At 41.9% G+C, this 287220-nt stretch overlaps 8 protein-coding genes and 7 long non-coding RNA genes across 23 annotated transcripts in view; 6 read left to right on the top strand and 9 right to left on the bottom strand.

Annotated features, from left to right (window-relative positions):
* Positions 1–14479, bottom strand: part of LOC135295874 (uncharacterized) — a 20895-nt gene extending 6416 nt beyond the window's left edge. The window contains exons 1-3 of one of the 3 annotated variants that reach the window (XR_010357936.1): positions 13997–14479; positions 5957–6056; positions 4119–4305 (exon numbers count right to left, since the gene is read on the bottom strand). This is a non-coding gene — a long non-coding RNA (uncharacterized LOC135295874). The remainder of the gene's footprint in view (positions 1–4118; positions 4306–5956; positions 6057–13996) is intronic. The other 2 variants (XR_010357934.1, XR_010357935.1) reach the window with 2 other exon arrangements.
* On the bottom strand, positions 11531–13877 carry LOC135295875 (uncharacterized). The gene is made up of 2 exons (XR_010357937.1): positions 12103–13877; positions 11531–11653 (listed from the first exon to the last, which is right to left on the bottom strand). It is a non-coding gene; the product is annotated as an uncharacterized LOC135295875 (long non-coding RNA).
* Positions 14079–18439, top strand: LOC135295873 (uncharacterized). Its single transcript, XR_010357933.1, has 4 exons — positions 14079–14391; positions 16966–17059; positions 17143–17200; positions 17887–18439. It is a non-coding gene; the product is annotated as an uncharacterized LOC135295873 (long non-coding RNA).
* Positions 18440–27706: 9267 nt separating this feature from the next.
* Positions 27707–46737, top strand: LOC135295872 (uncharacterized). Of its 2 annotated transcripts, none has more exons than XR_010357932.1 (4): positions 27707–28304; positions 29766–29836; positions 45569–45643; positions 46616–46737. It is a non-coding gene; the product is annotated as an uncharacterized LOC135295872 (long non-coding RNA). The 2 variants fall into 2 exon arrangements; XR_010357931.1 differs by having other exon boundaries at positions 27707–28320.
* A 24937-nt stretch (positions 46738–71674) lies between these two features.
* On the bottom strand, positions 71675–72744 carry LOC135297872 (uncharacterized). The gene is made up of 2 exons (XR_010359799.1): positions 72555–72744; positions 71675–72432 (listed from the first exon to the last, which is right to left on the bottom strand). It is a non-coding gene; the product is annotated as an uncharacterized LOC135297872 (long non-coding RNA).
* Positions 72745–105405: 32661 nt separating this feature from the next.
* CDC5L (cell division cycle 5 like) lies at positions 105406–136795 on the bottom strand. Its single transcript, XM_064411661.1, has 16 exons — positions 136530–136795; positions 133184–133287; positions 132198–132359; positions 131243–131370; positions 130275–130374; positions 129973–130191; positions 128680–128824; positions 128371–128559; positions 126849–126997; positions 125083–125245; positions 123872–124036; positions 122172–122252; positions 121621–121866; positions 118695–118892; positions 106985–107197; positions 105406–105871 (listed from the first exon to the last, which is right to left on the bottom strand). Exons 1-16 carry the CDS (start codon positions 136572–136574, stop codon positions 105767–105769), a joined length of 2412 nt encoding a protein of 803 aa, XP_064267731.1. The 5' UTR covers positions 136575–136795; the 3' UTR covers positions 105406–105766.
* Positions 136796–136950: 155 nt separating this feature from the next.
* LOC135295871 (uncharacterized) lies at positions 136951–140098 on the top strand. Its single transcript, XR_010357930.1, has 3 exons — positions 136951–137312; positions 137444–137613; positions 140025–140098. It is a non-coding gene; the product is annotated as an uncharacterized LOC135295871 (long non-coding RNA).
* LOC135295869 (zinc finger protein 91-like) lies at positions 138276–144594 on the bottom strand. The gene is made up of 4 exons (XM_064411660.1): positions 144525–144594; positions 144437–144476; positions 143613–144215; positions 138276–142973 (listed from the first exon to the last, which is right to left on the bottom strand). The coding sequence occupies exons 1-4, from the start codon at positions 144549–144551 to the stop codon at positions 140329–140331; spliced, it is 3315 nt and encodes a 1104-aa protein (XP_064267730.1). The 5' UTR covers positions 144552–144594; the 3' UTR covers positions 138276–140328.
* An 18932-nt stretch (positions 144595–163526) lies between these two features.
* Positions 163527–169992, top strand: LOC135298275 (opsin-5-like). The gene is made up of 4 exons (XM_064415882.1): positions 163527–163704; positions 167041–167334; positions 167917–168248; positions 169645–169992. Exons 1-4 carry the CDS (start codon positions 163632–163634, stop codon positions 169990–169992), a joined length of 1047 nt encoding a protein of 348 aa, XP_064271952.1. The 5' UTR covers positions 163527–163631.
* A 2365-nt stretch (positions 169993–172357) lies between these two features.
* MMUT (methylmalonyl-CoA mutase) lies at positions 172358–188352 on the bottom strand. The gene is given in 14 exon segments (XM_064411649.1): positions 172358–172773; positions 174020–174187; positions 174319–174466; positions 176063–176194; positions 179248–179363; positions 179893–180008; positions 181244–181355; positions 181641–181889; positions 183282–183453; positions 183675–183832; positions 184504–184871; positions 185789–186168; positions 188122–188141; positions 188143–188352. Coding segments are annotated over 14 exon segments (2442 nt in total). The 5' UTR covers positions 188317–188352; the 3' UTR covers positions 172358–172644.
* Positions 188353–188393: 41 nt separating this feature from the next.
* Positions 188394–193051, top strand: CENPQ (centromere protein Q). 5 transcript variants are annotated; one of them, XM_064411659.1, is made up of 9 exons: positions 188394–188523; positions 189505–189660; positions 189970–190027; positions 190160–190274; positions 190437–190505; positions 191102–191231; positions 191450–191569; positions 191863–191940; positions 192519–193051. In XM_064411659.1, exons 2-9 carry the CDS (start codon positions 189538–189540, stop codon positions 192645–192647), a joined length of 822 nt encoding a protein of 273 aa, XP_064267729.1. In that variant the 5' UTR covers positions 188394–188523; positions 189505–189537; the 3' UTR covers positions 192648–193051. The 5 variants fall into 5 exon arrangements, with proteins under 5 accessions (XP_064267729.1, XP_064267725.1, XP_064267724.1 ...); XM_064411655.1 differs by lacking the exon at positions 188394–188523 and adding an exon at positions 188601–188765 and having other exon boundaries at positions 189973–190027; XM_064411654.1 differs by lacking the exon at positions 188394–188523 and adding an exon at positions 188609–188765.
* A 674-nt stretch (positions 193052–193725) lies between these two features.
* LOC135295865 (cytochrome P450 2K6-like) lies at positions 193726–203022 on the bottom strand. The gene is made up of 9 exons (XM_064411650.1): positions 202554–203022; positions 200780–200942; positions 199678–199827; positions 199045–199205; positions 198214–198387; positions 197486–197627; positions 196614–196798; positions 196388–196529; positions 193726–195065 (listed from the first exon to the last, which is right to left on the bottom strand). The coding sequence occupies exons 1-9, from the start codon at positions 202809–202811 to the stop codon at positions 194878–194880; spliced, it is 1563 nt and encodes a 520-aa protein (XP_064267720.1). The 5' UTR covers positions 202812–203022; the 3' UTR covers positions 193726–194877.
* A 1375-nt stretch (positions 203023–204397) lies between these two features.
* Positions 204398–210473, top strand: LOC135295868 (uncharacterized). The gene is made up of 3 exons (XR_010357929.1): positions 204398–204582; positions 206130–206256; positions 208930–210473. It is a non-coding gene; the product is annotated as an uncharacterized LOC135295868 (long non-coding RNA).
* Positions 208090–220240, bottom strand: RHAG (Rh associated glycoprotein). 2 transcript variants are annotated; one of them, XM_064411651.1, is made up of 10 exons: positions 220029–220240; positions 215260–215443; positions 213349–213499; positions 213017–213164; positions 212149–212306; positions 211190–211327; positions 210845–210966; positions 210040–210125; positions 209150–209223; positions 208090–208487 (listed from the first exon to the last, which is right to left on the bottom strand). In XM_064411651.1, exons 1-10 carry the CDS (start codon positions 220159–220161, stop codon positions 208410–208412), a joined length of 1272 nt encoding a protein of 423 aa, XP_064267721.1. In that variant the 5' UTR covers positions 220162–220240; the 3' UTR covers positions 208090–208409. The 2 variants fall into 2 exon arrangements, with proteins under 2 accessions (XP_064267721.1, XP_064267723.1); XM_064411653.1 differs by lacking the exon at positions 220029–220240 and adding an exon at positions 217006–217124.
* Positions 220241–231921: 11681 nt separating this feature from the next.
* Positions 231922–271590, bottom strand: LOC135298274 (ancylostoma secreted protein-like). The gene is made up of 16 exons (XM_064415880.1): positions 271468–271590; positions 270287–270384; positions 266939–267042; positions 263593–263654; positions 262146–262265; positions 261592–261679; positions 260317–260462; positions 259483–259577; positions 257799–257887; positions 236452–236513; positions 235527–235658; positions 234240–234330; positions 233693–233838; positions 233020–233114; positions 232333–232421; positions 231922–232138 (listed from the first exon to the last, which is right to left on the bottom strand). The coding sequence occupies exons 2-16, from the start codon at positions 270331–270333 to the stop codon at positions 232011–232013; spliced, it is 1494 nt and encodes a 497-aa protein (XP_064271950.1). The 5' UTR covers positions 270334–270384; positions 271468–271590; the 3' UTR covers positions 231922–232010.
* Between the last annotated feature and the right edge of the window lie 15630 nt (positions 271591–287220).

The raw sequence follows: 287220 nt of genomic DNA, 5'->3' as shown, positions 1-287220 counted from the left end.
AGTCAAGTCATGTAGTTAAATATGGCTGGAGTCACTGAGCTGGTTAAAAAATATTCAGATGAATTTTCCTTTCAGAAAATTGCAAAATTCTGCTATGAATGAATGATCCTTGATATAGAAAATGTGAAGGGACAGAAAATAAAAATACAGTGGGGAGATGCTTAATATAGAGATAAATGTAGGTACAGCTGTTTATAACTTAAACTCTTCAGACATAGATGAGCAGCAATTAAAATGAAAGATGAATGACAGAAGCTCAATGCTTTGATTGAGCTGATGTAATTAGAGGGCAGAAGGAAAAATGGCATTGCAGAAAAGGGATTTGCTGTGTAGAAATCCTGACATTTGATCTCCTTTTGTAAGAAGATGCCCAAGCTGTGCTGGCATAGACACCCGGTTTCCCTTTTCTGCCTAAATCCCACTTCTGCCTCCAACTTGATGGATGACTTGATTTTGGAAGTAGCAGTCTTAAAAATGTAAAAATTTTTAAAACTCTTTTCTGTATGTTTTCTGGGCCATCAGTTTTGGTCCATGTTCAAGATGGAATGACCCAAAGCAAACAAAAGTGATTTTGTTCACCTCTTTCTTCTGGTTTCACTTCACTTACAGGTACCAGCCCTGGCCAATAATGATCCTTTGTGTCCTGTATGCACACAGTCTATTATCATTATTGCTATAAAAAAATAATAAAAAAAATATATAATTCTCCCAGAGGAAGAGTATTTGTCCAACTTCCCTTCCAGCAGCTCAAAATCCTCTCCAGCCCTGGAGTAAGAAAGAATTATGTCTGGAATATTTCACTCCAGCTTTGAGAGAACAACTCTGTGTATTCCTCAGTGTGTGAGTGCTGGATGAATGGCAACAGCAGTTCAAACTGTTTATTCCTTTCTTAGCAATAATGTTTAGGTTCATGAAAGCCTTCCAAGATATATAGAATTCCTCATGCTGAGTAAGGGCTCCTTCACTTATTGCTGCTGCTACACACTATGGACCATTCTTATTATACCTCCCTCCCCATTCATACCACTATAGTTAGGGGACCTTCAATGTTGTCATTATAAGCCCCTTATTTTTCAGGGTGTATAATTCAGCTGTAAAAAATTTGCCCTGGGCTGAAACTTGGCACATGAAGGCCAGAGAGAGGATTTTTGTGCTGATTATTTTTTTAAACCAAGTTTTTAAAATAAAATAAAATAAAATAAAATCCACTCACCTACATTATGTTGTAAAGAGTGCAGGAAAAAATAGAAGTTAGTGGTTTCAGATGCTTTTTTTTCAGGCCTCTCCTGTGTAACTCAAAGCCAGCTTTGTTTTTTAAACTGAAATTTTCCAGGCTATTAGTCCATAATATGAATTTGTGCCTTTCAGGTTTCTCTTTAAACACAGGCACACACGAAAAGAAGAGCTGAGTTATTTCAATTAGGAATGGGAGCTGCTGCAATTTAGTTTATGTGCACTTTTTCACAAGGATTTTTTTTTTTTTTTTACTGCTGCACTGCATCCTTCCCCACATTGAAAAAATGTTAAGGTGGGACAGGGATGATTCCCAAGGGGTGGTTTCCCCAAGACTCAAGAAATTTAACCTGAAGAAGCTGCTGCTTTCAGGGTTAACCTTCAGGTCTCTTGGAAGCCAGTCCATTGTCTTGGCCACAGATCCTGTTCCTGAGGTGGATTGGATGATATTTGATGTAAATATGGGTTGGCAAAGCCATGAAAGTGAAGGTTTCAAGCCTGTTGACTCTTGAGGAAACTGTGGCCTGGAATTCAGACCCTGTATTAAATCACAAGTTAAAATGCACTTTTAACATGGGTGCATGGTGCATCTCTGGTTGGTTGCTGGTTACAAAACCTCAGCAGGGTGACAGACATCCTCAAAGCATGGCTGGGGCTGGATTAGCAATGGAGAAGGGCTACTCAGAGGCAAAATTGCTGCAAACAATCCATGCCTGCGCAGGGTCAATTCAGCATGTTCTTAAATGTTCAGTTTCCCCAGCACTTTTTTTTGTTCCTCAAGGAAAAGAAGGTTCCTAAAATACAGAAGTCCTGGTGACAGCTCATCTTATTTCATTAAAAGCAAAACAAAAAAGAGTTCTGGTTTTCTTTCAATTTTTAAAAAAATGCATGGGTTTCTCAAAGAAAAATGTAGACTGGTTCCTTAATTTTAATTTTAATTTCACTTTAAAATTCTATCTTTGTGGTAAGCCCTAGGCTTTAAAATGCTAATAATAAATATTTTTAGTGAAGCCTTTTGTAAAATGATCTGTATGAGGAAAAAGAAATAAAGTAAAATGGACTCCATACTCCAAGATAAAGGTTTGAAAATGATGCAGCACTCCAGGTAACCCCACTAGATTTTCTTGCAGTATGCAAAGTGTCTGTCAGGCAGTGAATGAGGGGATGCTTACCAAGGTGAGCAACTTGAGGTACTGTAAGGAGTGAGGCAAAATTGCAAACACCCCATCACTGCCAAGGCCACCACTAAAACACGTCCTTAAGCATCACATCCACTCATTCATTGAACACTTCCAGGGATGGTGGTTCCATCACTTCCCCGGGCAATGTTCCAATTCCTGACCACCCCTTCAGTAAAGAAATATTTTCTATATCTAATTTAAACCTCTCCTAGCTCAACTTGAGGCTGTTTCCTCTTGTCCTACCTCTTGTTATCCAGAAGAAAAGACCAATCCCCCCATTGCTACAGCCTTTTTTCAGGTAATTAAAATTGCCCTCTTTTTCACCAATAAAGAAAGGCAGCTCTCTCCACTATCAGTAGCTCTGAGATCAGGATGTAGGATGAACCATCACTTCTTTTTGTCACAGCTGGAGGAACTTGGGTGACCTGCCCAGAGGCAGAAAGTAGGAAATGGCAGGCATTGATAGATGTAATATCTTTTATTTCTGTGTTCATGTGTGTGTGTGTGTGTGTGTGTAGAGGGGGTGGGAAGGAATTGGTCTCTCTTGCCTTTCAACATGTTGCAATCCCCCAGCCAGGCCCTCATGGCTCCCATCAAAGCCCACAGTTCTGCATGTTACCACAAATTTTGGGTTTCCAAGCCAGACATGACTGTGAAATTCCACAGGGTGGAAGGCGGTTATCCTTCACCCTCATCTCACCTGGTGGCATGATCTGCACATGGGGGTTTCTGTTCATGCTGGGTGGCCATAGGAGCAGAAATCTGGACACACCAGCCCTGCGATTTTTCAGGGTGGAATTTTAACATTCCTGGAGTAAAAATTTGCTCACTTTTATTTCTTTTAGCCAATTAACAGTGGCTGCAGGCAGGGTATGGAGTGGGTTTTTTGGGCTTTTTTTTTTATTATTTTTTGAGGGGGGAAGTGTGTGTTTGGTTTTTTTCCCCCTGGTTAATTCCATGCTCCTTCTTGGGGCTCGTAGGCAGGGAATGCCACACACAGAGGCACGGGCTCCTCCTCACACCCCGTGCTGCAGCCACCACTCCTGCAGACAGGGAAGGCGGAATAAAGCTGCCTAGAAAGCCTGTCATCACTGCTGCTAACCAGCTGGGAGCCATCCTGCTGAGCAGGGAAAGAGCCACCCCTGGCAGGGTGGGAGCCCAGCCCCAGCTCCAGCCTGTCCTTGCGGGGAAGCAGAGCCCACAGGGAGGACCTGGAGGCCTTTCCTGGTGTGTGACGGCGCTCAGAACCCAAGCCATAACAGCAGCACTTTGAAAACAGAAAAGAAACCAAAGTGTCTAATATTGGGTCAAGCCAACGTCTATAAATCAACGTCTGTGAATTTATAAACTGTTCGTAAATTTAAGTGCTTTTTGGAGAGCTGTTTGTTATTATGTCAGGGCTGGGAAGGGGGGTGAGGGAAAGTACTTATATTCACTCACTGTCTCCTGCTCTGGACTTGCTCTTACATTGTCTGAGCAGGGAGAAGGATCAGAGCATTTTGGGCACGGGGGAAGTTAGAGGGATGCTGCCGTTGTTCCCCAGAAGCACTTGATGCAAGCTGAGCAGAAAGGATGAACCAGATTGAAACCACATTTGTGCCTTTCAAATTCCCCATCTGCCTTTTCTCTGGTTTAACCCTCCACCAGCTAAGAGAGATTTAAAACAGCCAGAGAGACTTTTGGCAGGAAGGCCTCAGCCATTACCTCCTCTTTCTGTCTCCTGGAGCCTCCAAGAGGGAGCAGAAACACAAAATCATCTCAGCAGCTCTGCAGGCCCTTTTGCCCCACTCTCAGAGAGGTGGTGACAGTGCTCTGGTTCTTCCTGTGTAAAATGATGTGGTCAAGGGGAACAAGATGCCACTGCTGTGGTTGGGAACTGATAACCAGCTTTCTAGGGGAAAAAAAAAAAAAAAAGGAAAAATGAAAATATCTTCTCAATTTCACTCCACCCCTGTCTGAAGCATCTTCCAAGGTTCCACTGTATTTGGATAACTTTTCCTCCCACCTCTATTCATTTTTGTTCCTTTCATCACCTGCTGTTTCCAAAGCCAGGATAGGGCACATAAGTGTCCTGAAAGGAGTTGTCCCAGCCTGGTGGGAAGCAGGAAGTATTGGAAGGCCTAAGAGGGTGTGAAAAATTTTGGAAGCTGTATTCACAAAATGAGACATTGTTCTGGTACAGTGCTGCTCATTCAAGTGTCTCAACACTTTGCACACATGAATGAGTTAAGCTTTATAAAACACCTGTAGGGAAATGGTATCCTCCATTTTATAGGTGATGAAATGGAAGTACTGTGGGAGCTGTGGGCAGATTTCAAACCTGAGTGCCACCAGTTAAGCTTCTGAATCCAAAACAAGGCATTGAAATAAGCATTCACAATCTATAAAGTCAAACTGACTTGAAAGGAATGGATGTGTGCTTAGCCAAATCCAGACTTCCCGTTGTGCAATTTATATTTTATAAATGTAATTAATATAATATTATATATATGTGTAATGTTTTATTATAAAATATATGCTCTAGGATGACCCTGCTTGAGCAGGGAGGTTGGACCAGGTAACCCCTGTGGTGCCTCCCAACCTCACACATTCTGTTATTCTGTAATTCTATAACCTATATTATTGATATATCGATCTGAACAGGTTGGAGAGATGGACTGAGACCAGTAGTGTGAAGTTCAGCAAGGCCAAGTGCCATGGCCTGCAGTGCTGCAGGCTGGGCCAGAGTGGCTGGAAAGTGCCCAGTGAAAAAGGACCTGGAGGTGCTGGTGACAGCATGACCCAGGTGTGCTTGGGTGGCCAAGGTGACCAGTGGCACCTGGGCTGTACCAGTGTGGCCAGCAGGGCTGGGGCAGTGACTGTCCCCTGTGCTGGGCACTGCTGAGGCCTCACCTCAAATCCAGGGTTCAGTTTTTGGCTCCTCAGTTCCAGAGGGACATTGAGGGGCTGGAGCGGGTCCAGGGAAAGGAATGGAGCTGGGGAAGGCTCTGGAGCACAGGTCTGATGAGGAGCAGCTGAAGGAGCTGGGAAAGGGGCTCAGCCTGGAGAAAAGGAGGCTCAGAGGGGACCTTCTGACTCTGCACAACTCCCTGACAGGAGGGGACAGCCAGGTGGGGGTCAGGCTCTGCTCCCAGGGAATGAGGGACAGGACACGAAGACGTAACCTCAAGTTGAACCAGAGGGTCAGGCTGGACATCAGAACGAACTTCTTCATGGAAAGGGTTGTTAACAATTAGTCCATTCAAATGGGCTGCCCAGGGGAGTGGTGGAGTCAACATCCCCAGAAATGGTCAAGAAACGACTGGACGTGGCACTCGGTGCTCTGCTCTAGTTGACACAGCAGTGTTCAGTAAAAGGCTGGACTTAATGATCTTGGAGGTCTTTTCCAACCTAAATTATTCTGTGATTCCATGATTTTACAAATCAGTGGAGACAAGAACTACCTACCAAGCACTTGAATTCTAGTATACAGGTGTGTGTTTGAAGTTTCTCTAAACCATGGGAACCTCAGTAGTGACATAAAAATCCCCTTGGAATCTTACCTTGCTTCTGAATTGTGTAGAAATACCTGGGAAGAACCATCTTCCTGGGAGCCCAGAGTTCAAGGATAGGCACAGTAGATAGCAATGTGTTTTCTGAAGACTGAGGGAAGTTAATGAAAACATTTTAAGAGCTTTAAAAAATGGGATTGGCACCATTTAAGAAACTCTGGGCAAAGATTTGTGGTTAGTTATGTATTTCACTTGAACATAACTTAAGTTGAAGATGCTCATTTCTATATTTTATGTCCTGAATTGACTTCCATGGCTTCTGAGCTACTCCAAAGCATAACAACTTTTCCTGCTCATGCATGTTGCAGGAATAACTTGTCATGGCCTGTTTGCCAGTGTTTACATTTTTTTATGTTATAATGACTGTGTGATCTGGTGAATTTGATTTTTTTCATTTCTGCAGCACACATTGTCAGCCTCTCTTAGAAAATTATCTTTCTCCATGTGAAGGGCAAATCCATTTCAAGGTTTTAAATATTTTACTGGGCCGGCTCTAATAATTTTGGACATTTGAGGGTTTGAAGTGCCCTCAAAAGAGCCTGTGCTTACTCATAGGGAGGTTTGTGAGCATCTAGAGGCAGCTCATCATAGGGAAGAGGTAATTTGTGAAGTACACCTACTTTCATCTGCCTGCAGTACTCTCACTGGTGAGTTGCTGATCCATTATATACATATAATCACAGAATTCTAGAATCTGTAAGACTGGAAAGACGTCCAGTATCACCAAGTCCAACTGTTAACTAACTCAGCACTGCCAATATATACTAATTGTATACTAAATGTATCAGCACTGACAGCCCTGCCCTGGATCACAACTCCCAGCCCTGTCACAGGACGCAGGGCACCCTCTCTGAGCAGTGCCAGCCATCCTAGCCCTGCAGTTCTGGGTTACCCAGTGGCTTTTCTCTGGGAAGAAGAAAAAGTTGTTCACAGAGGAATAATCTCTTCTGCTTTCAGAAGCAGTTAAAGTGGGGACGACCATGACTGTAGAGATTGTTGTGTAGAGCCTGTCTTTGTAAAGCTGGGAAGACAGCAGGTAAGGGATCCACACATTCAGAGGTCTGTGATGAAATGCTATTTTTGGGGACCCACCCAGTGTTGGGGACCTACCCAGAATTCTGCCTTTCTGATGTCAAATGGAGTCCAGATGAGATGGGAGGTGGTGGTTTGCTCAGTTGGAGCACACTGCTTGCAGATTTGGATATTTGGGGCTGTTTTACCAGAGCTGTATCTTGTCTTAACCAGAAGATGCAGAACATTATTATTATTTAAATTAAAGAAAAGGGATAAGTTCTGATATTGTGGAGTCACTGGGGCCATCTCTTCATCTGTTTAAAGATGCAGGAGAAAACCACTGCTTGGATACCATCTAACAAAAGACTGGCTGGTGCAGAGGAAAGGCAGAGCTGCAGCCCTGATGGCTGCAATTTGACCTTCATGGTAGACTCAGAACAGACTTTGCTGCTGACTTAACTAGCAGCACATGACAGAGCATGAATTTTCATAGAAGAGACACTCAGAAACTGAGTAGGAAGTGGCTCAAAGCGAAGTCAGGGAGACAGCTATTTGCAGGGATTTCCTCCTGACAGCATCGCCTAGTGAACCCAGCCAAAGGACTTCACATGAGCAAAAAAAATGTGCCCAAGCCCTGCCTGCACAGAGCAGTTCTGTGCAGCCCCATTTGCTAGGCACACTTGGTCCCAGCTTCTGCTGGAATAAAAGGTGAGTCAAAGGAAAATGGTGTCCAGAAGTTCAGAGCAACCCAGACAGCCCTAACCACATGACAGGCCCAGAGGGAAGTCTGAAACCACCCACACAACAGCTTGCACAGCTTGCCAAAAAGTCAGATCCTTCGGCTGGGGGAAAAATAGCTTGCATCTGGATTCTGTGTTTGAAGCCTGTGGTAGAGGAAGAAGAGAATGAGGAGGAGGAGTGGGAAATGTGTTCTGCACAGGCCAGATTGCAGTTTGATTTGAAGCATAAAAGGAAGGAGTTTATTATTCTGATACTAATAAGTCATTTCTCCCTATAAGCGTAAAACAACCTTCTACGAGTGGCAGTTCAGCCAAAAGCAGAATTAGGGCCATTCCCACCATGGTTTCAGTCCAGCCTGCCTTTGTTTATTTTAAAAATAAAACACAGCTCTGTGTTTATTTCAATGGGGAGAGAATAGAAGGAGAAGTTCATCAGCTTCTAATCATGTGGGCTAAAAGCAAATCCTTGGCAGCTGGACCCATCATAAAGGGGTTGGATGTAAAACAAGCTGGTGTGCTCAGGTTAATGGTCAGGTACCTGTCAAATAATCTGGTCTTGAATTTTGGGCCAGCGTGTCAAAGTGGGTCTTGTTTGTGGCACCAATATAATGCATGATCCTAACTAAATCATGACTCATTCTTTTGGGTTTTGAGTTTTTTTCTATATAGTTGAGAGATGGTGAAGCTTGTCTTGGAAAATCCTTGAGGATGAGGTATCCACATTGCTGGCTGTAGCTGCACTTTGGCCACATGGACTGCATATGGACTAGAAAATAGAGTGGCATCAAGACTTGGCCTAAGCACTAGACTTGGTTGGCTGTGCCATTAAAGTGTTGAAATTGCCTCTGGCAGACTTTTTGGCCTAGAAGAAAAATACTATCAGCAATTTTCAGACATGGTTAAGGAGTTAGCCCAGGCCAGGGACTACTCCCCATGGGCATTTTGGATGCCCATGCTCATTCAGACTGGAGAAGGCTCCAGGGAAACCTTATTTTGTCTCCTTTCAGTACTTAAAGGGAGCTTATAAAAAAGTGTGAAAGAGACTTTTTTACACAGGCAGGTAGTGATAGGACACGAGGGAACAGTTTTAAACAAAAAGACAAGACTTAGATTAGATATTAGGAAGAAATTCTTGACTGTGAGGGTGATGAGGCCCTGGCACAGCTTGCCCAGAGAAGCTGTGGCTGCCCCATCCCTGGGTTGTATGGGGCTTGGAGCAATCCAGGATAGTGGAAAGTGTTTCTTCCCATGCCAGGGAGTGAACAAGATGATCTTAAGGTCCCTCCTAACCAAACCCATCCTGAGATTCTCTGATTCTATGACTTAGCAGTTGAGACTTGAAGCAAAAGTATATCCCCACTGTCTCAGCTGGTTTCAATGGTAGGTTTAGTTATTAGAAATAATGTAGCCAAAATGTCCACAGACTGGTTAAAAAGAGGCAACATGGGCCATTTGGTGGTGGGATGAGCTGGGGGGTGCCTGACTTTAGGGCCACTAGGTCTAGAGGACATGAGGAGAAGGCTTAGGCCTCTGTTGGCTTAGGAGGCTGCACCAGTAACTTTATACTAAAAATTGACCTATGCTGGTGGCATTTCACGCAACAGCAATGTGACATGTAGGCTGGTACACATGTAGGCTTGGTGGCATAGCCAGAGCCTGTGGGGATGCAAGACAAAATGTCATTTCTCACCCTTTTCCTGGTACCTGTCTCATGCTCACACAGCACAAACCAGAGCAGGGCTGTGGGAGGAAGATGCATGGTAGAGCAGAGGATGAGGCATTCTGCCTGTGGCTTCATCATCAGCTCCCTCTGACCTCAGGCAAATTACTTAACCTCATTGCTTCCATTTCCCTTGCTGCCACATGGGTCTAATAATACCATCACAGGATGGTTGTGAGCATTAATTAGCATATGTAGAGCACTTTGAAGATAAAAAGCTTTTAATGACTGCTGGGGATTATTAACACTGTTCACGTTCAGTAAGTGTTATTAAAAAGAAACCAAATTTGAATGCTCTGCACTGAACCTCATCAGTTCCTGGGGTTTGAATACTGGTGGAAGGACACGATGTAATTCCTCAGTAAATTGCCCACGGGCTGAATTTATCGCTGGAAACCACAATCCTGAGAGCTGGCCAGAGGAGCCTAGCGGCATCTGCTGTGACTCACTGCACCTTCCCAAGAGGGAAAAGAGGCAGGGGCATGGCTGCAACTGGGTGGCACATGCTTCTGAGCACTCCTGAGCTCATTGAGGAGATTGGGGATTATCTGTGGGTTGGTTAAAGTAGAAGCATCTGCTCCTGTTGGAGACAGCTGAGATGCACTCAGTGCTGCCTGACTGAGGTGTAGGAACTCATTTGAGGTTGTGCAGATGAGGATGGTGTGCTGTGGGCAAGTTTCCTAGAGTGGTATAGGATGAGTGAAAGCCTTTGAGAGGCCAAGGGAAAAAAAATAAAACAGGCAGAGGGATTTCATATAAATATGTGGTAAAATACTGAAACACAGACAAACATATGTTAATCGAATGGGCAAGAAAAAAGAAATAATCAGTTCAATCTTCCTACGCTTGCCTTTACAGATGAAATGGAATATCTGAAAGGCTGTCTTTTGCTTTTGATCTCTTGCTTTTACTTGGAAATGCTGCTGTGCATGAGGACTGATGTTTGTGCTGTAAGGGCTGGTGCTGGAGAACGTGCAGGTCTGAGCACTGTGGATTTGCAGTGTGATTGCAATGCACAACTCAGTTCTGCCTCAGTTTCCTCCCCCACCTGATGAATTTACAACACATGTCAGCTTTGCACTGCCCTTGACTTTCTGGTGTGTCCAAGTGCTTCCATGTAGCCTGTGGGTAATGCCAAAAATAGCTTCTCTCTTCTACATGCTTAATTACTGAGGACAAGATGTTGGCATTCTGTAGTGACTCAAGGTAGAACCAGGATTTAATTCCATTAAACTTAGCCATTCCATTAAACTTAACCAGCTTTCCATGCAGGTTATTAGTGAGAATGATTTGCTGGCTGGTTGTTTGTTATGGCTTTTCTCAATTTGAGGTGCAATTGAAATAATATGATTACTACTACTACTATTATAATTACCATTATCTGTATTATGATTTATATTATTACTGCAAGCACTGATATTAATATTACTTTGGCCATGAGAACTCTTTGTTTCTTCTAACAAACCATTTTCTTTATCACAAAAGAGAGACATAGCAGTTCTTGCATGTGGATTTTTGCAGATCTATTTCATTAAATTTATTCATTTATTCATTTTACACAGGTGAATTAATTTCCCTTTACAGAACAATAACAAATAATTCTAATCATTACAGTGATTTTTTTCCACATCCCTTGGTTTTTACACTGTATCTCATGGCTTTTCTTGTGGCTCTACAAGGAAGATTGGCATTAACATCTGCATCACAGAGATGTTGATGCATGGGACAGAGCCCATCACCAGTGTCCAACATCAATGCACAAGTAAGTCCCACTGCTTCCATTTGCCATAAACCAAATTAAACAGATTCTCTGCCTCTGCAGGGTTCACAGACCCAGAAAGCAGGGGAGTGTCCCACTCCATTTTGTTACACTTGGAGAATACTCACAGATAACCTAGCAAGAGCCACCACTTGGAAAACCACACCACAGTTTACTAAATAATTCAAGATTCCATGAGCCAGCACTGCTGCCATGGGCAGCAGATGTACAAACATCCCTCAAACTGAAAATTCTCCCAGAAATCTGCCCTTATTAAGAAAAAATGAGAAACCTGACCTCACTTAAAATATCAGAAGAGCAGATAGGAGACATTCTAGAGTCAGTCTTGAAATTCAGGTGGTTTTTTCAGCTTTAAAGTGAAAATGGCACAGGATGGCTGTTGTGATGTTGTGCGGAATGTTAGTATGATCCTTCTGGAAGGCATTTTTGAAAATCTGTGGACAAACACAAACATTTTAATGGACAGGTCTTTTAATTCCATTTGATTTCCCAAATGGCTTTTTTTCCTTGGCCCAGCTTCATCCCACCCCTCTGGAACAGCCTTTTTTTCCACCTCAGACCCAAACAGCTCCTTGAAAGTATTTATTTTTCTTCACTGGTGATGCAGGAAACCTTGGCATTGTACCACCAACAAAGATTTGTTAGTTGAATGCCAACTGTGTTGTGGGATTCCACTGAAGCCAGTAGTTCCACATTTGTGGAAAATGGATTTAAGACCTGTTGGGTTGTCATCAAGGGCTTCTTTTTTTCTTCCTTGGCTCTCAATGTGGTGGGAGCTTCTTGAACAAGATAGTGTCAAAATGCCCTTACAGCCTGTGGATGTCATGCCTACAGGAGTACAGCTCCTGATGGACATTAAATATCATGGCAAGTTTATTCCTACCCCTGGGGCACCGAAAAATGAAGGCTCCTCTGCCAGCTGCTCTCATCTGCTTTCATGGTGGGTCAAGAGTGAGAATTCTCAGCTATTTTGAGTACAGTCCTTTGGAGAAAAGGCTTGGAAAATCTGGTGGTCTGAGTGGTGCCTCCCCCTGTGCATCTGCTTTGCTTGTCTGAATCCTCACAGGGATGTGAAGAGGGGTGCAAGACTGGGGCTGGAGCTCTCAACAAGGGACATGGAATCATGGAATGGTTTAGGTGCAAAGTGACCTTCACAATCATCCTGTTCTAACCCCCACCGTGGGCAGGGACACCTTACACTAAACCAGGCTGCTGCAAACCCCATCCAACCTTGTCTTGAACACTTCCAGGGATGGAGCGTCCACAAGTTCTCTGGCGTGTCCCAGTGCCTCACCAGAGATGCTGCTTCTTCTTCTGCAGTGAGCCCAAGGTCACATAATATCTGAAGCCCACTCTTCTTTTCAGCAGCAACCAAGGTGGTTTCTGCCACCCTCAAAGTCTGTGGCACTACCTCTGTTGGAGCTCAGATGTGTCTTTTTTCATCCTTTTGGTAATTCTTATCCTCTCTCCCATCCCACCTGAGGGTGGCTTTTGAAAAGTTCCTGTCTCTGAAGCTTGTTGCTTTCCCATGAGAAGGAACAGTATTATACCAAGAGTTGCTGTTTTCAGCAGGTGAGTTGCAGAATGGAAGCAAGCTGCCAGAGGTGATGGAGGGAGGCTGGTGTTAAACTGAACAGGTTTGATTCTGAACTCGCACTGCTTTTGCACTGCTCTAAGACAGCTTGAATGGAGTGTTTTTCTTGATTCATAATGATGTCAGTGAGAAGAGAAACCGAACAGACTCTAATTTAATCCCAGGCTTTGGCAAGGACCTCCATCTCCCTTTAATGAGTGGAGGTTCTTTTCATTAGGCTCCCAAAGACCCCAGTGCTGGGTGCCAGTACAAAACCCGAGATAGGCAGACGTTTATGTAATGGCAGCAGGCAGAGTGTCTTAGAGAAATGGAAAAGGCATTTTAATCGTGGTATTAGGTTAGATTCCACAAGACAGTATGGAAGGCATCAAGATGCAAATGCCATAACAATCTGGACTGTGTTACCACTGCATTGATCTAATATTGTGATGTAGTAATAGTAATTTCAGGGATATCTTGCAAAAATGCACTCTGAGTTACAATGGAAAAAAAATAGGGGGGAGGAGAGGAGGAAGAAAGGAAAAGTTAAAGCCTGTGCAGCTGCTAACAGCAGAGCAGCCTTGTGTCAGAACTCTGAGCTCCAATCTGTGCTGTTAATCAAGAGCAGTGTCCAAGGTTTCCTTGGAGAAACCAGGGCTGTAAAAAATAAGAGCTGAGTTGCCCTCTCTAGTTACTCATTGATACACAAATCAAATGATTGTCCATTAATAAGGCATCTCTGGGCCCAGCAGCCTGACTAAAAACAAACATATGTTGCTCTCCATGGAATGGTGGAGAAACTTGGTTTAGGAAGAGACAGGCATAGCCAAAGGAAGGCCCCCACTCCCAATCCACTTCTGAGCAGCAGGAAACTTGGTGATTGCAGAGGGGTTAATGAAAGACACAGTCTGCACTGAGCTCTCATCTCAGGGGTGTATCAGCAGCAATGATCTACAGAGAGGTAGAAACATTTCACCAGCACCAGGCCTGATACTGCCAACAGCGCTGTGGAATAAGCCTGTGGAAGGAAGGGTTGTACCCACACTTGGAGCCTGTATCCACGATAAACCTCATCTCTGAATACATTATGCCACATTGCTCTGTAGAGTCAGTACCACGCACCATAGAAATGCAGAATGGTTTGGGCTGGAAGGGACCTTAAGAGAAGTATGAGAAGTATAAAAGCAACTTGAGTTTTGCTTACCCATTGATCCCATTTGCCCTGGTAGCAGAGGACATGGTGTAATTTCGGGGAGCAACTGTTCCTGAAAGTGCCTGATACCGTGGTTGCAAGGGCAGCTGGGAGCAATGCAGTGTGCACAGAGGTGGCACGGCAGGTTCATTTGGCTCTACAGGTGGCCAGGAAGGTTCCCTGAAGTAGTGGAGTACCCAGAGCTGGATAACATGGTCTTGGGACATCTCTTGAGCTGCTCTGGTGCAGACACACTTGAAAAGAATGAAGAGCTTGTAAAAGAAAAAGCTGCTGATGTCATAGGCAGGGAGTTGGTTGGAATGTTACAGGAGCCTTGCTTGGATCCACAGCTGAAGTAGACACAAGATGGTGAAGTGACAGGATCATAGAATCACAGAATCATTCAGGTTGGAAAACTCCCTCAGCTGGTCCTCATCAGACCTGTGCTCCTGACTCTTCTCCAGCTCTGCTCCCTTCTCTGGACACCCTCCAGCCTTCAATGTCCTTCCTGAACTGAGGGGCCCAGAACGGCACACAACATTTGAGGTGTGGCCTCACCAGTGCCCAGCACAGAGGGACAATCACTGCTCTGGCCCTCTTGGCCACACTAATGCTGGTACAGGCCAGGTGCCACTGGCCTTCCTGGCCACCTGGGCACACCATTTTCATTATGGTAGGATCCTTGGATTGATTCTCCTGGTCTTCACTGACTGATGATATCCAGAATGGCCACAAGTCATTTTCCTTCTGATCTAGAGGGCTAATAGAATGTTAGGTATACATGGCAAATTATTCACACCCTTTATATCAGAGCTGGCACGATCCAGAGTGGGGGAAAAAGGGCCTTGAACTTCACAACATCCATTGTCTTTTGTTTTATTTTTCATATCTGTCATGCTTTTATATCCTTATTACTGTGCAGACCAAGAAGAAGGGGTGAGTTAAATTTTTTAGGAAGATAAGATTCTTTGATTCCCTTTCAATTTCCACAGAAGAAATAGGCATGCACCCATTAGTGAAATGCAGAGGTGTTCTTTAAGACAACAGAACTGATTGTTTAGGAAAAGAAATAGGGGTTAGGAACATAAGAAGGAGAGATATGAAATGATAGTCTGTAAGACACATAGTTTGACTTTTAAGAAGTTACTTAAATGAAAAGTTAAACTCTGCCTAAAAACACTAAATAAAATTTGGTTCCTTATCAACCTTGAAGACCAAAGCTTGGCTTTATTCCATTTTTTATTTTGTCCATTTTTATTTAAGATTTGAGCCTCCACTCAGTGAAAGTGTTAAACCAGCCTTACCCTCTGCTGTATTATAAAGAAAATGGTAAAGCAAACTGGATTTTATAGGTAATACTCACAATAAAATGTACAAAAGATGGTAGATACAATTTTATATCACATGTTTAGAAAACATAAAGATGGTGAAAATTATAACAATGGGGTTTTTTTACCTCCTTAATTTTAAATTGTCCAAAAGAACATGTTTGAAATAGCTGAAAAGTAGGAAGTTTCTCACTCTTTGCACCCTGCAAGCTCTGAAGCGATGTTGCCACCTTGTGGAACAGGAAAGAACTTTGTTCCTTTACGGGGAAAAAAATTACCAGCTTTGCCTCCTTCCACTTTCTGAAAAATCAGAAAGATCAGTCCTGTGCCTTAGGAGGAAAGGGGCCGATGGGCTGAGGATGTGCTGGGAAGGAGCTGGATTTGGAGAGTCCACACCTCCACTGCTCATTCTCAGAAATAAATATATTGTCTTTAATTTTCTTCTTTTTATTTCCCATTGCCTGCACTCAATGATTTTTTTCTTTCTTGAGGACTGGTCATTGCCTACTGTCTTGCAAGCAAAACTTGTAATTTTCCTAAAGTTCCATGGATTATCATCCTGTAAGAAGGAAAAAGAAATATCCCCTGGCTTTTATGCTCTGTGGTCCTGAGTCCTTGCACAAGAAAAGCTCCCACTGACTTAGGGCAGACTTTTGTCTGGTTTCTGAAGCCACACTGCTCTGTGAGATTCATAAAGGAAACTTTCAAAACCTGTGGGTACATGCCCAGCTTGTGTGGGCCAGCGCTTTGGAGAACACACATCACTTTTATGCTCAGGAAATCAAAACTGGGCACAGGGAAACGATCACTTTAGCTTTCAAAAAGAGCGAGTGCCTGACCTGGAATTCGCAGTATTTCATTTCAGTGTGGAACAACATGATGGAGAGATTTGGCTGTGTTTGGCAGGAGGATGCAAACCAGTATCACCACGGGCAGCTGCTCCATCATGGATGCTCTCTCTGGCTGAAGAGCAAAATCCAGATTCCTCACATCTTTACCCTCTTTCTTTCTTTTATGGCATCCAGGGCTGACCTGCGGAGTGGGGAATTTAAGGGAGGTTCTCCGAAAATGTTCATGCACGGAGGGGTTATTCTACTTTTTCTATTAAATTTTAGCTTTCCTGAGATACTCTGTCTCTCCAGGGAAATGGGGCATTAGGTTTTGTATCTACCAGTGGGCTCTAAACACCCAGAAATTATTACTATCAGGAATTCCAAAACCTTTTTTTTAATAACAATTTTTTTTCTCTGACATAATGGGAATTTTAATTTGAAGCCTCTTTTAATTTAAAAATGGGAATTTGAGTGTTCAACATATGCCCAGATGCTAGGATCTACCTGCATTTCATTTTTTCTTTTTTCTTCTATCTTCTCCTGCCCTTGCTACTTTTTTGCAGTGGCAAAACAAGGTAAAATAGAATACAAAATAAAATATTAAAATAAGACATATTAAAAATAAAATTAAGCAAAATAAATTAAACCAAAACCCAAAATTATTAGAGGGATACAAAATGTTGAGAGGGAAAAAAAGGAAATATCAAAAAAAAGCATGTCTTAACTCCAGTAGTTTTAACTCCACCCCTAAAATAAAATGAAAAATGGTCAAGACTTTTTTTTTAAATGAAAACTCAGCACTGTTTCTGTTTCTGGTCAGCACTATTTATAAGTGATCACCGCTGAATCGTTCAGCCTCTGGCAACGCCGGCATCTGACCAGCGGTGGGTAAACAGCAGCTCCCGCCATACAATGTGAGTCACAAACTTCCATTTACAAAATATGTTTACCCCACTATGTGCTTGGGCATGAATGCTACCTTCTTTTTTGTCTACAGGTCTGGATTTCCCCTCCAAAGGGTCCTGGAGAGCCCCAGGAGCTCCAGCGCTTCCCGCGTACGTGCATGTGCGCACACACACACACAAACGTGGACACAGAGCCTCCCACCTTCCCACTGGGATGTGGGTTAGCAAGTTATAAATCCAAACCCAGCCCAGGAAAGGAGGTCTGGGCAGCATGGCAGTCCTGCTTCGTGCTGCCTACGGCTCCAAGACTTTGGCATTAAAGGAGCAAGGGGCAATTGGTGGTTTGGGTTTATTCTTTTTAAAAAAACCCAATTAAATTGTTGAACACTGAGGTCTGGGTCACTCCAAAAAGTTAAAGGCTGATCCAGCTGATAAAAATACAATGTCCTGATAAGCTCCTCTTTGGTGGCATTCAGGGGTGTTGGGGTCTGAAACTGAAGGTTTTCTGCCAATTCCCACTCCTCTTCACCCAGCACAGCCCCAAAATCCTCATTCCCACCTGACACATTGCCAAATCTCTGGGTTACTCCCATCCTAGCAAGCAACCAGGATGGGAACTCCAAATGCGCCCCCTCCCTGGCCCCCATATATTTGCCACCCTGAGCCACCTTGAAGTGCCATGGATATTTCCAACAGAATTGAAGCCAGGCTCCTGTCCACACCAATCCAGCACTGGAATAAACACATCCCTTGAAAGGAGTCAGATTTGTCTAGAAAGGGTAATAAAAGAAGCAACCTTCAAGGCTACATAACTTTTATGTGTCCCTCTCTTTTAGATCACAGGAAAACAAATTTATCTCCAGAGCCCCCACTGAAAGAAATGGATTCACAGAAATTTTGACCTGGAGTGTAGTTTAATAGTAATAATAATTTCTTGTAAGGTCATATTTTACCTGGAATCAAGTCAATGTCTATAAAAATGCTATAATGAATTGACAAAATGATTCCTGTAATTTTTTTCTGCTGTTTTTCTTCTACAAAGCAATTTTGGTTAGCAAAGAGAGATGCAAGTCCTGGCAACTCAAGTGCCGAAGCATTGAAAGGCACAGTAGGGAATTTCATGGTCAGTGACATACTTTTATTTTAAAATCATGCTGGAGAACTGAGAAAAACACGGGGACAAAGTTTGCAGATCAGTGTAGAAAAAGGCTTGTGAGCAGCTAAGGGAGCCTGAAAGCTGAACTTGTGCCTTGAGCCATTAATTCTCCAACAGGTGCAATAGGGTGCAAAGGGGTGACCAGTTTTACCACTCCCAGTCTCTGGTGCTACTGGGACCTGCGTAAAATTCCCCCAAAAATTGTGTGTCAGTAACCTGCAGTTTGAGCAGTGATTCTGCAGGTTTTAAGTTTTCCTTTTCTCCCTCCCACCCCAGCCCCATCGTTCCCCTATAAGCACAACAACGCTTTTCTGAAAAAAGGACTGAAAATGCCAGAGTTTGGACTATCAGATTTTTCCTTTGGACCAGTGAAGTGTAAGGAAGAAAAAGAAAACACCACTTACCAGACAGGAAAAATTTAAATCATCAAAATGAAATAAAACAGAAGCTGGGGAAAGCTGTTTTTAATGAAGACCATTACAGAGAGAGGTGGTGTTTTCCTTCCCTCTGTGTTTGTGTGTGTGCAAACCGTTTTCTATCCAGTCACAATCAGGGAGCTGAAAAATCTGTCTTTAATTGCAGATGTTGTAAAAATAATCACATAGGAGACTAAACTAGCATTAAAAATGTGAATTCTTGACTTGTTGCCTTGGCGTGGAACATCTTTCTATTGAACTGCTTATAAAGCAGTAAACTATGAGTCAAAATTTCTTCAAGAAGATGCCTTTTCTTGTTATGGTTATTTTACTTCAGAGGGTGTTTCTTGGCTTTGCCAGAAAAAAGGAGATGGTGGAGAATGTGTGCTCTGCCTTAAAAGACGGCTTTGTTTTTAATTATCCTTTCTGCAAAATACAGTGAGATCTTTCTGCTTCCATTTTTTTTAGCTCAGATAAAATTCTCAGCATTTCAGCATTTTTTTTCTCCTCTGCAGCTTTTTCCCATTTGAACTGTTATTTATTACTTCTTTACTACCTTTCATGCAGTTAAATGAAAATCTTGATGCTTAATGGTGAAAACACCGAAAGGAATTTAATTTTATTTTCAGGGTAATGTTGCCCTCAAAAGAACAATCTACCTCCAAACAATGAGAAATTGTTTCTCCAATCCCACCTACCCTCCTCCTCCTTCCCTGGGTCTTCTGTTGAGTTTCGATCCCGCTAAGGGAAAAGGAGTATTTTGTTAGTTTGAAATCAGATTGCTGTTGCCTTTTTAGTACCTTTATAAATCCAGGAACATTAGCTGAAATGAAGTCTGGTGCAAAATGTTTCCTTTCTATGGGACCTAACACATTGAAGGGTGCCAGTAGGTGGTCACTGTTCATAGACTTTAAAATGCAGATTAAGTCCAGCTGAACTGTGCCAAACCTTGTTCAACCCAGTTGAAGTCCAAAATAAATTCACACCTCCTCATTTCTGTCCTATTAATCAATCAATTCAAGAAACTGCAGTCTGTGGTGGGTATCAGTCAGAGACTTGTCTGTTCACTTGGGCTGATGCACAGAATAAATGTTTTCATATATTTTAAAATTAATTTTATTTCCTGTGTCTATATTTTTAATTTTGTTTTCTTTTGCAAGAATGCAACTGTGACTACCTGTTGTCAGGAAGACCATAAATTTCAAAGTTAAAATAACATTATATTCCAGTATTTGTTTTTCAGGGGAAAAAATCAAAATAGCAATCTAAAAAAAATAAAGAGGAAACTGTGAACCCCGCTTAGTATAAATGTACAATAATAAGATTTATTTTTACTTTGGCTGTTTGAAACTTGTCTAAGTTTATGCCAACAAACATAACTAGAGTCCTAGAATGATCATAATCCATCCACACCAAGTACAAAGAAGGGTTTCTCTTTTTTATGTAGACTTGACTTTCCAAAGTCAAATTGTTATGTGCGGTGAAGGCAGTATTAGCTAACATTAATGAACTGTAATTCTTTGCACTTTTAATATTCAGATTTACAACAGCTTTGAACAGAGCAATGAGATAAGGAGCCCCAAGGAAAGCGAAGACATGTTGTCTCCATTTTGTACTCTGAAACTAAGGCACAGAGAAGTTTAAGCAAAATCTGGTGCTGAGGGAGTGGGAAAACAAGCAACAAGATTCAGATGCCTTCTCATTTCGACCACATGAAAAAATTCCTTCCCTGTTAAAAAAAAAAAAAAAGAAAGAAAAGAAAGAAAAAAGCAAGCAAGCAAACAAAAATATTCCACCAAACTGATTTTCAACTTTTCAGCCATTAGTCTGTGTCAAGATATTTTTTATAGCCTAATTTCTTAAAAATACTTTGCTCTGGGGTTTTTTTGACAACTTTCAAAAAATCTGAGTGGTCCGACTGGCTTCCCAACTCTACATCTCCTTTTATTCCCTCAGAGGTTTCTAATAAATTTATGACTCCTGACTTTTGAGAAACATGGTGCTGTGTTCCTTTTATCAGATTTAGTGTCTACTAACTCTGCTATCTCATGGAATCACAAAATGATTTGGGTTGGAAGGGACCTTTAAAGGTCACCCAGTCCAAAGCCCTGTGGTGAACAGGAACACCTTCCACGACATCAGGTTCTTCAGAGCCCTGTCCAACCTGACCTTGAATGTTTCCAGGGAAATTTAATACAAGGTCTACCAAGGTGCATTAAAGAGAAGTTGGAATATTATTTGGCATTCCCAAGATGATGCTTGGAGCTTTTGGAGATATCTTTATGGCTGCTGTAGTCTTCTTCTCTAGCACAGGGTCCTATGTAAATGTTGGATCCCATATCACAATTAATAAGTTTTGTGTTTTGCACGTGAATTTCTTCAGAATTCATGAGTGAATGACATCTGATCTTGGCCATTTCTTACTGCTAAATTTTATTGGCTTGTTCTAAAATTTCTGCTAATGACACTTCATCTTGACACAGTCCTTGAGCTTAATCCAACACAGAGGAACATTTTGTTGCAAGAACCTTTCACTGCTTCTTGACAAAGAAGTGTTGAGCTTTTCTGCTGTGTCTTGTCTGAGAACTGTCTTTTCTTTGAATCAATTGTTATTCCTTTGAGCTCTCTGATAGGATAGTTTTCAAATAAAAGTATTTAGACCATTTTAAGGTGTTTTTATTGGTTTTGGCAGAGTTTTCCTCAAATTATTTCTTGTCCTGCTTTATTAATATATTAATATTTAACCTAATATAGTATGCTCTTCTCTTTTTCCTCCCTTTTATAAAATAAAAAAAAAAAAGAAAAAAAAATACCCAAAAACCTCCTGATCTTTTAAAACGAGATAAAATCAGAGGAAATTTTAAGGAGAATTTTAGTTGATCAATATTGTAAATCATTACAGTACCTCATTTTTAAAGGTCTCCATAGCAACTGCTGTCATTTGAGCCTTTTAGCTGTGCCTTTTTATTTCTTAAAAATCTCCTGACCTCCTCATTTTCAAGTGGTTTCATTCTTAAAGTTAAACATTACAGTGGCAGGTACCTTTACCCTTGCTTTTTTGCATTATGGATGCTGTGTCTTGCTGAGATTTAAGCAAACATGTTCAGTTGTTCCTGTTACTCCCACTGTTTTTATAGCAGTACTGTAGATGTTTTTGCAAATGAAACATTATCCATAATTTTTTAGGACAGAAAGAAATGCTCACCATAATGATGATTTTTAGAGCATCTATTTGGGAAAAATAAATATTTTTAAGAAGAAAGTGATTGAAAAAAATATTAATTTTTTTCTCTTTCTTCAGAGCAGAATGAGAAAAAAATAAAAGAAAAAATATTCAAATATGAAACCCTTCTCAGCCTTCTCAGTTAAATTGAAAGACAGCTTTCCCAGCTGCACCAGGAGAGGTTTAGATTAGATATTAGGAGAAAAATTCTTCACTGAAAGACTGGCCAGTCTTTGGAATGGGCTGCCCAGGGAACTGCTGGAATCACCATCAATGAAGGTGTTCAAAAGGTGGGTGGATGTGGCACTTGGGGACGTGGTTAATGGTTGAACTCCAGTATTTTAGAGGTCTTTTCCACCCTTAAGGATTCTGTGAAGCCTGGAATTATATGTGGAAACCTCTGTGGGAAAGGAATGACAAATAATGGGTGACATTTGTGGCTGCAACCTGTCCTTTGGTGTCCTCTGCTGCATGGACACAGAGGTGCATATAAATGTGTGGTGGCCTTAGCAAACCTGGGCTGGCTCCTTGAACAAATTTCTGTGCTTGGCTCAAGCCTAAAAGGAGAAATCTGCCAAACCTTCATTGACACCTTTCCTGTCATGATATGTGAGCAGATGAAAGCTCAGGTGGAGGAATTTGTACAGGAAAAGTGATGGGGGGATAACTGAATAATGAAAAGGGAATTGCTGGGCTAGGAAGGGGGTTAGCAGGGAGAAGTCAGCATTTCCTGATGGTCTGTGTACATATGGGAGGAGAATGCCATGGCTGGCCACTGAGAGAAACTGGAGGAGAGTCAGTATCAGGCAAGGAAATAGAGAGGTCACTGAGTTATGAACATGCTGCTGGCCTTCAGCTGGGATGGGGCATTGCTCTGCTCACAGGTGGAAGGAAATGAAGTCTCTGTTTTACAGCCTGCTCTCCTGTACTTGTGGGGTCCCTCTGGCTATGGATGCTGAAAGCCAGGGTGAAAGCAGTGGGATGGCTTCCAGAGCCACTCGTGCATGCCACAAGTGTGAGGAAACCCTCCCACCTGAAGTGCAGCCACAGAGCACCAAACCTGCTGCTTCAGTCATCACAGAGACCCACTGACTCCACTGGCCTCAGGTGCCCTCAATACCTGCTAAAAAAGTGGTTAATACCTGTTAACCTGTGGTTTTGCTGAGAAATTTCTTGCACCATGTGTTGAAATGGTCAGGCTAAAAATGGAGGGAAGAAGCTGAAAGGTTATTTGGGGGCAGCAGTCCCATCAAACCAGTGATTTCCTACGTGGTGGTGATCACGAGTATCAGCTTATTTTATGGGTATGTGTGAGGAAAATGTAGTTGTTGCAGTGTGTTATCAGCAAGAGCTGCTCAGACATGCTTGTGGTTGGGCTGGGGGACCAATGCTAATAACTCAAGTTATCCCCATTCAAGCTTTAAAAGCCTTCTATTGTGGTAAAACTGAAAGCCTCAGGAAATGTTTGCACAAACTCAGCAAGAAGGGAAGTTATCACCAGTTTCAACTCTCTGTATAACTCCTGTGCTAAAAATGACTAATGCTTGTAGATACATGGGGCTCTTATTCAAGGACACTTATCTGTTACACAATTCTTATCCTGCTGCCAACCAAGGAAACTCTGTCACTCATTTGAGTGGTAGAATAATCTAAACTGTTCAAATAATTTACTAAAATCTCAAAGCCTGTGAGGTCCCATCTACTGGTTATTTATGTCTATTGCTACCAAATTGCCATCAACTTCCATTATCTTAAGTGGCAGCTGAAAGCCCTCAGTGCATTTGTATTAAATCACACCAGTTAAGGAGGACAGTGCCATTATCCCCACTTTTCAGGTGGAATAGGAAGCTGAGTCAAAGCTATATTAGGAACCTCAAAGTTATATTAGGAACCTCATGCTTGTTGGGTGGAGAGGAGGAGTGCAAACAAAGAAACAAAAAGTCCTTGTGCAAGTCCTTGTGGAAATTTTCTACAAAGCAGAGCAGCAATGAATGAAACATAGTCCTACATCTCTGAGAGCTGTGATCCCTAAGTCCTTTGGGGCAGGATCTCAGCCCCTGTGAATTGTCAAAGTCTACTGCTAAGTAGACTTGAATCTGCACCATCAGACTCCATGTGACCCCAATCACCAAAAAGCCTCTTCTGCTGAGAGAACAGAGCAAAGACAAAGAGAGTGGTAACCACCATTTGTGACTAAAATCTTGGAGGGAGGAATTCAGGTTTTCTTAAATAAATCGAGTGCTTGAATATTAAAAATATTTATGCTCCCTCATTGTAAGGCAATCTCTCTACCTTTAACTTGCTCATCTTTGCAACCACAGGAAAGATGCTAAACTATGATAAGCCTATGATAAACTAAGCCCTACAGTTAGTTAAGGAAAAGGTAGAGAGAAAACAAGACCTTTGTGCAGTTCCTTGATTCCTGTTTAGACAATGATCCCTGCATCCAGTCAAACCATTTTCAAATCACAAAGCCTCTGTTTGGCCTGATGAAAAGGGGTCCTTGCCTGATTTGAAGAATTATAAGGCTACTCAACAAGTAGACTGTCAGTTTTTGGCTTTAAAATGAGAAATTTTTTCTCTGTTAAGAAAAGAAAAATAAGTTTTATGTAACTGTAACTATGTTTCTTAAAACTGCACATAATATTAAAATGGAAATACATCTTGTCCACAAAATTTGATAGGATGAATTACAAATGGGCAATACAATTTGTTAAATGTTAAGCATTTTTGAAGTTGTTGTGTATCCCCTTGGGTTTGACTATTTTTATATTCTGCAAGAGGCTTCCAAAGTGAGTGACATCTTTTGGGGGATGTTAGAGGACTGCAAGGCACCTGGACTCAAATCACTCCTCTAGGTCAGGACTGGCCCAAATCTTTTCACCTCCATGATGAGAAGAGGGGATGTCTTAGTGCAAATCTGTTATTCCCTTTCCTCGTGGGTCTGGACACATTCATGGTGGAAAAATTAGCTGATTTTCAGCCATTGCATCCTTAGTTGTGACCATCTCATCCACATGAACACATTCTGCCAGCACACATGACCACAGAACAATCTGCCACATCTGATATTCCAGATAAAAATTTCAGTAAACTGAGCAGTTTTCCACTGGCACATAAAGCAATAGGAAGACACCTGATATTCATTATCTTTTATCACTACCAGTCTTGTCTGGACATAAAAAGCTCTATAAACAATGGTCAGTCTGTGGATTGTTTTAGCTAATGTATCATCATTACTTCAGCCTTAGTCCTCTACCATCAATGATAAGTAGGTCTCCAGGAAGAAACAAAATACAGTGCCAGAAATTAAAACAAAAGATTCTGAAAGCCAAAGCAATCTGAGGATCCATCTTTAGGAGAAAAAAAAAAAAAAGAAAAAAATCACCAGGAATAGGAGACAGCTGTTGGGCTCAGCTGGTCACACCTGAATCTCATGAAAGAGATGATGGAAGAGGATACTGGTTAGCTAAAGAAAACTTAAGAGCTTATTGTAACAGGGATGAGTACTAAGGGACAAGAACAATGCAAATGTGAAAACCCATTCCTAAAGAAGAGGACTAAGATGAAATAAAGGAGTTGCAGGCTTGCAATAAAGTTAGATTTTGACAGTAGGCAAGGTCTTGGAGACATTAGCAGAGGATGAGATCACAAAACATCTGGAAAAATATAAGTTGATATAAAGGAATTGGGAGAGTTTCTGCAACAGAAAGTCATGTCTGACAAAATGGATGGAATTTTTGGAGGCAGATGAGAAGTGACATGATGGGTTCTGGGTTCTTCACAATTTTAAGATGGTCCTTAGCATGTTGCCAGCCAGTGGATATAGCTGTGTATGATCAACGGTGGTGAACATCTTAATGAAATAAATAGAAGCCTTACACCACAATCTGGAGGAGACCAAAGTGGCAAAAGAGACAGATTAAAAAGGAAAAGTTTTTTATGGAACAACCCAGTTTGACTATGCTGCTTCCTGAATCTTGTTCCTGAAGAATGCTCAGGCAGCAAAGCTGTCAGAGGAAAACTGGAGGGCAATGACCAAAGGCCAAATCTGATCTGAATGGTCTTTTCCATTCTATTTTGTACATTCATGCTTTTGAATTAGATCATCATCCTTTCTTTTTATTTCTAACAGTTGTCAGTTTTCTTGTTGCACAGGCCCAGGACATGCTGTTGCTTTGAACTGGGGTCCCTAAGTAGCCTGAAAACAATTTTTTTTTTTTTTTTTTTTTTTGCAGGGGCTGTCTAAACCATGGATGATTCTCAGTTGTGGAGAGAGCTGCTGAGCTACGTAAAGACAGAAGCTCAGATCCAGGAACCTGTAGGACCTGGGAATCCAAAATTCTGTCTGATCAGTCTGTGTGTTTTCTGCTGAAAAATTCCAGTACCTTCCTCCAAGGGGTGTGCATAGCATAACCACAGAGAAAGAGCTGATTATAAAACTGCAGCTTCTAGATTCTTAGGAGGAAGACACTACCTCATCTTTGTTACCTCTGACTCTAAAGCCCTCTTGAGAAAACTTTGGTAAAAACAAAGTCACATAGCCTTAGGAAAGCCTTGAACTTGGATCACAACAGAATTTGAGTGGTACATATAAGAGTCCAGAAAAGTTTCTGATTATATAAAGGTGCATTTCATGAATTTATGGGCTGTATAATGAGCAGTTCTGGAAAATATATGGACTGGTTTGTCATCTGTCACAGAACTGGGATCTAAATGAACTGGGTCCCATTCCAGAATGACTAATTCTAGACACCTGTCCTGGGCTAATGCAGATATAATGCCTTCATTTCTGAAACTAGACTATTTCTCCTCTGTGCTGCTTTGCCTGCCACTGACATGCTTTGAATTGTGCATTAATTCTTGTGCTCATTCCCTGTGTATAATATGAATCTGGCACACATTGCTCAGGGTCCAGGTATTAAAAAAAAAAAAAATAGGTGTTCCTGAGGGTCTAATACCAAAATCTTACAGAGGGTGTTAATCACCCCATGAATGCACATGGACTGATTGCTTTTACCTTATCTTTCTGTTTTAATGTCTGTAATGTCACAAAATCAGCTTTTCCTGTGGTATTCCAATTACTTCCTTTATTTGTCCAAGGTAGAAGTAACACAATAGAGGGCTCTAGCTGCAAAGTGAAAGTATTTCTACAGTCAGTATTACATACTGTAATATAGGGCATTTAAAGTATAAGTATAAAGGGCATTTAAAAATTGAATTCCAAAATTTTTCAGAGGTAGCCTGAATGGAGCCTTGCGGATCAACCAATTCAGCCACATGCTACCTCAGCCTCCCATGTAACACAATCTGTTCATAAATTTGGTGTGTTCCTTCATAAAAGGGGTTAGGTTTCATGCCATAACTACTCCTATGGGAAGGCTGCTTCAAACCCTCACTCTTCTGACAGTTTGAAACTCTTTTCTAATGTCCATCTGAAATTTATTCATGGACAGTTTGTACCCATTTGTCCTCATGCCAAAATTGTCCTGTAGTTTAAATAGTCATATCAACTTTCAGCTTCTGTTCTGATACTTAAAACAAGCATCTCCTCCCCTGTATGAAGTTCCACGTTCCTTAGATGATCCCAGTGCCCTTCTCTGCACCATCCTGATTTCCAATTCATCTTTCCTGGTCACAGATGACCTGACCCGTGACTATTATTCCAGAAGTAAATAGTTTTGTACTTGTGCAATGGTTGTCACCAAACCCACAGTTTCCATATGGCTCACCCAAGTGAAGACATGTCAATAAGATTCTGATTTTAGCCAGGCTGGTTTGTGTAATGAATACAATTCCCAGTGTGCTTCCTTAGTGCTTTCAACTCCATAAAGACAAGTGACAGGCTTAAAAAAACTGTAATAAAAACCTTCTTCCATCAAGTTCTTATCAACCTATATGAGAATTTGAGTGTTTTTGAATTGGTGAGAATACAAACTGCATATTTACATCTGAGCTCTTTAAAGGTCGTGGTTCAGATACACAAGCAAATTATTGTGCTTTTGCAAGCTGACCTGCCACAGTTGGCTGTGTTTGTTACAAATGTGATATAATGCAGCACAGAGGCTGATGCTATGCTGCAGAAGCTGTTGGATGCAGTGGATGAGGATCGGAAGTCATCTCCATAAAACTACTAACTTTGATAAGCTCCAGACTAAGACACCCAGATTTAGTGCTCACATGCATTCAAGATTCTGTTACAGGCAATGTGTGTCTGGACAGTCACAAAGGGATGGAATAGAGAATGTCTTCAGCTGGACCTTTGTCTCTGAGGCAGGGGCGCTGTCAATAGTCAATAGAGAGAGGGGGTCACTTGCAAATAACATTTTTATGCCACTTATCTTGAGCCAAGCTGGGTTGCAATCTGGCCCATAATTTGGAACAATGCAAGAATTCACATATACCTTCATGTGGTTTTGATGAAGCTGAACCTGATCTGTGGATCAAGGGTCATCTGCAGTAATAACTTTTGCAAGTATTTTTAACTTGTGCTGTGTCAGTGTAGTGGGTGCAGGAAAAAACACTGCGCTCCTTTCTCCTGCTTCTTGAGACCAAGGAATTGTAATTTCTATGACTGTGTGGTTCCTGATGCAGAGTGCTGGATGGAGGCTCTAGGTAGTTTAGGTAGCTGGGTGGAGGTGTCTGAGTTCTCGCTGTAGTCAGAAGGCACAAAGTTGTTGTGGAAACACTGAAGTCCAGGAAGTTCTTCAGTTAGTAGTAAATATGTATAAATATTGTGTGATTCAGCTGCTTAGTGCCACCTGAGGTATCCTGCCCATGGCAGGGGGTTGGAAATAAATTTAGGTCCCATCCAACCCAAACCATTTTTTGATTCTCTGAAGCACCTCAGCAGTACCTTCCTAATGAATGTCCTGCAGGACCCAGCTCCTGTGTGCTTTTCTTGTTTAACCAATCCATTTCAGGACTGTGAAAGTAGAACTTCATTACCCATAATGTGATCCTGTGACTGATTCATAGGTGTTTGTTTTTATCTTCACCTCAGAATTAGTGTCACTCTGTGGATTATTCACTGTTCACCACAAGCAGGCTTTGGTGAGTGGGACCTTCCCTCAGGCAGGGGCTTTGGAGTAAACCCCAGGAAGGATTGTCTGGAAAGAGAGCTCGATGCTTCTCTCCATGTCTGGAAGGATGGTGCTCTAGCAATTCCTCTGTCAAATAGTGCTACTAAACAAGCCCATATTCTTTTTTAAGCAGCAGAGATCCCAGCTGCTTCCAGAGTTTCCAGGAATTCACATCACCTTGCACCAAATTATAGGGACATACTGATGGTTTTTGTCCCTCAGAGTAATTTCTAAGCAGGTGCTGTGGGCAGACATTCTTTTTCTTTGCTGTCTCTTGAAAGAGTCATCCAAAGCCACAGGTCAGAGTTGAGAAATGGTTTATAGCTGCAATATTTTTCCCTATGTACTTCAAATAAAGACAAAAGCAAACTCAAGAAAATGCTCTTCTACCTTCTCACCCCTTCCTATTAATTCTTTTGTCATTTTCAAAATGGGTTGATTTGATTTCCTTGAAATATTGCAACATACATACAAAAATTGCTCCCCAGCTGAGAAGTTTTTATATCAAGTTTCATCCGTTCTGCTGTTCCTTTATTTTTTTCTTCAGGAAAAAGTTACAAACTCAGGAAAACAGGAGGGTTTATAAATGAAAGTGCTGGCAGGACCTTAGTGTAGCATTTCCAGATGTGCTGGTGCAATTAGTGTTGGTCAAATACAGTTGGATGAAATCAGAATTGACCTAAAGTCATTGTCAAAGCCTTGAACCAACCTTGAGGGGGCTGAAAGAATTTAGTTGATTTTTTCTCTGTTTTGGAAAGGGCTACTATATCCCATTTTAAGAAGGAATTGAATGTGAAGAACATCTTTTGCAGCACAGCATTTCTGCCTCCAATCACAGGTAAAATCGGAAGTCCAGAGGCAAACAAGAACAAGGCTCTCCCTTCCTTCTCCCACATCATCAGTACTGAGGTAAGCAGCTCCTTGCCTCAAACACCTCCAGACCCTGGAAACCTTCTAGCAGCTTTCTAGCTGTGTAATTAGCCAAAGCAAAAAATTGTTGTATTTGGATAATTTGATGGTTTCAGTCCAAAACTGGCTCTGGACTAAAGCTCTTCAGTGCAAGCTTTACATCTCACAAAAACTTATTATGGCTCCAGATATGCACAGACACACATCCCACTTCAGGCTATGGGAGTCCCACATGTGTATCCACAGCAAGGCTGACTGATTTTTATATTTTCCTTGGTTTTTCACTTCCTTGTTTGAGTCTGGAAATGAAATGGATAACAGGAAAAATCAATATCTTCCCAAAAGGTGCTTTGGGGTTACTGCAGTGGATTTGCTGTTCTGCAGTGTGTGTAGACACACAGCATGAGGATTTGACAGAGGCAGGAACAACAGGAAGCAGAGCTTCTCCTTTGGGATAGAGGCACTGTCTCTCATATCAAGCTCTGAAGGAAGCCAGAAAACCAAACCAATTAATGTCAGAGGCTGGGGACAGCCAAGGTATCTTCAAGCCTGCAGCTGAAAACAGAGGAGGTTTCTCCCTGGGTTTGTTTTTCCATGCTATCTCCTTGACTTGAAGTTGGAATCCCCTGCTTAGGTTTCCTGCAGGACACTCCCTCCATGTCACATAATTTACTCAGAGAGGAAAACAAATCCCAGCAAGGTTTGAGTTTTGTGAGGGTTGTGTGACATGATTCTCTGGATATCCATTCTGAAGCCACATCTCTGCTCAGCTAAGGTTTCTTATTTTCTTCCAAGACCCAGCAGCCTCCTCTACCATTATTGAATAGCAGTATATATTAAAAAAAAAATTAGTAAGTTAAGAGCTCTCCAAGAACGCCCAGGTGCTGAGGAAGTTGCATTTGTGCCTCCAGAGGTGGCACGTTTTCCCCCTCAGGTGATACCTGATCTAGTGTTATGGTACAGTGTTAACTGAGCATTATCGTTCTCAGAAGAGCCACAGCTCAGATGAGACATAAATTTGAGACCCTGCTTTCCTGCAGTGAGCATTTTAACTAGGGAGAAATCTGTGGGAAGGCAGGAGGGATGATGAGGAATGGAGGGGAACGGGGATTTCTCCTGCTGTAGGCTGCCCTTTATGAAGATTCATCCAAAAAGGCTTTTCCCTCCCTTTTTTACAAAGAAAACTTAGTGCTGCCCACCTTCATAATTAAAACCTGCCTTAAACATAAAATTTTCTTGCTGTTTCTTTATCATTTATGTTGTGATCACGAGGATATAAAAGGGATTGAGAGCTGGACTCCATCAGGCCTCTCCTCTTCCCTGCATGTGGAAAATGTGAGGCATGATTGGTGTCTGACAATCTCTTGTGCAAATAGACAGAGGGACAGGGCTCTGGTACCTCCTGAGTTTGTCCATCATGGTTACAGAGCACTAAATCCCATCTCCACCTCTCCAAAGATGCCCACTCTGCAGCCTCAGTGCTTTTGCTAGAAGCTGACAAAGATGTTGAATACCTCTAGACATGTGAGAAGCACACAAATCCTCCAGGATTTACTTCAGGGCAGCATTTATCAAACCAAGGAGAAAGCTGGATCCTTGGATCCCTGCCATTTTAAAACTCTGAAGATTATTTCTGGTTACTGAAGTTTGACCTCTGCATTTCAAGTTGGGGCCTGGATTCCCTGGCCTAAATCTAAACCAGTCTGTGGCGTAGCTGTGGTTTTCCTCCAGGGTCAGCAATGGCTTAAATCCATGCCCAGCTCAGTAAATTGGAAATGGCAGAAGAAGATTCCAGGGTGGTGGCCTGAGAGGAAGATGAATACATCAGTTCCAGATAATTACCGCTCTTTTAAAAAAAAATTTGGGATGTCTTGAACCTGTTTCTCATGTATTCATCTATTTCATGTATTAGGCTGGAGATAAGGCTACATAATTAAAATGGTTCCCTTCAGCTTTAAAAATCTGTGAAGGGTTTGCAAAACTGCTTGGCTCTGAAGAGTGCCCTGTAAATCTCAGGGGAAAAGTATTGCAGCATAGAAAACCAGTTGTGTTTATTCAGGATATAACAAATGGACAGAACAAATACTTTTGCAGAATAAGCCTCAAACCCTGCATTTGGGTAGCATTACATACCCTATTTAAAATACATTTATTTTTAGAATTTTTTTTCCTGCCATAATCATCTGGGTTGTATTACAGCAAAGAGATGAATAGCAAAGATTAGCAAGCTGGTCATCTGTCCACTCCCAAACTCAAACCAGGATTAACTACAAACTTTCTAGCAATTACAAGCCTGGTTCAGGATTCAGGTCATTAATGAATACATTGTACAGAGCCAGATCAGATACTTGAGGAAAACTACTGGATATATTTTTCCACTTTGACTGTGACAGTTACTAACTGCTTTGTGATTATGAAAAGCAGCAGAACCACTTTACTGTAGTTCTGTCCATGTTATTTTAAGTTATACATGAGAGACTCAGATAAAACACTGTCAAAAATTGATTAAACTGGATATGACAACAGATATTAATTTATTTTGATTTGTTCTTGTAAATTCTTCTATGTGAGTTGCACTTTTATGTGAATTTCCACATTTAGACACAACCACTCGTAGGCTTCATTTAAATGAAGAAAAAATGTTAAAGATTTTAGGGTTGTCCTAGAATTTTATGTTGAGCCCAACTCAAGTGTCAAAGAATTCTTTTCCCCCCTGTTTTCAGAGATAGGCACTGAATTTGATATAATTGTCTATAAGCTCACCTATATCTCAGGAACTATTGGAGATAATGCCTGATAGCTGTTGTCTCATATTTGCTGCTCTTGAACTTTCCAGAATGAACTGGTCAAACTGCCATTTTTATCTGTGCTTCTAAATTTCATTTCCTGGGGATCACATCCAAAATTAATACCTATATAATAAAATAATAATAGCATCAGCAGATAGCATTGCCAGTGTTTTCTGCTTTTCCTGTTCTTTATATATTTTAGTAGATTATTATACTAATAGTGCTTTGCTAAGTGGAAAAGTAGTATCATCAAATAATGTTCTGATTTGTTCCTTGTCACAGGAAGAGATGAAGCCTAGAATAGGTTTCCAAAGTGCTTGAGTCCTATGCCTGCATTTTCTCCCAAAATAGTTGTATCGAGCTGTTTTATTTGAGGCAAAAGTGCTCAGCATTAAGTTAATGGCCCTTGCTGAAGTCAGCTGCATCATCAGCAATGCTGGGTGCATCCAAAGCCTTGACTCTTGATTTTGGTTGTTTTATACCTGTACGTAATGTACATACAGATGTACCATGTGAAAAAGAAAGATTTATGCCTTTTTACTTCTCTTGAGACTTACAAAATTTGTGTCTGTGATCCATTTCCTATGGGCAAGATGAGGCAACCACCCTGTGTTACAGTTAAGGGAATTTAGCAATAGGGGTGTGACCAGAGTGTGCCAGTTAATCTCAGGGTCACAGAGTGTCCCCTGGCAGTGTTTAGGTTACAGAGATGAACCCCCAGTGCTGTTAGTTCAGCAGGAGAAAAAGTGGATCCAGGCTTTTGCTGTTGCAAAATGATAGGGAAATGCCACAGACCTTGATCTTTGGATTAAACTAAGCAAAGGACGTTGTCCCAAGATGCATTTTGGACTTGGAGCATCATCTTTTCTGGCCAAAGGACTCCTGGGATTACTTCTTTCTTTAGTGCTCCCCAGAGCTCTCCCTTGAACTGAAAAAATGTGCAGAACTGCTTTCTTCTGGCACAACTCACTGCCAGGCCTTGAGACTGACAGGAATGAAAATATGAGCTAATGCTTATCAGATGCACATCTGGAATCACAAAAGAAAACTCCAAAGGTAAAGACACCCCAAGTCATCTAAAGCCAGCTCCTGACTTCCTAGGATGCCAAGCATCTTTACAACAGGCAAGGTATCTGATAGCTTCTGATGCTTCAGAAGTCTCGATGTGAGCTGAACCAACTGCTGCTGCTCTGCTTTGCTTTACCTGAGAGCTCTGTTTTCCAGCTTCCCTAAAGCAACACAAGAATGGGCAACAAATGGGAGCAGTGACACTGTGGTGAGATGACTGTAAGCTCAGAGCGATGTGAACTGGATGGATGGGCTGAAAATTGGGTGGGAAAACTGGGCCACTGAGCTTGTGGAACAATGGGCATCAGCAGGATGTGCAACTGGGGACCAGTTGCTGGCACTTTTCTTCTGGGGTAAATAGTGGGACTGATACTGCTGAACATTGTCATTAGAGGCTTTTAATGGGACAAGGAGCACCTCAGCAAGGTTGTGGATAACATTAAAATGGGGAAAATTACTAGAAAGTAGAAGGTAGGGATGACATTCAGTTGGAATTAACCTAAGAGAATAAGAGAATGTTTGGATATTGAATTTATTGTTTCATGAGAGTTTGGCTCCAAATATTTATTGAAGCTGAGAGATGACAACATGCTTGTTCCACATTGTCTCTTTCCTGTGGAAATCCTGAGGAACAGCTCAGCATAAAGAATCTTCAGGACTTTGCTTGGTTATTCCTGAACTGAGCCCAAACATTTGTGCTTGTGAAGAATTTATCAGTAGGAGTCATGGGCTTCTGGAAATGAGAAAGGAAGATGGAATGACAGAGCCTGTCGGCAAAAGAACAGAGTTTCTTAACAGTCCAGTGCAAAGATTATTCTGGAAACAAGTGCAGTTCACCTTTTCTACTCCTGCTGGAAAGAGTTTTCACTTGAAGTGAGGACAAATTGATATATTTTGCAGACTTTAATGGCTTCTAAGGTATAGGGACATTAGTGACCGGAACAAGACAATAAAAATAGCACAAAGCTACTATAAAAACATTGATATATTTGAAAGCAATTTTTTTTTTTTTAATATGAGTGCAGAATTTAATACTTGTGTATGGAGTCACAGTACATGGGGATTGTTAATATGGAGATTGGAATTTTCAGCAGAATTTTCATCTGAAATACACTTGGAAGACCTGCTTCCTGCTGACTGAGGAGTGTAGCTCCTCATATTCCCCACCCCAGACTGGATTCAATCGTGTCCATTAATTCAGCAACTACTTTGCTGAAGGGGAAACGTGGTGAAGCCTGAGTTTCAAATGGTTTCAAGGTGCTGGTGACTTTTACAAACCACCTTTTAGTGGTTAAAGGACGTGTTTATTTCTTGCGTTATTGGTCTGATTAAAACAGTTCCTCTTGCAAGTGTGTAAAAGGTAGCTTTAAAACAGTGCCTGAACACCTGCAGGACAAGAGCCAGTCAGGTTGTTTTTAGCCACCTTTTCTAAGCCTGTTGAGCAAAGCCAGGCTCTGTGTATGTGTGTTACAGTCCTTAGGGATGCATTAGTCAAGATAAATATGACTAAACATGACTCCTAAGCTGACTAATCTTCATGGCCTTGCTTTATGGTGCTTCATTCATGCTTTACCTCTTGAAATTCTGAAATCTCTATTTTAAGCTTTGTCAAAAATACTTTTTGTATTTCTGAAAGTAAATAGAGAAGAAGTGGAAGTAAAGAGGGGAATTGTTTGTGTGAAATTCAGACTTAGCAATGAGGCTATCATGTAAAAGCAAAAAGAGAACATAATCTAGGGCCAAATGAAGAGATGAAGAACAAATTAGTACAAGAATTTTAGATATGGAAAACACTGAGTTTGAGATCCAGTAGGGATCTGACATGAAGACAGAGTGGGAATGAACATTTCAGGTGTAAAAAACCCCAAAACCAGACATATAGGTGGAGGAGCTGAGAAGAGAAATTCAGAACTTTACTGATTGAGAAGATTTAGGGCTTCCAGGAACATAACTGCGAATACTCAAGGGTGGTGAGACCCAGGCAGATGTTGTCCGAGAAGCTGTGGCTGCCCCATCCCTGGAAATACTCAAGGCCAGGTTGTGCAGGGCTTGGAGCAACCTGGGATAGTGGAAGCTGTCCCTGCCCATGGCAGGGGGTTGGAACAAGGTGATTTTTAAGGTCCCTTCCACCCCAAGCATTTCACTCTATGACTTCCAGGGAAATGGGACCAAAACCCTGAAAGGAATTAGGAATGGCTTGAGCCTGAAGCATAAACTGTTGATATGTAGACTGGGACTGTGTGCAGAGATATAAGGAAAAAGTACCCAGGCATGTGAAAGGGGCAGGCTTGGCAGTGCTGGGAAGGATACAGCTCTGCTGAGTGTGCTGAGGAGGTTGAGGTTTATGAATCCATCTGAGAATATCATGGTTTCATAAGGTCCACATTGCTGTGGCTGGTGACTCTCAGCCTTCAGAGGCCTCTCAGGGCTGCTCATGACAAACAGGGAGACAGCCTGACCCTGATCCTGGAATTCATTTCATCTGTTTAGCTCCACAGTGGGAATGTTGGCATCTGAGCCAAGTTCCCATTGCAGCCCCGGGAGATAAAATAGGTGCTTGAAAGGCATGATCTGATCTGAAGTTACTCTTCAGCCACTGTAAGTCTTTCTCCCTGTTAGGTGGAGATTTTTTGTGGTTTTTGCTATCAACTGTTGCTGCAGCCCACAAGTATGGTTCCAGAAGACTTCCAACATACCAACAGCTCCAGATGACACTATGTGCCATATTTCTGGCTTTTATCTAGCTGATAAATAGCTTTGAGAATTACAGACAGCAGCTTTCTATGTTGAAAAATTCCCCAAAACCTGAAGCCACAAATCCTATCAGAATACATTTAAGTCCAGTTTTAAAATTTGAATAAAACCAGTTAGTGATGGTGAGCTGAACTGGATTCCTGACCGCTTCAGAAGAGATCAGTTTGATTTCATAGTTGAAATGCCTCCTGCCAACAGACAAATATTATAAAATTTGGACCTGGGAAAAGAAACTGAGTGCATGACAATTGCTCAGGTGCTGACAACCCTTTTGATGTAGAAATCTTCTGTTCTGCCTCCGTCGACTGCATTGCCCCTGTAGGTACTGGATTGCACAATATTGGCCTTTATCCTGGAAAAATCAAACAGTCTGGTCTTTATAAATCTTTGATGCAAGACCAGGGCTGGCACTGCAGAATGCTGGGGAATTACCAATGATGTCCACAATGTCCATTAAGTTATTCTGTGAGTTCACATTGCATTAAGTAAATGTGTTACAGGATTGTGTGCTGTCATATACCTTCTGTGATAGTTTAAGGAATGAGAGTTTTGCTGTTGTGTGAGGGACAATTTTTAGGCTGTCAATTAATAATGCATTACAAAGGGAATAAAAAATGCGTATTAGCTCTTTGATCCGTGAAGCAATTGCATAATTGTGTCTGGCCCAAAAGTCTTTGAAATATTCCAACTGTGCAACAGATCTTGGGTTAGGGATGTCTGGGTTGCAGCAAAACTACAGAATGTGGTGAACAGAAGTACCAGGTAGGGCAAAACACCATGGGAATGTGTATGTGTATTCCCAAACTTCCTAAAGGATATCAATAGGAGCTAGAAACTGAATCAGCATCAGGCAGGTCATGGTTCAGTGCTCTGCCCACTGGTTCACCCTCAAGATTTTTGTACAAAGCATCAAACCCAACAATTTTTCAGCTTGTCCTGCCAGCGCAGCTTTCCTCCTCTTCCCAGCACAAAAGAAGCCATCAATATCAGCAGTGGAGCCAGAAGGACCTGCTGCAGCACCCTTTGCTGCTGAAACCTCTCACTTCCCTGCCTGTGCAGAATCCCATGTCCGAGGGCTGACTGGAAACACATGGCACAGTCCCACGTACACATGAATTCAACACAAGAATAAAGAGCACAAATAAGGCCAGGATGTCTGTCTTATCCACTTGCATACCTTTCACTTAGAAACTTGCTGAAAGCCTCCTCAGATGTGCAGGCAGAGCAGAGCTGATGCTTGGAGCTTTGTGAATGTGCAGAAAGAAGAGAGACTCCCTGCACAGAGGTCTGCTAGGGGAAAGAAACCAGAAAGAAAAAAAGGGTGACTCTGGGGTACCCCTTATTTCATCGCATTCAGGCTAACAATTGCTCCCCGTGTCCCTGAACTTTCTCTGTCAGTCTCTTGCATAACATTGTATGTTATTTGGGGCAAAGACTACTTTTTTGTTCAGCTTTTGCACAACTCTCATTGTAACAGCTTTCTCATTGTAACTGTGGGTGTGAGGCTGCTAAGAACAGTAACAACATTACCAATAGTAGTAATTATCCTATTTTTCAAGTCTAAGCTTTAAACTTGGGCTCATCTGGGTTCAGGTCTTATTTATGGGTGCTTGGTTATTTTTAAAAAAAAATTAATTCCAGACAAAGTTGCCCTTATCCTGTTTGCTCCAGACAGACAAATCACTTTGTCAACAACCTGCTTCACAATTCCAAAAAGAAACCAAGATCCAATGAACTTATTATAGGTGTAAACACTACTCCCACCAAGAATTCATGGTGATGGGCAAGCTGGAAATTTTTTTCATTCTTGTATTAACAACTTGAGGGCCATAGAAAACAACATAATTTTCATCAGATTCCAGCACCTCCAGCATCTGCAGAAAAACTCATTTGGCCAAGCTGCAAAAAGGAAAAGGGTGTGGGGAAAGGAAATAATAATTGCCCCAGCTATCAATGTCTCTATCATTTGCCTGCTGGAGCTGCTCCAAATAACTTTGCCTGCTTTGGAAGCCGCTGTTTACTCCAGTTGCTTTGTACTGGGCTAACAGCTCCAATAAATTCCGTGCTATTCCTGTGGCTCAGGGTGGCTGTCATCTGAGTTTATGAATGTGAGATTTGTTTGGCTCTCCCCCCACCATGAGTGATTTGGGTTAGAAAGTGTGATTATATTTGGGCAGAGGGAGAGAGATGCTGCGAGAAGGCAAACTGAACAGACATTGTGAATATTTATTTTTTTTAGATGGAAGGCAGTTGTATTTATGTGCAGTTGTAAAACAGAAAAGATATTGGTTTCTGCTGCAGGAATTATATACTAACTCCAAAAAATGTACACAGTGAGAGCTTATAATAGAAACTTATTCCAGCAGAATCTTTTTTTTTTTTTCAACAAACGTAGATTGGCATGTGGAGCATGCTGTGCTGAAGAGATCGAAGCTTGATTGTGGTTTCATATCTGGCATTCCTGAGTGAACAGAGAACTGTGGTCCTTATTCATAGTATTTTGGGCTGGGGGTAAGACAGAGGACTCTGCCATGCAGAATGGTTCTTGTTTTTGCAGGGAATGGGAAGCCAGAGGAGCTGCCAGTTCTCCTGTCCTTCATTTTAACTCCTCTGCCCTTCATGAGTCTTTTAGATGTGGCAGCATGGCTGTAAAATGCCAAAAGAAAGTGGAAAACTTTGTCCTTCTAAGTCATATCAAATCAATTAATTTGCTAAAGCAGGCTTAACAAGTGTAATTCATTATGAAAACACAGGAGGAGGCTTTTCTATTTCCATGGCCTGCTTGGGCTTCACATGAGGAAATCAGGAACGCAATTTGGTTATCCATGCTGGAGTAGTGGATAATGTTAAATGCTTAGGGATTTCTGGAGAACTAGACATTTTCAGCTTTTCCTTTCCAGACTTCGCAAGGCTAAGGCCTTATGAAAGAGGTGGTGCTTCCAATCTGTCCTGTAAGACTCTGTCATGCCAATACTCTGCTGTAAAGAGCTCTTCTGGTGAGACATATGGTCTGTCAGCTGCTGGAGAGCCATGAAGACATCATCTAAGTCAGGCTGGCACCACCATAAATATAGGAATTTGTGTGGTTATGTTAAGTGCTATCTCCTTTTTTGTGCTAGGGAGAGGGTTTTATTTTGTGAAGTTCATCACCATGAGGAGTTGGAGATGTACTGGAGAGATGTCGTGTAGCATCACTCTCTAAACAGACACTGCCATGAGTCCTACGCAAGGAACTGAGGTTTTGGTTTTAAGTTTAATTCAGGGCTCTTCAATCCTTCAGTGGCCCTAGGGTCTCACATTGCTGAAATTTCCTGCTTCTACTTTCTAAGGAACTGATGGTGAATGTGGAAAGTTTTTAATATTTTACCCATTCATATGTAGCTTGAGATGATTTAAAACTCTCCCCTTTGTTGTTAATTAAGACTTTTGATGACTAAACATTCTCTTGCATTGAAAATGTGTCCTTGATCTTCTCACATTTTAGCAATTTTAAATAATGAAATTTCAGGGGCTTTTGGGCTTATTTCTACTTTCTTATCCTTTCAATGACCTTATTTCAGCCCTGCTCACACAGCTTATAGAGGCAATAGAAGATCCTCACTGGGATGGGATTCAAGAGCATATACCAAAAAATGACATTTGTTTTCCTGTTTCCTACTGGATTTGCTGAGTGATGTGCTGCTGAGGAAAAGCTGGCTAGCTCTGCAAGCGAGGGACCTGGGGTACGTGCTCTGCAGGACACCTTGGGAGGTATTTGGGAACTGAAGGAAAGCAGGACAGAAAGACCCAAAGCGGAACTGATGAATTTGATGTATTCCAGTGATTTTCAGAAAAGTTAAGACACATTTTCCTCTGTAATACATGCAATACATGATCTTCAGTTCTACTTTGTGCTCCGAAATCTCTGATAAAATTCCTGGACTTTTTTTCCAATTTCAGATTTGGATAGAAAATGGATATATCCAATAGAGAAAAATTAACTATTGTCCCATTGATGGGATTCAGATCATCTAACTGTTCTGGCATGCCTCTGTCCATATAACCTAGACACACTGTGATCACTTAGGAGACAGTGGAAAGAAGCTGTGTGTCCAGGAAGTGATTTCTGAGGCCTGGTTTAACATCTCTTTAGGCTGGGAGGACCAGCTAGAGGAGGTCCTTCACTGTCATGGTTAGCATAAGGAGGCACTTGGGGTGCAGAGTTTCAGGGATCCTCTTCCTTCAGTCAGGAAGAGTCTTAAATAAATTGATTGTCCTCCCCCTTAAATCCACCAAGGTATTGTGCTACCATTCCCACTGTAAGATGATTTCAGCTCAGCTATCTGAAAAATTGAAAAATACATTTAATTTTTATTGTAAATTCACTCTAAGCCAAGAGAAGCCTATTTACACTTGAATCTCTTCTTTCACTCATTAGCTCTTTTTCTTGATGAGAGGGACTGATCTTCACTGCCAGAATTCAACTGCTTTTGGACTCCTTTCAGGAGGAGATTTTAGTTAGATTTTTTTTTCAAACTTTCTTGACTGAACCCAAGATGAATATGAACACTAAACCTTTCAGCTAGAAGTATTTGAGAGATGCCTGGAAATATCTGAAGGATATATCCACTGCCCTAGATTAACAATCAACTAAAAAAATTTTTGGCTTCTCTTACTTTTATTCAGAATTTACTTAAGCAACTTAGTCAGGTTCTGAAGCAACCCATATTGCGATTGAAATATGGAAGTTTGTGAGAATATCTCACAACACAATGGTGACTGTCATGCCTTATTTTTCTTAAAGAAATGATTTCTTATTGTACAGTGCATCAAAATAGAGTGCTATGTTTTAACTTAGCCTTCTGAAAGACAATATGGGCCTGCATATCCAAAATCACAGAACTGACATATTTAAAGGGGTAAATGATATTGAGTCTTCAGAGAGGAAAAAAAAAAACCCTACAGAAAAATTAAAGCAGTCTGTTTGAGTTGCCATTGAACATATGGATGCCAGATTGCAATGGTGAAAGCCCTTGCATGATTTGAATGCTTTGACTTTTCACAGTGGCTTAATTATGATTAAGAACTGCCCTCTGCAACAATGTGCAAATCAATAACTCGTTTTCATACACAAAGAGGAGAGAGCTCTTTGGGTTGCTTGGCTGGACAGCGATCAAGGACGTTGTTCTTGAGCACTGATTGCCCTTCATGGCATATTATTATTCATGGAAATAGTGCTTCCCACTCCTCTAATGGTGACATCATGAAATTAGTGAAGACAAGCCTCCTTTCTCAGCAGGACAGGCGCCAGCATCGGATGGAAGCATGACTGACTGGTCCCCAGGCAGATGCTTTCTGGTTTCTGACTGCTCCTGGAGGGGGCTGGTGGGAGCTCTCAGCAACAAGCTCAAGTGTACAGGACTAATCTTAACAACTCATTTTAGTAATGCACTTATCTGTTCTCTTCCCATGAACTTGCTTTCATTATCTTTTTGAGAGTGAATTTGTGGAGGAAAAAAAATGCCCCACAAAGCAAGGATATGTGGCTGACTTGCAGTGTATTTGACCTTATAGTAATAGAGAATTTTCATTCCCAATTCTTTCAGGGAAGCCACACAAATAAAGTAGATTTGCTAAACCATTACTGTCTCACACAGAAATTACAGCTGGATGTGATAGCAGAGGTTAAACTGGATTTGGTCAGAGTAAGGAAAGGGTTGGGCTGGATCTAGAGCATTAATGAAGTAAAGATGATGATTGGAGAAGAGGTGAAAATAAGTCCAAGTATTTAAGAGAGATTAATCTTTAAAGAAATAGCCCAGAGCATCCAAGATGTACTTTCTTACAGGGCTGGGGAAATTCAAGAAGGCTGAAATGAGAAACAATCACAGAATGATCACTCAAAATGCTCTACTGTAGAAGAAAAACAGAGAGCATAAACCTCCGGCCCAGTTAAGAGTCAGATCACCTCTGCCTGTGCTTGTCTCTTCAATTAGACAGGAGCTGAAGGCAATTATGCTACTAATTTTTGTGGCTCCACTGTGAATCTAAAGTTAGGCAGGGCAAGTATAGGTTTTGGAACTATATTCAGATTACTTATTTAAAAAATCTGTTAATAACATATTAATCTGTTAATAATAAGTTCAGACTGCCAAGCTGTTTCATGTCTTTCTTCCTCTTGACTGCATAGTAAATGTTCTGAAAGACAAAGCTAAGTCTGCTCAGGGCCAGGCCAGAAGCCAAGTGCCTGGGGCAGATAGGAAGCAGTCTGGACATGGAGGTCAGGAGGACTGGATTATGAGAATTCCTGTAGCTTTGCAGTGTCCTGAGGAGTCATTGCCTCTGGTTTGGTGATGAAATGTGTCTGCCTCTCCATCCCTCTGGTTTCCACTGACTACCTGAAGAAGACAAGACTGATTTCAGCTTGCATGGAACCATGGAACCCCCAAGGCTGGAAACAACCTCCAACACCATCAAGGTCCACTGTCAAACCAGCATCACCACCATGTTCACCATTAAACCACATCCTAAAGTGCCACATCTACACTTTTTTTCACAAAATAACCGAATAGTCTGAGTTGGACGGGACCCACAAGGATCAACAAGTCCAATTCTAAGGTGAATATATTCCCATGGGGGAATTGCACCCATACCTTGGTGTTATCAGCACAATGCTCTGACCAACCAAGCCAATCTCAGGGCCTACACTTCCAGGGATGGTGACTCCACCACTGCCTTGGACAGCCATTTTCAATGCTTTCCAAACCTTTGTACAAAGAATTTTTTTCCTGATATTTAATCTAAACCTCCCCTGGTGCAGCTTGAGACCATTTTGTCTTGTCCTGTCACTTGTTACTGGGGAGACTGACCTTCACTACACCCTCCTTTCAGGGAGTTGTAGAGAACAATGAAGTCTCCCCTCAACCTCTTTTTGTCCAGGCTGAGCTCCCCCAGCTCTCAATGCCACCACCAAGTCCTGTCTGATGCCATGCACCAGAGATACCTCTGAGTGCTCTCACTGAGCATTGTGCCTTGTACAGGAGGGGTTTTTCTCCCCCCACTTTGCTCACGAAGTGCTGCCTTGAGACACAGGTGGATTATTGCTCTTATGCTGAGCATGTAGCTGTGTGTGCACCATTTGTAAGGATCAGAGCTTTGTAGCTCCTTGGGAAGGAGGTGTCCTGGTGTGAAAGGTCCTGGGCAGCTGTACAGGGATAGCTGACTTTACACTTTAAATCCCAATCCACCTGCACCATTGTTTTCTCTGCATGTGCTGCCTGAGCTCCTCAGATTTGCCTTGCCATGGGTGCTGAGGCCGTGTCTTAGAGCCTGTTTGTAGTTCCAAGGACAAATTCTGGTTTGGAGCAGCCTCTCAGAGGTGCAGAACTCTGAGCTGCCAGTTGTCTCAGCAAACATTTTCATAGCTCCAGTCCCCAAAGGGCTACCTCTGTACCTTTGACCTTGAGCATCTGGCTATATGTAAATATAGATATATATTTATACACACACACACACACACACACACACTGGACAGTTTGCTCTGTACTGCTTACAGTGCAGCTCCATTAAAGCACTGTGTTTTAAATGCTTCCCAAGAGCCATGGTTTAAATTGAGTGGAGTTGACTACTTGTATGAAAAGTCATCTTCTCTTGAATCCAATCCATATCCTGGCAAGTGTCTGCCAAAAAACATTATTCCCACCTTCTCTTCTCATGAATAATGAATATAAAATGCCCCCTGAATGGTACCTAAAAAATTCATGGTTCCTGACCACATTATAGTGCTGGAACCTAGCAGTGTAAAAGATGCCTTGTGATTTCTACAGAGATGATGCCCTATTCAGGAAATTAATCTGCAGGAGAAGCCTAAGCACACAGGCAAGATTCATATATATTATCCTGCAAGGGCTATTCATGTGTTTGGAAAGAATGATGTAGCTGTTCTCATTTACAATGTTTAGTGTGCTTGATAAATATTTGCAATCCAGAGTGTATAAGTTTATCAGTATAGACATGCACGGAAATTTACACACATTCTACTGCAGAATCACAGAATAACAGAATGGTTTGGGTTACAAGGGAATTTAAAGACCCTTCCATTCCCCCCCACTGCCATGAGCAGGGACACCTTCCACCATCCCAGGTTGCTCCAAGCTCCATCCAGCCTGGCCTTGGACACTTCCAAGGATGGGGCAGCCACAGCTTCTCTGGGCAATCTGTGCCAGAGCCTCACCACCCTCACAGGGAAGAATTTCTCCCTAAAATCTCATCTAACCCTGCCTCCTGAAAGCCATTCCTCCTTTTTCTCCATGACATTGCAAAAAGTCCCTCTCCAGCTCTCTTGGAGCCCCTTTAGGCACTGGAAGGGGTTCTAAGATCTCCCCTCAACCCTCTCTCTCCAGCCTGAATAATGCCAAATCTCAGTCTGCCTCCAGAGCAGAGGTGCTCCAGCCCTGAGAGCATTTTCATGGCTCCTCTGTATGTCCTGCATACTTTGGGGCCCCCAGAGCTGGATGCAAAACTGCAGGTGGAATCTCACCAGAGACAAGCAGAGGGGCAGAATCCCCTTCCTTGACCTGCTGCTTTTGACACAGCCCAGGAGAGGATGAACTTTTTGGGTTGCCAGTGCACATTGCCGTTCATGTTGAGCTTCTCAAACACCAGCAGTGCCAAGTCCTTCTTGGGAGGGCTGGTTTCAATCCATTCTCTGCCCAGACTCTATGGTGAGGTAAGAGACTTTAAACTGCATTTCTGTTAATTACAATCTCATTGAGTAATAGAAGAGTAGCCCAGTGGTTGGGCTAAGAATGCTATTAAGAAAATTAGCATTTTCTTAATAAAAAATGACCCATGATTGACTAGATTTAGAATTTGTAAATATTTCTCAAAAAAAAGAAATAATTGAAGGACTGGAAAAACCACTTCACCCTCTCATTCTGACTTGGGAACCTAGGAGAAATGCTTGGCTTTTTTTTTGTTTTGAAATACAAAGAAGAAAAACAGTTAGTAAGAGCTTTGTAACAGAGATTTATGGTTAATTCCCAGAAACTCCACAGGGGATTGGGAACTGGGAAACTATAATTTGTTCTTGCTGTCCAGTTTTCGATCTCTGAAGTGGAGATAATTGTCTTTCTTTCTGTAGGGAGCTGAATTGACATTCCTGTCCTGGCATGCTCTGATTTTTAAACCTTCAAAAAGTTTTCAGCTTTCAGTAAAGGTCAGTCTTTCCCTTATTTATTATCTACAATAACCTGCTAAGGGAGTTTGGGGGTGAATGACTCATTATTACAGTAGCACTTAGGAATCTTCTCTGAGTCCACAACCTGTTGGGGAAGGCCCTGCATCAGTGTGTAATAGGAGACACAGGCTGCTCCAAGGAGTCTTGCAGGCTAAACAAATTGAAGAGAGGAAGGAAGTCTGCAATTTGTTTTTCTCATTTACCAGGAGAACAGAAGCACAGAGGTATGGGATGAATTGTTAAGGATCATACAGGCAGCTTGTAGGAGAGCCAGAACCTGTACTAACATCTCCTGCCTCCTAGTATTGTGTTTGTCCCACAAGATCTCCTTTCTTTTCTGCTGGTGGAGCCTGCATTTCCATTAAATATACAATTTTTCAGTGTGGTGGAGACCTGTCAAAGAGCAGGAGGGAAAAACTTCTAAACACAAAAACATGAAGGGAAGCCTGCCCTGCCCACCTCGCATTAGTCATTACCATTAATCCCTCCTTGCCGAAGGGAAGAGTTTCCAGACCCATACAGAGCTTATCAGGGAAGGACTCACCTTATCTGAAAGGCACTTTTTGCAGCTTGCTGAGCACTGTGTCCACACAACAACGTGTCAGAGCCAATGCAGCAAGTGGGGAGAGTGAACACATCCACTTGTCAGGTGAATACACACTCCTCTGTGTGAGTGAGACTTCAGGGGGTGTCAGTCCCAAGGGCAGCTGTCTCCACTGGCAGGGGTTTCTAAAAATCCAGCTTGTTGCATCTCTGACTCCTCTAACTATTGCACTGTGGCCAGCATAAAATCAGAGCTCCAAGAGGCCAAATCAATGCCTGGCTTCCCTCCCAAACCTTATTAAGCTGACTAGAGCTGTTTGCATGTCATTTTCTAGAGAAGTGATTTGAATTTGTGATTAGTCAAAATAAATTATTCTTTTTCTCTCTTTTTTTTTTTTCCTAATAAAGCAGGGACTGTAGTTGTGAATAATTTAGCTGGTGGGTTTTGCACTCATTCTTGAATCACTGGCTTTGAGGAAATCCTGCCAGAAGTCAGTGGAACTGGACTCACACACTGGTGAGGAACCCAGCCCACATTTCTGTCTTTGGATTGCTAGATCAGGTAATTTAGAAACAAGTAGTGAAAAGGCTGTTTTGCTCAAATTAGTCAATTCCTTCCATCAATGCCTAGAGCAGATACTGTTCTGGCAAAAGGTAATGTTTCAAAATTTTAGGGATTTTTTTTCTCCTTTCCAATTCCAACTTTTATTTATTTATCTTTTAAATTTGATTTCCAGCTAAGCTGGACATAATTCAGTGAGTACTTTGAAATTCAAATCAACTTCTGCTTGCAATGCTCCCAAAACATGATGGTTCTGAGCAAAAATGGGATTTTTTTTGACACAGAGATTCTCCTTGTCCCAGCAAGTTCTAAGAGAAGAGACCACTTGAAGCCGTGCTACTACAACAGGGCTTCATGCCATCCTGCTGGCATGCAGATCCCTATGTCATGATCTGGTCCAGCTAGGTCCAGATGAGGACAACTGGCATTTGGGATGTTTCCCCACCCTTAGAGATTGTCCCCCTTGCTCAGGCTCTGAGTCACAGCCTTTCAGCAAGGAACCAGCGTGCTTGGAGAGCTCTGGCTCTGGCCAGGCTTCTCTGAGCTTCCAGGCTCCCTGCTGTGGACCTGGGAGCTGAGCCCAGATTATATCTACTCTTCCAGGCTCTTGGCTCCAGGAGAAACTGTCTGGAAATTTTGGCATCACTCCCTGCTCTACAGCCTCAGACTCTGTAAAGCTGAAGGCCTTGGCTTTGGGGAAATCTTCCTGGTGGGTCTACCCAGGGGCTGTTCTACCTGGAAAGCTTTCTAGGAGTATTTGATCTTGGTGGGTCTGTGTGGGGGTTGTCCCTCTTGGAAAGCTCCCTGGATGAATTTGAATAGATCTTTAGTGCCAGAAGAGCCAGTGCATTGGGCAGTCTCTCGTAGGGTAGAACTCTGTGGCTCATGTCTGTGGCATGGTGCAAATGAGAGCCTGCAGGCCAGGGATTTGTTCTAGGACGTGGGATGAGTGGCTTTGAAGCTCTGGAGACTGAGATTGTAGGTGGATCCAGATATCCCACTCCACAGGTGGGAAATGTCACGCTACCAACTGCTCACTGTCATTACAAACCAGGGGCAAGGCAAATTTCTGTAGATCCAGAAACACGCTTGGAGTGGGTGGACCTTGGCCCACCAAGCTGCCCTATCACTCCCCTTCCCATCTGGATAGGGGAGAAATAATAAGATGAAAGATGACTTGGAGGTTGAGATAAGGTAGTTTACTGAAGCAAAAGCAAAATTATGACCACGCACAAGCAAAGAGAAAACCCAAAAATTTTATTATCTGGGCAAAGTTCAGATGCTTCCTGGGAAAGCAGAGCTTCAGCAGATGGACCAGTTGCTCTGGAAGGCCAACATTGTAAAGATTAATGTCCCCCATTCCTCCTTTTCTTAGCTTTTATATCTGAGCTGATGTCCTCTGGAATATCGTTTTGGATAATTTGGATCTACTGGCCTGGTTGTTCTCCCCCAGGATCTCGACCACTCCCAGCCTCTTGATGGGAAGAGTTCTGGGGAAGCAGAGCTGATGCTGTGCCAGCCCTGCCCAGCAGTAGCCAAAACTCTGGTGTGTTCTCAGCACCCTCCCAGTTCCCAGTGCAAAGCCCAGCACTGTGAGGGCTGCTGCGGGAAAATGAACTGCAGCTCAGCCAGACCCAAAACAACACTGTAAAGATTTCATCCTAATTCCCAATGGACTGCATGAAGTCTCTGCTTCTTTCTCATCAAACGGGCTCACTAATTTCATCCAAAAAATCCTGGAAACTTTAAGACTGAGTCCAGTGGTGTAAATTTTCATTACTCTTTTTTGTTATGAGGTAGAAAACCATCATCAAACTAACAAGGCAATAACTGATCTTTCATTCCACTGTCTCGTAAAACTATTTCCAGGCACAAAAAAACCCCAAAAACTGGGGCTGCAATGATAAGTCCTTTCCTTCTCTCCAAATTCTCTTCAAGTTGTGAGGATTGATGCCTAATCAGGGTAATGTATTGACTGAAGTATTATTTACCATAAGAAATGCTTCATTTTCTCTTTACTTTTTAGAACAGTCTAGGAAATTAAATGCAAGACAACTTGATTTAATTCCAGGTAAAGGCTCCCAGAAAAGTAAGAAAACATCCTTGCTTGCAAAAACAATGGCATGTCTTTGCCTCCAAATTAGAAAAGGAGTATTTTGGAAATGTGGAGGCCAATGTCAAGGAAGAGCAAGGTGGGGGAGGATCTCCTGGCATTCTCAAAGCAGCAAATGGAAAAGAGCACTGGATCTCCGCAGTCAGGGGATATATTAACAGTGCATTTAGAGGTAGTTTCAGAGAGTACATTGATGACTTTGGGGGTGATTTTGGAACTCTGTAGCATTACCCTGTTTCCAGACACTTGCCTTGATTTGTTTTGCATATCTCTGAGCATGAGGAAAGTTTCAGGAAGAGGGAGTGTCGTGTATTCAGCTGAGAGAGGTCTGGTGAGTCTAGGTTTTGCAAGCTTCCTGGAAAAAATCTCAGAAAAAAATATATCAATTCCCAGCCCCTGTGTAGCAAAGCCATGGGACTGTTGAAAAGCTGGTGGGTGACTTTGTTTCAAAATTTCCAAGATGAGAAGACCCTCTCAGCACCTCTGTGGGCTGATGAATGGTAGTCTAGCCCCACTTGCTGAGGAGCCAACATGGAAAATCCACAGGGGGGACATGAGTGATGGAGTTTGTAGTTTGATGCTTGTTTGAATCACAGTCTGATGAGAAAGAGAGAAGGAACAGCCAATACAAACTGTCCTCATCCTGTTCTCCCAGCAGTCTAAAGCCTTGCTTGGAGGTGAGCACACTGGAAATACTATTATTACTCAACTCCTGCTACTGTGAGATCGCCAGCGACTTGTGCCGAAGGAGCCAACTTAAATGACAATAAAGAAAAACCCTTGGCAGCTGGGAGTGTTTGCTTCCCAGTCTCTGCAAAGGGAGCTCTGGCCTGTGCTCTGCACTCATGCTGTTTTGGAAACTTGAAGTTGTCCATAAGGCATGGCCTGTGCAGAGGCCCTATCGCCAAGCAGCAGGAGATGTTGTCCTTAGCTGTGAAAAATGATTGCCAGCGGTGATTTTGGGGAAGAAAGGGCAGCTTTCAGATCTCCCCCATCCTGCAGGCTGTGGAGTGCAGGCTGAGGGCCCATGGTCCTGCAAACATGATGGTGCCACCGGGCTGGGCCCGGGCCTGAGAGCATCCACGGAGCCGTGTGGGTGGCAGGATTTGGCTCGGTGCTCCCTCTGTCGCATGGCATTCCCGATATTACAGGGCCAGCTCCCGCCGAGCCGCACTGCACTGGCCGAGCTGGAGCTGTCTAATTACAGGGAGCTTTCCATATGGTCTGGACTGCTCCTCGTCTGGCTGGTCCTGCTCAACACAGCCCTCCTCGTGCCACTGTGCTTCCCACACCTGGCCTGAGGGGGTGGTGGACAGCTTCCTCTGGGTGCTCATTGTTTTTCTGAATTAATCTGGGAAGGTCTGATCCAGTTTTCAGACAAGTATGGAGAGTCTTTCCATTGATTTCAGTGGCTTCTGGAATGGTCCCTTATTGCATAAACTCAGATCTGTGCTATTTTACGCTTCATTTCCTTCTATACCCTTGGGTGAAGATCATCAACTCCTGTTGATTTACTGCCCTTAACTTCTCAGGTTTCCCCAGTTTTTTGTTTTTGGTTTTTTGGTTTGTTTTTTTTTGAAACTTGGAGTTTCTTTCAAGACCACATTCAGATTTCTCCATAAAAATTCCCTGAGAGGAGGAATTTCCCTATTATTTTTTATAGTTGAAGAATAATGCACCAAAAGGAACAGAAAAAAAGGCCTTTGACTTCTCTGTGTCTCTGCTAGTGTCTCTAACTCACACTAGCCTCACTTTGCTCTGTTTTGTGTCCTGTTTTTTTTTTTTTTAATTTTATTAAGCTTTACCTGAAAACACCACACTTCTGTTGTGCATAAATATAGGAGTGCTTAAACCCAGACCCTAATTATAGCAGTACCTGCTGAATTTTCCTTCACAAATTTAAAACCATGCATTCTTGATCACTGTCTGGGCACTGGAAGACACATTTAACTGGCTTTAATATAAATTCTTATATAACCTGCTCTTTCTCCATACCCAGCATCCCAGATTCACAGCTCGGATTCATTTTAAACTCCAATGGAATTCTTTCTGCTGATTTAGAGGCAGATATTTTTCTCCCATGCTGTGATTCTTACACTGAAAAGCTAATAGGAAATGACATTTTCTTAGCCTGAATTCCTCCCCCTGTACGTATTCAGAGCCATTGGCTTCCAGTCTTCCAAGGCTTGCAGAACAAGCATATTTAAGACAGACTCAGCTGCCTCTCACTCCCTGTGCAGTCAATAAAATTATTCATTTTCCCTTCACTTGTTTCTCATCAAATCCACTGGAGTTTAATGAGTTGGACACATCCCTGAATGTTTCATTCCATGGCTGTAAGGTACATAGAAAATAAGGGTATCATTTATTCTATAGAAACACTTTTGAAAATAATGTTACAGGAAAGGAGGCAACTCCTTGCATGTCAGATCCAAAACTGCATCTTCAGGGATGGAAAAGAAAAAAAAACCATTGTGCATAGTGTGTGTATGTGATAGGAGCCTGCAGCTGAAAGAGCAGGTAATCCTGTGACCTCCTTGCCTCTTAATAGTTTTTCAGATCACAATCAAATTTAGATTGACTATTAGGAAGAAATTATTTTTTGTGAGGGTAGTGAGGTACTGAAACAGGCTGTCCAGAGAAGCTGTGGATGCTCCATCCCTGGAAGTGTTCAAGGCCAGGCAGAGAAAGATGACACTGTCCTCCATGGATGGTATGGATCACTGTCTCTTCAGAGGTGATGTGGAATTGTCACAGCTTTTCCATATATCAAATTTCACTGTGAATCTGTTAAGTTATCAAGGAATTTGCTGATCTTTCTTGTGCAGTGAGGCACAGGTCCCACCAGCCCAGCTCAGATCCACACCTTGTGGTTATACCTCTCTGCAGTCTTGGCTTCTGGTATGAGCTGTGCCACTGGAATAGAGCACAGAGACACAAAAGATGAAGAAAAGAGAAATCCTCATCCTCCTTCCCTGTATTTCTAGGTCAGGTGTCACCATCACCTAAAGCTGGGCCCTGAGAACAGGTCAAATGGAGAGAAAATTGTTTCCTTTTCTCTCCCCATCATTCCTGGATCTTGATATCAGCTGAGGGACAGCAGCCAAGAAATAATTAGCAGCAGCTTCCCACGCCCCTCTCAGCTGTAATGCACCTGTGCTTTAAACTAAACGTGAGAAGCAAGTCAGCTTTCCCAAGGGGTCGAGGGTTTCACAACCTAGGCAGGGACCTAGTGCAGTGTGAATTTAGGAGTTCCGCAGTCTGATCAGTACCCAGATCTGAATTTGGATCCAGGAAAGACATGTAGTTTAAACATATAAAAAAATCTCTATTGAGATGCCATCAAGGATGTCCTAATATTTGTTTCCATGGTCTCCTGAGCTTCCTAAAGTTTTTTCAACTCCTGAAGAAATTCTGCTGCTGGCACCCTAATTAAACTCTGTAGAGATTGTAGTGGGGATACATGATCACTCAATGATTGCCTTCACTATGGAAGTTCCTGAGGAGACAGCTCCCATCCCAAGGTGCCACCCAAGCCAGCCACCCTTCTACACCACCTCCACAGTGCACCCACAGACATGGGAAATGTTTGTGTTGGTCATAGAGTCATAGAATCACAGAATATCCTGAGTTGGATAGAATTCACAAGGATCATCAAGTCCGACTCCTGGCCCTGCACAGGACAGCCCCAAGAATCCCAACCTGTGCCTGAGAGCATTGTCCAAACAATTTCTGAACCCTGGCAGGTTGGGGCTGTGACCACTGTCCTGGGGAGCCTGTTCTGTGCCTGATCACCCTCTGGATCAAGAATTTTTTCCTAATTTCCAACCTACACCTTCCCTGGCACAGCGTCATGTCCTTCTCTCAGGTCCTATCTCCATAAATCTGGGGAAAACCAGTCAGGATGGAAGGGTGGAAATCTGTGCTAAGTCAACAGATAACACTCAAATCCAGCACGTAAATCCCGTCAAGCCCTTCCCTTGATTTCTTGCTTTCATGCAAATCCTGATCAGCTCCTGGGGAAACCTCACTGGGATCTGGATGTCGAGACTGATGTGCCTCTTGGTGAGGGCCTGTCCACACCTCTGATGCTGAGGAAGCTTTGCTCTGGATGCCCACTTTGAAGTTGAGCTGCGCTTTCATTCGAAACAGAGCTGGGCGGCTCAGCTGCGGAGCAGAAGGAATTGCTGCTCCATGGCTGGTGGACAAGCTCAGGGAGACGTGTTAACAGCTGCTAATGTGCTGCAGCTCTGATTTCAATTTCGGGGCATTGTGTTTTTTTTTAAAAAGTCTTTTTCTTCTAAAAAATCAGACATTAACAGTTAATAACAAGGGAGTGTTTCACCGGTTTCGCTTTTGACATAATGGAGCAGGAGGCTTGGTGAACCAGGAAAGGCTCCACAATGCAACATCCTGGTGCTGACACGGAGCAGAGAGCAGATGAAAAAGCCCCTACTCTGCCTTTAATTTATAGCACATTTTATTACGTGACACAGATTTAATAAGTGAAAATATAAACATCAGGGTAACAATTACAGAGGAAGCAAAACTTGGAACTCACGTCAACGTACGAGGCCCCAAGATTGCATCCAGAACCTCTTATTTCTTCTGGCACTCTCCTCTCTGGGTCTCAAGTGCATTCTCCCTACCAGAGCCATGAGGCTGGGTGGTGGAGGAAAGCACTGTGATTGCTTCATTGTGTTTCTGTTGGGAGAGGCAACACGTGCAGAGGAATCTCTGCAGACGCTCACTTGTACAGTGAAGGGTTGGAGTAAATAAGACTTCAGCACCAATCAAAAAGGTTTTGAAACCTTTGAAACCAGGTGATTTGGTTTTCAATTAACTTCAGTGGGATAATGGAAGAATGATTGCATCCACACATTAAAGGTGTTGAGTGGATAGTGGACATCAGTTAAAATGCCACAGATAAACAATGTGCTTGCACCCATCAGGAAAAATTCTCAACAATAAGCAGGAAAATAGTGTATAGGAGATGGCCTGTATCTGTATTTGTTTTAGAAGGGCTGTTGCTGCCTTGCAGATCTGGTGAATTTCAAGGAAGTCACTGAGTAAATAGATTTTAAAAAATTTATATAAGTCATTCAGGATCTGAAAAATGGATCTGATAGTGAAGCTGCTTACTTTGCCTATGGGGAAACTAGGGAGGGATTTAAACTGTATCTACATGGTGGAGCTGGCTTGTCTCACCCTGGTCTTTTGCCAGGTGTCCTCTGTTAGACCCCTTTGCCTGTAGCCAGCCTTGGGAAGTGAGATACACCCAGAAGGTTCAGCCTGCTGCCCTGAGCTCCAACATGAGCCATGGGCAATGACTTCTGAGCTCACAGCCAGCCTGGGAAGTGACTCTCCACTGCTTTGCCTCTTTCAGCTGCCTTTTCCCAGCTGTCATCCCTGATGGGGAATGGTGCTGTTGCCTGAGGCTGGGTTACAATCACACACTTCTCCCTAGGGGCAGGATTAAGGTGGGAAAGGCTTTCATATAGAGAAGCACCAGTAACTCTCCTGTTTCTCATCTGAAACTAGAGCCTGACTCTGCAGTTTCTGCCTGTGCACAGTTTTGGGATATTTCTGTCAGCCGGCCTGGCTGCAGACTCTGGTCTCACACAAAGGTGGCATCTGCTGATGATTGCTGCATCCCTGTGAGCCAATGCCACCTGCCTCTCAGCTGACATCTGTGGATTCTTAGGATAACAGGCCAGATCAAATGTTTTCTCAAATGAAATTTAGGAGCCCCAACCGTGGTCTGAAGGTACCACTCAGGACAAGCACATCACATCAGAAAGTATCTTCTAAAGTTATGGCAAGCTAGAATGTCTTGAATTGGGACTTGAAAGAGTTCTAGGCAAAAACTTGGCACATCTTGTAGGGGTGAGACCTACCCCTTTGGTCTGTATGACCAAGGCTGTGATGGCTCCTGCAGGAGTGGATGCTTGGGTGGTTTCCCAGAAAGTGTTTTCCAGTCCCCATACAAAATGGACAAATCACTGCATGAAATGCTATGGTCTGTAGTGTCCAGCAATCTAAATAGATGATCCAAACGGCTCGTGCCATCTGCTCTTCAAAACTGTCACTAGTCTAAAAATAAAAAGCCTTGAATTTCCCCCTTTCCATTCTGCAGTTAATGCTTGGAAGGGAAAAGGAGACTGGTTCTGATTTGGATCCAAGGGACAGGTTAGAAACAAAATAATAAGAAGCATTAAAGTAAAAATGAAGAGTAGCCAGATCACTGAATTTTAAAAGAAAAACAAACACACAATAAAGCAATACCTCCATTCTTTGGCCCAGCTCCTGCTCCAAACCACCTATCACATCTCATTAGAACAATGTTGAGCTCTTTGGAAAAGAGGTGCCTGCCTAGGATCCACTTTCAAAGAAAACTGCTGGGAGTTTACTTAGAGATGAAGAAAAAAAATTAGAGCTTTTATAAGAACCAGAGAGAGTAGAATTCCTCACTCCAAAGCAATTGTTATATTTTAAATATTCTATTAAAGAATCCATTTTCTTCTCTTTCCTTAAATGGATGGGGATAGGTTTCAATGTACATCTTGAATTGGACTTCGCAGCGTTAGGATTTCCAGTGGCATTTGGTTTTGATAAACCTCCTTTTTTTTTCTTTTTTTTTTCTTTTTTTTTTTCTTTTTGCCTTGAAGCAGTTTGTTCTCTTGGCAAGAATACAGAGACTGGCAATTGTAACTCACTTCTTGTTGCCAGCAGTAAGGAAAGCTTGAGGTCCTCTTTTTCAGCTGTAGCACGTTTGGATGTTTGGAACTAGGGCAGTGAACAGAGGGGGAAAGAAGGAGGGAGAAGGAGAGGGAAAAAAAAAAGGACCCTAAATCTGTTCTTTTCTCTACTGTAAATTACAACCCTGCTTTTTTAATTTCCTTTTCCAGCACAATGTTATTCATTCACCTCCAAAATAAACAGGGGACTTAGAGAGTGAACAGTTTGGGAGAACAAACTGTCCTCTTTTCACAGTCTTTACCTGTCAAGAGCCTGATTAAACACATATATGCTGATGCAAGTATGGCATGGTGGGAAGCTTCTGCAACTTAAGGGTGGACACAAGGCTAATCCTGAAGTTCTGAGGTCTTCAGAGAACTGATGGGTTCTTGTTCAGCTGAGCTACTGAATGAGGCTAATTTTTTTTTTTTTTTTTCTGTAAAGGCTCTGATTTTCAAACACAAAACCTTTGAGACCAGCTTGGAAGAGATTGTGAAGAAAGACTTCCCAGTTGCTAAGCCTTTTGAAATCCCTGATTTGGGATGATAGACATTTTCCTTGATGAAAGGTGAATTGGGAGTTAGTAGTCCGTTACTAAACTCCAGTCCATTCTAATTCTATAACTGTGTGTTTACTGTTTCTGTTTGGCACAACAGGCCAGTCCTCTCCAACACAACTTCATGGATCTTCCAGAGTGGCCCCATGGAGGGATATGATTATATGTTTCCTGATGAGGAAGTCAGATGTTCCTGCTTCATAATTTTTATTTCCTCAGTAGATTTCCAGCATTTCCTTTAAGGAGTCTCTGTGGTCTGGACTGAAGCTAAAAGCTTTAGTAAAGGTAAAGCAGGATTCATTTCCCACAGGTCTTTTCCCATCCATTCCCTGGCCCATCTCCCACCCATCCAATGCTCTCTCACCCACCTACTGACTTCTAGCGTATCTACGGGGTAAATTTCATTGCACGGTTGCTAATCACAATTAGCCACCAGACTTACAGAGCAGGCTGAGGTGAAGGCTGTCAGCTCTGTTTATGACTCCACTGCTGAACTATTTATTAACCTCTTTAACCATCTTGACATGAAAATACATCCCAGAGCTGGGCTACTGGAGCTCTCCCTAAGCATGGTACTCCAGCAGCAACCTCGCTGGTGGTGGTGGCAGGTTTGGGAGAGACCCACAGGAGGCAAGAGAGACCTGACAGCCAGAGCTCTCAGTGCCACAGAAAGATGCCCAGACAAATACACTTTCAGCTGAAGAAGAAAAAAAAAGAAAAACAGAGAGGAAACCCACCTAGTTTTTGTCCATTTACTGTTTACACTGGGCTCACCGAACATTTTGAGGTAATCTTCTGGAATTTTCTTTCTTCCTTGCATGTAAGTGACTGGAAAGGTTCTGGAAAAACTTTTAGATGATTCCTGTTTATATAAGTGTGCTGTTGTTGTTGTGTGTTTCTTTTTTGTTTTTATATTTATATGTAAATAATGATGGAATACAAAATAATGACTGGTTTGTGGAAAAAACATTGGGAAGGTTTTCTGCATCCATCCCTATAAAGCAAAAAACAGGGGAGTTTGCTGGGTCCATTTCACAGGCAACAAAGTCAAAATGCAAATAAACACTTCTGTTTACAGCATATAATCACCCTGAGGAATTCCCTGACACAGGAAATTATTGAGGTAGAGTTGAAGAAGGTCAGAGAGATATTTTTAAAGGCTTAAGTGTTCATGCAAAGCAGCAACACACATTACACACTTTTTCTCACTGGCCAAGAAGATTGGTTAAATATTATGGTAATTTGTCCTGGCTTGTAAAGTAGGCATGTATTCTATTTTGCCATCTGTTGGGGGTTGGGCAGTTTTTTCTTATCTCTTTCAAGAACAATGACACTGCCAGGAAGATAATCTCCTGCTGATGGGCTATTGAATTACTCACTGTGGCTGGTAAGATTAGTTACATCATCCCATTGAGAGATGCTCCACCCAGAGGGAGGAGCCAAGCATCCCTGACACCATAAAACAAGCATTTCTGAGACCACAGACAGCCTTCTTCGCTGGATTTCCGAGAGGAATCAGGAACCAAGGCCCAGCTGCTCCTTCGCCGCATTTTCGGAAGGGATCTACACCCTTCTGCAGATCGCCGCTCCAGGAGGAGCAGCCACCTTTTGGCTGGACTGCTATCAGCACCCTGACTTCTCAGGGTGTCAGGTTTTTTCTCACTTTGCCAGTGGTTGTTTTGCTTGTACTAAATTGCATTGTTATTTAGTTTTTTTCTTCCTAGTAAAGAACTGTTATTCCCGTTCCCATATCTTTGCCTGAGAGCCCTTTTTAATTCTGAAGTTGTGATAATTTGGAGGGAGGGGGTTTACCTTCTCCATTTCACTGGAGGCTTTTGCCTTCCTTCACAGACTCCTGTCTTTTCAAACCAAGACATAATTCAAAATAAATGGCTACCATGCAAAACCTTTAGTGTAGAAAGGTGACAATTTTCACACTGTGGTTCACTGTGCAGCATTTAAAAAAGAACTGGCAGCCTAATCAATGTGCATTGCTATCTGGAAACACACATTTTAAAGATCAACAAGTTCCAGAGTGATACAATGATACTTTAGAGTTATGCCAATGTGTGTAAGAATTTGTAGTATCTTTTCAGAGATTTAGCCTTTACTTTTCTTACTTCTTTTAGTATATTTTTACAAACAGTAGTAGTTTGCCCTCTTTTCTTTCTCCTTCTTTGTGGAATACCATCTTAACCTGTTCAAGGTCACCATGCAGGTGTGCTATCACAGCCACTCATTCTGTACTTGAAAACTGCAAAACATTTGGAGGCAGGCCTGTAGCTGGGGTTGTCAAGAGTGATTTTTGAGTGTTGCAGTTTGTTGGAGGCCAAACCCAGCCTATTTCCCAGGCATTCAAACTCAGAGCACTGAGAACACTTTCCTTGAAAATTGCCTGCTCTGCTTTATCTCCAGCAGAGCCCCTAGAAATGATGCACTAAAAAGGAGCTCATCACTTCAGGAGAGTCCTATTTCCTCAGATAGGATTTTCCACAGAAGTGATTTGCTTTGATTTTTATTAGCCCTCAGGGCAACATGGAGAATGCAGGGAGGGTATACTCCACCACCGACTTCACAGCCTGGTATCCCAAGGGTACCAGCCATCCAAAAGGCACCTGGGAGTGCAATCATCTCTTCATTGCACTGCTGGAACTCACCCTGCCTGCTCCTGGTTGGGACCAATGACAGTGCCCAAGCAGTGTCCCTCCATGGCCTGGAATCAAGACCTTGCAGGCACCATGTCCCACAGACAGGATACATCCAGCATCCCTTTGAGAAGACTGGGATGTCATGCTACAGACAGGCCAACGTCTGTCAGCCTGGCTAGGGTTTAGATAAGACAGGATATTGGGAAGAAATTCTTGCCTGTGAGAGTGGTGAGGCACTGGTACAGGTTGCCCAGAGAAGCTGTGGCTGTCCCAACCCTGGAAGTGTCCAAAACCAGATTGGACAGGACTTGGAGCAACCTGGGATAGTGGAAGGTATCCTGCCCATGGCAGGGGAGTGGAACTGGATGATCCTTAATATTTCTTCTAACCCAAACTACTCCATGATTCCATGATTCTATTCTCATTCATCATTTAATAGCAGAAATGGGGCACAGTGGGCTCAAGGCTTGGATGCAGCATCTCATGTCCTTCAGCCATGTGTCCAGGTTACTGTTCTAGTACAAACTTGCTGTGAGAGGGAAATGAGAGGTTTCTCTGGTGAGGGGTGTTGTGCAGGTAAAGAGACCAGAGAGGACTCAGGCACCCCCTCAAGTCTTGCAGCACACAGACAGTGACAAACATCTCACCTCATTCAGACCTCTTAAGGGAAGGCAGCAGCTCTTTTTATGGCCAGATGGAACAGAACTTAAGACAAATCAAGTAAGCAGAGTTGTCTTTCAGACTAAGGCTTTAAACTGTTGCCAAGATAGAGAAATTACTTTTCAAAAGCGTCATTTAAGTCTGAACAAGATATTTTGAAGCAAAAATTAACTTTCCTTGTCTTTTCTTCATCTCAGTTCTGATCTGCTGTCATTTTGATGTCTTTCATTCTGGTCAGCAATGCCAGTAGAAGGCTGAAGAACAAATAGACTTCAATTTTACCAGCTCTTCCCTCATAAATTAGGGGGAGAAAAAAAAGGAAAGAGGAAGATATAATACCTCCATAAGTGAGATATTTATAGTAAACAACTCTGCCCAGTGCCTGTCCCTAAGAATTCCTATGAAACACTTGAAACAGATACTGAAGTTACTCTGGGGCAGAAGGTGTCTAAGCACCATTATGAACCTGCTGCCACCCATCACCTCCCTTCCCAGCCAACCTCACCCTCATCGGGGTTAAACATTCTGGTGGTTGTGTTTGAGTACCTTGTTTGAGTACTGGATGTTTGATCTCACTGCTGCTTCCACCAGGGGCAGCACAAGTGGGTATTTTAACAAACAAAGCCCAGCAGAGAAAGACTCAGACTGGAGTCAATTAAAGACTGCAGTGGACTGGAGCCACCAGACGTCATTCTCCATCACCACATCTCTATTGGTACTTTACATTTCAGGAATTAATTTAGGAAACCCAAACAATAATATTCTCTTTAGGGATTAGCTGGCTGCAGTCCTGCATATCTTGTGGGCTGACCCAAAAGTGTGGCCTACAGCCCATACAATGTCTCATCCTCTTGGTCTGTGTCTGAATCAACCTCCCCACATGAAAGCATTTGCAAAGGAGACTGCACTTCAGGGTTTATGGTGGGAGATGTCCTTGGAGGATGAGAAGCAACTGCAGAAGACTGACAATGAACCAGACAAGGAGGCCCAAGTACTGAACATCAGTTTAGCTGATTCTTTACACCCATCCCGCTGCCAGTGGATCAGGTTGGCTGCTCAGTCTCAGTCACTAAAGTTTCACAGGAGGACACAACCCTCCCTCTTTCACCTTGTTGGCTGTGCCATGAAATGACTCCTCAAGTTTGCCAGAATCAAGATTCCCTCAGGAAGCCTGATTACAATACAAATGTCATGGAATCACAGAATGGTTTGGGTTGGAAGGCGCCTTAAAAATCACCTTGTTGCATCCTCCCTGCCATGGCAGAGGAACCTTCCACTATCCCAGGTTGCTCCAAGCCCTGTCCAACCTTGTCTGGAGCACTTCCAGGGAGAGGGCAGCCACAGCCTCTCTGGGCACCCTGTGCCATGGCATCACTAACCTCAGAGGGAAGAATTTATTCCTCATTACTTGTACTTTAATCTAAACCTATTCTCTGTCAGTTTAAACACATTCCCTGAATGTTTCCAGTTCCACAGTTTCTTATGGGAGCAAAGGGATGAGTCCTCAGTTTTGTGAAAATTTCTTTCAGAAGTCAGGTCTTTTAGAATTTTGGGAAATTGTTCAAATCTCACTGAACTGATAAGAGACAAGTGAAAGATCATCAAGACTTTTCAGAAGTACAGAAAGATAACATTTATAGTGCTTCCCTTGTCCACTGATGTAGTCAGTGCTCCTCTCCATTAAAAATCTTCCTTCCATATCTTTAGGAGTCCGATGAGGCTCATGAGTTCAGGTTCAACCATTCTGAGTTTTTTATTTCAAACAGTGGGATTTCCCCAAGCTTTTGGTGTAGTGCAGCAATTAATTTGTCCTAAATTTATGTGTTGTTAAATTTACAATTCTTTCTTTCTTGTGTTCTTACGCTAAGGATGGGGCTTCTCCAAAATAGGATGAGGGAAAGAACCACATCAGAATGACATTAGAGATTAACCAGAGTCCTGCCTCTGGAGGCTTTCAATCAATTGGGAGTGACATTTATTTGACCAAGACAAAAGTTCTGTGGCTCTGATTTCATTGTCACACAGCAGCACAGATCTGGAAAAACTAAGCAAGGGGCTGTTTAAACTGAGATTATAACAGGTCCTTTTTTCTTGTCCCTTTGGAACAATAAATTGGCTTAAAATACAAGACGATACCAAATGCTTATTACTCCTGTGGAGAATTAATGAACCATGGCATCCAAACTATCGAGTGGTCAGACCATATGTTACTAGAAATGGTGGATGCTCTGTATTGGTTAGGGATGTTATGCATTTGTGATTAAGGCTGTGAAACTTAACCAATAAACACAGCTGAGAAATGAGCATAAACAGTCAATCCATATGAGGGAAACTGCTCACGTGAAGTAAATGTAGCAAAATGCAATTTAATGAGCCTTGTAGAGAAGACTTGCTGCATCCAAGAAACTTTCCCACAAACTAATATTGGCTGAGACCAGCTGCTTATCAAAATAATCCTTGGTCTTACTGGACAGGGGTTCTATACACGAGGAGTGTAAGAGAAGTCTGACAGTAATAAACTTATCACCCTTGGGATATTTGCTGCTGGCAATAGGGATCTTCCCTGCTACAACTTGTAGGGCCAGGCAGCAGGGATCAACTGCAAAAAAGATCATGGTGCAGGTCCACCCTCTTGAATGGCACCAGCAAGCCCAGTCACTGTTCTGTGCCTCAGTTTACCCATCACTCTAATGTGATGCTAATACATACAGCTTCCTGGGTTTAATTAGCATGCCAATGAATATCTAAGCATTTAATCTTATGCATTCCCTCAAATCAGAGCAAAGCTTCTCATCACAGTGAACACCTTGGGGTCCTGGATGAAATGCCTCTGAGTGCTTACAAAATTTTGGTGGAGTTCCACCAAATATGAATACAATCATAGAGTCACAGAATGGTTTGAATTGGAAAAAAACTTTAAAACTATCTAATTCCAACCTCCTGTGATGGGCAGGGACATATTCCAGGTTGCTCCAAGCCCTGTCTAGCCTGGCCTTGAACACTTCCAGTGATGGGACATCCACAGATTCTCTGGGCAACCTGTGCCTCACCATCCATACAAAGAACATTTTCTTCCTAATATCTAACCCTGTCAGTTTGAAGCTATTTCCCCTTGCCCTGTCAGTTTGAAGCTCCTGTCCCAAGCCCTTCTCCAGCTCCCTTGGACCTCTTTCAGGCACTGGAAGGGGCTCTGAGGTCTCCCTGGAGACTTTTCTTCTCCTGGGGAACACCCCCATCTCTCCCAGCCTGTTTCCAGAGCAGAGGTGCTCCAGCCCTGCAAGATCTTTGTGTTCTCCTCTGGACTCACTCCAACAGATCCATGTCCTTCACGTTCTGGGGATCCCAGAGTTGGATTTGGTACTCCAGGCATGGTCTCAGAAGAATGGAATACATAGGGACAATCCTCTCCTCAACCTGCTGGCCTTTGGGTGCAGCACAGAATACATGGCTGCCACCTAAATTCAACACTGGGGAAAGCTGTGAGTCAAACATGTCCCCAGGGTATGGCTCAGCACAGTCCCCAAGCCATCATGGTCCCAAAGGAGCACACCTCATCTAATGCCAGCCCAGCACCACTGTTCCTAGGAAGAGAATGAGCCCTCCATCACCCAGGGAGCAGTCTCAGACTCACTGACAGATCTGCCTGAGATAGCTGGTGCACTGATTTCCCTGAGTATCCTGATTTTCTCAGGATGTTTCCATGGGTAGTAAAAAAAAAATTATGGAGTTAGAATCATAGAATAGCTTGTGTTGGAAGGCATCTCTAAGGGACAACTAGTCCAATCTCCCTGAAAAAGAACAGGGACATTTTCAACCCTACCAGGTTGCTCACATCCCCCTCCAACCTGAACATTTGCAGTTCTCTGTGGGAACAAATAGCGTGATGTGTGCTATGTACTGTTAAAGCACCTTTCAAAAATTACATCTGAGAATTTTGGAAAAATGTTCAAAACTCGCTGGACTGAGAAGAAATGAGCTGTAAGTGTAAGGCTGTCATGACAGGCCTGCTGAAAGCCTGGTGGCAGCAAAGCTGAATTCCTGTTATATACACCAAGTTCCTTCTAACTCCTTTCAGCCTCCACTTGTTTATTATTCTTCCCTGGTTTACAAGCTCCAAAGAGACTTGACATAGATTATTATACACAAGAAGGCTCAATGCATCTTGAGATGGATTATTTCCTTCCTTCAGAGCTACAAGAAGGCTGGAGTTGCTCATGATTTGGTATCTTTTGACATTTCACTGCAAAAGCTTACTTTTAGCACAGTGAGGCTGCAGTGTGGTGAAGTCTGACAAGCACAGGCCCATTTACCTGCTGGCATCTCCTGCACTCAGGTCCATAATGGAGTTTGCTGTTGCTGTCAGGCCTTACATCTGGTTTTGCTGTTTAGAAAGTGCTAATTTTGACCTACAAGAGCACTGAGAGTTGTTACAATGTCCATTCCTGTGAGGCAGCCTCATTTTGCACAAGAACCATATGATGAAGAATAAGCAGTAAGAGAAAAGGATAAAAAAAGTAACTGGAAAAGGCAAGCAAAATACTGCTGAGTTGTTTGACATGGTTTCTTTATTTGTTTGCTAAAGTAAATAATTTCTGAGCTATGCAATCATTTGGAGGTTTGAAATAATATTTAGGCTCATGGATGTCTGAGCCATTTATTGAGAGCTTCAGGACTCAGACCTGCTGGACAAATGGATCTGTCTGAGTCTGCCTGTATTTCACATACAAAGTGGGGAAGTTTCAGTTTTCCAGAATGAAAACCCTCTTTTTGAGTATCAGAATTGAAGAAAATTGGTAGTATCAGATGGAAGATAAAAGCTTCACTAGGAAAGATTTGTTATTAGCATTTATTACAACCCTAATAGTGTGTCATGGCTAAGACAGCTCAATGAGGAGAGGCTACACCACAGACAAGGTCATTAGTATTGAGTCAGGAGCATACGTGTCACATTTAAGTTATCCAGCCACCAAAATGAATTGGATCCTGTTTAATAAACAGGTTTTGGTAAGATTATGTTGATCTGCAAGATGATGTTCTTGAAAATTACATCTGAGTCATACTGTGCTATCAGACTCCAAGCAGATTGTTCTCCAGTGGTGTTGAGGTATTTTATGCACATATTCTGATAAAAAACATAAAACAGGTCTCATTGCAAATTAACATTTCCAATGTACCATACAGAATTCAGCCTTCTGGATTATTCCATTTTCCAGTGAAGTACAGATTATAATACAGCATGTGTTCTGTTTTTAAAGCAATTATGCTTAAATATACTTGTTCTTCAGTTTAATTTTCCTTCTGAAAGCACAGCAGTCGTCTTCTATCAACAAATCCATTCCAGAATGTTTTGCTAGCAACTGTTACTAGGGCTTTTTCCATCCAAATTGGAAGCTTGAGAGGGATATGATCAAATCTTGAGCATGGCTAAAGATGTTTGCCAGTAGCTAAAATACTGAGTGAGCAAAATATCTGCTCTTGGATGTTTTTAAAACAAGGAAAAGCCATCATAGCTTTAGGACATGAACTTCATCTGCTTGTCATCCTGGAAAAACAGGAGTCACTCTAGTCTAGCAATGCTTTCAGACAGGAAGGAGCAGCTCTCTGGTCCAAGCAATCAATGGCCATAGGACAGAATGACTGGAAGATCATTGGCATAAAGTGATAGAACTGTGGTGTGGACTCCAAAAATGCAATTATAGAAGGTTTCTTCACAAAACAGAGGTCTACCCTTCATGCCTTCTCCTGCATCCCCACTGCTGCCCCGGTAGATGTGACCTGGGGACAGTCAGGTGTGGGTGCCGTGTAACCCTGGCTCTGTACTCAGAAACAAAGGCAAGCTGTGTAGGAAAGTGGCAAAGCAGACATCTAGCCCCATGACTAGCCCCTAATGTTGAGGCAAGACACCATTTAATTTTGATTTAATTGTTTTACCTTTAATTGTTTTACCAGTCACTGGAAACATCTTGCTTTTTCCATTCTCTCTTTCTTTATTTTTTCTCATTTTATCCTCATCCCATTGCAGGGGGTCAAGCAGAGTAAACAAGCCTGTGCACAGCTGGTCGCCAAGATTTTGGGCTTGTCACCCAACCAGTGGATGACACACAAGTCCCTGTTCCTTAACCAGTTTAAAACAATAAGGATTGTTACTAGTCAGCATTTTCGCACGGCCCATTCTCTCTGTGCACACATGTCTACGTGATTCATGAGGTCTGGCTTGCTTCTGAGGTCTGCTCCAAGAGCTGTTTCAGGTGGCTCTGATGTTATCAGGAGTAGCTGGAGAAACAAAGGCCTTTCTACAGAAAAATTGGCAGGTAAGGAAATAAGGAAATTATTTCTAACTCATTTGTTTTAAGGCATATTTATCACACTCAAATCTAAACATATTGATTTATATTATGGCTTTGGCATCATAAACATTTGATAGGATTATTTATTAACATTGAGCTGTTCTTTTTTGGCTTTCCAAAACAAACTTCTGAGGAAATGTTTAAACACACACACACACACACACTACACAATTGCCTGACTGCAGCTCACCTCCTCAACACAACTGGATTGTATGAATATCCACGTCTTCCATAAAGCATTCCAGCAGTCAGGGGTGCAGACAGATCACAGAATCAGCCTTCTGAGCTAAAGCTAAAAAAGGACCTGAGTGCTACTTCCAACTTGGTATTTTACAGGGATCCTTCAAATTCCTGTGGCCGAGGGCTATGAACGTTCACATTAGCGCTGGCAAAGCCCCGTGGGTCTCAAGTCTCCACCAGAGAAACTACACCAGCCTTGAAGCTGTCATCCTGCTGAGCCCCCTGTGCCACATCTGAGGCAAAGCAGAGCTCTCAGGCTGCTCCTTCCTCGAGGACCTGCTCCAGGGAACACTGTACTTTGAGCACAGTTATTGTACTTCTCTGGGCACAGATGTTATGCTTGGCTTTTCCCAACCAGAAGGAAGTAGTGGAATTTTCTAATCCTGCCACGTGTGCCTCACCATACCCCACAGGCCGGTGACTGAGCTGGACAGGTTTCCTGCTCATTTGCCCACCCCAATGAAGAGATGCTCAAAAAACTACCCCAAAAGCCAAGTTGTGGGTTTAAGTTCCTCAAAGGAGTGCAGGGGATGTCTGAGAAGACAATTCTCCACAGTCTTATTTCACTGTCAGAAAACCAATTCATTGTCCTGAAGGTTTCCATAAAACTAGGCTAGAGTGATGCAGGTACCTAATCTAGAATATTCATAGCTGAATATCCCAGCTCAAGACTCCCAGATAGCCATAGAATCATAGAATCACAGAATTGTTAAGGCTGGAAAAGACCTCCAAGGTCAGCAAGTCCAACCTTCAAACAAATCCCACCAGGACCCCTAAATCATATCACAAAATGACACATTTATTTTTTTTTTTTTAATTTTAACAATTAGCTTTTGAACACCATATCTTCCTTCATCCAGGACCAGGAATCTCAGAGCCCTGAGTCTTGCCCATCTTCCTATTTTCTGCCAGTTTCCCCAGATATTTTTAAGCTCTCCTTTCTGTTTTGGGCTTATCCTATCCATTCATGTAATCTGCTTACAGAGATCCTGAGTGTCTGATGCCTGGGACAGCCTGAGTCTGCACACAGATATAGTTCTAAGTGACTTTCCAAGAGTAGGAAGAAAGTGAATGCAAGAGCCAGGAATGGAAGCCAAGTTTCTTGTTTCATAAACTCCTGAGTTAACCACTTCTGCTCATAAGAATCAAGCACAAAAAGAGCACAACAAAGGGGAGTGAGAAAAAAAGCTTTCAAAGCACCAAGCCCAACATCACCCATTCAGATTTCTTGAACGTCTTGTATTGCCAAACATTTATGGCTTTGAGCACTGCTGGAATTCTCTAAACTGGTGGATAATTTTCCCCACAAATTTTATTACTGTAGAATTTGATTTTGTTGCCATTATGCATCTTGGTCAGCCCCACTTTTAGCCCCCAAGGCTGAAAAGAGACCTTAAGCTCTAAGGGGACAGAAGGCTGCCAAGTGCAGAAACTTTTATTTCGTTTCCTTTTCCTTGAAAATAAAAGGAAATGAGCAGATGAAATGCACATTGCTCCCTCAGTTTTTTCTTTTTAATGAAATTTTCCTTCCCTTGTGATTCTCACTTTTCCCTGCTGCACTACCCAGGACAAGGTAACACTGACTATGAACCAGACCAAGTGAGAAATTCTCCCCTCAGATCATTTTCCTGCTAGAAAAGGCAGGTTTGCTTCTATCTGAATGGTTCCTGGAGGTGGTTTGGTTTTGGCAAATCTTGCAGGAGACCTAAACAAGAAGTTGCACTTGAAATTTGTGTATTTTCTCTTGGCTCAGAAGGATGCTTCTTACTTTTTAGTTGCAGATTTAAGAAGGCTTGATGAGGACTGTGGTGCTCAGTGACCACTGTCTGTGGGTCTGTCAGAAGGGAAATCTGGTGGCAAATAGGACTGGGTCTGTATTTGATGAGGTTTTTTGAGGTAAAAAAGAAAGTGAAAGGGTACCAAGATGGGCTTTTCCCCCAATTTAATATGCATTAAAGTAATTTCCACAGCAGTTGTTACAATGAGAGTCTACACATTTTTGAACAACCATCTACTCTAATTCTTGGGGAAGGAAAAATACCTAAATGAATAAACCCAACAGCAGTGAAGAAGAAGTAGTGTCCTGGCTTCTGATCAGCAAATGGAAAAAGATATATATATAAAAAAAGGTGGCTCCTGTAAAACATAGGGGAGAAGGAAACTCCAGTAAACAAGACAAAACAGACCTAATTGGAAACAGGCCCCCTCAGCAGCATTCTGGATTGGAAGGCAAGGGGAGAGAATAGGAGAGCTGCAGAGAAGATTGGAAGAACTGAAAAACTCAAAGAAAACCAAGGGGAATTGAATAAAAACAACAGTCTGCTTATAAAAGTAAACAGAGGGGGAAGGGAGAGCATGCAAAGGGAAAACAGATGCACAGTGAGACAATGCTCGAGAGACAGAGGGAGATGAAAGCTGTCTAAAACAAGAGGGGAACTCAGAGGGGAAAAAGAGGAACAAGCAAAAAAATCCAGCAGAAATATTAGTAGCACTGCCTTGGTGACCTGCACACAGCAAGATACCTCTGTTTGTACAGGCCCTGGGGAGGCTGGGGCATTTTATTGTCACAGAAGGGTTTGCCATGGGGAGCACAATGAGGAACTTAAAATACAGTAATGTTGTCTTACTTGGGATTTGTTTTAAAGTTTTCTCCCTTCTTTGTCTCAGTCTTATAGATCTGAGATGGAACAGATGAGGAGAAACTCTGATATCAGGTCAGGATATCCCTCTGAGGTCTGGCTTCCACCTAGAGGATTCAAAGCGGGTCCCATCTGCCATCAGAAGCTGAGCATCCTCTTCCAATAGGCTCTGGGTGCACAAAAATTGCATAGGCGTGAAGCCAGGTTTGCAGAATCATGATTTCCACGCATAGGTTAGGTTATTTGTGGGAGTAGGTCCTTTCTGCTAAATAGGTGCACAAAAATAACATGTCACAGAAAAAATCTGCTCTCTGGCTTCTGTGGAACCTGTTGGAAACCCACAGTGTTCTGAGTACTGCAAACAAGAGCAGAAAGTGTTCTGATGTGAGAAGTTATTCCGAGTTTTAAATCATAAAGATTAGAGTCTTACAAGCTTATTCTGGGAAGCTGTGCAAGGAGGTTTAAAATATTGCTCTTCCATCTGTCTGTTCTTGTTCTCAGGCAGCTCATTTTGGTGAGTCAGTACAAACTGACTCACTTTTACCCAGATTGTATAGGACAAGGGGGAATGGCTTTAAAGTAAAAGAGGAGAGATTTAGATTAAATGTTGGGAAGAAATTGTTCCCTGTGAGAGTGGTGAGGCCCTGTTGCTGTTGAGTCAGGGATGGAAGGAAAGACTTCATTCTTCAGAAGGTGAGCAGAAGGTGTTTAATGGAAAGTAGTGTGTCTTTTATAGCCCAACTCAGTAAGCTGAGACTTGTTTGGTCTCAAAGTGAAAACCTCTCACACTACTGGTGAACTATGAATAGCACACTCTGGAGAGTCATATCTATAAACAACAGGTGCAGAAAGAGAGATGATAATTGTTTTAATTCTTTTCTCTAAGTTTCCCAAGCTCAGCCTGGGAGAAATGATCTCTCTTCTTTCTTCAACTGAATTGAGAATATCCACAAGGCCCTGGCACAGATTGCCCAGGGAAGCTGTGGCTGCCCCATCCATGGAAGTGTCCAAGGCCAGGTTAGACAGGGTTTGGAGCAACCTGGGATAGTGGAAGGTATCTTTGCCCATGGTAGGGGGTTGAACGAGACGAGCTTTCAGGTCTCTTCCAGCTGAAACCATTCCATGATTCTGTGATTCCATGATTCCATGTCTCTATGATCATAACAAGGCATAGTAGACAGAAAGGATCTCTTTTGTCAGACTCTGTGGCATGCGTTTGACTTGCTCCCTTTCAGAGTTTAGGGATTTCCAGAGCTTTGGATGAGTCTCATTGACAGCATTGGCAAAAGAGAGCAAATGACTGGGTCTGGAAGCCAGAGGAAAAACTCAGTATCTTTCTCAGAATTATGATTTTGGGTTAGTGCTACAGCATTAAGTGATGCTGCTGTGTTATTCCCATGTAGTAAAAAAGCAGAGGATTTATAGATCAGACTTTTATCTTCTTCCAGCCTTCATCTCTCCAGTTTGTCTCATTGACCTCAAAGGTTACGTCTCTATTAATAAAACAAACACTGGCAGGATTCATTCCTGTGCTTGGAAACTGACACTCTGGTTACTTCCACTCTATGAAATTCTGTCAGCTTTAAAGCTGCATCCACATTGGAAGTGGCCCCAGAAGTGTGCCTGTTCCCTGCACTGTCCTTGGGAGCAGTGGGAGAGATACGGCAACCTGGCAAGGGCCACTGACACGGAAACCACCAGGGAGATCTGTCCAAAGACCTGGCTGTCCCTAATGTGACCAAGATAAAGAGCAAACTGTCCTGTGACTGCTCATCTCTCTCCATTAGTTCTCACTCTGCTGATACCAAAACCAATAGAAAATGGTTGTACCTGTCAGAAATACACCCAAACCCTGGTACAATTTCCTTTATTTTCAAAAAAAAAAAGGAAGAAAAAAAAAGGTCCTTTTAAGATAAATCCCCAGAGACATATATAATTTCCTCACCTTGTAAAATTTCACTGGTTTGCCCCGAACTATGATGTTTGCCAGGAGAATTTTGGAATAAAATGAAATCTCTGTCCAGACAAAAGGGGTAAAGTTCCAATTTTTCCCTTCTGTTTTGTTTAGAGAAAGTAATGAACTTTTTTGTCAGGACCAAATTCCCTCATAGCCTGTCTCCTAGAAATGAATTTTTGGATCACTTTTGTTAAAAGGAACAAACTCCACATCTCCACATCCAACAAATTTTTTGATTTAGGACATAGGTGTGGGCCTATTAACAAGTTAGGAATGCACATGATGCTAGGTTGAAGATCCAGCTTTGCCCAAATGTTCAGGGAGTGATCAGATCTGTGGTTTTGGTTCAGCTCCATCCCTGGTTTAGAGGGAGGGAAGCAGTTTGGACTTTGCTGATAAAAGAAACTCGCACTTGCATCATTTTATACTGGTAATATGCTAAATACACCCCAGCAGATTCATAGGGCAAGGAAGCATTTCAAGTATTGCAGTGAGTTAACTGAAAGGAACCATAGGAAATATATACCAGAAGTTAATTTTTTCCAGTTCTTTTCCAGCTCTGCACCCTGCCTGCGTTAGTTCTTGTGCCGGCTGGCTTATTTTCACTCAGAGCTGTTTTGGAATCGTTATAAAACACAACTGGTGTGCCACAAGGACGTGGGGAGTCTCTCAGCTTATATTTTGCAGATGTCCATAATTTAACTGGACCAGCAGGTGACCAGGATTCCAAAGTCACCTTATGATGGTGATCAGCTCATGAACATGGGCAGGTCACAGCAACACATCGAGCCCTGCCCTCGGCCCTTTCCATCAAGCCAGCCATGAATATAAGATGTTCTCTGCCTGAAATCTGTCCCTTGATCTGTCCCTCACAACCTTGAGGTTGAAGTTCAAAATGTAATAGTGCCTCCTGGCCCTAAAATATGTGTCAATCCATCTAGGTGGTGGTTTTGCTTAAAGGTAAAGCAATCCAGGGAGTTTTCAGGTCTGGATGGAACAATCGGCGATTATGGAGTTTATCTCACATTTATTAGTTGTTAATGGCAGTGCTTCCAGAGAGCTAAGCACATTCTAGGCAGTCACACAGCATCTTTGGGCTGCACCAGGTGGTAGTTCAAGAACATGGAAATACTAAAGGAAACAGCAACAATAAAAAGGTGCATTTAAAGTGGGGGGTTTTCCCTTTGTCATTAAAGCTCTTTTGAGTTCCTGCTTGTCAGAGAATGGCAGTTTCTCAAAGGTGGAAATATCCATAGGGAAGGGAGCTGAAGGATGACCTGGATGGGCATGGTGAGGTCAGCTGGAGCCTGGGCTTGACCCTCTGCTGGTGTAGGGAGTCCCATAACCAACAAGGATTTTTCTATAATCTGGGCAAAAAACCCTACTGCTTGGACAGAGCCTTGGTGACAGTGACAGAAGTTGTGACCAAGAAGGACCAACGCTAGTGGTGCTGGGGTCATCTGTGATGGCTGGTGATCCTGAAACCATGGGAATACAGCAGCTCCTTTTCAGTAGAAAACCAAAATCCTGAAAGGCTGACATCCTTTTGGGCACTCCTGCCCATCAGTGTCCAGTGCTGTCCTGGAAGCAAGGATGGAGGAAGGATTTGGATGTCCCTTGACTCTGCCCAGTCTGATAGAGCACAGAAAAAAAGAATCCTTCAATGTCTTGGGCCATAGAGACCATAGAGATCATCTCATTCCAGACCCCTGCCACAGCCAGGAACGCCTTCCACTAGACCAGATTCCTCAGGGCCATATCCAACCTGAAATCTCAAATGACATCCCGGGATGAATGAGCATTACATGGCAAAGCGAAGTCACTGAAACTCAGTTTTGGCTTCTCCAGCATGGACTGAGTAATTTCTGAGCAGAGTTTTTCACTCACCAAGACATTCTTTAGCCTATTCCTTTGGGGGCTGCCATGTGACAGGACAAAGCCTTTTCCCTTCTTCCAGAATAAAAGTTTCTTCCAGCAGGTAAGAGAAAATTCTCATTACAGTGACTCTCTATGGCAAAGACATAGTGAGATGGATGGCATGAAGAAAAGATCAGGGAGCTAAACATATCACTTTAGTATTTCAATACATACTTATTGATTTGGGGGTTATCTCCTAAGTTCAGAACCTGAAATTCAGCTCTGAATTCTTATCGACCTGACTTGGGTGGGCCTTTAACCTGTCAGGGCTTTTCCATTTGGAAAGTATCAGTAACAATACCAGGTAGCCTCAGTAAATGCAGAAAATGCCTCCCTGAAGTAATGTGCAGATCAGAGAGAACAGTCTTTGCAATGTCCAGAAATTGCAAAGGACTGTGTAGAAATGGTTTTAAATTATGATGTATTACTTTCTTGGGGTAATCCCATATTTCGGAGTTATCTCACACCACATCCTGTGTCTCTTCAGAATAAACCAGTGACAACAAAACCCAGATCAGATCCTGATACACAGATCTCTGCCCAATAAACTTTAAAAGTTATTTGAATTATTTATACACATTTATTTGCAATAAAGCAGACTGCTGCCAGTGCACATCCTCTAAAAGACCCCCAAACACTGAATTTCTCAACCTAAACTTCTTTTAAGGCAATATATAACTGCATAGGGTTAACCACCTGTGGCTGCTCTGAATGCATGTGCCACAGCACAAGTGTGATGAAAGGGACCCTGGATAAGCCCTTCTCCAAAGATGAACCTGTCTGCTTCCCTGGGTGAAGGCAGCAGCCACTGCTGCTCAGAACTACTGCTCCAGGCTGCTCCCAAACTGCCAAAGGCATTGCTTATGTCTCTCTATGCTCCTTTTATTTGCAGCCATAAAGAGCAGCAGATAATCCCAGATGTGTCAGCCAGATGCAGCATCACCTTTTGGGCCCTAAATCCAGTCTGTTAAGAAGGCAGGAACCTAAAGAGGCTGCTGAGTCTGGGTTGGAGCACTCCCACTGAACAGCACAGCAGCCCCAAAAGGGTGGAAATGGCTCAGCTTGAAAGTTTTACAAGTTCTTGGGAGGAATGAGGGCTTGTGAGAGCCAGACAAGATGCCTGGGAGCTTAAACAATGCGGAGTGTGGCTCCAAAAGCACTCCCTGTGGCCAGCCCATCCTTTCAGCACAGCCAGAGGTTGCCCACAGGTCTTTAGAGCCCGTCGCACGCCCCGCGTTGCACTGATTGTGCACAGCAGCTGAGAGCTGAACAAATAAGCAGCTGCTGCTGTGCTGGACGGGGGAACATCCTGGTGCTCCTATGGCATTCCTTGTCAAGTTTTCAGGCTCAAATGGATCCCACATGGGGGGAGTGCATCAGGCTCTGTTGGCAGGCGGGAGATTTGGAGGCTGGAGCACTCCCCACCTCCTGCTCGTGGAAACAAAGCATCTTTTATGTCTCCTTGCAACCAGGACAAGGCGCTGGAATAAATAATTAAGTGACCCAGCCACTCCCCTGCTATTATAACAAGCAGCTGGAGGGCCACCAAACCCGGGCACCATGCTCGTCAAACAGGCGCTTTCCCGCTTGCCTTTTATTGGGATTCACTGGTGGCACTCTGGGGGTTTGTCGCTTCTTTCTTTGCCTCCTACTGTCCAGAGACACTACCAGTAAAACCCCAAGGCAATATTAAAAAGGGGAGGCTGGGCTGGCAGCCAGCTGTTGCTGCCAGATGTGCCTGTGAGCATCGCAGAAAAAGCCAATTTAGCCGATCCAGCCTCCTCGCAAAGTGGAGCCCATTGTTCGATGGGGCACAACAAGCAACTGCAGGAGGTTAAATAAATCCCAGGGCACAACTGTTTCAGGCTGGGGAAAGCTTCCAGAAAGGTGCTTATTGCTGCAAGAGAGGCTGGGGAGATCTCCAAGCAAATAATAGGTGCTCAAACACTGGCACTATGGCAACAAAAATAAACTTTTGCATTTTTAAGCTCACCTGGAAGATAATGAGAGTGAAAAGTACATTTAAAGGATCAAGGTGAAGTTACCCATGTATCCAGGTGGGATGGGGTTGACCAAAAAATCATAGAATCATAGAATGGTTTGGGTTGGAAGGGACACTGAAAGATCATCTAGTCCAACCTCCTGCAATGAGCAGGGACATTTTCAATGAGATCAGGCTGCTCACAGCCCCGTCCAACCTGGCCTTGAATGTTTCCAGGGATGGGGCAACTGCCACCCCTCTGGTGCCAGGACTTACACAACCTTGAAGATGAGGCGGGGTGGAGTCAAAAGTAGATGCCCAAGGCTTCTGCTGATGTTTCAAAGCCTCTTCCCTACATCCTTCCCTCATCTGGAGTCTGTGCTGACCTCACAGAGGTGATGCCCACTGAAGCCCACAGGGACTCTTCTGTCTCGAGCCGCAGCCTCAAGGAGCAGCAAAGAGATGAGTTTGGTGATGCCCTGTGAACCAGCTGATTTTCTGGGCCTGCTGCCTCTTCTCCTGGAAAAGGAGAGGCGCAGCTGGGGGAAGGAGGCTCCAGCTGGGAAGGTGGGGAGGGTGAGAGGAAAACCATGAGGGAAGTGCCTGAGCAATTTCACAGCAGAGGCAGCGTATGAAGTTGCCTCGGTTCGTGGTCTGCACTCTGGGGTCTGTCTGTGGGAAGCCTGCAGGGTGTTGCAACCTGCCAGTGCCAATAAACATCACCACAAGACCAGAGGAGCTCAGGGCCTGCAATATGAAAGGCAAAGAGAGGAAAATTAGAAGCAAAAATATGAAGTTAATAAAAATCCTTCATCCAATCAGACTCTAAAGAGAGCACAGCCATGGGCTGGAAGGAGCAGCCGAGCGCTCCGAGCCCTCACTTTGCTTAATTACCTAATAGCTTGCAGAGCTCCTCCAGCTTTATGAGTTGCACATTTACGTGCAGCTGTCCTGCCTTGCAGGAGCCGTGGTAGCTGCTGGGGGGTGTCTCTACCCGTGCCCCCTGCCTGCATGCAGGGCAATGGGGCTCCATGGCCCAGATGCTCCACATCTCAAGGTTTGAAATAGGTAAATCCCTTTAGGTAAATAATCTTTCTTATAAACTATATAATTTGCCTACTAAAGGGGAGAAATTCCCCCTCCCTGCTGTTTGCACAGCAGCTCCTCTGGGCGGTTTATCTGAGCCCCTATTCCCAGGACACAGGGTTGATGATTTCATGAAGATCAGGAATTGTGCCTGTGGCTTGCTGGGGGCTGGCACAGGCCCTGCTTTGGTTTTCCTGCTGCAAGAAATCCCCGTCCCACTCAGCTCCTGGCTCCTGCTGGGAGCAGCTCCCAGAGCAGGAGGTGAGTGGGATGCTGGCATGGGGCTCTGAGCAGCCTGGCCTAGCTGAACACATCCCCACTCAGTGCAGGGGGGTTGGACTAGGTGACCTTTAAAAGTCCCTTCCAACCCAAACCATTCTCTGATTCTATGCTGGAACATTTTTCCCCAGTGATGGGTGCACTTTGCAAGAGTGGAGGACAAGAGCAAGGTAGGAACACACATTCCCAGGATGAGGGCAGCGCCCTGGACCCTGATAAATAACAGGTTCAGGCTCAGAAAATGTTTTATTCAGTTCCAGGTCAGCTGAGGCAGATCTAGTGAAGGTTTTCTCCAGGCTGGGCTACTGAGAACTGCTGAGGTGTGTTGTCTTCCCTGTGTTGTGGGATCCCTGCTGCCTCCTGGGTATTTTGTCTGCAGGCAAAATCCATCCCAGCATCCCAGTTTTGCCAGAGCCATCCCCCTGTGTCCCCATCCAGTGACTGAGCTGCAGGCTTGGGCATTTCAGGACTCCTGTGCTGACACCCTGGCACCAGGCTGTGCTGATGGCCAGGACAGCTCTGTGCAGGCACAGAAAGCCAAGCCCTGCCTTCAGCAGATGGTGAGGTGCCAGGAAGAATTCCCTGTGCTGAGAAAGGACTGATGCTACCTGCTGTCTCAGCATTCCCAGGAATAAGCAGTGGATGAAGATGTCTCTAAACAACAAGAAATTCTTTGCAAGATGCCCATGACTGCAGCACTTGGGCTTTGATTAACATCTCACTTAGCAGGGCAAAACATAAATGAACCACATGCAGCCGGGCTTGTCCAGAAGTCATTACCTCTGGGCTTTGGTCCCAGCCTTTTTCTGGGGCAGGATGTCTTCCCAGGTGGCCATGGAAAGCCCTGATGGCTTTTTCAGGGCTCTGAAACCCAGAGGCCAGAAGTTACATGCATGGTTGACATGCAAGGATGAACACTGACCATCTAAAAGGAGCTGGGGGCTTTCTGCTGCAGCTGAGCACCATTAACCCCACCTGCTCATTAATCCCCAGGAAACTGAGTCATATCACAGAACTGGAGGATAAATGGGCTGAGGGGACCTCGTGGGGTCATCTTATCTGACCCTCTGCCTGTGACAACATCAGAGAGCCTTTGTTCCAACACCTTTTGGTGTTGCAAGCGAAAAATGAGGAAGGAGAGGGAAAGGAGGAGAAAATATAAAGTGCTTAACAAAAGCTGCAGTGATACTGTGTGCCCAGTTGTTGTTCCCTCTCAGCTGGCAGTCAGGTGAAGGCATAACATGTGGGCCATGAAAAAGCTCCAAGGGCTGGAGCTTCTCTGCTCTGGAGGCAGGCAGGGAGAGCCAGGGGTGTTCACCTGGAGAAAAGAAGGCTCTCAGGACATCTTAGAGCACCTTCACTGCCTAAGTGGGCTACAGAGAAATGGAAAAGGAATTTTATCAAAGGCATGGGGTGATAGGACAAGGGGGAAGGGTTTCAAACTAAATGCAAAGATATTTAGATTAAATATTCTTTATTTAATTCTTCTCTGTGTAGGTGGTGAGACACTGGCTCAGGTTTCCCAGAGCACCTGCAGATGTCCCATCCCTGGAAGTGTCCAAGGCCAGGCTGGACAGGGCTTGGAGCAACCTGGGATAGTGGAAGGTGCCCCTGCCCATGGCAGGGCATGGAAGTAAATGATCTTTTAGGTTCCTTCCAACCCAAACCATCTATGACTGATTCTGTGGCATCTGAAGGGGGAATATTTCTTATGGCACAAATTGTCTCAGTGAAATATTTGTGTTGAACATCTAATTTGTTCATTAGGGAGATCTTTCTGCTTTCTTCTTCTACTTGAAATAAATATAGCAAAAATTCAAATCAATATTGTGCCTTTAGTAGGTGTGTGAAAAAAAGTTCACACAGATGTGTCTTTTTCTGCATTTTGCAGCTCTGAGCTAGAGCTTATTTTCTAGAGCTTATTTTTTGCAGCTCTGTTTTCAGGGCTTATTGAGAAATAATTTTATCCTGCCTGGAAAATATAAATAAAATAAACATTTTTTCATACTCATTGATATTTTTGAAATAGAACCTCTAAGGCTTCCATTAAATACCAGTCAGTTTTAGAAGTAATGTAGATAAGTAAAGATGTTCAAGATTCAGAAAAAAAATTCATATCACTTAAGAATGAAATGAAATAAAATAAAATAAAATAAAATAAAATAAAATAAAATAAAATAAAATAAAATAAAATAAAATAAAATAAAATAAAATAAAATTTCCATTCTGTAAATATTAAACAGAGAGAGAAAAAATATCTTGTTTCCAAACTCTGTTTAGGAAACTTGATGTCAGGATGTCACGGGAAGAAAAGACTATCCATGTTTTTTTGTGTTGCAGAAGAGGAAGATGGTGGATACTTGCTTAATTGAACATATGAAAATGTATGAATAATTTTTTCATAGAAAGACTTTTTATTAAGTCCAAATGTATAATCTGAAGCTGCAACTGATAAAGGATGTGTAAATCTGGATTTTCACACCCTGAGTTCATGTTTTGATTCTTATTCCCCTTTTCCAAAACATCTCTAAGTCCCACACTGGGCTCTTTTGAAAATCTGCCCATTGTCTGAGTGATCTCCCCTCAGCAACTGAGCTCTTGTGAAAACAGAACTTCAGAGAGAAGAGAGCTCTGGAGAGCTGACCACATCTGTAAATCTGGAACAGCTTTTCAAAGAGAATTAGATGTCAAGTTTCAGAAACACTGGTAGGCATTTAAATGCCAGGATACAAACAAATATTTATATATTTAACCTGTTCCAGTGGCTCTTCAGCCTCTGAGTAAAGAATTTCTTCCTAATATCTAATCTAACCCTGCCCTCTGTCACTTTGAAACCTTTCCCCATTGTGCTGTGCCTCCATCCCTTGTCCTAAGTCCCTCTCCAGCTCTCCTGGAGTCCCTTTAGGCACTGGAAGAGGCTCCAAGTTCTCCCTGGAGCCTTCTCTTCTCCAGGCTGAACAATCCCAGCTCTTCCAGCCTGCCTCCACAGGAGAGGAGCTCCTCCCTGATCAACTTGTGGCCTCCTCTGGACTTGTTCCAAGAGTTCCATGTCTTTCTGGACTTGGGGGTCCCAGACCTGGATACAGAACTGCAGGGGGGGTTCAGAGGACATGGTTTAGTGATGGATTGGCAGTTCTGGGTTAACAGTTGAATTTGATGATCCTAAGGGTCTCTTCCTACTAAAATAATTCTATAAACTGAGTTTTAATCTTAAGTTGTCCTATTATCCTGTTTTTGAGGTTTTATTTCAGGCAATCAGGCAGCAGGTATAACTTGTGCTTCCTTCTCAGAGTAAGCAAAACCTGCAGAGTGAGTTTGGTGTGAGCTTAGTGGTCACACAGCCTGAAACCAGCTTTAATACCAGATCTGACCCTGGTGGCTTCAGTGGAGATGCACGGATGAGCAGCAAGTGAATATTTGCTCTTTCTGCCCTGCATCTCAGTCCCTAAACCCATCCTGCCAGCATGTGGTGCAGTGAGTGCTGGGTCTGGCTCCTTTATGAGCTCATCACATGTGAGGATTTCTGGAGACAGCGGGGATTTGTGAGCCCCAGACACTTCTCAGTGGCTGCAGAGGGCTGGTCCATCTGCTGCCTGGTGTTCACTTACGTGGAGTCAGAGGAGCTGGCTGCCAGCTCCCAGCAGACAGATCAAACCGGCATAAAAAGGGATTAGTATCTGAAGACCGGATGGAATTCCCTGACGTTTCCCCTTAAAAGTTTCAGGTGGAGGATAAAGAAAAATCTCGTAACCCGAAACCTTCTGATGTCCAAATTGTTATGTTACATAGGAAATCTCCTTCTTTCTTACAGCCCCTGCTGGACTTTCACTGATGAGTGAGTGGGCCATCTGTTTAATTTCATGATTAGCGCGTGTGTCGTGCACTCATAAACCCTCTCCTCCCTGTGCTGTCCGGCTGCCCGTGTCTGAACTGTGGCTGATCTTGGTCCAAAAACCACAGCAGGGCGTGTAATTAATAAGGGCAAAGTTGTGATGCGATAAGTGCTGCAGTCTAGTGTGTGGTTGGGCCCATTGTTAACCCCAGAGCTGTTAATTTCAGGGCAATGTTTTAAGCTGATCTACATGGGAGATAAGCAAATTCATCTGTATTACAGCAATTAAACTATTTAGCACTTATCCAGCTGCAGATCTTAAAGCAATTTGTAAACATTAATGAATTAAATTCCATGTTCAATCAAGGTGCATAAGCTTACAGTGCTATAGCCCCATTTCTAGAAAGAAATCCAGAAGAGTAGGAGAGAAATCCCTGTTTTACCAGCCCAAACCAGCCCAGTTTTTATTAGAAATTATAAAAGGCCTATTGTGTGGCTCTGTCCTTCTTTGGACAACGGGGACAAAACTCCCTTTAACTTTGATGTCCCTTCAATGCTAGGCTTCCCCTTACAACTTAATAGTGAAATATCCCTTTACCAAAATGGTGTTCAAAACATAGCACTGATAAATGGAGGAGTGGGTGAGTTTTCCTGTGGTGTTCTGATCTATACTAGAAACAAATGTCTTTTATGCCCTATTTATCTGTGTCTGTGTCTTCACTGTCTCTACTCAAAAACAAAATGAGAAGGGTCTACATTTTTCAGCAGTCAGTCGGGGGCTGTTCCCAGCTCTGTGTAATCAGTTAAAAGAGTCCTCATGCTTTGCAGTGGCTCCAGCTCAGACCCTGAGGATAAATCCTCCTCCTTTTTAGTTAATTTAAAGTCAGGTAGCTCTGCAGTAAGCTGGCCAAACTCACTGAGTGAGCTGACGATGTTTCAGCTGCCCAATGAAAAAGCCCTCATTAATTAAACAGCACTGGCTCCCATAGGTTTGCAGGATGCAGCTGTGCCCTGCAGGCACTATCCCGTGGTGGGATGGGAAGCCCTTGGTGAGGCAGCTGAAATGGTTGCTACAGGGGTTCACAGCAGGAATACAGACTCGGCTGGATGTGATCCTGATTGCTTGTGCCAGGCATTTACTGCTCAGTTGAAAGAGTAAATAGAGACTTCAAAGCCTCATCAACCTGCCAGTCAGATATATCCACAGCTGGAGAGAGGCCGTGCACAGCAGAGGATGGGAGGAGATGGGCAACACCAACCTGAGCACAGGTCTGAGGAGGAGCAGCTGAGGGAGCTGGGAAAGGGGCTCAGCCTGGAGAAAAGGGGGCTCAGGGGAAACCTTCTGGCTCTGCACAGCTCCCTGACAGGAGGGGACAGCCAGGGGGGTCAGGCTCTGCTCCCAGGTACCAAGGGACAGGATGAAACAACCTCAAGTTGGGCCAGGCGAGATTTAGACTGGATATGAGGAAAAATTTCTTCACTGGAAGGTTGTTTAGGCACTGGTACAGCCATCCAGGGAAGTGGTGGAATTACTATCCCAGGAAATTTGGATGTGACAGCAGGGAAGTGATTTAATGGTGAGCTTGGCAGTGCTGGGTTGGCAGCTGGACTTGATGATCTTAAAGGTCTTTTCCAACCTTAATGATCTAATAATTCTGTGATTCTAAGAGAAGAGCTGGGAGCATCTCCCCTCTGCACATGGGTAAAGGGTCAGAGGAACATCCAGCCAGATTTGCAATGAGCTCCACAGCCAGCACCAGTAGCATACACCCTTTAGGTGTTCCTATAAGTGGGCATGTTTTCTGAAGCCCTGGTGCCTGAGGTGACCATCTCTGGCCACCAGTGTCACAGAATGGCCACAAGTGTCACAAAAAGGTGGTGCTCAGGTGCCCACACTTACAAATCAGAGCAGGGTCATGGTCTCCATTTCAACTCAATGATCTTTGAGGTCTTTTGCAATTTTAATCATTCTGTGTTTTCACGCCTAACAAACTCTGAGGACAGGTCCTGCTGCGTGGGGCATCCCATTGCTGTTGTCTGAGATTCTTGTGGGCATCCCCTGTGATCTGCAGTTTTGCGTCGAGGTTCGCAGTTTTGTGTCAGAATAAAAGTGTGAGCTGCCTCCAGCTGCAGTTTTTAATTGCTGGTGTCACCAAAAAGAATGTCTTCTGGGTCTTTGTAAAGCCTAGGGAGAGATAGGGACCCACAGGGAAGAGGAAAGCTGAATTTATCTAGTTGGCATTCCGTGATGTATGAGCTGGGACGCTCATCGTAAGCGCTTTGCTCACAGACAGAAAATAATGACTAACAGGAACTTTTCCCCTCTAGCTCATCTGAAAGAAAAAAAAAAAAAAGTGTGCCAAGAAAACTCCTATCCAGGGCCTCCTAGACACTTTCCCAGTGCCAGAGGATGATCTTTGAACATCTGTTACAGCTCTGCACATGAAAGACTCACAGGCACATTAGTTCGCATGTCCAGCCATCCTATCTCCAAGGGGGATGCGCTCATCGCTGACGGAGCTATCTGCAGGATGTGATTGCTCATGCTGCACCCAGGTACTTGGCAAGTGAGGGGGGTGACGACGTTCTTGGCATCACACCTGCCCCGTGTGATGAGCCACGGGCGGGATTTCCGCGGCGCTGTCTCCCCTGCCCGGGATCAGGGCGGCTGCGAGCTCACAGCTGGAGCTGGCCGAGCCCAGCAGCTCGGGAGGGAGGATTTTGTCTCTCCTTTCAAGGCAGAGCTGTGAAAAGACTTGCACTTGATGGGTTTTTCCTCTCCAGCTAGACTGAAGGTTCTCAGTGAACTTGGTGGTCTTTGGTTTTTGCTTCAGCTTCTGATGTTTTTTTAGGTGAAGCGTTCTTCTTCCCTTGGGGTGACCTGCAGGAAGTAACACAGCACCCTGACCCCTAAAACGCAGCTGTGGAGCTCTTCTGTTGGCTTCAGAGCAGCCCCAAAATCACCAAGGCACTGTCAGGAGCTGGGCCCAGCTGTTCTCAGCTCCTGTTTGTTTGCTATGACTACAAAACCCACCTTCACCCAAGCAGCATCCTCACCTCCCTGTCTGCCAGCAGGACACCAGTTCAGATTGTTGAGAGTTTTACAACCCTGCTTTTATGCCAAATTGGCTAGAAATCACCCCAGAAGGGTCAGCTGTCTGGAATGCCTGGTGCTCCTTATTATTTTCCCAGTCAGATCTGCTCAGTAAGCAATGCTCCCCAGGGCAGCTCTTACAGGTGAGTCAGGCAGGGTCGTGATGCTTTGGTCATTTGTCTCTGCTTTTCTCTCTTATCTCTTCTAAATATTTATTTCAAAGAAAGTGTTTGGGCTGTTCTTAGGGCAAAGTTCAGTTCAGTCCCCTGCTATATCTTAGAGTCAGAGACTCATTAAGGTTGGAAAAGCCTGCTAAGACTGCCACCATTACCCCAGCACTGCCATTGTCCCCACTAAACCATGTCCCCAGGTGCCACATCCACATGTGTTTTGAACAATTCCAGGGATACTGATTCCACCACTTCTCAGGGCAGCCTCACCTGCGAGTGCCTGAGCACCCTTTCAGTGAAGAAATTTTGAATTTTTCATAATATCCAATCTAAACATCCCCCGGCACAACTTGGGGCTGTTTCTTCTTTTCCTATCACTTTTTACCTGGAATGATCCAGCAGTGTATCCATCTTATACTTGGATTTAAGAATTTTTACGTGGTGTAAGTGAGGCAGAGAACAACACCAGGTTTCACACAGGGCACCAGGCAAATGCCACACCAGTGACAGTGTTGGTCACCAGTGGTGGGGCTGGGGTTACATCTCGTTGCTGGGAGATAAAACATTTTTTCCTTGGCCATATGCAGATCTCTGTGGTTGTGGGATTGCCTTCATCAGAACAAGGAGACACAGAGATGGGGCAAAACTGCATCCTAAATCTTACCAGAGCAAGTGTCTCTCTCTTTTTTTCAGCCTCACCCCCTTTAATTCAACTCTTACTTTCCAATTTGAAACAGTGTGTTATTTTTGTCTCTGCAGACACAAATCCAAATCCTGATCTCATTAACGTTAGTGGCAAAACTTCCAATAACTTCAACTGCACCAGGACTTGGCTCACTGTGAAGAAAATGTTGTTCTGAAGGCAATATGTACTGCCACAAGGCTTCAGACATCCATAAATCCATCAGGCCAATGAGTATTTCCATCTGCCATCCAGAATTTGGAGTTGTGTGTGTTAACAATATGAGCTAGAGAGTGAAAGTTACCAGCAAATGCATTTCTGCAACCATTTCTCCCCCTGTTATTGATGAGGCTTTTGCATTTACTGGCAGAAGGATAAGGAACAGCTTCCACAGCACAGTAGTTTCTGTGTAGGTTGGCTCTTGGGTGTCAGTGTGATGGACACCTTGAAAATGTTGTAGTAAGACCTAAAAAGGTTGGTTTGGTTCTAGGAAAGCTGAGCTTTTTTCGCAGCTCTGCCACCAACCTCCTGTGTGTCCCAGGCCAAACCATTTGAGCTTACTGTGCCTCAGTCCCTTTGCTACAACATTTCTAACTCCTGTCCTTTGCCTATGCAAAATTACACACAAAGCTGTAATACAAATACTAATACTAATACTAGTAATAATAATAATAATAATAATATAATGATAATAATAATAATAATAATGAAAATCTGGCTTATATACTGTATCAAATCTCAGCCACCTGCGTCTGGCCAGCTACATTCTGGCAGGACTCTCACAGCTGAGCAGCACACACGGGAACCCTTTAGCTGGGAAAAAAAAAAATCTTTCCTGGTGAATAATTTTAGGACTAGACTGGTAGCAAAGCCAGAGTGCAACCTGGAGGCAATTTCGCTGGCATTCTGAAATGAGTTTTATTTAAGTCCATAAATGTTTTTGAAAAGTCTGTTTTAACAGAGGCCAGAGTGCCCTGGGGTGACTCTCTTTAAAGAGCTTTGTTTGGTTAATAATGGTTTGTAAACGCTGTCTCTCAGAAGGGCCGATGCCACTATCTTGGAGTAGCCTCTGCTGGGAAACACCGGTACCTTGTGTTTGCTGAGATGTTTACCTTGTGTTTGCTGAGGTGTTTTCCTTGTGTTTGCTGAGGTGTTTGAGTGTTTTCCTTTCCAATAATGCCTGCAGTGCCCCGGCCCTGTGTGGCCTCAGTGGAACAATGCTCAGCTGAATGGCCATGGTCTTGTGGTACATCCACACATCCATTTCTTCAGTGGCATAAGGGTGTCACTGAGGAGAGCAGATGGCATTGCCCTGGGATTTGGGGAGGTGAACACCTTGGGGACTCACCAGATCCTTTCTGAGCAAGGACAAGCTCTGGCAGGTCCCTTCTGCAGCTGCAGCTGGATGTGCTGTGGTGTGAACAAAGGACACATCCCACCTGCCAGAGGTGAGATTCAATTCATGGCACAGAGAGGGTCCTGCTGGGATGGTGAACAGTTGCCATGAGGATGCCCTGAACTCGGAGCCAAAGGCAGAAATCCTGGCATTAACTGTTAGAGAAAGGAAATGTCCATTTCAGTCTCTTTATTTGTATTCAGTGGGAAGTAGGATTTCTAAATGACCTTGAGAAATACTCAGAATTGCACTTTCTGCTGCTACCTCTGCAAGCATGGACTGTGTGAGAACATGATGCCTGCTATTTCTGCTCAAATCCCACAATTTGGTTTCTCTACAATCACTGTTTCAAGCCTCTGGGTCCTTTCAGAGGGCCCAGCTCCATCTTGCAGGGATCAGCAGCACTATTTCCACCCCTCAAATCTACTCCAGCAGCTTCAGTTTGGATAAAATTACAGCAGCCATCAATCCAGTGCTCGTACTCCAGAGCCGACGCTAATCACCACAGAGGGGAAGGAAGCAATTTTCTTCACACTTTATTACTGTGCAGCTCCATACTTACAGATCTCAGGGCTGCTCTTTATTTTGCATCCTTGAGGAGCATCCATCACCATCCAGTGATGGAAGGGCTGACAGAAAACCAGGATGGACAGACCACTGCATGGCCCAGGCAGGATTTACCTGACCTAACTGTGGCTGCCTGCAAGCTTGGCTGATGCCAGATATATTTTTTTAGTTGGTGGAGAGAGTGGGAGAGGGTCATGGGATGATTCATCCCATGCTAGGAGAGGTGTCTGAGGCAGCCAGGATAAATCATCTTTCAGAGGCCCAGCTCTGTAGGTGGAGCCCATATGATTCACCCCTGTGAGATTCCTAATTTCTTGATGGCTGTAGTGGAGATAGGTGAGAGATTCCTCATCTCTCCTGGCCATGGGTGCTGCATTCCTGACCATCTGCATCAGTTCTCCTTCAGATGAATGAAATTCCAGAAGATTTGTTTTTGCTTAATACAAAATTGCCCCAAGCATGCTGCCTCTTAGCAGGTTGATGCAGGACACTAGAGCAATATGGATGTGCCATGATAATAATAATAAAAACGATTGCTGGTTTGGAAAAGGGAAATATAACAGCTGAAACTCAGCAGAAAGGGCCAGTGAGAAGTCCTGTTCCAAAATGATTGTGCACTGAGATGATGTGGAAGAGGAGGGGAAGTTTTATTAATTATCGTACTTAAACCTGAGTGCAACGGCAAACATTGCTGCTTTTAAAACTTCCCAGCTGTTCCTTCCTTTGTTCTGGTGACTGCTTGGAAGTTTGAGCAGTGATAAAAGCAAGGGCTCTTAAAGCAGTTTGCAAAGTTGTAGGAGACTTTAAACAGCTGGTATGATAAAACACCCACATTTCCCCTGACAAATGTAAGCTCCACCGGTAGCTTTTAGTACAGGGATCTGTACCAGAGCCATAAAAGAAATCAAATGGTTAAGTGTGGAGGTGAGGTCCTGGGTTTTCCCAGCTCAGTAAAGATATATCCAACCAGCCATTATCACACAGGTGCACGTATATCATTCAACATCAGACATGAAGGAAAAATAATCGCCTGGAGCGAGAGAGTAAAGTTCAATGAAAGTTTGAAAGTGTTACACACCAGCACTCCTGGAAGGATAATCAGACACACACACACACATACACACACAGACAAAAAAAAATTACTCCCATGATTTTGTTTGGTTGATGAGTTTGGGTTTTCTGGCTGCATCAAATGAGATCTGCAAATCTGTCTTCATTAGACTTCTTCTAAAAACAATTGTACATTTCCTGGAAGCTCATTAACAGAGGAGCATTGCCAGGCTCTTATTCATAATGACCCTGATTCAACAAAGTAGTTGAACATGTGCTCTGGGACTGATGATTTATAATAGAAAGTATAAAAGGAACCCAGATTTCTTCTAAGTTGTAAAAAAAACTAAGCCCAGATTTCATTTGCAATTTCAGTGAAAATTCTGGTCAATCCCTCTTTTCTTTGATCTGATTTGTTTTAAATAGTATGTCCAATATCTACCTATCTATTATTTCATCACTCAGCATAAATTCATGTTGAGCTTGAAATACTTGATGACTACACCTCAGGATCTGATTCTTCCTTCTCTCTTCTGAAATACTTCAAATATTCCAGAGGCTGGGAGGGCAGCAGCTGTTACCTGTTGAACACAAGGACACAGAACCATGAATGGTTTGGGCTGAGACAGGCCAGAAGGTTCATCTATTCCAACACCCTGCCACGGGCAGGGACAGCTTCCACTAGACCAGGTTGCTCCAAACCCTGTCCAACCTGGCTTTGAACAATTCCAAGGATGGGGTATCCACAGATTCTCCGGGAAACCTATGCCAGGGCCTGACCATCCTCTGAGTAAAGAATTTCTTCCTAACATCTAATCTAAATTACCCTCCTACATCTTAAATCCATGTAGGTAAAGGTCTTTCATGTAGGCTTAAATTTATTTTTTAATAGCTTAAATCTTTTTTCCTATTGCAGTTTCCTCACTAGAATAGATTCCCTGTTCCTGGCTGAACTGTGATCCAGCTTTGGTTCTTATTCCAACCACCTCCAAGGCATCAGCATCTACTGCTGCTTTGCCCAATTTATTGCTACTTCACCCTTCCTGTTCCTGTAGGATGATAGCCCCAACAGTGATTAATCCCTTGCTACATCCTAAACTCTGTACAAACATGTAGTCAGAGATTAACATCTCTCTGAGAAGCTTATAACCTAAATAGATGAAATAAATTAGAAGGTGAAGTGATTTGCCAGGAGGAAAAGCTGATTTTTGGATTTGCACCTGACGGCTCCAGGTCTCGGTGCCTGGTCATTAATCCCCCATTCCCCAGGGGAGCATGAGTGTTACCTGCTGGAAGTCCTCAGCTGGAAAACGTTCCAGCTACAGCTTTCCTACTGCAGTTCTGCTGGAGACAGATCACTCCTTGCCTGACACATGGAGTTGTACGAAGGCTCATTACAGAAAATGTTTTATGCTGTCGATCTTCCAAAGCGTCGTCGCTGCCAGCAGGGCACTGGCTTCAGAATGGGTGGATTGTGCTTCCAAAAGCTAATTAAAATCATTAGTGGCTCCCTCAGATCAGTTGCCAGAAGCTATCCTTCATGACAGCAACCTCACATTCCCCTTGTCTGCTTGGGTACATTTAAGAGTTATTCTGAAGTTTATTATCTACCTTTTTAAAAATAATTCATGGTTATTTTATGGTAAGGGGAGACATCTTAAAATGATTATGTATACCCAGATAAGCAATAAAAATCACAGAGGTCAAGAAAGAGAGGGCCTGTTTTGAATGTTACAAGTGTTCTGTATCTGCTGCTGGGTTCAAGGCCAGAACCTTTGCCAAATCCCCCGAAGTCAGATATTTTTCCACTCTCTGCCTGTTACAAATGGAAGCTACAAAGCCACTCAATGGGAAGGGGATGGGAAGATGAAAGGGGAATTCGCAACCAGAAAATAGTCACGAGACCATATCACCATTTAGGATCTCTTTTTCTTTGCCCTGAATTTCTATTTTCCTCATCCTCCACCATTCCCAGGTTTGTATCCTTTGGAAATGGATAGAAACTGGAGTTTCACGCAAGCACGTCTGTGTCTGTAATATGGATAGAAACTTTGACCAGGATTTATACTGCTTACCTGCATACCAAAGAGTAGAGCTGCATTAAGTCCCTGGACTGAGAAAGGTGGTTCAGTTCACTGAATACAGGCTGTGACCCTCAATAAATCACAGTAATACTGCTCTCCTCTGAACCCTTTCTTGTCCTGTCTCTTTCAAGTATATTTTATTCGCCTTCCCCCATTGGTACACTGGATTCTCCAGGTGCTGACACAAGGCATTTCAAGATTTGTAAGCCACATTGCACCTGCAAAGTGCCTGGTGACAGCTGTGAGAGGTGCATTTGTTCCAGCTCTGCTCAGAGCTGCTGGCTACAGCCATTTGTACAGAATAGATTATGTAGATTTAGATTTAGACATTAGGAAGAAATTCTTCCCTGTAAGGGAGGTGAGGCCCTGGCACAGGTTGTCCAAAGAAGCTGTGGCTGTCCCATCTCTGGAAGTGTCCAAGGCCAGGTTGAATGAGGCTTTAAGCAACCTGGCCTAGTGAAAGGTGTTCCTGCCCATGGCAGGGGATTGGAAATGGGCGATCTTAAAAGTCCCTTACAACCCAAATAATTCTGTGATTTTGGCAGGGAAATTGAGTGTCTAAAACAAAGGATTTGAGGCTACTGGGAGCAGTTCTTTGTGTGGCGGATTGCTTTCATGGACATGGAAACTCATGCTGGAAACATGGTTTTAATAATTAAATTCATTTGGATATTTTATGTAGAGTGTCAGTTTAGCTTTGTAATAATAAATTCCAGTTCTTCTTCTGTTTGCAGCAATTTAACTCTTACTGGAAGAATTGCTTCTGTTCTGCTTCTGTTTCCCACTCACTGATAAGCTCTAGTTCCATGGATTTATCCCCCTACATGGTTTTTAAAAAGCACAGTATCACCTGTAAGATGGGGCTGCCCATAGCATCTCTGCTCAGGGCTGCCAATGATTCTAGCACAATGAAGAACAGCTCTGAGTGGTTTTGTCCAAAAAATAAGATGGAAAGAATGTTCTTTGTTCCTGCCTCCTACAGTGAGCATCTTCCATGGTGATGAAAAGTCCTGGTCCACTTCCTGCCTTTCCCACCTGGAAAGGCTACGTAACACAATAACATTCCCTGGCTTTAGCTGTGTTGCTGCTCAGTAAGGATTTGCTAAAATTCACTGAAATAGTCATTGAAACCCAAATGGGAACAAAAGTTTCTGCAAGTCTGATTTCTGCCATGCAGAAAGGCTGTACCTGTGGCAGGGAGGCAGCAATCCAGCCACATTCATCAGTTCATAGGGAATGACCACAGTTGCTCTGTGCATCCCTCACCTAATGACAGCCTGCCTTCAAAAGTTTTACAGCTTTTTTTTTTTTTTGGTAGTAGGAAGCATCCTTCCAGTGAAAATAAGACCATTTGATGTTACAATAAACCATTCTGCTGGCTCAAATCAAAGATGAGGCTCCGAGGTGTTGTAAAAATCTTTGAGTCAACGAAAGACAGCTGGTTGAATCATTTCCCAGATTTTCATATGACTCATAAATTTGTTACATAGTGAGGAAATTCCGTGAAAGCTTCTTGGCAGGCACCACCAGTCTGACCAGTAGCTAAGAAACACATAACCTTCCAGTTATAGGGAGGGAGCAGTGTGTGCAGGAAACAAAGAACACTCTGCCTTCAGGTTTGAGCCTGGGGTCAGCTGGAAATGCATTTCTGCCACCAAAGCCACAATCCTTCTGCACAAGGGGACAGGACATTGAAGTGACAGCTCTGGGTTGTTATGACAATGTCCAGAAGAGTCTTGTCTCCTCTCTCTCATTCCACCCCACTGCACTCCTGCACAGAAACACACGTGTCCAGACTCCACGGGGGTGACCTGGTGATGCAGATACCTGTATCAGCCAAATACATAAAATTAGACCTTATCCATGTTTACCAAGAGGTATAAATTCATAAAAGTTTTGGGTTAGAAGGGACTTGAAATATCAACCCTTCCAACCCTCTTCCACAGGCAGAGATCCCTTCCACTATCCCAGATTGCCTCAAGCCCCATCCAACCTGGTCTTGGACATTTCCAGGGATGTGGAAACCACAGTTTCTCTGAGCAACCTTTGCCAGTGTCTCACCACTAGCCCTCTCCTCTGAGGTCTAGGGAAACACTGGAGTAAGACAGGTAGCCCGAATCCTGTCTTATTTGGGCATCCAAAAAATGACAAAATTTGAGATGTTTCTGCCACCATGATCCACATTTCTTTGGGGAGTTAATGGCGAGCACCTTAGAGAGTCTCTAAAGGGAAAAGCTTGGCTAGTGTGAGCAGGTAGGTTGGGTACTTGTGTTCCGTAAAAAACCTTCAAAAAAACTTGTTTGGTTTTTTCACCCTCACCACTGATTGTGTGTGGGCAGAAAGGTCTTGCTTTAAGGAAACCAATTAATTAGACACCTGTAACCTTGGCACACACTGGGGCAAAGTGATGTGGATCCCAAATTAAACTGTATGAACAAATACCAGTGACCATCTCATGCTTGTGTTGACACAAGCACTGGGCCAAGGTCTTGCCTGGTACCTCAGAGACCATTTGAGCCTCAGAGACCATTTGAGCCTGGAGGTGTCTCCATTACCCCAGCAAAATGGAGCTTATCCACAAAGATCCTCCAGCTTCAGAGGTTGCTGGTCCAGTCAACTGCACCTGAATTTCTCAGTGTTCCCTTCTTTGTGTCCAGAGGAAAGGAAGAACAGGTTCCTCTCATCCCAAGCAATTGAAGCTCCATCTGACCTCAGGTATCATGCAGATAATCTCACAATAATTTTCCTTCATGTCCCTGTGATATATAGACAATAAACCTAGGACACACTCTTGAAATCTGGGGTAGAATCACTGGTAGTTCTACATTAAAACTCAACAATGCAGCATTTGGTTGTTCTGTTGGGTCTCTAAGCTCTGCACCTTGTTATCTTTTGAGGAACCCCCAAGGCATCTGTTGGGGCTCTGCAACGTCTCAGGTTGTAGCACAGAATCTGAGGTGCTTTGGGGTGTTGGCAGACAGGTCAGCTCAGGGCTTTTCCCAGTCACTGGTACCAAACCCACAAACCCACAAAGCCACAAAGCCACAAACCACAAGGAGTAATTGACTCCAGTGTGTTGGGTTGGGTGATGGAAGTGAGACTATCCGGGCTAGAGAGTGTGAAGATGATGGGGACCACCTTGCAGAGACTTGGGGACCACCAGAGAGGTGTGGGCTCCTGTTTGGGGCCCGCCAGTGCCGATATTTTAACCAGTGCTTCAGCAGAAGATGTGTGACCTGGCAACTCGCCCCACTGAGTTCTCACACATTTAATTAATTCCTCAGGTAATTCAACAGCCGTGGATGGTCACAGATAGAAGTCCCACTGAAATCCCAGTGCATGAGCACACACAGGCCCAGGCACATCCAATGGAACGCGGCTCCCAGCTCCCCAAACCCCACCGCGCTGAAAATGGCCAAAGGAAACACAAATGACATTTTGTTTCTTCCCCGTGAAAAACACTTGCAAAACCCTGACCGGCAAGAATGGATTGCATTTCAGGGACTTGTTTATTCATCCGAAGCTCAAAAGATTTAAGAGTTTAAATAAAACATCTGAATGAGGCTCTGAGTATGTGAGGCTCTGAAATGCTCTTTTTAAGAGACAGACGCCTGACGCCTTGGAGTTGCTCCTTGGTGGCAGAGAGGGGTTTAGCGGCTTCAGTTGGCTGCAATTAAAGCTGATCAGGGCTTCGAGCTGGTTGACAACACAGAAAATCATGCCCAGTTCAGCCCTCCAAAATGCCTCCCCGTGTCACATATTTGTCACAGCTTTAGCTTCAAATTGCAGCATAAAATACACAGCCCATCGCCAGGTTAGGGGTAAAAATGTTCCTAGGAATTCAGGAACTTTACCAAACCGTTATTCTGACTGCTTTCCAGATTAAGCTGCTTCTTTTTTTTTTTTTTTCCCTCTCCTTCTTTTGGTTGCTTTAATTTACTAGAGGAAGCAAAGGCAAATAGTTTAATCATAACCATCCCTAGGGGCAATTTAGAATCATTTTCTCATTAGTGCCTATAATATGCAGTATAAGTAATGTTCAATCAGATGGTGGCTACAAAGGCCTGTGCAGACAGTGAAATGAAATGCACTCCAAAGCCAGGAATAGATGAATGAGAATAATCTTGTCTTTTTGTATCTTGCCCCTTTGTTGGTGGGTGAACAGGATTTTTTTTTCCCCCTTTATTCTCTTTCTGGTCTGGGGGGATGAATCAAACTTTCTCCTAAATAGTAAAATCAAGTTATAGAAGTGGAGAGATTCCAAGACTATTAAGGCTCCAGGGAGTTCAGCCACAGACAGCCAACGGCAGGAAGTATTTGAAGGGGGAGAAGAAAATAAAAACATGAGGGAGCAGGAAATACGTGCTCCATAAAGATGACTTAAGCAGGAGACATGTGTCACACATCCATAAGGAGGGTCTAACGGGAGTACCTGAGGATATTTTGGGAGAGACAGTAGCTTCAAAGGCTTCTTCTTCCCCAAAAGATTCTCTGCCTGAGATGTAATTACCCCATCGCCAGTTTCATCACACCAACTTGTGTGGGTCAGGATTGAAGTCAGATCATAGAAATTACTCCCATTAAAAAAAACAAGCTATGAAGATTCAAAATGCTGGGGGCAGGAAGTTCTTGCACCATCTCTCCTGCCAAAGCTGGCACACATGGGATTACTCCCCTGAGTGTAGCTGGGTAGATAAGCAGAAGTAAAATGGTCATTATTGGATGGCCACCAGCTCAGTGGTTGCCCTTTTGCTCCCGTTGCATGGGATGTGCTGCTCAGTGACAGCTACAGCACTTAAATGGGATCTCATGGATCATCCTGACCATGATGGGGAGCCCAAAGAGTACTGCCTGTGATTGCAGCACAGGCTGGGAACTGAGGAAGATAAATTCTTTCCTCTTTCCAGGGAAAAAGTCAGTAAGACTATTGTGCTCGTCTCCATATTTCTTGGGAGGCTCTTGGCTTGCTCAGGGTGATACCTACTGGCTTTGATGGACCTTGTCTGGGAGAAGGGCAAATTCTGGGATTTCCTGCTTTCCAGCTGGCCCAGAGTGATGACTGAGATTGGATGTTGTCTCTTGAATTAAATCTCTACATTAAAAAAATGGCTTCGCTTGTCTGTCTTTTATAGGTTGGAAGAGACACTGGTGCTGCTCCCAGCATCCACAGAGATCAAAGGTATGAAATTGGACTCCATAGCAAGGGGTTTTGCAGATCATTTTTCAGGATCATTCAATGAGGGTTTGAACCTCCCAAGTTTCACTTAATTCTTCATAACTGAATAAAACCAAAAATTCAAAGTGAAACTCAACCCAGAAATCCACATTCAGCTTGGATTTGGATGGAAACCAAAGGAAATCATTTAATCCCAACATGGTTTCTACCAGAAGCTCTGCTTTGGTCTGGGTTTGGTTGAAGCTCAGCTTTTGCTTCCCTTTGCTGAATAGCTCATGTAAACTATGGGATAAGAAGAAACAAATTCAGGAAATACTTGTGTATTTTCCTTTAACGGTTCAAAAATATCCCCTGAATTCTATCAAACACATCAGTTCCATGAAACTCCAGAAAATACATCAGTCTAAACTCTCTGTAAATTACAAAGAAGATAAATTTGTCACTGTTTATCTTCAACACAAATACTCCAGCACTGGAAGAACTTTGATATGTAGCCTGCATTTTTTTCCTATAGGTGGGTAAAAAAGACAAGTTCAGAAAAGATTATTTGATTGATAAACAAAAATGAAAGGTTTTATTAATGCCATAAACAAGCTTTTCTCTCACTTTTACAAAGTCTGAAGGAAGCAAAGCAGCAGATTTGCTGCTACAAGAGACTTGGAGATTTTTTTTCCCTGAGATCTCCAAAATGATGGTATTATACAAATGTCCTGTTGGGCAACAGGCTTCAAATGATTAAGGACAAGCCTAATTATTGTCTTATTTAATGGATCACGACAATGAAAAATCTATTAAATAGGAGGATGGCAGGACTGTTCAGAGAGTACATGGTAAGTGAATAATGGGTATGGAAAATGGATATTTCTTATTTTAGTATGTGTTTGTGTAAGCCTGTGTAACGCTTGTCTGGCTCATATCCTTTTGACCATGAGAATGTGGAGCTTCATAACAAGGGACAAGAAACCATACTTTATGCTTATGGGATGAGTAGTTTTTTAGTTCAGCCAACAATTAGGGACAGTCTGAACTCAGAAGATGAAGCTCTTGCTCCTGTGGGCTCACAAATGAATTGGGCTCTGTAGAGCTGGACTATGCAAAGGCAGGTTGGACAGGGCTTGGAGCAGCTTGGGATAGTGGAAGGTGTCCTTGCCCATGGCAGGGGATGGAATAAGATATCTGTAAGGCCCCTTCCAGCAGCAATAATTCTGTGATTCTGTGATACTACTGTAAACTGGTATTCTCCCTTAGGCATTTTGGGTGGTAAAAATACTTGTTTACAGAGTTTGGGGTATGATTGTTACTCCACAGGGTGCGCTGGGCATCTGCAAACTGTGCTTGGCAAACTCACACCCTGGAGATATTTCGTGGAAATTCCACTCACTGGTTTTTTGGTCGTTTCTCCACAAATTCCTCGTTAATACATTCTCCACTAATAAATCTTTTCATTGCTCAACCAGCTCTGCAGAAAACAAAAGTACTGTTGGGAGAGCGTTCGATTGCAACATTTCTTTCTACAGAAATAATTATCATCCAATAAAGTTGGAAGGAGCTTGGCAAAGTAAAATCCTCCACTGGGATTGGATCCCCTTGAAAAGACTCAAATTAATTTTGCTGTTGCCACGATTTGATTAGATCTTGTTTCACATGTAGTTGAGCTTCAAAACAGAGATTTATATCTGTGCAGCTAACCTGTGCAACAGCACTTGTTGCTCCTTTTAACTTTATTTAATACATTGAATGCAGTATATAAACATATTTTAAAGCATGTAAAAAAGCAAACCTAAGGAAAATATTTAAAGTACTGACTCACACACATGATGCTTTGTGTTTCTCTTCTTACACTGTCTGCAAAAACATCATGTGTTTTGGCCAGGCCATTGTCAGAACTGACAGAGATTAATTACTGCAGCCATTTGTTCTGTTACAAAAAAGATAAAAATAACTCATGAGTCATGACAACAGTGAACACTGTGGAGCCAAATTCTGCATCTCATTTGCCATTTTCTAGCTTCAGTGTAGAAGTAGAGATACGATTTTGAGGAATGGCAGTATCTTCAGTGTCTTGGTGGTGTTTGCACAACCAGAGAAGCCAGTGCCTGGCACTGCCTTTAGGGACACGCAGACGTGGTTCAGGGGAGGCTGTCCTGCTGCAGGCTGGGGAGTAAGCCCACACCTCCAATCCTCGGTCTTGTTTAGGGCTCCTCATGACAAGAAAGACATTGGGGGGCTGGAGAGTGTCCAGGGAAGGGAACGGAGCTGGGGAAGGGGCTGGAGCACAGGTCTGAGGGAGCTGGGGGAGCTCAGCCTGGAGAAAAGGAGGTTCAGGGGGGACCTTCTCAGTGTCTATAACTCCCTGACAGGAGGGTGCAGCCATGGAAAAGGGACAGGACAAGAAGAAATGGCCCCAAGTTGCACCACAGGAGGTTTAGAGCAGACATTTGGAAAAATTTCTTCATAGAAAAGGTGGTCAGACACTGGAACAGGCTGCCCAGGGCAGTGGTGTAGCCACCATCCCTGGAAATGCTCAGAAATTGTGTGGAAGTGGCACTGTGGGACATGGTTTTGTGGTGAACATGATTGTGGTGCTGGGTTGATGGTTTGACTCCATGATCTTAGAGGTCTTTTCCAACCTTCATGATTCTAAGATTCTATAAAAATCCACAGGATGTGCTATAATAAGCATGAAATTCATAAACATGACACACATGTGTCACCAGTGTGCTGCATCCAGGGTCTGTGTTGTGTGTTCCCTTTGTAGCATGGATTCCTGGGCTTTCCTCAGATGTTAGCAGGGGCCAGGGCAAATTTCTGACATAGTAATCATCCTGGGAGAACCAGTTTAATAAGGTCATGGACATAATCCATGCAAGAGACAGAGATAGGTGTGGTTTAGTTTCCTGGCATAGATCATAGAATTGTAGAATCATAGAATTAAAGAATATCCTGAGTTCAAAGTGGCCTACAAGGATCATTGAGTCCAGCTTTTGTCCCTGCAGAGGACAGACCCAACAATCCCATCCTGTGCCTCAGAGCATTAACCAAAGGCTTCTTGGGCTCTCTCAGGTTTGGTGCTGTGACCATTCCCTGGGGAGCCTGTTCAGTGCCCAGCCACCCTCTGGCTGAAGAACCTTTTCCTAATGTCCAACCTAAACCTCCCCTAACTCAGCTTCAGGCCATTCCCTCAGGTCCTGTCAATGATCACCACAGAGAAGAGATCAGTGCCTGCCCCTCCTCTTCCCCCCATGAGGAACTTGTAACTGCAATGAGGTCTCCCCTCAGTCTCCTCTTCCCAGGGCTGAACAGACCAAGTGACCTCAGCTGCTCCAGACGTGGCCATGTCCTGCACAGAGCTCCCTGTGACCTCAGAGGGACAGCCAGCAAGCAGGGAGCAGCTCTGGACTCCACACCCAGGCCCGAGGACTGCTCAGATATTTTTCATTTAACAGTGACTGGATCTAATAAAGACAAATCTGACTGAAGCCTCCCAACCTCTTCCTTGAAGTGCTCTTGTCTGTCTGGCCTGGGAAGGGGTGAAGTTGAGTGCCTTGTTGCTACAGTGCAAAATTGGGCAGCTCCTGGTCCAGGCACTGCTCAGCAGCAGAGTGATGATGATGATGATGATGATGATGATGATGATGATGATGATGATGATGATGATGATGATGATGATGATGATGATTCTCTTCCAGCTGTGCTTGTCCCTTCCCTTGATTTTTATTGGGCCAAATTCTCCGTTGAGGAGCTTGAGCCAGAGATGGCCAAAGACCAAATACGTCACCTGAGTCCCATCATCCCTGGGAGTGTGGTGATGCCAGACAGAAGGCATCTGAGGTCAGCCCTGCATGTGTTACACGAGCAGAGAAGTATCAGGACTCACTTTTCATTATTTTTTAAAAATCTTGCTGGCACACGTCTTGCGTGTCAGGTCGTTCCTTCACACATGCACATGTGTGCACTTCATTACAGCTTCTTGTCTCCCTCCCTTCCTCCGCCTTGCCCCGCTTCCCTGCAGTATCCTCCTTCCACCCTGGGGCTTGGAAGCTATGCTCAGCCTCTGCAGGAAAACTGCTTCCAGCTGTGTGCTGTGACAGGCTCTCAGCCGCTGTGCAGCTGTTCCCAGGCTCCTGCTCCCCAAACCAAGGGGATGGGTGGGGAAAGGCTGATCCCTGCTGCTGCCTGCCTTCTGCAGCAGTCGCCTGACTCTGGGTTTGGAGCCCACCCTGTGCCTGAGAGCACTGTCCAAATGTTCCTGGAGTTCTCTCAGGTTTGGTGCTGTGACCATTTCCCTGGGGATCCTGTTCAGTGCCCAGCCATCCTCTGAGTGAGGAACCATCTCCGAATATCCAACCCAAACCTGCCCTCACACAGTGTCAGGCCATTCCCTCGGGTCCTGTCACTGGTCACCAGTGAGGAGATCAGTGCCTGCCCCTCCTCTTCCTCCCCTGAGGAAGATGCAAACCACTGTCCTAGTGGATAGGAAGGTGCCTCCCACCCAGCTGACGTCTCTCAACCTCTCCTGGCCACGCCACTGTTTGTGGTCACTTCTTGCTTGGTGCTTCCAAGGCCATGTGTCTGCCTGGCCCAAGTTCCTCTGTGAACCCTTGTCCTTCTGGCTGATTCAGCAGTTTTGCCAATTACAGTCACAGCCACAGGGGCTTGGCTGTGCTCCTGCCACGCCTGGCTCCTGCTGGAAGAAGGGGAGGCAGGCAGACGTCTGTGCATTCTCTGGTGATGCACAATCCCCGTCCTGTGGTCACCGGGTAACTGTAAAATTAAATCAGATCCTTGCTGTTAACCAAAAGGCATCTGCAATGAAAGGAAGTTAAATGTAGAGCTGGAGGGGTTGTTCTGCTGCTAACAACACATTACAGGACCTGCTAGGAAATCAAATTCACTGTTCTATCCTCGCCCACATGATTAAGTTCACCCCCAGCTTAATGTAATTTATGTGATTTAGGATTAGGTGGGATATTTTATATTGATTTTACTTTCAAGGACCCCTTTTTTTTCTCCTGGACTTTGGTAAAATTGTCATTATTAATGGCATATAAAATGGCCACAAGTTGCACCACAGGGGAGGGTTTAGAGTAGACATTTGGAAAAATTTCTTCATAGCAAGGGTGGTCAGATACTGGAACTGCCCAGGGCTGTGGTGGAGTCACAATCCCTGGAAGTGTTCAGAAATTGTGTGGATGTAGCCTTGTGGAACATGGTTTAGTGGTGAATGTGATTGTGGTGCAGGTTGGACTGGATGATCTTAGAGATTTTTTCCAACCTTGATGATTCTGTGACTCTATAAAATCCACAGGATGTGCTACAGCAAGTATTAAATACATAAAATAGGGGGTTTTTCCCTGCTGTATAATCCTTCCATGAGGTAGAAAGTGGCCAGATACTCCCGTCTTCCTCTCTAGGGACCATTCAGGAAGCCAGACACAAAAAAAATCTGCCTTCACCAGAATTTGGGTGTTTTCCAGGCTGGGGGGTTGACCTCTGGGACTGGCAAAAGTGTGACAAAAGGTCCAGACCTTCCAGTCCATGACATGGCTGAAAGTTTGGCATCTCTCCCAGAAAGGGGGGGATGCAGTTTGTCATAGCAAAATGACACAGTTGTGTGACTAAAATCTGCTGCAACAGGGACAGAAACTGCTCAGGGCCCTCTAAAGCAATGCCCAACCATTTATTATGTGGGGTGAAAACACCTCATGGGTGTTCCCACCAAACTGCTGCTCCTGGCTTTGTCTTGTTTTCCTCTAAATTGGAAGCAAGATGATCAGCAGTGTCTCTTTTAAATTAAAGCACCAGCAAAATGGGGAACAAAAACCCTGGAGGTCCCTGTTGGAGCCAGAATGAGCTAAGGATGTAGAAGCAGCAGTTTGAAGGGAGAATATCTTTGAATAAACCAGCTGGAACAGGGAGGTGAGTTTCAGAGTTCAGGGTCTTGTAAATATCTGTGCTTTCTACCTTTCTAATAGAAGACCCTACCTCTTCCCAGACCCTTGGAAGCGCTTGGCAGGAGTATAGATCAAGAAGGGATAAGTCTGTTCTGTGATACAGATTGATTTGGTTGAATCAGAATTTAAAAAAAAAAAAAAAGTGGGAGAACACAATCTAAGGAATAATTCAACTTTTATTTATAGTTATTTTATGGTCTGCCATGGAGTCTAATTAATGTGGTCAGTAAACTCACTCTTTTTTTAAGATTCAGCTACAGTGATGGTCCTGCCCAAGTCTCAAGATAATTCATGAACAATTATAGATAAGAGAGAGACAGCTTTGAAATCAATGTTTTACACAAGAGCCAGATATTACAAAGATCAATGCAATAATTAGGTTTTTTAAAAAAATAAATATATCATACAGTTGAATTACTCCAGGGGTGCCTTTGTGTCTGAGGTTCAACCAGTGGATTCTTTTAATCAGAATTAGTTCTGGAATAGATTTTGCTGGCTATGGAGCTAAAAACGTAATCCTGGCTGGCTCATTCAGCTTTATTAAACATCATGACTATTTTTCAAAACAGGATCTCTTTCTTCTCTTCACAGAAAGGCTTTCTCATCAAATACAGACAGGAGAGGAGAGGAAAGGAAAGGAAATCTCAGCTCCATTGAAGCTGAAGCCAAATCTCCCATTGAATTCACTGGGGCCACAGTCTCACCTAAACTGCGTAACACATTTAAAAATGCTACTGGCCTGATAATTATACAAAATCGACCCCACATTTCTGTCCTGGGAGGGGAGAGGGAGAGGGAGGAGAAGAGGGGAACCTAACACACATCACTCTGATCCTGTGAGGCATTTACCAGTAGCATGTACTTGGCAAAAGATGTGATGTATGAAGTGAATAAATAACAAAACAGTCTGTGTTTCCTTATGTTGCAATTCGTAAATGCTTTCGATGCACATAAATGATCCTAAAAGACGAACTTGCATTTCCTTTGAGGAATCCTTGAGGAATCCAAACACATCAGCACCACAGTTGTGACTTGGAAACCTGAAAGTCATCGAATGAGGCAGACCCTGTCTAATCTGATCTGTGAAAAACTTTTGACTTGAAAGCAAGACTTTTCTAACCCTGACACTAAGGCATCTCCCAGTGAATCACAGTAAACCCAGACAACACCCCCAACAACTGGCAAACCATCAAACCCACTATGAGTAATCAGACCAGCAGCAGAAGTGATGCTGTAAAACACTGCCATACCCACTTCTTTACCTTTTCACCTACTGTGTGCATCACAGTCATGCCTGAGGCAGCAGGAATTGGTTAAAGCCACCTCATTTAAATACATAAAAAGCTAATGAGGCTTGCTGGAGGAGAGATGACTCACCTAAAGTCCTGTATGAAACCAAAAAAGTGAAGCTCCTCTTTTTTTATCCACAGCTACTCCCTTTTGCTTCAAAATTATCAAAGTCTCAAAAGTGCTTAGTGTGGAACTTTCAAACGGTGAGACAATTGCATGTACTTAGTGGAGATGCAGGGCTGCATTGGCTTAGATATGTGTCAAATGTGTCTTTTGAAGTCTTTTTCAGGGTCTGATCTCACTCCTAATGTCAGTGCAAGTCTTCAAGATCAGCAGAACCAGGTATTTTTTGTTGGTAAGGAAAGGAAAAAACTGGAGTCCTGGAAAGGCAAGAGCACACAGGTCTGGAATCAGTTACAGGGACACTGCCTTGAGATGAGTATCTGGCTATTTTTCAATGTGCTTTTCACTCAGCTCGGAAAATGGGGGAAATGCTATTTGATACTCCACTTTTAAATCCTGCTTGGGAGACAGGTGTTGCTTTGAACCCACATTATGGAAGATAACTGCAAGCTGGATTCCAGAGATGAATGTGAGGCAGATTAAGTCCAGACCACAATAATCTCTCTTCTCCAGCAACATCACTGACCGAGGATACTGAAGGCAAGCCAGAGTTCACACACTGGTTTATGATACTGTTAGCAAGTCTGCAGCCAAAACAAAAGTTCAAACATGGGTTTTTATGCATTTTATTTAGAAATCTATGTTCCGGCCATGATGACAAAAAACAATGAATTTCCAGAGTTTTCATCGGGGGCACAGATCCAGCTGAGTCTGCCAGGGGACCTAATTGTGGGTAGTTACCTCATGTCAGCTACTGGCCCTGGAGCACCCAGCCCATGTTTCACACTCACTTTAGGCAGACAATGAAGTGGGACATCCTCTGACAGAAGCAATCACAGAATCACTGAGGTGGAAAAAGACCTCTAGGATCATCAAGTCCAAACATTAACCCAGCACTGCCAAGCCCAACGCTAAACCAGGTCTCTAAGCACCAGATCTACATGGTTTTTGAACACTTCCAGGGGTGGTCACTGCACCACTTCCCTGTGCAGCCCATTCCAATGCCTGATCACCCTTTAATGAAGAATTTTTTTTCCAAATATCCAATTTAGCCCTTCTTGGTGTAATTTGAGGCTATTTCCTCTTGCCCTATCACTGGTTACCAGGGAGAAGAGCCTGACCACCACCCAGCTGATTCCTCCTGCCAGAGAGTTGTGGAGAGCCAGAAAGTCCCCCCTGAGCCTCCAAATTTTCTCCAGGCTGAGCCCCCCCAGCTCCCTCAGCTGCTCCCTTGTGCTCCAGACCCTTCCCCAGCTCCATTGCCCCTCTTTGGACTATTCTGCCCCACTTCCACCTTCACTTGTACTTCCAACCTGGAAATGTGGCCCAGCTCACATCTGCCCTGTACAGGGGATTGGACAATCAAGCTGGATTAACATATTTTAACCCAAATGTGCTGCCCCAATGCTTGTCTCAGCAAACAAGGGTGCAAAAGGCAAACAAGCAGCAACAGGCAAAGACAAGATGCTCCTGTTGGCACTGGAAGTGTCTTTTTAAGGCAGCCAGAGAGCTCTGGTGTGTCTTGGCCACTGCTGGCTGCTGTGACTAATTACAGTATTACACAGTGCTTTTTTTTTCTGGAGATTTGCCAGATTTGGAAGAGCTGGCTTCAGCTCTGTTGGATTTCTCACAGGGAACCTCCTGTGCCTCCAAGGAGTCTCCCCCTTACCCGGAGCTCACGATCTCTGTTATCTGTCGGGTATGGATGAGACACCCAGCTGTTATAATTTAGTCCCCTTGGCTTTCCCAGGTACCGGAATCCAACTCAATTGAAGTAAATGACAGCCTTATCAACTCCACAGACTTTGAAGCAGGCTCCAGCTACGGGATTGATCCAATACATAAATGCCAAGTCTGATTCCAGGAAGGGAGGAAAATCATCAACTAAAATTATTTAAAGGCTTGCAGATATATCTTGGCATGCTGAATGGAAATGGAGGAATTTCTCGGGGAGAATGTTAAATAATTCTCAAAATAATTGTTAGCACACACAGCACAGCCTCCAACCCACCTCTGTCACACAGGTTAGAGCTTCCTCACTGTAGTGAAATGCTCACAAGTTTCCATTGTTTATGGTTACACTTGTTATTCTTCTTGGGAAGAAATATCAAATCAGTGTCTGGCTGCCGAATTTTAAAATAAAAATTTGCTGTCAAGGTGTGCTTGTCACTCTTGTGTCCAACATCTATATTTACCTACAGAGCCATTTAGAAGGAGATTCAGGGAGTGCTGTTCAGGACATAAACTGGGCCAAAGCCCAAGAAACAAATCTGGCAAGCCCGAGCTCCATCATCACCTGCAGCTGGAAGCACTGACATCTACCAGCATCCAAATTTGCTTGGACAGATTTCCTGAGCACTCCAGTTTAAGATCCCTCACCTGAATGAACTCAGGATGTTTTATCCAGGCTCTGCTGCCCCATTCACACCTTCTGGAGCTAACAAATGCACAGAGCACCCTGTGTGAAGGTTTTGGGGTAATTTCAGTGATCTATAGCTGCCCTAGAACAGACAGCTGAGGGCAGGTAAAAAGCTAAAGCAGGGCACAGCCAAGCTCTAAGTAAGGAAAGAGACTTTATTAGTTTTCTTTCATTACTGAGATAGAAACTTCAGGACAAAAACTCTGACTAAAGACAGGGAAAACTGTGAACTTTAGCTTAAGTGTTGTGTGAACAAACTGTACTGCAGAAACACTGAGCAAACCTCTGGCAGGTACTTCTCAAATAGAACCACCTTGTGCCTGCTGCAATTAATGACTGGTTAATTGCATACAGTTCAAGAAAGAAAAGTCTTTTGTGACTGATTAGTCCTGAATTTTTAATTTAAACAATTTAAGGCAGACTTTGAATACCTGTCTAGCTCCAAAGCTGTCAAAAATACAGGGCACATCAAAGAGGCTCTGCTGCAGCCCTAAAAAGAAAAGAAACAATTGTAGTTGTGGTACTGGTAAACCTACAAGGGTTTCTCTGTTAATATCTCCAGCTACCACACAACCACAGGAACTGACATGATATGCCATTTTTCCTTTTGGGTATAACCATCCAAGCTAAAATACCCCATATGCTACAAGATTGATGCTTAATACTTCATTCCAGATGTGTTCTGGCTTAGTTAAATATTTAACACATTTCTAGAAGAATGTAGTCTATAATTGCATTAATACTTCAGAAGAATGATGTCCTGGTGAGTAAAGGGAAAGATATTCCAAGGCTGGCTGTGTCCCTACTCCTGTCAGTGACAGCAGGACTCACTCAGGTTACATTTAAAGAAATCTGATAATCAATAATCTCTATGGATGGCATTGACAGAGCTACATAGGCACAACCCTGACAGTGTTCCCCAGTAACATTGCCAAGGCCTAAGCAAAGTGACACTGCAATCTGATAAAATTCCAAACAGCAAAATCCCCATCTAAATTTCAAATATATCCAAGTAAAATAGCATGATACATGTTACTGGATGTATTTAATTGCTGTATTTTGTGCAGTTTTGCCTTTTTCTCTGTATCTTTTATAGCTCAAAAAAATCCAAAGTGTAGGCACATTCCCACCTTTCCCTAATTCTATCCTAAACCTCCAAGACAAAGCAATGAGACACTTAAATCCTATTTGGATGTGGTGAAAGGAGAAGAAAACACAGAGCTTCTTTCCTACCCCACACCATAGGCAACAAAGCAGCAGATGATTTATAAAAATTAATACTTAGAGAATTTAACAGTACATTTTCAGCTGAAATCTATGGTTCCATTAGGCATTAGGCCATGCTGGGTGTCTTTATAAAATTTATCCCTGCCATGGTTCCAGGATGGGGAGATTATGCCAGTATGACCATTAGAGCACCAAGATAAAACTGGGAGTGTTTATTCACAGGCACAGAGAAGAGTTGGGAACATGGTATTTATTATGTGGACATCAACTACCCTGCACAGGTAATTCCTATTACAAATCAGTCATGGAAAATAAAGGCAGCAGCAGGGGGAAAGGAAGACCAGAAACACAAGGGAGGGCTGGGATATGTGAAGATTCAATTTTAGTTAAAAGACAGACATTATTACTTCATTGTTTTTTATCATTCCAGATTTATTTAAAAGACATTATTCTGCATGTATCTTACAGGTCTTAAGACTGGTAAAACACTAGGAATAACGTGATAACCCTAGCAAATGAAGACATGGCTAAAATCATACCAGAGTGATTTTTCTTTTCTTTCAATAAAGGTTTGGACATTTCAATCCCATTTTTAACACTGGCCAGAGCTATTCATACCCAGAGCATTTGGAATAGTCCATTGAAGGAACAAAACTTGACAAGATGGAAACAGCAGACTACATTTGATTTCTGCAACTGCTGGCAAAAGCTGCTGGAGAAGTATCTGCACACTTTAGAAATGTTACATCAGTGACAGATGGAATTTTGTGCTTTAATACTTTGCTTGAAAAGTCTCTTTATCCAACATGAAGTCAGCAAATCTCTGCTGGAGCTCCTTTTCTCTCTCCTGCTGTCGCTGCACATCTTCCTTCAGACACTGTAGGGAAAACATCATTAAACAACCAGTCAGTTTTCCACCAGTCACACCCATGAAGATCATTACCAAAGGCTGTATTTGAGTTCCTCCAGAGGAAGAGCTCAGAATTCAGACAGAACATTGCTGAAATTACTTACTTTAAATATAAATATAAAACAGAGCAGTGAATGTAAAATATCAAGAATCACAGTTAGCTTACTTCAAATGTCAGGTAGCTCACCCTGTTTTTGGCAGCAGCTAAGAGCAAATGCTTCAAAAGGAGAGATTTCAAATTGGAACCTTGTCATTTACTAAAACAGGTGCTATTAGCAGCTATCAAGTGATTTAATATGTTTTAACTGTTATATTTCAATTAATCACTTCTGAGTTTGTAGACACATCTATCAGCATTTCTAAATAATCTTCACAAAATCAGTTTTAAGAACAGATGCATTTTATCTTTTTTATATCAAGTGGTTGAGAATATCTAAGCCTCAATGGAAGCCTCTCTTCTGGAGGAAAACCACATTACAATAAAAATTGTGCTCAGGTAAACACTTATTCCTTGGAAAGGAAGGCTGGTGCTGATTCAAACCTAGGACTGAGTCTTGATTAAGGGTTGTCTCATTAGCTGAATAAAAGGAGAATATCCTGGAGATCCTTAAACTAAGAAAAGTAGCTCCAAGATAGTGATTTCAGGTATATACCAGCATTTAATCTGCTGGCTTTTAAGGAAGAAGGAGATTTTAGACAAGTTTTAAATTTACCCAAAGCTCTAACAGTAATTAAAACAAACTAAAAAAAGAAACAAACCAAATCAAGAGAGAGATGGAAGTTGTGCTGATATGCATTGCAGAAGACTTATAAAATAAACCACACAAGGAAATAAAAAAACCCCAGAGTTAAAGAACACACTGCCAGATTAGTCCCAGCCTCTAATAAGTGTATCACAGAATCTTTGATATTGAAGTAAAAGACAGATGAATCTGGTAACAGCCAAAAGTATAATTTTAAGAGAGCATTAAAGACTTGATACCAAGTCAGGCTGTAAAGGTCAGAGCTCATGCCTTATAAAAACATCTTTTCCACGAGGTACCTGTGTCTGACCTCAGGTACTGGATTTTGGAATCTCACCTCCAGCCTCCGAGGGATGGCAGCATCCTCGTGTTTCTTCAGCTCCTCAAAGGTCCGCAGCTCCAGGTGCGCCTGCTCGATCTGGTCCCACAGATCATTCAGCTGCTTGATGAGCCCCATGGCTCGAGACTGGTAACCCCCAAGAAGGATCTTCAGCTTCTTCTCCATCTTGGCAGCCCTCTTGGCCTCAGTGGTCATGTGGCCTCTGTTGATCTGCCAGAAGGAACCCAAGAATTGTTTTAGTTACCCAGAATTCAAAAGCCAAGAGGGAAAAAAAAGGTAAAAATATACTGTGGAATGGTGTTGAGTTGATCACGTTCTTTCACTTCTATTAAAATAATCAAATTGCACATTTTACAACAATCTACACTTCTGGATTAAAATCTTTATAACAGACATAATACATTTCTAAAATTGTAATCCAGACAAAATCCATAAACAGACAAGTGACACAAATTACAAAATTCTGTCACCTGGGACACAACACCAATAACTGAACATACTTGTGTTAATATGTTATAAATATTGTATACAACATTTATAAATACCAAAGGTAACAGAAGCCTTTGTGTATTTTTCCACCTGGGGTAAAATTATATGAACACTAAAAGAATGAAATAGCCACCAGGCATCAAAGAAATATTTAACACTGAATCCCAGTCACAAATGGACTAAAGATGAGGATTAGACTACATTAAATATTTGGAAGAAATTGCTCCCTGTGAGGGTGGGGAGGGAGAGATTGCCCAGAGAAACTGTGGCTGCCCCTGGATCCCTGAAAGTGTACAAGTTTAGGTTGGACAGGGCTTGGAGCAACCTGGGATAGTGGAAGGTGTCCCTGCCATGGCAGGTGGTGGAATGACATGATTTTTACAGTCCCTTCCAGCCCAGGCCATTCTATGATCCTATGAAATCAAGAAAGAACACAGGCCTCCACCACTGAGCATAACTGGAGAGGTGCAACAGCTCACATCTCTGAACAGGGACACAAGGTTCCTTGTTGAGGCTTTTTTTAATGCTACTTCCTCAAAAAAATAACCCAACAAAACAAAATTATTTTTTTTAGAAAGGATTGTGTGAAGAATGCCAAGCTCAAGAAAAAGTTGAACTTCTCATATTTTGATTTTTGCCACACTTAATGATATACTAGTGCAGGACATGAAATATGATCTGAAAGTTTCTCAAGTATTAAAGCTTAAAAGACTAATTCAGAACCACAGTGTTTGAGTCACCAATCCTTGACCTGTTTCTTTAAAAATCAAAGCTTTGCTGGTGAATGTTCTCACATACAAAGAAATTACCAATAATCAACCAAAATGCAGCACCTTTTCATTGCTCCAATTACCCAATATATCATTTATTACCAATGAAACAGAACTCCTTTGGGAAGGAACTACTGAAGAAGGATCTGCCCTTCACAGTGATAACTACAGTCAGCCATCACAGTCTCACACTCCAAGCTACTGCAAAGTGTATTTCATCAGCTTTCCAACTGTACTGAAGTACCCTCTGTTACACAGCTGCAGGTTTCTGCAACATGCCCTCCCACTCCTTAACAATTTATCCACTCATTTAGAACAGTTTTAGTTAGTGGTGCAGAGATAAACAAAGTGAATGGTCAAGGGAGCAAACTGTTAATGGGTGAGTGAAAGAGAAATTTGACTTTCTGAACTGTCTAGTTTGCTCCTGGGGAGAGCAATGCAGACTGCTATGCTTTTCAAACTGTTGGCAATGTAGACTTAAGCTATGCCCAAGGTGCTTTAAGCATACAGAAAGGCGCCTATTTTTCAATATTTATATAAATCTAGAGAAAATTAAATAAATAGATTAGGGATTTGTGAGGATAGTCTCTGATGAAAAAGTATGAAAGCTTTAAATGTCTTCACTGGTAAATAATATGCTATTACTGCAACAACAAATACAGCTGAGCGGTCAATGAACTATTTTCCAATTACTGTTTCTTGGATGAAAAATGTGTGCTGAGCACCACTGACATTTAGAGATCATGGAATAGATGGATGCATAGGCAAACAGAATTTTGTTTGTAACAGAGGCCTAATGGAACAAAGATCAACTGTCCATGCTGCTCCCAGCATTACAGACAATGTAGAGTATGGATGGTATGAAGGAAACTCCTATCACAATGTCACTCTTCAGAGCTAAAAAAGACCATCTAGAGAAGTTCCACTCTTCTGTCATCTTGGGTGAAGATCTTATTCTTACTGTGAGGGTGAGGGTGAGTCTCTGGCACAGGCTGCCCAGAGATGTGGCTGTCCCATCCCTGGAAGTGTCCAAGGCCAGGCTGGATGAAGCTCTGGGCAACCTGGTCTGGTGGAAGGTGTCCCTGTCCATGGCAGAGGACTGGAATGAGCTGAGCTTGAACCTCCTTCAACCCAAACTATTCTGTGACTCCATGATCTGTCAAAAACCTAATTTTCTAATAAAATGTTAAACACTGAGTACCTGAGGGCATAAGTACAGTTATCAGCACTATCCCCACCACACAGAAAAGAGACTGGATCAGGGCACTGGTCACAAGCCCTGAATTATCCCCATGTTCCAAGCAGCACCAGCAGCAGTGGCAGTACTGACTTGGTCTCACACTTTTACACTCTTCAGCTGGGATTCACTTTGCTTGGCTTTAGACATCAACATCTGAGTTTGTTACAGAAGATCTTTCTGCCATCAGGACAGAAACTGGCAACTCCAGGGCATGGCTTGTCTGACCCAGGGCCTCAGGACACGATTAAACACCTCAGTGAAGAGCTCTTCACTGATGGTGATGGGAGCACAAACTGTTGGTTTAGACAATGTTATCCAAGACCAGGTAGATCAACCCCACCCAAGTGTGTACTATCTTAAGGTGTTAGATATAACAAAGCATTTTAAAATTTAAAGCTTCTAACAAAGCCAGTTCAAGTCTAATACTTATTACAGTATCAGACCCTGATTTAAGCACTCTTGACATTTTCAGAGAATTGGAATTAATATTTTTGAGTTGGTCTGGATACTGGACTCTTAACTACTAGAGCTCCTTAGGTTATATGTTCCTATATTGCTTTTCTACTCAGTTCCTTGTCCCATCTTGGATTATAATAGGCCTCACTGCCATGAAAAGACAAAAACAAGAAAAAGAAAAGAAAAGAAAAAAGCCTCCCAAGTTTCTAAAACCAGAAATAACAGCCCCTTCTTCCTTCTCTGTTTAGGGAGAAATGTGAACACTCACCACCTTTTCCCCTCCCTCCCAACTACATAATTTTAGGACCTACTACAAAAAGGTCAAAAGGAGGTTTCAGCTTTTGTAACAAATACTATTTATTAAAAATTGCTGACTGCTGCATTAGTGCCAACAACTGCATATAATTTCAGTTCAAGCTTCATAAAATTTTAAGGCTCAGATACCAAGCTAAAAATTCCAAGCAGTTATGAAGAGGTGTGTTTAAACAGTAGTCACCATTATTTGCTTAAAGCAAAGAAATAGATTTGAGTAAAATCTGACAACCATTTCCCCCTGAACCTAACAGAAAGAGCAAAGACATTTGAAAGATTTCTCCACTTATTTATTTTGTACTGTTCCTTGGCCAGCCTTGGTTCTGCTGACTTTTATACCAGCAATAGCAAAATGAGAACAGCATGTACAGACACAGGGTAAGATGATATATGATGTTAAGGCAAGTGTGAGAGCCTCATCCCATCCCAAATCTCCGATGTAAAAGCTTCCCTCATGACTCGTAAAGTGGTGTTCAGTTTTCAGTACTGCAGCAGAGAACCAAGGAAGAGAAACCAAAACAAGCAGCAGACAAAAGAGCCGAAAGAGCAACAGACATAACCAGAGATTTATAAAACATGATCTAGAAAAGGGAGACTGACAGGAAAACCAGGATTTGTTTGATTTGTTTTTCCTCTGTCTAACAAAAAAACAAAAAGAGAAAAATAAGAAAGACACAACACTCTGCTTTAAATATCCCAAAGTTAATTGTGAAAAATCCATCTGTTCTTACTGCTACTGAGAAAGGAAGATGGACATAAATTTGGGAAGGAAATTTTAGATGTTAGTTGTAAGGTTGAACTAAGGACAACGAAGGACAGGGAAGGACTCCTTATGAGAACAAACATCCACTGGGAAAGATTTAAGAAAAACTGACCCTGTGGAAGGAAGAGCTCAATTGCCTTAAAAACTGCATTTTCAGAATTCTCATCTCACCAGGTCTACTGAGGACACCCCTCCTCAGTTCCAAGGGTTTTTTCGCTGTACTGACCAGTTTGTTTTCCTTCCCTTTAATGTGGAGCTTCTGGTAATCCCTGAACAGCATTAAGCTCTCTTGTCTTTTAATTGATCTTCCTAATCACGCTGGATGGATTAAACAAACATGGAAGAAAAACTGCTGCAGGTTCAGAGGAGAGGCACAAAGTAAACCAACCTGTTCCGTGACCTTGGAGAATCAACATCACCACAAAGCTGCCTCACTTGTGCAGAGAAATCCTCTGCCAGCTTCAGCTACGCCGGCTGAGCAGAGTACTCCTGGAACATACATAGGACTACTCTAAATGTTACTGCAACTTCCTTCCTCACCTCAGACCCACACGTGGCCCTCCCAAATTCAGTTCTGCTGGCAGGAGGTGGATTGACTTAATTGGAATGGCAGGTTTGTGAGCTTGGCTCCTGCTGGCTCAGCTGCAGTGTCTGGGGCGAGAGCGCGCAGCTCGACAGCAGCTTGTGCTCCAGGCCAGGCACTTCCAACCACTCCAGGGACAAGGACTACACTACAGAATCCTCTGGCCATGCTGGGGTCATCTGCCTCTACAAGCTTATGGTGCACTCAACAATAGCATGTTTAAAAAAAAAAGTTATTAATTTCTCTACTTCAAAATGCTTTTTCAGTTCCAAGCTCTTGGACAGAATTCTCCATTTTTGGCTTGAAACACTCCTATATCTGTCTAGAGTTTGACCAGGCAAAAACTCTCTGTAGAGCCCTGCCTGAGTTAGTACAATGTAAGTCAACTCTGTTGGAAACTGAGGCTTGGAGTTGGTATTAAACCAAAGCTGCATGTCCAGTGTAGAACAATAAGGCCTCAATCTATTAAACATTAGCTCAGCTCATCAACCAGAACCACTCCATGGGCTTGACACAATTTCACATTTCTAGTGCGGCACTAAAAATCATAGAATCAGAGAATGGGTTGGGTTGGAAGGGACCTGAAAGATCAAATCATTCCAACCCTCCAGCCACGGGCAGGAACACCTTCCACTAGAACAGGCTGCTCCAAGCCCAACCTGGCCTTGAACACCTCATCTCCACTAAGGTGCTCTACTTAATGTAGGAGGGAGAATGAGGATCATGAAGTAAAGGTGCTGATCAGGATCAGAGCAGTCAAAGAGGGACTGAGCTTGTAGCTGGCAAGACATGAAAAGAAGAAATTAATTCTAATTGACTGGGATCACAAAAAGTTTTTTATGGAAAGATTCACTTGAAAAAAATCCTCAATTTACGGCATTGCTGGTAAGCAACTACAACTTTCCAAGTGAAACTAGACCAGATGTTCAGAGCTTGCATAGCAATATAAAGCTGCCTTTTCCCAGTTTAATAGGGGAGCCCCAGATAAACTCCTATATTGTACTTTGTCACGTAGATCATGTACCATTGTGACTTACTGATATCTGCAGAACGCTGCTCTCTATGCACAGCCAAATCTAATGACCCAAAAGCATGCTCCCCCTGAAGCATGCTCCAGAAATTATAATGACTTGTCTTTAAACACCATGAGTTGGTGTGACTGTTGAGTAAAAACAATACAGGGTATATGAAAAGCAAATGTTCCTACAGGGGCTCACAGCATCCAACCAGAACTAGAATAATCTAGGAAAGTTACTGTGGAAGTCAGTAGACATTGCTGATCTACAGCCATGACATTAAAGTCCACTTTTGAAGATTTTTATTTGAGAACTGCTTGTAAGACCAGCAGTTTTATGAGTGATACCCTGTATGCTCCCTATAAAGAAAGGAGCTTGGATACCCTGTATGCTCCCTACAAAGAAAGGAGCTTGTACTGAGGTGGGTGCCAGTCTCTTCTCCCAGGTAACAAATGACAGGATGAGAGGAAATGGTTTCAAATTGCATCGGGGGTGGTTTACACTGGATATTAGGAAAAAATTTTGTTATGGAAAGGGTTGCCAAGCATTGGAACAGGCTGAACACGGAAGTGGTAAAGTCACCATCCCTGTAACTGTTCAAAAACTGTTCAGAGTTTTTGATGATATGGCACTTGAGGACATGGTTTAGAGGTGAACAAGATGGTGGTATAAGGTTGATGGCTGGACTTGGTGATCTTAGAGGTCTTTTCCAAATTTAATGATTCAAGGATCCTGTCTCAATCAGAGCAGAAGCATGTCTGGAAGAGCATAGTTTATGATGAAAAATGAATAATTTATTTTTATTAAACTTTTTTGGAAACTCTCTACCATTCATTGGGAAAGAAAAACCTTGCCTTAAGATCACAGACAGCAACACCCACCAGAGACCAAGAGCTTTGATTAACCACAAGCAAACATGGGCTACTGCAGTGTCTAGTGAGGTCACAGGGCAGCCAGCACAGTGTAATTACCTTCAAACACCACTCCTGCACAACCAGAGTGCCTGCACTGGCCTCTTCCAGAGGCTGACAAGGTTGTGGAAGCTCAGGCAACAGAGCCTGGCAGAGCCTGGCTCATTCCCAAAACAGCAGAAGCTCCATGGTGATCCTGCAGCACTCAGTTCTGGACAGTGAGGGTGTGCAAAGGCCTTTGCAATGAGAGCTTTGCAATGAGAGCTTTGTCAATGCTGAACTTTATTTCTAAGCAGACCAAGTTACCAGATTCTGAACAATCTGACAGTGAAGATCCCCGATACCTCTCTGATGTGATCCTCTGGTGCCAACTACATTCCCAACAGACCTTATTGAAAGAAGTGTATTTCACAAATTCAAGACATTAACACACAATAAAACATGTGACCATAAAAGCAACACTACTCAGGATTTTCACCATATTTTAGTTTTGTGATTCTGTGTTCCCAGTCCTATAAAATCTCTTGTTTTCTATGGGTGCTGAGTACCAGCACACCTGAAAATGCAAAAGAAACTGCAAACTTTAGCACATAAACTAGAGAAAAATTAAAAGACAATGTCCAATAAACTAAAGTGATACACTCTGCTGCAGGGTGCATCATGTATCCTATAAAACTCCACCTAAGCAAGTTGGTTTTAATCTGAATTAATTCAGAGGACTTGGGCTGCAATTAAAGGCAAACATCAACACTTTGATAAATCATCACCTTGATGTATCTTGTATACTGCAAAGAATAGTTAATTTACTAGATTTTTCATATGTTAATTTACATAGATTTTGCACAGTGTATGTTGAACTTTTCCTCTGTAGGCTTCCAACAGCATTTATAATTTAGTAATCAACTGAAATGATAACAATAACTACCACAATTTTAATTAAAGTATTTGTATTCTGCAAGCCAACTTTATTAACTGTCTTCAAAGGAAAAATAAAGATGGCAGGAAGTTTCTATGTTGTGAACTACAAAGGGAAGCAACTAGCTTGTTAAATAGATGCCTTTACTATCTCATTTCATCTTCTATATTCCCAATTTAACATATGTTAGTAGGAATGCTTTTCTTTATAAATGTATTGCTTGAAGAGAAGGAAGCAAAAGGTATTGCAGGGAACTGAAGCAGTTATTCAACACAACTGCAAGCATGGTACAACTTCAATTTCTGAAATCACTTGCTCTGCAGTGTAGCCTAGCCTTGGAAAAATACTCTGGATTTCTAAAGCTACTGGAAAGATCAGAAAATTCTGCAAAGCTAAGGTGTACCAGAGACACTGGTATACTGAGGGCACAGGGATTCACTTGCATAGACCTGAAACTCCCCATCTGTAATGCAAGAAAGTTCACATACTAATCCTCTAACACTCTTAACCCACATCAAGTAACACATTCAAGGAGACCAAAAACCTCAAAACAGAGCAATGAAAAGTATTACTAATACACGGCAGTACACTCCAACATCAGACCTACTGATGAGCTGTGCATTACTGATGATCCTGGACAGATACCCAGCCAAACAGAAGCTCTCCACAACGGCTCCACTTTGCCTCCTCAAGTTCATCAATAACAGCACAAATCTGTTTGTGATATCAGCATCCATTTGAGAAAGATAAATGTCATGTCAACATAGGCTGCCACGACTAAACCACTCAGGCAGTGAGAACAGGACAATTAGAGGAAGATGAGTGTGTGTCCACACCATCAATCCAGCCAGGAATCTCTGAGTGACAAAGACAGACCCAGAAACAGCTTGGTTTTTTTTGCACAGGATCTGCAGGGTGTCAGCAGCCCCATATGGAAGTATTAGACAGTGACTTCCCCATGTGCAGCTGTGCCAAATATCATTACACTCTCATGGTTTTTTCGCCCTAAAAATCTTAGTGCACTATAAATGGGAAGAAGCAGCCCCCAAAACTGACCAACATCAGTTGCTGCTGCTGGTAAACTCTCTTTTACAGTTTCTTCTCTTCTCACAAAGACAGCTAAGAGTACAAGCAAGTGTCTTGGGGTACCGAAAGCTGATCTAATATCCCTGCTTTTCATTAAGCTTGTCTGATACTTCCCATTAAAATATCTATTTCAACTGATATTGCTTTCAGACAATTTTAATTGGAAAAACATTAAAATGAAGGTGGGTTTTTCATTGCTGATAATGGGGTAGGAAAAAAAAGTCTGTGCTTTTTTATTGCATATTCATTTGTTCATTAAACTGCTATGCTTTTTATTTATTGTTTAAGAATCGATTCAGCAGGTGAGCTATGCTTAAAAAACCTGTATATCTTCCTTTTAGGAAGGGCCTTTTAGGGTCAAGCCACAGAGCTGCACTAAACTGCATTTTGCACACACTTGGGAGAGATTTTCAGGTCAAATTTAACTTTGCACAGAGTCCACCTGCACTCAACAACAGTGACTTGTGAGAGGCAGCACAGTGCTCACTGCACCTGCAGGCACGGGGCTCTGCTGGCCCCACTGGGGTGGTATTTTGGAACACAGGAAAATGGGAAAGCAGGATTGTGTGTGGAATTGCACCAAGCCATCAGTCTCATCCAGCAGCACTCTGATCTCCCAGGGGATGGAGCTACATTAGCCAGAGTCTCATGACTGCAGTGACTGATAACAGACACAGAAGGGGTCAGGCTGGAAGGGACCACAGTGGCTCATCTGGTCCAATCCCCCTGGGTGGATTGGACCAGATGAGCCACTGGGTCATCCCAGAGCACAGGGCACAGGATTGTGTCCAGACAGTTCTGGAATAATTCCAGTGAGGGAGACTCCACAGCCTCTCTGGACAATCTGTTCAGGGCTTGGTCACTGCACAAGAAAGAAGTTGTTCCTCGTGTCCAGGTGGAACTCACTGGGATCAGTCCCTGCCCGTTCCCCTGGTGCCATTGCTGGGCCCTGGAGCAGAGCCTGGGCCCTGCTCGGAGCCCTCCCTGCACACAGGGACACCCAGGGCTGAGGGCCCCTCTCAGCTGTGTCTCCTCTCCAGGCTGAACAGCCCCAGCTCCCTCAGCCTTTCCTCCTCAGGGAGATGCTCCAGGCCCTCCAGCATCTTTGCCACCCAGCACTGGACCCACCCCAGGAGCTCCATGTCTCTCTTGTCACAGTAAGCCCAGAACTGGACACAGCACCCCAGATGTGCCTCCCAGGGCTGAGCAGAGGGGCAGGATCTCCTTCCTCAGCCTGATGGGACACAGCTAACAGGATTTTGTTAACTGTCTTTCACAGAGTCCCATGCAAAGCTGGCAGAAAATAAAACCTTTCCTTTTTTTTTTTTGGCAAGACCTCTGATTTGTATTTTGCTTCCTGGGTGACTGTCTTATGACTGCAGAGCAAAGACCATTTAGAACAAACATACATGAGATTGATAAATGATAAACTTGACCTTACTTTGCTTCAGTATCCTTCATATGCATTCCACCACCAACTACTCATTCAAATATTGGGAAGAGAAGGACAGAAATCAACAGCACAAGAAAGCCCACACAGAAGTAACCAATTTAGACTGCAGAAACAGTGCACAGGATAAAGACACAGGGCCACACACCAAACAATTAAGAGAAAACAAAATATTCAAGAGCTACTCATTAAGCAAGTACCATCCACCCTGTGCAGTAAATGAGTCTGTGGAAAAACTAAGCTGCAATCATGAAATTAAAGACTGTCTTAAAAAGCATATGCACAGGCAAATTAAGGCTGTTCGTGCATTCCCTAACTTGGACTGTTTGACTTTGCAACTTTAATAATGCCCTTCTAATGTCGTTTTGGACCTAAGACATTTAAATTTCAAAAGGATTTGTACACAAATTAGGTGCAGCCCTCTGACTTCTGGCGCGCTGCCATGCAGGGCCAGGCTGCTGCTGAGCTCCCACACGGGTTTGGGAAAGCAGAGCAAGTGAGAGCCTGGCAGGCAGCGCTGGGCAGGGCAATGGTGCTCTCTGCTGGGTGAGCAGCAGCACGACAGGAGCTCTGGAGTTCATACTTAACCCCTACTACCGGGCTACAGGCAGGTGAACTGCTCCTGGCCCGGGGCTGGGCTAACAGCTGAGGGATCTGCACATGGACAGCGCTCTTGACTGACAGACTTCACAAAACACACACTCACGCTGTATTTCACATGTATGAATCAAGTGAAAATTCAGCCTTTCTGGCCTCTCTAGTTATTTCTGGGGTAGCAGCTGTTTGGGTAGGTTTACTTCTAGCTACTGTAGCTATGTTAATGTTAAATACAAAAAACCTTTTTTTGAAAAGTTTCCTTTTACCACAAGAAAAAAAATAATCTGATTCCTGCAGAATTTAGAGAGACTTTTTAGGCTAAAGCAGTATTTTAGAAAACATTTATGTCTTACTGCAAGTCAGAACAAACATGTTCTATGGGAAGAAACTTTCAGACCAGCTTACTTGTTATTATAAAATGTTGTCTATTTTTGGTTTTTTGTATGGAGCATTTGGGTGAAAATCTAGAGAGAGGACTGGGCAAGGGAAATCAGTGTCAAAGTGAAATGGGATCACAAACATCCATTGTTCTCTTTTTTGGAGGGAATCTCTGGAACTGGGAAAAGATGCCAGCCTGGCAAGAATTCCAAGACTATCTAACCTTCATGTATGTAACAGTCAGTCAGAAACCAAACACTGAGTTGGAAAGAGAACTTGAGAGGAACTTTGGCACAGAGATTTTTTTTTAAGCATCTTTCTCTGAGGTTTCTCTTCACACTGGCCACAATCAAGTGCAAACTGAGAAAGATCTGATCCACTCACAGCAGAGATTAAGAAAACATAAAAAAAATCCACATGTAATTAACAGACAGCAGAACCTGATCTTCTCTCCAGTAGAGAATGGACTGGATGAACCATGTTACAGCTAATAGTGCAGAGAGAAACTTTGTGTGGGAATACTCTGTGTGGGGATATTGTAAGGAGGAAGATGAGAGAAGGTGATTTAAGCACCTCAACAACATCTATAAACTCCCTAGGAAAATTCCTCAACAACCAACCTTTTCAAATTAATCCCTTCAAAAGACCTGACTGAACTCCTACAAAGGAAAACATAAAAAAACACACAAGGAAACTCAAAAAACCAGGAGGTGCAAAAGGCAGAAAAAAGTGACACTGACCTCGAGTCTCTTTTCAAGTGACTCTATCCTGTCTTTTTTGCTGGCCAAGTTAGCCCTTGTGTAGCGGCTCTGTCCAGGCAGGTACAACACTTGGCTGTAACATTCTTCCCACACCTGGTTGTAAGCTTCACTTGACAGCTCTCCGTGCCCCATTCCTTGCTTTACCACCTCCATCTCTTGTGCCAGGAGATCCTGTGCCTGTTGGAAAGGATGAGAGAAGTTGCAGTTACAATACACAGGATACAAGGAAATTTCTCTTCTTTTCAAACCTTCAGCGTGCAATTCATGGGGGCAGCTTTTCTTTTCATACTCAAAGCTCACCATCAGGTTAAGCTAACTATGAAATCGAACACAGATGCTGTGGATTACAAATGAACCCCAGGCTAGAAGGCTCCTCACAGCACAACTATCCCTCATTTTATATAATTTGGCCAAACCTGACATCACTGTGGCGTGGCTAATGAAAGCTGTGGCACAGCAAGATACTTCATCTCGCTGCACAAGAACAGAGATAAAAGCAGGGACCTTGAGGGGAGGGAGAATTGTACAGACAGAAGCAGCTGTCCTATGAAACAAAAATCACTTTTCATTTCCTTTTGCTTGCCCTTCTCCACACAACCTGGAAAGTCAAGTCTAAACATTCCCGGGTGAGCTCTGCTGCAGGAAACACAACCCTGACTGTAACTAACAGGTTCTGCGGCTGAAGAACTGGTGAGATATGAGCACTCTGCTGCTTCCAGTTTACTTTACAAAGTTTACAATGAACCAAAAAGATTCCTGTTGGTCTCACAACTCTTAATATTTCTGACAAAGAGCATGGCCCACAAAACTACACAGGCACCTACGTCCTTCTGATTTTTATGAATAACTAAAAGACTAAAGCATCTTTGCCAATCTAGACTTCATTTGGTTTTAAGAGCATGTCCATGTCTTCTCTTTCAACAGCATTTACAGGTGCAGCACAAATTTCCCTATCAGCAGTAGCTATCTTACTGCAAACAGCTGTTATGCTTTGTAACTGCACACTGACCAGGTAGAAATTCAGGTATCACCAGATTAGATGATTCCACAGATACTGGGGAAAAGAAAATTAATTACTTGTTCTTGATGGTCAAGCCAGATAAAACAGGAGTAACACAACCACACCTGACAAAGCTAAAGCTATAAATTTCAATTAGCTAAGATTAGTACACTGTGAGGAACTACTTGAGGGTATTTACTTGTGGCTCCAGGAGCTCAGCACACCTTGCCCAGCACACCTTGCCCAGCACCACTGCTAATCCTTCCCAAAAGAGAACTGCACATCAAGAAAAGAAAGGAGTATTTTATGAAATGGTTTTAGGATGAAGATGTTCTAAAAACAAATGAAGTAAAGCAAAATAAAAAAGCCTCAGGACGAGATCACAGAGATAGGAAAAATGTCTGGTTTGAACTGGATTTTAGACAAGAGGGAATATTGTGCTGAATGTTAGTGAGGAAGTAGGAGCAGGGATAAAAAAAAACTTCTGCCCATCAGTTAGGAGACAAAACTTCCAGGGACTTTAAAAAAAAGTTTCCAGACAAAAACTACTGGACCGTGTAATAGTCTCTAAGGGAAGTGATAGCAAACCTGATTCTTGCTGCACTTCAAAACAGCCAGAGAAAGCAGTTGGAGAACATTCCTCAGGGAACAATCTGACACTGGCAGGACAGTGAAATTCATGATCTAACTGTATTTTCCATCTTTAACGTCTCCTGGTAAGAGATCTTGAAGTATAATTTTTCATTTCACAGCAAATTGGAAGTACATACTGTTCAGTGTTTCTCCTTTTAGGCTCTACATTCATTGGTCAGATATGGTCATGGATGTGGATTTAAAATCTGCTTGTGTATCTTTAGAGTCATAAAGGAGTAAGGGATTTAGGTGCAGAGATACAACAGGTATTGTCAGAGGACAAGTCTAAAGAGACAGACAACTTGGTGGCACGTGATTTTGCTCTTTTCACTCATTTTTATTCCTGTAGGCATTTGGTCAAAGGTTACTGGCAGAGCTTCACAGGTGAAGCTCTTTGAAACAGCTAAACCACAGAATTGCCTATCTGTCACTTGGCAGCAAAAGGCAACATCTGTAGCTGCTTAAATAAATGAACACCCTGAACTGGAACCCTGGTCCAGAGCTGCTGTTTAACTTGGGATTACAATGCAAAACAGGACACAGTGCCCAGGCCGCCCACTCACCGCAGCCAGCCATGGCCCAATCTGCCTGCTCAGCACTTCTGGACCAGGTATGGCTGCAAGATCAGCTGCCACAGCCCAGCAGGCTCTGCACCAGCACAGCTTGCCTGGATTGAGCTTGACCAACATAATTAAACAACCTGATTTGCTGCTCTGAGGTACAAGGTGACTAACATTGTCCTCTTTGGTCTGCATTGTTTTGAAGAAAATGCTTTGTAATTCTGGATTAATTCAAATCCAGAGGCAGCAGAAGGTGGGTATCACACCTGGTTAATGCCTCAATGATTTAACAGCAATTTACAGAAATGGGAAAGTAGAATTTGGTAACTGTTGGGATATTATTGCTCTTACCCTTATTTAAAAGGATAAGCAACCACAAAACATTCAAATTTGTATCTCAGTGACAACGTCTATGGGCAAATACAGCATCCTCATCATTCTGCTGAAAGGCCAGATTAACATCAGCTCACAGAAAGCAGAATGTGCACTTAAATCATCCTTACTTATTAACTAATCCTTACCTAATGCTTGACAGTGCTGGGTTAATGATCAAACCTGATTATCTTAGAGGTCTTTTCCAAACCCAACAACTCTTATGATTACAGCCCTTCATAACAACCCTCAGTTGAATTCTGTGCAGGCTTTTTTCCCCAGTATTACAGAACTATGCCCTAGGGAGACTTTAGGTCTCCTTAGGCCACACAATTCTCACCTTCTTGAGATCCTCTTTGGAGAACTTCTCATAAGGATTTTGTTCCAAGTAAGCCATGTGCTCTGCATTGTTGCTTCCAAATCCTGGGCCTTTGCCTTTCTTTCCAGTAAACTGTTCTCCAAATGGATGGTGTAAAAGGTCAAAATGAAGCATGGTAATCATCTCTTTCTTTATGAGTTCTTCACTTTTCTGCAAGTCTGTTAGGGGTGGTTCCACATTTAAGGGTCTCAGTATTGTTTCATTAACCTGTCCAGAAATAAAAAAGTTTGTAAATATAATATACAACAAAAATATTAAGTATTCAAGTATGAATTTTATGTATTAGTTAAACCCCAGTGGAGGTGCCAAAACCCTTGTGACACATGCAGCAATCTCAACATCTGTGCAGACAAAATACCACATGACAACTCTGCTGGGAAAGTTTCCTCAAAATCAGCATAGACAAAGACTTCACTCTCTCATGATTTCCTTTGACTGTATTTCCTCCTATAATGGCTAAAGCCTTTATTTTTAGTTTTTGTTCCTTAACAATGAATTTTGTTTCCACTTACTTCTGAGGGCCGTGGTAGATTCTTCTGCACAGCTTTGTGCATTCTCTTCAGCTCCTTGGCACGCTCTGCTTCTCGGAGAGCCTAAACAAACAAGCCAAGTGTTATTCCAGCCACTGTTAACACAATCAGATGCTGCCTAAGAATGTATGTGATAGAAAAACTAATTGATTATTGCAGCAAAGATTCCTTCCAGTATACAGACTTTATGTTACTAAGCCACAGCTAAATAATGTGATGACAATGTAATTCACTGTCTCTAAAGTGAATGGGAAGAGTACAGCAGATTAACTCCAAGAGAAGGAGATCTTCAAAAGTCATTTCCAGGCATCAAATTCTCCTTCAATCTCAACTGCAGAAAGATTTGGTTCTATACACATTTCTCTTTGTGTGACAGCTGCTCTAATTCTTCAGACATTAAATCCACCAGGAAAAGGAAGACTCTTAAATTAGCAGCCATGACTCTGTTTCTCATCTTCAAAGACTTAAAGTACGTATTTCGCTAAAACAATATTGTTAAAGTGGGCAAACAGGAGAGAGTTCTTTTTACAATACACTTTCAAGCAATAAATGACATGAAAAGCCAGTGTTGTCAGGAACTTCAGGAACAACGACCAACATCTTCCATGTTCTAATTCCAGCTTGTCACATCTTCACTTGAAGGCAGGATGCTCTTCTCTTGTATGATGGTACAACTCAGATTCTTTCCTCTATTCTACACACATATATTACTTGTATTTATTCAGACTTTTTATTAGGGTATGTATGCACAAGACATACAAATACATGTATAAAACACGTTCCTCCCCAAATAGGACTCATGAGGAATCAAATTCTGAGAAATGCTTATCCCATTTAAAAAACAAAGCATAGGATTTTTAAAAATATTTTGTTCACTTGTCAAGGCACAGCCATTGTTAAAAAGTTCTCTGGAGCAAAAAATCTCATTTATTTTCATAAAAAATGCATATTTATATAAGGTATATAATGGAAAGAGATTTGCAACACAAAATTCAGGCTTAGCAATAAATAGAAAAGGAACTGTTTTTAGAAAGATTTAAAGTGTCTCTGGTTACTGGCCAGTACAGCCATTTAACTGGCAGAATTTAGGCTTGTACTTTATCCAGCCTTCCTTGATTCTAAACCAAACCAAAACAACAGGGACTCATTCACAACTTGGCTGTCTGGGTAATGTTCTGATAGTGGCCATGGGTGCCAATTCCCTGCATGGCAGATTTTTATCTGTGTGCTACCAGCTTGCTTAAGTTTGCATACACCTGTCCAACCTTTCACAAACAGCAACTTTTAACCTTGAGAGAATAACCTGAACCTGAAAAAAAGGCACAGTTCTTATGTGCTTAAAATCAAGGAAGTGCCACTGTAGAAAAAAGCTTTTAATTAAATTTTTATCTTCTGGGGGGACAAACACAGCAGGTAGGACACAGCCACTCTTAGGGACTTCATGCTAGAAAACTATGTGATACATAGCATTAAGAAATTAAGAAAATTATTTAGAGAGAAAACGGATTTGGCCTCTGTGTGTGTATACTCTGATAGCAACAAAAAAAATAGATAAATTTCTCTTTGCTATCCTGTAGAAGCTGTACCTCTCCCATTGAAGAGGGAGTGTGAAACGATGGGAACCATACAAGGAACACATTCTATTTTACACAAAAAGCACCATCCACATCTCACACACTGACCTGCTTGCGCGCTTCTATATCAGCAGCATCTTCTACAAAGGTTTCATCTACTTCATGTTCTTCAAGTTCCTTTTCTGCATTTTCAGGCAGAACAATCTCAAAGTCATTCTTTGGAGCAGGGAGGGCCATGAGCCCCATGCGCAGGTGCTCCCGAGACTCCCTCTCCTGTGGGAAGAGCAGGGAGATGTGATGCTTCTGGATTCATACCCTGAATGCAGTGCAAAGCCCTGAGTGCAACACAGACTCCATTAATCTGCATTAACAGACAGGAACAACACACTAATTATTCCCTGGCCACCTCAGTCTGCTGCAAAGCCAGAAAGCACCAGATCTGGAAACCAGGGGAGTCCACCAGGGATTTGAAGCCTCAGTTTCCCTTCCAGCAGTAAAAAAACTTTTTACCATAAAAGAGAGAACCAAAGTATAACTACATAAAACAAACCTTCTCCTTCAAGCTAAGAGGAGCTCTGGAATTTTGAACTTGAAGAGTTTTTTTTGTGAGAACATGGCAAACACTTGGGGTGCGTATCTTAGCTAGGCCAAAAAGAAAACTGCCAATAGCTCAGGTGGGAGATCTCAAAGCCACAGTGGAGGCTGCAGAATCAGCCACATAAAAGGAGTTCCCAAGGTGCTACCTATTAGGTATATGCCCTTTTATACCATGTCTAATTGGCAGGGCCCATCTGGCTGAATCTCCAAGAATGGAAACATCTGTTGCCAAAGGTAATGAAAGAGTCTGGATGGGACTCGGATTTCTGAACATCTCAAATCCCAGTCCTCCTAATGGCAAAAATTAAACTCCTTTAGCTCAGTGTTGTCAACACGGCAGACTGATGAAAAGGTCCTGTAGGTAAATCAGGAAGTCAAGATGGTGAGGAATTTGAGGATTGTGTAGGATTGCAAGAAAAATGAATCTTTGCTCAAGATGCATTTCCTACTCAGCTTCAAAGATAGAAATAGGATGGAAACTTAACTATGCCTTCTCCAAAAAACAGTTTTAGTGTGTTTACTGAGCACACTGAAAGCCATTCTAAGCAGCAAGACTTTTGTTCTTTTAAATAAAGATTGCATTTTATTATGCAATGAGGACAGACCTGTAGACAAGTGGAAGAAAAAACATTCATTGTAAAATAAAATTCTTTCCAGCAGATGAGAACTAAAAACCTGAAAATTAATAAAGCACAGATTTCCACTTCTGAAGTACTACTTACCATTTGTTTTGCATAGGATGGGTCACTGTAATCTGCCATTCCCTCTTCGGGGTTGATGTTCAGTTTATCCCGCAGGGGAGTTCTCCCAGGAGTTGTGCCAAGTGCAGGTTTGGGAGTCAGTCCTCCTCGAGGAGTTAAGCCCTCTGACCCCTGAGAGGGTGTTCTAGTGAAGTGCAATTAGTCATTAGTTTTTCATAAAGAACTCTACTTACAGAAGTTTGAATGTTGGGAAAAGTTACACAAACACAGTCTATACATTCAATCTAGTTTCTTTTGTTCTTGGGAGGCAGTGAAACTGTAAAGTGCAATTACAAGAATACTAAAAACAAATTGTTTAAGCAAGTCAAGGTGCAACCAAGGTCCTGTCAAGATGATATCATGGCACATTATCATTTTAAGAGAAGCTTCAGGAACTCCACCAACACAAACTCCCACTGCTGCTTTTGAGAGAAGAGCTTATCCAGTCACCAGGCATTATTCTGGGATACAGTAATCAGGGTTGAATTGCAAGCTCTGATTTCCCCACCACCTGGGCAAATCATTCACTCTGAAATCATCTGGCCCAACAGCTGTCCCATGCTGCAACTGAATGGGCCATCCTAAATGCCTCTGCTTTCACTGACTATTGAAGAAGTAATTACATTATAATAATTACTTCTAAGTATCTATAGTTAGGCAACAGGGATTAAGTCTTAAATTTTGTTGGCCACAATTGCTTCTCCTCTAGACTAGGAAGGAATATTGTTCTCTATCCCAATGACCTACTACATGAATGAGGGAATACAAGGGCGTGGATTTTCCCACTGATAGAGCATTTCTGCAAGCAAGCCAAGTTGACCCACAGGTAACATATTTATATGTGCAAACCTGAACTTCAGAAGCTAAAAAAAACCACCACAAAAATCCCAAATAACAAAATTAGAGCATCTCTACTTTTTAAGATATAAAATAATGCAAATCAACAGCCAGATCACTCCAGGTCAAATTCTACATTCATTTTGCACCACATTGACACCAACAGATCTTACAAAAAAGCACTCATTGCTGGAACTGCTTTTTTAATTAAAAGATCAGCTTCTGAACAAAATAAAGCTGCTTTGGAAAAGCTGCCATAAAGGTCCTTTTTATTTCATTCTCCACTTTTCCTACTAACATGATACAAGTAAAATTAGAACCTAAGTGGAAAAACCTGACATGCAAAATGTACCAATTGTAACATGTTTTAGCTGTATGGTATTTGACATTTGTGGGATATATATTTGTTCACTGGAAGAGTTAAACCAGCAATTCTGTACTATTTAGATTGGCAATATAAGAAATATTTTATTTTGGATATATATGGCTTATAAAATATTTACTCCAGCTTTTCAAAAATTCAGTGTGGGTTTGGCTGAGGGACCTCCCACATCTTTGACTCCAAGGTAATACTTTGGAAAGGCCAGGATCCACATAGAGAATGACACTCCAGCTTACTATTTATACTCCTGCATTACTCCAGAATAATTTATACTGCTCCAGACCACAGAAAGCCACATTTTGGATCAAAACTCCAGTGAGCTGTATGAACACAGATGAAGAGGACATGGCTGAGCTTTCTAAAGACACAGAGAAGGAGAAACTTGTACAACATGGGCTTGAAATACAAGTGAGTTTCTTTTGAAGATCTAATCATGACAGTATTTTACACATCAAAATCTGCTCTGTTCACCCACCTCCAAACAGACACATGCCCACCCAGGCACCCACCAGAAAAGGAGTCTGTTTACCTGAAAGGTGTGGAAAGCACAGTATTTGGAGTCTGAACAACCTGTTTCTGTGGTGTTACCCCTGAGAAGTCACTTTCATGCAAGGGAGTATTAAGACCTCCTTTCAGGGGAGTATCCACATTTGTGAGAGCCATCAGATTCTGGGCCTCCTGTGTAACAGACAACACAAGCAGTGCTTCACCAAACATTCACAGTCATGTTAACAGATTCAGCAGCAGAACAGCTACTGCAGCAGAACAGCAAGAACAGCTGAAGAGTAATTTGAACATCAGTTTGTGGAAAATGTTTAAAATTTCTTATTTTTAACACCCATACACTGGTATTTATAAACCCTACTGTTCCACTGAGAGGCATTTGAACTTCATTTCCAGTAAAATATGTTATAAACTGGAGTTGCAAAACTGTGTTACTTATTGTTTCAGTTTCCTTCAGTTTGCCAGACTCCATAAATCTCCAAGATTTGTTAGTGACTGAACACTCAAGTAATCCTAAGAATCCTGATTTTAAGAGGGAAGAGCACACTTGAACTCTGAAACCTGAATTCAATCAACTTTTATCTAAACTACACTTCAAAGACAATGCTCCAAAAGAGATGGTCACTATTCAGATTTTTGGTCCATGACTCAACTGAGGCTTTTATAAACAGCCCCCTTCTTTATTTCATTTTTCTTTACTGCAGGGAAGAATTAAGTCTTTCTGAAAATGAGCTAATTATACTACTGCAAATAGCAAATATATTCCCAGAAGACCACTAATCCACCTATGTGGATAATGCTGTGACATTTATAATAAACTCCATTTGAAGGTGAACCTCACCATTTCTGCAAACATTGTATGGACTTAGGTTATGATCTGCAGAGCCAGGAACTTTCTCCTATTGAAATAGGAAACTGTTGAAATACAGCTCATTGCCAGCTAAGAGGGTTTTTGGATTTTTTGTTTTGGAGTGGGATTTCTGGGGTCTTGTCCTGTCCTACACACTAGCTGCACTGATTTAATTTATCCATTTCCACACGCTCAATAAAATGTTACTCAACATAACCAGTCTTTGAAAAATCCAGGCAATCAGAGGTTGCAAAGGCAGGTTAGCCAAAACCTAAGTTTTAAGCCAATAAAGTGCTGTGAAAATGTTCTTGTATTGTCACAGTTAATTACTACTTGTTATCTGAAATAAAAGTTGGACAACAAAAAATGCACTGTTTTAAGGAGATGAACTCATACATCTTCAGCACTGAGAGACACGAGAGAAGGGAAAATTATGCAAGACCCCAGGAGCATGGTTAAAAGCTTCACACAATATATGACTAAAATAAAAATAATCAGAATGTTTTGAAACACACTGACAATTGATCAAATACAAGCAGATCTGCTTCTATGCCCTTCAGTGTGTCCTGAAGATAGGGATTGCTTCAAATCCCAATATTGAACATGATCTAAGGAGTGTTTCTCTGGCACTTAAACCTTCTCCTCAGTTGACTCCTGCTCCAAAACTTAAAACCCATCCTGTACACTTATACTGCACCTGCAGGATCCTGTCCTGGGCTGCTGGAGTTTTGGGAGTCCTCAGAGCTATGCTGTTGTTGGTTACATTATATTCAGAGAGAAGAGTGCTGGAAGCTGAGTTTGTGATTCCAGATTCCTCAGCAGTCTGCCGTGCAATCTCACTTGCTTGGCCAACTTTTACAACTTCTTCAAGTTCTGTATCAGATATCTTTGAAAGAGAAAATCCCAAGGCACAGTAAGATACAACATAACTATGAGATCCATTTGATAAAATAAAGCACTGTTTTAGTAGCCTTATAAGTTGTTTATCATCAGTAAAACATCTCACCTGAGGAGCTGGAAGCACCAGTTTACTCCTTTTCTTGGTAAATTCTGACACACCACTGGTCTGCAGAATAGCTGAGGGCAGGTCTGACTCTTTTTTCCGTTTCATGTGTTGCTTGTCCTTTTTGCGCTCTCTTCCCTCCCTCTCACTGTTATTATGGAAAACAGAATGAAGTCAGAACACACAGAGCAGCTACAAAGCAAAGCAAACAAGCCAAGAGCAAAAAGGCCCTTTTCAAACACTGGATATGCTGAAATAAAACACTGCAGGAGGAGTGGAGCACCTTTTGGGTGATTAGATGTGATCTGCAGATCTTGCAGCAGAACCTACTACAGAGGGCAGTGTAATGCTTTTAAATCATGGAATTAGCTAACAGATTTAGCTTTTAGGCTGAAAAACTACAACAGGATCACTGAATCAATAAAAAAATGTCAGGCCAAGAATTTAGATAGTAACAAGGGAATGTGAAGAGTCTCTTTTCTCCAGCAGCTGCTAAGGGAAGGTGAACATTTTCTTTTGTGGAAAGTGGGAACCAATTTCTCTTCAGTCTTTAATAAAAATGGCATTTCCTTCAAACAGCAATGGAGGCAGTCAGTGAAATCATAACCTTCAGTCTGAAGTTTCTACTGAACCTCTGAACAAAGAGCCATGCAGAACAATCAGTTAGTAACACCACATGAGTTAATAAACCAAATTGTACATGGCACTGGACTCTTTCAGTTAAAAGCAGTTTTGGCAGAAGTGGGAAATGCAACTGTATGATTAAATATATACTCAAGAGTGGCATTTAACTTCTCAACTACACTTTTGGGGATTTTTGGTGGGGGTGGGGAGAAATTAAGCATTTAAGAACTTAAGAACAACTTAAGAACTTATCAACTTAAGAACAACTCTATCAGAAGTAATACTACAAATCTACTCCTATAAGCAATCATAGTAAGATTATTATTTAAAGGACACTAAATGCACAAGCAAATAAACTGCTAAAAAATAGTCTCAAAAAAATAACATTTCAACTTAAAGAGCAAGAACATGTGTGAGAAACATTATTCTGATAAAAGGTGAACTAGAGGAAAGAAAAAAGGTGATCATAGACAATAGGTGAACTAGACCTTCTGCAAGGTCTGGAAAGATAAAACACAGACAACTGGAAAGGCAGAGGCCACCTGCACTCATATTTGTCCCTGGAAAATACATTTCCCACCCACATCATGTTTTCAGGACTTAACACACATACATATGGGTTGCTTTTTTTTTCAAATACTCTGTTCCCTCCTTATTACAACACACACTTACGATCTTAATTCTCCATCCAGGTCTTGCTGACGCAGTCTCCTGAAATCTGCATCCAGGGACTGATAATTTTCTTCTGATGTATCATAAAAACCAGGGGCAGGCTTCTTTTCAAATGGAATTTCTGCATTGTAATCCACACCTCTCTTCTTTTTTCTTTTCTTCTGGATCTCAATTCCAGCAGCACGAAGTTCTCGTCTTTTCTGGAGAGCAGCAAGACGTCTAAAGAAACAGTAACACTGCATGATTTAAAGTGTAGAGTAAAAAAAAGAGGTCCCAGGATATGAAATCAAATGTAAGTTTACCGAGCCTCTTCCAGCTGCTTCTCCCTGGCTTTCCTCTTGGCCTTCTTTCCCTGGGTATTCGCCAGACGTGCTCGAGCCTCAGACAGCATTTCAAGCTCGTCTACAATAGTACAGATAAATACAGCAGTGAATCTGCACTTAAAAGATGAGAGTCAGGAAAAAGATTACATTAAGATCAGAAAACCATCTTTAAAAGCTGAATCAATCAATCAAAGGCATTCTGTGTCATCACTAATCTCCAAGTTATCTCAATGTATTTACTAAATCACTGATCTCCAAGTTATCCCAATGTATTTACTGAATCACTGAGCAGGTGAAATGAAGACTTTTAGAAAAAAAGCCTCATGTTGAAAAGAGTATCAATAAGAATCAACACCAAATCAAAATATTTACATAAAGAGGCCAACTGACCACATTAATGAAAGTAAATCTTCATTTTCATCTTTATCTGAGAGTATTATCTTGAGAACTTGTTAATTGCATGTACTTCCAGAGCTGAAAGTGCTGTTTTTGTGAATCTGTGACTGTTCAAAACCACCAATGGTCCATTCATGGAATTTTAACAATGTTCATTTTTCAGTTTATAACATTGCTTTGTGCAAGGGAGAAAAAAAGTAAGTCAGGCAATCCTTCTGCACTTGAATTCAGCATGGATTCACCTGAGAGGTGTGAGCTAATGGAAAATCATGAAGAATGCAAAGTAGCAGAGCAGTTGTCAAAGTAAAGAACAGCCAGTCATGGTAATAGATGAAAGTGACAGGTAAGGAGGCAAAAAACACACCAAGAAAAGGAAAACTGGAAAAGTATAACTGACTGGCCAGATACAGAAACAAGACAAAATGTGCAAGTAAATAATGACCAGACGGTAGTGGAAAAAAAAGAAGAAACCAAGGTACACTGGCTGTACAAACAGAAAATTCAAACAGATCAGATTTCTGTCAAAAATGGTAAACACACTTCAAACTCACCTTCATCCATGTCAATGGGATCTGGCCTGGCAGGTTTGGTTTCTGGATTTGGATCGATTTCTCCAGGTTTCAGTTTCCGAGGATCATCAGCAGTTTCTTCCTCATTGTCTCTCTGAGCAGCTTTGTCCCTGAAAACACATTGCAGGTGTTTGTTTTCCAGCTCTTTGTTTTCCCCCAGACTCATAATAACCACCCCTTAAATGTCTCCAAAGACTGATTATGAAGCAGTAACCTTGTGCTCTGTACAATACAGTAAATTGTTATACAATTCACAAATGTGGTACAGTTCCATAATCTTAAACAAGACAAGAGAAAGAAACCAACATGGTATTACATTACAACAATAAAATATTATATAAAATACAATAATAATACAGCTAGTAAAGAAATCCCCTCAGGTAATCTTTAATAATAAAAACAAGAATTCCAGCAGTGTGACAAAATTAAAAAATCAAGTTTTATATTATGTTTTTTCTACTCAACCAATTGCACCAGAATTAAGAATGCTCACAAGGGAAAACAGCACATTCTTTCTTTTCTCGTGGCCAGAAGAAACTCTTTGTAGCAGAGATGATATCTGCACATTCAGCCATTTCAACACGTGTTTTATGTCTCTTCTCTTTCTCACACACCCACTCCTGCTGATCAGCCACTCAAAAAATGCCCAAACAGCCTAATAAAAGCACAAATCTTGGTGATCCCTTAGCCAGAATGACCAGGAGCAGGCAGAAATACACTTATTTCTATCCAAGCTGCTCTCCAGGTTCCAGGAGCTTCTTTCAAGCTAGATACAAGTGAATGAAAACAATCTTTAAAGGTTTGCTCATAAAAGGACTCAGTCAACTTGAAACCACCCTAATTTACCACAGAAGAAGGCAATGACACACTGCTACAACTCCACAGATCTTTTTGGGTATTCTTGGCTAGATTTTCCTCTAGGCAAGCAGAAACTCACAGCAGAAATTCATAGTGTTCCAAGCACTGTGCAGCAGTTCTCCCAATGATGGGGGCAATGGTTCTCCACTGGGTTGGCATCAGCTTGGCCAGGTGCAACAGCTTCTCCTCCTCCTCCCGAGACCACTCTGTCTTTTTGATGCTTGGGTCCAGCCATTCGTACCTGTAGTAAGGGAAAAAATTAGGGATGACAGATCCAAGTTATCCATTGATTTGTCTTCAAGAGTGTTTTCATGACATATGTATTTGAGCTTTAAAATGTATTATTTATCCAGCACTTTTCATACAGATACTACATTGCCTTTCTTTTCCCATCTCTATTCTGGCAATGTAAAGAGTCACAGAATTAGTCCTGAAAAAGAAAAGTAAAAATTGCAACTATCAAAGAAAGAGAAACGGTAGAATTTCTTTGTCTTCAACCTTCAACCTTATCTTACTAATCCTCAACTGTGCCACTACTGTTGTCTCTACAAGAAGTATTCCATTAAATATGTGTAGCTCAGTATTTCAAATAAGTCTGATTCTCAAATACATTTATGCTGCATCAGTATTTGCATCAGTTTAAAGCTCCTATTTTTCATAAAATACTAAATTTCACAGTGCAATTTCTTAACATTTACTCTCAAGTCAAACTTCCATTACATGAAATTAGAAAATTATATGTAAGAGAGATTAGTATCTTACAATTTTACTTCTTTGGCAATATCCACTGATTAAAACATGTTTAAATAAAGGAAAAAAACTAATGTTTATAATTGAAAGTGATCCTGCATTTGCTAACACTGCAGTCACTGGCAAACAGAACATCTGCCTACTTTTTTTTCAACTACTTTCAAGCAATAAGAATTTTGAAGTTTCCATGATAAAATCAAACAGTGTTAAAACTGTTGTTGGTCTCTGGACATAAGTCAGTCTGTGGTAACATTTTTTCCTAAATTTCCACTAATTATGAAGGTCATATTCCCAGGCACAGCACCTCTCACTTACCATCTGGCTTTGCACTGCTTTGCTGATTTCCTGTGCAATAATGAGGCAATTCGAGACCACTGGTTTTTGCCATATTTCATAACAGCTGCTTTCAGAATTTCATCCTTGAAAAAACCATAAATAAATACCTTTATGGACTGCAAAAGAGAAAGTCTGAGCTCAAGCAAAAAGAACATGGTAAATTTCATGGGCTGTCCTAGAGGAAACAGCATAACACTGCTACTTCTGTTCCATTTTATTCTCAAAAAAAAAGAGGATTTGTATTTCAAAGGTCAATTAAATCCATAAAGACTAAATAAAATAGGCACATGATTATTGTTCCAAATGCCATATAGCCAACAGAACTTGTAATAATATATACAATAATATATAATATTAATATATAATATTAATAACAGAAATGATTATTTTCAATGCTCTCTAATGCACTCATGTTTAAAGGCTCTGTATGTCTTCCCTGAAGGACAGCAACACAAACACAGCTAAGGAAGTGTTTGTCTGGTAACGACATCACAACTGGGGAAAAAATTAGAATTGGCAGATATCCCTGGCTGCCTTGTTTTAAATAATACTATAAAATTATATATTTTTCACATTTTAATACAACTGGAATAAAAATGTAGTAGATTCAGCTTGGGAGCCAGGTTGTTCATATACAATGAAGTGTGCACTGAGTTTGATCAAAAGACAGAAGTGCTACCAATTGTCTGTCAATCCATCCATGAATCCTTCTCTCCCTTTCTTGATAGATGGGCTCATTATTTCTGGTTTATTCAGAAGAAGTGGTATTTTAAATGCATTAAAGCTATTCTTACAGCCCTGTCAACCACAGATGTCCCTCCTCTGCACCCAGTGAGTGTTCAGTGAGTCTGACACTGTCTCCACTGACACCTCCCAGAGAACAACAGCTTTAACTGGGAGCTTATGATCAGCCCTTGATCTGGCTTGAGCTGTTACAGGCAACAATTCATATGAATACTGTTCTGAAATAAATACTAAATCCTCCCCTGTGTGCTTTTTTTAACTTCTTGGTGCTCTGTGGCACACAGGAGCTGTACTGGTGACATGAACAGGCTTTTTCTGTGTGTAATGGGTCATTTTATGAACAATCTGTTATCACCTGGTTCCACTCTGTCTTTAATGCTGTATGTATAATCAAAATGTCCAAAAAAAAAATCCAACACCTCTCTTATCTCTGGTACACAAAGCCTGGTGAAGTAGGGATCTACCTGGCCACTGGAACAGGCTCCTCAGGGCAGTGGCCACAGCCCTAAGCCTGCCAGAATCCAAGCAGCATTTGGACAATGCTGTCAGGCACAGGGTGGGATTTTTGGGGGTGTCTGTGCAGGAGATGGACTTGATGGACCATGTGGGTCCCTTCCCACTCAGGATATTTTGTGATTCCTTTTAATGCACTGCTCTTTCTCTTCAACTGTCAGCAAAATTTATCAAGTATGGAAGACCCTCAGGATGGGGTGAAGACAATGTGAGTTCTCCTGTCTTCTGCTGACCCCAAATTTAGCTGCTTCCTGGCAGACCACTGATACAGCACAAGTGCTTAAAAGCACACACAGCACATTTTATCTTCTATTACTTTTCCCTCACTGTTTCCTGGAACCACGTACATGCCTGGTGCTCACAGTGTGCAGTAACAGAGTTCTGTATTTTACAGTGCCAGGTACATCCTTTTGCTTTAACCATGCATCCAATAAAACTGACATCCTTGATTCCTCATGTTATTTATTTCTTTTTCATGGCCACTTGTGGTCTGAAAGCTTGTGCCAGCAAAACTGGAGGGATTTGTTCTTTCTTGGAACAGTAATTTCTGTGTACAGGATTCTTGGGGCTGCAGATGAAGAGCCCGCACACATTGACAAGAAACAGACTGAAGTTGCACCAGGGGTTTAGATTAGTTATTAGGATTTTTTTTTTCCCATGGAAAAGGTGGTAAAGCATTGGAAGAGGCTGATCAGGGAGGTACTGGAGTCACCATTCCTGGAAGTGATAAAAAACCCATGTGGATGTGGCACTTAAGGACAGGTTAAATGGTGAACATGGTGGTGGTGCTGGGTTGATGGCTGGACACCTGGTGATCTTAAGTCTTTTCCAATCCTAAAAATTGGAAACTCTGCCTTTGTCATTTCCACATTTGGAAACATGCTTAAGGGCAAGAGATTCCTGCTGCCTCATTGCCCTAGAACATAACAAACCTGCCTGTGCGGGACAGGTCACACTCCAGCCTGAGACAGGCACATCTCCAAGCACAGCACAGCCCATGCTTCCACTCCAGTGGCACTGGGAGCAGTTTCTCTGGGGCAGAGGGACACAACACACACATGGCTGAGCTTCCCAATCTGCAGCCCAAGGGAAAAACAACACCAACATGACCTTTGACCTTTGCCCACTGAGGGAGCAGGAAAGAGGAAGGCACAGGTTACTGGGGAATGCAACCCAACACAGAGCCAAGGAATCACAGAACCACTTAGGTTGGAAAAGGCCACAGCTCACTGAGTTTAATCTACACCTCATCACCACCATGTCAGTGAGACCATGGCACTCAGTGCCACGTCCAGCCATCCCTTAAACACCTTCAGGGACAGCAACTCCATCACCTCCCTGGGCAGCCCATTCCAATACTTAATCATCCTTTCCTGTGAAAAAATTCTTCCTCACATCCACCTAAACCTCTCCTGGTGCATTCTGAAGCCATGTCCTCTTGTCCTGTCGCTTGCTGCCTGGGAGCAGAGCCCAACCCCCACCTGCCTGTCCCCTCCTGTCAGGGAGTTGTGCAGAGCCAGAAAATCCCCCTGAGCCTCCTTTCCTCCAGGATGAGCCCCCTTCCCAGCTCCTTCAGCTGCTCCTCATCAGACCTGTGCTCCAGAGCCTTCCCCAGCTGTGCTGCCCTTCCCTGCACTCGCTGCTGCAGTCCCCAGACCCCCTGATGTCCCTGCACTCCCTCCTGCAGTCCCCAGACCCCCTGATGTCCCTGCACTCCCTCCTGCAGTCCCCAGACCCCCTGATGTCCCTGCACTCCCTCCTGCAATCCCCAGACCCTCTGCTGTCCCTGCAGTCCCCAGACCCCCTGATGTCCCTGCACTCCCTCCTGCAGTCCCCAGACCCTCTGATGTCCCCTCACTCCCTCCTGCAGTCCCCAGACCCTCTGCTGTCCCGGCACAGCGGTTCCAGCAGACCCGAACCTGCCCCGGGTTACCCCAAACCCTGAGCCGCCCGCGCAGGCGCACCACGACGCCCGCCCCCCTCCCGCGCCTGCGCACCAGGGAGGGCTCCCCCCAACACCTGCCCGGCCCTGAGGGGGGACGGGGGCTCGAACCCCGCCGAGTCTTACCTCGGTGTTCCGCCACACGCCGCCTTTAATCATAATCCGCGGCATCTTGGCGGCGAAGGGAGGTGGGGACGAACCCCTGGAGCGAGAGAATGGAGAGGGGGCGGGAGCGCCACGGGCGTCAGCGGGGCCTGCCGAGACGGCGCACGGTCGCCCTCAGCGGTGGCGGGTGCCGAGGGTGAGGGAAGCGGGGCCGGCTGCTCTGCCAGAAAAGCGGGAAGCGGGACCGGCGGCTTTTCCAAGGGAAGTGAGGCCGCTGCTCCTCCAGAGAAGCGGGTCCGGCCGCTCTGCGCATGCGCAGCTCCACCTCAGGCGCTCCGCGCTAGCGCCACCTGCCGGCCGGAGGAGCGCACGGCGGAGGGGCCCGGCCGGCGCCGAGAGGAACTGAGTTCATTAAACTCGTCAAATTCCCCCAAGGGACGCAAATGAGGGAGGAAAGGGACAGCGGAAGGACATCGCATCTCCACAGTGTTCCCAAGATAGTTTGTTAATTTCAGGAAAAAGCCCCATGCGTTTCTGTGCGGAATAAATTCTTGGCTGTGAGGGTAGTGAGGCCCTGGCGCAGGTTGCCCAGAGAAGCTGCGGCTGCCCCGTCCCTGGTGGTGCCCAAGGCCAGGCTTGGAGCAGCCTGGTCTGGGGGAAGGTGTCCCTGCCCATGGCAAGGGGTGGAACGAGATAATCTTTAAAGTGCCAATGCAAAACTGTTCTATGATTCTACAAGAGAGCAACACTGATAGTGCATTTGCATATTAACAGTCACGTACACACTACAGGAGCGTGTACAAGGTATATACCTCAATTTGGGAACTTTTCATAGGCAGGTACTCATGTCACACTCAACAGAGGAGGGGCTGAGTCTCAAAGAGTGGGGATTTCAGCTCGGGATCTGTCACTGTCCCTCAGCTGTGCTCCCACAGGTGTCTCCAGCCTGGAGCTGTGTGCCTCAGAGAGGCCCCACTCAGAGGGAGGTGCTGGTCTCAGCCCACTGCAGTCTGGAGAGCTCCGAGGGTCCAAAATACCACTACTCAGAGAGTCACAACAGACTGCACTTAGCTCATAGCAGTTTTCCAGCCTGGCTGCATTTCAGGTTGGTAACTTTCTCTTAAAGTTCAAAACCAAAAACGTTGTTCCACCTGGGTGGTTATTCGGGTAAGAAAAGTAAGTGCCCAAAGGCTCTTACAAGCCAGGGAGCACCTTAGCCAGCACAAGTTCCTGGGAGCACAGTGTTTTGGATAAGCTCAAGAGGAGTTTGGCTCAGCTTGTCAAGGCCAAGCCCTAAGGAGCATTTCTGAGACCACAGTGTGGCCCAAACAGGAGGATGCACCCCCACACCATACAGGTCTGACTCACTACTGTTCATTTACATCACCTCCAGTTTAACTTGCATTCATTTAATTTGCAGATGCACAGCAGGTAAAGTGACAGCCTCTTGCTCAATTTGTGTTGGTACATTTCCCTGTTTTGTCCAAATTCAGGATATGTTCATGGAGAAAATTATGAAACTTTTTTGGTTTAAATAGGAAACTTCATAGTATGATTTAGGAAAGGCTTTGATTTTTGTTTAAACTGCAGGAATAAAACATATTACACTTCTAGCTACCAAAAAAAAATAAAAATCCAGCAACAGCCCATGTCTTATATGAAACTGAATATGCCTCAACCTTTAAATTTCACTGACTTAGACTGAGAATACCTTTGAAACCCCAGAAATCCAGTGCAATGCATAAGGAACAAAAAGCAACGTCAGGAGTCATTGAGCTGCTTATTTTTTATTGGAGGCAATGAGTAGGAATAATTATTTTTATAAAATCAAGCTCTAACTGAAAGTACCTTCTTGTTCTTACTTAAAACTTGAAGAAACTTGTATTTACAAACCTTTTCAAAAATTTACAGCAGTTAATTTATCCCAAGCCAGGCTCTTTTCATCACTGCTGTACACCATGCTTTTAAACAGCAGTGCTCTATCAGATTTAGCCTTTCTGGTCTCATTTGATACAGAGGCTTACAATTCCTTCAGTATTATTGTTGTCTCTTTGTACCTGTTCTTTTCAAATAAATGATCAGAATTGTAATGTAACACAGGTAAAAATGTCTCTAAGCTTGAGTAACCAGTAATATTTCCCAGAAATGCTTTTCTTTCTTTATACTGGAGAACATTTTTCTTTCTCAGAAATGGATTAGGTGGCTCCAAGGTCTAAATCATTTATCTGTAACCACCATGGTTCAGGCACAGATACTTGTCTGACTTTACTGAAGCTGCCAAGAACTGGATCACTTGAATATCTTTGCTGATCTGGCATTAAATACATTCATCTGTCCATGAGTATCAACCTGTTATTGGAAAACTGTCTTCCAAATTGCAGATGGCTGCAGGGGTTCTGAAGAGAAGCCCCTGCTCAGGCAGGGCCACCCAGAGCTGCTTGTCCAGGATCACATCCAAATGGCTTTTAAATATCCAAAAACAGAGGAACTCCACTACCTCTCTGGGCAGCCCTTCCCAACCCGTCTCCTGTGTTACCAGAAAGCCTCTACAAGACATTATCTGTATTTCTACAAAAAGACACACATCCAGAAGCAGAAAAAAGCACTGAGTTCCACATTTACATTCTGTAAATTAAACCACAGGTTTGTTCTGCTGTTCCATGGACTGAGCTGTAGCACTGGGACAGTTTGCACCAGGCCTTTGCTGCTGTCTTTCCTCACACAAGGGGATAACAGACTGTTGTTAAACCACTTACCACACTCAAGGGTTCCTATCACTGTAAAACTCCAAAACAAACATCTGTCTAGATTTGAATACAAATTGGAAGCAGCATCCATTCAGGTTCACCATTCCCTGCACCAACTGCTGCATAGTACAATGGTTCTTACACACAAAAATTTAGACTAAGAGTAAAGTTTCAGATACTGCTAAGTTTTCAATGTACCTAAATAACATTCATAATTATCAGCAACTGCTCTTATTATCAGAATTTATTTGAGAAGTATTTCATCTATTTTAACAAACAACACAGTAACTACCAACCTGAGAAAAGGTAAGGCATTTCAAACTAGATTAACATTAGACATTCACATAAAATTGAAGATTTAAAGGTTCCCAGTATCATAAAATAGATGTTTCTGGACATTACCATTTCTGCCAGACTACTCAAAATTATCAAAACTACAGATAAAGTAACAGCTTAATAAACATCTTATACATACAGACATATGTAAAACATTTCAATGTCACAATTATCCAGTGATGACATGCATATTTTGCTTCTGTAATTTGGTGACATACTATTTTTTTTCAATTTTCTTACAAGTATTGCAAAAGCACATGGAAATAAAGGAGGCAACTTTCAGCAGATGGGAGGTAGCATTTAGTCTCCATGTACACTGACAAACTTCATATGAAAAGTTATTATTACAAAATATAACATTCCCTTCCTTCCCTTCCATTACGCATTCTTTTGGTCAGAAAAGAGAAATTTTTTTCTTATTAAATTTTTACAGGAGAGTGGTGCAGAATAACTGTTTAAACACAGATGAACACTGGCCAAAATAACTGACCTCTACTGAAGTGGTTACTCAGGGATGAAAAAGTGTCTCCAAGTTCTTCAGCACAGCCTGTGCTAGAATTGATGTTCCCAGAAACACCTGCAGCAAACCAATACCCCAAGTGTCACTCTCTCCACCAACATGCTGGATGCATCCATTACCAACTACTGTTCTGGGCACAGCAAAGGAACATAAAGCAGGAAGAAATTCAGGACATGCAAACCTGTCCAAAACCAAGACCAACTTCCAATTCTCAACCTCACATTCCAACGTTGTGCTGCTGCTTATGCTTCTCCAGCAGTTTTTTGGTAGGCAGTACCACATTACAGTTTGGACACCTGTACTTCTTTCTGTGTGTTTTTATGTGCTTCTGGAAAGCCTGTTTGTCCACCGTGGAATACCTGCACCTCCTGCAGTGCAGCTTGAGGTGAGTCAGCCAGTGGCGCTTGCGGTGGCTGGAGGTGCGGAAAGCCAGGGAGCACTGCCCGCACTGGAACGGCTTCTCCCCCGTGTGGATCCTCAGGTGGAGCTTCAGGTTCCCGTTGTGGGCTGTGCAATAGCCACACTCCTCACACCTGTATGTCTTCACAGGCAGCTCCTTATGCTCGTAGAGGCAGCCAGGAGAGGAGGTTCCCTCCTCGGTATGCGAAGCCAGGTGCTGCTTCAAGGACAGCCATTTGTTGGTTGAGTAATCACAGCTCATGCACTTGAAATGGCCCAGGTTCAAATGTGTGAGTCTGTGCCTTTTCAGGTGACTGGAAGTACGGAACTTCTTCTGACAAACGGGGCAGCTGTAGGGCTTCTCACCAGTGTGAGTTCTGATGTGGAGCTGCAGGTTGCTTAAAATGCCAGTAGCATAGCTGCACTCTGAACACTGATATAATAGTGGCTGACTCTGTGCTAGCACATCATTTGATGTGCCCCTCTGAACACCACCTTGCTGAACTCCCCAAACTTCTGAACCAAGCAAGGAGCTGTTTGAGCCTTTGCAGGAATCAAAATCCCTTTCTGGATACGTGCCTCTCTGGATTTCACGATGCAATTCAAGATTCTCTAAACACCTCTCTACAAAGAGGCAACTTCCAAACTCCTGTCCATTTTTAATGTGAAGAAGGCTGTGTTTCTGCAAATGGTTTGATGTTTTAAATGTCTCATTGCACTCTTTACATACGAATGGTCTTTCATCCGTATGTATCTTTAGGTGCAGCCTGAAGTTGTTAGGAACAGCAGTAGCGTAACTGCAGTGCTGGCATCTGTAAGTTTGGAATGTATTTAAATTAGAAGGATATGTATCCTTCAAGTTTTCCACAAAGTTACGAAATGAAGCATCATCTTGCACTTGTGAATGAGAGGTCTCTGCTTTGAAGAAAGCATCTTTGTGAGGAGTGACAGTGTCCATTTGGTAAGAGCTCCAAGGAACTTCTGGTCTGTTTCCAGTAACAGCAAAGCTGTTGCTTCCTTGGCTGTTTTCAAGGAATTTATTTCCAGAGCATATTTTCTTATTGTCCCACACATCACCTTCTTGCTCAAACTCCACTTCTGAAGCCAGGATTCCCCCACCCAGAGAATCATTTTCTCCACCAAAAAAAGAGTGAGAAACACGGCCCTGAGAATCACCATCAGCTTTGCCTATTGTGCTTCTATGGTATTTATTGCTCTGACTCGTGCAACCATTAGCCTTTAATGGTTCATGAAATTTCTTGTGAAAGCTGAGATGTCCTTTAGTGTAGAACACCAGGTTACATTCATCACATGTGTAAGTCTTTGGAGAACTTTCAGTTCTCTTTCTCCCACTCAGGCAGTCGGGTTGCTGTGCTTGGCACATTTCTGTCTCTGCATGTGTCCTCCTGTGTCTCTCCAAACCTGAGGTGCTGGTGAATGCTACCTGGCAGAGCTCACAGCAATATGGTTTATCCCCTGTGTGGATGTGGCTGTGCCTCACCATGCTTGCAAAATACAGTGAAAAAAAGGTGCAGAACCTGCACTGGTAGAGCTTATAGCCAGCATGCCAGTACATGTGATTTAACAGGTAGGACAAGCTGCTGCAGGAGAAATCACACTGAGGGCACTGGTAAGGTGGTCTCTCCTTGTGTCCCTTCATGTGATGAATAAAACTCCTAGGACTGGAAGAAACAAAAAAACAAATTCTGCAGGAAAAGCTAACTGGCACATCCAGGGGTGTGAAGTCCCTTTCAATTTTCATGAAAAATTTCTCGTATTTACTTTCTTTTTTCTTGGTCTCAGATTCTCCTTCAGATCTTTTCTGCCTCCCTTTTCTTGCACTTATTCTATTTTTTCTTGCCTTTTGCAACCTAGCAACCTTCTTATGAAATTTAAGGTGATTCTTGAGATTGAAAGAAAAGAAAAAAGTTTTTTTACAAAAGCAGCATTTATGTATTTTCTTATCTTTATGAGCTAAATAAATATGTTTCTTCAGGTGTGCACTGCATTTAAACACAGAACTACAAAACCTGCACTTGAAACTAAATCTTTCATTCTCCTTTGTAAAACAAGATGTTTTAGGAAGAGGGGTGATGGTCACACTATCATTCAGCCATGTTAAACCTTCTTCCTGGCTCTGGAACTCTTTTGGGCTTGCATGAGTGGAAACAACTTTTTGTTGCTGGTATCTCTTCTTAGAGAATGGTGTTAACATCTTGTAAATATGCTCTCCAGCAGTATTTGATTCAGCAGAAGTAGAAGCATTCATGTCAGGTTTCCCTACATCTTCTAGATGCTCCTTAAAAGTAGAACATCCATTAACTAATGGTTCAGAACAGTTATAGGTAAATTTCTCCTCTTCTTTCAAGCCATGTTCCAAAGGAGAACTCACAGTTTCATCTTCAGATTTGATTATTTTCATGTAATCAATTTCATGCTCTCCATTATTTGAGGAATCAGGATCTACAAGGAGATATAAAAAGTCACATTTCATACAATCACAAATATTAATTAATTCACAGTAATAATCTTGAATTGCCTAATGACTTGCTTGTTCTTCATAACTTCTACTTCCTTGTTATTTCCCTCTCTCCACTTTTTTCCCTAATGCCTCTCTTCATGCTCCCCTCTGCCCCAACATTTAAATGTTGTTCCCAGTTGGAAGCCACCTTCTCTCCTATTTTCTGTTTTCACTCAAGACTCTGAATTTCACAAGACAACACCACATCCAGAACAATTTTATGGAAGAATTCCTACCAAAGTACTAACAGCACACTTTTCTAATGCTCCATTCTCACAAATACCATGCTTTTTCTGTGTTTTTATTTTGAGAACATTTCCCTGATGAAAGGACACCCTTTTTCTCATTACAGAATGACAAAGTACCAACATTTTATAGTTTCACTGCCTTTTGCAGGAGTCTGTGAGAGAACCGAGCATACTCCAGGCAATATTTTCCTTCTGTTGCATTTATGAATCTAATTTAAAATATTTACTCCAAAAGAAATTTATTTCATAGCTTCTCTATACAATTTTTTATTTAAAAAACTTGAGGTTTACCACATTTCTTAAACTCTTGCAAGAATCTTATTAATATATTACCTTCCATTTTAACAATGATCTCAAACTCCTTGTGGATTTCTGGTTGTGTCTGTGGACTGCCATCAAAAAGAACACTTGCAATACTGACAGGTTCTTCTTCGTGCTTGGGTACCACCACCAATGTCTCCAAAGTGTCAGCTCTGTGGCTGTCAGCACAGGAGAGGAGAGGAGGAATCTTCTGAAAGCCATCATTATCAACACAGTCTTCTCCAGCCCTGTATTTCACCTCTGGAAGCTCTGTTTTGCACGACAATGTAGGTAACATGCAATTTTCACCATATTTATCCGTGTCTGCATCACACCCACCACTTAAAGATAATTCTGATGTGTTGCACACACTCTCAGCAAAACATTTCTCCTCAGAGTATTTAACACAATTATCTTCATTTGAAACAGTCTTGTTTGCATCCCAATTGCCTACACTGCTGCTGTCATTTGAAGGCTCCACTTCATTTTTTAGGCAAAAGCTGTTGTTTAATTTAAACTCCTGCTCCACCTCGGGAATGGACACTTCCTGGTCCTTATCATCACCATCCTGGAGAAAATCCTCATCGCTCAGCACCAAGATAGTGATTGGCAGCACAATCTCAAACTCCTCGGGCTCTGCGAGGAGAAACAGACACAAATATCGTAATTCCCCAAAAAAACCCAAACACCTGACGGCGCCGCGTCCACCATAATCCCCGCGCACGCCCAGTGCGCATGCGCGGGCCCCGGCGGGCCCTCTCCGCGCCGTCCCCCGGCCCCGCTCTCCGCGCTCTCTCAGGCACCGCCGCTCCCGCAGGACCCGCGCTCCGTCCCCGCCCCGGCCTGCGGGCACCCACCGCTGTCTGCGCCCGCCTGCGGGGTTTCCTCCGCGCCCGCCTGCGGGGTTTCCTCCGCGCCCGCCTGCGGGGTTTCCTCCGCGCCCGCCTGCGCCACTCCCGGCTCCGCCGGCATCTCCGGGCCGCTGCGCCACGAGACTCGAACCAGCGGCCGGGCGCGCCTGCGCAGGGGGGCGGGGGCGGCGCCTCCTGGTGTTGGGGGAGAGGCGGGGGCGCGGCCTGGGATCCGGGGTTTTTAAATATGAGTTAAGATTCAGATTTAAACGTGCTTATAAGTTAGTTTAAAAACTCCGTTTAATCACCCACCTGGGCTAGGGAGCCCCCAGCCCTGGGCAGAATTATTCGAATGCTCCGCGAAACCTATTCCCGGTTTAAGCAATTTTGATCGGTTGTTACTTCTTTTCCTGTAAAATTACATCTCAGCTAATACCGATGGTACTCTTAAGAGCGGAATTGTGCCAACAATAAGGCAGTCCCTTGCTGGGTACAGAAAGAATAATAAAATAATCGCAGGCAGGAGTCACAAAATTCATGGAAACACAAACCAGCACCTTTGGTTTCATCCTGTTCTCCTTGGCTGTTCAGGCTGAGAGTGGAAAATATATGAATGTGTGCATGCATATTTACATTATAGAGATGTAGGTCTTTATATATGTACATAAATTTATATACATGCAGGGTGGTTGGAATGAAATGGTCTATAAGGTCCCTTCCAACAAAAACCGTTCTGTAATTCTGTGACTAGGGGCTGGCTGAAAGGGACCTCTGGAGATCATCCAGTCCAAACCCCCTGGCAAGGCAGGGTCACCTGGAGCAGCTGACACGGGGATGTGTCCAGGTGGGTTTGGAATGTCTCCAGAGAAGGACAATCTACAAAATCCCTGGGCAGCTCGCTCCAGTGCTCTGTCACCCTCAACGTAAAGAAACTCTTCCTCATGTCTAGGTGGAACTTGTGTTTAATTTTATAGCCACTGCTCTTCGTCCTGTTGGTGGGCACCACTGTAAAGACCCTGGCACCTGTCTTGGAGATACTTACACAGATTGTTGAGATCGCCTCTCAATGTTCTCTTCACCCGACTAACCAGGCCCAATTCCTGCAGTCTCCTCATGAGAGATGCTCCAGAGGCCTCATCATCTCTGTGGCCTCTCTCCTGTCATCCCAGGGATCTCCCCAGCTCCCAGCACCCTGACATTATTTTATCCCCACCCAAGCTGTGATCCCACATCCTGCACTGCTAGAGGATTCCCAGTTTCCATTTTCCAGACTCAGCACTCTGTAGTGATATCTCCAGAAGAGGGTGGAATGTTTAGCCACTCCAATGGGAGGAATTTTCCCTATTCCCTGTCTTCTTCCCCCAGTAAAAGTCATGGAACCACTTATCTGCCTTAATTTCAGAGCTTTGCACTTCTTGTATATGGAACTGTAGCCATTTGTAGGAACATTTGTTCAGCTTGTGAAATTTAGGTAGCATCTTTTTATTTTCAAGTAGAACTGATGAAACCTCAAGGGAGGAGCATTTCCAAAATCCTCCTAACTGGGAGTATTAAATTAGGAACAGGCGAGAGGGATATTGGTCTCTGTGTTTCAGCTCAGAGGGAGTTTGGGAATCTCTACAGAGTGAGAACACTTGTTGATACTCCAAGGTGAGTGAAACAGGTGGGCTGAGCAGCAAGTCTTGCATAGACTTTTTGCTGCTTGAGCAAGCCACAACATGTGAAAAAACAAAAGTAAAAACGTCTCCTCCTGGCAGAACCGTCTGAATCTCCCCACAAGATGGCTCTGCAGCCACAGGCTCTGCAAGGGAAGAACCTGGAAATACTGGTTATTTCTTTTTTTAAAAGCATTAACTTTAAAATAACCTCATTTGAAAGATATCTACCTCACTAGAAAACCTGAAAATTCTGCAAAAACTTTACAAAGATGTTAATTCAAGCCTTTTATTTCAAAAGTAGCTCTTTCTACTCTTTTTCTTAAAGGAACAGACTATTACTCTCAGCCTAGTAGTTAATGATGCCATCATGCAGTGAACAAAGTGACTGTGAAATGGCTGAGGAATGAATCTGGTCAGTCTCGAATTCACCTTCTTCATTACAAGCCCTTTGCACAAAACTACGTTTTGCAAATTCAGCTTGCAATGGAGTGATCTGAACCTGCTTGCAACTGTGCTTGTTCCCACACTCCTGCATGAAAAAAGTGATGGAAAGTATCTTGTAAGGAAGAGGATGGAGGGAAATGGCTTTAGGATGAAAGAGGGTGGATATAGAATGGGTGTTAGGAAAAACAAATTATTTCCTCTAATGGTGGTGAGGCCCTGGCAGAGGTTTCCCAGAGGATCCCTATCCCTGGAAGAGTTCCAGACCAAGCTGGACAGGACTTGAAGCAACCTGGTCTAGAGGAAGGTGTCTCTACCCGTGGCAGGGGTTTGGAATGAGATGATACTTAAAGTTTCTTCAACCCAAACCATTCTGTGATCATGTGAAATATTAGATACTATGAGAAATTGAAGCAACCCCAATAAATTGTGCTTATTTGAAGTGTGGATTTTTGACATCTTTATGGCCAGAGTGGTGGCACAGACTTACCTCAACTAACATAAGATATTGACCTAAAAAGTGTAACTCGAGACTGTAGTCACCTTAGCCTGCAAGTGGGTTTTATCCTCTTGCATTTAATCCTGCAGGTTGGAAGGTCCTGTGCCAGTAATTTTGTAAGGTCATACATCAGTATCCTTCACTTTACCAGCCAGGGCACATAACAAGAAGTCAAGCTGGATATATTGAAAAAAAAAGCCTGAAAGTTGAGTGATAAAAGGTAATGTCACTTTTAGACAGGGAGAGTCAAAGAATTGTTCCTGGGAAGCTTACACTGTGTAGGTGCATAATGTAAGTGCACATGGTCTGGCAATAAGAGAAGTAGTAGCTGAATACAAATCCAGCTGGAAAAGCATAGAAAAGGGTCTGGATAAGTTGCAAATGAAGTTATTGATCAATAACAGCTAATATAAAGAGGCAAATATGTCCAGAAGGATTGCTCAGCCCAGTCTCAGCTGTATTAGGACTGTGAACTACAGGGATTGGGAGCTTTTTAACAGCCCAGATGTTGCAATAACAAATCATGGCTTAGTAACTAAATGGATTCTTTTACTGTAAAACCTGCTGGTTTGTTTTTCTCTTTCTCACACTGCCATTGACTCTTTTTTGTTTTTTGCCCCTTTTTGAAAACAGCTCCACTGAAGTCTGTTCCAGAGGGAAGAGAAGAAAACACATCAGTGAGGACAAGGAGCTGAGCAGCACTTAGGCACAGAGCCTTCTCACACCAAATGCCCACAGAGAGATGCAGCCGAGGATTGAGAGTCACACAAAATCCCAGTACACTCTTCTTTCCAATACCTTCTGTCCCAAGCAGATCTCCTTATCACTAAATTCACCTTGAACTTGTGGAAACTACACGACTAGGGAAAAATTTCAGTCTTATGGTTAGGGCACAGGAACCCAGAAGTTTGATTTTCATTCCTGTTTTTTCTGCAGGTTTGTGAAAATCCCTGTTGTTTGCAGAGTGTTTCAAGCTCTTCACATTGCTATAAGAGAACAGAGGAGTGCTGTTATGTGTTTTCAGCTCTCACTGTTGGAAGCAGAGTTTGATTTATTGCCATACGGAGCATTTCCCTTAATCTGGAGACAAATATATCTAAGGTAGAACTCAGGAAAACCTGGAATTACAGAGTCTTTTCTCTGGCAAATTGAGCTTAGTCCATTCCACTGATTTAGCTCTTTTTGTCTTCATAGAATCATGGAATAGTTTAAGATGGAAGCACCTTTTAAAGGTCATTGAATCCAACCTCGCTGCCATGGACAGGGACACCTTCCACTAGACCAAGTTGGTCCAAGTCCCTTCCATCCTGGCCTTGAACACTTCCAGAGATGAGGAAGTCCTCTCATGCCTTTCTTATGTGACAGACAGAGAACTTCTTAAAAAAAATGATTGTTTTTTGTGAGGCCACACTGATCTGAACAAAGTTAGCCCAAAACTGAGTTATGGAGTTTGTTGCCATTTGAGAGAGAAACAAACGTGACAAAGGAAATTTCAGCTGGAAAGTTCCAGCATAGCAAAACCTCATTGTGGAAAGTGTGAGGAAATCTTAATAAAGAGTATTAGTGCCTCTGCCTTCTATAATAATTTGAAAACTGTACATTAAAATACTGACAATAACAGAGGGTAATGAGCCATTGCTTGTCAAAACTAATATGTCGGAAAAGGTCAGCTCTTTGGGGAAGCAAGTGTCTCTGGATTGACAAGGTAAATCATAAAAATAAGTGTATTGCTGCTAAATTGCCAGTTGCTGGGTAACCCACAGATGAAGGGAAGGGTGTTTGCTTAGTGGCAGGAATTTAATGATTCACCATCTGGGTGAGATTTTCTTCAGTGGAGTGTGTAAGATTTTTATTTAGACAATGGAGTCTAGCAGCTCCATTTGACCAGCTAATCTGTCTCTAGACTCCATTGATAATATTGGCTGCAAGCTTAATTCAGTTGTCTGAATATGAATAACAATAAAAGTTCTCTTATTAGTTTTTCTATATCCCTAATGGACTTGAATTAACTCAAAATGACACATCCACACTAGATAAGATAAACTAGCATAATTAATTTCTGGAAAATGTGCTTCCTAGGCACAAGGTTTGAGACCAACCTGGAAACATGATAAACTTTTTTATTTTTTTTAAGAGCACGGCAAAAGTGCCTCACTCAAAACAGAGAATGTTCTATTTACTTTTTTGATTATTTAGCTGTTTTTTCACATGGTTTTTGCATTAAATTCTTCCCTGTGAGAGCAGTGAGGCCCTGGCATAGGTTGCCCAATGAAGCCATGGCTGCCCCATCCCTGGAAGTGTTCAAAGCCAGGTTGGACAGGGCTTGAAGCAACCTGGGATAGTGGAAGGTTTTCCTGTCCATGGCAGGGGCTGAAACGAGATGAGCTTTCAAGTCCCTTCACCCCAAACCATTCATGACTCTATGATTTTGTGTGGCAGGGCATTTCTGCAGGTTGGTGTGATCTGGTCATGCCCTATTGTGAATTCCTGTTACCCTCCCAAACTGGGTGATTAGGGACACCTTCCACTAGCCAGGTGACTCTGACTTGGATGCAGGCAAACAAAATTTCCAGGTACAGTTTATGAGTTAACATGGGCCAGGGCTAATTTCCCGGAGCAGAAATAAACAGAAGGAATGAGCAGAGAAGATTAATGCCTGTACAAAATCAGATGAGAACCTCTAGAACTCATTATGCCATTTAGAAAGATGTTTGCTATAACAAGCAAGTCACTTTTTGTTTGTGTGTTTCAAAAGATTTCTTAAAAATTCCCCCCAAACCTGAACTATATGGTGATCAGATGTAGTTTATGGAATTATAGTCAGTCTGGTTACTTGTCTGCAGCTGGGAGGAGTCTTTCAGCTAAAAGCAAAATAGATGGATGGTCTTTCAACTGATTTTCAACTTTGTTTTGTATTCTGCAACTGCTTCTAAATCACAGCAAAAATCAACAATATTATTCATGGTGACAAGATTGAAAATAATGAAAAATTATGGAAAAGGAGAAGCCAAAGCTTATTGGTGTTCGAAACCTTTTCCTCAGCTAAACACATCAGGTCCCTCCTGGATTATTCTTGTATTTCCTTCCAGCTTAGATTATTCCATCTTAAAATATTTTAGGTAATTTTTGCACTTTTTGCAAGTGCAAAACATTGGGGTTTCTTTTGTAATTTTACCTTGCACAAGTGGCAGTTACACAGCACATTGGAAGTGATCGAGACATTCACCAAGTGGTTTGGATTTCTCATTAAACTAGGATCATTACTAGGGTGACTGAGCAGTCTAAAGGCATTGTATTTATATTTTTCCTGGTGAGGCCCTGGCACAACTTGCCCAGAGAAGCTGTGGCTGCCCCATCCCTGGAAGTGTTCAAGGCCAGTTTGGATGGGGCTTGGAGCAACCTGGGATAGTGGAAGGTGTTCCTACCTTCAGGAATCTCATTCCTTGTCTGTATTCATTCCTTATCTGTATTTCTTTATGGAATATTTAAAAAACAGAAATCCAGATCTTGCCCAAAGAGATCTGCATTCCCTGATAGATGCTATGAATCCATACATCTTAGATATGTCTGTTCAGTTCACAAAGTGCTCTGAGATTTCAAAATACAGCTATTATGGAAATAACCATTGTTATTATTGTTTTTAATAGCTGGTGACAGAAATATTTTGAGGTAAGTGCCAAGTTAGAAGCTGTGATTCTGAATAGAGTTTTTCAAATACTCAAGGGGTCTGTTATGTTTGAGGTAATTTGTCTGGACTGTCATCCCAGAAACATCTGGTGGAAGGGGATCAGACTGGCACAACAAAGACTGGCAGTGGTGCTCACATGTGCTCTTGTGGAGCCACTTTATGGGTTTGGTTCTGCTAAAGATTTTGAACACTTTGCAGGGCATTACTGAATTTTCCTGAGCTATCTGAAACTCAGCATATCCATTTCATGGCAAATGTCGACATTTCAAAGTATGTTTTCATTCTCAGTGGGAACACACCCACAAGTATAAAACCTTTCCTGCCCATTTAGAAAAGTGTTTTAAAAATTAAATATGTATAGAGAAACTTCACTTCAAAATTAAATTACTAGTTAAAAGCTTATTTTTTGTAGTTTCTAATCTTAGGATGAGGTGTTGGTGCATGTCCAAAGAAGGATAGTGGAGCTGGGGAAGGGTCTGGAGCACAGGTCTGATGAGGAGCAGCTGAGGGAGCTGGGAAAGGGGCTCACCTGGGGAAAAGAAGGCTCAGGGGGGACCTTCTCACTTTCTACAACTCCCTGACAGGAGGGTGCAGCCAAGTGGGAGTTAGGCTCTGCTCCCAAGGATCAAGTGATAGGACAAGAGGAAACAGCCTCAAGTTGCACTGGGGGAGGTTTAGATTGGATATTAGGAAAACATTCCTTATTAAATGGATTACCAGGTATTGGAATGGGTTGCCCAGGGCAGTGGTAGAGTCACCACCCCTGGAGGAATTTAAAAAACTTGTAGATGTGGCACGTGGGGACACAGTTTAATGACAGACTGGGAGTGCTGGGTTAATGATTGCATTCAGTGATCTTAGAGCTTTTTCTACCCTAAACAATTCTGTGATTCAAGGATTCTCTCCTGACACAACAGTTCTAATGGCTCAGGACGTGGCCCAGCTCATCACACTCTGTCCTGTCAGGGTAAGAACCAGGTAAGGATGCTATTGCTGGGCAACCACGTGGGCAGTTTCTAGTAGATGAGATTCATCAGCAATTAACTGATTTTAGGTGGGTTTTTTTTATGTCATGACTACATTGGAGCTTGGTGGCCAAATCCCTGATTTGGAGAGGGATTTTCTACAGCCAGAAATGTGTAGTCCAAGTCAGTCTTAGATACCTCTACTTACACAAGTGACTTCCTGTCTCCATTGCCTGCATTGAGTGATTCTCCACTAAGCATAATGGGAATCTAGACTGTTGTAGCCATGTCCATTTAGGTTTGAAGTTGGTGCTGAATTTCCCCCTGTTCTGTTCACCAGTGGGATGAAAGCTTTCTGAGAATTAATTACTAGCAATAACTTGAAGCCTCTTGTCCATTTATAGTTATTGTATTTATAATGTGCATAAGACCATTTTGAGCCTGTGATCCAGAACATGTAACCAGAGTAGGGTACATCAAAGTCTGTCTTGTCACTGGAATATGTTTTAGTCGGTAATAAAAAATCCTGCTGAGACAAAGCTCTGTAGTTCATGCAAGACAACTCAAAACCAACTGGGTTCCTCTGAACCTGTCTCCATTAGGTTCTTGTGTTGACTTTGCTGTTGGATTTAGCAATCAGCTGTAAAAGACAACATTTTCAAAGCCAGTTTAATGAAGATACTTAGAGTGATATTCTTCCAACCACATGTTTGAATCCGAGAAAATTACTTCAGGCTTTATTCCCTTTATTGTTGATGGGAACAAGCAGGAATTTAGAGTGTGAGTCATCTGACCTATTTTAGATGTCCATTTTGGAGTGATGAGTTGCAGATGAAATGCTGATTTCTCCCCACTGAGTACTAGAGGGCCAGAGGGGGATTAGTTGAGATGCAGGTGACTGATGGGATTGGAGGAACTCATCCCATCCTCACTTCAGGATACAATGTTTGGCCTTATCAGCAATAGCTTTATCACCCAGAAAATGCCATGGCTGACATGAGATCTCTCCCAGGACAAGTCTGCATGGAGGTGAGACCAGCCACTGGAACTGGAACTCCATTTCCATTTGAGAATGATACACTGAGGTCAAAGGGAATCTTTCCACTGGCTTCAATGGGCTTTACAAACCCCAAATTTAGCAGTCGGGTGCCACAATTTCAGATAAAATCATTCTCCTGGGTTTTATTATCAATGTTTTGCCAAAGGTCAGCACTCACAGCAGAGCTGGCAGACCAAAGTTAGCCACAGACTAATATAGCAGTTCACTTGGTCATAAAGGCTGTGCATGTGCTATTCCTAACAGAATATTCCTTCCCTTGGTACCTGAGTCTCCTCTGCTTTGGTTTATCTAGTCCATAGCCTTCATCATCATAGAAATCCATACTGAATCCATTTCTCCATCTCCTCCAAGGCTGCCAGTGCTCTGTGGTTTCCAAAGAACAGCCTCCCCATCCAATCCCCACTGCCTCACATGTGATCTCCGTCCTTTCAGCCTTTGATCACCTTAAAGCTGCATCTCAGCAAGTCTGGTGGATTAAACAAATCACCTCTAAAAAAGAGGGGGCTGAAAGTACCTTTGATAAGAATTCAAGATAGACAAAAAAAATTGGAGTAAAAACTGGATGTTCTTCCTTTCTGCCAGGCAGACAGAGATGTTGCTTATTTGAAGGAAAACTATTAAGAGAAAATTCAGTATTGAGTTGTATAACTGAAGCTTGAAACTTCATTAATTAATAATTAAGTGACTTGAAAAGCTATTATAGTTTTTGGGGTAAGTGAAGACTTCGGAAAGAAAACAGAAGTGTTTAAGTATTTGTCTTGTTTTTGTAGCATTGTGGGTGCTTTTGCAATACTTATACTTTTACTCACCCCACTGCCTCAACATCCTTTTCAGCATCTGGGAAAAAATATTCTTTTAGAGTCCACAGAGTGCTTCAGAGAACACACTACTGCCTTACAAGAAAAGCCTTACAGGTACCAACAATTTTCTACGTCAAAAGAGGGGCAAACTCTTGTTCACTGTGTTGTCCAGGTCAGTGTGATGTGACTTTCACAGTCAAACCCAGATCATCCAAATGCTAATAACATCATTGTGCTGGTCATGTTTCTACAGCAAGGAACTGGTAATTAAAAACCTTTGGGAAAAGAATGTTAAAGTTGGACAGCTAAAATACTTTGTTTTGTTTTAAATAGCAAGCAGGCTTCATGATCACTGTATGCTCTGAGGAATTTCAGTTTTGGCAGTAGTGGAAACAAGGGGAATATAACACAGTTGAAAGCCTTAACTCAAGATTTAAGACCATATATTCCAGTTCATTCTTTATTACAGGTTTATTTTGTTTCTTAGAATGTCTGTCAGGGCAGGATTCAAATCAACCAAATTTAGCCACCTCAAACTGGGTGGCTTATTTAGGACACCTCTCTGGGCTCTCTTTAATCCCAGAATGGTTTGGGTTGGATGGGACCATAAAGATCATCTTGTGCCACCCCCTACCATGGGTAGACACCTTCCAATATCCCAGTTTGCTCCAACCTGGCCTTGGACACTTCCAGGGATCCAGGGGCAGCCACAGATTCTCTGGGAAACTGTTCCAGAGCCTCACTACCCTCACAGTGAAAAATGATGGTATTATTATTATTGTTATTATTATCATTATTATTGCTATTAAATTTAATGCCAATAGGCACTTCCAAATAACAACTGATCTTATACAGGGTAAGTGTGTATTTCTCCACAAAGAAAGTCTTTCATTTCAGTGATCTTTCACTATTGACTTCAGGGGAAATCTGGATGACCAGTTTCAACCAGATCTGAAACTTTTACATGGTTTTATTTAGCTGAAATATATTCTCTGGTGAAGTTAAGGCTATAAAATCTATTTAAGTACATGTGGCAGATTTTAATATAATCAGTTACAAGCCAATAAATGTTTGCTTCAAATGTTCAGGTTATAAAAACCATTTCAACACATGTGATAGGAAAATATTTTATTATATTCAGTTACAGGCAAAAATAGATTGGTATGATTTTGTCAACTCCCTGCATTAAAATGGTCACAAGTCAATATGACAGCAATGAGTGAAAAAAGGGTCATAATTATGGCTCCTATTTACCTCATGGTTATTGTGCCTATTGTATTTATGCTGTCAGACTTTTTCTAATAACCATAGTGGATAGAGATGGCCTGGAATTTCCTCTTCTGAATGAATACAGAGTTTCTCTCCTGATGAGGATACGAAGTCTACAAACAAACAAACAATCAATCAAACAAACAATATTTGTAATGCAGACTGAATGGAAAATGCAGCTCCACTTCCAGATAAGCCCAAATGAGCCATGGGGACTTTTTTCCCCCATGTCCTGATCCAGGTTCAATAAGCCCCCAGCACCAAACCTCATAAAATTCCATAAGGTGCTGCACCTGGGTGAGGAAAACCCCTGGTATCAACCTAGAGAATCGATTGAGAGCAGCTCTGCCCAGGAGGACTTGGGAGTGTTGGTTAATGAAAAGTTGGACATGACTCAACATTGACTGGTCATTTCTTGCACTTGCTGCCCAAAAAGCCAGCTGTGTCCTGGGCTGCATCAAAACCAGCCTGGCAGTGGGTAAAGGGAGGTGATTCTCTCTCTCTCTCTCTCTCTCTCTCTGCTTTGCTCTTGTGGTATTTCACCTGGAGTGCTGCAGCCAGCTCTGGGAGCACCAACACAGAAAAGACAGAGACATGTTGGAGCAGGTCCATAGGAGGACACAAAGATGCTTCAAAGGCCGGAGCTCCTCTGCTCTGGGGCCAGGCTGGGAGACTGGGGATGTTCACTTGGAGAAAAGAAGGCTCTGGAAGACCTCAGAGTCCCTTCCAGTGCCTAAAGGGGGCTTCCAAGAAAGCCAGAAAGGATTTTTTTATAAGGGTATTTAGTGACAGGACAGGGGACAATGGGTTCAGACTGACAGGGTTTATATTTGGGTTAAATATGAGGAACAAGTTTTTCCCTGTGAGGGTGATTAGGCCCTAGCACAGAATTCCCAGAGAAGCTGTGGCTGTCCCAGGATCCCTGGAAGTGTCCAAGGCCAGGCTGGACAGGGCTTGGAGCAACCTGGGTAGTAGAAGGTGTTCCTGTCCATGGCAGGGGCTGAAATGAGATGAGCTTCAAGGTTCCATCCAACTCAAACCATTCTGTTCCCATAAATGTGTGACAGTGATTCAGAAGATATCAAGAAAAAAGTTTTTATTTGCATTCATAGTTCATTTCTGGGGCATTAAAGCACAGAAAGATTTAATCCCTGGCCAAAAAGCAGTGACAGGAAGACTGTGGCAAGGCGAAGATCTGAACCCAGAATGCCCCAGGGTCCTTGCCACAAGCCTTTTATTTTTTCTGAGAGTACCTTCATCTCCATTTTTTCAGTGTAATTGAGTGCAGGAAGTATTAACAGTCGCCGTTGCTGTTTTTTTAGCACGGTCTATTAGAGAATAATCTGAACCAGCCTCTTAGAAACAAGGCAATACTTTTCTGATGTATAGAAGACAACATTAGCAGCAAAGGAATTGATGTCATCCCTACCTAAGAGGAAGGAGGCTGCAGTGATGCTTTTCTGAGGTCCTTCCTTGTCTTAGGAGTTTTTCACTGTAGAGTGGCCCTGGGAAGACAAGCAGAGGGATAACTCAATATTAGCAAAACAAACTGAGCACTGTGTAAACATGGGGGAAAGAGCTGGAAGTTTTTCTCTGTGAATGCAGGGAATATCCACTAAATATGTAACTAACTCCCACTTTTGTTTCCTGTCAAGCATCAAAAGCAATGAGCAGAGGACCTGGTTGCAAGTCAATAACACTTGTGGGATTAATTTTTTGCAAGTTTAATGATCTCTTATATCCTTGCAAAGGGCATTTTACACAAAGGCAAAGGAGTGAAGTGCAAAGAAGCAAAAACCTAAAGCATTTTACAAGGTGTGGAAAATATTCTCTGAAAGCAACATGTTGCTGCAGTTCAGTTAACCTTGAAAACTCAAGCAATTAAAATGCTAGTGACTAAGAAATAATAATTTTGAGAAAGTAGTTTTTCTTCTTTCCCTCACAGTCCTACTCTGTGCCATATTTACAGCCATCTTCAGCTGGCAGTTTTGTATAGGGGAATTAACCACTACTTAAAGGGTCGAAATACCTCAGAAAGGAAGTGAGGACAGAACAGCTGTGACTTCTCTCACTTATGTGATTATAATCTGAAAGCTGGAAAAGAGACCTGAACATGATTTGATGAAGAAAATTACAGAGGGGCTTGACATGAGGCTTCTGGTTCTCTCCCTGCTGCCGGGGACCCTTAAATTCCAAGCAAAGACTTTCACTGGAAGTTCAAATCCAGGGAAGTTGCTGTGATAGTGGTCAGTCAGGCAGCTCTGCTCAACACTGTCCTCAACAGGGTCATTGTCAAAGAGTTGGTGATGCCACCACATTTTATTGCAGGGCACAAGCTTTGTCTTCTCCATTCTACCTAATAAGAGATTTGTTATCATCAAGCTTCTGTTGTGCCCCTTGTTTTGCAATGTTTTTTCTTTCTCCATTTAACTTTGTGTTCCAGATTGAACAAGGAAACACGCTCTCTTCCATCCAAGAGAAGCATCTCCATGAATTTCCACTCTTATCTGCCTCTGTATTTTTACAGGATTCAGTCTCAGCTATTTTTCTTTTCTCTAAATAATAAGTTGTAATCCTGGCATTTTTGAATTCCCAGCATGGGCCTATTTAGAAATTAGTAAGAGTAATTCTAATATGAAAGAAAATTGGCCTTTTAAAGCTATTGTTGTGTCACAATGGTGCTGAGAGGCACAAACCAACAACTGCGCTGCTTTGTTACCAGGCACTGGGCAGAAATAGCTGAAGATCAGTCAGACCTTGGAAAATGTACAATTTCAGAGGGTCAATCAGAGGCAGCAAGAGGAAGGAAGTGACTTGAGGAGTGTCACACAGTAGGCAGCAGCAGAGCCAGGGCAGTGCCATTGAGTTCATCTGTAATGCCATAGGATTGCACCCTTGAACATCCCCACTGTCTGTGTGGGATACACAGCCATGCCTGCTCTGGGATCACATCCCTGGGCTGCTCTATGCCTGCCTTGGCAGAGAAACTGGAACAGCAAATAGAGGTGGGCGCACCCAAAGAGTGTTCAGAGAGCCCATGGTGTCAACACAACTGGGTTACACCATTTGGGTAAAGATTATCAGTATATAATCAGCTCTGTCCCCAAAGGCTGTATTTACACAACCTGATCTCGTCTTCCACTCTGGTAACCTTTTCTCTGACTACCTTTAAATAAATGTAAACATTTTCCCTCAAAAAAAAATCCCCTTTCCCCTCTTCAGTGAAGCAAGGAACACCAGCTCCAACTCTTTTAGAGGCAGCACAGGAAGGATTTCACTGTCCTCACACCAGTGTCCAGGAGGATCCTGCAGTGTTTGCCGTCCCATGTGACCCTGCATCCCAAACATCCCACCACAGCCTGCTTTGTCCTGTCTCCATTCTGCCAGATCCTAGTCCTGCTATCCAAGTTAAGGAACAAAGAGAAGGACCAGTTTCACCTGTGCTGGGTACCCTCTCAGCATGGTTTTGGATTTCCTAGCAAAAAGGAGAGGATTGAGTTTTGTTATTCAAAGGAAGAAGGAGTGAGCCCAAGTCAGCCCTAGGTCATATGAAAAAAAAATACGGAGGAGCAGAGCTGGGACTAGTCCTGAAGGTGGGCAGACTCCTGCAGAGCTGGTCTTCCTGCTCCCAGTGCTGCTGGAAAAATCTGGACAGGTTTGGTTCCAACCCTACACACTGTGATCTTTTGTCTCCCAGTCCTGTTTGCTGTTTTGCTGCTTCCAGAACACTTTGGATCTTAGGATCACAGACAATCATATCCATGTTGCCGTCATGCTACAGTAACACAAAACTGGAGAATCTTAAATGATCCAATCTGTTGAATCTGGCTTTTTAGAGGGTAGAGTGGCTGGAATGTGTTTCTTCCCAGGTGATCTCCCTCTGTAGCCACACTCATGCTTGCCCAGAGATGTTATCATCATAGGGGTGAAGTATGCACAGGATGATGAGACAGAGTTGCTACACAACAATATTCATGTGGTGGCTGAGTCCCATGTGCTCCATTCTACAAATTGCAGGCTTTTTCCCCATTGTCTGAATGACACAAAGGAATTGTGAACAAATGAAGTGCAGGATCAAAATGCAAAGGAAAAGACAGTGGAGCTTGCTACCAAAACCTACATGTCAAAAATGATTGAAAAAAAACTGTAAGAAAGTGTCCCTGTGTGATTATTTGCCCAATATCCACCATAACAGGGACTGGTTTTGTCTTTGAGCCCTTGAAAATGAGAGTTATTGCTGTTCATACCACTGTTAAACTGAGGTCTGGGAAAATGGTCATCATATTAAATATGAGCAGGTTGGCAATGTCAAATTCCATACCATGGGCAATACATTTTATTCTTTTCTTGACACAATAACAGCTTTCGTTTCATTTTAGCACCTATGGTGCCATTTCTTTTCCACTCTTAGTGTATTCGTGTCTGTCTTCTCACACCCCTGAAGCAGCTGTAGTATGCTTCATACTTCAATGTTGAATTAACCTCCAATATCTCCTTTCCCACCTCCTGCTGTGTTTCTCCTTTGCCTTGTTTACTCAAATTAGAGCCTTTCATCACAAATTTGAGATGCTGGGGAGGAAAAAAAAATGGCTCTGAGAGGGCAGCCTATTGCCCAGTTGAAAAGAGCTGGTTTGTCATGTCAGGGATGTCTTTACTCCGTGTGTGACTTGCCTCACTGCATACCTGGTATTTTTTTCACCAGTGCAGTATGAATATCATGGTTACAAGAAATAATGACTTTGTTTAATAAATGTGAGCTTCTGGCTTCAGTTCCACAAGCTTTCCCCAGCTCCATTGCTCTTCCCTGGACACACTCCAGCCCCTCAATGTCTGTCTTGTCATGAGGGGACTAAAATTGAGCAGAGCACTTGAGGTGTGGCCTCAGCAGTGCCCAGCACAGGGGGACAATCCCTGCCCTGGCCCTGCTGCCACACCATGGCTGGTACAGCCCAGGTGCCTTTGGCCTTCTTGCCCACCTGGGCACAGCTGGCTCATGTTCAGCTGCTGTCCCCAGCACCCCCAGGTCCTTTTCCAGCTTTCCAGACACTCTTTCCCCAGCCTGCAGCACTGCAGGAGTTGTTGTGACCCAAGTTACTCATTGGGACTGGGTTTACCAACACCCAAGTATTATGTGTTAAACTGGTTGTACTGAAAGAGCAAAATGTATCTGTCAAAGGGGATTCAGTTCCTGCCAACGGAAGTTAGGGAGTTTAGTGTCCCTAGACTGAATTTAGACTTTGTAAATAACCCCTCAGGCAATAGCATGCAAGTCAGTGCAGGCAGCCAGAAGAAAACAATTTAAAAATTACTATGCTTGAGGTTGCAAATACCAGCTTAAACAAGATTTAATTGTTGAAAACATACAACTCCATGAAGAGACTCTGAATGCTGGTTCTGATTTTCATAAATAGAGGTGAAAGCTAGAGAAGCTCAGGTAAAGGTTTCAGCTCAAAGATGAGCTTCAAAAGTAAAACTGCAGAAATTAACAAATGTTTGAAAAAAGAAAGTTGTAGGAATTCCTGGAGAAGGAAAAGGTGGCATTTTTTAATCAAGAAGCTTGAGCTGTGCATCATGGCTGATGTGTTTTGCAGCAAGGAGAGAGAGGGGACTCAAAAGGGCCTGTCCCCATGGACTGTTTACACACACCCTGCTCACTTGAGATCTCAGAGTCTTTGCAAAGAGAAGATCTGGACACAGCAGCCAGAGATAAACAGGAATAACAGAGTCATGTCCTCCTCAAAATGATACGTGACTATTTTTGATAGACATTTCTGATAAGGACCCAGATTCATAGCACTCCCCACGTATCAGGAAATATCAGTGATTTTGGTATATGGTACAAAACACAACCCAGTATTCATGTCCCGAACTGCTCCACACATTGAGACATTTTATCTCTCAAAATGAAACCCTACATAGTGGGAAACTGATAATTCAGAGCAATTCCCTTGTTCCTACAGATTCAGAATACTCTTTATTTTTTTCCCTGTGGGAAGTAAAAATAAAGTTGTAGGACATTCTCACTTGGTAGCATCAAGTAATTCCTCAACTCATACCCTGTTTTATGCCAACAATGGGAACTTGTTTTATATGTATGCCCATATTTACATCAAGGATGTATAATAGTTTCATGGTGAGTTAATTTTTTGCTTGAAGTTTCACATAACCTTTCAGAAATGAGAAGGTATCAACTTCATCCTTCATCTACCTCATTTAATGACTGCTTTATTAAATCAAAATTAAGTTTCACAAAACAGTTCTAAAATATGATCCCCCCCAAATCTGGGTCTGTCAAGAGGTATAACCTTGGGCTGTTGTGAATAGATCATATGGCTTGATCTGATGTGCAGGAAGATGGGAATGAGCACAACTTGCTATTGTTAAACTGCACATGAATAATGCACTGGGTTTGGGACCCGTCAGCTCTTCTGGTTTTAATCATTCATTTTCTCTTCTTCCATTTCGTAACTGGGCTGTTGATGTAATGCTACCCCATGTGAATGCTAAGCTGAGGGTTTCGCAATAAATGAAATGCCATCTAACCAGCGTGAAAGAGCCACACAGTGTAATCTAAGGTGCCCAAAGAGCTGGCAGAGGACTGGGCTCCTGATGTAGCCAGTGGAGCCTCCAGTAATTAAATAATAATTAGCAATTATATCAGCAAAAGGTTTTAATCTTGCTCTTGGTCTCCTTGCTTGCCTGAAGAAAGGCAGTGTTTTATTTCAGCAGAGAGAGGATGGACCAGCCAACAAATGGGAAAGCAGGACATCTGGCTGGGACTGGGTGACATGAGGCTCCTTGAACTGAGCCCTTTGCCATGGTTCTTTCACTAAGAAAGGCCATAAAGAAGCATTAGGTGAGATGACTGCATAGTACAGGCCAGGAATTTTATCAAGAAAGGGTTTCATCAGAATTAAAAGCTCTATTTGAGAACTTTAAAACAGTCAATCCTCATCCAATGGCTGCGCCTTGAGAATATAAATGTTGACACTCAGGATAAGAGCAAAACCTATGAGCAACATCTGTGCCAGGGAACAAAACACTTTGTTTTCAAAGCTGATTACATTACTGCTTGTGGGGAACAATCCTGGGCTCATTTTAGCCAACCTGTGCCTGGGAATGTCAGGACAGTGCCAGCTGGTCCAGCCCAAATCAGTGCCAGGAACTGTTCTGATTAAGCAAGGTGAGCAGTCAGATTCCAGCCTCTTTGTGCTGATCTGGCATTGTTTAATTTACCAATACAATGGGTCTGTGTACTGGATTAAGTGACAGAATGTGGCAATTTTCTGCTTTCTGCAACAGGATTTGTGTCTTTTGCTACACTAGTGGACATTTCTCCCTGCGGTGGTTCTGCCCAGGTGCTATAGAATCACCTCCAGGTCCTGGCCATGCCCCTCCTGGCTGCTGTAAAATTAACCCTGTCCTGGTCAGAACCAGGACACTACCTCAAAATGCTGTCAGATGGTAACCTGTCTTCCTTGCACAGACTACACTGAATCCACCAAGCTGCTTGAAACTCTCCGTACTGGGCATGTTTTTGAGACTTCACCTCTTCCCTTTCTTATTCTGTTCTGATAGAAGGAGAAATTCCTGTTATGATTAACACTGTATATATCCTACTTTCCTGGGATAAACTGAGTCTTGCTTATACACCCATGGCTCGAGCGCATGGCAACAACCACCCACATTCCTTCAGCTGAATCTCTCTGCTGAGGAATGTTCACTGAAGGACACCTGCACTGAGCAGCTCATGAGCAGCTGCTGGATTTCATGGGTTGGGTGGTGTTTTTATTCCAGAACTGTGTGAGACTTAGAACAAAAAGGCACTGGAACAACTGTTGTGGAGTCTCCATGCTTGGAGATATACAAACCCCCGCTGAAACTAAAGGCTTTTAAAGTGTCCCAGATTCCTAAATTTAGGTTGTTACTGCTATACTTGAGCACCTAAATCACACCTGAGACACCTCCATACTCTTGTGAATTTTAAAATCCTTTATCACAGAATCTCAGAATGGTTTGAGCTGGAAGGGACCTTAAAGACCATTTAGTTCCAGACCCCTGCCATGGGCAGGGATGCCACCCAATAAACCAGGTTGCTCATTATGGTGATCTTAGTCTCAGATATTACAAGGAGAAGGAAAACAGAGGTGAGTTGTGGCTGCTGGCCAAGTCAGAACTCTGGAGTGTCACAGAGTGACCTCAGAGGTTGGTTCTCTTCTGGTACCCTGCACTGGACAGAGCATGCTCTGGCTCTGCACTGGAGCAGCTCAGACAGTCCTGTCTCCAGTGGTGTGACTTTGAGCCTGCAGCAAACACCTTTCCTCTAGCACTTCAGCTCAGAGACTCCTGCCTCAGCCTCGTGTCTCCCATACTCAGCCATGAATCTGGAAAACAAAATTCCCAACCTTCCTTCTCTTGCCTGCCCCCTCAGCCTGGCTTTATTTCCCAGGGCTGCTGATGGTTGAAGAACAATTGTTTTTTGCTCATCTGAGGGGATTTGCATTGTGAATCTTCCCGACAAGCCAAGGAGCAAAAGGGTGGGAGAGGAGGGGTGGGAGGAGAGATGCTCTGCCAGCCAGGCAGGCGGGATCGCTCTGGCAGCAGCTCTGCCTGGCTTTCACTCTGCCTCCCAGGGGAAAATCCTTCCTCTCACTCCAGGCTCCTGCCCTGCCACACCACAGGCAGGACAAGGAGGCAGCAGAAGGGTCCCTGCACTGCCAGCACCCAACACCTGCAGCAGGCAAGCCATGAGGACGAGCTCTTTGCTCCTGCAGCGCCTTCACCTTTGATTGAAAACCTTCAGCCATCTCCCCAAGGGACCATGGAGGAGCAGTACATTTCCAAACTCCACCCAGTAGTGGATTATGGAGCTGGGGTCTTTCTTCTAATCATAGGTGAGTTCACAGCCTGCTCGTTTGCTTGGAGCCAGGGAACAGGATACAGGGATTCCCTGTCTGTGCCATGGTCAGGCAGAAGAACCTGGAGGGAAATGGCAGCAAATATTTCCCCACAGGTTCTCCTGCTTAGTCCTTGGAGTTGGTTGGCAGCCAGGATTAATCTCCACTCTTGGATTTGGAATCTTGTTTTGATGCTGAAGAATGGCCAGCACAAATTTGCCTCTGTGGCATCACAAGTATTTGAAATAAGTTGTCTGTGACTTTCTGTGGCATCTCAGCCCTGAGAACTGAGCCAGGGCAGCTCAATCCATGGGGCTGCTCAGGGGGAGGCAGCTGTGGGCTGACCCTTGGTGGGAGAGGTGTCATTCTCTGTGTCTGGGTAGGATGCACTGCTACAGAGCAGAAGAGTGTTTCCAAATAGCAGCTCTGGGTTTTGCAGCAGCCTGTTTGCCCTGCTGCAGGCACCTTGAAAATGAAATGCAAATGGGGATAGCTACCAGCCCATGGCTTCAGTTAAGTGGTTTTTTTCCTCGTCTGCTTCTTGCATGTACACAGGCATTTGTTTTCAACCCTTGTAGATTTGGAGAGGAGTGGAACTTGTTTAAGCATGCTTTCCATCTGAATTTTTCTTAAAAATCTCAGATCTCTTGAAAACTCTGGTTGACATAAGAAAGACAAGCCTATATTTTCATGTGCTTTAAAACTGAGGCTCTGGGCAGAAGTGCTGGACTTTAGCACTTCATATTTCCTCTTGTTCTGCACAGCAGAGCACAACTCAGGGTGAGAAAATCCCTGTTTATAAAAATGGCTTTTTCAAGTCAGGATGTCAGCTCCCTTCTCTCAGAAATGCAAATACATAGATATATTTAAGGCACAGTGGGAAGGGGCAGCAAAAAAGGGCTGGGGGCTGGAGCTCCCCTTGTTCATGTTCCACCATGCTGCAGTCTCACACCTCTCCTAAAGGACTCTGAGGCACTGAAACTCCAGGCACAGCTTCCAGCAGGGATCCAGAGCCCTGTGTGGCAGACAGGTTCACTGCATCCTGCAGGGACTCTCAGAAATAAAGCAGTGAGCTGAACTGCAACCAGGTGTTGTATTTATCCATAGCTTCCCCACCTCCCTGGGGCTGCATGTTTGTGCCCTGAAATGATGTTTTTATTAGGAACAAGGGCAGGGCATGGGCAGCAGCATTCACCACAAGCCATTTGGTTCCTGTCCCACAGTTACAGCTCTGTCCTGTGCCAGCAGCTGCCCACGGGCTGTGGGATGGAGGGGAAGAACTTCTGTCAAGGGGAAGGAGAGGCTGGGCCTGGCTGTCACCTCTGATGACAGAGCTGCTTCCTGCATCTTGTGTGAGGGCTGGGCTCTTACCAAAGAAAGTGAACTGGGTTCATTTTTCCTCCTGAAGCCTGAGAATGTTCTGTTTTGGGACCCTCACTGCTAGAAACAGAATGAGGGGCTGGAGTGACTCCAGGGAAGGGAATAGAGCTGGGGAAGGGGCTGGAGCACCAGGAACAGCTGAGGGAGCTGGGAAAGGGGCTCAGCCTGGAGAAAAGGAGGCTCAGGGGTGACCTTCTGGCTCTGCACAACTCCCTGACAGGAGGGGACAGCCAGGGGTGTTTGGGCTCTGCTCCCAGATAACAAGTAACGGGACAACAAGAAATTGCCTCAAGTTGCACCAGGGCAGGTTTAGACTGGATGTTAGGAAACATTTCCTCATGGAAAGGACTGTGAAGCGTAAGAACAGGCTGCCCAAGGCAGTGGTCACCATCCCTGGGAGTGTTTAAAGGCTGTGTGGATGTGACATTTGGGGACATGCTTTAGAGGTGGTCAGCTCTGGGGAATGGTTGGACCTGATGATCTGAGAAGTGTTCTCCAGTCTGAAGGATTCTGTGATTCCATGGTTCCATGGAATCCAGCCTGTGGAGAGGGCTCTGCCCACTGAGCCTCAGGCTGCTCTGTCAGCAAGTGGCCAAGCCCCTGTGGCATCATCCCATGTGTGCAGACAGAGATGCTGAGAGCTCAGGGCATCCAGAGGGGGCAAGGGAATGTGTGTGGTCAGAAAGGGAATGAAGGAGGGACACGGGGTCTCAGGTTTGTGTCCCCATTTCAGTTTAGCCTTTCTCTTGATACTTCTGAGGATTTTGTACTTATGTCAAGATATTTATTCCATTTTATTGCATATGCCTCTATTAAAGTCCTGTGTGGGCACTTAAAGTGGTACCTGTGAGCAAATGCAGCCTTCCTGCATCCACAGCCACAAGAGAACAGGACAGAATCTTTTTGTGTCTCCCTCTTTCACATCTGACTTTAGAGGACACTTTCTCAGGAAAACCTTTCATCAAAATGTTGCTACAGCACCATGTTCACTTGAAAGAAGAGAGAAAATGAGTTGTTTGGTGCATGTACTTCTGACACTGCTGTCACCAGCACTTTGAAGCCCTGCGGCACACCTGAATAATGTATGTCTGACATCTCCATTTGCAAAGCAAGCTCTGGGTCTGTTGCACACCCCTGGCTAAACAACACCCATGGTCCCACTGCTCTCAGAGACCACCAGAACAGTCATGCTAATTCTCTGGGATCAGCAAGGACTCTGAGCTGCCCAGCAGGACATGCCCAGCACCCAGGCAGCTCAGAGCCCAGTGCTGGGGCTCCAGTTGAAGATGAGGGAGATCACACAGAGGGAAGGCTTTGGGAAGTGCAGGGGACAGGTGGCCAGGATGGCCGGAGCACTTCAGCAGGAAAGAAAAGTGAGGATATTCTTTCTCAGTGCAAGGAATACATGGACCTGCTAGAATGGGTCCAGAGGAGGCCACAAAGATGCTCTGAGGGCTGGAGCACCTTTGCTCTGGAGACAGGCTGGGAGAGTTGGGGGGGCTCTCTCTGGAAAAGGCTACAGGGAGACCTCATTGTGGCCTTCCAGCACTTAAAGGGGGTTTATAAAAAAGACAGAAAGTGACTTTTCACATGGGCAGACAGTGACAGGAGATTCCAAGCCCCACCATGGGCAAGGACAACTTCCGCTGTCCCAGGTTGCAAGCCCCATCCAACCTGGCCTTGGACACTTCCAGGGATCCAGGGGCAGCCACAGCTTCTCTGGGCAACCTGTGCCAGGGCTTCCCCACCCTCACAAGGAAGAACACCTAATATCAAATCTAAACCTGTTCTCTTTCAGTTTAAAGCCATTCCCCCTTATCATGACATAATCTTGTAAGAAGTCCCTCCTCAGCTCTGTTGTAGCCCCTCTCAGGCACTTCACATACTTCCAGTGGATTTCCCAGGTGTGTTAACCTTGTGATATTCCTGTCAGTGTTGATCCTTGCCTTTCAGCCATCCTGACAATCCTTGGGAATTCAGCTGTCCTTGCCACGGCTGTGAAACGCTCATCCCTGCTGAAGTCACCGGAGCTGCTGACAGTGAACCTGGCAGTGGCAGACATTGGCATGGCCCTCAGCATGTACCCTCTGGCCATTGCATCTGCCTGGAACCACGCCTGGCTGGGGGGAGACATCTCCTGTGTTTACTATGCCCTGATGGGTTTCCTCTTCGGGGTGTGCAGCATGATGACCCTGTGTGCCATGGCCGTGATTCGATTCCTCGTCACCAACTCATCCAAATCCAACAGTGAGTACATCCCGGTCTGCTCACCTGGTGCTGCTGTGTTTGGGTTCTGGGAGGAGCTTTGTGGAATGTGGCGTGGGCTATCAGGTCAGTAACAGCAGAATAAACCTCACCTTTTAGTGCAGTATCAAATCCTGGTGTTCCCAGAAGGACCTGATTAAATTCTGCATGAAACAGTGAGGTTTTTCACTTCTCAGTTTTACCAAATGAAACTGCATGGAAATGGAGAGCACAAAAGTTTTCCTGGACCAGACTCCCTTTCTATTTGTATCTAAGTAGATACACTAGAATTTAAAATGAAGGAATATTCTTCTGGCATTCCTGGGCTGGGACAAAGCACATTCAAGGTGAAATTGATCTTGTAAAGCTCCCTGCCTTACTAAGCCCTGGATGAGCACTGAGGGCTGTGTTCAGGTCCCATCCAATCTCTGACAATGCTTCTCCAGAAGATCCAAGTTTAGGGACCTTCAGCAGCAGCCCAGGTGTCTCTATAGCCACCATCCTTCTGTCTAAGGAGAAATTATGGCAAACCCCCATGTGGCTGGGATGGGATCCATCTATGCTTGTTCTTCCTCTTTCTTGCAGGTAACAAAATCACCAAGAACACTGTCTGCATCCTGATTGCTTTTATCTGGCTCTACTCCTTGCTCTGGGCCATCCTGCCCTTGGTGGGCTGGGGCTACTACGGCCCTGAGCCCTTTGGCATCTCTTGTACAATAGCCTGGAGCAAATTCCACAACTCCTCCAATGGTTTCTCCTTCATCCTGAGCATGTTCCTCCTGTGCACCGTCCTGCCTGCACTGACCATCGTTGCCTGTTACTTGGGGATTGCCTGGAAGGTTCATAAAGCCTACCAAGAGATCCAGAATATTGACAGGATCCCCAATGCAGCCAAACTGGAGAAGAAGCTGACCCTGGTGAGTTATCCCTCTGATGGGCAGAGTGTGCAGTAATCAGGAGCTGGCAGAGAGCTGGCTCTGCTCACAGAGCTCACAGAATCATAGAATTACAGAGACCTACACAGAAATTCTGTGTGGAAACAGGATTTTAACATATTAAGTATTAATTTTTTTTTTTCCAAATATGGACTTCAGTTGTGCATTTCTTGTGGAAAAGCAGAGTTGATCCAAGCTTTCTAGAGGCCAGTCATAGACTCACGGAATCATTAAGGGTGGAAAAGTTTTCTAAGATCATCAGGTCCAACCATTAATTCAGCACTGACAGGTCCACCACTTAACCATGCCCCTAAGTACCACAGCAACACACTTTTTAAAATATTGCTAATGACAGTGACTCCACCACTGCACTGGGCAGTCTGTCCCAATGAATGACAACCCCTCCTGTGAAGAAATGCTTCCTAATATCCAATTTAAAAATACCCTGGTGCAACCTGAGGGCATTTCCTCTTGTCCTTTCATTTTTTTTTACCTGGGAGCACAGCCTGACTCCCACCTGGCTCTACCCTCCATGGAGTTGTAGAGTGATAAGGTCCTCCTGAGTCTCCTTTTCTCCAGACTGAGCTCCCCCAGCTGCTCCTCTTCAGACTTGTGTTCCAGACCCTTTCCCAGCTCAGTTCCCTTCTCTGGACACGCTTCAGCCTCTCAATATTTCTCTTGTCATGCGGGCCCAGCAAGCACAGCTTTGGGTGTTGCAGTTCAGGTGTGGTCCCACACATGGCTGGCCGGGGGCTGTGTACAAATCACAGATGGGATGGGACTGCTGAGGAACGTGCCTTCAGCTGTTTTATTTCCCAGCATCAGTCTCATTACATGGTTACGACAATGGGAAAACGCCATCAGCTCACATCCCAGGCAGCAGACCAAGAACTTAATGTTTCAATTTGCTTTAAAAGTTTTTTGACCAATCACACAAAGCAAAAGCATATTGACAGTAGTTCCATCCAATCACTATAAGCACGTGTACCTTTGGTTAAAGCAATGCTTGCTTATTTCAAATACAATACCTGCTTGTAAGCCTTAAAATACAATGCACAGAGCTCCATTATTAAGCTTAGAACTTCCTAATATCTTGCTAGATATACTTTTCTGCAGCTTAGGGAGTTATTCTAGATAAATGTTAATACACAGACCATTGTTCTATTTGTCCTTACTTTTCTACTTTTTAAATAATTTTCTGCTGACTTATTTTATGGCTACTGCTTAGTTCTAATCACAGATCTGCTGTCTCTGAGGCCTGCCTTTTGCAGCTTTCCCAAAACCCTCTGATTTTATGGATTCCCACACCACACACACCTTGTGTGCCAGGGCATCCAGCCCAGTCTGTCCAGCTGCAAACAGCTCTGTTCCCTTGCAGATGGCCGTGCTCATCTCAGTGGGATTCCTGAGCTCCTGGACTCCCTATGCAGCCACCAGCTTCTGGTCCATCTTTAACTCCAGCGACTCCCTGCAGCCCGTGGTGACGCTGCTGCCCTGCCTGTTTGCCAAGTCCTCCACGGCCTACAACCCTTTCATTTACTACGTCTTCAGCAAGACCTTCCGCTGCGAGGTGAAGAAGCTGCAGTGCTGCTGTGGCTGGGGGGTTCACTACTTCAGCTCCGACAACTCCGTGGAGAATCCCGTGTCCACCATGTGGAGCGGGAGGGACAACGTCCGTCTGTCTGCGGCGCCGAAGGTGCAGAACCCGGGAGCTGCAGCTCCCTGAAATGCAGCTGTGGGGTCAGCCTGGCCTCACTCCCAGGCCCAAAGGAGCAGGCGTGCAGAAAATGAAGTTGACACTGCCTATCTTATGTCAATACAGAGGTTTAAGTATATATATATATATATTTTTAAGCAACTCTCAAATGTTGTCTTTAAGCCTCACAGAAAAAAAAAAAAGCTATTTTTCCCCAGGAAATTCCATTTTAGGGGAAATAGATTTATGTACCAAACATAAAATCATGTAAATTAAACTTATTTTCAGGTAAAAAGAGAATTATTATTTTTGTTGATTTTTTTCCTATACTTTTGATTTTTTTAATGTAATCTATCTGCCAGCTGTTGGCCCTACCAGTAAAACAGCCATCAGAGAAAACCAGAGGTTGCACACAATGTTACCAAATAAACACAGCTGAGTGTGTAGTTTTCCAGCAATTCAGACTGAAAACCATATGGAGAGCAAGAAATGTTCACTGCCAGGAAAAGGTGAGGATGTGGCTGCTCCCAAAATGATATAGAGATCTCGGGTTCCTTGCTCTCTCAGAGGTGCAGCTCCAACTCTCCAAGCACAAGTCCAAGGAGCTGAGCAGCCTTGGTTGGATGAGGTTTGGTTGGAATGTGACAGCCAGTGAAGGATGACATCTGTGTGTCCCAAATGGCACAAGGGGAAGGGGAAGGGGAAGGAGAAGGGGAAGGGGAAGGGGAAGGGGAAGGGGAAGGGGAAGGGGAAGGGGAAGGGGAAGGGGAAGGGGAAGAGGAAGCTTTCAGCAGCAGGAACTGTTCCCTTTAGCTGTTGCTGGCTGAGGTACACCAGCTCTTCTGCCACAGAAGCAGTTGGAGCACTTTAGGTTCTGAATTGTTAAGGTTGGAAAAGACCTTTAAAATCATGTCCAACCACCGACCCATCACCATTGTGTTCACCACTAAACCATGTCCTCCAGTGCCACATCCACATGTTTTGGGAACACTTCCAGGGATGGTGAGTCCATTGCTTCCCTGGGCAGCCTGTTCCAGTGCTTCACCACCCTTTCTCTGCAGCTGCTCTCTGTACAGGATGACACAAGGCATTCCCCAGGTGACCTTCCCAGCAGTGTCACCCTGCAGATGCAGTCCTGGCTCTCATGGCTTGCATGGGAGCTCCTGAGATCCCAAAATCCCCCCTGGCTGAAGCACTGACATGACTGCAACTGAGAACAGAGTTTGCTGATTCAGTACAACCATAAGACCAGACTTTTTGCTTGTTGTTTTAAGTTTCAAGAAGGTAATTTATGATGACATTATAATTCCATGGTTATTTCCTACCCAGCCCTGGACTGTGCTGTCTTTTCAGGATGCAAGCACTGAGTTCAGGAGTGAGTCTGGGCACCTCATGTTTGCAATCACCAGTACAACCACCTCAATCCAAACAGAAATTTATCTCAAAACTCCAACAGATCAGACCTCTCACATATTAGGAGTTTTCTCACCACTCTTAGGAGGTTTACAAGGCAGACACTCAACCTGAACCTTTAGCTTCTTTCTTTCCATTGAGGATATGTGGAGCTCCCTACAGATGATGACATATAGTTAGATAATACTACTAAAACTCTGATTTGTATTAAAATAAGTTCAATTTCAATGCCTTACTTTGAAAAAGCTTCTAGGCAGTCTCTGGCTATTGAGGCATAGGAATAGCTTACAGATTTTTTATAGAAAATTTCTGTTAATGGTCAATTTTCCATCTGTAAAATGAAATATGACTCACTTCAGAACAAAGATCAATTATTTGAGAGAGGTCATTATTCCAGAAGTTAGAGCATGAGGATAACACTGAAAAGGCTTGGATTCCACCCCATTACTTTGCAAGTAATACTGTGCAACTTAAGCTTTGTCTTGGGTTCTTCTGTCTTTGCTGCTCATAAATGTAAAGCACAAATTGTTTGATGAACAACTTCATAAAATCATAGAAACGCAGAATCATAAAGTGGTTTGGGTAGGAAGAGACCTGAAAGATCATCTTGTTCCAACCACCTTCCACTATCCCAGGTTGCTCCAAGCCCCATCCAACCTGGCCTTGAACACTTCCAGGGGTGGAGCAGCCACAATGTAACTCTTTATAAAACTATGGGTAAATAATAACTTTTGAATGTCATGGCTTAAGAAGATACAAATGGTGTCGATGGCAGTAGCCTGTACAGGAGCTGCTGTGCACTGTGCTCTGTTCCCATCACTGCCCTTCCCTGAGAAGCCACCATTTCCCAAAGTGTTGTGTTCAGTCCCATCTCTGCTGAATGAGTGATACTGCCTGAAGACTTCTAGAACTACTATAACTGCCAAAAAAATTCAAAACAAGTTCTCTGCATGCAAAAGAGATCAGGCAAAAGAGACCAACCAAAGAGGTGCAGCAGTTATTTTATTTATCAGTATATCTGGAAAAAAAAACCCAAACACACTTATTTGAATTCCCTTCACTTCCTGAAATCATAGTTCTAGAGATAAAATTTTCTTGTGGGTACCTATACAAATAATCCTCAAATAGAACAAGCAGAGAGTTTAGAACTTTCTTAGAAAGCACAAAACACGAGGCCAGGGGGCAGTGGGAGCAGAGGTTTGTGGTTGGCCATCCCTTGCTGACAGTCAAGTGGTCGGTGTAAGGCTGCTGAGTTGTGACATTTCAGGGTCACATGGATTGCTGCCTCTTCTCCAGGCACTTCTCAATGTCATCCAACACCTGCACAGCTGCTTTTGGAATACGAGTACCTGGGCCAAACACGTTGGCAACGCCGGCTTCATACAGGAAGTCATAATCCTGTTGGAAAAGAGATTTAAGATTATAGTTATAGTGAAACAGAAAACTGGTAATTGATTTATAATGTGCATGCCCTCTCCTCTGTGCTGGGCCTGAGAAAGCAACAAGTCTCAGAGAGAGGCAGCACAGCTTCAAGGAAATGGGAAATGGGTGGAAGTTAGAAGGTAGAAAAAAAGTACTAAAAAATATCTATAGGAAAGGGTTTATTTCTTTAGAGTCAGACTACTGGCAATCCTTGGAAAGTATTCAAAAGTCAACTGTATATAAGTCTGAGTAACCTAACCTAAATTTGATCTAACTACTAATTTTGAAAATACTACTTTAAACAAGGGCTTGTAGCACATGACTGCCAGTGGTCTCTTGCAATCTAGAGTTAATTGAATTTTATGACTGTCCTGAAATTTCAAAAATACTTGGGAAGAAGTTCTGTATTTTCTTTCTTCTGCATAGGATATATTACACCTTTATCAACCACAGGGTAGTAGCATCCCATTGAGAGATAATGGACAGAACACAAATTGTCTCCTAGAAAAATACTATGAGTTTTGTTTGTTCAGTTTAGAATTCTGTCATCCTGAATAGTTACTTGATTGCCTAGAAAAGGGAGAGGTGTGGAAAAAGGGAAGAATAGGAGATTTATGTGCAAAATCAGTTTGGATCACTATAGACAGAGGATGGCTGTAAGGTGATGGAGACAGGCAGATTGTGCATGATCTAAGGAAAATTTAAAGATGAAAGCACAGATCTGACTGCAAGGGAATTCAACAAACTGCTCAACAGTTTAGGAGAAAGCAGAGGGAATGAGAGGCAACTTCTGCCTGATGATGGGGAAGGTGAGGAAAGGCTGAAAAGTGAGTGAGATGTGCAGCCTAGGGGTAATGGGACCTGCCAGGGGCCTTCCTCACTGGCTGTGGCTATTCCCAACCATTGCTGGAAGTCAAAGTCTCTTAAGACAGAATCCAGCCTGATGGCCAGCAAGGACTGGTGATGTGAAACAACAGAGCATAAAGACCACCTCCCTGAAGCTCATCTTTTCACAACACAGCTCCATATTCCATCCCACAAACACTCAAAGTTAAACCAGGACATGATGTACAGAAAACCAGATCAGGGAGATTACAGAGCTGTGCTGGCCCTGGTGACTGTACAGAGAAGCTTTCAGTGCTCTGACATTACAGAACAGAGGAAACAGCTTAGACAGAGATCAATCAGTCTCTTAGCTCGATGGAAGTGATGCTGCCCATACCTGAGGGGGGATGACTCCTCCACACATGACCAGGATGTCGGGCCGGCCCAGGGCATTGAGCTCCTTGATGAGTTCAGGCACCAGGGTTTTGTGCCCCGCGGCGAGCGTGCTCACCCCGACACAGTGCACGTCGGCATCCACGGCCTGCTGCGCCACCTCCCGAGGGGTCTGCGAGCACACAGGGCGTGGGGCAGGGCACAGCACAGCCCGGGGCTGGGCGTGCCCCCAGGGAGAAGGCTGGGCATGCCCCCAGGGAGCAGGGATGCAAAGGGAATGCTCTGGGGGCTGCTCAGTCCTACCTGGAAGAGGGGGCCTATGTCCACGTCAAAGCCGATGTCAGCGAATCCGGTAGCGATGACTTTGGCCCCCCTGTCGTGGCCATCCTGGCCCATCTTGGCCACGAGGATACGAGGCCTGCGGCCCTCACGGTCCATGAACTTGTCAACTCTGGTTGAAAACACACATTCTGTCAGTGCAACTCACTGAGAATTGCTGGAAGTATTTCCACTCATAAAAAAGCACTTGCTGCAAGTGTAGCGTAATTTCATCAAATAAAAAGATCTTCTAAGTCATGGTTTAGCTGTGCAGTCTGCACACTATGTTAATATTCATGTTATGCTATTACTAACTCACTTCTTGTACTTACCAGCCTCAAAAATAAAATAGTCTTTATTTTAAATAATCTTCCACTATTCTTTTGCTTTCTGACAGATAAAATACTGAATTCTCTGAGGGTTTAACAAGTTGAATTACAAGTCACTAAAACACATTTTTTAGTTTTTCAGAATACTTATGACCTATTATTTCAAAAATACTTGCACAGAGATGGGTCCTGGACATCACATTGTGCATTATCATTCCACTGTTAATGCAAAAATCTGTCCATGGAAGGATTATTGTATCTCCTATTCTGTACACTTGTTCTACTGACTCTTTTTTTTTTTTTTTGGAGTTCTTTTTTTTTTTTTTGGAGTTCATCAATCATTTTTTGATGATTGATGCTACTGTGCAATCAGAGCCACAGATATTAACCTGTCATTGTACTGCTCATTATTCAAGTACCACCAGGATCTGTCTGTGGTTACAAGCTGATCTTGAAAGTCTTTTCCAACCTAAAGGATTCTGTGATTCTGTGTAAGAAAGGGAGCTACATCTTGATTTTCAAGATGGATTTTCAAGGGTTAGTTCAGTTCTCTTTCACATAAAAGCATAATTTAAAATAGTCAAATTTAAATAATTAAAATAAAAGAACAATGGTGACATTTCCTAGCACAACTGCTTTCAAGTCAGTCTAATCATCACCACTGCAAAGTCATCAGTAATTCCCTTTCAGGAGAGCCTGAACTCTTAAAATGGGTAAACCCCAACATAGCAGGGACTGATTTGTGCTGCATCATCTCCCACAGCAGCAATTCAGGCTCTGTACCCCTGAGGGCAGCAGTAAAGGCAGAAGCTGAGAAAAGACCCAAAAGGCAACTGTTTTCACACATACCAACATCTTGGGATGCCTTTTCCGTAGGGGTATGAGTAATACCTAAAGACTGGAGGTTGTATGTGGATATCCAGACAGATTTTAGCAACAGTAAAAGTGAAATTGCAGGAACAATTTATGGGAAGATCAAAACAAATTTTGTAGTATGTACTGCCGGAAATATTTTAAAGATAACTATTACACAGCCTTTAAAAGAAGCAACCCAATGTACAGGGATTTCAGGCAATGTTTCTCAGCCTCTTAATCCTGAGGCTTAAGGCTATTTGTGTCTTAGGCAATTTGAACAAAACCCTCAAATCATAACTTCACCTCAGTGAATTTTGTTTGCAAGCAAATACAACTTCAATGAAGTTTTGACTTTTTCTTATTGTACTTAATCCTTGTCATTCTACTTTCCTGCTTATGACAGTGCTTTTGCAGGTCACTGTTTTTCCCCAGGGATGTCAGCCCGGTTTGGGAAATGATTTTTTAGGGCACAGTCAGTAGCACATGTACCTCCTGGATTAAATGTGAGGCTAGTACATGTTTGGCTATCTGGGAAGAGTTCTCACCTCTTGATGGCATGAAGGATTTCATCACTCTCCCCAAACTCCTGGCGATAAGCCCCGCTCACCATGCGGTCGCTGGCTTTGTGCTCCCCGAACACTTTCTTCATGGCATCTGTTATCTCCCCCACGGTGCACCTGAGGCACAGACAAAAACCACTCCTGTTATCAGCAGGCTGAAATGAAAGCAGAACACAGACATTGCTGCCACTGGCCCAAACATCTGCCCTGCTGGTGGACAAATTTATTTACACTGGTTTCCCTTTCAGTGCTGCAACTCTGAAAATACAGCTCACCCCACTGCTACCCACTGACAAAACATACACAGGCATTTAAAAAAAATATTTCATTGCTCATGTGAGAATTGATTTACAACTGGCAAGGCAATGGGGAATGGCAAAATGCTTCAGAAAATAACATCAGATTTTCTGAATGGGGATTTTGTTGGGGGAGGCTCAGACTGAAAGATCCTCCATTTGGACTCATGGTAAAATACAAAGCATAAATCAAGAGGGGACAAAAAAAAAAAGGAAGAACACACAGAAGAGACTGAAACCTAGCATTTTAACAGAAATTTATTTGCCTTTCCCTTGATACTTTTATTTTCGTATTTATTCTTCTCCTCTACTCCTGACACAGCTCCTTTACCCACTAGATACAGAAGGATCTGGAAAATTTATTTACATGCAAGTTACAAGTTTTGTTTGCTACTGGACACACTGTACATGTTTGAAATAATACTGAAGTAGTACAAATGAGAGAAATAAACTAGGCTCTGCTGTCTTCCTGTACAAACATCAGCAATAACAGACTCTATCCCAAAGCAATTAAAAAATTTGTGCTGAATACAACTTGGTGCAAACTTTGCCAAATGAAGGAAATAAAAATACTACTCTTCTAAACAACTTTAAAACTGCACTTACAAATACAGACACCAAAGCAGTATTAAGTATATAAGTAATTAATCTAGCACATTTGGAACCTCTGGAATTCATATTTTCTCCTGTCACATCATATTTATTCTCTACAACTCCCTGAAAGGAGGGTGGAGCCAGGTAGGGGTCAGTCTCTTCTCCCAGGTAACAAGAGACAAGACAAAAGGAAATGGCCTAAGTTGCACCAGGGGAGGTTTAGGTTGGATGTGAGGAAAAATTCCTTCACTGAAATGGGTGTGAGGCAGTAGGACAGGCTGCCCAGGGCAGTGGTGGAGTTCCCATCCCTGAGGGATTTAAAAGCTGTGTAGATGTGGCCCTTGGTGATATGGGTTAGTAGTGGACTAGCAGTGCTGGGGGAATGGTTGGACTCAGTGATCTTAAAGGAATTTTCCAACTTAAATGATTCTATGATTTAACTACAAGCTGCTCTGAGGCAAAATTAACTTAAGCATTCGTTAAAGCTTTTATATGAAATGCTCAGGAAAGACTGGAGAAGATGCACCTTGCTGTCCACACACCTCTACTGCAGCTTTAGCAGGTACTGATTCCTACCACGTGCAATCTGCCACACATGCCCCCAGAGTAACAAGACATGGATTTCTGCTGCATTTGCTGAATCCTTCAGTAAATTCAGAGATATGTTTTACTTCCTGTGACCACCCAACTAATTTGCTCTTTTACCAGCTCATACTCAGCAAACTTAGTTAGAAATGTAAACTATGCAAAGGCAAAATGTCAGAAATCCATTTGTGATCACATATCAAGATCTGTACAGCTCAGATGTCTGAAGTGGCCTCTTGTCTCTGGTATCACTTTTCACAGTTGGCCAGCTTTGCCTAAAGACAGCATCACTCTGGAACACACATTTTTAACTCATGTTATTGATACTATTTTGGCCGTTTTTGTCATTTCCTCTCCCCTGGCTTTTTGGAATTCTGTTTGACTCACTATTAATCACTGTGTCATCAGGTTTTGATTTTCAGGACATCTAAATAATCTTATTAATATTACTGCTTTCTGTAATTACTAATGAAGAATGAAAAGTAAACTGCAAAAGTACATTAGGCAAGGTGACTTCCCCAAGTTACCTAAAAAGCAAGTGTGCAGCAGACTTAAAACCAGTGTCTATAAATACTGACTCCCTTTCAGAGTGCCAGACATCACTCATTGCAGCCCAAAATAAATACACCCTACGCACAAACACTGAGGGCTTGCTCCTGGCAGTGTAGTGAAGGCTACAGTGGCATAAAACACATCTTTTTTCTAGAGAAAGCTAAGATTAGATAAATCTTTCTCTTCCACTTTTCAGAAGCAGTATCTGAGTATACCTCAGTATAAAATAAAGCCCAGCATGGCTGTGATGTGTTTTTCTGTTCTTATTACATAAAAGTGTGAAAGAAATTTTTGTGTTACAAATGAAAAATAAATGAGGTATAGCCTGGTGGCTGGGATGAAGCTGTTTTTGTGTACAACATAAAATTTTGTATATTTTGTTAAAATACAGTTATTAAGTATTCTAGGAATGAAGGAATTAGAGATACGACAGTAAAAAGAGGGCAGCACCCCAATAAGGAGTGAATTTAGTTTGCTCATATTTGAGTCATTTAGTTAATTAAGGAACAGACAGACAGGATCCATTCTAGAGAGTGATGCTGACCTTGAAACACGAAACAAAACAGCCTCAAAAGCACCTTGGGTGAAAAAAGGAACTGTTCCACTGGACTCTAAGGATGCCTCACACTGCTCAAGAACATTTCTTACAACTTTGCCTGACTAAGCAAACTGATTTCTCCTTCAGCCAAAAAATGTTTTCACACCAATCTGTGGTGCAAGGAAAGATGAAGCAACAGAGCATGATAAGACTGTGAATATCCATTTTCACATCTCAGACACTTCTTAAACTCCTTGACCCGTGAAACAGCTGAGTTACAGAGAAATTCAATTATGTCCTGAAATTGGTAAGAATATGAGTTGTAAACAGCAGAATGTGTACAAACGGCCTCATTTCATATCAGATTCTTTATATCCATAGTGAAATTTCTTTATGCCTTGTGAAAAATCAAAGCATTGCCTTAAGAAGTTGTAATATAATAATAGTGTCTTACAGTGTGAAACTGCAGGCATTATTTACTTCCACCTCTAAAGAAAAACCCGAAACTCCAATCTTGCTGACACCACGCCCAAGGAAAGTTAAAAGGTGAAAATGAACCACCAAATTTTAAATAAGAATTGGCTGTTCAACCCCACCCCCAGTACCTGGCACGTGCTGCTTCCACTGCCAGAGCAAGTAAGTTTCCTTCCCCAGTGGCAGCACATTGTGTGAGAGCAGCCAGGGACTGCTGGGCTGCTGCTTGGTCTCTGCTGGCTTTCACCTAATGTGCAGGAGAGAGACATTCAGTTCAAAGAAACCAAGAAGTGAAATGGGAATTCAAGTGTGGAAGACTGATTTCAAATTTTTTATTCTGGATGTGGAATTGTGAATATCCACTTCCAATTTCAATGAGATTAGGAGTCAAAAGGCAGCTTGGACCTTAAAATGTGTACAAGTCCATAACATAACCCTAAACCAATTTCATCTATGTTGTCACTGATTATGAAGTGGATGTTGATTTCTGGTTCTGTAACCCTCAGTAGCATTTGACAAGAAGCACCCAACAGTGAGTGATTAAGCAATGTCACAGGCTTTTAGAGCAAAACATTGCATAGACAGTTTCTATCACATTTTCAGAACATGTAAAGCTCTCAATTTTTAAAGGCTGGACATACAGATATATATTCCAGTTTCTCTACTAATGACCAGAGTGGACTCAGAAACTAGAAGGTAAACTTCTGGCAAGCTGCCTTTACTCAGTCTCTGTCTGCAATTACAGTAAGATTCATTTTTAAGAAGGTTGTTCTCACCTTGTTGATTTTCTCAATCTGCTTGGCACGGACTACAGAGTTATCAATGGCCAGAACTTCCACTGCCTCCTCTTTCTCTAGCTGGTGCTTGTTCACTCCAACAATTACTTCAGACCCTATTTCCAGTGGAAACACCAGAAACTCAGAACACATTTGCAAACTACTGTGAAAAGACACAATGTTAACAGGACAAGAAGATTTTGAGCATTATTATGCATTGCTTTGCTTATATAACCACATACAACTCAAACATGTAAAATCTGCTCCTATAGAATGGATTTAAATCTGTATTTTCCAGATTTTACGATGAAAGACTAAATGCATGAACATTCAACTCAGTGAATACTGCAGCAGTAGAAAAAATGAAATAGAACAATATTTATCTTGCCAACTGATTTAGTAATGAGTCCCTAAAATAAATTGTGTATTTTTCTCTTTTTAAGCTTACATTAGTGTATCTGACAGAACTAAGCAGAAGAGCTGGTCTCCTGCTCTGCATTTACTTTTCTGATTTACAGATAAGAAAGTGAAGTTCCTACCTAAAACTACTCCATGTGCATAAAAATTAATTTATCATGTTGGAAAATTATATTTTAGATTTCAATCATTATGGGCTTATCAGATATTTTAATTTGCAGTGCCTGATAACATTGATACACTCTTTGAAGCAACATGAACTAATTTACCTTACAAGAGAAAACACAACTTTACTGATTATTCTTTATTTGTCTTAATTAAGACCTGCTTCAAATTTATCCTCCTTACAAAGAAGTCCAAATAACTTTCATGTTTGAGTCACCCCTAGTTTCTGTTCCTGGATTACTACTGGAATGCAGATTACAAAAACTGGAATAGAGTTTTAAGCACTAAGTATAAATATCTCCACAAATACACATATGTATAGTATGCAAGGAGCTGTATCATCCTCTGCTATGATAAAAACAGGCAGCTCTCCAGAAAACCCAGGAATTTGGCCAGCTACGGTGAGTATCGCCATCTGGTGGCATTTCTACTTTTAAACTCAGAAATCACAGCTTAAAGCTCCTATCAGAAATCAAGTCATTCACTATTGAAGGCTCCACACACTGTTTTAAAATGCTGCTTCTACTCCTTTGTCTCATCTAATCTTGAACATGTCAAGCAAGACTTTTACACTGGTACTGTATTTTGTACACTCTTGTCTCTTTCCAGAGCTTTCACTGACATAAAACCATCACCATTTGTTCTAGCACTCACAATCTGCTACTCCTAAACTGAGAAATAAAAAACCACAATGAACATGTGTGTAAAAACCCTTTATACTGAAGTATTCTATTGGCAATTTTCCCTTCTTTCATCCCCCTGCTCTTACCAGAGTCAATCCTGGCTTGTCTCCGAGCTGCACACTCTTCAATGCGAAGTTTGGGGATCCCCTCAGCAACAGCTTTGGCCATTCCACCCATTTCTTCTATCTCCTCAATAAGCTGAGAAATGCAGAGGATTGAGACAGTCAGTAGTAGCAAGGTCTAAAAACTGAGCTTAGTACCTGTGCTACCACCCACATTTTCGTTAAACTTTTTTTATACAGTTTTTGTGCTGTGTTTTGTAAAGTTTATTTACAAAGACATCACTGAAGTGTAAAAGAATTCCTTGATTAGAAGTTAGCAATTTATCAAACAAAGAAGACATTAGAAGTCTTTCCCTTAGAAAGACATTTTCTCAAAACTCCTATCCCTAATATTTTCCCAGAGAAGGTCTTGCAAACTGACCTTTAAAGCAGCTTCATAGACATCGTTGGTGAGGCACTCCATGAGGTAAGATCCCCCCCAGGGATCTGCCACTTTGGGAATCCCTGACTCCTCCTGGATGATGATCTGAGTGTTGCGGGCAATGCGAGCACTCTTCACTGTGGGCAGCCCCAAGGCTTCATCATAGGAATTGGTGTGCAGAGACTGCGTGCCCCCAAACACCGCAGCCATGGCTTCGATGGTGGTGCGGATGACGTTGTTGAAGGGATCCTGGAAGGAAAAGGGGAGCTCTGAAGCTCAGTGGTTCTGCCACAGGGCTGAGGCAGGTTAGTCATTATTGCAAAGAAACAAATACAAAATTCCCCACTGAAACACTGTAATCAGAACAAAAGCTGAAAAAAAAACCCAATCAAACTGATTTATCACTTGTCGATATCTTAACAAAGAGATTAATCCATAAAGAAAGCTGCTCACAGTAACAAATCAAAGCCTAATTTATATTTAGTGGTGTTTCAAAGAACTGAGTGAATCCAAATCAGAGAGGATGGAACAGCAGGCCTGATGTTTTCCATCCTCCAAATCCAGAATTCTTGGAGCAGTGAACATTACACGTGTCAGACATATTACTAGTCAAGACGTGTTTTGGAACTAAATGTGTTTAAATATTTTCATTGATGACAGCATCATCAATGCTGTCATCAATGTAATTCATCATCAAGGTAATTATAGACAACTGTGATTTGGATAGGTAAGAATGTAAAACATAATTTATGAGTAGATACCTATCTAAAGGCATGTTAAGTATATTTGTCCTCTGAAACCTACAAGGAGAAAACACTGCACACTGAGAAGCTATACTAAGATAAACCACAATGTTTAGACAAAGAGTTATGATCTAGCAAGAAATATATTTACACTGGACACTGCAAGACAACTGAATATAGTTTTGGTAATAAAAACATTTTTGCACTCCCACAATACTTTAGATTGGAGGACCCACAAAGGTCACTGTTCAGAAAATTCCATTGTTTTAGTTTTACTGTGTTGTTACAATGTAAGTAAACTTAAAAAAAAAAAAAACAACAAAAAAAAAAAAACAAAAAAAAAAAACAAGGCACAGAAGTCGATACTTACAATCACTACCTAAAAATAACTTCTGTTACATGACTTTGATTGAGCAGCAGGCCTTGGGATGGCAGCTGGAACCCAGCTCTGACCTCACTTGGGAAATTGTATGCACTCCAATGATTTATTTCCTTGCTGTAAGGTAAATCAGCAGGAGGAGCAGAGAGTGCACCCAGTTTCAAAGGATCAGATGAGCTGTAACCATTACTTCTCTCTTCAGCACTGAGTGTCAGGGGTGTGAAAGACTCCCTTGGCTGCTCAAATTAATTCTCAAGCCAGTGATACTGAGAAAAAAAAGTGCCTCTACTTGCTGACTGCACTGCATTTTGGAAGGATAATTCACAGGATAAATCCCAAGAGAGCTTCATCCTCTGAGTCCTGAATTGACATAAAGGTGTATCCAGTGCCAGCGTGTGCATTTGTCAGAGTGAGAGGACAGCTGCTGCACCTTTGGGAGTAACACCAGCAGCCCCCTTTAAGACACACACCACGAGAATACCTTTAAGTAAGGAGGTTGATGAGAGTCCAATTTCTAACCTGCTCAGTGAGTGACCAGCCTGAAGTCTGACAATGAGCTCTCAGCAGAAGAGATTTGGAATCCTTGGGCTTAAACATTTTCTCAATCAAGTGAGCCCACAGCCGCCTCCCAGCTCTCATCTTTGCTATTTCCATATAGAAGTTCATGCCAATTCCCCAGAAGAAAGAGAGCCTGTAATAGGAGAATGTGAACAGAATATAACATTGAATCATTCAGATAACTCTGGATCAGTAATGGAGAAACCATACAGCAAGGTCTCTGATTAATGTACTTTCACAGATGATGGGAATGTTCCTATTTGCTTGTATGTGTAAAAATACTCAATTTGACTTTAAACTCTATAGAGGTTTTACCAAAAGTGAGTTTTATACTAGCAAATTTCTTGAGCTCACCTAGGTGCAAATTCATCAATAGTGAGGCCAGCTTTAAGCCCAGTTCTGCAGTACTCCAAGCCATCTGCTATGGTATAAGCTAATTCCAGGATGGCGTCAGCTCCTGCCTCTTGCATGTGGTACCCACTAATGGAAATGGAATTAAATTTTGGCATATACTGAAAAAAAAAAAAGAAGATACAACAGGATATAACAGCAGAAGAGAGGATCAAATACTTGTCCTATCAACATTCACACAGATTCATGGAATGGTTTGAGTTGGGAGTTAAATGTCATCTGGTTTCAACACCCTCTGCCATGGGCAGGGAAACCTCCCACTATCCCAGATTGCTCCAAGCCCCATCCAACCTGGCCTTGGACACTTCCAGAGATGGGGCAGCCACAGCTTCTCTGGGAAACCTGTGCCAGGGCCTCAACACCCTCAAGGGAAGAAAGTTGTCACTACTGGTGTAAAAGGTTGCTCTCAATCTATTTTATAAACCGCTCTAAGGTACTGAAAGGCTGCAATGAGGTCCCCTGGAGCCTTCTCCAGGCTGAACACCCCCAGCTTTCTTCGTCTGTCTCCAGCCCATTCTCTGACCTCCTTGCTGACTGCAAATACAACCCACCTCTACAAAGACGTGTTTGAGTCATGGTGCTTGAAATTTGAAGTTTGATTCAAACTTCAAATTTATATTATAAGTGATGTTGGATCTCAACTTCTACTAGCCCTTTCCACAACCATATTATTGTTCACTATGACATGTCTTCCCATATTTTCTTTATTCTCCAAAGTGCATCACAAACTCTTACCCTAATAATATAAGTTATACATTTAAACAATGAATACCTTTGAGGTGTACTGGAAGATGTCAGCAATGATCTTCATGGATGGTTCTGGGGGGAAAATGTAGGTATTTCTGACCATGAACTCCTTCAGGATGTCATTTTGGATTGTCCCTGTCAGCTTGGCCTGAGGCACTCCCTGCTCTTCCCCAGTCACAATGAATGTAGCCAGCACAGGAATGACTGCCCCGTTCATTGTCATAGAAACTGACATTTTCTCCAAAGGAATTCCATCAAAAAGGATTTTGGTGTCTTCCACTGTGTCGATGGCAACTCCAGCCATTCCAACGTCTCCTCGAACTCGGGGATTGTCTGAATCATAACCACGGTGGGTGGCTAAATCAAAAGCAACTGATAATCCCTGCTGGCCAGCTACATGAAAAAGAAAGGAAAAAACCCAAAAAAACAACAAAGATAGATAGTTAGAGGTGTTGAACAGACTTGTATTAGGATGGGGTTTAAATTTATCAACTGTATTTACATGATTCAGGTTTGAATGGCAAACTAAATTTTGATGTTAAACATTGTTCCCTCCCCGAACCCATCCAAGGTTTAGTAGTCTTAAACTTTAATGAAGAAGTTTTTAACTGGGAAAAAAAAGCCAAAAAGGTAGTCCTTACTGTGCTTTAGAAATTGCTGAATAACAGCTCACCCACAAGTTATAAATGCACCCAGATAGGCAGTGTAAGAGCTTATACACATAAATCAGCTTGGCTTAGCTGGGAGCAGAAGTGTCATAAACTCTGTCACGTTACCTTCTCTTTATCACAAACTAAACACCACAGACTGTTTCCTGGCTCTACTGACACATGTTGTTATTTGCAAAGCTGCAGTAAGAGAAAATTATTAATATAAAGCAGGGAACAGAACAGCCAGAACTCTTGTTGCTGCAACCTGAAAGCAGAACCCAAAACTCTGCTGTTCCCAGGCATTCCCTGCTCTGACCAGTGACTGGGCTGTGCTACCAGCTAACCCAGGTTACCACTTCTGCTTCAGCTCTATGATCTCAGCTGACTGCACCCTGGGATGGATGCAAATGTGTCTATGTGTTAAGGTGCAATAACCCAAACCAGCATTTAACACATTCATTCTCCACAGAAAAATGAAACAAAGGCACTTCCAGAAAGGATCCAATTTCCCAGTAATAAAGGAAGACAGTGCCACTGGGAAGACCTTATCAGAAATCCAAACTCACAGTGCAGAAGAATCACATTTGCCACGTAACTGACTGAATTCATGTCCCCCATTGCTTCACAAGGCAGTGTTGTTTCCCAGAGCAGCTGCCCCACCTTTGATGTTGTCCTTGTAGAACTTGTTGCTCTCCTCCACTGTGCTGAAGCCAGCGTACTGGCGGATGGTCCACGGCCTGTACGTGTACATGGTGGGGTAGGGCCCTCGAGTGAAAGGCTTCATCCCTGGCAGCTCCTCAGGGAAGTCCTCTGTGTCCCTTTTGGAGTATAAAGGCTTGATGTCGATCCCCTCTGGGGTGTGCCAGATTAAATCCTTTGGGTTCTTGCCTTTCAGCTGCTTCTGAGCCAGGACAGCCCACTCGGGGTGCAGCGGCTGCCTGTGCAGGGCGCGCCAGGCCGGCAGCGCGCAGCGGCGCGGCCGCAGCCGCAGGACAGCAGCCCCTGCCCTCAGCATGGCTCTGCTCACAGGGTGGGGCAAGCTGCACAAAACAAAAACATGCACTTGGCATTACCATATGCACCTAACATAGCAGGTGTGAGGATGGAGAGGTCATGCAGTTTGTTAAATCTAAAACAATCCCTCAGGAGAAAAGTGAAACGTGTTACTCATGCACTGATTTAACAGACAGCCCTTCCTCTTGCCTTTCAACCAGGAACAGAGCTCAGGAAAAATCCTACATTTTCCTCTAACCAAGCAAAACATTCCCTCAACTAATCTACATCCACATCTGAGATGTGTAATTTATTTCAGTCCCTCAGGACGACTGTCATTAATCAGTCACTGAAAAGCCAGTGTGAGGTATGAAGATGGCATGGCCAGCTCCCCTCTCACCTTCACATCTCTCTCATCTAAGAATTCCTTCATGTCAAAGAGCGATGCTTTTCCAGGGATGGGGCAGCTACAGCTTCTCTGGGCAACCTGTGCCAGGGCCTCACAAGCCTCACAGAATTTCTTCCCAGTATCCAACATCAAGGAGGAATTCTGCAGGAAGTGAGTTGTCAGAAAATTGCTGATATAATCTTTGGGAAAGATGGCTTAGGCTGGATGGAAACTAGAGACAGGCTGAAAAAGGGACAGGTTGAAACTAGGGACAGGTTGAAAAAGAAAGGAGAAAAAAAATGTGGTATGTGAGAACACAGGGGCAATACAAGCTGCAGAGCTTGTCCCACCATGCATGAGACTGATGGGGCAACAATGTGAACAATTCCCTGTGAGGGTGGGGAGGCCCTGGCACAGCTTGCCCAGAGAAGCTGAGGCTGCCCAATCCCTGGAAGTGCCAAGGCCAGTTTAGATGGGGCTTGGAGCAACCTGGGATAGTGGAAGATGTCACTGCCCATGGCAGGGGCTGGAATGAGATCTTTCAGGTCCTTTCCAACTCAAACCAGTCTGTGAGTTCAGTAACTCCTAAAAGCTGTAAGCACCTTTGCTTCTGCTCTGCATACCCTATGCACTTCCTTGCAAAAACAAAACCTTTACAGCTTGGCTCCAAGGGTCAGTCACTTCTTCACCCTCTCATCTCTTTCACAACTCCCAAGAAACACACACGTCCCTGACATATTTATGAAAAATCCTGCATAAAGCTGGAAAGCATAAGTATCACTGCAGCAACACCCTCCAAACACGTGCTTTAATAATATATATGCTAAGTGTGGTATGGCTATAACCTGAGGGGCTCCTGAGGAGCACCCATGCCCTGCAGGGACGTGATGCTGCAGCCAGGACAGAAGGCAACCTCTGCCCACAGCCCTGCAAGGGTCACAGGATGGGTCAGGCTGGAAGGGACCACAGTGGCTCAATCTGGTCCAATCTCCCTGGTCCAGCAGGGTCATCCCAGAGCACAGGGCACAGGATTATGTCTAGACAGCTCTGGAATATCCCCAGTGAGGGAGACTCCACAGCCTCTCTGGACAATCTGTTCAGGGCTTGGTCACTGCACAGGAAAGAAGTTCTTCCTCGTGTCCAGGTGGAACTCGCTGGGATCAGTCCCTGCCCGTTCCCCTGGTGCCATTGCTGGGCCCTGGAGCAGAGCCTGGGCCCTGCTCGGAGCCCTCCCTGCACACAGGGACACCCAGGGCTGAGGGCCCCTCTCAGCTGTGTCTCCTCTCCAGGCTGAACAGCCCCAGCTCCCTCAGCCTTTCCTCCTCAGGGAGATGCTCCAGGCCCTCCAGCATCTTTGCCACCCAGCACTGGACCCACTCCAGGAGCTCCATGTCTGTCTTGTCCTGAGGAGCCCAGAACTCCACACAGCACCCCAGATGTGCCTCCCAGGGCTGAGAAGAGGGGCAGGATCACCTTCCTGCTGGCAATGCTCTTCCTAACTCATGCCGGGATTATTCCTTTCCCGGAGCTGGACTCTGCATTTACCCCTGTTCAGATTCAGCCAATTCCCCTCTGCCCATCTCCCGTCCCCGCCCTGTCCCCCCTCTCCCACCTCTCTCTCCTCAGCACCCACGGCCCCACAGGAACGCTCCGCTCCCCGTCCCGGGACAGCGCCCGCCGCCAGCGCCCGCCCCCAACACGCCCCTCGGGCGGCCAATGGGGACGGAGGGCCGGGCCGGGAGCTGGGATAGGGGATCAGGACAAGGACAGCGGCAGGGCTCGGGGCTCCGGACCTGGACAGGGCCATGGGAAAGGATCGGGATCAGGACAGGGATGGGATCCCCCCGTTACCTGTCACCGGACCCTCCGTCAGCCCGCGGCCCCCGCGCACGCGCGGTGGGCGGGAGCGGCGCCGCGCGTGCGCCGCGGGAAGCGCGGGTTTGTTTGGTAACGTCCCGGCGGGCTGAGGCGGGACCGGCCGCAGCGCTGAGGAGGGCGAGGCAGCGCCTGGAAGGTGAGGCTTGGGGCGACATGAGCCGGGAGGAGAGGAAGGGCTTTGTGGAGATGTTGTCCATGATGCTATCCGACAGCACTGGGGAGCGGGCATTTGGGGATGTGAGGGCGTGAGAACTACAACTCCCAGCATGCACAGCGATGGGCGAGACAGTGCTGTGCGGCGGTGGGGAGCAATGCATGCCGGGAGTTGTAGTCCAGATCTCATTTGCGGTCCGCTGTGAAAGCTGTCCCACAACATGGGTAGTTAGGGAGGGGGGGGGAAGTGCAGGGCTTATTTCCTTGTTTTAGGGTTTATTCAGCTGGTGTGGAGTTTGTTTACCTGCCATATGGTTTATTTACCTGTTTTAGGCCTCAGTAACCCTGCTGGGGCTTATTTATCTGCTGTCAATTTCGACACTTGCCTGGTGAGGAGTGACAGGACCTGAGTGAGGAAAGAGCGGCCTGAGGGAGGGAGTGAAAAGCTGAATAAATCTGAGTCGTGGTGCTTGAGAGACGAGAAGGGTGGTGGGGTTTGTGGCTACTCCCTTCTGGGTGACAGCTTTTTCCTCTGTCCCTATGGTAAGAAAAACTGTAGATTTAAACTGCATCAGAGACCGCTGTGCTTATGTGCTAAAGTAAAAAGTTCTGGTAATTCGATGACTGCACTGAAAATTAGATGAATCACAGAATGGTTTGGGTTGGAAGAGACCTTAAAGATAACCTATTTACAACTCCCTGCCATGGGCAGAGGCATCTTCCAAATGGGGATGCTTTTTTAGTGGTTCTACATTTAGGTAAATTTACAGGATTTGAGCTCTAGGTTAGCAAATATTCAAACGTTTCATCTCATTTAGGCTCATTTGGGGCTTATTGGGTTGAGCCCAATTTCATTTTCATTTTTGTTTTTTGGATTTTTTTAAATTATGGTTTGCATTGTATGGGTTATAATTGCTGGATTTTAATTTTGTCTTTGTTTCCTCCTGTTCCCATTGGTTTACAGATAATCAAACCCTGCCACACGTCTTCCAATAAAATGGGGAAACCAAGTGGTGGGAAATCAGCAAAAAATGCTTTTAAATCACAAAATCAACAAGGGACTTCTAGCAAAAAAAAGAGAGCAGATGAACAAGGAAAAAAGCAAGGTCAAAAAAGACAGGTATTCATTATTTTGGATCAAACATGTAGAAAAGTAACTGGAGGTGGGAGCAAGGGGAAAGAGTATTTTTCCCCATTTTTTAAATTGGAATTTATAGTGAATAGTTTATCAGCTAAGACTAGTCCTCTTGAGGAAATGCCCAGTGTGAAGAGCTCTTTTGAACAGTCTTCAATAAAGCTTTTTGGGTTTTTTTTGTGCTTAAAGACTTTTGTCAGACACTGGCATAGTGAGTTCATAGAAGTAGATGAGTGATTGCACAGCAGAGGATGTCTCAAAATTACCACATTTGCTGTAAATTTTTCCCTTCAGCAGGTCCCTCAGAAAGGCAAAAAGGGAGTTAAGGAACTGAAGGACCATTCCCCTGCAGGTGAGGTCCTGTTCTTTGCTGTTAAATCTGAAGTGTTTTGCACCTTTGACTGCAGTCTGACTGAACTGAGCCACAAAGCTCTCTGTCCATGTTTGACAACTCATATTTCTCTTTTTTCCTTTGTGATAACAGGAGAAAATGGTTCTTCAAAAAAGGTGAAGCTGTCCAGTGCCACAAGAAGATCTTGGCAGCCTCTCTCAGAGAGCAGTAGGCTGTTCCTGGAAAGTATAGTGGATTCAGTAGTACTGTAAGTGCCAAATATCCTGGTGGTTCTTCTTTATTTCCTCAAGGGACAAAGTAAAAAAAAAAATCATAGTATTACTTGAACTGGAAATCAGTGTGGTTTTTTGATGTGCTCTCTGTGCTTGCACACTTTGTGATGGAAATTCTGCCTGTATTTTCTTTCCAGATCTGTTTTGTCCCAACAGAGGGAGGGAAAAGATGATGTTCAGAAGCACCTCAATGTACTGAAAAACAAGTAAGAAATTATGAATTAAAAGGAAAGAGGGAGAGAAAAGATTTCTTCTACCCAGCTGTTTTCTACCATACTTTGAGGGTGAACTAAAAGTCTCCTGTGACATATATATATGTATATGTATATGTATATATATATATATATATATATTTAGATATGTAGAGAAAGCTATATATCATGTTTCATAAAAGCATTTCCAGGTTTTACTAAAATGATCATTATTTGGAAGCAGTTGTGAATTCTCCTCTTAGAACTTTGAAAAGCAGAAGGGTCAGCACTGGGAAAATATTAGGAAACTATTAATTAATGTCAGTTTACAGTCAGGGAGTGTGGAGGCCAGTGGAGTATAAACCACACAAGGTCAGTGCAATAGCAAACATGAGAATTTTGGGATTTCTTGTTCCTGGTTCTTTCCTTAGACATCTCCACGTGATTTTGGAAGACAGTCCAAGGCAGTTTTTCTTTCCCTCTGCAGTCATTTACTTCACTGGCAGCAATTAAGTTTAAATCTGCAGTGAGATTAGTTTTTCCCCAGAATTTTCTTCTTGCTTTGCAAAGAACTCCAAACAAGTCACACTTTCCTTTTTCTGTAATTGAAGGGTGCTGAGAAGTTTCAAGACTTTAAATGTACCTCCGGAGAAGCTGGGCAACCTGAAGAATATCCTGGGCCTTCAAATGGCAGAGAAACAAATGCTTGAGACAAATGAGGAGTCTTTGGTACAACTGCAGGTATGAAAAGCAAGGAAGGGAAAAAATTACCTTGCCACACTGCTGGCTGTGCCTGTGCTGTTGTGGAGAAGTATCCAGTGTTCATCATTGTCAGGCACTTTTGCTGCAAAGCACTGTCTCTTTTTGGATGTTTTGTCAGTGACTCGGTGTGTTCTGTGGGAAAGATTCCCCATCTCTAAAGTAAATTTTCTTCTGGTTTTGTGTTTGTTTTGTTTCAGGAAGAGATAACTGAAGCAGTGCGATCAGCGGAGCGCATTGAGGAAAATATACAGCAGCTGCAGCACAAAATCCAGGTGCTCAAGAACCAGTTACAGAAAGATGAAAAAGATGCCAGGAAGGTATAAAATAATAAATAAACATAAATAAATATATAAAATAAATACTTGTGTACTCCTATAACCTTGAGGAATGGGCTGACTTCCAGAGCTTTCTCAAACAAGCTGTTTCTCAGGCAGTGAAGGCCTGAGAAGGCCTCGTGCTTTTGGGAATGGATTTTCTTAATCTTTCCAACTTCAGTTGCAGAATTAAGTTTGGTTTCAGAAGTTGGATGATGACAAACATGTTATTTTCCTACTTGTGTGCCTGATATTTGGGGGGTTTGGATTGTTTTTTCATTCTCTTCTTTTTCTAGGTATTCCAGGAAAGTGGCAGTGGAGAACTCCAGCTTCCAGAACTCCCCAAGCGCAGTTTGCAGGCACCCATTTTGCAGGTGAGTGTGGAATAAATATTTATCTTTCCAGAGACACTTTGGTAGTGAGGAGGAAGACAAGAGAATGTGCTTTTATCCCTTAACCTCTGCCAGAGGGGGCAATTCTGAAAATTCAGAAAATTTGAATAGGTTTTCATTTTCCATGTTATATTTTTGTTCTTTTCATTGAGAACAATATGCTTATGCTTTAAAACCAGGACAAAACCCTAAAAACCCTCCTTATCCCTGGAAGTGTTCAAGGCCAGGTTGGATGAGGCTCTGAGCAGCCTGGGATAGTGGAACCTTGTGGGAGGTGTCCCTGCCCATGGCAGGGGCTTGGAACAAGCTGATAAAGGTTCCTTCCAACCCAAACAATTGTTATGATTTAAAACATCACCTGTTTTTTCCTAGAAACCTTATGGTCCTAGGGAACTTGCAATTTCTGAAATATATCTATAGATGCTGGAGGGAAGACTCATTCTCTGACTGTGAATCTTTTTTTGTTTAAGCTGTAGCTGGGCTGCATGGAGGTGAAATTCCTGTTGCACTCAACAAAAGCTGTTTTTTTATTTGTTGTCCATGATTCTTTTCTTCTTTAGGAGGAAATTTTGAAGGTGAAGAATCAGAAGGGCCTTTTAAAGGATATGAATGCTATTCAGCAGTCAGCTGACTTGAAGAACTTACTAACCCTTGTTGAAAAGACCTATGAGAAGGTGGATTTGCTTTGAGAAGCCAAAGTGTGTGGAATCTCTGTTTGGAATCTGCTTTCTTCCTAATGGCCTTCTTGTTGTGACTGCTGCATTTCTGTTAAAACATTTTCTATTAACGTTGGTATATAAATGTGTAGATACATTTTGGGACTCAAGTGATTTAAGTCATCTTGTCAAGGTTTTTTGGGTTTTTTTAACCTGTGATGACTTCTAATGATGACATATCCTGTCTTAGGAAAAGGGAGGAAAATGGATCCTGGGTTATTTGGGGGTTTTTACTGAATAAGGGAACTATTCCTTTATATTTGCACTTCTTTATCTCTGCATCACTGAAGGTTGTCTTCTACAACAGTAGTTTTTATTTGGGAGTTTAAACCTGAAACAGGTAGTAAAAATAAACTTATCTAATACTCAGTTGTAAATCCTGCTTTCAACTGTCTTACTATTTTTTAACAAAACCCCTCAATTGAAGAAAAATGGATAATTTTTATCAAAATTACAAAATTGTTTTTACATTTTCGTTACTTAATACAAAAACCAACATCAAACAACATGAAGTACTTTCTCAGGTTAAATTACCTGCTGAAAGACAGCAGTGCTCTTTATACTGACCTGCTTCATAAACTCTTGTTCTGCTGTTTACAAGCTGCTGCTGCTCTTAATGAGACAAAAGGTAATTATCTCTCTTCTCTGAGGGCTTGAAAGCCTCTCTGGAGTTAGAATAATGGAATATCTCAAGTTGGAATGAACCTGTAAGGATCTCTGAGTCCAGCTCTCTGCTCCTCACAGAATTACCTAAACCATGTAGGATCAGGAAAACCAGACTAAGTACTTGCTTTATATTGAATCACAGGAGTAGGACTATAATTATTTAGAAGTATTTTTAAATCAAGTTATCACAAATTTCTAAGTGATCACAAATTTGTGATCACTTGGCAAGGAGAGCATTTACTGATATTACCATTACCCCACAATAATTTAATCCAGAGCATGGGTTAAAAATTTTCCTGCATGCCAGGAAAAGGTTAAGTAAAGATGCTTTCATTAAGGGTTATTTACTGTGTGGGTTTTGAACTTCCTGAACCACATAGAGACCTTTGCCTTTTTGAAAGTTTTTTATTTTGAAAAGAAAGTGCAGAGAAGGGCAGTGAGTACGAGTCAGATTCAGCTTCCCCACAAGGAGGTTGAAATAGTAACTGAAGAATGAACTTCTGCATTACAGTGCTGGATAGATACAGAGGCAAGCCATAATTACTTCAATTTTGTTCCCTGACACAGGCTGGCTATGAGGGTTGTTACTTTGGAGTTGTCATGCACACATAAACAAGGTAACATAAACCAGGGAACATAAATCCAGACATTTAGGAGGTGGTCTTAGCTTGACTTGATGGTGGATACTCTTGGACAGAGTTGCAAAATGATCAGATTGTTGGTTTTGATGAGATTTGAGGCCTCTTCCAGAAGGTTCACTGTTGATCTGTGTGTGTGGAGCTGTGACCACAGGTCTGTGATTTGACCTGGGAGCACCTGAAACTTCAATTTCAGAAACCTTGGCTTTAAGTAGGTAAAACATTTTCTTGTGTGTGTATGCTCTATGTACTGAGTTTATCCATTTAAGGAATACTCCAGGAAAATCTTAAAGAACTTCTGGATTCAGGTCAACTTAGCTTAAGGTTTTTTCTCAGAAGTCATCTACAAGTACAGAACTGTGATTTCTTTGCATATGAAAATGGAGTAGGGAAGAAGAGCCAAGGGAAGAAGCTGCACTGAGGCATTGGGGAACATCAGGATATCCAGCCCAGCTTCAAACCCAGCTGACTGCCAAGGTCAAACAGCCCTTCTGTTCTGACAGCCTGAAGCTCTGAACAACCCACATTTATCTCCTTGTACAACCTAAGCACAGCTTCATAGCCCATATGTCTTTTGGGAAAAACCTGGATGTGGGAGCATTTTTTGAGATATGCTTTCAACAAACAGTGAGCATGGCAGCAAGAATAGGAAAGCTGAAGGCCTATATTATTTAGCCAAGATTGGGTGATCTAAGAAATTAACCCATGAGTCATCAGTTACTTCACAGTTCTGGTCCACTTTGTCCTCTCCCAAAAACTAAAAAATAAAAGAACACCACTTTGGTTTAGAAGTGCTGGAAACCTTAATTGAAATATGGATTGTTTTGGTCAAAGAATTAAGAAGACTGATGTAATGGAAAAGTGATTTAAACATTTTAGAACCACAATGGATTAGAGCTCTAGGAACGTGCTACAGCACACATTTTATAGGGTTTGGGGATGACATTAAATGAAATGGCAGGGCTGAGGTCCAGGTCTGAGCTGGAAACTCCAGGTGGAGGGAGGAAGTTGAACCTCTGCAGGAGACTGGTGAAGAAGAGGAAGAGCTCCATTTTGGCAAGAGTCTCCCCAGCACAGATCCTCCGCCCTGGAACAAAAGGCAAAAAGACCACAGGAAAATCAGTGAGCTGCTTCTTCAGTACTGGAAGAAAAAAAAACCTTTTACCAGCTCTGAAAAGCTGGGAATCCAGCTTCAGTGGGAATCCAGAACATTTTAATGTTATATCCTAGGTATGAATAAAAAACACAGTAGATTTTAAAAGTCTTTTGGGTACAAGTTATCCGAGAGAGAGGAATTTTGATCTTCAGAGGTATCATACCAATGCCAGCTGGTGATAGATTTTGTTTTCCTTTGTTGAAATGCTTGCATTTGGAGAGAAATATATGGAAATGTAGTCTGAATTCCTTAATTCCTGAATTCCAGTTTTCAGTAAAATTGAATTTTTACTTCATTATCACAATTCTCTTCTACTTGGCTGAATTTTTGGATCCCAAACAAACTGGTTTAGTCTAGAGTTTAGGTCTATTAGTCAACTCATAGGCAATTTTTTTATACTAAAATTTGTCAGCAAATTCCTTGAAGATTCACAAATGCTGGCTAGAGTGGGACTGAGAAGCCAGGTGGAGGCGATATTCTAAGAATATTCAAAAATGCTGTAAATGTAAGTTCTGTCAAATCTAGTAGCTAGTAAACTGCCTTACTCATAGCATGATGATTCAAGCCAAAACTAACAAAATCTTGAACTAAAATTTGGTTTTAACATCCCTGTGTGACAGAAAATGAAGAGCTATTGCATGGCTGTGATATGAAATAAGCCCTCCAGGGAATACCCAGACCTGTCACTCCCTAGATCTGCTTTCAGCTGGGACATCTAGACTTAAGTCTAGAAAATAAGACCTGGGAACTGGCAGTGTCATAAATTCTTCTAAAAAGAAAAAAAAAATAAATTACAGTGTACTGGACAGTGAGTATGACAAGAAAAAAAATCTTATTCAAAGATCATACAGAGTTGAAGCTATAAAAATAGGATCGATAAGAAAAAGGAGAGTGTTGTGGATATGCCAGATAAATTAGCCAGAGACTGTTGTATGGGAACTTAAGAAGAGCAATTACAGAGCCTGCAAACCAGAAAAAATGCCAGAGAAGGAGCAGGGTTGGAATCTCCCATGGCAAATGGTGTAGGTGTGTAAATTCAGGTGAATGTCACATTCTGAGAAAGCCTCAAAGGACAAGTCCCTTCTTTCCTTTGATTTTACACAGAATTTGGGCTTTTTTATCATCAAATTATATGAAATCTTGACCCAGCTGGCATTTTTTGTGACTTTTAAAAAGGGTCATGGAAAAATGAAGCGGGAATGCACAGAAGCATCTTCGCTGTGTGTTCTGTGTAAATGTAAAAGAGAAAGCACCTGCTGAGAAAGGCATGAAAGCATCTTTCTTCACAAATTTCCCATTGGCATCAAGGAAGTGCTCAGGGTAGAACATGTCTGGTTTCTCCCACTGCGACTGGTCTTTCAGGACTGAGGTCAGTAAAGGGATGATGTAGGTTCCCTGCAAAATAAGGCAGTGGAATGAATTCCTGGACAAATTCAGAAAGAACAAATGTTAAAAGAAGCAATCCTGTAGGCATCTCACCTTGGGGATGAAATAGCCTTGGAGGGTGACATCTGCAGCAGTCTCATGAGGCAAATCCAGTGGCAGGATATTGGCAAACCTCTGAATTTCATGGATGACAGCATCTGTGTATGGCATCTGAGCTCGGTGCTCGATCCGCGGGGGGTTGGACCCTATCACTTGCTCTATCTCTTCTTGGACCTTTCCTGAAGAAAGAATCAATTCTAAGATGCAAGGACTCATTCACCCCTGAGACACAGTGTGCTTTACTCATGTAAAGTATAATAGATCTGGAGTACAAACAATAAATTCTCCCAAAATCTTTTTTTTTTTCCTTTCAGAAATAATAGGAGGTGAACAGGACTTTAATTCTTTTACCAACAAGAAACCTGAAGACTTTTTTTTTCTGCCATCTCTTCTGTCTAAAGATCCATGTTGTACCCAAGGGTTGTCTCTAAAACCCCATTTGACTCCAAACAACCCTGTACCATCAGCTGGAATGGAGATGCCAGGCAAAGGCAATTCCTTGAATCTTCTCAGGTCCCTAAAGCCTCAGTACAGTTCATTTAACATCTGCACAGACCTTTGGTTTATTGACAGTTTCTGAGGGGAATCTGGAACAAAATCATTGACCAACACAGGACAGCTCTTTACTTACTAATTAATGAGACTTCCCCAAGCAGAGGGCCTGGCCTGTATGAACTCTGTTCTGCTACTGGCTGAGCAGTGCAAGCCTCACTGGATCTGAACCAGAGGACCAGAGACAGTAATTGGCTGGAAATCTCAGCTCATTGAAACTTGACCTATTAACAGATAGGCCAAGTTGATCCTCCAGTTTCCTGTTTGGTCACTAATTTCCTGAGTGTAACAGTATCTATCATTAAACCACTTACTCTGGATTTCAGGGTACTTTAGCATCAGCAGAAAGCCCCAGTTTAGTGTGGTGGAAATGGTCTCGACACCAGCAGTGAACAAATTGCTCACCAAGCTTAGCAAGTTGCCATTATGGAAATACCCATTGGTAGTGGATTTCTCCTGAAAAAAGTCGTTGAGATAAAAGGATGAAAACTCAAAGCTTTCCATGTAAAAATGCAATTTATGTAGATAAATATTTGCTAATATATAAATCCTACATTTTAAATAAGTGTGAAAGACAAGGAAGAGCTTTGGGCTTGCTCCTGGAGGAGAGTGCTGACATATGTTTGTATTTACTGGGACCATCTGCAAAGGGAGCTGCCTTCCCCATGGGAAGGTAACCCAGCCATGTCAGAAACCCCAAATAAGTCCCAGTAAAGCCCAGGCAGTGATTCCATTCTGTTGTGTGTTATGTTTTCAAAAGAGCCAGAAGAGCTGGGACAACAGAGAAAGCAGATAGAAGATGCAGCCTTGGTAAATATATTTATACAGTCTGAAAAAAATAAGGATAAAGGTTCACTGATTAAAAGAGGTTGGAATTTCAACAGCATGAAGTATGTGTTCAACTCTACCACTTTGTAGTATGCATTTTCTCAAAGACAGCTTCCCTACAGAAATTCAGCTGTAATTGTAAGGACTGAAAGAAAATTGCAAATATCTTCATAAAACCATAAAAGATGCAATCAGCAAGAAAATGCCCAGTTACCTCCTGCTGTTTAACCAGGAAGGCATCAATAAAACTTCTTTGGTCATTTTTGTCCAGGTTTTTGAGGTGCTCCACAAAAGTAACTCGTACAAAATCATGGAATTCATCTCTGTTTCGAAGGAGAGCCTTGTTAGCCCTTAGAAGGAATCCAAGGTATGGGAAGATATTGTACATCTACAAGAGTAGAAGTTGTTAGAGAGAGTTTATCAGCCAGAGCTTTGAAAACACTATAGAAACAAATTAACAACATTTGGCCTTCCTTGCAGATACAAAGTCAAAAATGTAAGATTAATATTATGTTGTTTAGAACATGGAAAAATGACTGGATGAATTTATGGTAGAAAATTTGTCAAGGACGACTGAATAGAAGTAAAAATCTTGCCCCAAAGTTCTACTTTTCAGGAGTAGTGTAGGTGTCAGGCTGAAACAGCTTCAAGCTGCCACCAGGCAGATGGAAATGATGGCCAGCAACTTTTTTTATTGTTTTGGCCAGCTCTTCCACTAACATTTTTTTTTTCTTTTTAAAACCTAGATAAACATAAATCAATTTAGGGTGTGGCAGCATTGCATGGAAGTATCTGAAGGTGTTTTCACTCACTAGCACTCTTCAAACTGTATCTTAAATAATTTTTTGAGAGATTGGGGGCTTGAATGTTGACTTCATGATTCCCAAGCTGTCTCTTAAGGCTTTTTTGTCTGAGAAAGTGCTTTGTAAACCTAACAGCTCTCAAAGTCTCATATTTTCCTGTTTAATAGAAGAAGCTGATCACCAGTATTGCTATTTTCCTGTGGCATGCAGTGGAACAGCAACATAAACATGTGAATCATTACCATGACCAATGGTTTCCCAGCAAGCCTCATGTTTTCATTGGTCAGATTTAGAAGTCTCACAAATCTGGAGTCTTTGTAGTCAAATCGTTTTCCAAGCAATATTGACACAATTATATTAGCAACTGCTGCATTAATTATTTTGCTGGCATCAATAGGATTTCCTAGACAAGGAACAAGAGAATTGATTACATTGTAATAAAGATATATAATTTGTAAATGTAAAATTATTATTAAATATTGCTATTTGTTCTGATTGGTAGCTATCATTGATTGTGATCCAATGTCAGAATACCATATCAAGACACAAAAATGCCAGAGGAGCCAAATTCATCAAACTGGTGTACATTTCCTCAAAAGGTCTGAACTTGAGAAGGCCCAAAAAGCCTTTGCATACTTGGACAAAACCTCAGAGGTAGTGAGGCCCTGGCACAGGCTGCCCAGAGAAGCTGTGTCTGCTCCACTCCTGGAAGTGTTCCAGGCCAGGCTGGACAGGGCTGGGAGCAGCCTGGGTAGGGGAAGGTGTCCCTTCCCCTGACAGGGGGTGGAGCTGGATGAACTTTAAGGTCCCTTTGAATCTAAACCATTCTGTGACTTTGTGATTCCATGGGTTTGCAGAATGAACAACCCACCCACCTTCCTGTGAGGCGATGGAGTCTGCCAGGTGCCCGTACTCCTCCACGATTCGATCCTCAATGGCCTTTTTGCCCATCCCAAAGTCTCTTAAGGCTGTGAGGGTGAACCTTCGCATCACCTTCCAGTTTTCACCGTGGGCAAAAACAACCCCTGAGACCAAGAGAACATTTCAATGTGGCTGAAGATTTTAAATAGTTTTGTAGGCATACAATGGAGCTGTTTAGTAGCAGTCACTTTTAAAATAAATTGCATCCGGATGAGGAAAAACACACAACTGTGCCTTAAGTATTTTCAGTCCTCAGAAACAGGTTCATTACACAAGCAAAGGATAAATATTTAAGGTTTATTTCATAAAATCTTAAGAAGAATATATATTCTTAAAGACACTTGTCACTGAAAGAAAGTGGACATTGGAAATTCAAGTTCAAACTACTGGTCATCATAGTTTGGAAGAGGAATTGAACTAAGACCTCTGATGACTGCAGGAAAAAAAATTAAGTAGGAACAAATGTCTTAAAAAATTCAGTAATGTCTTAAAGCCTCCACCATCAGCTTTTTTTCACTGAAATTGTTACATCATTTAACTGATGACCTCAACTATGGGTTTGAAATTCTTGTTTTGAAACTCAGCTCACTAGACAGTGTTCCTCTTTTTAAAATAAATCCACAGTTCTCTATGTGCTACATGCAATCTATTGTCCTATTCTGTATTTAAAAGCACTATTTACCACTGAAATGATGAGCAACAGTAGAATACTAATTTCAGAAAAGGTTGTTCTATGATAAGCCCAAAATCCCACAAGTTCAGAGCCATATCATGAGAGCTAGAAATGCTTCTCTGGCAAGGATGCCCTGTTCTAGATCCTGAAAGTGTGTCACTATCCATATTCTGTTGCTGTAGTTTTTTTTAGAGTTATGGGGTTTTTTTGCCACTGTCAGTAGTTTCAAAGTTGAATAAGTGTGCTAAAGTCAATGAAATTTCTCCCTATTTCCAATGCCTTTTGTAATTTCTGATCAAAGTGTTGTCCCAGCTCCTGCTTTGTCTGTAGGGAAAATAAAAAAAAGCAGGTCAAACTGATAAGGAAGAATAAGACCAACTTACCATTTCCTTTGGTCAAATCTTCAAAGACTGGGATTTTAGGTCTCTCTGCAAATGCATCTGCCTGGTTTACAAGAGCTTCCTTCACTGTCTCATAGCCAGAAATCACTACAACTTTCCTGTACCCCATCTGAACACTGAAGACTGGACCATATTTTTTGGACAGCTGTCAGGAAAAGAGAATCATGATTTACAACTTTTACAGAGAAATTCAGCCAGCAGAGAAATTCATCACCCATTCCAGTGCTGCTTATTTTCCAGTCCTGCCTCTGGGTTACTTACATGGTGGACATTTTCCTGACTACAGGGAAAGACACTTGATTTAAATGATGGCAATGTGCCAGACATTGTGGTAGATAATGACAAAATTATACAGCTGGGAGAAGAGTTCCATTGTGCTAAACTGAGCAGAACTATCAACAGCTGAAACCTCAAGTCAGCAAAGGATTGCACTGAGAATTCTGTCTGCCCTCAAAAGCCCTTGTAAATTCAATGTTTGACTCATGCTTTAGGACTTGGCTCTATGCTATTGTTTCTTTTGTGCACAGGCTGCACCTGAATAACCTGTTCAAATGTTTGGTACCATTATCTTACTAGAAATAAATCAGTTTGTTTCTGGGCCAGGATTTAGCATTAGATACATTCAAACTTTTTATACATGATTACATGCGCCATGAATCTGTCTCAGAGACAGTGTTGTAGTTTTTTAGCCAGTACAGGTAGATTTATTTTTGTGTAACTCGGTGTTCCTGATTCTTTTGACAACTTGGAGTGGGGGTTTCCAGACTGCACTCATTTTCTAGTGGGTTTGCAGAGAGAAACAAAAGCATCAAGATGTAAAAGGTTAAGCAAGTGGTAAGCAAGTACAGCTAGCTGAAAAAACAGGAGCAGTCATCCATATCTGAATTGTGCTCAAGTCACAGAGCCAGTATCCAGCATCAGAAAGGAACCACTGAATTACAGCAGACACATATTGGTTCTGCTGGCCTGAAAACAGATGGAACTTGCTTTAGTCAACACAATTGGACTGTGTAGGAGAGCTACAGTGATAGTCCAGATATTGCATCTAGCCAGTCTTTTGATTTGTGGGTACAACATCCATACAGTTTGGTGCAAATATCCCTTTCAAAATCATCAGCAGGGAAGACGTGTAATTTTAATTTCTAAACAGAAAAAACTCTAAGAAAGGAGCAGGTTCATAGAACTCTTCTAACTCAAAGTCAGCAAAGCCCTGCAATAAACTACGTAAAGAAAGCACTAGAAGAAAACTGAGAGATTTATTATTTTGGCAAAAGTTGGCTCTGAATATTAAGAGTATATAGTTATATCTTCAGATTTTGGGGAAGAAAAGAGGAAAGGAAGATGAGAGCATTGATAAATCAGTGATGCCAATATGCTGCAATCACAGCTCCAGGTATATCAATCAGCGGAAGGCAGAGAGGGTTACACCACATATCAAAATCATTCTTTATTCTGTTGTCTTTTTCTAAAAATTACCACAAAAATAAGGTGGATGCTTGCTATTAACTTGAAAGTTGTTGAATAAACTGGATAAAATATTTATAACAATATTTTATTGTTGGATAAAATATTACAGAAATATTTATATATCTAGAAACCATGCTGCATTCAACATTTCTGCTCAAATAACCATTTCTGGATCCCTGGCTAAAGGCTCATATATGGATGCAATTCATTGGGTGCAATAGGAGAAACTGCCTGACATCTTGGACTATGGGGCTTGGTTGATAGGACCAACAGAAAAGAAAATGAGTACCTCTAGATAAGTCCTGTAGGGTCTCTTCAAGTCAAACAAAAGAAGATTTCCAATTATAGGTAATGGTCTTGGACCTGGAGGTAAGTTCTGTCTTCGGTCATTGTTCCAGAAACCTGCTGTTTTCAAAATGGAGAGAAAAGCCAGGATCAACACTAAAACAGTGGAAGTGCTGCTGTTCCAGAAACCTGCTGTTTTCAAAATGGAGACAAAAGCCAGGATGAACACAAAACCAATGGAAGTGCTGCTGTTCCAGCCCATCTCTGTTCAGCCAAGTATTTGCCACAGAAAAGAGAAAATGTGGATTCTGGATCTCTGTCCTCCTGAAATAATTGTGCTTGAGAGGCTCTTGTGTCAGTCCATAAACCTCTTCTCCACTGAAGGGTATTTTTCAATCATGGCCGGTGACTTGTTCTCTTCCCATGTGTTTCCTAATGAGTCATCAGAAGGGTACAGGGGCATATATGTGTTTGCTAACCAGTGTGACTGGGTGAGAGTATGGGTCACTGGGCAAGTGTGAAAGTCCAAGAACATGGGTTACTGTAGGTCATCAACCTGACACTTGCTATAAGAGCCATAAATTCTGCATGCTGTCCAGGTTACTGATTAATCATGTTTTTGCCTTTAGCACAGATATCCTTGATACCCCTGAGGAATCAAAATTCCATTGCCCAGGGATGTAGTGCAAAGAGATTAATTTTTTTAAAAATGTGTGATGTATGAATGAGAGACTCACAAGCTGAGAGAAGATCTCAGAAGATCTGCATCTCTTTCTGTGGAGTTGAAAATGTGTCGGATTACACTTAGGGTGTGGAGGTAAATCTTAGTATGAATGGCACGTTTAGCGTATGAATGCTTATAAGCTGAATCACGCCTACAGAAATTGTTGCTGCAGATTTGCGGTCGTAGATGTACACTTGGAATCTCTATTCTGTTTCCCTGGCAACTCACAATCCTCTACATTAATTCTGGCTTCAGTCTTAGTGAATGATGTAATGTGTATGTAAGCTGACTCTTTCTGCAGAAATAGTTGCTGCTGAGCAAGACAAGCTCAGTTTCCGGCCCTGCAACCCTCTAAATTAATTCAGGCTTCTAACAAATCATATCAGTCATTACACTTTTTTCTCAAGGTTTGCATGTTTGAGGAAACGGGGTGCCTTTCCTGTTTTTAGATTGTGTGTGATTGCATTCTCCCATGCTTCTCACTGATTTTCACGGCTGTTTCCTCACAAAACTGTTTATGGGTGGCATAACTTTGATTCCATTGAATTCATTGGGAATTTGAAATCACAGAATTATTGAGGCTGGAGGGGACTCTGGAATTTGTCTGGTTCAATCCCCCTTTCAAGCTGGGTCACCAAGAGCCACTTGCCCCAGCCTATGTCCAGACAGGTTTTGAACATCTCCAAGGACCTAAAAAATTATATGACCCTAAGCAGGGAGACTCAACATCTCCTGGGCAACCTGTGCCAGTGCTTAGTCACTCTTATAATATAAAAGTGTTTCCTGATGTTCAGAGGGAACCTCCTGTGTTTCATGTGTGTGCCCATGGCCTCTGGCCCTGGCACTGGGCAGACACTGAGGAGAGTTTGGCTCTGACTTATTTGATCCTCCCCCAGGTGTTTGTACTGATAAGATCCTGCTGAGCCTTCTCTCCTCTAGGCTGAACTCCCACCTCTCTGTGTTTCCTCATATAAGAGATGTTGCAATCACCCCAGCATCTTTGTGGCCCTTTTCTGGACTCTCTCCAGTCTGTCCGTATCTCAGTGGTACTGGGAATCCCAGAACTGGACACAGCACTGGGAAAAATCATCCTCTGTTGGCTGAGGACAGGGGGCTGAGGTACAGCCTAACTCAGGTGCCTCAGAGTGAACAGCAGAGGAAGAGATGTTGAAAGAACAGGCCAAGGGGAAGACTGGACAGAAAAGTTGAGTCACAGCCCACAGGACAGTGTTTGGAAGAGTTTTCCAGCAGAAATCTTGAACACTAAGTTGCATGTGGTGTAGAGGCCAGAACCTGAAGGTTGTGTGAGGTGAGGTGCCTCAAGGCTGAGCCCCTTGTCCTTCTCTCCCAGGGTCCCTGCAGAGACATGGCCAGAGGCAGAGGAGAGGAGGGAATGGGGGAATTCCCCTGGGAATGGGGGTGCAGAGACCTAGAGGGAAAGAGCCCTTGCACATGGCTGGGAGCCTGGGAGAGGGGCCTGAGCAAACCTGGGAGAGGGGCTTGAGCAAGCCTGGGAGAGGGGCTTGAGCAAGCCTGGGAGAGGGGTCTGAGCAAGGCTGGGAGAGGGGCTTGAGCAAGCCTGCTCTTGGTCTGGCTCACCCTGAGCCTGCTGCTGACCCAGGGGCTCCAGAGGAGAGACGAGGACATTTCACCTGCCTGGAAGAAGTCCAGGGCCAGTGTCCAGCTGTGCTCCAGTTTGCCTGATTCTACTTCACTTTTCCAGGGTGGGTAAAAGGTACTGAAAATGTCACATATATCTAGAATTCAACTAACAGCAAGGAACTGAGAGGGAGCTGAAAGGTGGACATTTTGCAGGAGGCTTGAGAAGAATAGGAAGAGCTCTCCTTTGGCAAGAAGAGACATATTTTGTTAATATATTTTGAGAAAAACTGATCCCAGTAAGAGAAAGAAGACATCCCCAAGAAATGTCAAACAAATGCAGCTGGTCATCTGATCATTCAATTAATGCATTTATTCAGCAGCAGATTTGAGCACAAATGTTAAAAGAAATTTTGTAAGCAAATATTCAGTCAATGGCTTTCAAATACATTTTCTTTTCAGTAATAAAATATAAAGATACTGCTCTGAGGTAGGAATGGAGAACTATATAACAGCCTTCAAAGCTATGATCACCCACTGGTATTCTGAAAAAGGCTGACAAATAAGCTTGACCTTTAGTTAGTTTAAAGTAAGCTTGACCTTTAGTTAGTTTAAAGAAGATATCATTTAAGTTTTACTCATTTAAAAAAACCCAAAAACAAACAAACAAACAAAAATACCCACCCCACAATGCATTATTTAAGCTCTCTAAATGTAAAAAAATTCAAAGTGAGAACAAAGGTAAGACAGGAAGAGTGCTGAGTTGTTGTTGGAAGGGATAAAACATTGCCAGTCTTTTATGAGAAAGACAAGAAATGCTGATATTGCGAGCCTCAAATTTAGAGTAGTTGTACTTTAACTTTTGTTTAATTTTCAGTCCCATCCTTTAAGCTCATCCTCCACTCCATGTCTTATTTAACTCCTTACTTTCTTTTCTTGCCAGTGTAAGGCTTTCTCATGGAAGAACAAAAGGGTTTTTAGTAAAATATTTTCAGCTTCTGTCTTTTAAACATCCAGTCATGTATTTCACAGAAGTTGTAACTAATTATTAATGAAGCTCAGCTGATTCAAGCTAATCAAAGCTTCGATTAATTGGGAAATAACCAACCAAAAAAATGCCCTAAGCCAGAAAACCAAATGACACTGGCATCTGCAATGTGGACGTGAGCAATTAGGGTAAAAAGCCACATGGAAAAAAAAACATTTAAAGCTCTAGTAAGATAAAGGGATTCATCTCTCTACTCTGTTTTTTGACAGAACCTAAGGGAATGGTTTCTCTGATGGAGGAATCTTCTGAAAAATAAGTTTGGGGACAATGAATACTGAGAGGATGAGGGTATGGATTACTATGGAAAGATTATAACGAAAACTGGAGAACAAAAAGGTATAGTTCATTTTTTCCCTTTTGGACTTTAAAAGAACCCCTAAATGTTATTATTGAGGGCATCCATCACCAAGGAAGGTTTAGGTTGGATATTAGGAAAAAATTTTTCACCGGAAGAGTGGTTAACCACTGGAACAAGCTTCCCAGGGAAGCAGGGGAGTCATCATCCCTGGAAATGTTCAATAAGTGAGTAGACATGGAATTCTCAATGTGATTTACTGTCCATGATTATAATCCATCCAAGGCTGGACTTGATGATCTTGGAAGTATTTTCCAACCTTAAGGATTCTATAATTCAAATAATTAGTTTGCTGCCAGTAGGTGGTGCTTCCTAACTCAGGAATTCCTGTGGTCAGCACTCAAAACTAGTGAAATTACCTCACACCCCTTTAAGGTGAATGAAAGACCCTCTGAACTCCCAAGCAGGAATTTGAGGGGTGAAAATCATGTATGGAATATAAGCTTTTTACAGGCTGATCAGAGATGGAATCTTTTTCAAGTACTTCCACACTCCATACATTATGCACAAAATACTGCTAAAATTTTTACAAATGCAATATTTACATTGTTAAACGCTTCCCCAATTTTTACAAAAATGAATGTGTGACAGCTCTGAGAGAATAAAGGTCATCTTACAGCCAACAAGGTAGAAGAGAGTCAGTCATTGCACATCTGCAAAAGAGTTTATCTGAACTAAAGTGTGATACAAAAGTTTATTTTTATTCATAGAAATCTGACATATGTAGCAGTATACAGCAGGTACAACATATGGGACAGCCCTACCTAGTATCTTTCTAAAGATTTTCAAGGAAAAATACATCAGCAGAAATGAAAATGCATGTGCTATTTTATATGAGAGGAGTTTTCCCCTTAAGTCTGATAAGTAAGACTTGAAATAAGATCCTAGTATTAAAATAAAGGTTGAAAGTTCACCCTCTTTGGCCTGTTATTCAGACATCAGCAGTAGTTTTGCATGAATGATGGACTGAGGCACTGTGTTCCTTCTGCTTGATCTCCACTTCCCATCCATTGTCTCTCAATGGATTGTCCCATGCACGAAGGCACCTCATGGAATTCCTTCAGCTACCTCAATTTTGGTCTCTGAACTGAGCAGCCTCTGTCACCACTTCTCCGAGGAAGTTACTTTTCCTTAATTTAGCTTCAGTTTTCTTCTTTTGGCTTTCACTTCTTTTAGGAGAAAGTGACTTCTGAGTCAGTGGCTCACCCCATGGAAGTTGTCTGCTGAGTCTTCTGTAGGTTGAACATAATTGCTTTCCAATCAGTTCCAAACAATTCGTGTTTTTCTGGAGCTGGCATTAGTTCAGGTTACATTTCTTGCCATTAACACTGCTACAATCCACTTATTACTGTTGAATAGAATAAGACCTATCACGCAATCACTTGGTTTTCTTAGCTCCTACTCAGTTCCCTTATTATATCCTTAAAACTAACTAAATCTATGACAATAAATAAATACATCTATGAAAATAATAAACTTTTTTACAATTTCACTTTCTTTTCCCTTTCAATAAACATATTAACAATGAATCTTGACACTCATATTGCCTTATCAATCACTGTATTCTGTGCTTTGCCATAAGAATTATTTCAACATTTTGCTTCCTGTCATAATCAAACTTCAAAATACAGCATGTTTTCTCCTCCACTGGAAAACAGGACAACTCACTTTCTCAAAAATTTAAGCTGGAATACTCTGGTGAAAAGTTTGTTCAAATCCATATAAAAAAAAATCAATTAATTTCTTCTTGATTACCCCTATACAGTTGAAGGATGTAACTCAGAAATCTCACAATTAAATATATTGTCCTGTAATAATCTTGAAACCCAAAGTTTATTACAACAGCTATATTACTGTCTGTGACAACAAAAGATATACATAATTTCAAAGAGTGATTTGTGGTGCCTTTTTCTGATGAAAAAATATATTAGAAGGACCTAATTTATCCACCTGAGCTTGGCATAATGACTAAGTAATCTAAAATCAAACTTGTTTTCTTCTGCAAAAATATCTTCAGCCTTTTCTTGAAAACCTGGTGTGGTTGGGACAATACTTAGATATTGTTTAATTTTTTCTTAGCATTAGAAACAGAAAAGGGCATCATTAGGAGAAATTCTACAGCATAGTTATTTTTCTACATGGCAGCTTCAAATCTGCTGTGCTCATCACGGTGGCTGGAGTGAATTTCAGGTACTAGTTCCTCCTCTGGAACCTGCCATAAAAAACAAAATGGGGCTCAGTTAAGGATACATATATTTGCTTTCGCCACAAAAAAAGACTAAAATGTGCTGAGAATGTAATTCTATTTGTATATATTATATGTCTGTTTATTAACATTGACACAACCTGACATGAGCCATCAATTCTGGACACTGAGGGATGAACTCAGGGTTTTTGTCATAGAAGAAGGAGTTTAATTTATTGAAAAAACTAATAAAATTTCCTTTAACTTCACTCTTTATTTACAAGGAAGTATATATTCTTTTTGGGTTTGTCCTGGCATAAAATGATAAAGTTCAGATTGCCTAAATTAGCAATAAGTCATCAATCTCTGATAAGGAAGAGGATACCTGATACAGCAAGCATGTAAGAGAGAGATAAAGGCCTCCACTGTGATATGAATTTGTTGTCTCTCTTTCTGCTTTTTGTTCAAGGCGAGTCCAATGAAAAAGGCATGATCACCTAAGAGGGCCAAAAATTATCCTGAAGGTGGCCTGGCCTTGATAAATTCACAGCCTGAAGTAGAGGAGGATTTTTGAATTTTGAAGAGGCAGCGTTTCTGACTCGTGTGCAAATAACAAAGCCCAGGAGAGCAGGGCTGCAGTGACTGTACATACTCCAATATAATGAAAATAAAAGGAGGTTGTGTCTTACCTCCCAATAAGCAGAGTCATCAAAGCAGTTCTGGTCAGATACTTGTCCCAAGAAGGGGATCTTTAGAATAGCACCTGCAGGAAAACCAGCATCAGAGGTTTAAAAAATGAAGGAAATGACCAAATGAATGTCCCTCAGCTGTGCCCTACACATCTAGCTAAGTTTTCTGCCTGATTTCCTCATCTACAGAAATGCCCAACCATCCTGGGGACATCAGGCCAATTATTCTGAGAGTGATGCAGATTTCTTCATACAAACATAAATAAGAACATAAATAACAGCTTGCTTTTAATTGACCAGATTTCAGACCAAAATTTTCTCTTTCAGCCTGATTTTTTGTTTGTTTGTTTGGAAGTATTCACAAACTCATGGAAATGCATGACACCTCATTGAGTAGGTCTCAAACTAGTTTCTGTTCAGAATTTGAAGTGTCTGAATCTGGAGAAGAATTCCTTCCAGAACAACACCTAATTATTCTTATAGATGTAAAACTCAGTATCTTTGGAGCATGTATTCAGTGAGATATATATCCAAGATCATCAGGTCCAGTGGTGGACCAAACACCATCTTTGTCAAGCAGACCAGAGCCCTGAGTGCCACATCCAGTCACTCCCTGGGCACCTCCAGGGACAGGGACTCCACCACTTCCCAGGGAAGCCCCTTCCAATGCCTGACCACCCTTTCAGTGAAGAAATTCTTCCTGGCAAACCTGAACTTCATTTGAAGACAAAAACATTGGAAAACTGTTTTTTCCATATTTGAGTTTCTGGCGTTGGGACCCATTATTTCAATTTTGTATTATTCACACAAAATTGCTGATGCATTTAAGTTCTCCATGGAGAAACCTCTAAATTCACATATGTTTTTAGTCATATAAGCATCACACTGACCTGTGAGTGCTCCTCCCACAATTGCAATTCCAAGTGTACTTCCCAGGGCAGCAGCCTGCATGGCAGGAGTAAGCGGGTGACCATTCCTGGAAAGGGTAAAAAACCAAACCATTGCCTATCAAAAAATTGTTACACTTTGAGACTGATGATCATTCTTACAACTTGCAGTTGCTGCATGCTGGACAAGGTGACTGATAGGAAAATATCCTAGAATCTTTATGGTTGGAAAAGATCTCCAAGAACATTGAGTCCAAAAATCCTGCCATTGCTGTGTACTAGAAGGAACTCATTACTTTAATTTAACTTTGTTTTAGGCTACAGATGAAAACAAGTTATTTGAGAAGGTTATTAATGTCCTGTAAGTCATTAGCGAATACTCCCCGTTGTCAAAACAACCAGCATTTCATCTTTTTGGAGTCTTATGAGACAGTGGAAAAAAGCCATTTTGCCTTTTTTTCTTCTTCTTTTTTTTTTTTTTAATCTTACAAATACCAACATTGTAATTGTAGAGTCATAATAAAGGTTTTTCTATGTTTGAATGGTTCAGTGTGCTGTTTCTCTATGATGTTTTAATTTACTTATTTTTATTTGATCTTTTAATCTGTAACAAACTTGGCATTTAAGCAGTGTCTTAAAGGCAGGAGTTTAGGAAGAACCCAAGTTAAATGAGAATACAGTACCTGACATCAAATCAATTATGCATTTCTGAAAAAAACCCCCAATAATTAGATCTAAAGATGGTAGCAAATTACAATAGACCTTCCAAAATCAAAAAACGTTTTTCTCTCATCTCTCTGTAACTCACCTACTTTCCATTTTTATCGCAGTCACTATGATGCCAGCAATTCCCCCCAGAATTCCAGGTAAACCATGTAAATTGTGAACTCCACAAGTGTCTTGAATTTTCAACTTGGATGCCATCACAGGCTGAAATGAGGAGAAATAGGAAGTTTAGAGTGAGTTTATAATTTTCCATGATCCTAGATGGATATACAAAAGAAAGAGCATAAGTACAAGAATCAAATCATTATTAAAATCACTATTACCTGGATTTACTGTATCTATCCTCCCTTTGTAGCAAACCAAGGGAGCTCCAGAAAAGCCAAAGAGAAATAAAAAATGGGAGCAGAGCTGGGTCCCCAATACTTACAGTCAGGAACTGAAACCCAAGGACAGAGACAATTCCTGCAATGACCCCAATGAACATGGCAGAAAAAGGATGGATTTCCAGGTCAGCACAGGTACCCACGGCCACTCCTCCTGCCAGGGTGGCATTTTGAATGAGAACCTGCACAGGGGACACACAGTGAGGCAGAGGTGGCAGATGAGAGCCAGTAGCATGTTTTAGGGCTGAGTGCCCCTCAAGGCTCTCTTGCACATGCTGGGCTCAGACAAATAACTGCAGCTGCTGGATTTTAGGGCGAGGGGATAGAAGCTGGTTTGGTTTTGTCTGTTGTGCAACTGCACTGAAATTTCCAGGGAATGGGTCATTTCCTTGAGACACCTATTTTGGCTGTTATAATAAGGAAACTCAAGTAGGAACATTTTTGGAATAAGATTCAAAAGTCCACCTGAACCCTGGACTAATGTCTCTATGGTCCAGCAGGTTCTGTGAATGAGGGAGAATAATCACAGAATCATTAAGGCTTGAAGAGACCTTTGAGATTAAAAATTCCAACCATCAAACCAGCACAACCACCATGTTTCCAGTCCACTACACTGCTTTCCAACCCTTTCTGTGAAGAAATTTCTCCTAATATCCAGTCTAAATCTGCCCTGATGCAACTTGAGGCTGTTTCCTCTCATTCTGTCACTTGGTATTTGAAGAGACCAAGCCCCACCTCGTTGAACCTTTCCTCCTCAGGGACTTGTAGAAAATGAAAAGATCCTCCCTGAGCCTCCTTTTCTTCTGAGCCCCTCCCCCAGCTCCCTCAGCCACTTCTCATCAGACTTTATAGGTTTTACAAGTATAATAGCTCTAATTCTGGCCATAGTATGGGGAAAGGCTCCAGATAGCCTGGACAGACAGATGGACACTGGGAATCTGCCTACTCATCCTTATTGGAGAGGGTTGCCTCGATTGAAAAAGGGTTAGGATGTGATTCTTACCATACTGAATTTGCCTCTTTTATCCACCAAGCTGGAGAGGGCGAATGTTACGACGGTACAGGCAGCCAAGGAGTAGTAAGTGTTGATAATGGCTGTTACCTGGTCTTCTGCAATGGCAGAGTTAAAACTGGGCCAAAAAAGCCAAAGGAACAGGGTACCTGCAGGAATAGAAGTCAAAACAAAGCCAAGGCTATTTATTCACAGGGGCCAAAGAGTGAGCTACAAGAAATGAGGTCAATGATTAATGAGAAACATGGAATGGCCAAAATTCTGGAAGAAATAATAGAATATGCAGAAGCTTTTGACACTGGCAGCTGGGATTTTGACACATGGTCTCTTGTCAAATCTTACTGGAAGCCTTTAATGACCCCAGTCACTGTCAGAGCTCACCACCACTGTGAAACCCCAGCCAGAACAGGAGGCACAGGCAACACAATTCACACACAAATCCTTTATCATCTATCAACTGAAAGTTTTAGCTGGTGAACTGGTCTATGAAGAGTTCTCATGGACAGATAGCTATATGGTTTCTGACATTTATTACCATGACAGGCACAACTCAATCCTTTTAATTATGCACAATTGCTTTGGAAGTACTGCTGAAAAGCACAAGATTTAACTGAAAGGAAGTTACCACTAATGCACAGTGAAAACACAGATTTTATTTGATCTTTCCATCCTTGGAAGCAAGGAAAAATTGTAAAAATATGTGTGCCACTGAAAATACAGTGCATGCATGAGAGTAAAAGAAATTTGCCTCCGGAAGTGTACTTAGGAAAATTAATGTAGCATAATAATAAGTAATCAGAAAAAATAGGGATGGGAGAGGGATGAAGAGGTGATCAGCTCTCAATATTACATCACTTACCAATCATGGCAAACATGTCTGAGTGGTAGGTGGATTCATCATTATCATGTTTGTTTGTCAGACCAGGACGGTACAAGACGAAAGCTGCAGCCAAACCAAAATAAGCTCCAAAAGCATGGATAGTCATCGAAGCTCCAACATCTGTGGCCTGTAACAGGGACCCAAAATAATGCCTGAGATTTTATACAGCATGAAGACCAGGGTCTGATGAATGAGAAGTCTGGAGGACTTAATGGTTTAATTCTGTGGTAGAAACCAGACCCTAGAGTAAGCAAGTATTTCAAACTGAAAGCATTTGTTATAAAGAGAAAATGATTGCTAAATAGTTGTACCTTGAATACTTTGGTAACTAGGTGTTCATTGCATGCAAACATGGTGATCTCCAGGAGAGTCAGGATAAGCATCTGAATGGGACTTGTTTTCCCCAGGAGTGCTCCAAATGAAATCAAAGCAGTTGCTGTGCTGAAGTCTGCGTTTATCATGCTGAAGTTAAAAAAAAAAAGAAAACAAAAGCAAAAACCCAAAACACAAAAATAAAAGAAAATCAGTTTGAAAGCTGTAATACTCAACATGCCATTAAAATAATATCATTAAAATTATAGAGCTTTAACTCTTCAGATTCAAAATTATCAAGTTGATCTTCATGGATAAAAATTAAATCAAACTTTTCCAGATGGATTTGTAAGGATCTTACCACCTAGTGAAGAGTAAGTGTAGAAGGTTTCCTCCTACTTACATCATACATCTGCTTAGCTGGTTGGAATTATGATGAAAAGGCAGATGAGAAGTGTATGGGGATATGCAGGGATGCCATGGATATCAGAGAATCATTGAGTTTGGAAAAGGTCTCTGAGACCACTGAGTCCAATCACAGAATCATTTAGATTAGAAAAGGTCTCTAAGACTATTTTACCCAGCACTGCCAAGTCCACCACTAAACCATGTCCCTCAGTGCCACATCTGCAGGTTTTTTAAAACACTTCCAGGGCAGGTGACTCCACAGCTTCCCTGGGCAGCCTGTTCCAATGCCTGACCACCCTTTCTGTGAAGAGATTTGTCCTAATATCCAACTAAACCTCCCTTGGTGTGATTTCTTCTTGTCACTTCAGGCCATTTCTTCTTGTCTTCTCACTCATTCCCTGGGAGCAGAGCCTGACTCCCCCCTGGATGTCCCCTCCTGTCAGGGAGTTGTGCAGAGCCAGAAGGTCCCCCCTGAGCCTCCTTTTCTCCAGGTCAAGCCTTCCTAGCTCCTTCAGCTGCTCCTCCCCTGTGCTTCAGACTCTTCTCCAGATCCTCTGTCCTCTGGACATGCTTCAGCCCCTCAATTTCCAGCCCTGACTGCCACCTAGGCTTCAAAGATGACAGTGTGTCTTTGGGCAGATGGTTTATATAATCCTGGAAGCCTTGCACACCTCTCTCTGTGCTCTATCTTTGCATGAGCTGTCAGGTAGGACCAGTGTTAATATGTTTTGGGGATTGACAAAGGTAAATAAAACCAGAAATTGATCAAAAACTTAGAGCACAGAGAGGCACTAGCCTGTGGGTCCCTCAAAAGATGCCTGCCTGTAAGCATTAGGGAGCTACTTGTATCATTCCTGCTTTCTCCTCAGTAATGTTCTGATGCTGTTCATTTCAAAAGTGTTTACAAGTTTTCTCATAAAACAGAACTGCAGATGTGGAAAACACTCTGAGACCTCGGTAGAGGCAGGACAGGTGAGCAGGAGGGGCATTAAATGTGCTTAGAGAAGTTGCCCATGAGGTCTCTTATTCTGTGATTGGTGTTCAGACCCTGCTGGAGAATGATGCTCATGGAAATCATTCCTTGAGAAGTAAGAGAAAACCTTGTGAGAAAACCTTGTGAGTGCACAGACATGCTGCTGCAGCCTTTCTTCTGTGACCCCATGAGTTGTGGAAAGACAGATCCTTCCATGCCTGCTGGGGGCAGGATGTGCTGTGCTACTGCTGGAAATCTTCCAGCTTCCACAACATCAGAGATTCAAGGTAATCACTCTACAGGACCCACACCTCCCACTTATAATATAGCACCTCAAATTTCTTCACAAACTTTGGCCTAGTGCACCAGGAGTGGTCGCCTCAGAAGTGAAGGGCAGAAGGATGTGGATAAAAGGACAGTAAGGCTTAATCAAATTTAGTTCAAGTCTGACCCCACAGGTGTTGAGGTTTATGGCTTCTCCTGATATCTTTAGGCATAGAAATATCAATTTTTGTGAATTCACAAATACCTTTCGATGTTAACATAAATTTTCCCACTTTCCATATGCCAAAATCCTTGCATCAGAATTCCCCACTGGAGACCAAAGGCAGCAATGAGCATGTTGAAACCAACGCTGCTGAATCCATATTTCTTCAGAAAAGTCATCAGGAAACCAAATCCAACAAATATCATCACATGGACATCCTGAAAGTCTGAAGGGAAAACACATCTATGTAGAGACTGTGAAGAATGACTGAGAAGGGTGAAAATCTGGGGACAAAGGCAGTTTGAGTAAAGAAGAGTTCCAAACTCCAGTCATGCATGTGATCCATTCTTCCCATTTCATGACCAGTCTACCAGCTGAAAACAGAATGTCTGGAAAATGCCACACCCAGTTATTGATTATATTGATTCCTATATCATTATGGAAAGCCACTGGATCTCTATGCTTGCAAATTTACTTGTGCCTGGCACTGTCTTCTCTTTGTGAAGCTACCTGGAACATCATCCCAGCTTCATGTCCTTACAGAAAAGTTATGTTCCCCTTCCAATAAAGGTGGTCAGAGCCAGTGTGTTCTGACTAACTCCAAAATTGTACATGGGATTTGTTTGGGTGAGTGCTAGGTGTCCCAGTGCAAAGGAATCCTTGGGATCCTTAAAAATTACTGTCCAAGATATTGATCTTTTTACATGGATAAAAGTTAATTTTAAGGCAAAATTTAAATTTTAAAATTAATATAGTTAATCAGCAAACCATTAGTCTTTCTTCAAATATTTGGTTGTTTTTTGAAATATGAATTTTGTTAAAATATGATTATTTATTTTTCTACTTTTTAGAATTTTGACTTTAATTTTCTTTTTTATGGTTTCTATACAAAATGAGTCTATCACCACAACATGGATACTTTATATTTTAAAATATTTTTTTTTTACTTTAAAGCTTTATTTGATTTAATTGACTCTAAACCAGACAGGTTTGAGTCCTGTAACTGCAAATTTTTTTTTCTGATTTCACTGTTGGTAAGAACCTCCAGTATAGAGAGACTGTTTTTAAAATTTTTTATTTCATTGCTCTTGCATGCCAATAAGCATGAAAAACCTGAGCTGGTTAGTGTGACTTTTGGCTTGAAGTTGCAATTCCGATTACTTGTATTCATCAGTTTTTCATTACCAAGTTTGGCCAAAAGAGGGCCCAGAAGTATAAGAATTTACTGGGGATTCCTAATAAACTCTTTGATATTTGCAGTGTCATATTCCAACCCCGCCCTAGCACTGAAATAGCAATAAGAGCCTTTGCTTTGCATTTAAAAAACAGCATCGTGGGTTGGTTTGGGATTAGATGATGAACTTTAAGGTCCCTTCCAACCCAGGCCATTCTCTGATTCTATAGAAATGCAGGTGGTTCACAAACACCTCCAACCCTTTTGCTTCCTGTTCAGGCTGGACATTTAAAAGCTGTCTGAACTTATTCACACAAATGATTTAAAGTCCTGGTTAAGACTAGGTTAATTCATGGGACTTGAGGACAAATTCCTTCTAGTTTAGCCTGTACTTGAACTTTAACTGTCTTTTATGCATGATTTTAAAGAGTAGGTCTGGAGTGACTTTAAATGATAAAGAAAACCACATGATTTGAACTGAACTGTTTCAGTGACTAGTTGTGTTTGACAAAGCATAGCACTTCTGGGAGAGAGGAAAATAAAGACTGGGAAAAACACTCCAGCAGATCCTGGATAAAGCCACTACACAGAATTCTGCAAGACCATCATATTACCTCCACTGCAAGGTGGTCAGTCTCAACACAAAGATGCTTGTGACATACTCTAGAACTGATCTTGCTTGGCCTAGAGTTGTCAACCATAGAACCCTGAACAAGAGGAATGCATAAGTTTTCCTAAGCCATGAGTCATGGATGCTCACAGGACAATGTAAACAGGATGCCAGCATGAAAGAAATCCTCTTGCAGTGCTTGAAGAACCACCCCACCCCCTTGTTCTCCCATTCCAGTGGCACAACACAACTGAAATTTTCCATTTCAATTTGCCATGCCTGTATTTGTACCCACCAAAAATAGATACAATGCAAAGCTACGCTTTGGGAATGATCTCATCTTAGCCCTCCTTACCTGAGTGCAAAGCTATGCTGATCCTCCACTATTATTTTTAGTTTTCTTCTATCCAAAACCACTGAAACAGCTTGAATTCATGGTGCTGAGGTGTCTAAGGCATACAAAATCAAGCCTTGCACTGCAGTCCTGAGAATATAAATTGCCTCCTGGGTGAAAGAACTAAATCTCTGAGGTACACATGGGTTAACATCCTGAGGCATAGGATGGGAAGCAGTTTGAACCCATCATTTTAGGGACTCAAGAGAAGTCCTGGCTCAAGATACTTCCTAATACACCTATACGACCATTGCATTAAATTTCTGGAAAGTCCTCAGAGAAACTGAGGCAGAACCTCAGTTTGCCTCAGACAAATACTTTTGTTTCCACTTTGTACACATAAATTTGAGAGTAAGGGGTCCTAAAAGTGAAAATCTAGGTATTGTTATAATGTACTTTTATTCCCATTTTTATTGGGAATGACCTCTGTGAGGCCAGCATCTAAAAATTCAATATGGCATCGATGGTGTTTGCTTGGTTTATGTCTCTACTGGCAATCTGAACAACCTATCCAAAAGAAATATATGTTCTTCTCTCCTAAAACACTGTTCCCACCTCAGAGTAGTCCCTTATCCATGCTGTGCCTAAAGCCATGCCTGGCAGGAGGTGAAGGGGCCAGTTTGCATGAGCCCAAACCATTCCAGAGGGCTGCTCACAGGCCAATAGTGTGGGCAGCTGAGGGACAAGTGTGCAGGAATAACACAGTCATACACTGCCTGTGCAGGGAGACATGAGAGGCAGCAGGAAATTCCTCCCACACTTTTGAGACACTGATATTAACGAAGAAACAAGCATAGGTGATATTTAACTGGGTAGGTTACATTTGAAGATCTGTATTGTTGTGTTAGTACAATTACCTGTGCTGTCAAATTATTCCTGTGGGTTTGGGCATAACTTTTGCCTAGGCCAACAATCACCTCCTGGGTGACAGTGGACCAAGAGTAATTCCCAATACACTGTCTAGACAAGGCCACCTAATTTAGGAACTTGGATAGTTCAATACAATTGGGATAGTTTAATATGACACCAGCTAAGACAGCTGCATTTGTTCAGCCTAGAGAAGAGAAAGCTCTGGGGAGTCCTTGAAGCACCTTCTAGTACTTGAAGGGGCTTATAAAAAGTGGGAGAGTGACTTCTTAAATGGTCAGATAAAGATAGGACAAGAGGGAACAGTTTTAAATTAAAAGAGGAGAGATTTATATTGTTTATTAGGAAGAAATTCTTCTCTGTGAGGGTGGGGAGGCCCTGGCACAGGGTGTCCAGAGAAGCTGTGGTTGCTCCATCCCTGGAAATGTCCGAGACCAGGTTGGAAGGGGCTTGGAGCACCCTGGGATAGTGGAAGGTGTCTCTGCCCATTGCAGGGGGGGTGGAATGAGAGTGTCTTTAAGGTCCCTTCCAACCCAAACTTTCCTTTGCCTCTATGAACATCAGTGGCATGGCCAAACTCTTACAGACAGTGGACACAGCCCAGGGTACCACATCTCAGGGATACTGCCACATCTCAGTGGAGCTAACCTAAATGTGAGTAATTAGCCCCCAATGTCCATCAGCAGACTTGCATCTGGAGCTGAACAATGCCCTCATTTGCTGTTCTCTGACCTAGACAATGCTCTCTGTGAGAATACACAACACACAATTACTCCAACCTCATTTCACATGCCCCTGTAACAGCCATTGAAAGGACAGTTAGGATGGGAGAAAAAGAGGGTTCAAACTTACAAAATTACATTCAAAATTACACAGGTGTCACCTGCAGGCAGGGAGTTGTGTACTCTGTGATCCTCATCAAGCACATTGCAGTCTACAATTTCTACAGGGAATCTACAGGGCTACAAGTCATTGAGGCCTCAGAGCTGAAAAACTGAACAACCAACCTTCAACACTGCCAGGAAAACACAGTTTGCAGCTCTGCAAACTTTGTTTTCTATTAATTCACAATAGTCATATCTATGCATGAGAGAAATGAATAACTACTTCTCAGGCCAAGAACTTTTTCTGATCTTCACCAAGTATTTGCAGAGCAACAAATCAACAGAAACATTTTCAGGCTAAACCATTACTGCCTAATGGAACCACTGCTTTGGAAGATAGCAGGGGTGTTATCCACCTTGTCACCAAAACTATGGCCCTTTTTGGAGTCCCGGTTTCACAAACATTTTATATCAATATGCATATGCATCTCAATTTCCATGTTCTCATAAGACACCTTTTCCAAACTTGGATGGTAGTAATGAAACATTCTATTAACTTTAATTATTTAATACATTAATCAGGATAGAAGGGCTGGCAAGAAACACCCCCATCTGTCTCTGGAAAATGCTGGACACTTTCAGAGCAATGCACAGTTCTCCAAGTCTTAACCTGCTGTGCAAACACTAGAACTATATCCCAGGCTCTTCTCTCCCAAAACAGTAAACTTCTCAGCAGGGAGGTTCTTGCAGAATTTTGTATCTGCTCAATTTGTATTTGTCTTTGAAGCCTGCTGCTTTCACATCTCAGAAAAATGTGTTTGCTCCAAAACTCAACTTTCTTTTCCAGCTCTATCAGTAGGTCTCATAAGTTATTCAGAAATCTTGCTTAGCATCAGTTTAAAGAAATTTCAGCTTCTATAAATCTTAGACAGAAATACTTACATGGGTATAACATTTTAGAAGGATCTGAGTCATAATCCACAAATATTCCAAACAAAATAATGACAATCACTTCCAGGAGAAGCGCCAGGATCGAGAACTTGAACTTCATGTTGGTGTCAAAGTCTGGAGGCATTGCTGGAGAGAAGGTGGCTGTGACAGCTTGATAATGGGTGTTTGCCTTCAGAGGAGCTGGCTAATTCCGTGGATCTGGGTGATATAGTAAAAAAAAAAAAAGAAACAGTAACGTGAACACACTGTCCCACCCACTATGGGAGGGAAAAAGTATGGGTCAATATAGTGATTTCAATTTCCCAGGGTACTTCTGTGTCTGAAATACTGGCTTGCATGTGGGTTTTTTTTTCCAGTTTGTAATAACAACCAGCTCATTCAGGCACAGACATACTTCTCATTACCTATATGTATTTTTAAAAGGAATTAACCTTTAAGAAAATATCACAGAGCCTGTTTTGCTGCACATAGTAAGGAGCAGTGACTTTCAACTTTGTTGCCTGTAGTCAATAATTTTTTCAAGTTGTAGCTCTTCTTCCACAAAGTAAATAATTTTGCATTGTAAATAAAACATGGAAAATCACCTCTCTTCATATAGGCTGTTATAAGCAAAGAGAATTTCTTTCAACAACCTGAAGACATATTTTTTTTATTTTAAAGTGAAGTACTCATTCTCAGAGCACTTTGTAACTTGTAAACTTTTATTTAAAAAGGAAATTATTGTACTTATTTAAATGTAAAAAGGATATTCATAATTCTTACAAAGGAAAGCTGCAGTTACTAAAAAGAGGAATTTGAAGAGAGCAACTCAATTTTTTTTATTTTAATGATTGCTTTTTTAACATTCCCCTTAGCTCAGACAATGGAAATAGGTCAGAAACCAAATCTATTACATGGTTTAAAAAGCTTAGTTTGTAAACTTTCTCACAAATAGAGGAGAAAATTAAATTTCACATAGTTTACTGTTGGATGATCTCTTGCTCTTGAGAGTCTAATTGCTTTTCTAATATAAAAGTAGAGTTAGACCATTACCCAAACTAAGTTCAAAGTTCTCACAGCTTTTTGTCCCTGAAAGTGAGTCTGTGCATTTGGAAGGGAAACCAAGGTATTTAGCAAGAAAATTCTTGTCTATCACATAATCAAGCCTGCAAGTGGCAAAGCTAAAATAAGCACATGTGTGTTTTTTCCTTCATAGCAACTGTATTTCATTTGAGCAGCTCAAAGAGAGGAAGCAGAGCTTTGTTAAAATGCTATCACTCATCCTTACTGCACCACAGGATAGGACATACAGCCAGCTTTGATTGTGAGGACTTGTGAGCTCCTACATTTGCTCAGGAGGTGATTTAAAAAGGACAAACTCATGAGCAAAGTTCATTGGATTTTTTTTACTCATGCTCAGCCATGAATATCCTGTGTATTCATTGCATAAAGTTTTTCCTAGTGAAGATCTCACATGACATACATGTAATCCTTATTGCAACTTAAGATGTTTTAGGGGTGCAGAAAAAAATTCCCTGCTGAAATTTTAGCAGGAAAAGAGCCTTTTAATGGTGTTTAGAATTTAAAATGTGTCAAGTCCATTCCATCAGGACTTTTTCTGAGGTTATTATTTTATGTCTTAAATCTCATGTGGGTATGTACACACAGATGCACACAATCTGTATTGGAAGAGTATTCATCCATGTCTTTTTCCTTTTTCCTTAGCCAGGAAGAATAACTTAGCTTTCCCAGAGAGGTGAACTAATGTCCAGCAGCCACAGAATGGCCCTAGACATGTACAGGTGATTTACACACAAATAGGAATACTGAAGTAATTATATTCCAATATTTATGGACTCTAGTATTTGTTTTTCTAAATGAATGAAACATTTCCCTCTGACCACTAATAAGGCTGAATCTGACACAAATTATCTTCAGATATTGCCACCTTTAAGCTAAAAGGATTGACAACACAAACTGCCAGGAAGAGGATGCTTTATCCAAGGGGTGGAACTGGACTATTTTCCTCACTGGACTTTTTGGGAAAACCATGTTTGGCCTGACTTACTGCCTTAGTTTTTCCTTGCTGAGATGGGCTTTGGCCTGTGTCATATTTGGTCTGGGCATTGCTTCAGGAAATGACAGGTGCTTTGGATATTCTCCTCAAGGCTTTCCAAAGGAAGAATGTTGAATATCCATACCGTGGGTACACACACATCCAGTCACACCATCTGTGGAGAGTACAGCATGTCTGTCCTGTTAAATCAGGAAAACGAGGTCTGGACCTTTCAGTCCTACATCACAGTGGAAACTTTAACATAGGAGGTCCTACATTTTGCTCTGATGTATTTCCCAGCAGAAGCAATTGCCATGTCTGTCTGTCATTCACACTTTTTCCTGATTGCCTTTTTTCTGACACAGGCTTTCCAGGTGATGGGGAACAGCCACCTCCAACATCTCCTTTCAAATGCCTTTGTGTGTCCAACCAGCTGCTGCACAGGCCAATCAAAATGCACACTTCTTGAACTGTTCCTCTTTAGAAAATTTTCTAAAATTTTCTCCTTATTTGCTTTATCCCAGTCCTGGTGGCTATTGATGCAAAGGAAGGAGTGAGGGTGTTTGACAAATATTGTTGCACACCTGGATCTACTAAATAACTTTACATATTTGGCATTTAAATAGCTGTTGGATTTTTTTAATCCAGCTTTCCATCTAAATAGGATGTTGGTGACATATCACAAACTTTATATAAATAAATGTGAACAGTTATGGCAGAATTTTGAGTTTCTGGAATGATAAAAATAAGAAATAAAAGTAGCTTGGGCAGTATCTTACCTAAAGAATGAGAAAGAACATGCATTTAATAATATTCTTACAGAATGCCCTAAAGTATCATTAGGAGTAGCATCCAACTGACCAGACACACACTGTGCATTTCTGTGCCTGATCTAACCTGCAGTGTTTTCCTTTTAAATCATGGACTCATGGAATCATTAAGGTTGGAAAAGACCTCTAAGAATGTGAAGTCCTACAATTAACCCAGCACTGCCAGGTTCACCACTAGACCAGCACCACCAATTACACTCCCTCAGCACGATATCTATGAGTGTTTTCTATTTATATTCCAGAAGAAATAGAAACTTCCAAGAGCAATTGTTTTCATGGTAAAGGAAGTTACTAAAATACCTGGCTAAATAGGACAGGTGAATGGAAGTGCCCTTTTTGGTCATGTTTGTTGGCCAACACAGGTTAAATCAGGTCCAGGATGTCTCCTACAAGAGGCTGAGGTTATTTAAGACTCTGAGCTCAGTTCACTGAAGTCTGAACTACAAGGATTCCTCAGTCAAAGTGGATTTACAAAGCATGACTTGAGTGTACATTAATCTTCAATTTTATTCTTGGTGTGTGCTCTTCTTGTAGACAGAGCTGTGGAGACCAGGGAGGTGGAATAAGGTGCATCTTTCCTCCACACTGGGACAGAAACATTTCTTACATCTCCTGAACTTTGAGGTAAGTTTTTTTTTGAGAACATTGACATTAATCCCATTTTTGCGGTGTTGCAGAAGAAACAATTTTTCACTAAACATTAACCTCAATTCTTCGAGTCAACAGACCCCTATCTCTCCTCAAGTTGAAAGCTCATTCAAGAAAATGCAGTTTGTCCATGCAGTCCTTAAACAGCTTCCTTCACCTTCCAGAGAGAAGTAACATTCAGTGGATTTTCTGACTCCTTAGATAGCAACAATAAGATCACAGAATGGGTCAGGCTGGAAGGGACCAGAATGGCTCATCTGGTCCCACCTCCCTTCTCAAGCACAGGGCACAAGATTGTGTCCAGGCAGTTCTGGAATATCCCCAGTGAGGGACACTCCACAGCCTCTCTGGACAATCCATTCCAGGTCTTGGTCACTGCACAGGGAAGGAGTTCTGCCTCCTGTTCAGGTGGAACTTTCTGCCCATTGCCCCTTTGTCTTGACTGCATCCAAATCACCCCCACCAGCCTCTTAGCTGATTTCTTGTAAATGTGGATTGATACTACAGTGTCTCTTTCTAAAATAAATGTGTTTTATTTCTCCATTTGAAATCTCACAGACTTTGTTCTCTAAAACCTTACTTGATTACCAGGCAGTATTTTTAATCTTTCCAGTACACAAAGAACATCAATAGAAGGTAACACTAGAAGGAATAAGCTTTTTTTCTTTCCTCTAAATAGAATAGTCCAAATAATTACATCCAGATAGGCTATGTTCAGCTAAAGCATGACTTGTTGAAGAGGAGCATGTTTCACTTAAAAATTTCACTCTTTCATGACTGCTTTTATTGCATGAGTGTTACAAAGCAGGGGTTAAATGCTGAAACAGAAACTTTTTGTGGAGGTGTATCCCAAAGTCTGTTTACTAGAGATAACAGGGTTCTGCTCCCTTCTGCAAGGGCCAGTGGGCCTGTCTGAACTGCTCTTGTGATAAAAAAGGAACCTCAGCTAAGATGGATGCTTTGCGTAACACCTAGGAGCTCTACCTATTATTTTATGAAAGCAATAAGAAATAATAAAAATTAGATGTCTGTGTTTCAGTCTCAGATGGTGTGAGTGATGAATCATTTATTTTTATTGACTTTTATGTTAATGTGTTTCTCCTGCTCCCTATCAGTCCCCTGTGCTTACTTCTAACAGGGCACTTGGTGTGGTTGCTCCTGCCCATGTGAAATCCCTTACAGGGCCTGGTTCTAAAGGCAAGCAGGTCTTAAGCTTCTGAAAAAGCACAAGGAGATGACTTCAAAGATGGCAGGGAATCATCTCAGTTGACTTTCCTTACAGAGGACTGTCTGAATGTGGAAACCTCTAGGTTTCAAAATCCACTCCATAGCTGTGATTACACCTGGATTTGGGTTCTCTCTTTGCATCACGCCAGAAGAGCACTAGGAAAGGACACTTGTGAAAGAAGGTGAAGAGAATTGCATTGATTCTTGGATTTTAAGAAGAAATTCTTCCCTATGAGGGTGCTGTGGCCCTGGCACAGCTTGCCCAGAGAAGCTGTGGTTGCTCCATCCCTGGAAGTGTCCAAAACCAGGTTGGATGGGGTTTGGAGCACCCTGGGGTATTGGAAGGCGTCCCTGTCCATGGGAAGGGGTTGGAAATGGGTGTTATTTTAGGTCCCTCCCAATCCACACCATTCTGTGATTCTATGTTTCCATAAGTCTTTTGTTCCTCAGTGACCTTTCATGATGCATTCCTTATTTAAATGAGCAGACACAAGTACAGATGAATCTCAGCAATCCCAGAAAACCTCCTGCTAAGTGTGGCTCTTCCATAATTTGTACAACCATCAGCCTCTGGAGGCTGAGCTGTGATGTTCTCAGTGGTACAGCATCAAGGTGTGGTTCAGTGGTACCATGAAGTAGTTGGTCTTATCCACGTAAGGATCAAACCAGAGAGAGACAGTAAATATAAATTTTTATGACTCAGTGAGTGCTGTAAACTCTGAGCCACAGCACAAGTTAAACCCCAATATAAACTGTGCCTTTTGTCCATGTGTTCATACTGACCCACAAATTCTAATAATTTTGACCTTGGCACAAGTTGTAAATATGAGTAGAACAATTAGTACATAACAAATTCTTATAAGAAACTCCCATATTGTTTGTTTTTCCTGTGTACAGCTAACATCTCCTCCAGCTGGCTGAGGAGGTTAGGCAAGTGGGGACTTCTTTGTTTGCAGCTTGAATGCTGACCTGATGGAAGACATGATTTGTCACCTTCATAATTAATTTACATGACTGTTTTTTAATTGTCAGGAAGTAAGTGCTAAATCACTGAATATCCCAAAGTAGTCCTCTGCTATTGAACTGACAAGATGAATTGATTATTTCCTCACAACAGGCCAAGGACAAATTCAATGAACAACTACAACTCAACTTACTATCTAAAATACAACACCCCTTCCGGGACAAACCAACACAGGAGGTACTAAAATGAATTGGGAGCAAATAAATAGGAGTATTGAAGGAAAAATTACCTCAGTGGAAAAATCCAGCCTCTGAAATGTTCATACCAAGCTGTGAGAGGTACAAATTTGTATGCTGTAGCTCATTAGATGCTACATTCTCCTTAGATACCTCTCACTTCCCTCTAAAACATGCATGGAGTGTTAAATAACTCATATAAAGCTGGATAAAAATCTTTTTACTGGTTTGCACAACTGATATGTCTAGATCTGCAATGACTCTTAGTGCAAGACTACTGGAATAACCTAAGAGCCAAAGACTTAAGCTTGGTTTATGACATGTTATGGTTAATATTTTGTCAGAATGGTCTGGATTGGTTTTCTGTTTCCAATGCACCCATCCTTATGTTTATTGATCACAGAAAAGATGGTCAAAGGGTCATCCAGGAGGCAGGTCAAAAAGCAAGAGCAGAGACAGATTAAGCCAAAATTATGCTCCTGGGCCATGGGTAGGTGCTGGGAGAGGCTTCAAGGAGGATAAAACCTCCTCAGTGCTCATTATTAAATACTAGGCTTGGATCATTGTTGATATTTCTGGCTATTTTTACATGACCAGCAAATTTCCCCATCTTTGTGGAAATCTTTTTTCCACACTTTACCACTCATTTTCATTTCATTTTTCCCCTCCAGGTTCTTTACACATTTCTTTTCCTTTGCCATTTTTCTCCTTTCCCATTTATAAACTGATTTCCTCAAGCACACTGAGCCACTGCTATCTCTGGAAGATGCATGATCACTGTCTTCCAACACCTAATTTATTGTAACTGACATTTTTTACCTCTTCAATCAGCCAGCATTTCTCTCTTCAGGAGCATGGAATTTTTAGGTCATTGAGGACTTTTCCTGCAATTGTAGGTAGGTTGCCATGTAATAACTTCAAGAAATATTTTGCCCTCTGTAAAATTTTTATGTCTTTCTTCATTCAGATGGAAGGCTGCTGCTGACCTTTCCAGTTTTAATGCTTAGAAATTCATTTTCTTCACTAAATTTCTTAATGAATTATATATATATGTGTATATGCACACACACATATATACATATATCTTTATATATAATATAATATAATATAATATAATATAATATAATATAATATAATATAATATAATATAATATAATATAATATAATATAATATATATAATTATAATATATATTATTGTACAATATATAATATATATAACTATCTGTAATTTGTATATGAATTTTGTATACATACATATATGTATATATATCTTGGTTTTGTGCAGAAAATAAAGAATAAAACATTGAGAAATGTTGAGAATGAATGAATTATTTAATGAATGAATGTTGAGAAATATCTCCTGCCCTAAGGAATAGTGGCACCTGCATAGGAGCCACTGCTAGGAAAAAAGCATCAACTTAAAGAGTCTTTTTTAGGAGACATTTTCTGATATGTTGTTGGGTGAGTGTGGAAAATCACCTCCATCATCTGAATGGAGTTGCACAGCCACATTTACATAAGAGGTGAATACATTCTTGGTTTGAATATACAGAAATTCTGTAATTTCTGTGCTTCAGAAGCAGTAGTGCTCAGAAAATGTCCCTTTCTCCTCAGTGTGTCAGTCCTGTCAAAAATCACAAGGGCTACCGTTCAATTTTTTTCAAAATAAGCCTCTTATGACCCTTCAGCAATCACTTTGTGGGAAACTTATCATATGTGCCTGCACAAAGAATGCTGTATGTCACTAAATAAAAATAACACATTTAACACTTCCTTTGTTATCTTTAGTGTAGTTTTCTGGAATTTGTTTACATTGGGAAAAGACTTTTTAAAGAAGATAGATGAATGGTTTTGAGTGTCCTAAAAAAACCCCTGGTGGTTTAAAGTCAGTGCTTGAAATAAAAAAATCTTCTGGTTTATTCAACAAAATAAATAAAAGCCAAAATTTGATTTTATTGTGGCATCCAGGGCTTTTCTCTTTTACTTTCAGCATGTCATGGAGCAGTGGGAAAAGAGAAGAAAGCAGAGGAGTGTTAATGATGTAAAACATCAAATGAAAAATATAATTTGATTTCAAACGGTCATTTCTGTGTAGAAAACCCCAAGAATGTGATGATAATGATTTTAAAGAGTAATTTCCATTTACATGTGTTGAGCCTTGGGCTCTCCATCAGTGACTGAATGAATATTTAACACGGCTCTTTTCCATGCCAGTTTGCTGCCTCAACTTTTCCTAAAACTTGCTTTTCTTCCAGAGTTGTTATTGATGCTGGTGCTGGAGTATCTGTCAGTCCTGGGGAGCAGTCTGAGGCTGGCATTTCACAGAGCCCAGGGCAGAGGGCTGAGCCCAGTGACCAACCCATGAACCTCAGACGTCACCGGTGGGTCAGGAGGGAGTGTCACGTCCTTGCTTCTATCTCCCACTGCCCCCTGTCCCCTTTGCCTTGTGGTTACACTGAGATATAATTATGCTGGAGGTGTGGCCATCAAATGTGATATTATAATTTACAGGGCCTAGTGCTTTGTGGCTCTTTCTCAGCTTTCACTAATCTTCCTTGCCCTGACTGTGTGAGTTTATCTCTGCCTTGCAGTTGGTGAGGCTGAAGCTTGCAGGTCAAATGTCTGGCTTGGGGGTTAAAAGTCTTGCTCACAGCCTAGAGTGGAGACAGCAGCTGTCAAGAAAGTTCTTAATCAGAGAGTTCATCTCCTGTTTTTCACAGTTTAACCATGGCCTTTACATTAGAGAAATCTCATTTTTGGCAGCTTGGCCTGGAGTGACGGGAGCAGCCCAGGGGTGGGGAACATCCTCTCCTGTCCCTGCTCTGATGGACCTTTTCTGCTTGGGCTTGCTCAAACATCTTGCCATGAATTTATTTTATGGGAATAAATTGGATATTCTGACAAGACAAATTTCTAATGTCATGTGAAGGTTTCCAACCCTTGCTTCTTATTTATTATGAGGTTTTGAGGGAGTAGCCTCAAGTTGTGCCAGGGAAGATTTAGATAGGGTATTAGAGAAAATTTTTTCATGGTAAGGGTTGTCAAACATTAGAATGGGCTGTCCTGGGAAGTGGTGAAGTCACCAACCCAGGAGGTGTTTAAAAGGCGTGTGGAAGTGGCACATGGGGCCATGGTTTAATTGTGAAGGTCTTTTCCAACCTTAATGATTCTGTCATTTCATGTTAACCTGTTGGTGAGATTTGTCAAGAGTAAGAGTGAGACTAGTTTTATGGAAGATTTGTTCTAAAATATCAATGGATGGAGAAAAATGGGAGATACTGGCCCATGGCACTCAGCAAGACATTGGGATACTGGAAGTGTTGACCTCCCCTTTGGTTTAGCCCAGGGGCCAAATCTGGCCATGAAACTGCTGCCACTGGTACATTTTAAATATCAAAAATATTCTTTCTTCAGAAACTGTCTGACTGCTAAGTTACTTCATAACCTTTGTTCAAAACTGTGTTTAAGGCCCTTCATGTGAGTTAGCAGCTGAAGAGCTCTTACACCCCTCTCCACAGATAAGGCATGGACTTGTTCTGTGGTAGTTGCTCTTATCATCTCTCAGCACGTGTTCTTCTTGTGAACCAGAATAGAAAATGTAAGAAATTCCTGCTGTTATTTGCTTCTTGCCTGGACGAACGCCTAAAAGGTAGCACAATACAGCACAAACCAAAAAGCACATCCTAGTGTCAGAAATGAAGGCACTGTCAAGACATCAGTATGAAAAATAACTTTGTGACAATACAGGCAAGTAACAGGGAGAAAGTCATTTGACATGCTGGATCTCAGCAAATGTCATATTGCTTTTGCCCCATCTGAGTGTGATGAACCCATATTCAGCAGCATCTCAGCTTACACAGAGATGGGAACAACAAAGGGAAGTATCCCAAGCACTCCTTGATGTCAGCTCTGAGAAACAGGAACATCCAGGTAGCATTTCCAGCATTTCATCTCACCTCCTATTTGTTCTGTTCCACATCAGTAGGGAAGCAGAACCTTTTGAAATTTCCTACAAAAGCACAAAGTCTGTGCCTGGATACCCTGCAGAAACTCAGAAGTGTGCCTGGTGTTCCAGGGTGGCACCTCAAGCTGTAGGAGATCCCTTCCAGCTCTTGCTGTTGCCATGCTCAATCATAGCTGGATAACCAGAGCATGCAACTTGGCTCTTTGGGAAGGGAGCTGTATTGGAAATCTCTGATAATAAACTAATTCCTTGTTAAACATTCATTGGCCCAGATAAAGGGGGAGGAAAGAGGAAAAACTTGGAAAACAACCCAGAAAATACCTGAGAGTTTTGCCAAAATTATACATCCCTCCATAAAAGAATTGGGGTTTTACAGATTAGCGTTTTCTGAGGAAAACACAGCATTTTTTGGAAATTTTCACCAGCTTTAGTTTGAATTACAGTCCCTAAAAATCATAGAATCAAGGTTTAGGTTGGAAGGGAGCTGAAAGATCATCTTGTTCCACCTCCTCCCATGAGCATGGACACTTTCCACTGTCCCAGGTTACTCCAAGCCCTGTCCAACCTGGCCTTGGACACTGCCAGGGATGGGGCAACCACACCTTCTCAGGGCAACCTGTGCCAGGGTCTCACCACACTCAAACCAGAGAATCTCTTCCTAAATATCCAGCCTAACCCTGCCCCCTCTCAGTTTGAAGCCATTCACCCTTGTTCTGCTGCTCCATGCCATTGTTAAAAGTCTCTCTCCAGCTTCTCTGGAGCCTTGCACAGTGCCAGTGGTCATGAGGGTGAAACTCTGCTTCAGGAAGGTACAAAATCAAGGCTACCAGAATTAATTTATATCCTGGAAACCATTAATTTTCCTAATTCGACATTCTCAATTGTTTAATATGATGGTAATTTGACCAGCAGAAACAGGATGAAAGAATAGAGGGGAGGAAACCATTGCCAAACTATATGTTTCTTTATGTTTTAATTATTTATTGAGCCAATATTAGCTAAGAAACTTTGTGTGAGTAAGACTAGGCCCAAAATTTTAATATCTAATAAAAGGAGATATCCAGGCCAGACTAGGCCCAAAACTTTAATATCTAATAAAAGGGGATATCCTTTATGCAGGTAGAAAAATGAAAAAAGCAATGCAGGTTCATGTCTGGGTATGGCTCACCCTCTTGTGTCTTTATCTAGAATTGCAGTCTTGTGGAGAAAATTATTTTTACTGGCCTGAAATAAGAAGGGAAAGTGGTAAGTGAGTTCTGCCCTGCTCAAGGCTGGTTTGTGTGTTAATAGGGCTATGGAAAACCAGGACCCTTTCAGGAGCAGCTGGAGGTCTGCTGGGACACCCAATGTGGTGCAAGGTTAGTGGGAAAGAGCCACAGGAATAAAGTCATCATTTATCACCTGCAGGCAGATGTAGCAGAATTTTTGTGATTAGGTCAGAGGAAAACCTGCAGATACAATGTGTGCCTCCCTTTTTGCTTTGTACGTATTTTCCTTTCTCTTCCACACTCACATGAAATATAAAAGAACCTCAAAATTCCGTAAGCAATTTTCCAAATTAAAAAAAAAACAAACCACCCCTTTGTTTATAAATAAGTTTAATTACAAGCTCTGTTTGTGAACTGGTGGTAGATCATGTGTTTATTTAGCAGGAAGACATTCCATTAACAATGAAAAAAAAGTTAACAGAAGAAAATTTAGTGGCATCTAATGAATGATGCCAAAAAACCTGAAGTGTTTTAAAAGTGGGTTTCCCATTAAAAAAGAAATAAATCATTGGCAGATCCACTTCAAAGAAAGACAACACATTAGAAAGTAACACAACACAAAGAACAACACAAAGAAAGTAACACATTAGTAGCTTAAAACATGATTTCTACAAAACCTAAAATAACATCAGAGGTTATTTTGAGCTACTAGTCTAAGACTGAAGTAATGGTCAGATTTCAGATAAAATTATTACCTACAGGTGAATCTGAGCAGATGCACTGAGAGTAAATACACTTTACAGTGGGTTCTACTCTTTTCTTAAAATCTCTCTGCAGCTGTAATGACACCCAGCAGGACTTTAGATGATTTGAGTGGTGCATTTGCAGCTTGCAGGACACTTCTTCTTCACCAGTGAATGGCTGCAGCCAAACAACATTTTCAGATTTTTGCAGTTTCCAAGAAGGTCTTGATACTTGCAAGGGTTGGCTAAAATAAAAGAGAGAGAAGCAAACTCATGAAATATTATGTGGAAACTGAGCTCTGGTTTGATGATTCTGCATTTTCCAGAAATTCCAGCTGTCCATGTCGATATAAACTTTGTACTTTTGCTCTGCTATTAAAATGGCTTGAATATTGTAGAATGTGGTGGGTTTTTTTTTAAGGAGAATGGAGTAACTTACTGCAAAGTCCTTTGTCACAGTGGCCAGGACAGTCAGCACATTTTGGTCCACTTCTGTAAGGCATAGCTATTTGCATTGGGTTATTTCCTCTGAAATTTGAAAGAATTAGAGGAACAAAATTAATTGATTGATTGTAGATGTATAGCATCATCTATTAAAAAGTGTATGTGCTTCCTAGCTCTGCTTCTCTAATAGATTTCAACTGATTGTGGCAATCGTAAAATCACAAAATCACAGACTGCTTTGGGCTGGAGGAGGTCTTAGAGATCACTTAGCTCCAACACCCTGCCATGGGCAGGGACACCTCCCACCAGACCAGGTTGCTCCAAACCCCAGCAAAACCCTTCTGAAATGAAGTTTTTACCTCTGTGAGTATTCATTTGCTGTTGGCTTCCACTTTACATCTGATTTTCTCCTTTGTGGTCAAAATTACAGCATGATTTGTGCCTGATGCCTGATTCTGACAGAGATAAACCCTTGTTCATCTGCTAAAATTTCCCTATTATCTCTTTCAATGCAAAATAAACCAGATATTGACATTCAGCATGCAGCTAAACCCACAATTTACATTGGTATTTTCAAAAGTATAAATGGTTAAAGTAGATTGCAATTATTTTATCCTATAGCCAAAGATGTTTTGGAAATATATCCATAATCACCGCGACTGAGTAAGAAGGGAGTACGTACGCAGGGCAGTATTGGCAAACGTAAAAGTATTTGTATGGGCCTGTGGGACAGTAGGAAACTGCACATCCCACCTTGTAACTGTTGTACCAGACTAGCTGTAGATTAAAAAACAAACACATTATTTCAGAGTGAATTCTTGTAAAACAACCCAAAACTTCATAACGTAACAGAACAAGAAAATATTTTCTTTTCCTTTCATTTTTTTTCTAGTCAGCTTTTAAATTTAAAGTTTAGCTGTTATAAAGAATACATGAGTTTACATTCTTCTGTATTTTACATAAAAAAATATGAGTTTTCTCCAATTTCCAAATGTTTTTGAAGACAGTTTCTGGAAGGACACTGAAGTTGAAATTCAAATATTTTCATCATAGGTATTTTGCTTTGACGCTTCTTAATCACGTATTTCAATTCCTGTATAGAAAAATATTCATTTCTAAATTAAAGGTTTTTCTACAGACTAATATTTTATTTTTGGACAGCTCTTTCAAAATACTGGTTCCATTGCCTCGTAATTAGATAGAAAAGAATTTTAGCTTATCATTCATCTTTGGATCTATAGACAGTAGTTTGATGACATTGATATTTTTTTCCTGATTATAAATAACTCCCAGCTGGCTTAAGTGTACTCCTGTGGTTCTGGTGTATCCCTGCAGTTTGTTTCTAGTCTCCATACCTGAGTGTAGCTCTCAACATTGACATTTTTTGAGATTGGTCCATATCCATACTTGAAATTGGACGACTGACTGTACCACACTTGAATTGCATCAGCCCACGTCCTTGGGTAGGTTGACAGTAACACATTCTCACCACAGGTGACACCTGGAGTAGAAGTAAATCTATTTTATTAGGAGAGAAGCAAAGGACAGGGCAGGAGGTGGGACAGAGAGGCTGTAGCTATATGCTAAAAAATGCTTATGATGCCATTCACTTTCCCCTGTGACTTTAAGGACTTGCAAAAAGTTGTCTTTCAGAGTGTTTATCTGACAAAAATTATGGTTTTGTTTAATAATCACAGAATCACAGAATGGTTTAGGTTGGAAGGGACCTAAAGATCATTTTGTTCCAACCTCCCTTTCATGTACAGGGACATCTTCTATCTAATAATCCTAAAAAGCTATTCTACAACAGATTAACGTCGTGCTTATTTCTATTTCACTTTCACAGGGGTCATCTGCAATCTGTCATCAACCCAGCAGCTCAGGCTCCATGCTTATCAGTACCATTAATAACTCTCCTGTCTCTTGGACTGATTTTCATCCCACACTGATTTGCCCATTTCTGAGCATTTTTGGCAGTTTTGTCACTCCACACCTGAAAGACACAAAGGAAGAAGAATCCACGTCACAGATAGGTTAGTGCAGCCCATGAGAAAAAAAAAAAAAAAATAGGAAATGGCTTGGGTGTTGAGCACTGAATGCTCCCATGACCCTCAACAGAAAGGAGTTGTGCTGATTACTCTCCTGGGGCACAGAAACCACATTTCTTCAACTCTTAAAAGTTTCAGAGAAGGTTATCCTGCACAGTTCTATCACACAGTCTTGATCTTCAGATGGTGCTGATTATTATAACATACTACTGCTTTCCTTCATCTTTGTTCTGAATGAACACTTCAGGGTGCACTGGACTAAGTGGCATAAATCTGATTTTCAGCCCAGGTGCAGCTGAGTTGTGGTGATTAATATCAGCTGGGCTTTGAACCTGGAGAATGTTTCAGGCCTTGCTACGCAGGATTAACCACAAAACACTGACCAGCTCATCTGCTCGTGGCACAGAGATAACAAGGATATCAAGGGTGACAGGGATGGGAAAAGTTTTGCAGATCTAGGTTTCTTTTGTCCTCCTGACACTGTGAGATTCAGAAGCTGCATCTCCCGCTTTGCTTTGTATGCTCTTTCCTTCATCCAGAGTTTGTTTCTCTTCTTAGATTCAGAGAATCAGGGATAGTTTGGATTGGAATGGACCTTGAAGGATCATCTAGTCTAAACCCTGTGCAATGAGCAGGGGCATCTTCAACCAGACCAGTTTTCTCAGAGCCCCATCCAGCCTGGTCTTGACACACCCAGGAATGGGGCAGCCACAGCTTCTCTGGGCAACTTGTGCCAGGGCCTCCCCACCCTCATCATAAAAATCTGCTTTCTATATCTTATTTTAATCTACCTGCTTTTAACCAAAAACAATTAGCCCTTGTGCTATTGCAAGAGGCCCTGATAAAGTATTTTTTCCTCATTCTTATAGACACCCTTTAAGTACTGGAAGGTGCTCTAAGGTCCCTTTGGATCCTTCTCTTCCCCAGGCTGAGTACCCCCAGCTCTCCCAGCCTGGCTCCAGAGCAGGAGTGCCCTTGGAGTATCTTGCTGGCTCATGTTGAATTTCTCATCCATGAACATCTCCAAGTCCTTCTCATTAGGCTGCTCTTAATCCCTTCATCCCACAGCTTCCTTTGATGCTGGGTTTGCCCCACCATTTCTTTTAAGGGAAAAGCAGGCTAGCTGTAATTCATAGCTCACCATCTTCAGCATGTTCCTGGCTGTGGGAATTACAGATCTCCGTATTTCATTGTGTAGCTCAAGGATCTGTTTTTCATTTTGAGACTTAAAATGAGGAAAGGAGAAACCTTTCACACTTTTATATGGAAAACCCTGGAAAAAATAACAGTGAAGGTCCCATTTAACAGAAATATAATAAACAAGATAAATTATGATCTTCTTGTCACCTTTTTTTTGTCAACTGAATCTACACCAATAATTGGTCTCATAAATCTTGTTTAATTTAAGATATCTATGGTGGTAGAAATAACATCGCAGCCAGTAGTTTTACTTAGGTAAGGAAAGTATCAACTTTCAGCATGGTTCAACACAGATTTATTGAAGAAAATGATAATTTTCTTTCCTAAAGTATTTGTTCCTTTTCATTCATTAATAAGAAGATCTTGATAAATACCTCTCATGCAAGTACCTGCATAGCAGATATCTTACAAACCTAATTCTCTCTAGGAGATTTATGAATCAGATTTCTGAATCTTAAATTATTAATTTATTTATGAAAAATGTCTTTTTAAAATTAGCCCCGTGAAGGGAAGAGAATTTTGATAGGCAAGACCACAAAATTATTTGGGTTGGAAGCTAACAGGGCCAGTAGCTCTGAAGTCCCTGTCTTATACATGGACATCTTCCACTAGACCAGGGTGCTCAACCAGTACATTACTACTACTACTGATAATAATGATAATAATAATGATAATGATAATAATAATAATAATACAAAAATCTGCATGAAACCAAAGTTCATCTTCAATATGTTACATTAACATATTAACAATACTTGCACCCCATAATTATAATTCTCCAGAGACCAGAGAATCAAACTGTATCAGCTCAGATTTCTATACAAAGGAGCCAGATATGGGTGTCTTGCAGAGATGAATGTTCCTACCTGTCCATCAGATTGGTGTAACAATGCAGCCAGGAGAATAATTGCAGTTAGTAGATTCATTTCTACAGGGGAAAAAACCCAAAAAATAACCCCCAAAATCTGTTAGTCTCTTTTGCATACGTTTTATGGCATAATGTGATAAGTGACCAAGATACGAAACTGTTACAAAGTAAAGACTGCACAAAGAAGTTTATTTTAGTTGATCCTGAATATGGATGTGCTGAAACTGTGCATAGGCACCACTGCCTCCTACAGAGAGAAGACTCCACCTTGCATGGAAGCAGGGACTGTAAGTAGCATAAAGTTGTGTGGTATTTGGAATAGATGGATCAGCCCCCTTTTGACTCCTTTATCCAAGATATCTTGAATTTGCAGCATTTTCTTCATGTCTGCCTCCCTGTATATAAAACACCCATAAATGTGTTTAGTACTGTCACATGAGTGCTTCTCAAGCCCCATCCATTGTGAGATTTGGTGTTTTGGAGTGGAGCATTGACCATATGGACTATAGTCTCCATTTCTTTCCCACTTCCCTATTTCCTCATTAAATCACCATCATAAAGGCTCAAGCAAATGGTGGTGATCACCTCATGTTTCATCTAACACCTAGACATAAAGAAAACCTTCAAATATGATGTTATTAACAAATAATGTTGGCTACTGCACTCTGACTCCTGAGGCACCTCATGCAGGTATACACAGACGCTCTGAAACCCAACCATATAAACAGGATGCTTTTTCTGCACATCAAAAGAAGCAAAAGTTATATATCTTTGTATTGATGAGGATATGTGGGGGGAAAGGTCTTTTTGGTTGTTAAAAATATGTGGCAAAATCCCAAGGAAGACTAGCTCTGAGCTCATCAGGCTGCCTTAAACCAGACAGGCAAGAGGGAAATAGAGATAACAAAACCCAACAAATACAAAATGCCTTAGAGCTGGCCTCTCAGAAAAATCCACAGTGTGAGCAGGACTGGTCAACAGAAATCTAGGAAATTCTGCTTGATAGGGAAACTATCATTGTAAAAAAAAAAATTGTCCCCCCATTTACTTTAGAATCGCTATCCCTTGTCCTATCCTGTCATTCAGATATCCAGTCTTTATCTTGTTTTGCTGTGATTTCATAAGGAAATCATTTGCATGTGGTAGAGGAAGGGATCTCAGTGATATCAACTAAGAATAAATTCTTAAACTTCAGGGATATTTTTAGACACTAAGGAGCTGTCCTGCCCTTCTGTACACACAGAAACAAAAGATTTTTGGGACATCCCAGATTAAATACTGCAACAGGAAACATAAAATATTTCTAGATCTGGAGTTAAAGTTGATTAAATACTACTGCACATCTGCCACAGTCTACCATCAAATCTATCTCTCGGATGAAATGTGTTGGGTTTTACTTTTAAAGCCAAATGATGATGTTCCCAGATAGAATTTTCCTTCCCTTTCAGTAGTGCTCAATCCACTAAATCACTTCTATGCTTCTGAAAAACAAATGCCAGCAACACACTTTTAGGCAGCTCTACTTGAAAACCTGAGGTTTTATGAAAATTTGATTGAGTGTAGAAACAAATAAAATAAATTGATAGCTTCAAAACTGTAAACAAATTTCTATTTGAAAAATATGGTCTTTATATTTAATCCTGGTATTTCATTCCTCAGTATAACCTTTCTCCTGCCATCTGATACAGCTTTCAGGGCATTGCAAGTATGAAAGTTTGGCAGAGTGGGAATATTTGCTTTTCATTTATTTTAATATATTTTTCCTCTACCTTCTCTGAACTTCTTTAAATTTCATTAGAGTAATTTACTGTCCATTAAGAAAAGGTAATCAGCTTATTAGATACTACAATATATATTAGACATTTCAGCAGCATATGTACCTGAAAGTTTGGATAGTTAACTTGTAGAGATGACAAAATTCTGAGTTCAGCTGTACTGGTGTATCCCAATAGTCACATGAAATAAATTTAACACCAAAACAATTCAAAAGACATTAGAAAAATATTTCCTATGACTGACAATCCCATGCAAAATGGATTATTTTATGTTCACATTTGAAGGAAGAAGCAAGTGGGTCCAAGTGTTGCATTTTGATCTAAAGAAACACAGAAATTAGACTCCACTGAAGCAATTTTTCATTCATACTCATGAAAATTGTGGTTTCAGAGAAGATATGTTTTATTTTACAGTCTTTCTCTAAGATATTATAAGCATAAATTTTCTTTCAATCATCACATTATCAATTATTGGTAAACTTAGCTATTAACTCCACTAAAATTTGCACCACAATGAACAAGAGACTGCATGGATAAAAATCTCTAAGGCTGAAATTCAGTTCTGCATACATTACCTTCATCCACCAGAATCCTTCTGTACCTGAGGAAATGGCAGGAGAGGCTCTCCCTAGTCCAGGGTTATATATATATACATGTCCCCCTTTTTTTTTCCTTGTCAATATTTATTGCTGATAAATGACATCAGCTTTGGGGCTGCCCATTGCGCAAAGAAGAAATTTTCTTAAGGAACAGGTGACTGAAAGTGAACCAATCCAGCTGCATTGTTCTGGATTTTTTTTAACTTGTCTCCAGGGTAAGGAAAAAGAGAAGACAGAAGACCTCTCCTTTTGCAGAACTTCAGTGTCTAGTCTGATCAGCAAGCTACAGTGCTAATGTGTTCACAAGATAAAAGCTTAAGTTCTGAGCTGGTTCTTTTACAGTTGTCTTTCCTATTTCTGTCAAAAGTATGGGATAAATATTTTGAAGCAGAGACATAAGTGAGCATCTTAGCTGTACACAGAATGACCTGTACTGTGAGCAACACAGTGATGTGTTCTTCCAAGTTGTTCCTGAACTTCCATTTGCTGAATAAAACTTATATTCCACTAGCTCACTGAGGCTGTGACACTGGGCATCACTTTTTACCAGCACATGTAGTGACAGGACAAAGGGGGATGACTTTAAACTGAAAGGGGGCAGAATAGATATTAGGAAGAAATTCTGGACTATGATTGTGCTGAGACTCTGGAAGAGGTTGCTCAGAGAAGCTCCGGCTGCCTCATCCCTGGAAATGCTCAAAACAAGGTTGGATGGGTCTCTGAGTAATCTGGTCCAGTGGAAGGTGTCTCTGCCCAAACACGGGGTAATCTTTAAGGTCCCTTCCAACCCAAACCATTCTGTAATTCTTGTACACATAACTCACCCCAGATGTTGCTCAAGATTAAGTTACTGCAGAACAGCTGCAGATATTTCACATCTTCAGTCCGGGGAGATGTGTGGCATGTGCTCTGCTCTAGCATAAAATGGTCAGGGTTGAAAAGACCCTCTGAGTTCCACTCCCCTGCCATGAGCAGGGACACCTTCCACTAGTCCAGGTTGCTCCAAGCCCTGTCCAACCTGGCATCACTCTGCTCATCCTTCCTTCTTGCAGAATCTTTGTTTGCACTCTCTTATAAGGTTAAATATCACAAAGGCAGCTTCAACAGACCCTCACTGCTCAAACACAACCTTTCTTGCTTCCTTCCATGCAATCTGTTTGCTGTCAGAAGGCATAAAGCATCTGCACATCTCCTTATTCCTTTCTTGGTTCCCTTCCTCATCCTTGCCTTTGCTGTGGTGTGTTGCACACTGAGCACCCTTTCACCACACTGGGTGCAGTTTGCTGCCCATGCTGCAAGTCAATATTGCCTCACCGTTTCCAGATTTCTGCAGAATTCCTGCAGCTGTCTGCTGTTGCCAGAATTCCAATATTGTATTATAACCCGTGTTGGAAAACACAGCTGCTTTTGTTCTTCCTTTGTACAGCCGGCAGCACTCACGGGAAGTTGCCTCTGATAAGGTCTCCCATATCCTTCCATGTTCTGAGATAAGGGCACAGTTACTTTTTTATCTGAAGTGCTTGTGACAATTTTGATGAGATGAGAGTTATGACCATCAGAAATCCTCATGAGACAGCTACCATAGTTATTGACTGCATTTCTGGAGACTGTGAAGGGAGGCAGTCCAGCAGCTCCAGATTCCCTGGGAGATATTTCCATTCTTTTACCCCATCCACCCCACTCAACAATTTTCATTCATTCACAACAGTCACCTGAGCTTTATTTGTACTGTTAAAATGAAATTATGCTACTACAGGTATTTCTTTAAAGCGTGCCCCACCTGTTTGAATAGTGAAAACAATTTGTTCTTTAAAGGATGACTGTCAGATATGCTACATTTCATAGTCTGTGGCTGAAATAGTTGGGAAGAAAGAAAAGATTAATAAAACTGACATCCGGAGCCATGGTACAAAGAACAATTTAGCATAGCAATTCCACTTCCTCATGTGGGTTACCTGAAGGGGTGAGGTAATTTAATTAAAAAATTAATTAAGATTTATTCAATGGAGTTCTGCAAACGTATGTATATTTTAAAAGATAAATCTATGGAAAGTTCTTAAAAAAAGATCAGCTTCAGTGATTTGACTGTGACTGTTCTCCTCCAGGCCTTGTGTAAACCTGAACTGCAGGAATCTGATTTATCTCAATGAATGAAGACAAAAATCCGCTTCCTTCAATTCTTTCTTTCCACTGAAGTCAATGACAATAAAAGCAGCACTTTAAAATCCATGCATTTCTGGGTGGTTCAGAACATTGCACAGATCTTTTTCTTGGCTGTCAGAACACCTTGCAGATCTAACTTCGTTTGGCAAAAAGGAACATTATTGATTTCTTCCACTCCAGATTATCATTATTATTATTATTAGAGAGAAAAGCAGCAGAGTCAATAAATCAAATAGTTCCTGTAAGAGTAACTGTACATAAGCACAGTATAATGGAATAATTAAATAAAAATTGTTGTCCAGAAACTTTTAAAGGAGTCCTTCTAGTCCTTCTCTTGTGCTCCCAGAAAGTGATCTGTAAAAAATAAGCTGTTCCTTAGATATGCTTTTCCATATATTTATAGAAAATTTGCAACAAGGAGATTTCATGGTTTCCTTGGGTGATGAATATCATTCTTTTGCAGTTCTATTATTCCAGAAAGATTTTAAGGTCTAACATACAAAATTGCAGGAGGGATTTTGTGCATGTGTGTGAAAGTCATTCTCATGAAGCCCAAAATGGGTTAGCAAATAATTCTATCAGAACAATCATACACTTCTCATATCAAAGTTCAATATGTGCCTGTGTTCATGCTCTTCTCAATCTTTGCTGAAACGGGGTAAAGCTGAGCACTGTAAAAATGCATAATTGTCATTTTTTAAGCATATAGGGATTGTTAATATAGCTTCACTTTAGATCTAGGAAGTCAATAGGAACATTTTCTAAATCTCTGCTATGGAACACAAGAATCTGACTCCAGAAAATAAATTTGGGGTAAAATGCATTCCATCTCCTGTGACAACCCAATAGTGAAAGCACCTGCATTTTATCTTGAGTTTTTCTTGTAAATACATAAAAGACACCTCTGAAGCCACCTTTGGGGAGCAACATATCTAATATATTGAAAATGTTATATTAGAATAAAAGAAAATATCAGATACAGGTCAACGAGAGAGATGAGCTTCATTCCTTCAATCATATTGTTCTCATAAACCAAATAAACCAATGCCTGTTGTAAGTGAATTATAACAGTGTGGAGGGATTTACAGCAAGTGAAGAGGGAAGAATTCTGTGTGGAAACCATTAGGATAACATTATTTTTTTTCACATATTTCTTTCTTGGTGAGAGTCAGGCATAACCAAACCAAAGCCCAGCTGATCCTCTAGAACAAATCCCTTATTTGAACTAAATCTGGCCAACAGGAAACAGAGCAAACAAACCATAATGACTTTTCTAAGAATTCAAACTGACTTTTGATATAGGTGATTTATTAATTTTTATTGTTATTTAAAGGAAGTGAGAGTACACCCCTTCCTCTCTAGCTAATAGTGAAAGACACAAAGCAATGCAGACTCAAACTATCACAGAAAGCCCAATGTAATGATCATCTGGAGGTATTTGTTTATGACACATGGATAAAACAGTTTTTATGTTCCATTTACATGGTTAATAACTTCAGACATACTTGTCTGAGAAATGCTACACAAATTGAAGTTTTTAAATGAACACCCCTTTGTTTGCTGCATGTATTTGCTGGAAGAAGAATTTCTATAATTTAGCAGTAGTGACAATGTGGGGCCTTTTACTGTGAAATATTTCAAAAAGTGTGTGTGTGAAATTAGTTCCTTAAAATGCTTATATTCCTTAAATGCTTATATATGAGAATTTTAGTCTTTTCATGTACGTGGCATAAAAGTAAACCAGAGTTGTAGAGGGGGCAGAAAGAAGGTTGATCTCCTTGTAATGGTGTCCAGTTGGTAAAAAATAGCTTGAACTTCTTGCAACAAAAAGTAATGTTAAAATGTGTTAGGAAACAGGGAAATCAGGGAAACCTGATTTCCAAGTCAGTCAGTCTCACACAGAGCATTCTATTGGACTGGCTGCAGTAAGTAAATGAGAAATATTTGGAGCTGTGAAAAGAAGTATTTATAGAAACTCTACTTAAAATCCTAGCTTGAAGAGTCATTTGGAAATTATATTGCTGGTTAAATGCATTGGGACTCATAATAGCTCCTGAACCAGCTACATTTGGCCCCAGCCAAGCTTCTTTGTGGAGTGACTTCTCACCTTTTTTTACAGTCTGAAGCTGGAAATTACTTGATAGAAGATGAATAGAGGCTACATAACCAGAGGGTATTTTAAATAGCCATTCAAAGCATATCTTGACTGAGAGGCCTTTCCATACACTTTGCTAAGCTTCCAGGAGCCACAGAGCTGCTGGATGGGGAGAAAGGGAAGAAAGGGCATTTATTTGCTGGGAAAGGCCCTGAGAAAAAGTGCTGCAAAGGCAGACACAGATTCCTGATTTCTGCATCCTGCAATATTTTTCCCTTTAGAAAGATGTGATGTGACAGAAAATGTACACACAATCCAGAAAGATGAACCTAGAACACACTGTTCTGTAATAACCAGTAGAAAATGATTGCTAAGGAAAAAGTATTTCCAGATTGAAACCGATACACAACTTTTACAGCCTTCTGCTTTTGGAAAGTATCCAGCTGTTCACATGAGTATCAATGTTATCTCAGTATGCATGCTTATGTTGCTGCTTTTCTATGGCCAAGTCAGGGAAAGGCAAATACAATGCAGTTGTTAATGAATCAATGAACAAACTATTCTGAGGTAAGTCATAAAATACAGTTCAATTATACAGCTTTCTTACTAAAAGAGGGTACCTGAAACTAGAAGCTTTCTACTACATTTTCTACTTACATCTAAATAAGTTCTCCCACCAGAAGGAGAGAGATCTTCCAGTTTAGTGAAGACCTAAATCTCAATGTAGCAGCCCATGAAGAGACACTTGGCACCATCTCATATAAACCAAGACACCTTTGCAGTGCTAAGGATGTTGCAAGTGCATATGGAAGACTTCTGCCTTTCCAGATTTTATCTGGAGCCCTGGCAGGACACCCTGGGGAATGTCAGGAAGCTGCAGACTCACAACTGAATTAATGCTTTGAGGAATATGAAAAGCTAAGAGAATTGGGATTGTTCACTCTGGAGAACAGAAGGCTCCAGGGATACTATTAGACCTTTCAGCACCTAAAGGGGAGCCAAGGGAGCTGGAGAGGGACTTTTGGCAAGGTCATGGAGTGACAGGACAAGGGGGGATGACTTCAAACTGATTGAGGGCAGGGTTAAGTTAGACGTTAGGAAGAAATTCTTTACTCAGAGTTTGGTGAGGCCCTGGCAGAAGTTGCCCAGAGAAGCTGTGGCTGCCCCATCCCTGGAAGTGTCCAAGGCCTGGTGGGACAGGGCTGGAGCAACCTGGGATAGGGGAAGGTGTCCTTGCCCATGGCTGGGGGTGGAATGAGATGATCTTTCAGGTCCTTCCCAAACCATTCTGTGATGCAGCAGTTCTGTGATTCTGTGTATAATAATTCACTGTTATGCAGGCATTTATGTGCAACCATGAAACTATAAATTATATCTCTGAAAAGTAAATTGAGATCTAGATCCAAGGACAATTCTATAAATACTGTGACCCAGTTTTATTCCACTCAGTCAGACATTGACCTCATGAAAAGGACATTGGATTTCTCAGTGGTGGCCCTCAGCTGTCCACAGGTTGGCATCATTGATGTCTGTACATGTCCCTGTCCTTGTTGCCAGATGATTCACTTCCTAATGTTCTTTGATTGTATTCTTCATTCTCCTATTTTCTTAGAGCCCATCTCCTCTCTTCCCTCTCACCTCATTATCTCCTTTCCTAATTCCAAATCCCCCTCTGAACTTAGTTTTGCCCCTAGTCTATCCAAACCATGATATTTCTGAGTGTTCCTGTGGCAGTCTTGTCCATATATGGCATTACTGACACAGTAAGTGTGAGTCACTGCAACCCAAACCTCTCTGCCATTTTCCATGCCATATTTATTGTATTTACTTTACCATACCCAGCCACTTGATGTAATTCTATTTTTGCCTGGATTCTTTCAGCTGAACACAAGAAGTTTGCCAGAAGGTTGCATACCAGAGCAGCAGAGTAACAGTTTCACATTTCTGCTTTGGGTATGTAAAGAGAAATGTAAAAGTTTCCTTTTAAGGACTTTGCTGTCACGAGGCCTTTTCATCTCACAGGCTTACTTGATGGAAGTTTGAAATATTAGATGTGTTTTGCCATCAGCACAGCTTCCATGGATTTATGAATTGCTTTTTCAAAAATTTGATTCACAGTTTTTCCCTGGATCCAATGAGGTCAGTAATCAAATGCTCCCTTGGTTCCCTTTATGTTGGAAGTTCCATATCCATCATCCCAATTCTCTTAATGACTTTTGTGTGATGATTATCTTCATGAAGTTGGGTGTTAAAAATCACAGAATCACAGAATTGCAAGGGACATTAAAGACCATGTAGTTCCATATCCATCATGCCAATTCTCTAAATTACTTTTGGGTGATGATTGTCTTAATGAAGTTGGATGTTAAAGTCACAGAATTGCAATAGAATTCTAGTCACAGAATGTAGCTGCAATAGGCAGGGATGAGACCCACTAGAACAGGCCGCTTAGAACCTCATCCTACCTTGCCTTGAGCATTGATCATGGTTCAAAGATTTGTTCAATTATTTCTTTAGGTATTGGTGGAGAATTTCATCAGCCTTGACTCCCCCTCTGTCATCCCACTGTTCTATTGTAGTGAAAACCATTTACGTGGAGGTTTATTGCATTTCCCTGTGTATAAATTTAAATTTCACTGCCTGGATTATCTCCATGTCTGTGTGGCTTTAGAAGATAAATATAAAAAAAAGTTTTACATGTGACATTGTCATATAACAGACCTGCAGATTTCAGTCTCAAAGACCTTCTCCTTGCTTGTCCTTTGCTCTGTGGGAAGCAAAGACTTTGGGTCACTGAAGCCACTGAAGCCAGAGAGTGTAAAGTGTTTACCAGGAAACTTGCCATTTGCCAAAGTAATTTTTCTTTAATATCCCATATTGCAAAAGCAGGCCATTTTTTCATCAGCTCCAAGGATACTGTTAGTGCCAAGCAACAAATCAAAAGGTCTGCTCAGGTTATCAAATGTATATTTACCTTGAAAGAACGTCATCATCTGAGAGCCTGAGTTTTTTAGCAAATTACTACTCCTTTCCTTTCCTTTCCTTTCCCTTCCCTTCCCTTCCCTTCCCTTCCCTTCCCTTCCCTTCCCTTCCCTTCCCTTCCCTTCCCTTCCCTTCCCTTCCCTTCCCTTCCCTTCCCTTCCCTTCCCTTCCCTTCCCTTCCCTTCCCTTCCCTTCCCTTCCCTTCCCTTCCCTTCCCTTCCCTTCCCTTCCCTTCCCTTCCCTTCCCTTCCCTTCCCTTCCCTTCCCTTCCCTTCCCTTCCCTTCCCTTCCCTTCCCTTCCCTTCCCTTCCCTTCCCTTCCCTTCCCTTCCCTTCCCTTCCCTTCCCTTCCCTTCCCTTCCCTTCCCTTCCCTTCCCTTCCCTTCCCTTCCCTTCCCTTCCCTTCCCTTCCCTTCCCTTCCCTTCCCTTCCCTTCCCTTCCCTTCCCTTCCCTTCCCTTCCCTTCCCTTCCCTTCCCTTCCCTTCCCTTCCCTTCCCTTCCCTTCCCTTCCCTTCCCTTCCCTTCCCTTCCCTTCCCTTTCCTTTCCTTTCCTTTCCTTTCCTTTCCTTTCCTTTCCTTTCCTTTCCTTTCCTTTCCTTTCCTTTCCTTTCCTTTCCTTTCCTTTCCTTTCCTTTCCTTTCCTTTCCTTTCCTTTCCTTTCCTTTCCTTTCCTTTCCTTTCCTTTCCTTTCCTTTCCTTTCCTTTCCTTTCCTTTCCTTTCCTTTCCTTTCCTTTCCTTTCCTTTCCTTTCCCTTCTCTCCCTCTCTTTCTCTCTTTCTTGCAGCACTGCTGTGATACCAATTTCCACCAGCTCTGTGGTCACAGTTGGCTGTGATAGCACACCCAAAAAAACTGGGGATCCCAGTTATCACCTAATCCAATTCCATGACTTTTTAAAGTATTTTTTTCCTTTCTACATTTAAATGTCAATGTTTTCTTTTTAAAATCATTGAGCAACTAATACACAAATCTCAACAGTACTTAATTTCTTTGCTTTTACTTTGCTGACCCTCTGCAAACTTTCCATCTGCTCCTTCCCAGTAGCAGGAGTCAGGTGTGAGTGCCTGAGCCCTGGGTATCAGGGACAGAGGCTCACATCTGGATGGAGCTCCAGATTGCAGAGCAATGGGATTGAACTCATCCTTAGAGGAAAACTCCAAGCTGGCACAGGGTGGCTGCCCCATCCCTGGCAGTGTCCAAGGCCAGGTTTGACAGGGCTTGGAGGAGCCTGGGACAGTGGAAGGGGTTTGTAACCAGGTGATCTTTCAGGCCCCTTCCAACCCAAACCATTCCTCTGATATTTTCACTGAACCACAGCCCCTGGTTGGAACCTGGAGCCTCGGGGCTCTGAAGCTTCTTTGCAGAATGACAAAGCACAGAGTGATGAAACTGGCCTAGAAATATTCAGTGTTTTGGTTTACCACCAATAAATTGGTATTTTCATTTGAGGAAAAATGCTTATTTTTAGTGACCCTGGAGCTTCAGCTGCTCAGTTTTCCACCAGAGGGCACTCCTATATTTTCAATGAAGGCAAGTTTGGGAACAAGACTGAGCAGTTTTGTGCGTGCAGTACAATTTCAGCTGTGAGAGGGGAAAATGCAGGAACAGAATGACTTTGTTGCACATCTGGCAGCACTGTCCATCATCTGGGACCTTCCACTGCCACCTGATGTGGCACAGCCAGGCTTCTGAACCTTGTGTGTGTGAGGCTGATGCACAAAAAATAAATAACCAGTTCATACACACAGTGTTTGGTATGGCCCAGTTTAATTAAGGGATCTGTGTCTTCCTCCGGAGGAGCAACAAGGCCACTTGTGTCGCCAGAACTGTTACCAAATTTCAGTATTTTCAGTGGAATATTCCATCCCATGCACAGTCCTGTGGTTTTATCTTCACTCATAAAAATCCACATTGTTATAAAAATTAAGCCACTGCCACAGTTGATGCAGCTTGGGTTGATTTTGTAGTTTTGGTACTCAGCAGTTTACATCAAAACACAAAGTGAAAAGCTATCTGCAGTCAAATCTGTAAACACTGAAGAATCTGTTGGCTTAGCTGGACTGTGTTCCTGTCAGAGATACATATTATATGTATACCCATATGTGTGTGTATATATATCCCTATCATATATTACAGGGCTTTTAAACCCCCTTTTTTAGCTCTTAGAATGATTTTCAGTAATTAAGGTAATATACTTGAATGAAGAAAACCCAGGCACTTTGTTTACTGACAAAAGAAAAGAAATTTCTTTCTCACTGATGAAAGAAGAGAAAGCATGATTTTGTGGAGATAAAAATTTAAAAAGCCAAGGCTCTGAATAAAATGTTTCAGAAAATTAGTAGTTTGCTTTATTTATGCATACAAGAGTAAACTAAATTTCTGAATAGTCTCTCAAGTCTGAATTACTTCCTAAATATATATTCAATCAAGTTCATTCTTTAGTCACTGAAATAGTTGGAAAAGGCAGTTTAAGGAGGAAATAAGATTTTCTGGTAATTAGACCAAAATATAGATGAACAGGGTAAACAGAGATTGGGATTATGATGCATTGAGCAGTTTAGAGGTTCTAGCATCATGTGAAAAGTGACAGATTCTTGCAGCTGCTCATAAACTGATCAGGTAAATACTTTTCCCTTCCTCTTAAGTCAGAGAGGACGAACAGCCTGGAATCAGACTGTCACACTCAGCTCTGTTCCAAGGAAACATCTCTGTTAAACTGCACCCAGATGAGACAACTCAGGGCAGAGCCAGGCTGAGCTAACTCAGGTGTAAGCATGTGTTATTTCTTCAATCCTTCCTTCTCACTTGTATTTTTCCTATGGACACCTTTGGCATGGTTTCTGCCTGCCACAGTGTTTTTCCCCTCCAGCTGATTATAGATCTGCATTCCATGGCTGTATAAAGGTGACTTTGGCTGCCTGGTTATGTGGTGACTCCTCTCCCCTGTGCTCCAGCAAATTCATCAGGCACTATCTTCTCTGGCCAAATCCATCATTCCTAATGTAATCAGAGAACAAGAATATGGAACTCCTATGAATGTGTGGTGTAGCAGATGACCTCTGTGCCTTCAGGATTTGAATGTGGGGAAACTGGTTCATCTAATGGGAGCAGTCACTTCAATCCTCTGCAGTGTTTTGTGACTGCTTATCTTAAATACTTTTTAAACTTCTTTTGACCCACTGCAGAAAATGTCTCAGTGCTTAACTGACTGCATCTCCACTATTCTCTTCCTGGTTTTTGATCCAGAACCCTTTTTCTCTGCAGACCCCTCACCTTCCAGCTCCACCCCAGCCAGGCCTGCTGTCATCCAAATCAACCTCACTGCAGCTCCAGGTCTCTTGAGTCTGCAGATGGTGAGGAAAACCTGTCCCTGCCAGAGCATGATCCAGACTTCTAGAGTGGCATTTTACTCATCAGGTCTCTGCTTCAAAGCCATTCTCCTTATGCTGCCTTTAGAGGTAATAGAGGTACTTCTACACCTGTAGGTCTGTATTTCACCTTTTCTTCTCAGAGCAGATGCCCAAAACAGGATGGATGAGCAGATAAGGCAAATCATTGCCTTGGCATCACCAAGAATTTTTTTTAAAGCACTGTATGAGTCAAGTAAGTCACTGTTCTATATCTCTTTTCAGGTAAGGTTGAGGAAAACAATTGTTTGGGGGAGATGTAATAATATGCATGGTATAATTTGTCTGTGATAACTTTTTGGGTCTTAAGGCCATTGGTTTCGCTCTGGTCAGGAGAGCTGAACTCTGCTTCTTGAACCATGTCTTCCAAGATGCTGAAGGTCCTTTGGAATTATTAACCTGTCAAACATACCAAGGCTTTTCTGAAAGGTAATGCTGTTTGGTCTAAGACAAAATGGTGTCAAGGATTAAGATTATAAAGGCAAAGAAACCTTTTTAGTGCTCAGACCTGTGTTCTGACTCTGTGTAACCTGTCACAACAGACAGACATGAAAAAAAGAATAGATGGAACAGTTTAAGAGGAAAATCTATTTTAAAACTCCTGAAATTAAGAATTGATTCAGGTCATGCAGTGGAGAAAGGATTTACTTGTCCTGCTGTAGAATGCCATCAGTGATGTACTAACAGTGTGTAGGTATCCTCTGGAATACACAGGGAAGGTGTTAGACTGCAATGGACACATGATTCATCTTCTCATCAGAGTGTTCCCTTTGGAGCCTGTTTGATGGTGTCTCCACAGGGTCTGCAGGAATGATTAAAATGGGCTGTGTTTCCTCTGTGAGAAGCAATGCAAAATCACATCTCTCCACTTCTTCAGCTCTTAACTACTCACAGCTCCCTCATGCACATGTGCAGACTTGTGTACACACAACTCCCATTCCTGCCTGGATCTCAGGGCTGTTTTGAGTGTGCACTGCTGTGTCGATGTGTTTCCTGGTCATGAAGAGGGACAATAGTGCACACACCATATGTATTCCATATATGTAGAATATTCAGGCATGCTGCACACACCATGTATGTTCCATATATGTGGAATATTCACGCATGCTCCACAATTGCTGTTTTATCTTTGAAACACGCCTACTGCTTCCCCAGAAATGTGTGGAGACACTCATTCATTTTGATATTCCTGAGGTTTTCATGGGCAAACTCATTTGCTTTGTTGAACCCAGCAGTTGTGTGGTCCATCTTGGCTAAGCAGAGCCTTCAGTGCTCAACCTGTACAATCTTGTTTCATTCTTGTTAAGTGGTAATGGGTGGGCTAGCTAGTTATTATGGTTTAGCCTAAATGGCCTTGTTATTTGCTGCTATTTCCTTAAACTGAGCAGAAAGGTATCCTATGCATTGTGTATCACCTCCTGGCAGGATGAGCCTCTTGCTCCCACCCACTTCCTGCAAAGCAGGTCTGATGCTGCAGTTCATGAAGTGAACAAAGACAGCAGGGGCTCAGGGGAGATGCTTTATGCAGAGGATAAGATCAGGCTCAGACACCGAGCTGCTTGGGGCGATGCATTATTAAATGCTATCTACTGATACACTCCTTCTGCAGAAGCCGATTAATGACATCCCACTTTATTATTCCTTATCTTTCATCTCCACCTTGTTTCACAGATGTAGCCAGCAGTACACAGCACTAACCAGAGACCCGTGGCACTCATTAGATGGTGGCTGCTCCTCACAAGTGCCATCAGACATGCAATTCCCATCTCCGATTTTGCTAACGATGCTGGTTAACGCTTTGCTGCGTTGCTGTTCAGGCAACCTAGACAACATGGTCTTGTCAGTCTCAAACTAGCTTATCTTTTACTTATTGTTTCCTTTGACACCCTCCTCTGATAAAATGGGAGATAAACACATGACAGAGCCTGCAATGTATTCCTCTGGCACTAAAATCCTAGCAGTAGCTCTGTAGAGGGGCTTCATCTAACGAGTGCTTTTTTGACCTGTTTTCTCTTTTGTTCGAGCATTGCAGCTGCAGACCTTAAGGCACGTTTCAACCAGAAACACAATCTTGTTTAGCTGCTACCTGTACCTCAGGAAGTGTTGTGTCTTTGTGTGAATGTGGGTGTTTAATTCCAGCAGCTACATGGTACAGGGAAGCCAAGCACATCCAGTTGCCTAAGGTCCTGCTTTTAGTTTTGATGCTGTGATTAGAGGACAGCAGTTACTCCCTCTAAGAGGAAACTAACCAGAGGAATATTTTTCTGTTGGGTTAGTGTCCTGGTTTATGTCAGCAAGAGTTAATCAGGCACAAGGACACTTTTCTTGAAGACAGATAAAACTGCCTTGGTTACTTATCCCAACCAGATATGGATTTGGTGAGGGGGGAGAAAAGGGGTGGATTAGGGAAAGGTAGCATCTTCTTAGTGTTGGTGGCAATGGTGTGAGTCTTGTGTGACCAAAGACTCAAGGTCTGTCCCTCATCCCAAGGCTGCACCTGATCCTGGGAGCTCTATGTTCACCACCAAACCATGGCCCTAAGCACCACATCTTCACATTTTTTGTGATTTCATAATTTCCCTGGGTAGTTTGTTCCAATGCTTGATCATTCTTTCAGTTAATAAATTTTTGCCAATATCTAATCTAAACCTACCCTGGCAAAACTTGACATTTCCTCTTGTCCTGAATTGTCCTGCATTATTTCTTTCTGTGGCTGGCTGTGTCAGTACCAGCCAGGCTGTGGATCATTTTCTGCCAGGTTAAGAAGTGAGATCAGTTCAGTAAGGAGGAAATTTGGTGGCACTGGGGATGGTCTTCCTCTTCCAACCTGTGTAACCCACCTCAGGTAACTTCACTTCTGTGGTGAGCATTAACAGCAAAACTTATGGGAAAATTGAGACCAATTTTTTGATACTAAATGATAATCCCAGCAAACTATGGGCAAATGCATTATTGGCAGAGTAATAAACAGGCAGTGCTTGACACTTTAAGCTGAGAAAGTAAGAAGTTTTTTATTAACATATTACAGCAATAGCTGGTTTGTGGACAGGCTGAGACTGAGATTAAAGGATCCCTACAGACAGCTCAGGGAGAAATACAGCTGCTTAAATCCAAATGTGTGGTCCTAACTGCCTCTGATAGCACTCTGCCATGCCTAGGGAATCTTTAACCCTTGTGTATACCCCAGCATGGAGGGAGGAGAAGGATTAAAACTTTGATTCTTATTAAATTGAAATAGGTCACTTCTTGCTCAGTCATTTGTTGCAATTAGCATCTAATTTGGAGATTCTTTCCTCTTGTGTAAATCACTGTGTGGGCAGCCTGGGTGCCAAACAGAGGATTTCAGGGTGCAAACCATCAGATTCTGGAGCATTTCTTAAATCAGCTGGGGCACAGATGTTCTCAGGCCCCTCTATGATCTCAAAATGCTTCTCCTGAGAAACCTGACGATTTCTTTTCCAGCTACAAAATGATAAAATTATAAGCTACAAACATATAAAACTATCTAGAGATTATTTCTGTTTTTTGGGTTTTTTTTTAAATTTTATCTTTCTTACATGTTCAGCAATCTGATACAGCAGAGCAGATGGACAGTGACATAGAGTCAGAAAATCCATCTGAAAATGGCCCAGTTAGAATTAGTACAATGTTAATTTCTTAACTGTATAACACTTGTCTAAAAAGCTTATCTGTGGCTAAATGTTGCAGAGAAAATCAATAAGGATTATCTCCATACAAGGAGAAAAGGCAGCACCTTTCTGCTCAGATGATTAATATTTCAAGTGCAACAGTCCCATTTTTTTAAGGTCATTATAAAGGACATCAAATCTAGAGGAAGAAGAAATTCAGTTCTGCTTGCCACAAAATTTTTCCAGCTGCCATTAAGAGACATTCTCTTTGTAATGGCAGGAAACAGGACACTGCCTTGGCTGAATTGTCCACATCAACATGTTCCTCTTAAACCACTGCACAAGTGAGATGATTCTTGCACTCAGAGCAGAACTTATTCCAAATTAATCCTTGGTCAGGAAGTTGCACAAGGTAGGTCCCCTCTAACTGAATTTGTCCTATCCTATCCTATCCTATCCTATCCTATCCTATCCTATCCTATCCTATCCTATCCTATCCATCTTGTGTACTTTTCCACAGTGAACCAGGAAGTCCATCATGTGGGACATAATTCAGGCCCCGTCCCAGAGCAGCCAGCTCTCTGCAAGGAACTCCCTCAGGAATAGGTGAGAAGGGGGAATGGGAAATAATCCCTTTCCACAGGCCTTTTAATGGAATCTCCTTGTTTGCTCTGGATCCTTGCTAAAGGTAGGCAGAGTGTCGAGGGTATCTCCTTGAAAGGTGGAAGGAAGCAGGAACAGGATGTGCGGGAGGAAAGCTGCTCTGCTGTGGGGATCTCAGTGATGACAGGAGCTGTCAGGGGCAAGGCAAACTGCCTTGCAATATGTTAGCCATATTATAGTGACTTTTAAGTCTTTTACCAGCACTGATTGCAACATGGCACTTTGGTATCATAGTCAGTCACTAAATATTTCTCATGCTCTAGAAACATCGATAGCTGGGCCTCACATAAAGTAGTGGTCTTAGAGCACACAGCACAAGATTGTGTTTCCATACATTTCTGGAATATCTCTAGTGAGGGAGACTCTACCCCTCTCTGGTCTCTGTTCAGTGCTTGGTCACTGCACAGGAAAGAAGTTCTTCCTCCTGTCCAGGTGGAACTCACTGGGATCAGTCCCTGCCCGTTCCTCTGGTGCCATTGCTGGGCCCTGGAGCAGAGCCTGGGCCCTGCTCGGAGCCCTCCCTGCACACAGGGACACCCAGGGCTGAGGGCCCCTCTCAGCTGTGTCTCCTCTCCAGGCTGAACAGCCCCAGCTCCCTCAGCCTTTCCCTGTCAGGGATAGGCTCCAGTCCCTTCATCACCCTCCACCAAACCCACTCCAGGAGCTCCATGTCTCTCTTGTCCCAGTGAGCCCAGAACTGGACACAGCACTCCAGATGTGTTTCATCAGGTCTTCTTGTTCACAGGGCACACTCCTGGGTTATGGACATCTTGTCATCCACCAAGACCCTGAGATGCCAAAGGTCTCTGTCTCCTCCCCAGCTCAGAAGCATCCATGGATGTGTGTGTTCAGCTGCATGGATGTGCCGTATTTTAGTACTTTCATCTGAACCACCAAGTTTGTTACCTAAACCATCACAACATCTCATCTGAGTGACTCACTGAAGAGAGTTTGTTTTGGCAAGATCAATACATGAAGGATCCATGCTGATATGGTTACAAAATGACAGGTAAAAAATTTGTTCCATTATCTTCCTGGAGATCTGAATTAGGCTTATGGACCTTTATGTCCTGGGTCACATGTGTGATGATTAATTTTTACCTTATTTACACTACTTTTTTCCTCTTATGAGTGACTGAGAAATGAATTCTTGTTGCTTGGCTTGCAGAAATCACTACAGCAAAGACATTGAGGGGCTGGAGTGTATCCAGAGGAGGGAACAGAGCTGGGGAAGGGTCTGGAGCACAGGTCTGACGAGGAGCAGCTGAGGGAGCTGGGGAGGCTCAGCCTGGAGAAAAGGAGGCTCAGGGGTGATTTTCTGGCTCTCCACAACTTCCTATAAAGAGGTTGTAGCCATGTGGAGGTCAGTCTTTGCTTCTAGATAACAAACAGGACAAGAGGAAATGGCTTCAAGCCGTGCCAAGAGAGGTTTAGATTGGACATTGGCAAAAAATTTCTTCACAGAAGGGGTTGTCAAGCATTGGAACAGGCTACTCAGGGAAGTGTTGGAGTCACCACCCCTGGAAGTGCTCAAGAAATATGCAGTTCTGATTCTTAGGGACATGGTTTAGTGATGGTTTAGTGACAGGTAAACATTTGGACTCGATGCTCTTAAGAGTTCTTTTCCAGCCTTAATGATGCTATGATTTCTTGACCCATTATTCATGGTAAAGGAGTTTTTGTGAGTGAGGGTAATAGCTCTGCCCACTTTCTTATTGATAACAACACTGGATTAATTATTGCAACATAATCATTCTTATTTGGACTTGTGCTAGTTATTTCAGAGTGTATTAAGTCATGTTCCAGCACTCACACCTCTGTCCTGGCATTCCTTAATTTACTTTTAGAGCTGTCTCCAGCTGAGAGGGCAGTGTGACATGGAGGGGAAAAGTGGTGGAGATGAATGAGGAAAAATCCCAACCCAAATAATAAGCACTTTGAGTTGTGAAATTCAACTTTTAACTTAATACTTGTCTTTCACACTAGAAGAAACGCCACTGGAATGAAAGAGTCAAATGTGTGATGAAATTATTCTGTGCCAAGGGCTCTGGGACTTGCAATCTTGATTATGACAGCAGCTTCCTTACTAAAAGGGGACTGGAATGTGCAACCTCTTTAAGGTGAGACTGAAATAATATTTAACCCCATTGTTAACTGCACAGAAAAACACCTGTATCCCAAAGGTCACCGAGTGGGGATTGAAGGTTATTTATGAAAATTGTTATTTCTCTCTGAAGGGGAGTCTGATGGAGGTTTGCTTGCCTGACTTCTGCTTTTGCTTAGGAAATCTTCTCACATAACCTGATTCTGCTCATGCTGCTAAATATTTAGGCTCCCTTCAACACCTAATGCTAATAAAGTCACAACTTTGGTGAAGTTTAGAAAATTTTATTTCATGGTAATAAGAATGAAAATTATGATGAACTGGTCAGTGAAGAATGAGTAATTTAATGACTGATACAGCGAAAGAACATATTAAAAAAATTGAAACACATGTCTACTTGTTATGAAAAATAAATTTTCCAAATCCAGGGACCTTTGACTATATGTTATTGTGAATTAAGCCCTTTTCTCAGTCTTTTTCTTTACAAGACAAGTTTGGTTACCTGTATTTAAATGCAATCTTACACTATAAACAGGATTTTTAATTTAAATTAACTATATTTGGTGTGGTTTTTTGGGGGTATTTTTTGTGTTTTTTCACAACTGAGCATTTTACAGTAGAACATATGTCAGCAACAGATTCTAAACCAGAATAGATCTACAGGAAACTGCTCTGCTCTCCTAATTTCTTTTAAGAATTACATATTTCAAGCAATCCTGTTTATCTTCTGGTCCTGTTAACAGTACAATAGTTTAAAATTTCAATCAAGTTAAAAGTAGTTACATGACCAAGCACTATCCATCTATGCCAAGAACATAATAAACATATGGAGACACAGACCTTTAAAAAAATGTTTATTTGATAACATTTTGGGAAAAGAAAGATGAGAAAAGCTAATAATTAAATATATCTGGCAAACAAACAACAAATTTAAATTAAAATTTCTACCATGCTCTAGACCATTATATAAATAGAATATGTACATCATCCTACAGATCTTTCTGGTGTGAGTCACTGTACTGAAGCCAGTCCTTCTGCATATGTTGGAGAGGCAGGATGGAATCAGTGTTGGTGGAAGAATTCATTAAGGAGATGGATGTCCAGGAAGGTAAAAATTGAGCCTGTTCTTTTATCCCAGTTTTGCATTGACAGGAGCAGAGCAGTGGACTTCACGAAGCTCTGGGCACATCCTGGACACTGTGCCAGGAATGTGGGAAAAAAGCATCTTCAAACTTTCAAGGCTTGGCTGAAAATTATTTGAAACACAAAATTAATCATGAGTGGGAAGTGAAAACCCGCATCATGTCCTTTCAGAATAATTTTTGAACAATATTTTCTCTGTAATGTTTTCTTCTCTGTTGCCATTTACTCCCCAGAAGCATCCAAACCACTAATATGACCACATGTAGAAAATAAATGGCTTTCTCAAGGAGAATTCTTACATATCCAAAAAGGTGTTTTAAAGCTTTCTTTATCCTACAGCCTGTGATGAGAATTTGGTTGATTCAATAACAGAAGATATGAATTAAATCTTGCATTGTGAGACTTAGCTCATATGTTTTTATTTCCTATCAGAATTCTAAAAAGTCAGGTTTGCCACTTGCTCTTATCAAGAGTGTTGCTACTTCCATTTGATCTGCCACCGTTGTTTAAAGGATGAAGAAGAGAAAAAAAAAAAGTAAAGAAGTCCCCTCCTTCCCTAGGATTTCTTAGGTTCAAGGATGAGATTTATCTCTCCTGGGCATGGAAAAGTGTTATTTCACCTAGGTAAAGCAGACAGCATGGTGAAATGTGATTCTTTGTTAGTGCTTCTGGCCTAGTATTTCAGGAAATAATTTTAAAAATCAGTATGCATAAATTAATTGTTGTTTAGGGTTTTTTTAAGTGTCAACTTTACCCATGTCACAATTAAAATGCTTGGAACTTACTGCATAATCCATCCTCACAAGCATTGGGGCAATCCCCACAGGGCTCTCCTTCCTTGTAGGGTGTCTTCATTGATCTTATTAGGTTTCCCCTGAAACATCAATGTTACCAACATCAGCTATGAAGTCACTACACCACATCTGAGAGGAAAATTAAATTATAAAGATGTTTAGATTTACACTCAGTTACCTATGTTACTCAAGGTTACATTTATGCTTGGTCCTTGGTTATATGTAAATTTTTTCATGTGTGCTGGGTTTATTTGGAAATGCTTTGGCAATGGGCAGAGAGGGGGAGGAATTTTCAAGGGTGGCTTTTGTGGGAAGACACCAGAGGCTGTCTCTGCTCCAGACAGGGCCAGAGTTGGCCAGCTCCAAGCTGGACCCATGTGATGGTGATTGTGGCTCTGTGGTAACACATTCAGTGGAGGGTAAATTCTGCATGCAACAGCAACCAGAAGAAAGGAGTGAGAATACATGAGAGCAATCACTCTGCAGACACCCAGGTCAGTGAAGGAGAGGCTGGAGGTGCCCCAGGCACCTGAGCTGAGGTTCCCTGGTGCAGCCCATGGAGAGGCAGCTGTGCCCCTGCAGCCCATGGATGCCCATGGGGATGCAAAGATCCACCTGCAACCTGTGGAGGATGCCTGAAGGAGGCTGTGATCCCATGGGAAGCCATCACTGGATCAGGCTCCTGACTGGACTTGTGACCCTGTGGGGGACACACATTGCAGCAGTCCAGTCCTGAGGGAATGGAAGCATGGAAGGAATCCATGCTGGAGCAGTTTAGGAGGAACTGCAGCCTGTGGGAAGGACCCACACTGAAGTTCATGGAGGTCTCTCTCCAGTGAGAAGGACCCACAATGGAGAGGGGGAAGAGCAAGGGGAGGAAGGAGTGGCAGAAATGGCACGTGATGAACTGACCAGAGCCCCCAGTCCCATCCCATTGTGCTGCTGAGGGGGAGGAGGCAGAGAAAATCAGGAGTCCAGCTGAGCTTGGGAAGAAGGTCATGGCTGGTAGAAGGCACTTAAGGTTTGGTTTTACTTATTATTATCCTAGTCTGATTTGATTAGTCACAAATGAAGTTAATTTTCCCAAGATGAGTCTCTTTTTTCCATGACAGTATTTGGTAATGAAATCCCCTGACCTCATCCTCACTCATGAACTTTTTGCCATATTTTTTAATTACTCCATCCTGTTGAGAAGAGTCAGAGAGGCTGAGTGAGCTACTGAGGATCAGTCAAGTTCAACCCACAACAAGGTATTGTGAATGTAGAAATTAATTTTAGGCACTATTTGAAATCATCATTTTACCTTAACATTCCTGTTAAAGTATTTTGGTATTAAATGTAGTCTTCACTATACTGTACTGTACATATTGGTATGCCTTTCTGAACTGACATTTCAAGTAGAATGTGCAAAATATTTATTTCTAATTAACTATTGTGAAAATTAAGATTTTTAGGCAAGTGACATTTAATCTGAAAATTGGTGTCCCTTTTAAATATTTTATGCCTTTCCTTGTTTGACAACTCTTTTCATGAGTGTGTTTCTGTCCTTTCATATTCCTAATACAGTCTTCCAACCTGTTTCTCAGTTATTTGTGATGTGCCCTGATACAAATTTCACCAACTCCTGACTAATTTTGATAATGTAACAAGTACCAAAATCAGAATCAATACGTACGCGGGGCAGTACTGGCAGACATAAAAGTAACTGTACGTTGTGTTGCTGCAGAAGGAGAAACCACATCCAACCTTGTAAGAATTGTGCCAAACCATCTGTAGGTATAAGAATAAATATCATGGGAGTATGAAAAATATGCATTTAAAAGTCATTTAAATACAATATGCATCACAGAAATGTGCAATGATGTTAAGTCACTTTATTTACATTTTATGGTAAAAATATGAGCCCCACGTTACTGAAAATCTGCTTTCACCCCTATTCAACCAAAGAATATTGGGAATATAACAATAATAATTCAAGACACATGTTTATAAAACTTTTAATTTTGTCTTTATGCCTGCATTCAATTGAAACTGTTAATGTAGGAATGATGATGTAAAATTCTGTATCCTGTGTTTTATGCAGGTACTGGAGAAGTTTAGGATAAGCCATTTTCCAGCTCCTCTGAGTCAAAAGAACTCTGTTGACTGCAACAAACCTATTTATATTTCCTTGCTGACACCTTAATAACCCTGTTATTCCAGCATCTAGGCAATTCTCAGGTGCTAAACATATAAGTTGTTGCTTCCTGAAGTCTTGAAATACCAGTATTTTTACTCTTTACTCCTGCATACACTTAGACCATTATTTTCATTTTAATTTTGTGACTTTACCTATTATTTTCTTTCTAATTCTGTTCCTTTGAAAGTTTTCATCTTGTTTTGTCAGAATAACTCTCATGTCTCCATTGTATTTGATTCCTTTAAAGATGAGAGGGTAAAACTTGCTTAGCTAACATTTATTTGTTCAGCCCGAAATATATATATATATTTTTTTTTTTAATGCATCTACCTGAGTGTAGTGGCCAAACATAGCACCTTTTGGTTTTGCCCCAGTTCCATATTCAAAATTTTTCTCCTCATTGTACCAGGCCTGAAGAACATCTGACCATGAGAACAGGGCAGAGGACATGAAGAGATTTTCACCACATAGTACATCTGAAAAGAGAATGGTGCTGAGAAATGCATAGATAATATACACATGAGAAAAAAAAAAAAAAAACAAAACCAAAAACCCAACAAAAACCAACAAAACAAACAAGCAAAAGGCAGGATGATTCCCATAGAAATTCTCATTCTAAATGGGGCAGCAGGATGTTGGGGTTTTTTTCCAGTTGAGTGACATGACCCTTGGTAAAGACTAAGGTGTCACTTGGCCAGTTTGCAGCATGGCCTGTTTGGCTGGTGGTTGGTTGTTGCAGACATTCTGCATGACTGCAGGAACACCTGCACAGGTGCATTACAGATTCATGGCTGTAATTTTGCTATTTGGAAGTTGCCAACACAATCATTACCCAGGTCACAGCCCAGTAATCTTGGGAATATCCCAATAACCCAAATTTTGCTCCTGGCACACAAGAAAATGCCTATACTGCTCTTATCTACTGCTTTTATTCAGGTCTAACCCCACTGCATTGGTCCTCAAATGGGATTCACCCTGGCAAAAAACAGAGGATTTGGATTTTAGGAAAATATATTGACAAGACTGTCCACATCTTAGATATGGTGTGGGTAGAAGTCATCAACAACACACTGGAATGTTAACATGGTACAGCTCTAAATTCAATATCCAGTGACTGACTGAAGTGTTAATCTGAACCTCAAAGACAGTTTTAGGTTGCAATTTGCCCGGGGATTTAAAAATTCTAAGTCTGGTCTGAGAAACTATGCTTAGCACCAGCAGCTAGTTTTACACCTTTGCCTTTTGCCCCTTTCTTCCCAGACATTTCAAACCAGCACATGTTAGTTGGTTTCTGCACTTAGCTGGCGCTAGATCTCTAGATTTGCTTTTTTTTCTGATGGATATTTTAGGAGAATATTCTTTATCAGTATGATTTAATTTTTTCATCTGCTGTAGAAATGGGATATACCTATGTAAAACTGGGATGGGAATGGGAACTTTTCTCACTCGCTGGTAGATTTCTACCTAGAAATTTCCCTTTGTTACACAAAAAACCAGTCAATATGGAATTAAAATTTCATCTCATTTTCCCCCAACAAGCAAAACCCCAAAGTGGCCACATCAATAATGTGTGATATTGTTCAGTTCCACTCACGCTGTACCTACTAGTTCTCCTCAGATTAGGAGGACTGTGCCTTAAAGTACATTGATTGGCCCAATTTTGGGCATTCTCTGCAGCTGCAGGACACCATTCCTTAAGAAAAGAAGAAAATGTCTGTCACATACTCGTGAATAACCCCTCACAAAGGAGCAGCATACAAAAATTACATTTAAATAAGAAAAATGTCAAACGCAAAACTCTTTTCATCCCATTTTTTGAGGGGAGAGGGAGGTAGGAGCAAAGTTACTGTGCACCAAGGGAAGAAAAGCCTGATGAAGAATGCATCAGAAAGAAATTAATTATGCTATGGATATTTCTTCTCCTTTTAATTTTACTTCACAAGAAACATTACTGTTGATACACCACCAAATTTTCAATTTTTTTTCCCCTTCCACCTGCCCAGCCTTATATTTCTCTTGGTGTTGGCTGTGCTCAATCCTTAGGAAAGGTCTGAAGAAGGAATTTGTGGCTAAGTAAAATAATGTGACCCTGCATACAGTCCTGTATCTCTCACAGAGTCCACCACTCATTAAAAATAGATTTACAGCACACAACTTACCATCTTCATCATGTTGCTGGCAGTTGGTTTTACTCCTCTCCTGAGGGCATTATGTCTGTCAACAATCAACTTTTGCTGCTCTGCTCTGCTGCTTGACAGAGCACTGAGAGCTGCAGATTCCTAAAATGAAAAAAAAAATGAAAAGAAGAAGAAAAAAAAAAAGCTGTATTTCTGTTTGATTTGAATGTTATTAAATCCTGCATCCTGTGTAGGAAATATTAAAATAGCAAAATTTTATTATCAACCAAGGAGATAATCTCAGTGAGGGAGGAAGGACTTTGGTCCTCTTTGTCTCCTAAGTGTGTCCAGGGATGCTGCCATGTGGAGCAACATTTCACTGGTTCCACAGTGTAGAGCTCAGCAGTAATAACCCAGATTCCTGGATTGTATCTCCCAATCCTCTGTGGAGGACTGAGATATCCTGGAATGCCTCTGTGCCTGTAGACTCGTACATTTAGGCAACAGAACCAGAGTTATTTGCCAATATTACAATTTCCTAATGAGGTTTTGTGGAAAGAGGATCTAAAAATCATCAGAATGTATGAATTGTGTTTATGATGTGTTTCTCTTCTGTCTAGTTTTAAACTTTCCTATCAATGTTTTTCTATTGAAGAAATCTGTTGTTTAATCTCAGGCCTCTTGTAGTACTTCATCTGGACATCCCACTGAACAGAAAATATTTATACCTTTCCTGCCATAGATTTTCTTCCAATTCTGTCACAACTGATAAAATTTCTCATGCTTTTCACATGTTCTCTCATTAAAAAATAGCCATGTGAGGAACTCAGCCTCCTCTTTACATCCATTCCCAACTAGTCTAGACTGCAGCATTGAGAGGAGAAATTGAAGAATTAGGGGGAAATGCAGTCAAGCCATAGGTCACATGATGCAGAAGTAGCAAACTACAGATTTCAGCCTAAATTTGGGTTGGGAGGAACCACTCTGTGTGTGAATTCAGGGTGTTAATTTAGCTGTTTGAGGGAAATCAGGGATATGGGCTGAGTGGATGGGACTGTGAGGAAAGAGAGAGGCAATAGGACCGGAGATTAAGAAAGGAAGTGAGGTAAGTAAATTATATGTAAACCTATGTGGAATTAATGGGAAAAGTGCTAAATCTTTAGGAGGTCCAGATTATTGCATTTGTGTATGGAAACTTCTGGAAAATACAGTTATCTCTGACCCAACTTACAAGTAATGCTGAATCTTTAGATGTTTTTTTGTGCAAATGTGGAACCAGACAACTGCTTTGAAATGAAGCAGACTTCAAGGATAAACACTTTCCAGATCCTATATCTATTACTTCAAGAATAAATGCATTCCAGATCCTAAATATCTCATCAGACTCTTTCTGCATATGTTTGGTGTGCATGGGAAAAGCCATATTCAGTTGGTATACAAGTGCCTCAGGGCCCACCCAAATTTTACAAACAAGAGATAGGTATTTTACCTGTCCAGTGGATGGAGGCAGCACAGCTGTGAGACACAGGAACACCACTGGCAGAATCATCTCTGAAAAGGTGAGAATGAGGAATTAATTTTCTTTTTACAGAGCTTTCATTTCTCTGAATACAAAATACATCTTTCTCCTGTGCGTTTGCTGGCATTTTTTCAACTCCCTTCCTTCCTTCCTTCCTTCCTTCCTTCCTTCCTTCCTTCCTTCCTTCCTTCCTTCCTTCCTTCCTTCCTTCCTTCCTTCCTTCCTTCCTTCCTTCCTTCCTTCCTTCCTTCCTTCCTTCCTTCCTTCCTTCCTTCCTTCCTTCCTTCCTTCCTTCCTTCCTTCCTTCCTTCCTTCCTTCCTTCCTTCCTTCCTTCCTTCCTTCCTTCCTTCCTTCCTTCCTTCCTTCCTTCCTTCCTTCCTTCCTTCCTTCCTTCCTTCCTTCCTTCCTTCCTTCCTTCCTTCCTTCCTTCCTTCCTTCCTTCCTTCCTTCCTTCCTTCCTTCCTTCCTTCCTTCCTTCCTTCCTTCCTTCCTTCCTTCCTTCCTTCCTTCCTTCCTATTCATTTTTAGAACTAAAATAATAAAATTAATTCTCTGTCTTCATTTTAATTTCCAAATTTCTATGAATCAGCTGCTTTTTAATCTTATACTTCCTGCTGTAGCCCTGATGGAATATCTCCACAGCTATTCACAGGTATTTTTGCTGCCCTTCCAGCAGGAAGCCTATTGCTCATTTTCAAACTGCAGAATGGGATGGGATGCTGCTCTTAGCCTGTTCCTGTGTCTAAGTGAATCTGGAAACTCCCCTGCTCCCCTTTGCCTGCTCTGACTGGAGTGCTTTGGTTGAAAGGGGAATTAGACACTGAGTCCATCTAATCTCTACAGTTGGGTGTGGGAGTCAAAATCCAAAACCTGCTCAAAGCTTGGTGACCAGCACTATGAAATCTTGCACGTGAGCTGGGGCAGAACTGGGAAAGACATGTTTCAGAAATATTTTTTTTTTCAATTTGTTTTAAGACAAGTCTTGATTATATTTCAAGTAATAAGAAATGCCAACAGAAATTAGAGCCCTCTCTAACATTGTGATTCTTGGTATTTCCTATGCAGGGTCAGGAGTAGGACTTTGATGATCCTTGTGGGTCCCATCCAACTCAGGTTATCCTACAAATATCTGATTCTAATTGAAGAAGCATCCACCAGACCCTGAACTTGCCTGGGAGGCTCAAATACCACTCCAGTGACCAAGGAGGTCACTACAAAGTTCAGGTATCTGCATTCAGTCACACGAGTTACATTTAGCTTGTTTCTGCTCACCTACCTCTGGCAGGCAAGCAGGTGACTGCAGTGGAATTTACTTGTTCTGGCAATTTTCCCAGCCTCCCACTCCGAGGGAGTTTATGGGCATGTTACCACAGAGGTACATTATTAGCTTACCTTGTTTGGTTTTGAGAGGTTGCTGATTTTAGTTTTAAATTATTCTTGGGGAGAGGCCAGTTGGGTTTGCTGCTCCTTTCATATTCAGCAAAGCCCTTTGCCTCGAGGCAACCAGTTTATATAAAACACAGGGTGCTCTGGAGAACACTGGTACTTGTGGAGAACAAGTGGTTAAGAAAAACTATTCTTTTCCAGGTGTTACAGGAAGGCCCCAGTTCTTCACCAGCCTCTCACCTTGCTCTGGGGGTGACCCACAGGGCCCAGCCTTAGGCAGGGATGCTGCTCCAGCTCTGCTAAACAACAAAGCCCATGGACTGTGACTATGGGCAGCTGGAGCTCGGAGGCCAAAAAACTGGAAAGACTGGTCACATCTGTCCAATTAAACTCTCACAGCCTTCAAAACAGGGTGGCTTATTCCAAGCTCTTGTATTTGAGGGAAGATCTAGTTGATCCAGGGGAAAACATATGGATAATTAACAGAATAAGTCATTGATATCCTGTTCTTAGTATTGCTTTATGTCCCTTACTTTAAATTTAAACATCACCTCTGTCTCTTTGAAGTGCTTTAGAATCACAGAATGTTTTTCTTATTAACTTCTCTAACTCGTGTTTCTCAGAGCTGCTACAAAACTTTGCCCTTTGTCTGACTTAGGTGTTTAGCAACAAAAGGTTATACTCCCAATATCATAGAAAATATGCTTTTCACTTATTTACCAACTAGAAACTAAATAGAATTTGGGCTATTTTTAGCTGTACTCAAGTTACAAGCAAAAATATGTCTTTTGAGTGCAAAATATGATGAGATCCAAGTATAAAGCAGCCCTTTTTGTGCATAAAGCATATATTAAAGGAAAAAAACTCTTCACTGAAATGATGAAGCTTTCTAGTTTGCAAACCAAGCTGGAGAAGCTGACTTAGAGACATGGGCAAAGTATTCATTCACGGTAATATTTTCTATGAATTAACTTATAATTAAATATAATTGGTAATTTAATACATGATACAAGTTTCAAAATGCCATTGGAATGATTTTTAAGACCCAGTGGGTTTCCCACTCCAAGATATTAACATACTTTTGGCAATCCCACTGATTTCAACCAAATGCTTACAGTTTATGAGATGTAAATTTAATTGCTCTGCATTAATTTCTAGGCACCGGTCCTAAAATCAGTCTCTCTCCCCCTCCCTGCTCCCCCTCAATCAAACATAAATCAGGACATGTGCCAAGTCTTACTGACTTTCCTGCAAATCCATCTGTATACCGGGATCTGCCACTGAAAGATGGTGCTTTAGCATCCCTAGTTTGTATGAGTTTGGCAAACTCATAAGAATATGTTTTTCCCATCTCTCCTTCTAAAATAAAAAATAAAAAAGGTGTATCCTGAATTATTAATTTAATTGGATAACCATTACAAAAAAAAAATCCTAATTATTTTTTATTATCCTTGAAAAAGACCTGAAATAGAATAAAGTTTCTGTCATTGCACTTGTACAGGATTACTGCACAAAGGTTACTTAGCAGCCACTTTGCAGAAGAGGAGTCAATTAAGCAAGGTGGTAATTTTCCCACTCTGAAAATAGGTGGTGAGAGAAACATGAACCAATAGAACTTACTAAGCTGAATGTATTCAATGTGTTTGACTGTCTCTCTGTCCCTTTCTCTATGTACAAATAATTTACTAAGATGCTGCTTTCTTGACACAGGTGGATTTTCTGGTATTTTTGATTGTTCATCTATTTTCTCTACCTTTTTGTTTTAGCTTGTGTTACACTATTCCCTATTTAATCCTTATTTTTCACTGAATAAAATCCTCTTCTGTGACTGTCCTAAATTTTTCAAGAAGTCTTCTGATGATAGGTCGTATTTAAATGCATGAAAAAAAATCACAATAATTTAAGCCAATGAATAAAGGTGAATCCTACCTTTTGTGTCCACCAAGATCAGAAGTTTCTTCTGTCCTTCATCAGGTAGTTGTGGAATTGGCTGGAATTCTTTACTGGAGGATGATTTATAGCTCTCCTGTTTCCTGATAGGACAGGTGATTCAACGTCACAGGTATTACAAAATTCACTTAGTGACCAGATAGAACAGCATATTTTTCAAGCTTAAATTCATCCACAAAAGAGGTTGTTTGCTTGTCTTCCATTTTAATTTCCTCTTACTTCTTGTACTGGAATAGATGGAATACTCCGAAATGATTTTTGGATGTATTACATCTTAAACTTGAAATTTGCAGTCAGTGGGGAGGCCAGGTACAACACTCTCTGCTAATGATTGACACATCCAGTTGTAGTAACATTTGATCTTTATCTCCAGCAGTGCAAGTAAACTCAACTAGCTACTGAGTTGTTTATTATTATTATTATTATTATTATTATTATTATTATTATTATTATTATTATTTAACATTGCCTCCAGACTGACATTGCTGTTACCAAGATGGAATCTTGCCCATTGATTTTTCCATGGGAGTTTAAAAATCCTTGGGCCAAGATCCTGTTCATGCTGTGGCTTCTTTGTATTGGTCCTATAGTGTAAAAGCCAAAAATGAAGACAATTCTGTAATGTATATTTTTAATCAGTATTGGATAAAGATTGCAAGATTACCATGTGCACTAACATTAAAACACGTATTTGTTCTTGCATTTCTGGGTACATGGGGTGAGATGGAATGGATGGGAGCACTGCCAGATCAGAAGGGCTTTTGTGTGTGCACTGACTGCTTCTGTCCATGTTCAGTCTCCAGTAAGTGCTGACCAGAGCAGCTGTCATTGTCTGCTTTTATATCAAATGTTGCTGTTTTTCTGTTTAAATTCAGATCTCCCCTCCTCCTGGTTACTCAGCTCCTTCCTGAGAGCTCATGTTGTGCCTTCAGAACAGGCCCTTGCTTTTCCACACCTGGGAAAGCAGCACCTTGGCTCTGCCAGATGAAATGACTGTGGGGTGGTTGATGGTTTGTAATTATGTAGAGAGAAACACACTGTCAGCAAGTTTGGGGCTGACACCAAACTGCAGGGAGCAGTCCACATGCTGGATAAAAAGGCTATCATTCAGATGAATCTCAGAAAGCTGGAGCTCTGATTTCACAGAAAATATCTGACAGCAAACAATTGAGAGACACCAATTGTCAAGGGAACAGCTCTACAAAAATACATTATGGGTTGGACTTGATCATAGAGTGGTTTGGGTTGGAAGAGACCTTAGAGATCATTTACTTCCAAGCCTCCCACCATGGGCAGGGATGATCTGAGAGGTCTTTCATAACGTAAATGGTTCTATGAGGAGTTGCACAAGAGTCATCACGAACAATGAACTGCACTGGATTGACCACTGCATGGTGCATGAACTGAAAATAGTGATTAAGCCCAATTTTGAGCAATTCTGAAATGGTGTTGGGACTGCTGTGCCCAGTTTTAGAGTCCCCAGTACAAGAAAGGCTTTAGCAGAGTAATCCCAGCAAAGGAAAGGGATAAGGTAGAGATTGATTCTTTTACAACACAGACTTGAGGTTGAACATGGTTTTGGGCCAGATGAGCTTCAGAGATCCTGTGCAACTAAAACTGTTCTAAGGTTGTGTGATTTTTATGTTGCTTACACTGGAGAGGAACAAAGTGAGACTTGTCTTCTTTTATTTGTTGACAGATACAACAGTTCAACACATTACAGTGGGAACCTCTAATTGCTGTATGAGAAAACAAGCATTATTAGCATAATCATTATAACCATTACTAATGAAAAGCTCTACGCATGAGATCAGTGAGCAATGGATTATAAGGTAAAGAATATATCCTGTTATGTTTGTCAGTCATCTCTCTGCCTGACATACACTGAGACCCTGTGAATCAGCTCCCCACTCAAGTGTAAGAGCTGCCTATAAACCCGAGAAAACGATTCAGAACAACAACCTATCCCCAACAACATTTCTGTGAATATTCTGTCATGACACCTCATAAGTTGTTCCCATAGTTTATTTTCATAGAATCACAGAACATCTCAGGTTGGAAGGGACCTCTAAAGATCATTCCACCAGCTTGTTGAGGTTCCTATGAAGAGCAGCTCAACCACCTGCTATAGGAGCCCCTCCTTTCAGGTTTGCATCACCTGCAAATTGGCTGATTATTAAACCTCTCTTCTCCAGCAAATCCCATTAAGTCTCAGCCATTTATAGTGACTCTTTATGCCTGGCATTGCTAATAAGAATACAATTCCTTGTCTTTAAATTTTCATGCCAGCTCCATCTCATTAATCATAAGCTACTGTTTCCATTTTTCAGACATGTAGAGCCCCTCTTTGTCTCCTGGCATTCATCTTTCACCATTTTGACCATGACTCCTTCAACACCTCATGATGCATTTAACTGTTAATCTTCAACATCTTTAGTTTTTGTATGGCAAAGTGATCAATAAACACTTGCAGTTTCTTCTGTATTTTCTTTGTTTTGATGCCTACAAAATATTTCAATGCAGTAAACTAGATCTAGTCTGTGGGTATTGTCTTATATACAGATCAAACTATTTTTTTCAAATTTTCACCATTTACTATTCTTATTTATTTGTACCCCTCTTTTATTTTGTACCCAGCCATCCAATATGTAGGAGAAAAAGCATCTGCTCCTTCTTATTTCTACAGCATCTTCTAGAGTTCCCAGAGCAGGTTCCCAGAGTCTATCACAGCAAGAAGAAAAAGCACTAATAAACTATATTAAGAATTTAGATTCCTCTATCTTTAGCTTTCCAAATGATACATATCTAACACAATATTGGTGTGCAGATTCTCTCAATATCTAGTAGACAGAAAAACTTTTCTTTTTTTCCTGTCTTAGACTCCCATCTTAGTAAATTAACTTCTCAAAATATTGTTCTGTCTTGTTGGCCACACAGGGACCCTGACTTAGAATAAATGTCACAAAAGCCTCTGAAACTCCACTCTGCTGAGTTATTTTTGTATGTGGGAGGCACTTTCCAGATATCTAGATGCTCCTGGTATTTTCTGCTTCATGTTTGAAGGGAGAGATCGGCTTTGGTGGAAGAAATTAGCTTTTTTCCAGTGGAGCAAAAAATAATTGTTATCATAGGTTAGGATTAAGCTAAACTAAATTTATCAATCTAAAAATTATTTTTAAGTCTTTGAAGTGCTGGGTAACCTCCAGGTTCATCTTAGAGACTAACCTTGGGTGACATCCCTGTTCACTGAATAAAGGAGAGGCCTGAATTAAAGATGTCAAAACATCTGAGATATTTTACCTTCACGAAACATTTGAGATATTTTACCTGTGTCCTTTCTGTTCCTCAGTCCTAAATAGGTGGAGTTTTCTCATTTTCTGTCCACCACAAACTGAAAACCCAGATGCTCAGCCAGAGTTCCATTCCTGTTACACAAATGGAATGGTCAATACATTTATTGCTCTTAAAGACTTTCTTGGCAGTTTTCCCACTGGAATTTGAGATGTAATCAACCACATTCTTTTCTCATATTCCATATGATAAGAATTTTCTCAATTATTAGAGCATATCATTTTTTTATTAGCTTGAACAAAAGTGTGTTTTTTTCCTATGTATCATCTGCATTTATCTCAGGGAAGTAATTCAGTGCAGCCTCAGATTACATGGCTTGATAAATATTTTAAGTCCATTACATAAATTCCAAACTATATTAATAATCCTTAAAGAAACTTAATGCCTTGGCTTTTATTTCTACCTCAGTTTTGTGTTTCCCATGGCTTCAAGAAAACTGATGGACTCACTGTGACATAAGCACAACCTTTGTAAAACAGCAGCCAGGAGGCTCCACTCTCTATCTAGTGTATCTAGTGTATCTCTAGGAATAGACAGATTGCAAAGTCAATCACTGAGCTTTGGTACTTCCATCCTAAAAATTACACTGGTTCTTTCAAGAGTCAATGGCTCTTTCATCCCTGACTTCCACTGAGGGCACAGACCCCAGGTTCTTCTGTTGCTCTTCCCAGAGCCAGTAACTCTAAGCCAGCAGGACTCTGAAGAAGATTAATTTTTTAATATTTTCAGATTTCTGCCATAGCAAATGCATTTAGCAACAGTGCATTTATTTAGAACGATCCTGTTTCAAAGATTGACTTGACCAGGCAATCACAAGAGAAATGCAGATAAAACTGTAATTAAATTTGCATAATTTATCTGAAAGAAGCGTCTCTGTGTTTAGGGTGAGATGTTGTTTGCCACTATCTTAGCAGTATAGCAAGGCTGTGTAACATACTTATACCATACCACACTTTTCTATAATGTCTCCTTTAGATCTTTGGTACAGTTAATTCCCAGCATGCCTGCTGTTACCAATTCTAGTTTTAAAATGTCAAGAAGAAAATGTTAGATGTCATGGAAGGCAAGGTTTATGATAAGCATTTTGTGCCTGGAAAAAAAAAATAGAATGGAAGCATTCTGTGGATTTTTATAAATGTCTGATATACATTTCATACCCTTTTTTGAGCATGGATCATTGAAGTGCATCCATGGAAAAGTTCCAAAATTCAGTTTCATCATTGATTGCTGCACTGGACTAGTGGAGTCCTTGTTTCTCTTCCTTCCAGTGTGATTTTTTAGGTCTTTAGCCTGATCAAATCCTGGGGTAGTCTAAAACAAGAGTCCTTACAGGAGCAGCAGTGTCTTGTGTTTAAGAGTAGTGATGTACCTTATAAAGAAAATAGGATTAGATTTTTAAAATTTACTCTGTTAATATATCTAAGTGGCAGAAAATTTTGTTGCCAAGCTGTATTTCTGTTTTTCTTTATCCCTGTGTGTGTTTATTTAACTCTCCTTGACTTGGAGAAGAAAATGCACTGAACAGGGGGAATTTTGTTCGTAGTGAAAATCCGTTTTCCCCAGTACTTGTAGTTCTCCAGGCTACTCAAGTCCTCTTCTTTAGGTCCTCCTTAATGGCAGTGCAGAATTACACGTTGTAGCCTGTCACAGGAAGGGAAACCCATAAAATCTTTTTGATCTGCCTCCCACAAAAAGGCCTTGTCTTAACACCATGCACAGGAAATGTTCAAGAACAAGTTTGCAACTGTTGGGGAGCTTACCGATGATTTCTATGAATAATGCACTTCCAGTTTTATTGAGAAACCCCAAAGTATTTGGGACTAATTCATTTTTCTTCTAAGTTTGAAATCATATCCTGCTATCAAGTACCTGGACATAATCCCAAATGGCTTTGAACTAATATTGTCACACTGAATCCTATGCATATAAAGATAATAAAAGATAAACCTTCTTGGTCAGGTGTTCTATGTTAATAGACACACAAAGTGCAATAAACATTATCAACCTACGGATCTAAAGAACTTCTGTGTCAAAATTAAGTTGTGATTACAGTGTAAGGAAGAAGTAGAGATAATTCTACCAAATTGTGCATTTTGATTTTTTTAAGAAGAATTTGCAATCTATACTTTATATCTGCGGCCATATTAGGATATGGCCACAGATATAAAGTATAGCTTTATATCTGTGGTATTTGATAGCTTATATAGTTGTTGAATCCACCTAAAATCAAATTTTACCAGGAAAGATGACAAGACATTCTGAAGAAAAGAATATTGCAAAGACCATCAAGACCACTTTGTAAAGGTCATTTATGCACCTGAAATGGATTTAATTTAAATAACCATAGGCATCTACACTTGAGGAAGACTCTTTTCACAGACTTTGAAAATTAACAGGCATTTTTGGGACATGTTTCTTTTGATCCCAAAGTTAGTGTCTAAACAAAATCTTATGTTGTCCTAGACACACCTGCAATGATAATATTATGATTATTGAATGGTTGTATTAAAGCCTCATATATTTTTCATTCTTTATATTTTAATTATTTGCATTTAACCTACTAATGAAAAGAATACAAAAAGTTCACCTTCTTGGATTAAACATGTAGCAGAAGCTGAGGAAATTTTGGTGAAGGAAGGGAATAGCTTATGAACATCCCTGGAGAATTCGTCTTTTCTGTTCTTCTCTTCACAGAGAAATTCTGCAGCTCCTCTCTGGTTTGTGTGTTTTCTCATGCTGGGGAAAGACAACACACTTTTTAAGACAGACTGAGAAAAGGTAGAATTCAGTCAGCTTCAGAGCAAGGGGAAGAGAATACTAAACGTTAAATTGTGGAAGAAAAAACAAACTCTATAATTACATGAAGGTTGAATATGTGGAGGTGAACTGGGCCTTCTTGGAGCTCATCACAAACAAAAATAAGAAGGAACAGAGATGTAGCAAAGTGAGAAAGTTCAGCACTGTCAGGAGGAAAGTGATTATGATCTCTCTGTCAAGAACCTCCAAGTAAAAATTTCAGTGATAAAGATATTTCTGGACGTCTTTGATAAGAATCAATGGATGTGCCCACTCAAGTAATCTCAGAAAAGAGGAAGTAATGTCGATTACAGGATGAGAGGAAGGAAATAAGAGGAAAAGAGTTGGTTGTCACATGCAAGAAGGTTGTGGCTCATTCACAGATGGAACTCAACTTGTGCACACAAACCCAGGATTTCCTTTCACCTTTTCTTGAAAAAAATGTCATTATGGGGAACTGCATGATGTAGATCTGTATGCTGAACATGCATCAGAAGGGTCTGATCCTCTCTGGATAGGTCCTCAGCATTAAGTGTAGAGAGCTCTGAATAAGCTTGGATTATTTGCAAGAATCATAGAATCACAGAATTGATGTGATGTAAGTTGGAAAAGACTTCTCAAATCAACAACTAGCACTGCCAAGGCTACCACAGAACCACATCTGCCACATCTGCGCATCTGTTAAACTCCTCTGGACCTGGTGACCCCACAGATTCTCTAGACAGCCTGTGCCAATGCTTGACCACCCTTCCTATGAAGAAGTTTTTCTAATATCCAGTCCTAACCTCTCCTGGCACAATTTGAAGCCATGTGCTGTTGTCCTGTTGCTGGTTACTTGGGAGAAGAAACCGACCCCCTCATGGCTGGAAAAGAAGGAACAAATGTCTCCATTCATGGAGCCATGTGCTCCCAGTGCCTGGGAATGAGGGTATCTTGGATTGCACACCAGACTGCACTGCTCTGTGCCATCACTGGCTGACACTCCTCTGTGCTATTTGGGTGACAACTTGCAAGGTGGGGGTCTCCAAATGCTCAGGGAAGTTGGAAGTGCAGGCGCAAGAGAGGATTTTGTTGCTGAAACATGGACGTCTGTTGCCAATTTTGCTGTAGCATATTTGAGACATATGCACGGTACTAACAGGTATTACACAGCACTTATGGGAGACTCCCCTTCTGGAGTGTCAGATGGAGGCAAGGTAGGACATTCTGCAGTACTTAAAATAACCCTAAATGTCTACATGGAGGTAAATGAATCACATTCCCATTATTTCGTGTGTGGTAAGTCAAATTGCCTGGCCTCAGCTATGCTTCCAGCTCTGGGGATTTACCAGGCATTGTCTGCCAATTGCTTCCTTTTTCTGTTTGAGTATATTCAGGAGCTAGTTGTTCTGGTATTTTTGTCTGCCTTCCTCTTTTTTTGGGGTACATGATACTAAACAAGAAAGTTTGGGCAGCTGAGTTTAGCCCACTGTCTGATTCAGTCACTTTCCTTCAAACTTGATTTCATTTGTCTCCACTTCAGTGCCTGGCACTGTCTTGAGATGCTGTAAAATACTCTGCCTCAACATTAGCTGCTGGTACAGAAAGTTTGAGCTTCCCATTGATGTTTTGCAATATCTGACAGCCCTGGGTGGCTGTCTCAGACTTGACAGGGCATCTCAGAGAGCCAAGAATAACCCTCAGGGAGAGGAATGGACACTCAGCTGTCTAAATGGTAGCCATTTAGTTCACTTTAGGGCTCAGTGAAGATGAAATTCAGAACACTTCTATCAAATTTATATTTGACATGTTTTTTTTCTCAATCTTAAAAAAGGATGAGCCACCCACTGCTGGTGCCTATATCTCTGCAGTGGCAGGGAGTGAGCCGATGTCAGGATTCAAATTCACACACCTAATTGTAAATGTCTACACTTGAGCAGCATGTCCTGACTCCTGTAATCTCTGGAAGCAACATTCAGTTTTCTACAGGCATCCAGAGACATTAGGAATACCTTTGAATATTAGACATACTCATGTGGGCCATGGTTTTTGTTTAGATTTACAAATTACACTGAAAGAGTCCTGCAGGGTCCCAGGGGACCAAAAATATCACTCTCAGAGTCAAAAAGAAATCAAGAAGTTTGTGTCATCTGTGTAGTCCAGACCAGATGCTTTATTTGGTGAGATTTTTAACAAAGAAAGCTTTTCAGGATCTGATCTCAGACTAGATCCACGTGGTATGTTTCCTTTGGTTTCCCTGAGTATTGCATTGTGTTTACAGGGTGCTGTAGAAGACAACATTCTTTTGTTATTGTATAGGGCCCAGAGAGGATATTTCACTTGGAGCACAAACTAAAAAGTGATCTTGAATGACCTTGCTTGATTGGGGAAGTTGGAGCAGGTGACCCATTGTGCCCCTTTCCAACCTGACCCATTGTGTCTGTGATTCTGTGTAAACCATAAAATATGCCTTCTTTGTTTGCAAGATCTCAGACTTATATAGAAGCACTCTCTCCCTTGGGTTTTTTTGGGGGGGTTTGGTGTGTTCTGTTGTTTTTTCCATGCTTGGACATGAGCAGTAGCCAGTGATGGCTGTTTCTCTCTCTATGTGTGTGCGTGTGTGTTTGTGAGCCCAATGCCATATTTGAAGTCTTTCACCTCATGCTTGTCTGACAGCTGACCAAGTACTGAAAGTGTCTGTCACAGACAGATTTTCAGTGCAGTTCACAGCTCACATAACAGAGGGAGAGGGGAGGGGAAAGACAGTTCACAAAATGTATGAGGAAACGTGTCAGGAAGATGCAGGATCTCTGTGCAGACAGAGTGTCTTTTGTCTCTCGGGCAGAATGACTCCCTGGCTCAAAGCCCACCGTGAAGGAAATAACAGAGCACATTCACTGTGCCCTAATGTTGCTACATAACTGTGTATTTGGGACTTAAATTATAGACAAAGGTGAGCTCTTTCACTATTAATTTTTTTTGTAGTCTTGCTTGCTGTTGTCTCACCATTCAATAGGTTCTTTGTATTCACCAGACCTGCACATGCAGCCCAAAATTTCCTTACTCAAAATAAGTTACAGTTGCACTGAAAAATGTTTCTTCATATTAATTTTCACTCCATTTAGAAAAGAACAAGGGTTTATTACTGATCAGAGTTATGCAAAACAGATGGTATTTTTCTTTTTTGTATCAAAGGATAGCATAACCATATTTAGGTATGAATGGTGAGATAATTTTTCAACAGAGTTTTCTTATTTTAAAGCCTGGCGTCTGGTCTAAGATAATCATATAGATGTCCTGTAGTGATTAGACTGAAAAAGACACCATTAGAGCAGGATTTAACCCACTTGGACAACTAAAGACCAGACCTACTGCTTTTGGAAATGCTTGCATTGCTACATTGATGGCAGAGCTCTTGGACACAAATGTCTGTCTTAAAAATCACTGAAGTAAAAGACCATAATTTCTTCTGAACTCTCAAAATTTTGACTTTTGAATGAAATTTTTTCCTTCTACTTAGGTTTGGAGAGGTTTTGTTTGTTTGTTTGTTTGTTTGTACTTTTGTTTGTTTTTGTTAAACTCAGATGAAAGTCCTTTTTATAAATTTTTTTCCTGAGTAATTTATTAAAACTTTGAACAAGGTTATGAAAGACTCTGTAAACAGAGAAACAAGGAAAAATCACATTCATATTAAATAGTCAACAATTTTTACAGTTATTTACAGGTAGAACGAACCACTTTTACCATTTTTCTAATCACTTTTTGTACCATTTCCATGCCAGTCATGCCAGCACTGATAAATGCCCTATTTTCTTCTGAGGTTCTTGACACTTTCTGCACTTAATTAGTTGCACAACCTTGTGTCATTCAGCTGCAATGTAACAGTGAATTATTTTAGGAATCAGTGGGTATGCTCAGAAATAGTTCATAGTTTCAGTGAGATAAATCTCCATGAGATTTGATATGTCAAGGGGAGCTCACTTGGTGTTACAATTTTTCCAGATGACTGATTTCTTAAATACCCAGCAAAAGCTCAGGAATTGCCATTGATTCTGCATTGATTACCTCAATACCTTTGACTCTTGCAGGTACACAGGAAAAAATACACAAGGGAAAGGTGTTGTAAATCGAGGTGGGACAAAGAGATGTGGAGGAAAAAAAGTCCCATCTCATGGTTTATATATCATGTGAAGCTTATGAGGAAGGAAAATGAGATCTTCATCAGCATTAATATTGTGGAAGAGAGTAATTCCATGCACTGATAAGGGAAAGCTTCAGTAGCAACAGAAGCACATGGGTCATATATTGGTCATATATTGGTCATATATTGGTTTTCCTAAGGAAACTAGAGCACCATGACAATCACAGAGATCACATTGGCTGATATGAAGGATTTGGGCTATTCTGCCTTTTTTTCCACCCCTCTCTTTCCTTCAGATATCTTGAGGAGAGATTGATTCACTTGATTCTTTTGCAGTCTAGAGATGTTCACAGAGGATGAGATCTTCTGCTTTTGTTTGTTGTTTTATTTTGTTTTAAACTTTATCTGCTTGAATAATTCCTGCATTTCTTCTCAACACTTTCTACTTTTCATTTTTCTGACTTTGTTACTGCCAGTCTGAAACAGCTTTAGTTACCCAGGATAACCTATTTGGCAGTGCCTGTTGGGGGCACACATATGGTCCATGATGGAAACCTCAAGTTTACATTCTTGAAAATTTCCATACTCTGTTAACTTTTCAAGCTGTCCCCACCTCTGTTCTATGTAAATGCATGTCCTAAATCTTGTCATTTCCAGATCAATGGAGCAACTGTCTTAGTGAAAATCCTCTTCTGCCAGTTGTTAAAGCGTGCAGCTCACTTAAAGCAGAGAAGCTGATTTTCTGGGAACTGCTCAAATCATAATGTTAAATATTCCTTGCTGAGTGGGTTCACATTGACTATGACTGTAGGCAATTAATATGAGTTTCCCAAATGACAGCCGTTTTCTCTTGGTAGTTTTATTTTTACTTTTGTTGTTGTTGTTTGTTTTTGTCCCAGAAACAATTTAACTTGGGCAGACGAAGACAGGTTGCTATTGTGAATCTGCTGCAATGCTTCCAGGTATTCATAACATTGCTTACATTGCTAAGTGCTGTGAGGGGAAAGTATCAAAGGTAAGGGATTATGCTCTGCTGAAGCTGATTAAACAGTTCCTCCAGTTTGAAGAATTGTGACAAATGAAAACCTCTTATACACAAACCCGAGTTATCCAGGTTGTCTGTTAATGAAACAGATGTCAGTTTGCTTAAATTCCAGGCTTCCTTTTTTTCCCTGCTCTTCAAGTCTTTGAATTTGTGCCTGAGCAAAAGTTAGGAGAGAGCTCTTGTGCAACATTTGTCTATATGGTACAAAAATTCCTTAATTTGACTCCACCAGAATTAAAAATAGGATATTTTATATATATTTAAAGACATTTTTGCAGAAATTGGATCACATTTCTTTGTTCTGGTTTTCATCTGATTCATAATTACTTCACTGAAATGCAAATATACAGTAGTTCAGCAGAGGGTAGAATTGATCAGACCCAAATTAATCTTCTCACATTACATGACCAATTTAACAGGTTCTGTAGGCTCCCCATGTAGTAGATGAAGAGAGATGGACAACTGCAAGAAGGCTCCACATCACTTCTCTGCAGATGTCTGAAAAGTAGGATAAAATATTCTCTGCAATAGATTCTTTTTATCCAGGGAAAATGAAAAGGCTACACTAGATCATCTCCAGAAGTCTGCAGTTAGGCAATATACCTTGAATTTTCTTTAGGTGTTCAGAAACCTGAGAAACAAGACATTGCAGATTCTCTGAAAATTCAATGGTGATTAAAAGCTGGAAGCAGCTTTGTAATAGGAGCATCTTTCTTCAGTTCTCTCAAGTGGTGTCAAGGCAAATAACATTGAGGAAAAAAAAAGATTATGAGGGTCTAGCCATTTCAGTAAGGAATTAGATTGGCAAGGAGTTTTGAAAGGGATATATTTGTAGTTAATAGGCAGAAAAACTTAATAGCAAAGAAAGGCCAACTGGAAGATTATAATATAGCCATAGTGTAACTATAGAGGAAAGCAGACATAGTTTTTATAGATTTTTAATACAGATAATTTGCATTGTACCACAGGAACTAAGCCCCTGTATGCCAATTGCATAGCATTCTTAAAACAAGTGGTTTTCTATCAGTGATGCCCTTACAGGAACCAGTACAGGGTTTTCAGACACACATGAGATTTTACTTCACAAAGTTCTGTTCTGACAAGATAGCTTGTCAGAACAAAATATCTGCACCTGCTCCACTGAAATTGGCTCATTTGACACTGCTTTTGTAGCAGTTTGACCCTACTTTTGTACCAGTGCTGTAAGCCTACAGGAGCCATCACATTTGGGCAGTGGGAAGTTATTGCACTTCCAGACATATAATTTACCACTTAACAGTTTTATTCCTTAAAGAGATATAAACTCACATATCTTCTGCATTTGAAAGGCCATAACAGTACACCCCATCTCTGTTGATATATCAGGTAGTTCTTTATGCACTGAATATGAGGATATTTGGTAATACAAACACTTGTTTTTAAAGCAAACAGGAAGACAAATCCCCTTTCCTGGACCTGTAATGGATTCATCAGCTCAACACTGCTAAAGCCACATCAAACATCCACAAAAATTCCTATCAACTCCTCACTTATTGCTTAGTCCATTGTTGCAAACGTGAGGACAGTTTCTGCTGGTGGTTCTTCTGGGACAAGGTGTGTAAACATAGTTCATTAGTTACCCTTTCAAATTTTGAAGTGACGTAAAATGGAACAATATCTTTTCTTCATATCTGTTCCAAAGAAGACAAGGAATCTTCTTCTCTCGTACTGCAGCTGTGACCCAAAGAGAGAAACTAATATCTAGTACTTATCTAATTTTCAGACAGTTGAATTCTAACTTCCATAAAGTGTTAGGGCTGGAAGAGAAATGCTGGTCTCACTCATTTCCATGCCTTATCTGCTGTAGGGAGAGCTTAACTATAACATAATTCACCAAGTTCTGAAACCAAGTTTAGGTATTAATAGTACATAGTAGCATACAGCTGTTGCAAAGTCAAAAAGGTTTGGTACAGCAAAAAGTTTTTTCTCCCAATGCAGAATATTTTTTGTAATTCAAACAGTACCTCGGATTGATTTCTCACTACTGTCCTGGATGTTGCTGGTCCATTAAACATGAAGATTTGAGTTTCACCAAACCAGTCCAGAATTGAAGAAGATCATGAAGTGTGCCCACTTGCAATTAAGGATTTTTAGCCACATGAAAAATACAAATGATACATATTATGAGAGTTTTCTCACTTTTGTCAGGGAAAATTTTTGAAACAATTGAGACCTTATTGAGAATTAAAGAGCATAGGGTACAAATGAGACAGAGCAAGTGCTTCAAAGTACCAATTTGGACACATCTCAATAATTCTTATCAGCATTAGGCTGATTGGTTTTGCATGCTTTATACACTTTGACTCTGCACCAGCACAGCAAGTAATCCAGAATTCTTGTATTTTTGGAAATAATGTCGTTATACTTCTGCTCTTCTTTTTCCCTACATGCAAAAGAAGGTCAAGAATCTGAGTCAAGTTAGGGAGTACTTAAGGAAGACTAGCAAACAAACGTATTTGTACTGTAAATAATGCATATTTAAAACTACAAAACAAAGTGCACTTCTCTGCTTAAGGTTGAACATTGTTTGCAGCAGCATCATTTGATACATCAAGAAAATAAAGGGTAACAAATACTATTAATTCAAACAATAAAAGAAGCCACTGAAGGGATTTTGTCTTATTTAGTGGCTTTACCTAAAGTTGATATAAAAGCTGTTATTTTTGATATCTGCTGAGAACTGAGTCTAAATCCCTGGAACCTGTTGCATTTCTTTGCCCAGATATGTGGACAGACAGTTCTTGTCTGAAGAAAAAGTGCTTACAGTTTCTATATGCCTCATGGAAACTACATTTCTCTGAATCTATAAAACTGGCCATGTAATCAAGTTTCTCACTAAGGAATTAGATCCCCAAATGTAGATATATCTAATCTTTGAAAAGAAACATGTTCTCAGTCACTTAGTGTACCAAATGTCTCAGGAGATATAATGATAAGCTTTTACCTTTAGCTAGCTGATTTAATTTTTAGTTAATATGTACTGACCTAAAGCCACATTCCTCGGTTCCTTGTCAAACTGGTTGTTGTTTTCAATTCAGTACTATTTGGGGAACTGCTTATTGAATAAAGAAAACTTCCACAGAAGCACAAATTTCCAGCATTATTGGCTAATTAAGGCTTTGTCTACGCTGGCAGCTGGGGACTTTAGGCAATCTCATGCCCATATGCACTAACCATTTTACATTGTAAATCTCTTGGCTGGGTCTTAAGTGACAGTCTTGCCTGATGCTGCAAAAAATGTTGGCATGAGGCTGATCTGACCCCTTCATACCATGTGCTTTGAAATTATCTGGGCACACAATCTGTAAGCACTATAAATCGATCTGCTGCAGTCCCACAAGTCCTTGTTTCTGACTTCTTGCAGTTCCCACATATCCTTTATTTTCCTTTTGTCACCCATACGCACAGACAATCTCAGAAAAAAAACCAGAAAATTCACAATCGGCTGCTAAAAAAGCACATTTTCACATTCTATAAAGGAAACTGATTCACCTAAACATTCAGTCAAGCAATATGAAGCAGCAGATCCATAGTTTATAATCCTTGGGAATGTGGGGGAAGCAGTCAGGTTCACTGTGGATAATGCAAAATTTGCTATAAATATCAGGTAAGGATTTCCCTTGTGCATCATGAGGACAGTGCTTCAAGGCACCTCATGGCAGAGGCAAAACATTTAACAGGATAAAATAAAATTTACCTTAGAAACTTGTTTTATGCACGGATTTTTCCAAGGCTTTTTGCAAGGATCTTGCTTTTGTTATACAAGCACCTAAGAGCAAATTGAGCCTTGTGTGCATGTGCAATACATATTGAAGAAAAATATTTTCAGGTTAATAGTCTTCAAAACTCAAGGAATGCTGGAATTCTTCAGACCATTCAGAAAGCAGATTGGTTTTATTGAGTCCAAAGAAAGGCTTTTTCTTTCTTCCTTTCTTTCTTTCTTTCTTTCTTTCTTTCTTTCTTTCTTTCTTTCTTTCTTTCTTTCTTTCTTTCTTTCTTTCTTTCTTTCTTTCTTTCTTTCTTTCTTTCTTTCTTTCTTTCTTTCTTTCTTTCTTTCTTTCTTTCTTTCTTTCTTTCTTTCTTTCTTTCTTTCTTTCTTTCTTTCTTTCTTTCTTTCTTTCTTTCTTTCTTTCTTTCTTTCTTTCTTTCTTTCTTTCTTTCTTTCTTTCTTTCTTTCTTTCTTTCTTTCTTTCTTTCTTTCTTTCTTTCTTTCTTTCTTTCTTTCTTTCTTTCCTTCTTTCCTTCTTTCCTTCTTTCCTTCTTTCTTTCCTTCTTTCCTTCTTTCCTTCTTTCCTTCTTTCTTTCTTTCTTATTATTTTTAAAAATTATTTTTTGGTGCTACTCTTGACATTTTGTTCAGTGGCTAACAGTAGTTTCAGACCTTGTTTTCTGCAGTTCCTCTCCTTTTTTTTTTTCCTCCAGATTTTCTGCATTTCTCATCATCATCATCACTACTTTTATTCTTCTTATGAAAAGGACCAATGATGACTTATAACCTCTGCCTTCTTGACCTCTTTCAGCTCCACAACATCATGCATGCATATGTAGTATAGCCAGCCTAAATCCTGCTTAAATTTGTGTAATAGCTTAGATTTTTTTGAGGTAGATATTGCACTAAGGCAACTCCATCCTTTCAGGAGGGACTGAATTTCCAACTGGCAAAGGAAAGCAGGTGGGATAATGAAAATGGATCTACGCTGAAGAGGCTTCAGTGTGAGTAGCCTTAAAGGTGGCCTGGTTAGAGAGGGAAAATTACGGAGCAGAAGAAAATGTCTGCTGGAAAATACTGGCAGAGATATTCCCAGCCAACCTGGCAGCTGTGAGCCTGGGAACTTTCATACTACAAACATCCCTGACAACTGCATCTGGCCTCCTTAAGTACAGCTGGGGTTCCCAGAAGCCAGAGATATCCTGAGAAGCACAAGTTACAAGAAATTGTAACAGCCGTATATCAGCTGAAAAACTGGAAACAGTTTGGGGACATGATCATGGTCTGAAAGAACCAAAATTATCATCATCTATTTGCTGGTTCAGGTGAAAAATTTAAATTAAAAACATTCATTGGCTCCTTGTAGTGGTGATGTCCTGTGCTTTCTTATGTCTCTATGTTATAAAAAGGATTTAATTTTTATCTAAATTGGAGCCTCTGTTTCTGAGAACTTTTTGTTCTCCTTCCCTTCCCTTCCCTTCCCTTCCCTTCCCTTCCCTTCCCTTCCCTTCCCTTCCCTTCCCTTCCCTTCCCTTCCCTTCCCTTCCCTTCCCTTCCCTTCCCTTCCCTTCCCTTCCCTTCCCTTCCCTTCCCTTCCCTTCCCTTCCCTTCCCTTCCCTTCCCTTCCCTTCCCTTCCCTTCCCTTCCCTTCCCTTCCCTTCCCTTCCCTTCCCTTCCCTTCCCTTCCCCTTCCCCTTCCCCTTCCCCTACCCCTTTCCCTTTTTTTTCCCATGGATTCTCAACAGGGATATCTCATGAATTCCAGACTCCATGAGACAGTCCATTGTCATATTGATCCCTCTTTGGTTCTCCTTTTGAGATCAATTTTAGGAATTGTTTTATAATTCAACAGGCGTTATAATATTATAAATACTATATTATTATACAAGAGTACAAGGAAAATGAGCAGCCATGTAGTTCGGGGGTCTGGAAGATGCAGAGTCTTAGAACAGTTGGGGTTGGAAAGGACTTCTGGAGGTCCCTTTGTCCACCCTCCCTGCTCAAGCAGAGCTATCCAAAGCCAGTTTCCCAGGTGGACAGATGGATTCTGAATATCAGCAGGTCATGGTTCCTGGTGCCAGCCTGGGAGAGATGTTTGCCAGCAATACTTGAAATTTTCCGTGTCTGGTAAAAGTGTTTCTTGTAGCCACATGTAGGGCCTCCTCAAAAATCTTCTAAGGAAGTCTTAGCTGTCTGAGGGGTACCTCAAATTTAAATTTTATACATGTGTGAGGTAGAAGAGATCCAGGACCTTGCTAGATGAACAGAGGTGGTAGACTCATCTCTGAAAAGAAAAAAAAAATGTAATTCCATGAAGTGTTGCAAGTTGCATCACCTGGACAGCTTCCATAAGACCCTCTGACAAAGTAATATGATTAATGCATCAAAGAGTGTGATCTTATTGAGTGACTAATAAAACATATACAAATGCAGGAAGGGATTACCTAAATCTTGGCAATAATTTTTGACTGTGGATGTTCATTCTGAAATGCTCCAGTCAAATGTTACATTTGGCTTTTTGGGCAGCCAGCAGAGTGGTGGAAATCTGTTCTTCCTTCAGGATGAACAGGGATGTGAAGAGAAGATGACAATGTTTGGACCTCAACCATATCAAATAAATCATCTGATATTTCATATTTTCTTATATTTTTATATAGTCTTGTCTTTGATGTAAATTAATATCAAATTCTACTCCTAATTTGATAGGTGTGGCTTTTTTAACACAGTGTATGATAACATATAGTTTAGTCCATAACCAGTGCAAATGTGTCCTATTGCTTAATGCTCCATTCTTAGAGATGATACTAGACATGGGTATTTATAAGCCATAAAATCTCTGACAATATTCCAGAAAACTACTGACTACTTACAGTATTACTCCAGTGATATTGGCTACTGAAACCATTAATTTCTTTTAGTTGGCACTGAATGCACCAAATGATGATAATACAATATGTGACCTCTCCAATGCTTATAAATATTATAGATGCTTTTGCAGAAGTTTCAACACTGTGTCAAAATATTTACTTACTTATTGTGGAATTGGGCTTATAATGAGCTAAAGAATCCTGCCTCATTCATGCAAAATAATTGAAGAGATAATTGAGTGAAAGCAATTTCTCCCAGCCACCTGCATGAGGAGCATTTGTTGAAATTGCCTTTTCTCTGTAACCAATTATCATGTTGGTTACTGACAGTATCACATTGAACTTCATTAACCAACAGCTCCTGGATCCTGCAAAACTGAATGTGCTTAATTATAATCTCAGTCTACTATGCTGATTATTGCAAACGCATCCTAAATAGAAAAATTAGATTTATCAATTGCAGCTTTAATGCTGAATGAAGCAATAGCACAACTACATTTTTGTAGCTCCTGTTTGGCATGGAGCTTGTGTGGTTGGGCAGGAAAACACTGTACTGACAACTGAAGGGTGTTTTTGTCACCTTTGTAATATCTCTCATAACTGAGAGTGATATTTCTAGCTGACAACTTTGTCTTGCAGCACTTTCACTCCTAAACAACAATTTTGGGAGCAGTGGAGCTGAAGCAGCGGGTGGGATTTAGCTGGCACATAAAGACACCTATATGTCATTTTAGAATAGAATAATAGAATAGTTTGTGTTGGAAGAAACCTTTAAAGGTCACCTAGACCACCACTTGTGCCATGGACAGGGACACCTTCCACTGTCCCAGGCTGCTCCAAGCCCCATCCAACCTGGCCTTGAACCCTTCCAGGGAAGAGGCAGCCCCAGCTTCTCTGGGCACCCTGTGCCAACCCTACTCATTCTGCACTTCTGTGATTTATCTGTGTAAATATTGCAGACTTCATCAAAAACATTGACGTCATCACAAATAAAAGGAGTGGGATAAAATCACTTGAATTGGAGCAGAACACAGCAACAGAGCTCACAACTGAAGTTTTGTTATGACATTCCTGTTAATACAAATCCCTGCATCAGTTGCTTGATTTCTCTTAGAAGTGAATGGGGAAAAGGTGTCATGGCCTAATTCTTACTGGACATGTGTTTCCTGAAGGATGAGATGAACTAAAATCTAGAAATACCAATTTCTTCTTTTGACCACAACAGGAAGATTAGGAGGCTTCCAAAGGGATTTTCACTTTGCTTTTTTCCAGAACTGCAGGAGCTGCACCTTCAGAGTTGACTTCAATGGGCTACTGTGCAAGCAAATTACTTGAAGAGTAGCATCTAAGTACAGAGCAATTATTCTCTTCTGCTTCCCTCTGAATCACGTAGCAAAAAGACAGAAATTTAAAGAACTAGCTGTTCTTTTTTTTTCTGTAAGAGAAATTCTTTTCTGTAAGAGAAATATCAGCCTGCTAATTATAAATTAAATATAGTCACCAGTATGTCTATGTGTGTTCATATACATACACTCAAGTATATACACATGCATGGAGTTTACAGTTTCCTCTTTACTGACATTTTAAAGGGGAGTTTTTATCCTTTTAATTTCAAATCTTTTAGCTCAAACATTACTTTGTTTATAAAATGTAACCACAAAAGTTTACAACCCTCCATCCCCACTAAAAAAACAAAAACAAAAACAAGAACCAAAAACAAACCATAACCTCCTCAAACCACATTTTCAAGATCATTTTTGGTAGGGACTTTCTTTCTTTCTTTCTTTCTTTCTTTCTTTCTTTCTTTCTTTCTTTCTTTCTTTCTTTCTTTCTTTCTTTCTTTCTTTCTTTCTTTCTTTCTTTCCTTCTTTCCTTCTTTCTTTCTTCTCTTTCCTCTTTCTTTCTTTATCTTTCTTTCTTTCTTTTTCTTTCTCTTTCCTTCTCTCTTTCTTTCTTCTTTCTTCCTTTCTTTCCTTTCTTTCCTTTCTTATATACAACATTGTTCTTCATTGCCTTAATGTGGAGAATAGTTCCTCCCCAAACCTGCTTTTTTTTTTGGAATTTTGCTGTAATCATTGCAATGAGACATGTAGCAGAAGGCTATTCACCCTCGTAGCAAGAAAGTTTTCTGATGTGGGAAATTTCTGGATGAACAAGCACCATGATTTAGACTCTTGATTTTAATTTTTTTTAATTGTGCTACTAGGATGAAAGAAAAAAAAATATTAAAACCCCCACTAACTGGTGTATTCTATAACTACCAGTGCCACTCTTTATAAAAAGCCCAAGAAAACATAATTTAAAAGGAGATACCATCATCTGTGTCAGCAATGT

The sequence above is a fragment of the Passer domesticus genome, chromosome 3 (genome assembly GCF_036417665.1).
Source record: "Passer domesticus isolate bPasDom1 chromosome 3, bPasDom1.hap1, whole genome shotgun sequence".
In the NCBI taxonomy this organism is placed as follows: domain Eukaryota; kingdom Metazoa; phylum Chordata; class Aves; order Passeriformes; family Passeridae; genus Passer; species Passer domesticus.
This window is presented reverse-complemented; position numbering and strand designations above follow the sequence as displayed.

Coding starts and splice junctions, on each gene's coding strand:
- CDC5L (XM_064411661.1), bottom strand. CDS start 136,574: ATGCCGCGGATTATGATTAAAGGCGGCGTGTGGCGGAACACCGAG. Junction 131,371..132,197: donor GAACACTATGAATTTCTGCT/GTGAGTTTCTGC, acceptor ATGTGTTTTCAG/GGACAAAGCTGCTCAGAGAG. Junction 130,192..130,274: donor AAGCAGCTGGAAGAGGCTCG/GTAAACTTACAT, acceptor CTGTTTCTTTAG/ACGTCTTGCTGCTCTCCAGA.
- LOC135295869 (XM_064411660.1), bottom strand. CDS start 144,551: ATGCCGGCGGAGCCGGGAGTGGCGCAG. Junction 144,477..144,524: donor CGGAGCCGGGAGTGGCGCAG/GCGGGCGCGGAG, acceptor GAAACCCCGCAG/GCGGGCGCGGAGGAAACCCC. Junction 142,974..143,612: donor GATCATTGTTAAAATGGAAG/GTAATATATTAA, acceptor ATCTCCTTGTAG/ATCCTGATTCCTCAAATAAT.
- LOC135298275 (XM_064415882.1), top strand. CDS start 163,632: ATGGAGGAGCAGTACATTTCCAAACTCCACCCAGTAGTGGATTATGGA. Junction 163,705..167,040: donor GGTCTTTCTTCTAATCATAG/GTGAGTTCACAG, acceptor CTTGCCTTTCAG/CCATCCTGACAATCCTTGGG. Junction 168,249..169,644: donor TGGAGAAGAAGCTGACCCTG/GTGAGTTATCCC, acceptor GTTCCCTTGCAG/ATGGCCGTGCTCATCTCAGT.
- CENPQ (XM_064411654.1), top strand. CDS start 188,664: ATGGGCGAGACAGTGCTGTGCGGCGGTGGGGAGCAATGCATGCCGGGA. Junction 188,766..189,504: donor AAAGCTGTCCCACAACATGG/GTAGTTAGGGAG, acceptor ATTGGTTTACAG/ATAATCAAACCCTGCCACAC. Junction 190,028..190,159: donor GAAGGACCATTCCCCTGCAG/GTGAGGTCCTGT, acceptor TTGTGATAACAG/GAGAAAATGGTTCTTCAAAA.
- LOC135295865 (XM_064411650.1), bottom strand. CDS start 202,811: ATGGGCTGGAACAGCAGCACTTCCATTGGTTTTGTGTTCATCCTGGCT. Junction 198,388..199,044: donor CTGGGAAACCATTGGTCATG/GTAATGATTCAC, acceptor CTACTCTTGTAG/ATGTACAATATCTTCCCATA. Junction 197,628..198,213: donor TCCTGGTTAAACAGCAGGAG/GTAACTGGGCAT, acceptor GACTTTTTTCAG/GAGAAATCCACTACCAATGG.
- RHAG (XM_064411651.1), bottom strand. CDS start 220,161: ATGCCTCCAGACTTTGACACCAACATGAAGTTCAAGTTCTCGATCCTG. Junction 211,328..212,148: donor AAAGAGGCAAATTCAGTATG/GTAAGAATCACA, acceptor TCCCCTGTGCAG/GTTCTCATTCAAAATGCCAC. Junction 209,224..210,039: donor TGTGGGAGGAGCACTCACAG/GTCAGTGTGATG, acceptor GTTTTCCTGCAG/GTGCTATTCTAAAGATCCCC.
- LOC135298274 (XM_064415880.1), bottom strand. CDS start 270,333: ATGAGAAAACTCCACCTATTTAGGACTGAGGAACAGAAAGGACACAG. Junction 233,839..234,239: donor AGACAGGAGAGTTATTAATG/GTACTGATAAGC, acceptor CTTCTACTCCAG/GTGTCACCTGTGGTGAGAAT. Junction 232,139..232,332: donor CTGTGACAAAGGACTTTGCA/GTAAGTTACTCC, acceptor CTTTTATTTTAG/CCAACCCTTGCAAGTATCAA.